This window comes from Geotrypetes seraphini, chromosome 4 (assembly GCF_902459505.1).
Source record: "Geotrypetes seraphini chromosome 4, aGeoSer1.1, whole genome shotgun sequence".
In the NCBI taxonomy this organism is placed as follows: Eukaryota; Metazoa; Chordata; class Amphibia; order Gymnophiona; family Dermophiidae; genus Geotrypetes; species Geotrypetes seraphini.
The window spans coordinates 169,639,171-169,927,528 of record NC_047087.1 but is presented as its reverse complement, the minus strand read 5'-3'; the positions used below and the strand labels follow the sequence as shown (position 1 = coordinate 169,927,528).

General features: G+C 43.1%; 1 protein-coding gene across 1 annotated transcript; it reads left to right on the top strand.

The window, feature by feature from the left end:
• Positions 1-61,682: 61,682 nt before the first annotated feature.
• Positions 61,683-249,640, top strand: FA2H (fatty acid 2-hydroxylase). The gene is made up of 7 exons (XM_033940419.1): positions 61,683-62,049; positions 196,147-196,239; positions 218,922-219,064; positions 224,868-224,974; positions 226,788-226,960; positions 236,763-237,015; positions 248,498-249,640. Exons 1-7 carry the CDS (start codon positions 61,774-61,776, stop codon positions 248,572-248,574), a joined length of 1,122 nt encoding a protein of 373 aa, XP_033796310.1. The 5' UTR covers positions 61,683-61,773; the 3' UTR covers positions 248,575-249,640.
• The last annotated feature ends 38,718 nt before the right edge of the window (positions 249,641-288,358 follow it).

The following is a 288,358-nucleotide window of genomic DNA, read 5'->3' as shown; positions in this document are numbered from 1 at the left end:
TGGGTAGACTGAATGAGCCATTTGGCCTTTTATCTTCCATCATGTTTCTACGTTTAATAGTAGCAGTAGTTGGAATAGTCTTTAAGGTCTGCTACTCAGCAGGCCTAAATTAGCTATATTGCTTATATGTAAAGAGGGCAATTCTATAAAGGGTACCAACAGTTAGGCACCAAGATGTAGTGCACTAAGTGCTGATTCTCTAACGGCATCTAGCTGCCCAGATTCCATTACAGAATACTAGCATAAATGGTTTACATGCAACCTTTAAGTTTGCTCATTTACGCTATGTCAGTAGTAGGCATAAATATGCACACCTAAATGCAGTACCTTAGAATGCAACTTACAAGAATACTGTAAGTGACGTGTAAATGTGGGACCCAACCTTGTGCCTCCCCTGTGCATGTCCTCTTGCATTTAACATGCTAAGTAGATTGTGTGCTAAAGTTACAGAATACTGCGTAGTGCCTGACTAGCACATCTGTGTGTAACTGCAACAGTATCACATGTATGGGCGAGAATTCTATAACTTGTTTGTGCAATTGCTGTCTAACCTTAGGCAACCTATTAGGGAATGAGAAGAGCAAAGGCTGTATCTTGCTGCCATATGGATAATTTGTCCAGTGTGCTCTCTATCTGCCCTTCCATTTTCAGGTTGGTTAACTGTATCGTCAGTTTGACACTATCAATATAAAGTGCAGTTCTAGAATAGGATACATACAATTATGCACCCGGAGAATACAGGTAGCAACCTATTTTATAAAGGAAACTAGGCACCTACATTCCTTTATAGACTACTAGCATAATAGGCGCTTAGGTGCCAGCACTTACACTAGCCATAGAGCTGATCAAGTTTCAGGTTTAACTAAAATTTCTTATACCGCCTAATCAGCCTTCTAGGTGTACAAAATCATAAAAGCAAACAATAGCTAAAATACAAATTTAAGAAGATGGGACGACAAGACTTTTGGAGACATAGAACCATAACGAATAGAAACAAAAGGAAAATGGGCAAGAACTACAATTTTAAAGGTAAAAGATAACAATTTAGGGGAAAAACAGTAGGAGGGGAAGTAGAAATAAAATCATTCTAGGTTGCCCTTAAAAAAAGCAGTTAAATCTCAAAGGCATCAATGAAAAGAAATGTCTTAAGCTTTGTCTTGAATTGATTCTTCACATAAATAAGCTGGGATACTATTCCAAAGAGAAGGAGCAGTCACGGAAAAAAATGGAAGATCTCATTGTGTTTATGTACTTTAGTGATGGAACAGAGAGAAGATTTTGGGCTAACGATCAAAGGATCTTAGAAGGGTTATATGGGATAAGAAGATTATTAATGAATTCTGGTTGGTTATTTTGTTGGATTTTGAAAGTTAACAAAAGTATTTTATAGGTGATTCTGTGTTCTACTGGTAACCAGTGCACTTTATATAAAAGGGGAGTAACATGGTCATGGTTTTTTTTGCATTAAATATGATTTTTACTGCTGTATTCTGTACTATCTGGAGTCTTCTAATTTCTTTTTTTGTTATGCCTTTGTAAAGGGCATTGCAATAATCTATATAAGAGATCACAAGGGAGTGAATCAAAATGTTCAAAGAGGTTGGTTCTAGCAATTTAGATAGGGCTCTGATTATGCGCAGCCGGTAAAAGCAACGCTGGACCACTGTACTAATGTGAAGGTGATAACTGAATTTATTATCAAAGGTGACTCCAAGTAATTTTAATGAAGATACAATGTTGATAGATAGGGTTTTGAGTTTTAAGAGAACCTGTAAGGAAAGTTCTTTGATGGGAAATATCATCAATTTGGACTTTTAGATATTAAAAGAAAGCATGTTAGAATCAAGCCAAGAATTGACTTTTTCCAATTTTTGGTTTATGAGTATTACTTCGTTTGGATTATTTATGTCTATTGGATGAACTAGTTGGACATCATCCGCATAGGTGAACATCATGAAGCCAATGGATTGCCCTATTGTTAGGAGAGGGGCCAGGAAGATATTGAATAGTAGAGGAGATAATATTGATCCCTGTGGGATCCCATATTCAGTTGTGAATGAATCTGAGGATGTTCCGTTAAAGACTACCTTGGTGGACCATTCAGAGAATACAGACAAAAACCAGTCCAGGACCTGGTCTGATATTCCAATTTCACTCAGACGTAACATTGTGAGCCATGGAATCAAGGGTGAAATGTGTGGCGGCGGCGAAAAGGGTGAACAGAATGCTAGGAATGATAAAGAAGGGGATCACAAACAGATCGGAGAAGGTTATCATGCCGCTTTACCGGACCATGGTGCACCCTCAGCTGGAGTACTGCGTCCAGCACTGGTTGCCATACATGAAGAAGGTCATGGTACAAAAGAGTCCAGAGAAGAGTGACTAAAATGGTTAAGGGGCTGGAGGAATTGCCGTACAGTGAGAGATTGGAGAAACAGGGCCTCTTCAAGACAAAGTTGGACAAGTTCCTGCTAAACTGGAACGTACGCAGGTGAGGCTGGACTCATTTAGAGCTCTAGTCTTTGACCTGGAGGCCGCCGTGTGAACGGACTGCTGGGCACAATGTTGAATGCTGCGGAGAGATGTAAGGAGATAAGAAGAACCGACTGATGATGGTCAAGGTGATACAGTATTTTTGTGGTTAACCCAATGAGAGAAAGTTCAGTGGAGTGATGTTGACGGAATCCGGTTTGGTTAGGGTGAAGGACTTTGGTTTGTTCGGTGAAATTAGATATTTGGCAAAAAACGATTTTCTCTGTAAGCTTTGCCAAGAATGGGATGTTCGCTATGGGTCTGTAATTTGATACTTCATGTAAACTGGTTTTGTAGTCCTTGATTATTGGGTAGATGATTGACTTTTTCCATGTGTTGGGTAATGTTCCTGAGGTTAAACTAGTACAGGCTAAGTTTAAGATGTCGGGACCAAAGAGTGAGAAAAAGCGTTTCAGAAAGAATGGAGGAATATTTTCTGATATGGAGCCTTTCGTGTTTAGTGAATTCAAACAACGCTGGATGTCCTGGAGAGTGGGTAGAATAAATCTCGAGCATTTGGAGAGAGGAAGGTTTGAGGGAGCAGACGTGATATAAGAGTAAGGGCCTAAGTACTGCAGATACATGTGTAACTTCCAGTATACTGTAGGTTACACATCTGTGTAAGTTTGAGCCCCCACCTACAATGCTGGCCAAATTATTATGGATTTTGGCAATTCTGAGAGCTCGCTGTACAGTAAAATCAGTGTAAATGAAACTGCTGTGTTTAGCTGTTGCTTACAGCAGAAAATATGTGTGCTGGAACAGGTGTGCTGCCTCAGAATGACTGTTGAGATGGAAGGACTACTGTGTTTTTTTCATTGGCTGTCCAAGCCAGCTCATTTACATTTCAGCACAGATGGACAACTGCAGCAAATTACAGTATTATATAGTATAGGATAATACTACAGACTGAAACACCTCATTTTTGGGTGTTCGGTATTCATTAAGTTCAAAGTGTTTAATAAACCTTTTCTAGTCATTAGTGAGTGTTATTAATTCTTGACCATGGGAATCTAGTAATGGTTAAGAAATGTGATATCAGTCCAAAGAAGAAAAGTCAGATTTGTGTTCTTTTGGAGGAAACAACCTTAACATAGAAGGCAATTGCTCGGAAGCCAAACGTCTCACCACAGTTTGTGTCTGTCAAAAAAAAGTTGTCAAGAAGGGAAACTTTGTTGCCAAGAAGAATATCTGACTGTAGTCTTAAGCCCTTGTCTAGTGCCAGGGATGACTGAATATTGGTCAACATGTGTCTGCAGAACAGGAAAGCAAGTTCACAGCACTTGCAGCAGGAGTGGAGAGAACATGGAGTGGCAGCAAGTGTGAGAACTGTTCGTTGTTGACTTTTTAAAGGTTTGAGTGCATGTTGTCACAGAAACCATGAACAAATAAAGATTATCCTGGGCCAATAAATATTCATCCTGTACTGCAGAATGCTGGGCCAAGGTAATTTTATGAAAATAAATTTTAAACTTTTATTACATCTCCAGAATCACTTCCTTTTCAATAAATCACTTAATTTTAAAACTTTTTATTATGAATTTCAGCTGCTACAGTCATAGTGAAATCATGTTGTGTCATTACTGTATTTGTACAGGTTGTCTTTTCAGATAAGAGCACAATGCAAATCCTTGATGATCGTACTCACCCTGGAGAGGAGCTTCACAAAGACTGTGTAGTTCAGATAATCAAACTTCCACTTTCTATGATGGTATGGGGAGCAATTAACGTGCATGACTTAAACCAATTGCACATTGTTAAGGGGACCATGTAGCAGGACCTGTATCAGAAGGTTTTCAAAACACAGCTACTACCCCAAATAGAAGCTTGATATAGTGAAACCTTAAAGAAAGAGGTCATCTTTCAAAAAGGCAATGCCCGCTGCCTTACCACTAAGAAAATTAAAAACTTCTTGGCCATAAATAAGTGAAATTTCTGGACTGGCCAGGAAAGATTGCAGACATAAACATGCTCGAGAAATGGGCCGCGACATGGCAAATGAGGTTTAACATGGATAAGTGTAAGGTGATGCATGTCGGTAACAAAAATCTTATACACGAATCAGGATGTCTGGTGCAGTACTCGGAGAGACCCCCCCAGGAAAGAGACTTGGAGTACTGGTTGACAAGTCAATGAAGCCATCTGCGCAATGTGCGGCGGTGGTGAAAAGGGCAAACAGAATGCTAGGAATGATTAAGAAGGGGATCACGAACAGTTCGAAGATGATTATCATGCTGCTATACCGGACCATGGTACGCCACCACCTGGAATACTGTGTACAGCACAGGTCACCGTACATGAAGAAGAACACGGTACTACTCGAAAGGGTCCAGAGAAAAGCAACTAAAATGGTTAAGGGGCTGGAGATTAGAGAAACTGAGCCTCTTCTCCCTTGAAAAGAGGAGACTGAGAGGGGACATGATCGAAACATTCAAGATAATGGAGGGAATAGACTTAGTAGATAAAGACAGGATGTTCACCATCCCAAGTTAGAGAGAATGAGAGGGCACTCTCTAAAGTTAAAAGGGGATAGATTCCGTACAAACGTAAGGAAGTTCTTCTTCACCCAGAGAGTGCTAGAAAACTGGAACGCTCTTCTGGAGGCTTTTATAGGGGAAAACACCCTCCAGGGATTCAAGACAAAGTTAGACAAGTTCCTGCTGAACCAGAACGTAAGCAGGTAAGGCAAGTCTCAGGGCACTGGTCTTTTACCTAAGGGCCGCCGCAGGAGCGGACTGCTGGGCACAATAGACCACTGGTCTGATCCAGCAGCAGCAGCAATTCTGAAAGATCTTGAAGGACGATGCATGACTGCAGTGTCACAAACAAGCAGCAACTAAAGGAGAGATGGGTATATGAATGGTTCCACAATGAGAACATGAAAAAGTATGCAAGGAATACAACTGAAGACATACCAGACCGTATAAAGGAAGCGATAAAGGCACATGGTGGATGGACAAAATATTACCATTATGCTGATTGATATCCAAATTTTATATAAAATTTGAGAAATATTCTAACAATTGTTATGAGTTTTATTTTAATGTATTAAACATGTTTTGTGGTTATATTTTATACTTTGCAATCCAGTTCACCACTTTATGTCCTAACTTTAGTCCACCAGTTTATTTACAAGCCGCCCTTGAGGGACCATATAAAAAGCCTTACTGATATCCAAGTAGGCTACATCCAACGCATGTCCACTATCCAATTCTTTGGTCACCCAATCAAAGAAATTGATCAGATTCATTTGGCACAGTTCTTTTGGTGAAGCCAAGTTGCCTCGGATCTTAGAACCCACTGGATTTCAGGAAACTCATCCTTTCCTTGAGCAGCGCCTCCATTACCTAAGGAAAGGACAGATGGCAGAGGCTGCTAGTTAATGGACTTTTCTCAGAGGATAGAAATATATAAAAGCTGATAAGGATAAAATGAATTTGTTTAACAACTATTTTGTTCTGTGCTCACAGATGAAGGGCCTGGAGGAAAACCACAGAAAACGGACTCGGATAGGAATGGAAATGTGGTAGACTGTATTCCTGAGGAGCTAACTAAAGGTAGGAACATAAGAACATAAGCAGTGCCTCCGCCGGGTCAGACCATAGGTCCATCATGCCCAGCAGTCCGCTCCCGCGGCGGCCCAAACCTGTCTGAATCACCAGAAGGGGCCCCCTTGCCACCTTGGTGCACCTTTCCCATTGAAGTCCTATCTTCCCATCGAAGTCCTAACCCTCCGGTCTTGCACATGCACGACCTGGTCGGGTTTCTATACTTATTTCCTGGATACTTCTCTCAGTATCCCACGATCCCTTTATCCCTCAGGAATCCGTCCAATCCCTGTTTGAATCCCTGTACCGTACTCTGCCTGACAACTTCCTCCAGTAGCGCATTCCAAGTGTCCACGACCCTTTGGGTGAAAAAAAACTTCCTTGCATTTGTCTTGAACCTGTCTCCCTTCAGTTTCTCCGAATGCCCCCTCGTACTTGTTGTCCCCTTCAGTCTGAAGAATCTGTCCCTATCCACCCTCTCTATGCCCCTCATGATCTTGAAGGTCTCTATCATATCTCCCCTGAGCCTCCTTTTTTCCAGAGAGAAGAGCCCCAGCCTATCCAACCTCTCGGCGTATGGGCAGTGTTCCAGCCCTCTTACCAGTTTCGTTGCTCTCCTTTGGACTCTCTCAAGTACCGCCATGTCCTTCTTGAGGTATGGCGACCAATACTGAACGCAGTATTCCAGATGTGGACGCACCATCGCTCGATACAATGGCATGATGACTTCCCGCGTCCTAGTTGTGATGCCCCTCTTTATGATGCCCAGCATCCTGTTGGCTTTTTTCGAGGCTGCTGCGCACTGTGCAGATGGCTTCAGTGATGCATCCACCAGCACACCCAAGTCTCTCTCAAGTCTGCTGTCTCCCAACAATGCCCCCCCGAATTTGTAGTTGAACAACAGGTTCTTTTTCCCTATATGCATGACCTTGCATTTTTCCACGTTAAAGCGCATTTGCCATTTGTTTGCCCAGTCTTCCAGCTTCTCCAGGTCCCTTTGCAGGTCCTCACACTCCTCCCTGGACCTAACTCTGCCGCACAGTTTGGTATCATCTGCAAATTTTATAACCTCGCACTTTGCCTCCGTTTCCAGGTCATTGATAAATATGTTGAAGAGTAACGGCCCCAGCACCGATCCCTGTGGCACACCGCTTGTGACTCTCCGCCAGTCAGAATATTGGCCCTTTACTCCGACCCTCTGCAGTCTACCCGACAACCAGTGCTTGATCCATCTGTGCACATCCCCTCCCACCCCGTGGTTCCACAGCTTCCTAAGCAGCCTTTCATGTGGCACCTTGTCGAAAGCCTTTTGAAAATCGAGGTAAATGATGTCAATGGGTTCCCCATTGTCCACCCGACTGCTTATTCTCTCAAAGAAGTACAGAAGGTTCGTTAAGCACGACCTTCCCTTACAGAATCCGTGCTGGCTTGTTCTCAGTAGGCCATTTCTCTCGATGTGCTCACAAATGCCGTCCTTGATCATAGCTTCCACCATCTTCCCTATAATTGAAGTCAGGCTCACCGGCCTGTAGTTCCCGGGGTCACCCCTCGATCCCTTTTTGAAGATAGATGTGACATTCGCCAATTTCCAGTCCTCTGGTACCTCTCCAGTTTTCAAGGATAGGTTGCAAACATGCTGGATTGTGCCCGCTATTTCTTGTCTTAGTTCCTTCAGAACCCTTGGGTGGATCCCGTCCGGGCCCGGTGATTTGCCGCATTTTAACCTGTCTATCTGTTTGAGGACATCCTCCTTACTTACCTCTATGTGCTCCAATTTTTCGGCCTGTTCCCCACTCATGAGCTCCTCTGAGTCCGGTATATTATTTGTGTCTTCTCTCGTGAAAACCGACGAGAAGAACGTGTTCAACCTCTCAGCTACCTCTTTATCCTCCTTAATCACTCCCTTCCTGTCCCCATCGTCCAACGGCCCCACCTCCTCTCTCGCTGGTCGCTTCCCCTTTACGTAACTGAAGAATGCCTTGAAGTTTTTCGCCTCCCTGGCCAGCCCCTCTTCGTATTCCCCTTTTGCTTTTCTAACCTCTCGGTGGCATTCCTTTTGGCATTTCCTGTGCGTCTGGTGATTTTCCTCCGTTGGGTCCTTTTTCCATCTCCGGAAGGATACTTTTTTGTCATTTAATGCCCTCTTTACTTCAGCTGACATCCAAACCGGGTCCTTTGACCGCTTGTTCTTGCAACCTTTCCTGAAACTGGGGACGTACATTCTTTGTGCTTCCTGCAGGGTGTTCCTGAATAGGGTCCAGGCGCTTCCTACAGTCTCCATCCTAAAGATGTTTCTGAGCTTCCTCCCCACCATTTCCCTCATAGCAACATAGTTCCCTTTCCTGAAGTTGAGCGCGGTTGTAGCGGTCCTCCTTACTATGGGTGTCCCCCTTTCTAATGTGAATCTGATCGCGCTGTGGTCACTGTTGCCTAGTGGTCCTACCACTTCTACCCCTCTTGCAGGTAAGACAATGAGGCTAGATGGGATATATTCAAGGGTATTGGAGAAACTTAGGAAAGTTCTGGTGGCTCTGATGTTTGATATTTTTTTTTTCCAATGCTTTCTTAAAATGGGGAGTGGTCTTAGAGGACTGGAGAAGGGTAGATGTGGACCCTCTTCACAAAAGTGAAATACTACTATTCTTCTCCAATGTCATCCTCCTTTGCATGTCATCCATATATTGTCTCATTTCTCTGTTCTCCACATGCACCTGTCTCTTACTCCCTATTTTTTCTCCCCTGGTCCAGCATATTTTTCCTCCCTTCCCCCCAACCATTTGTGCATCCTAATATCTATTCATCCTTTCTCCCTGCACCAGATCCCCCTCTGCTGCTTATCTCCTGGCACTGTAGCCCAGTACTGGATTATTTCATTTCTGACAAGATCCAGCAGCATTTTTAGTATCTAAGATCTGAAGTTGTTCACTTCGCTGGTACCGAAGAAGCTCAATAGTGGGCGCAATGGGACAAGTTCTCAACCATTTCTCCTGTGTTCTAGTCTGGGTCTATCACCATCCGCTACCAAATCTTTTGCACTGTGCTGCAGTTTCCCATTGCTGTGCAGGGGAGCAGAGGACTTATGCCCTATGTTGAGTCCATGACATGTTTGATTACCACTTGTGTAATTTTAGGCAGAATGTAAGGAATCAGGGAAGCAATTTAGATGTATGTATGAATGGATAGATAAATGTATAGATAGAGAAATGTTGGATAGATAAATGTATAGATAAACTATAGTTGGATACAGAAGAGTTTAAGCATAATTTACAGAAAGACTGAGTTACTCTTTTTATAAATATTTTCATTCTTCCCATTGTGTCACTGAATGAATCTCCCTCCCCTGATTAATATTTACATAATATTTAAGAAGGGTATGGCCCTTTCTGCTCCCTTCTGCTGCAGTTCCTCCTTTGCCTTCTCTGGCCACACACTAAACACTAGAAAGCCTCCTGTTAGAAAACACAGAGACCATTTTTGTTTGCCTTTCCCCAGCTTCGTATTGCATTCAGCTCTGACAGGAAGAATGGGACCAGTCTTTGTGCTGAGGGCTAGCAGCTCTGAAGAGATGGTGCAGATTCATTGAGTGCAGCTGTGCCTGATAGGGGCGGGGCTGTACTCCCATTGTCTGTTATGTGACTTCAACAACCCTCTTGTTTCTTTCCATTTGTTTACTACTCACTTATCTGTAACTCTCCCTCACTCTTCTTCGTGTACCCCCTCTAACTTCTGCCCTCACGCTCATCCTATTCTTTTCTATCTATCCTTTCCATGCTTTCTCATCTCTGTCTCCTTATACATCCCAAAGCGCTGCTCCTGACGCTCATAGGAACTCTATGAGTGTCGGGAGCAGCGCAGGCCATTCAGTGTGGCTCCCTGCGCTAAAAACTGCTAGTGCAGTTTAATGGAAGAGGCCCTATGTCTCATATTTGGTCACTGAGGGATAAGATGCTAACACATCTCACAACAGCTAGGGACTGTGGTCTAACAGGAGTTCTGTTTATTCCTCTGAAGTCATTTGGTTATGTATTTATTTATGGCTTTTTTGAAGAAACTCACCCAAGGCGATATACAGCATGAATAACCTGGGCATAGGCCATGTGTGATTAAAGCAGTAAAAAAAAAATCAAATAAATTCAAATAACAGTACAGGTCAGAGCAGTACGTGTCAAATGAGATTATATAGAAACTTTACAGGCATTAGAAAGTAATTCAAGGCATCCCTAGTTTTTCTGAGAAAGATATGGTCACTTACAAAAGACAAAAGACTTAAAAGACATAGTGATCTGCCCTTGTGGACTGTTATATGTGGGAAAGCCCAAAAGACATTTGAAATCCAGAATTATAGAGCACAGAAGTGCAGTCGCTCATAACATTGCTGAGAAACCACTGGCAGAACACTGCAGACAAAATAACCATACATTTGATCAGCTAAGACTCTTGGCTAGCAGTAAACCCGCCTCATAAAGAGGTGAAAATTTAACCAAAAATTTATATTCAGGTTCAATACTGTGGTGCCTAGGGGGGAATTCATCATATAGAGTTAGAGCTTTAAGTCACAGTAAACAGCCCTAATGCTGCAGGGCCAAAAATTGTTTGGCAATATTTAAGTCACTGTACGTTACCCAGTAATGAGATGCAAAACATGCAAATGCATATTTTGCATCTCATTACTATGATAATCAGCTAATGCAACTTGTGGTGATATACCGCAAGTTGCATTAGGGCCACAAAATGACAGTTTAACCCCAGCTCCAGGAGTATAGGGCTGTACAAAAATAAGAGCCAATGCTCCCAGGCTGTAGCTTGAATTCTCCCCTGCAGTCACCCCCCCCCCCCAGTGTGTCTGCTGGGGGGGTCTCTACCGGGGTGGGGGGAATTCAGGCTATAGCTTGGGATTGATGCTTCTGGGCCATAGGAATAACACTGCTTATGAGGTGGCTCGCAGACAGTATTATTCCTATAAGATGGGATTCAACAATCTACATTACTGGGATATTGCACTTTGCTGAATCCTGGGGGGGAGTGGGGGAATCAAGGTGCAGAAAAAAGCACTCTTAATGGATTTAAACAGAAATCTGACCTATCCAGGGTTTCTTTGTAATTGTTTTAATGCATTAGACTTGTGTCTTTCTGATTATGTATTATAAATATATTTATTTAATTTTACTGAGATATTATAATTTTTATGGAATGCCATTTGATATTGTTATTTATTGAAATGTGACTGAATGATTTTTATAGGTATTGGATTATTTATTTATTTTTATGATAAGCTCAATTATGGCTATTTTATTATGGAAGCAGCATTTTTAATTGAATATTAATGTTTTAAGGTTGGCATTATCCCCCCTTTTTGCAAAGCTGCATTAAACTTTTACATTGCCGGCTACGGTAGTTTTAGCTCCAATACTCAGAATTCCTATCAGCGTCTGAGCTAATATCACCACGGCCAGCGATTTAAAAAAAAAAAAAAAAGAAGCCTAATATGGCTTGGTTAAAGGGGTGGGGGTATATGAATTTTATGATTTTACAAGAATTTTTGCATTTTCCAGTTGGACCCTGTTCCTATGATGTCATAGTTACATCATTGGAATGTACAAAATGGCCATTTGAACACATGCTTCTTTAAACTTTCTAATAGTGTGTTTGAGCAAATTTCACAGCATTTTGCAGCAATTTTTAAAATCAATTTTAGGCAGGCACATATTATTTTATTCCCCCCCCCCCTTTTTTTTTTTACAAAGCCACATTAGGCTTTTTGTAGGAATTCTATGAGTGTTGGAGCTAATACTACCACAGCTGGTGATAAAAAAGTTTAATGCGGCTTCGTAAAAGGGAGCCTTTGTTATGTGGGTTTATTTCTATTTTTACAACTTTTAAAAAAACGTTCCCTTAGGAATTAAATTGCGATGTTTTGAGTCTAAATTTTGCTTCCAAAAGGAGTTTGAAAATGTTTAAATATGGGGTATTTTTTGCAATTTTAGACATATGAAATTGATTTTTGGTAAAAATTGATGACTTTGAAGATTTTAAAGGACTGTGTGTCTAAACCTCCAGAGAGTAAGGTTAGGTTGAATTGCAGGAAGAATCTTAGAAGAGTTGCTTCTACAAGGTGCCGCTGAAAAGTTCTCAGCCCAACCAACAAAGTTGTAGCAGTCTCAATTGAGGGCTATACACTTAGGGGTCCTTTTACAAAGGCGCGGTAGCGGTTTAACACACGGAATACCGCGCATTAAACCGACTGCTGCGCTAGTACCTAACACCTCCATTGACGAGGCGTTAGGATTTTAGGCTGCCGGGGGGGGGGGGGGGGGGTTAGCACGTGATGAAATGTCCGATGCACTAACCCCTGTAGCGCGCCTTGATAAAAGGAGCCCTTAGTCCAATGATTTTCCGCTTTTTTCATTCTGTTAGGAAAATATGGAACAAAAAATGTGGAAAATTGCTGGACTGAATGTATTGCCCTCAATGGAGACTGCCCCAAATTTGTTGGTTGGGCTGAGAACTTTACAGTGGCCCCTTGTATTGCTGAGTGTAACTTTTAAATGTTTTTTTAATAGTTGAATTACAATTGTTTGAACATTATTATACTGACAAGATTGATTTGATACCTGTTTTTAGAAACCACTTCTATTGTTACTCTAGAGAGAAGCATGCTTTTTGATAGTACGAGGGGGCGCTGAAAAGTTCTCGGCCCAACTGATCAATTTCCTAAATTTTGAGCATTATTTTGCCATTGTAGCTGAAAAGAGTGTTATCTTATTTCATTAAGTGTCAATCTGCAGAAACAAATTTCTCTGTTTTGACATTGTTTCATATCATTAACTGAACCATATCCACATCATTCTCTTCTTGACTGGACTGAGAACTTTTCAGCCCCCCTCATACCTCTCTAGGGATGTACAGTCAAACCTCGGTTTGCAAGTAACCCGGTTTGCGAGTGTTTTGCAAGACTAGCAAAACATTCTCGCAAAACTTGTCTCGCAAACGGAGTGTTGACTCGATTTGCGAGCCCCCCCCCCGAGAACCAGCATTGCTCCCCCCCCGCTCACAAAGGCCCCCCTCTAGGTGAACCGGCACCCCCTGTCCGAACAACTTGAAACTTACCCCCCGTCTGGCACCGGCATGCAGCCCACAGGATGTGCCAGTGCCGCTCGAAGAAGTTCCTGCCTCTGCTGGGCCTTGAGCATCTGCGCATGCTCAAGGCCTTCTAATTCTCCCTCTTGCTGAGATTCTCGGAGATCTCCGAGAATCTCGGTGAGAGGGAGAACTAGAAGGTCTTGAGCATGCACAGATGCATGCTCAAGGTCCAGCAGAGGCAGGAACTTCTTCAAGCGGCACCGGAACATCCTGTGGGCTGCGTGCCGGTGCCAGACGGGGGGTAAGTTTCAAGTTGTTCGGACAGGGGGTGCCGGTTTGCGCGGGGGGGGGGGGCCTTGCGAGCAGTAGGGGGAGCAGCACCGCTGGCCTCGGGGGGGGGGGGAGAAACGTATCAAGCAAGTTTCCATTATTTCCTATGGGGAAGCTCGCTTTGATATACGAGTATTTTGGTTTACGAGCATGCTTCTGGAACGAATTATGCTCATAAACCAAGGTTCCACTGTATTTTGGAATACATGAATTGTTTGAGTCATTATCTCAGGACAAGCAGGCAGCATATTCTCACTGATGGTTGATTCACCGACGGAGCCCCAGCATGGACACTTGAAAAGTGAATCGCAACTTCAAGTTTTAGAAAGTTTGCGATCAGTCCGCACTGCACATGCACAAGTGCCTTCCTGCCCGATGTAGGCATGTGGTCCCTCAGTTTCTTAGTTTCCGTGGAGCTAAGAAGACACGTTCAATGGCTGTTGAAATTTTTGCACCTTCCCGATCTTGTGTTTCTGACTTTCTCAGTCAGTTTTGTGGTTTTTTTTTTCTTTTTACTTTTACCTCTGGTTAAAAAAAAATAACTCTTTTTTTTCCATTTCATGGGCACGCCCGCATATGGGATTTAAAAAGTGCAGTCGCTGTGCTCGGCCCATATCTGTGACTGACCCACATCGCTGTTGTGTCCAGTTTTTGAAACCAGAGCACTGCCCGGAAACCTGTACTCGGTGTTCTTCTCTTCAGAAGAGGACTTTGAAAAACCGTGTTCTTCAACAGAAATTATTGTTCAGTTTCGCTATGGAGGGGGGAGCATTCTATCCCTGTTCATAACAAAGACGATTATGATGTTGTTTAGACATGACTCTTATATGTGGTAATTGCAGGGAGACAAGATTCTATGTTACTATGATATGGAAACTGCATAGTTGTATGCGGTATATAAATTTTTAAATAAATCACTACCAACACCAGCGGCACCAACCAAGATGACACTGTGTATATCGACACTGGCGGAATCATCTCCGGTGTCGCAACCTTCTGTGAGTAAGCCGGCTAAGAAGCCTTTCCCTACCCTATCTGGGACTCAGGTCAAAGTGGCATTGAGTCGAGTCATGCCGAACTCAAAAAAGTCCCATTAGCGCCCAGTCCCCATTTCGGTGACTGCCTCTACATCGGCATCCTCACCCTCATCGCTGGACTGGAATGTGGTACCAGTGGTACTGGCTAGAAAGCAAACGGTGCCGGTGCTCTCCCTAAAGCAAAAGATTGGCAATTTGCTTCAGGAGGAATTGGGTGAGCATTTTCAGATGCTGGTGCCGACTCAAATTATGGCCACGTCGACACCGACTGTCCAAGCTAGGTCGACACCGGCTCTACAGATGACGGTTCAGTCTGAGCAGATAGTAACACCGACCGAACCTCACATTGATGCTCCACCGGTGCGGGGACCATTGACACTGGAGTCAATTGATCTCACTCCACGGCACCAATTGTCATCAACTCAAACATCTAGAGAGGCGACACCGGTGCGGTCCCAGAAGGCCTCTTATAAGATGAAGCATATTGAGCCTTCGACACCGAGTCTTCAGTACTATCCTCATTCCATTCATGACTCAGATTTATTGGGAGACTCGGAGCAAGAACCACTCTCGTCTGATGATGAGGATTCTGATAGTTCAGATTTACCTCAGTGTCAACCTGCTGCTTTTTCTGAGTGGTCCTCTTTTTCAAGGTTTCTCCAGCAAATGTCTGAGGACCTTTACATTCCATTGGAGGCAGACTCCAAGTATAGTAAACAGCTCTTGGAGGCTCTAGACTATGACCAACCACCAAAAGAACTACTAAAGCTTCCTCTTCATGATATTTTGCGTGAGACTTTCTACAAAAATCTGGAAACTCCGCTTTCTGTTCCTGTGGCTCCTAGAAAGCTTGACTCATTTTATAGAGTGGTTCCTATTCCTGGGTTTGATAAGCCTCAGCTTCTTCATGAGTCTCTTCTGGTAGAATCGACCTTGAAGATGTCTACAGGGGCTAGTGTGTCTATGCTTCTGTACCACCAGGCAGAGAAGGTAAAGCAATGGACAAATTTGGTAAACGCTTTTACCAAAATGCAGTGTTGGCGAACCGAGCTGGAAAATATAATTTCCATTTTTCCTTCTACCTTAAACATCTGGTTAAGCAGTTTTCAGTTTTTCCAAAAATAAATTCCTTCATGTAAAACTCAAGCTTTTCAAAATCTTACGGCTATAATTTTGCAATTGAGGAAGTATATGGTTTGCTCTACCTATGACACGTTCGAGCTTACCTCACGGGCGGCAGCCGTGTCGGTGACTATGAGATGCCTTGCCTGACTCCATGTCTCCGAGCTTGATGTCAACCACCAAGATCATTCGGCTAACGCTCCGTGTCTTGGGAATGAACTTTTTGGACCATCCATGGACACTGCTACTCAAAAATTGCTTGACCATGTGGGACACTTTGGTCAAACCAAAGAAAAGGCCTCCACCTCCTAGAGTTTTCCGACCTGCTTCATTTTATCAATGCAAATATACCTTAAGAAGGATATGGCGATACTCGAGAGAGTTCAGAGGAGAGCGACATGTTTGATAAAAGGTATGGAAAACCTTTCATACGCTGAGAGATTGGAGAAACTGGGGCTCTTTTCCCTGGAGAAGAGGAGACTTAGAGGGGATATGATGGAGACTTACAAGATCATGAAGGGCATAGAGAGAGTGGAGAGGGACAGATTCTTCAAACTTTCAGAAAATGAACAAGAGGGCATTCAGAAAAGTTGAAAGGGGACAGATTCAAAACAAATGCTAGGAAGTTTTTCTTCACCCAACGTGTGGTGGACACCTGGAATGCACTTCCAGAGGGCGTAATAGGGCAGAGTACGGTACTGGGGTTCAAGAAAGGATTGGATAATTTCCTGTTGGAAAAGGGGATGGAGGGGTATAGATAGAGGATTACTGCACAGGTCCTGGACCTGTTGGGCCGCCGCGTGAGTGGACTGCTGGGCACGATGGACCTCAGGTCTGTCCCAGCGGAGGCATTGCTTATGTGCTTATGTTCTTATGTACAGTGGAACCTTGGTTTATGAGCACAATTCGTTCCAGAAGCATGCTCATAAACCAAATTGATTGTATATCAAAGCAAGTTTCCCCATAGGAAGTAAGGGAAACTCGCTTGATTTGTTCCCCCCCCCCCCCCCGAGGCCACCGATGCTGATCCACCTTACCCCTCAAGCCTTTCAAAAGGCTTTCAACAAGGTGCCACATGAAAGGCTGCTTAGGAAGCTGTGGAACCACGGGGTGGGAGGGGATGTGCACAGATGGATCAAGCACTGGTTGTCGGGTAGACTGCAGAGGGTCGGAGTGAAGGGCCAATATTCTGACTGGCGGGGAGTCACGAGCGGTGTGCCACAGGGATCGGTGCTGGGGCCGTTACTCTTCAACATATTTATCAATGACCTGGAAAAGGAGTCAAAGTGCGAGGTTATAAAATTTGCAGACGATACCAAACTGTGCGGTAGAGTTAGGTCCAGGGAGGAGTGTGAGGACCTGCAAAGGGACCTGGACAAGCTGGAAGACTGGGCAAACAAATGGCAAATGCGCTTTAACGTGGAAAAATGCAAGGTCATGCATATAGGGAAAAAGAACCCGTTGTTCAACTACAAATTGGGGGGGGGCATTGTTGGAAGACAGCAGACTTGAGAGAGACTTGATGGTGCTGGTGCTGGTGGATGCATCACTGAAGCCATCTGCACAGTGCGCAGCAGCCTCGAAAAAAGCCAACAGGATGCTGGGCATCATAAAGAGGGACATAACAACCAGGACGCGGGAAGTCATCATGCCATTGTATCGAGCGATGGTGCGTCCACATCTGGAATACTGCGTTCAGTATTGGTCGCCACACCTCAAGAAGGACATGGCGGTACTTGAGAGAGTCCAAAGGAGAGCAACGAAGCTGGTAAAAGGGCTGGAACACTGCCCATACGCCGAGAGGTTGGATAGGCTGGGGCTCTTCTCTCTGGAAAAAAGGAGGCTCAGGGGAGATATGATAGAGACCTTCAAGATCATGAGGGGCATAGAGAGGGTGGATAGGGACAGATTCTTCAGACTGAAGGGGACAACAAGTACGAGGGGGCATTCGGAGAAACTGAAGGGAGATAGGTTCGAAACAAATGCAAGGAAGTTTTTTTTCACCCAAAGGGTCGTGGACACTTGGGATGCGCTACCGGAGGAAGTGATCAGGCAGAGTACGGTACAGGGATTCAAACAGGGATTGGACGGATTCCTGGGGGATAAAGGGATCGTGGGATACTGAGAGAGGTGCTGGGATGTAACACAGGTATAGAAAGCTAACCAGGTAATAAGTATAGAAACATGTGCATGTGCAAGACCGGAGGGTTAGGACTACGATGGGAAGATAGGACTTCAATGAGAAACCAAGGTGGCAAGGGAGCCCCTTCTGGTGATTCAGACAGGTCGTGACCTGTTTGGGCCGCCGCAGGAGCGGACTGCCGGGCAGGATGGACCTATGGTCTGGCCCGGCGGAGGCACTGCTTATGTTCTCACCCCCGAGGCCACCGGCGCTGCTCCACACCCCCCAAGAACCGGCATCGCCCCCCGGCAGCGAACGCCCCCCTTGAACCGGCATCACCCCCACCCGCTCGCGTCGCCCCCCCTCCTGCGATCCGGCATCCCACGCCCGTGCACCCAAACATAATCCCTTACCCCTATCTGGCACCAGCACCAACGCAGAGGATGTGCTGGTGCCTGAAGATCTTGCCTCTTGCTTGGGCCGGGTCTTGAGCATCTGCGCATGCTCAAGGTCTTCTGGTTCTCGCTCTGTCTGAGATTCTCAGAGATCTCCGAGAATCTCAGTGAGAGCGGGAGCCAGAAGGCCTTGAGTATGCACAGATGCTCAAGGCCCAGCCTAGACAAGAGGCAGGATCTTCGGGCATCAGCACGTCCTGTGCGTTGGTGCTGGTGCCATATCAGGGTAAGGGATTGTGTTTGGGCGCACGGGTGGGGGGATGCTGGATCGTGGGGGGGGGGTTTGATGCCGGTTTGCGGGGGGGGGGGAGCTTGCAAATCGAGTCAATGCTCGGTTTGCGAGAATGTTTTGCTCGTCTTGCTAAACACTCGCAAACCGCGTTACTCGCAAACTGTGGTTTGACTGTACTTCTAAACCTGCTCCTCCTGTTCCTCCTCAACCTAGGAAGCAAAAGCAGCAACAACCTAAACAACAGGCTGCTCAACAAAAACCTACACAGCCTTTTTGACATGTTCCTCAAGGGCATAGCTAACATTCCCATTCTCAAATCTCTACTTCAGACAATCGGAGGATGGTTCAATATTACATCAACCAGTGGGCGCTCATCACTACAGATCTCTGGGTTGTAGACATTCATCAGGGGTATGCTCTCCATTTTCATACCATTCCTCCAGATCATCCTCCACGAGAGTCTATTTCGGACCCAGCACAGTCTTCTCTTCTCATTCAGGAGATTCAATCCATCCTTCTTCTAAATACCATCGAAGAAGTTCCTCTATCTCAGCAGAATCAGGGATTCTACTCCCAATATTTTTTAATTCCGAAGAAGACGGGAGGTATACGACCCATTCTGGATCTCAGAGATCTCAACAAATTTCTAGTCGGAGAAATTTCAGATGCTCTCCCTTGCCCTTCTTTATTCACTTCTGGATCACAATGATTGGCTATGCTCTCTGGATCTCAAGGAAACCTACACAAATATACCAATTCATCAGGCTTACCGCAAATACCTTCGTTTTCAAGTAAACGGATGTCATTAACAGTACAAGGTTCTTCCTTTAGCCCTGGCATATTCTCCCAGGGTTTTTACGAAGTGCCTGATTGTTGTGGCTGCATATTTTCAATCCCACAGTCTTCAAGTCTTTCCTTATCTGGACGACTGGCTGATCAAAGATGTTTGATTGCAGGAGGTGGTTCTAGCAACATCTCTGACCATTTCATTCCTACAAGCTCTGGGATTCGAAATCAATTTCCCCAAGTCTCACCTAGTTCCAACTCAACGTCTGCAATTCATTGGGGCTATCTTCGATACTACTCTCATGAGAGCCTTTCTCCCTCCAGATTGCCTGGACACTCTTCTCATCCTCTGTCAACAGATGTTGAAGATACACACTATCTCGGCGAGACGCTTGATGGCTCTCCTAGGCCACATGGCTTCCACAGTTCATGTAACTCCACTAGCAAGGTTGCATCTTCACATTCTTCAGTGGACTCTTGTTTCTCAGTGGTCTCATCACAACATGTATCTGTCACATCATCTCTTGAGCAGTCACTTCAATGGTGGATGGCCTCTTCCAATCTATCCAGACGCAGGGCAGAATTAATCAATAGGCCCAGTAGGCACGTGCCTAGGGCCTGAAACCGTGAGGGGGGCCTGCTGAAGGAGGGCAACTCACCTTGTCATTTTTTAAAAACATCAACGGCCCCTTCCTGGCATCAATGGTAATGGGCACTCCCCTCCCAACAACAATGGTAACGTCCCGTCCCCGTCCCCCCCCCCCCCCGACAACAATGTGGCTGGCTCTGTTACAGGAAGGTTCCGCAATGACTGCATCTGGCGGTCCATCCCCCTCCGACGTCACTTGCTCCGAAAGAAGTGACGTCTGAGGGGATGGACTTCCTGTAACAGATCCGGCCACGTTGCCGTTGATACGGGAGGGGAGGCCCGTTGCCATTGATACAGAGGGGGCCCGTTGCCGTTGATGCGGGGGGGGGGGGCTGTAATCCATTGCCACAGCTGTTCTAATTCTGCTTTCGGGCTGCCTTTTGCAAAGGAGCTCAAAGGGCAGAGCCGGCAGCTGCAATGTTTGGAGGGGGGGAGAGAAAGGAGCATGGAAGGGTGGTGGAGGGAGAGAAAAGGGGCAGAGTGGTATGGAAGGGTTGTGAGAAGAATGGTATGGAAGGGTGGTAGAAGGAGAGAAAGGGGGCAGGGTGGTATGGAAGGATTGTGAGAAGGATGATATGGAAGTGAGAAGGAGGAAGAGAAAGGGGGTAGGGTGGTATGGAAGGGTTATGAGAAGGATGGTATGGAAGGGTGGTGGAGGGAGAAAAAGGGGCAGATGCTGATGGAATTGGTGTGCAAGGAAAGGGAAGAGAAACATAAGGGGGAAGGATACTGGATGGAATTGGGTTGTAGGGAAAGAAAGGGGGCAGAAAGAAAGGGGGCAGATGCTGATGGAAGTGGGAGGAAGGGAGAAGAGAGTGAAATGCCAGACCACAGGGGTGTGGGAGAGGGAAGAAGAGGAGAGAGATGCAAGACCATTGGAGGAGGGAAGGGAAGAAGATGGATGCCACATCAATGGGGTGGAGGGAGAAAGAGATGGAAGGGAGAGGCAGACAATTTCTGGAAGAGGCATAGAAAGAAGGCAGATGCCATATGGAAGAGGCAGAGAGACGGCAGACAGTAGATGAAAGGAAGAGAATGATGGAATGATGAGAAGATGAGGAAAGCAGAAACCAGACAACAAAGGTAGAAAAAATTTCTATTTGTTTTATTTATTTATTTTTTGCTTTAGAATAAGGTATTATTTTAGCTGTATTGATATTTGTTTATTAATAGAAAATGGAAATAAGATGATACTGTTTATTGAACTAATTTTAATACATTTTTTACCAATTCAGAGACCATAACTCCTTTCCTCAGGTCAGGTCAGGGATACTGTAACAGCAGTATAGTTTACTGATCTGAAGAAAGAGGTTTTAACCTGTGAAAGCTAAGTGAGAAATGTATTAGTCCAATAAAATGATGGGCACTAAATTTTCTTCCCGCCATGCCCCATGCCTCCTACCCAAATGCAAAATATAAATTGGTGGGCTTCCCAAAGCCCTGCCAACTGAAGATCTCTTCATCTAGGAAGGAAGGGGGGATTTGTTCAGAGATGTTTGGAGGTTGCATAGAAGAAAAACTGTACACTGGCATTAGTATGGTAATCTTTGTTTGTTTTGAATTTTAAAATAAAACAAATAAAGTGGAAATAAAGAAGTAAATAATAAAATGGGTAAATACATAGAGACGGGGCATGGTGGGGTGGGGGCAGGGGCCCTCGATGAATTAATCCTGCCCTGTCCAGAGGTCTACTTTTTCATTTGCCTCCTCACCAGAAAGTGATGACGGACGCATCTCCTTATGCCTTCAAACTCAAGGTCGTTGGTCTGCCAGGTAGCGCAAATTTCACATCAATTTGCTGGAGCTCCAAGCTATGTATTATACTCTCAAAGCTTTTCAACACCTTTTGAGTCCTCAAGTCCTCCTTCACACAGACAATCAAATAGCAATGTACTGCATAAACAAACAAGAAGGCACAGGCTCTATCCTGTTATGTCAGGAAGCCAAGAAAATCTGGCTTTGGGTGACAGCTCGCAATCTTTTCTTAAAGGCTGTCTACATTCAGGGGGAAAAAAATTCCCTAGCACATAGGCAGCGGAATGCTTTTTTGTTTGGAGGGGCCCGCAAGCTCCACCCCAGACCCCCGCCCCCATAATAGTACTAATTGTAATACCATTTTTTTCCATTCATTTTTCATATATACACACAATATAATCTTATTAACAATACATAATGGTTAACCACAAAATTAAACTATGCAAAACACATTGTATGTTTTCACAATTTTTTGTACCTTGCCCATCTTTGACATATATTATTTTTTCCACAATTCAATATCACTGTTTCATATATAATTTTTTTGGCATGTGTGAGATATATATTTGCATGGTTCTTATATGATTTCAATATGATTTAAAGCGCTTTAAAAATTATTTTATATCTCTTATCCTTTGTCCTTTACATGTTGTACATAGGTAAGCATGGTTTTAAAATGTTTTTAATCATTGTTAATTAATTCTTATTTGTAATATGTGATTTTGTTTTTATTGTTTTGCCCTACAGTTTTTGCCTCTGATGCAGCCTTTCCATGAAACAAGGCCACATCAGGCATATGATTGCTTGAATTAAAGTCTTTGTTTTGGATCTATATACCTGCTGTTTATCTTATTATGCCAGGACCTGCCAACCATGGAATGCAATATCCTTTCGCACTAAGGATGTGTCTCCATGGGCTTCTGACCAGGAAGGAAGGATTAAGACATCCGTTTGTAATTGGAAATTCAGTCATTAGGCATATAGATAGTTGGGTGGCTGATGGATCTGAGGATTACCTGGTAATTTATCTTCCTGGTGCACAAGATGGCACAGCTGACACTTGAACCAGAAAGGATTTTAGATAGTGCTAGGGAGAAGCCCGCTGTCTTGGTACATGTGGGTACCAGTGAGATAGGAAAATGTGGGAGGGCCATTCTGGAAGCCAAATTTAGGCTCTTAGGTAGAAAGCTGAAATCCAGATCCTCCAAGGTAACCTTTTCAGAAATGTTCTCCATTTCACACTCAGAGCATCTGAGCACAGTGTATTGATGCACCTTCATGTCCAATTTGTCTGTCTTGACTAGATTGTAAGCTCTTTAGAGCAGCCTGCCTCTTCTGTGTTTTGATATACAGCACTGCGTATGTCTATTCTAGTAGCACTATAGAAATGATTATTAGTAGTAATAGTAGAGCTCCGAAGTCTCAATTCATGGTTGAGATGATGGTGCAGGAATAAGGGATTCAGATGCCTTACCTACCTTACCTGGACTAATGTAACTGTCTATACAGTATCATCTTCATACTCTCTCTTCTCCATTTCCCAGCGTCTTCTCCCCACTGTCTCTTCCCCATTTCCTAGTGTCTTCTCCTTTCTTTCTTCCCCAGTTCCCTTTAGGCTGCTTCAGTGTCTTCTCCTCTCCATCCCCCCACCCCCAGCACCCTTTGCGCGGTCAAGCAGCTTCCTCCCGCCAGCCAGCCGTACATCTCCCTCCCTTTCCCTTACCTTCTCTTGTGGCAAAACTGGCAATTTCTATAAGGCTATGCGTTGTATTACAGCCAGAGCCTTGAAGTCGGATGCCGCTTGACATAATAGCTAGGAACATTTAATGATGCAGTGCCCCATGCCTTGATAAAAATCGGCAAAACGCGTTGGCAGAAAAGAGCGTTTTATTTGAACGCTGGAGAAAGCATATTCAATACAACATGATCTAAATAACATCTATTATTGAAAGAAGCTAAGTTACCTTTTATCACATAATTTATTTCGAATGATTGAAAAACGTATTTAAGTATAAAAAGCATAAAAAAATGATCGCATAAAAAGCACAAAAAAATATCTCTTTGATAAAAGATATAGGGGATGAATGAAGAATTGACAGACCTTTGAGGTGTTTTCACTTCAATTGGTCAATCTGACACCCCATATCGGTATATTCTATATCACTGGAATTTTGTTATTTTGTAGATTTCGTTTTTGTATACAGTGATATCACAGAAAAAGAGTTTAAATAAATTACAGACACTCCAGAATACAGCAGCCAGACTGATACTCAGAGCCAACAAAATGGAAAAAGCCACTCCACTCCTAAATGAACTACATTTGCTACCAATAAAAAAGAATGCAGTTCAAGATGACCTGCATGACCCATAAAGCCATTTCTAGTGCAATAGGTGAGAGACACTGTGAGGGGAGATCTGGGGGAGGGTCTCTCTTTGGCTTACCATAGTCTCTTCATATTTTTCCTCCAGTGCCTTCGAGCTGTTGGAAAAGATTGAGGGATTAGGCAGTGGGGGAGTTGAAGGTTGGAGGTTTTTGGAGTGGGGTTCTTTGGTAGATGGGGATGGGTGGATAGGGCAGGACTATGAGGGACAGTATGTTTGTGATTGTGTGGGGCTTTGTAACATGTTACACTTTTCAGACTTGGCTGTGGGATTGTTGGATACCCGAGGTGAAGGCTGGGCGCCCAGGTGTCCTTTCCCTGATTTGTTGCATCTTTCTTTTTTCTATATTTGAGATGAATGGGCCTAAATCTCCTTTGTCACTGAGAGTGGTGACCTGGAATGTGTCAGGTGTGAATTCTCCTATTAAACAGGCTAAATTGCTTTCTTACCAAGAGGTGGATATTGCTTGTCTGCAAGAAACCAAATTGTCTGATGTAGAACATATGAAGCTCAAAACTGGTTGGGTGGGTGAGGTTTACTGTTCCTCCACTACTTGTAAGAAAGGTGGGGGAGCGGTGCTTATTAGCAAACGTCTACAGTCTCAAACCAAACTGCTTGCTAAAGATACTTATGGCTGCTTTGTGCTCCTGCAGGTGACCTTGAGTGCATTCAGTTTTAATCTACTAGTAGTGTATGCTCCCACTACCTATGAGCATGCTTTCTTTCAATCCCTGGTTAAGACTGCTTTGGGACCTGATACAGGCCCCCTGATCTTGGCGGGGGATTTGAATCAAGTGCTTGACCCTTGCAAGACAGGTCTTCCCCAGGTCAACAACCTTCAACTTCTCATAAGGGGGTCCCTTACTTATGTTCTACTCTGGATTTAGTTGACCCTTGGAGACTGTTACACCCCACTGAAAGAGATTATATGCATCTCTCCCGCTCCCATTCTACTTGGTCCCGTATAGACTACGTTCTTGTATCGCAATCATTGTTCTCTTAGGTTCTTTCCTCTGATATTGGCTCGGAGGCAATTTCTGATCATGCTATGATACTTGTGGATATGGACGTAGGGAACCGCAGAGGTGGTAGTTAGCGCTTTACTGCTTATATGTATGATGATCCTCATTTTCAACAGTATCTGGTGGAGCGATGGGCAGATTATACTCATTTTAATGCTGAGCATGCTACTGACCCAGTCCTTTACTGGGAAGCCTCTAAGGTGGTTCTTCATGGGGATGTCATTGCTTATGTCGCTATGCGGAACCGCCATATTGCTGCTAAAATTATTTCTCTCGAATGCCAGTTTCAACGTGCTAAGAAGACCTATCTTCGTCGTCCTACACCTGCGCATAAGGAATGCTTGCTGGCTGCGCAGGTAGCTTTAAACACTCTGCTGTATGAGTGGACTAAGCATAGCACAATCTATAGAAAATTTAGATTCTTTCATTTTGGGAACTGCCCTAGGCACTTTCTTGCTCGTCTCACTAAGGCTTGGATAGGGCCTCAGTTAGTTCCCTCTATTCGTTTATCTGATAAAATCTCCCAATCCTTCTGTGACTACTTTTCCTGTCTGTATACGACCGACTTGCCCTCTCAGCCCTCTTTGGTACAGGCGTATCCGGACGACGCCTCTTTACCTTGTTTAACCCCTCAGATGTTAGACACATTAAATGCGCCTTTGAAAGCAGTGGAAATTCAACAGGTTATCAAGTCTTTATCTACCTGCAAGGTGCCTGGACCCTACGGGTTTACCATGGAATATTATAAACTATTTCTTTACCACCTTCCGGGTGCACTAGTGCATTACTTTAACACTTGTGTGGATGACACTTCATTTCCTCCAGGTGCCATGGACGCCCTAATAACCTTGATTCCGAAACCAGCAATAGATCCTCTGTATATTGAATCTTATCACCCCATTTCCCTGCTCAACGTTAATCTTATGATTTTTGCGCGGGTGTTGGTAGATAGATTGACATCTTACTTGCCTCTGCTTATAGGGGAACAGCTTGCCTTTGTATGTGGCCACCAGACCGTACTGAATGTGTGTAAAGTTTTGATGGCGCTGGTGACAGGTCAGGCAACTGCAACATCAGAGTTGTCCAGTCTGGATTCAGAAAAGGCCTTCGACCGGATGGAGTGGTCCTTCCTCTTCCCAGCGATGTCTCACATGGGAATCTCTGGTTGGTTTTTGGATAGTTTACACACTTTATATGCTGGCCCTCGTGCGTCAATCCTGATCACTGGGACCCGTCCCATCCTCCCCTTTGCAATCTCGTGGGGGAACCGTCAGGGATGTTCCCTCTCCCCGTTACTGTTTCTTTTATATCTAGAACCTTGAAGCAGCATGTCCACATCACTGGCTTCTATATTGCTGACTATAAGTTGAAAGCCTTGACATTTGCGGATGATTTGATGCTCATCTTGACAAAACCAGAAAGTTCTTTGCCTCATCTGCTTGATGCCTTGGCTGAGAGTATGGCTTTCACTCTGGTTTCTTATTGAACTATCAGAAATCAGTAGCCCTCCCATTTCAACCAACTTTACCGGCACTCATTGATCATTTCCCTCTCTCCCACACTTTTCAACCTATTCATATCCTCCCTAGGCACCGTCCTAGACGCCCAAAATATTACTTCTCTCAGCTACGCGGACGACATTACCATCCTCCTTCCATTCGACATACATAACCCAATCTCCACAGAACACCTGAAAACTACATTGGAAACAGTGGATAAATGGATGATAGATCACAAGTTGAAGCTGAACTCTGACAAAACCAAATTCTTATTACTAGAGAAAGACAAAAAACCATCCCTAACAGAACTGGAAGTAAACTCAATCAAGTACCCTATACAGAACTCCCTCAAAATTCTTGGAATACACTTAGACAGATGCTGTACAATGCAAACACAAATCCAAAAAATCACCCAAAAAGCATTCTTCACAATGCGAAATTTAAGAAAAATCAGAAAATTCTTTAAAAAAGACCAATTCAGGATCATTGTCCAATCCATGGTACTAAGTATCGTCGACTATTGCAACAGCCTCTACTTACCCTGCCCGACCAACACAATAAAAAAACTACAGACCATCCAGAACACAGCCCTCAGACTCATATATTCACTCAGCAAATACGACCACATTACCAATGCATACCTAGAATCCCACTGGCTACCAATAAAAGCAAGAACACAATTCAAACTCTACTGTCTCATTTTCAAAGTAACCCATGGCACGGCACCCAGTTACCTAAATAACCGTTTTCATTACTACCACCCACCAAGAAAAAGGAGAACACAGAACCTCTTCACCTATCCACCACTCAACGGTACCTGTCGTAAGAAACTCTATGACAACCTCCTGGGGACACAGGCAGCCAAAATAGACTCTGACATCTCTAAATTACTGACCAAAACAACAGACATAAAAGAGTTCCGCAAAGAAATAAAAACACTACTGTTCAAAAAATATCTCCCATCACTCTAACCACCGCCCAATGAGTTCCCATTCAACGACTTCGGAATCACTCATCCATATTATCTCTTTGTCTGTGATCAAGAATGTACTGTAACTCTCCTACACTACACCCGACTTAACTGATCGAGTTGACATATATTACCTCTGCAAAATGCACTATCTTCTGCTATATGTACTATCTTCTGTAATAAGTAATATCTTCTGCGAAATTGTAATATCATAACTCTTCACTGTTCCTGTAACTTACTCCTATCCTGAAATGTAATTCTACTGGAATGTCCCAGATATTTTCTATATTGTAATCCGCCTAGAACCGCAAGGCACAGGTGGAATAGAAATCCGTAATGTAATGTAATGTAATGTAATTTCTCATCTAGATTATTGTAACTCTCTGTATGTCGGAATCACCCAAAAGGAATCTCGTTGTCTGCAGTTCATTCAAAACACAGCAATCAAACTCATATATAAGGCAGGAAAATACGATCACGTCACTCCTCTTCTGCGAGAAGCGCATTGACTACCCATTTCACATCGAACCACATACAAAACCCTTCTGCTGGCTTTTAAAATCAAACATACGCACTCATTGGCTTCTTGACAAACTTATCATTCCCTACTCTTCTCCACGGACCCTCAGATCAGCTGACCAGAACTTACTAACAGCCCCCCCAATCAAGGAACTTTATTACACTAGAAACACTAATTTTTCTGTTATAGCCCCAACCCTCTGGAATGCTATGCCATCTCACCTTCGCCAAGAAAATTCTCTTGATAAATTTAAAACTAAACTAAAAACTTTCCTATTTCAAGACGCATACCATAGCGTTTGACCATACCCCAGCAACACCTCAGCATTCAAAAAAGAACCGCTTTTAAGAAGAGACCCCCCTCCCCCAGTGTCTTTTCCTCCCTCCTCCTTCCCTCTATTATTTTTAGTTAATGATGTAATTACAACCTTCCCTCCCCCTTTTCTCCCAAACCTGTGTACGTCCATGTTTTCGTCTATTCTATGTACAACCTTTAAATTTTATCCTCACTTTTAAATTTATATTAATATTTTTTTTAGCTTTGTGAACCGGTCAGATACACGATGATGGTCAGTATATTAAAAAGTAAATAAACTTTGAAACTTGGTTCCTTCCCCTTAACCTGGGCAATGAGGGGGTAATATGATAGAGGTCTACAGAATCCTGAGGGGTGTAGAATGGGTTAAAGTGAATCAATTTTTTACACTTTCAAAAAGTAGAAAGACTAAAGCAGAGGTTTCTAAGACGCAGTACATGTACACAGGGGTAACATGAACTGTTGGCTTTGGGGTAAGCGGTGCCTGGCAGCATAACAGAAGCTAGTGTTGCATCTCTACCATCTTCTTTATCCTTGATCTCTCACCTGCAATCCAGCACCATATCTCCTAATTTACCTGAAGTGGCACAGTGGCAGCTCACCTATTCATGCAAGCAGCTTTTGAGCCACTGCTAGGCTGTGCCCACCTCTGAGAAAACAGAAAGTTGTATTGAGGAGGTAGGGCATGGCCCAGCAAAGGCCCCGAGGTTGCTTGTATGAATCGCTGAGCTGCCGCTACCAACAGCAATTCAAATGAGCTGGAACTGTTCATAAGGAAAGGTGCTAGACTAGGGGAGTGAGAAAGAGGGGTGCTGCTGACGCAGGGGGTGGAAGGGTTGAGATGCTGCTGCTGAACCTGGGAGGAGAGTAAGGGCTATTGCTGGAACTTGGAGGGTGAGTAGAGTGAGGGCTACTGCTGGACTTGGAGAGGATATGAGTATGGAGTGCTGCTGGATTAGGGGAAGGGATGTGAGTGAAGGGTGCTCTCGAATGTTGGGTGAGGGCAAGAGTAAGGGGTACTTCCAATGGAAGTAAAATCCAGATGTCTCAATCTGTCGTCCTTTTTCTGGAGCCATATGGTTACCCTAGGCAGACAGAAAGTGAGAGAGGAGGGAAAGGGACACATAGAAGACATTTTGGGCATGGAAGGAACATAGGGACAGGGACACTGAGGGGGAAATGCTGAATGGAGAAGGGATGGGGAAACAGTGGGACAATACTGATGACAGGGGGAGGAATACTGCTGAATATGGGAGGGGGAAAGAGACAAGGACACAGTGGAGAAATGCTGGACAAGATAGGGACACAGAGAGAAGATGGACATAGAGAAGAAATATAAAATATAGGAGACTCTGCAAAGAGAAAAAAAGCCAGATAAACTGAAGAGAGACATTGGGACCAAAGAAAATGGAAAAATGAAATACTCAGACAACAAAGGTAGAAAAAAGTATTTTATTTATTGATTTATTTCTTCATTCAATTTTCTATATTTTATTCTGATGTCAACCTTTGGAAATGCACATCTCTGCTATCTTGTATTTCAGTTTCTATTTCTTTAGTATTGCTGTTCATGGTGAGTCTGATTTCTTGAGGTTTCCAGTTCATTTTTTTTTTTTTTGCCTTCATATCTATTACTGATCCTGTGGTCTCTTGTTTCATATTTGTTAAAGGTTTGTCTGAGTTTTACATGTTTGATCAGGGTGTGGTACTTGGCTAATATGCAGTTTCTCTGTAGATATCTTGAAGCAGTCCTGTGTGTCCTGTTTTCTCATTAGGTGCTGTTATTAGTTTTTGGGTCTAGTGTAATATTTATAGTCCTCTTTATAGTGCTCTCTTTACTCATAAGGTTATTGCTCTTTGAGATCTGGGAGTTAGCGCTATTATGGTATGGTATGGTACGGTTCCAATTCTGTGTTTTGCAGTGTAGGGATTGTGTTTTGGCCTTACAGAGGTGATATCAAAAATTTATTATAGTTTTACTTTGTCATAACATTAGACAGAGCTGTAGACATTTTGCAGTAACTGACAGTGGTGTACCAAGGGGAGGCAGAGTGTGGGAGGCAGTCTGCTCCGGGTGCAGCCTATAAGAAGGTGCTCCCAGGGCCAACAGTGGCAGCATTCACAATTCGCTATTCTGCTGGTGTTGGGCCTTTCTCTCAATAAAAAGAGCCAGGTATGGATATGAACGACGAAAAAGGGGAAGTCGTGAGGCAAAGGATGTCGAACACTCAGCGATGGGTTATTCCAAAGTGTACTTTATTGGAGAACAGCACTGTATCAAACAAGTGAACTCAACACTGGCAGTGTTTCGCCAATCCTGCCTTTGACAAGTCTATAATAGCTGTTCTGTCTTCTTATAAATGTTTGTATGGACACAAATAGAAAACGTGTGAATCAAACGTGACTACGGCAAGCTTCCGAGTCATAAATGCTGTCCTCCAATAAAGTACACTTTGGAATAACCCATCGCTGAGTGTTCAACATCCTTTGCTTCACGACTTCCCTTTTTCTGGACCTTTCTTTCTGCCAGGTCCTGCCTTTGTGAAAGCAGGAAGTAAATGGGACCTGGCATAAAAGAAGGCCCGAAGAATCCTTGCTGGGAAATTTAGACCATATGTTTCTAGGCATTTAAACTAGAAGGTGGGGGGTGGCATATGTATAAAATACAATTAAGGAGGCCACCCCTAGCAAAAGATAAGATGTGATGGCAGTAAAGATAGCAACATAAACAATATTAGCAACTCACTTCTTAGCAATGTAACAGGAAGTGAAACTAAACATAAACCTATATTTTATTTATTATACTTATAGCTCGCATATCAGACATCTATGCGGATAACAACAATCCAAACATAATTAAAACAAAACATGACATACATCAACAAACAGAACATGGCAGATCATTATAAAATAATAGCATACAGTAAACAACCTTAAACCTATACCTTAAAATAATTAAAACCAAGCAATTACAAAATGGCCTAATTTGAAAAGGCAAGTTGAATGAAATTGTTTACTAATGAAAGATAGCTGGAAAACAATGACCACAAATGCTCGCAGTCTAAACAACAAAGTTCATGATCTGCAAGCCCTGATGGTAGAGACAGACCTGGATATTGTTGCTATCACATAGACATGGTTCAGTGACTCCCGTGGATGGGATGCAAACATATCGGGATATAATCTTTTTAGGAAGGACAGAGATGGTCAAAAAGGTGGATTGATATCCGAGCAACTGAAATGCAGGGGACCTGGGGAGAGGAAGAAGTGATATGGATAGCTCTGCAAAGAGAAGATGAACCTTCTGTCTACATGGGTGTAGTCTACAGACCTCCGACTCAATCGCAGAAAATTGATAAAAATCTGATTGCAGATATCCAAAAGTTCAGAAAGAAGGAGGAGGTGCTGCTGTTGAGCAACTTCAATCTGCCGGATGCGGACTAGAAAGTTCCATCTGCAGAATCGGAAAGAAGTAAGGAGATTGTGGATGCCTTTCAAGAGGCTCTGCTTTGACAAATGGTGATGGAATCCATGAGAGAGAAAGCGATATTAGATCTGGTCCTCACAAATGGGAGAGTATCTCTAATGTTTGAGTGGGTGCCCACCTGGGAAATAGCGATCATCAAACGGTTTGGTTTGATATAACAGCTAAAGTGAAGGGTGAAGTCCTACATTTTAAACATACGGACTTTAGTAAAATGGGAGTGTACCTGAAGAAAGAGCTGTTAGGATGGGAGGATATAAGGGAAGTGGAAAAATTATGGTTTAAGCTGAAAGGAGCAATAAAAATGGCTACTGATCTTTATGTGAGGAAAATAAATAAAAACAAAAGGAAACTCTAAACTAGTGGCAGAGAAAATAAAGGCAAAAGAATTGGTGTTCATAAAATAAAAAAAAAAACTCAAGAAGAGAAATACAGAAAGGACTACCAGGTGAAACTGAAAGAAGTCAAGAGAAAGATATGTCTGGAAAAAGCATAAGCGGAAGAGCAAATGGCTGGAAATGTAAAAAAGGGAGACAAAATTTTTTTCAGATATATTAGAGAAAGGAAGAAGATGAAAACTAGAATTGTGAGATTAAAAGATGATATCTAACAATATGTGGAGACTAATGAGGAAAAGCAAACATGCTAAATAAATACTTCTGTTCTGTGCTCACAAAAGATGATCCTGGAGAAGGACCAAGATTGTCTGGCAAAGTTACACACAAGAATGGAGTAGATACTGTGCCATTCACAGAAGAAAGTGTTTATAAACAACTTGAAAAATTGAAGATGGACAAAACAATGGGACCGGACGGGATCCATCCCAGGATATTGAGGGAGCTCAGAGAGGTTCTGGCAAGTCCTATCCCAGCGGGCTCACAATCTATCTTATGTACCTAGGGCAATGGGGGGGATTAAATGACTTGCCCAGGGTCACAAGGAGCAGCGTGGGTTTGAACCCACAACCTCAGGGTGTTGAGGCTGTAGCTTTAACCACTGCACCACACTCTTGGCTTTAGAGCTGACATACTGTTCACTATCTGAGTGTGTTGGTGTAATGGTTAGAGCTACAATCTTAGCACCCTGGCTTTTTACTAAAATGTAATTCTATCCCCCCTTACTCTTCTCTTCTATATATAAGTTAATGTAAACCTTTTTTTCTTTCTCTTCCTATATTTTAAGTTCTTGTAAACTGTGCCGAGCTCCACAACATCCGTGGAGATGATGCGGTATATAAACTTAAGGTTTAGTTTAGTTTAGTTAGTTGTTGGTTTGAATCCCACTCTGCTCCTTGTGACAGAAGCAAAATAAAAAAGGATTAAAAGATAAATATAATAGTGGTGCCAGCATTTCACTGCATACAGTTTTAACCAAGCATAAAATCGCCATTGTAATGACATCATAATAATGAGACATGATAACATTATAGAAGTCGTGAAGACATCTATGTGACGCCTAAAAGGCGATTCTTTAAAGGACGTCTAACTATTTAGACGTGTCTAGACTTGCTGGGCGCGATTCTCTATAGTACGCCTATGCATTATAAAATTGCGCTCAGCATTCTACTGCTGGACGTCTAAACAATGCCTATATTTTAGACGACTTTTACAGAATCTGGCCCTAGATACCCTGCTGGTTGCAAAAGGTCATAGCGGCTTACAAAGAAATCATAAATGAAAGAAATGCCAATTAATCAAACATAAAGTGAACAAATAAACAAGGTATCCATTCAATCAACAATCCAATCAATCAAGTACCGGTAACGCAAAAATAAAATAAGTCAACACTAAATAAATCAAAATTAAATATTTTAAAATGAAGACATATAAGTACAAATATATCAATATCACTGTAATTGGTGCTGTTAAGCAGATCTCTCAGATCATGGTTCCTGAACAATTTAGTTCAGAGAGACATTGAATGCTTTCTGAAAATTAAGTATGGGGAAGGAGGGGAGAATTGGGACTTGTATACTGCTCTTTTGTAGTTTTACAACCACACTCAAAGCAGTTTACATACAGGTACTTCAAGCATTTTCCCTATCTGTCTCAGCAGGTTTGCAATCTTTCTAATGTATCTGGGACAGTGGAGGATTAAGTGACTTGCTCAGGGTCACAAGGAGCAATGCAGGGTTTGAACCCACAACCTCAAAGTACTAAGACTGTAGCTCTAAACACTGCGCCATACTCACCTTTACTAAAGGTTTAAATCTAGGGAAAGAAAGCTCTGAACGTATATAAGAAGGGAGGCCATTTCAGGGGAAAGGAGATATAAAGAAATCAGCAGCATGGGTGGATTTGTAATGTTCTAGTCTGGGCGATGGAAGGAATAACCTATTAGCATCCAAATGGGTGAAAGGGGGTGTACAGAATAGTAATAGCGGCTAGACACAGGTGTTGACTGGTATGAAAGGCTATAAATGTTAAGCAAAATATTTTAAATAGACTCCTGTATTGAACTAGTAACTAATACAAATTAATTATAAGGGGAGTGATATGATCATATAGCTAGCTTTAGCCCTACATAAGATTCTTGCTGCGGTGTTTTGCAATATTTGAAGATACCGTATATTCTTGGAAGTTATACCACAATACACCAAATTGCAGTAATCAATAAAAAGAACAAAAGCGTGCAGGAGAGTATGTAATGCTTATGTATCTAAAAAAGAATTAATGGGCTGCATTTGTCTTAACCAACAGAATTCTTTTTGAAGGACTTGTGAAACTTGATTATAAAAAGATAATGATGAATCTCATAGTATTCCAAAGGTATCGAAATGTGTTTTCTGGGGTGAGATCAGTTTCAAAAAGTAGGAAGAAACCCTGTAATCCAGCAGACTATAGTTTTTGTGGGATTAAGGACCATGCTATGTGTTCTAAGCCATTTTGTTATTGATGATGTACAGTTGTGAAAGACAGTTGTCAATGTTAATTGGAGATATTGCCAACCAAAAATTGACCTGGGAACTCCACAGATCCAAGGAACAGACGAAAACAAAAACAACTGTGGAGAATATGTCCAAGATGCAGGCTTTATTGAAAATACAATCTTTTAATCCATATGATAAAATGTCTAGGACCCAAAGAAGGGGAACTAAGGACCCAACACAGTCCGTGCTTTGACTACCCTGTCTTCCTCAGGGGTCCTTAAAAAGTCCTAAGGCAAAGAAACGTGGATCAAAGGCTAAATACAGTCCTGCTCGAGGGTACTGTGTAAAGGAATGCCACTCAAATTCTTTGGAGATACTGGAAATGTTGACAGGATATCGTTGGCATAATTGAAAGCCTTTACATCGTAATCTTGAATTAGAGTGGCTGGAGGGCTCAAAAAGATATTAAACAAGAGGAGATAATATTGATCTCTGTGGAATACCACAATCCAAAGGAATTTTTGAGGAAAAGGATACAGAGTTTGAAAGAAATGAAGAAAACATGCCAGTACAATTCCAAACATAACCAAAGATTTCAATTGTGAAATTAATAATGAGTGATCAATCGGGTCAAATGCTGAAGATAAATCTAAAGATATTATTGGAACTATTTTACTGGTGTCAAGTGATACGTGGAGCTGACTAATTAATGTGGTTATTGCTGTTTTAGCGCTATGATAAGAGTGAAAACCAGTTTGGCAAGGATGTAGAATCAAAATCTTAGAAACATAATCAGAAAGCAGATCAAAGATCACTTTTTCAGTAAACATTGAGAGTATACAAAGATATGAGATGGGTCAAAAATGTGGTAAATATTTAACTGCAAAAGAAGCCTTGAGAATAGGTGAAATGCTAGCTACCTTCCACGCTGAGAGTACAATTCCATCCTTAAGGCTGAGGGTGACAAGGTAGAGTATTTGGGGTAATAATCCATGTCTTGAAATCTTCAGGCAGCTCAAAGGAAAAGGATCTAGCAATGATGTTGTTATATACATTTTTGAGGTGATGGTATTAAGCTGCATAAGAGAAGGAATTTTAAAAGATGACCATACTGTCAGTCACAAATAATTTCAGTAGAAGCTTTAATTTCAAGTGGAGTGTTATCAATAGGAGCTATTGTATGAAAATCATGGATTTTTGTCTGGAAGAATGTAGTAAAAGTTTTAGTAGAAGGCAACTGGTAATTGACAGTATTTAGCTGCTCAATTTTGACATAAAATAATAAAAAAATTGTTTTAGGAATGTTATTAGAGCTAACTAGCAGCTTAATAAAATATTCCTAACTTGGGCCATGTTGGTTTATGAGTCTTCAGTAACTTATTGTTCTAAAGACACTGGAGCTCCGTCTGCCAAGGTGGAAACTTGAGGCTCTGCAAGAGCAAAGATGGGAGTTTTCATTAAAAGGATTGGTGGTAATCCATTGAAAACCAAGCTTCAACAACTGCAGTGGTGACTGGGGAGAGGAATACTATCCAGCATAAATTTGAGATTTAGAACAATTAATATATATACTAGAGATTTTTGGGCCAAAAAAATGCCCCCAAAATGGGGGCCTCAGTTTATATTTGAGCCTCCTTTTTGATGATGGTGCTTTTTTCCTCCCTCCCCACCCATGCTATTATTTTCCACCCCACCCCCGTTGTGTGGCACTGCTATCCTCCAACCCCCTATGATGACTGGCACTGCTGTCTCCCTCCCCCATCCGATGACTGGCACTTCTACCCTCCCTGGTAACTGGCATTGCTATCTTCCTCCCCCCATCCCAACGAATGATACTCCTATCCTTCACTACTCACTTCCTCCACTCCAGACTGACGTCGCACTTACAGTTCGAGGACTCGGGAAGCTGCCGCCGATGCTCTGTGCTGGTGAAGGACCTTGAGCATCTGAGCGTGCTCAAAGCTTGCTGGAACCCCTTTGAGAATCCCAGAGAGGGTAGGATCCAGCAGGCCTTGAGCATAAGCAGACGTTCAAGGCCCTTCACCAGCACAGAGCATCGTGGACGGCTTCTTGAGTTCCAGAACTGTAAGTGCAATGTTGGTCTGGGGCAAGGGGAAGCAGGTAGTGAAGGACAAAAGTTCCTAAGCCACTGTTCAATTCTCCAGCGCTGAAGTGGCCTCTTGTGTACTGTTATTTTGCCCCTTTTGAAGCAACTTCCTGTTTCCATTTGGGCAGACGCAGCAAAGGAACGGTGTAGAATGTGTGGTGCAGTGGTTAAAGCTACAGCCTAGGAACCCCGAAGTTGTGGGTTCAAACCCACACTGTTCCTTGTGACCCTGGGTAAGTCACTTAATCCCCCATTGCCCCAGGTACATTAGATAGATTGTGAGCCCACTGGGACAGACAGAGAAAAATGCTTAAGTACCTGAATAAATTAATGTAAACCGTTCTGAGCTCCCTTGGGAGAATGGTATATAAAATTTAATATATAATAAAATAAGAGGCCGCAGTGCAGGAGAATTACTCCCACATCGGTGATATGTAGTTTTCATGGTGAGGGGAGCTTCAGAACTGGGTAGGGAGGACATTTGGTAGAACCAGGAGGGGAGGGAGAAAGAAGGGAGAGATGCTGAATGGGGGGGGGGCAGAGAGGAGAGGAAGAAGATGATGGCACATGGATGGAGGGAAGGGGAAGAGGATGGAAGTGATGGCACACATGGACAGAGGGGAGGGGAAGAGGAGGGAAGTGATGGTGCACATGGACAGAGGGGAGGGGAAGAGAGGTAAGAGATGGTGCACATGGATGGAGGAGATAGATTTGAGATGGAGGCAGACAAATGGAAGAAAACTGAATATGAAAATTGGTGCCAAAGATGGATGTAATGCAAGAAGTGAAGAAGAGGAAAGAAACAGCAAATGCATAAGGAGGCCTTGGAAACAGTTAAGAGTAAAGAGGGAGCAAGATAATCAGGAAAGGTAAGAAAAATGTTTTTATTTTCAATTTAGCTCTGGAACGCATTGCCAGATGATGTGGTAAGAGCGGATAGCATAGCTGGTTATAAGAAAGATTTGGACAATTTCCTGGAGAAAAAGTCCATAGTCTGTTATTGAGAGACATGGGGGAAGCCACTGCTTGCCCTGGATTGGTAGCATGGAGTGTTGCTACTCTTTCGGTTTTGGCAAGGTACTAGTGATCTGGATTGGCCTCTGTGAGAACGGGCTACTGGACTTGATGGACTATTGGTCTAACCCAGTAAGACTATTCTTATGTTCTTAGTGATTGAAATAGTCAATTTTAAAAATTTACATCTGTTTTTATAATTTGAACTGTTCAGGAAGAAATGCAATTTCTTTCTGTTTCTTTTGTGGTGTACTGTGTACAGAGTCTGGCTTATTAGGATTTAATTTGTGTACAATAGTACTTTTAATTTGTGAGTTTATATTTGAAAAAGGGTTTTCTGTTTTCTTCATGTGTGAATGAGGCTAGGTATTTTGGTGGAGATAGAAATTCAGAAACTTTGGTTGGTGTGGCCCCAAGTAGGAAGATATTTATCATAAGAACATAAGAATTGCCACTGCTGGGTCAGACCAGTGGTCCATCGTGCCCAGCAGTCCGCTCACGCGGCGACCCTTAGGTCAAAGATCAGTGCCCTAACTGCCTTACCTGCTCTCCTTCAGCTTTTTTGAGACTCGAAACAGTTCCGACTGAAAAATTAGTGATTACTTATGACACTCTCACATATCCATAAAGGGAGAGTACCCCTGGACTGGAAAACAGCAAACGTCGTTCCTCTGCACAAAAAGGGTTGCAGAGCAGAGGCAGCGAACTACAGACCAGTGAGTCTCACATCAATAGTGTGTAAACTCATGGAAACTCTACTCAAAGGTAAATTAGACTCGATATTGGATGAAGGGAATCTAAGGGATCCCTGTCAACATGGATTCACCAGAGGCAGGTCATGCCAATCCAATCTTATAAGCTTCTTTGATTGGGTGACAGGAAAGCTAGACTCAGGAGAGGCTCTGGACATAGTATACCTGGATTTCAGTAAAGCTTTCGACAGTGTCCCACACCGTAGACTATTAAACAAGATGAAATCGATGGGGTTGGGTGAGAAACTAAATTCATGGGTCAATGATTGGCTGAGTGGAAGACTTCAGAGGGTGGTGGTCAACGGCACCCTCTCTGAGACTTCGGAGGTGACTAGCGGAGTGCCGCAGGGCTCAGTCCTGGGACCATCCCTTTTTAACATATTCATAAGAGACCTGACCCGGGGGCTTCAGGGTAAAGTATCACTGTTTGCCGACGACGCCAAACTGTGTAACATAGTAAGTGAAAGCAACCTCAAGGACAGCATGACGCAGGATCTGATCACGTTGGAAAACTGGTCCTTGACATGGCAGCTGGGCTTCAACGCTAATAAATGTAAGGTCATGCATCTCGGCAGCGGAAATCCATGCAGAACATACTCCTTGAATGGAGAAACGCTAGCTAGGACTTCAGAGGAACGGGACTTGGGGGTAATCATCAGTGCAGACATGAAAGCTGCTAAACAAGTAGAGAAGGCCTCATCTAAGGCAAGGCAAATGATGGGATGTATCAATCGAAGCTTCGTCAGCCGCAAACCTGAAGTCATAATGCCACTCTACAGAACCATGGTGAGACCTCATCTGGAATACTGTGTGCAATTCTGGAGGCCACATTACCGGAAAGATGTGCTTCGAGCTGAATCGGTCCAGCAGATGGCCACTAGGATGGTCGCCGGACTCAAGGGTCTCTCATACGAAGAAAGACTGGGCAAACTGCAGCTCTATACCCTGGAGGAGCGCAGAGAACGGGGTGACATGATTGAGACATTTAAGTACGTCACTGGTCGCGTTGAGATGGAAAACGATATATTCTTCCCCAAGGGACCCTCGGTCACAAGGGGGCACCCCCTCAAACTCAGAGGGGGGAAATTTAGTGGTGACACGAGGAAGTATTTCTTCACGGAAAGGGTGGTAGATCACTGGAACAAACTTCCGGTGTAGGTGATCAAGGCCACCAGCGTGCTCGATTTTAAGAATAAATGGGACATCCACGTGGGATCCCTACGAGGGTCAAGTTAAGGAACTAGGTCACTAGCACTCAATGGGGTGGGTCAATAGAGTGGGCAGACTTGATGGGCTGTGGCCCTTTTCTGCCGTCGTCTTTCTATGTTTCTATCCAAATTTCTAATCTCGGTTTATATTCGAGTCAACCTTTTTTCCTATTTTTTTGGAGGGGTGTTATCTCGGTTTATATTTGGATCGGTTTATTTTCAAGTATATATGGTAGAGAATCTTGAGTGTGAGATCTGTAAAATGTCCCAGGTACAAAACTTAGGGGCTTGTACTTTTATTAGCGTGTGGTTTCCCATGCGCTGAGGCCTCTTGTAGTGCGGCTGTAAAGTGGCTGCATTTTTGATTTTCTGAATTACTGACAAATCTGTTTTTATTGATAGACAAAACATACATAACAAATGCATAGAAATAAATCTGAATTAATACAAGCAACAATGCTAAATGGTATGTACAGCCCGTCCACTTTATACAACATTGCAACCCCCATACCCCTCCAACAAAAATCCCAATCCAAATGAAACACTCGTAAAATTCCTACAATCCCAAAATCAAATAAAGAACCAGTACCAGAAACAATTCCTGGATTCAGGAGCTGACTCATACAAAAACTGAAACTCAGAAAGAAACACTGGTGGCCCATCTCTTATGGCCTACCCGGCTAAGGAAATACAGCACTGGATCCCAACCCCCCTGATCCCACCCACCCACCTTTTTGGAGTCAGACCAGAGATGCTGGAGGAACCCCTTCCCCCCTCAAAGAGAAAGGGAGTTCAAAACTCCCTTGCATGCTCTAAGACACAGGTGTCAAAGTCGGTCCTCGAGGGCCAGAATCCAGTCGGGTTTTCAGGATTTCCCCAATGAATCTGCATGAGATCTATTTGCATGCACTGCTTTCAATGCATATTCATTGGGGAAATCCAGAAAACCCGACTGGATTCCGGCCCTCGAGGAGGGACTTTGACACCCCTGCTCTAAGAGAAAGAAAAAATATATAAACTTCCCAAACTTGAAGAAAAAGGGTCTTACGTTTCAGAGTGAATTTAGCATATTGAAGTTCCAATAACATCAGGGCATGAAGCTTATTGCACCATCCCCAAAAAGAGGGAGCAGCGTCACTCATCCATACTGCCAAAAAAACTTTTTTGCCCACTAAGGCGCATTTACACAATAAAAGGCGGTGTCCCTTATTGGCCAACTGGAAGACTTCATATCGATCCAGCAGCAGGTCCTCCACTGACAAAAGGATCAGACATTGTAACAATCTTATCAGATAGAGGACCAAGGCTGACCAAAAAGAGCGAACCATTGGACAGGTCCAAAAAGCATGCAAGAAAGTGCTTGAGTCAAGGGAACATTTAGGATAGCTGGAGGAGGCAGCATAATCTGATTTAAACACTCGGTCCCTGATTTAAACACTCGGAGCCTATACTGATATTCTCGCAAATCAGCACTGACTGAAAGCTCTGGGATCTGGCATATCAATTGTACAACATCCACTGAAGCTCCAGTAAACCTCAGATCCCTGCCCCACCATTCCTGCAGCCCCTCCCTAAGATACAATACCTGAAGGTCGGAATGCAACTGTGAAACCGTAAATCCCACCTCCAAAGAGGCTACATAGTGACATACCTGCTAAAGAAATCACCCTCCCGTAAATTACAGCACTGTCGCAAAACCTCCCAATTCTGTACAGACAGGGCAGGATTAATTTGTCGAGGGCCCCTAGGCACACAAGTACACTGGGCCCCCTGAACTGCCCCACCCCACCATGCGCCCAGGCGGAAACAGGAAGCTGTGTCAGAGGGAAGCTTTGGGCAAGCAGCATCGCTTGCACAATTACAGTTCCCATTGCCTTTCTTACCCGCGTTGCTTGCTTGTCTTACTTTCCGTTGATGGGGGGGGATTCCGTGTTGCCGATTGGGGTGGGGCCTGCGTTGCCGATCAATGCTGGAGGGGCCCATCTCCGTTTGGAAAAAACAATGTTGATGCCCTCCTTCATCGGGCCCCCCTGACCATTTCGGGCCCTAGGCACGTGTCTACTTGGCCTATTGGTTAATCCTGCCCTGTGCAGACCCCTCCGCCTACAACACATGAGAAAGCTGAGACACCCCAGCAGCGGCAAAACGACCAAAGCTAGCATTATCCATACCCGGTGAAAAATGCATGTTTCCCTTAAGTTGCAAGAACTGTGAGCAGAAGGAGTTACCTCCTCATTTAGTCACCAAGTCCTTCCAAACCATCCGCAATGGTCATAGTAATATACTATGCCGAATATCAGAATGAAGGAAAGACAAGGGAGCATGCAGCAAAGAATAAATGTGCCAAGGTGCAAACAAGGCCCGTTCAATCTCCTTCAAAGTATGATCCTGACGCTCGGAGAACTACTCTCCCAGATGTCTTAAAAGGCATGGTCAGTTGTAGAGTCATAGATCTGGGACCCCCATGCCACCCCTTCTCCAACTCCTCTTCAGAAAACGAAACACAATCGGTGGCTTCTTATTGTTCCAACAAAAGTGAGAAAACAATGAATACAGCCAAGCAAGATCATGTTGTAACAAATAAAGGGGCAGTAATTGTAGCACATACAACCATTTAGGAAAAAGGACCATAGCAAATAAATGGATCCTGCCCTGCAAGGAAACTGGCAACATAGCCCAACGTTCAAGACAACCTCTGGTGTACTCCAGTAAAGGGGGAACATTGCTGTGGTAAAGGTCTGAAGTGTGAGGAGTGAGAATAATTCCCAGATATCGAAAGTATTTAAGCTCTCATTGCAACAGAAAGGGTCCCACCCACTTACCTGGAATCTCCGGGGATATCAGCAATGCCAAAGAACATAAGAAGTGCCTCTGCTGGGTCAGACCAGAGGTCCATCATGCCCAGCAGTCCGCTCATGCGAGGGCCCACCAGGTCCAGGACCTGTATAGTAACCCTCTATCTATACTCCTCTATCCCCTTTTCCTTCAGAAAATTGTCCAAATCCTTTTTGAACTCCAATATCGTACCTTGCCCTATCACACCCTCTGGAAGCGCATTCCAGGTGTCTACCACCCGTTCATTGGGTGAAGAAGAACTTCCTAGCATTGGTTCTGAATCTGTCCCCTCTTAATTTTTCCGAATGGCCTCTCGTTCTTGTAGTTTTTGAAAGTTTGAAGACTCTGTCCCTCTCCACTTTCTCTATGCCCTTCATGATCTTGTTCTCTAGATTAAATTTAAAGCCGGAGAAATCCCCATATTCACGAAAACTGGCCATAAGGGCAGGCACAGAGACCCTGGAGTCCTTAACATGAACCAGAAGGTCGTCAGCAAAGTCCATTACATATGGAAAGACATTTAATGAGGAAGAAAACCTCAGAGCACAATTTGGAACCACTGTTCTCATAGACCAAATGTGCCATCTCATAGGCATAAAAACCTCCCTTCAGTTCAAAATGTGACACCTCTTTCAATTGTTTAGTGTTTAGTAAATACATGGTTGAGTTGCATTATTATGACCTCCTGCTAATATCCAGAATAACTGCTTCTGGCAGCACAGACAGGAGCCAGACACCATGGGAGTGACTTAATAAGATGCTGGATAGTTTCTAGAGGTATCTGGAGCCATGGAAACTGCAGTGCGTCCGACATTTGCTGATGGGACTGTGGTAGTGGATCCAGTCATTTCAAGTAAAAGGGCTCCCCCTTAAGAGGAAGGGAGCCAGGACACGAGGCGAGCTGCAGAGGCGCTTCCTGGATTGTTTTTTTTGTTGTTCTCTTTTCTTTTAGTTTCAGGCAGGGAGGAGAGGTGAGCCGGGGACGCTGAAGGAAGGACTAAGGAGGCAGGCAGATCGGGGTCGCGGCGAGAGTTAGCTCCGCCCACCCCCGCGCGTCACAGGTCGCATCGGCCCGGGCTCCCCCTTAAGAGGAAGGGAGCCAGGACACGAGGCGAGCTGCAGAGGCGCTTCCTGGATTGTTTTTTTTGTTGTTCTCTTTTCTTTTAGTTTCAGGCAGGGAGGAGAGGTGAGCCGGGGACGCTGAAGGAAGGACTAAGGAGGCAGGCAGATCGGGGTCGCGGCGAGAGTTAGCTCCGCCCACCCCCGCGCGTCACAGGTCGCATCGGCCCGGGCTCCCCCTTAAGAGGAAGGGAGCCAGGACACGAGGCGAGCTGCAGAGGCGCTTCCTGGATTGTTTTTTTTGTTGTTCTCTTTTCTTTTAGTTTCAGGCAGGGAGGAGAGGTGAGCCGGGGACGCTGAAGGAAGGACTAAGGAGGCAGGCAGATCGGGGTCGCGGCGAGAGTTAGCTCCGCCCACCCCCGCGCGTCACAGGTCGCATCGGCCCGGGCTCCCCCTTAAGAGGAAGGGAGCCAACGGCGCCCAGCCGTTCGGCGCACGGCGAAGGCGAGCGGCAAAGGCGCTCGCCTTAGCGAGAGCGCCTTTGCGAGGGAGCCTTGAGAAGGAGCCCAGGCAGCCCAGCAGCAACCTAACTTTAACCTAATTTAAAAAAAAAAAAAAAAATTTTCTTCTCTCCACTTTCTTCTTCTCTACCCTTTCAGCTTCTCACTCTTCTCTCTCTCTCTACTCTTTCAACTAGCTGCACGCCGAAAGCCACTCTCAACCACCGAGGGACCGCAGGAGCAAAGAGAAGGATATGGAGGCTACAGGAACCCAGCAGAGCTACCCGGTTTACTGCGTCGAGTGTCATATGTATGACTACCTCCCCTCCGGGAGGCGGGCATACATATGCGGTCGGTGTCAGGAACTGGAAAGCCTGAGGATGGAGGTCGGCAGATTGAGGGTCAAGGTCCAGGAACTGGAGGGACTGGAGGGACTGCGCGACACAGAGGAGACGAGCTGGTCAACCAAGGACACAGACGGAGCTGGCCTCATTGTGGACCAGGTGAGGGACCTCGAGAGATTCATCGAGGAGGCCTATAGGAAGGCGGGAGGACAGGACCAGCAGCTGCACAGACGGATGTCGGCAGACGAGACCCAGGATCCACAAGGCGACACCGAGGAAGGACCTAGCGGAGGAACCACGCAAGAGGAGGAGACCGTGACTCACCGAGACCCCGAGGGTGAGACACCACACTACACCGAGGACACGGACCTGAGACAGAAGAGGTTGCTGAGGAAAGGGAAGTCTGCTATTGTGGTGGGAGACTCGATCTTGAGAGAGGTAGATAGTCACGTAGCTGGAGGAAGGGAGGACCGGCTAGTGACTTGTCTCCCAGGGGCCAAGACACGAGACGTCACTGATAGGATCGAGAGGATCCTGGACGGAGCAGAGGCAGAGGAGACTGTGGTGATAATCCACGTTGGAACAAATGATGTGAGCCGGAGGAACTTCAGCATGGCCACGCTGACTGACCAGTTCAGGGTCCTGGGACGAAAACTGAAGCGGAGTACCCGGAGGATAGCGTTCTCAGAGATCCTGCCTGTACCGAGAGCAGATGCAAAGAGGCAGGCAGACATCCAGGCTGTGAATGCATGGTTGAGGAGATGGTGCCAGGAGGAGGGCTTCCACTTTGTGAGGAACTGGACGTCCTTCTGGGGAAAGAGTAAGCTCTACCGGCGGGACGGCCTGCACCTGAGCACAGAGGGAACTAGACTACTGGCTGCCAATGTGAAGAAGGAGATCGAGAGGGCTTTAAACTGAGGAGAGGGGGAAAGCCGACAGCTGATCTGATGTTGACGCTTCGGACAACAGTATCCAGAACAGATGCTGAACGGGCTGACTGCACGGAGGAAGTAGAGAGATCAGTGGATCTTATGATCAGACAGCGAGGGAAACAACAGGTAAAGGGAGCTTGCTGGGAAGAGACTAAAGGGCATGGAGACACAGGGGGACTGGGTGGCGCGAGGGCGAAAACTGAGGGTATCATAGGGGCTACACAAGGCGAGGGGGATCGAACAGAGGCAGGGGCCCAGGAGGGGGCAAGAAAACCCAGAGGAAAAGCGGGGAAGTGGGGTGGCGGAAATGTGGGGAAGCTGAAAGCTACGAGGGTAAAGGCTGAGGGCAAAGCAGAAGTACAGGGAACAGGAGAGGCGGCCCAGGTGAATGCAGAGGTGGAGAAAAAACAACGGGACCTGCGGTGCTTATACGCAAATGCAAGAAGCCTCATGGCCAAGATGGGTGAACTAGAGGTCGTGGCCAAGGGGGAAGACCTAGATATAATTGGAATTACAGAAACATGGTGGACAGAGCAGAATCAATGGGATGTGGCGCTACCGGGGTACAAGCTCTACAGGAGAGACAGGACCCACAAGAAAGGGGGAGGCATAGCACTATATATAAAAGACTCTATCTACTCGGTCGGGATGGATATGGCAACGAAGGCAGAAGGGCTGGAATCGCTATGGGTCAAATTGCCGGGAAACAAGGGTGCAGACATAAAACTGGGGCTGTATTATCGCCCACCTGGTGCGCCGGAAGGAGTCGGACACGACTTGGAAGCTGAACTGAGACAGGAGTGCAGGACTGGAAGTGTAACAGTGATGGGGGACTTCAACTACCCGGGGATAGACTGGAGTACGGGTCACTCCAACTGCACTAGGGAAACAGGATTTGTAGAAGCTGTGAGGGACTGCTTTATGGAGCAACTGATCAGGGAACCGACGCGGGGGAGTGCTACTCTTGACCTCATCCTGAACGGATTAGGAGGGCCTGCAAGAGGGGTAGAAGTGGGAGGACCACTAGGCAACAGTGACCACAATGCGATCAGATTCACTTTAGAAAGGGGGACACCCATAGTAAGGAGGACCGCAACAACTGCGCTCAACTTCAAGAAGGGGAACTATGTTGCTATGAGGGAAATGGTGGGGAGGAAGCTCAGAAACATCTTTAGGATGGAGACTGTGGAAAGCGCCTGGACCCTATTCAGGGACACCCTACAGGAAGCACAAAAAATGTACGTCCCCAGTTTCAGGAAAGGCTGCAAGAACAAGCGGTCAAAGGACCCGATTTGGATCTCAGCAGAAGTAAAGAGGGCAATAAACGACAAAAAAGTATCCTTACGGAGATGGAAAAAGGATCCAACGGAGGAAAATCACCAGGCGCACAGGAAATGCCAAAAAGAATGCCACCGAGAGGTTAGAAAAGCAAAAGGGAAATACGAAGAGGGGCTGGCCAGGGAGGCGAAAAACTTCAAGGCATTCTTCAGTTACGTAAAGGGGAAACGACCAGCGAGAGAGGAGGTGGGGCCGCTGGACGATGGGGATAGGAGGGGAGTGATTAAAGAGGATAAAGAGGTAGCTGAGAGGCTGAACACGTTCTTCTCGTCGGTTTTCACGAGAGAAGACACATCTAATATACCGGACTCAGAAGAGCTCATGAGTGGGGAACAGGCTGAGAAATTGGAGCACATAGAGGTAAGTAAGGAGGATGTCCTCAAACAGATAGACAGGTTAAAATGCTGCAAATCACCGGGTCCGGACGGGATCCACCCGAGGGTTCTGAAGGAGCTAAGACAAGAAATAGCGGGCACAATCCAGCATGTTTGTAACCTATCCTTGAAAACTGGAGAGGTACCAGAGGACTGGAAATTGGCGAATGTCACACCTATCTTCAAAAAGGGATCGAGGGGTGACCCCGGGAACTACAGGCCGGTGAGCCTGACTTCAATTATAGGGAAGATGGTGGAAGCTATAATAAAGGACGGCATTTGCGAGCACATTGAGAGAAATGGCCTACTGAGAACAAGCCAGCACGGATTCTGTAAGGGAAGGTCATGCTTAACGAACCTTCTGTACTTCTTTGAGGGAATAAGCAGTCGGGTGGACAATGGGGAACCCATCGACATCATTTACCTCGATTTTCAAAAGGCTTTCGACAAGGTGCCACATGAAAGGCTGCTTAGGAAGCTGTGGAACCACGGGGTGGGAGGGGATGTGCACCGATGGATCAAGCACTGGTTGTCGGGTAGACTGCAGAGGGTCGGAGTAAAGGGCCAATATTCTGACTGGCGGGGAGTCACGAGCGGTGTGCCGCAGGGATCGGTGCTGGGGCCGTTACTCTTCAACATATTTATCAATGACCTGGAAAAGGAGGCAAAGTGCGAGGTTATAAAATTTGCAGACGATACCAAACTGTGCGGCAGAGTTAGCTCCAGGGAGGAGTGTGAGGACCTGCAAAGGGACCTAGACAAGCTGGAAGACTGGGCGAACAAATGGCAAATGCGCTTTAACGTGGAAAAATGCAAGGTCATGCATATAGGGAAAAAAAACCCGTTGTTCAACTACAAATTGGGGGGGGCATTGTTGGGAGAAAGCAGTCTTGAGAGAGACTTGGGAGTGCTGGTGGATGCATCACTGAAGCCATCTGCACAGTGCGCAGCGGCCTCAAAAAAAGCAAACAGGATGCTGGGCATCATAAAAAGGGGCATAACAACCAGGACGAGGGAAGTCATCTTGCCACTGTATCGAGCGATGGTGCGTCCGCATCTGGAATATTGCGTTCAATATTGGTCGCCGTACCTCAAGAAGGACATGGCGGTACTCGAGAGAGTCCAAAGGAGAGCAACGAAACTGGTAAGAGGGCTGGAACACTGCCCATATGCCGAGAGGTTGGATAGGCTGGGGCTCTTCTCTCTGGAAAAAAGGAGGCTCAGGGGTGATATGATAGAGACCTTCAAGATCATGAGGGGCATAGAGAGGGTGGATAGGGACAGATTCTTCAGGCTGAAGGGGACAACAGGTACGAGGGGGCATTCGGAGAAACTGAAGGGAGATAGGTTCAAAACGAATGCAAGGAAGTTTTTTTTCACCCAAAGGGTCGTGGACACTTGGAATGCGCTACCGGAGGACGTGATTGGGCAGAGTACGATACAAGGATTCAAACAGAGACTGGACGGATTCCTGAGGGATAAAGGGATCGTGGGATACTGAGAAAGCTAACCAGAAAATAAGTATAGAAACCCGACCAGGTCGTGCATGTGCAAGACCGGAGGGCTAGGACTTTGATGGGAAGATAGGACTCAATAGGAAACCAAGGTGGCATGGGGGCCCCTTCTGGTGATTTGGACAGGTCGTGACCTGTTTGGGCCGCCGCGGGAGCGGACTGCTGGGCAGGATGGACCTATGGTCTGACCCGGCGGAGGCACTGCTTATGTTCTTATGTTCTTATGTTACCCGCTCAATTTTCATTTAACAGCATTATTAGTCCGCTAAAGAGTATCCTGAGTATATAAAATTCCTTTAACTCAGTTAAAGGTGTCCTTAAAAAGCCAACTTTTCAGGAGACCTTTAAACTTACTCAGTGCCTGATTTTAAGTCAAAATGGGATCGTCACATGGGATCTCTTCACAGAGAAAGGTAGGGGAGGGTTATTGGGGTGGGCAGATTTGGTGGGCCGTGGCCCTTATCTGCCGTCTATTTCTATGTTTCTATGTTTCTATGTAATTGGGAACGAATGAGGGGCTGTGACAGAAAAGATTGTGTCCCTCCTTGAATAAATGAGTCTTAGTGAAGGGACTAAGAGGAGAGATTTTTCTTCAGATCTTAAGGATTTTGTAGGGATATAAGGGATTAAAAGCCTTTCTAAGAATGTAGAGCTTTGTTCGTTAAAGTTTTGTATGTAAGTAATGCTATTTTATATGTAATTCTATGATTTACAGGTAACCAGTTCTTTTCCTTTAGGAGGGGAGTCACATGATCAAATTTTTCTTTTAGTAATTATTTTTATTGCAGTGTTTTGAAGGATTTGCAATCTACGTATTTATTTTAAAGTTATTCCCTTGTACAAAGCATTGCAGTAGTCAATTTTTGATATGACTAACGAGTGTATTAAAATATTCAGTGATGATTCATCCAAAAATGCGGAGAACTTATTTGATCATGATAATTCAATTTCTAGTCCAAAATGACCCCAAGTTTTTTACCTTGGTGACTTCCTTAAGCATAATTTTATTAATGGTCCTAAATATGCTTTTGGGTTAAAGTCTGGGGAATTCAGAAGCCAGGGAAATAGCTGGAAGTCTTGGTTGCGCTCTGTTAACTACTCATGAACAATTCTGGTGGTATGACGTCTCATTGTCCTGTTGCAAGATCCCATTGGCCACAGGGAAGACTGTCAACATACATAGGTGTACTTGATCAGCAAAGATGGAGAGATACCCATATGAGTTGAGAGTGCCTTCAAGAGGTATCAAGGGACCCAGACCATACCAAGAAAACATTCCCCAGACCATAACGTTGCCACCACCAGCTTGTGTATGTCCAAAAATGGTTGCTAGGGTTTGTTCTCGGCAATTTCATGACTGACACACCAAAGTCCATCTGTTCGATAGAGCTCAAAACATAGAAACATATGTGACTTATCAAAGAAAACAACCCTCTGAACAAGGCCATTCACCACCACGTGGAGTGGTGAATGGCCTTGTCTCTGCAGTTAATTGAGGGAACATGCACGGTCCAGCAGCCCTCTCCCTCCTTCCTTCTGATCGCCGCCGTCCGGGCATCTCCCTCCCTCCCTTCCCCTCACCTTTGTGGCGATTTATTTTTTTTTTGTTGTCTCCCAGCTGCCTGAGCTGGCTTTCAACAAGTCGCGTGCGGCTACGTGAAAGTTCTCCTCTGATGCAACTAGAAACAGGAATTTGCGTCAGAGGAGACATTTTGGGCACCGGCTGCTCCAGAGTCTCATTTGCAACAGGGTTCACAACACAGTCATTTTGGACACACATCTGGAGGCAGCTCGGGCAGCTAGGAGACAAAAAAAAAGAAAATTGTCACGAAGGTGAGGGGAAGGGAGAAGGGAGATGCCCAGACCGCAGCAATCGGGAGGGAGGGGGCTGCTGGACTGCACAAAGGGCGCTGAAGGGAAATAAAGAGAGAGAGCGAGAGAGCGAGAAACACGCTGAAGGGAAATGGGGAAGAGAGAATTGGGAGAAGACACTGAAGGGAAATGGGGAAGAGAGAGAGGGGAGAAGTCGCTGAAGAAAAGTGGGTAGGAGAGAATGGAATAGACACTGAAGGGAACTGGATGGAAGGAAGGGTTAAAGAAAAAAAAAGGCACATGCTGGATTGGGGAGACAGATACCAGATCTGAGGGGAGGAAAGGAAGATGCTAAAAACCACCTGGGGGAGGGAAGGAAAGATGGAAGGGAATAAGACAGAGATGCTAGATTATGGGGGGGAGTGGAGGGAAGAAGATGGGTGCCAGACTGGGGGTGGGGTGGAGGGAGAGATGGATGGGAGAGGCACAATAACAGAGCATATGGAAGAGGCAGAGAGAAGGCAGACTATGGATGGAAGTAACTGAATGAAGAGAAGATGAGGAAAGCAGAAACCAGACAACAAAGGAAGAAAAAAAAATTTCTATTTCTTTTCTTTTTTTTTGCTTTAGGATAAAGTAGTATATTAGTTGTGTTGATAAACATTTATAACATAGTCCTGCCAGCTGAAGATCTCTTTCTCTCGTTCAGCAGCCAGAACTTTGATTTATAAAATGATAATTGTACAGAATATTGTTTCTTTTTATACTTTAATAAAATAAGTTCAGTATAAAACTATTTGAGGGTTGTATAGATGGGATCAGATGGTTTGTGGGGACAGGGACTGAGCTTGCGGGGACGAGCTCATGGGGATGGGGCGTAGACGGGGATACATTTTTCCCCCTTGTCATTCTCTACCAGTCAGTGCAAGTTCAATGTCGGTACTCCTGTGCAAATTGCAGCCAGTTTTTGTGATGAACCCATGGGTGCAGTCATTAGCCGGCTGCTCCAGAGTCTCATTTGCAACAGGGTTCACAACACAGTCATTTTGGACACACATCTGTAAGCCCCCAGTTCATTTGGATGGTGAGTTGTTCCTCAGTAGTGTGCCGACTGGCCTGCACCAACCTGCTCAGCCAACGTTCACCTCTCACATCAATGGCTCATGCTGTCTCAGTTACCACGTTGGGGCACTGAAAAGGTTCCATTCATCCACTCACAGTACACTTTAACCACAGCAGCCTGTGAACAGTTCACAAACTTCGCTGTTTATGAAATGCTGCTGCTGTTGGCTCGATAGCCGATGATCATGCCTTTTTCAATGTCTGATAAATCATGCTTTTTCCCCATGACAGCCACCGGTGCTATATTAGCAACTTGCTGACATCCCACCTTATATACCCATGAAGTCTGCACATGACACATGTGCATTCATTCATTGGTTGTGCGTCCCTGACATCAGAGGTAGATGATGACTGTGTATCAAAATTCAAAACATGTAAAGCTCATAACTTTATGCAGTATTTTATGAGACCAGGTTGGTGCTAATTGCTGTGTCCCCCTACCAAACCCACAAGTTTCTGGTTGTTTTTTTTTTGGTTTGGTTGATATTACACATACACTATCCCTTCTCTTTACCCAGGCATCACTCTTGCCTTTCCTATCCAACACTGTAGTTCACTATATCATTCCCCTCCTTACCTTTCTTAAGAACATAAATTGCCATACTGGGTCAGACCGAAGGTCTATCAAGCCCAGTACCCTGTTTCCAATAGTGGCCAACTCAGATCCCAAGTACCTAGCTAGATCCCAAGTAGTAAAACAGACTTTATGCTGCTTATCCTAGGAATAAGCAGCGGATTTCCCCAAGCCATCTCAATAATAGCCTATGGACTTCTCTTTTATCTCTGTTACTGTATTCTCCTCTATTCTACTGTTGTTTTAGATTGTAAATCACCTAGATGGCTTGCCCAATCAGTGGTATAGTAAATACTAAATAAACCTGGAAAATTGGGGAAGCATTTTGTTGAAGGAATTGGTTCCACCCATAGGGAAGCATTTATTTTATAATACCTAAGTGTGCTGAAATACTTAGCTTCTATTGTCTTTGATGATTCAGCACCTTTGGAAAGAAAAAAAGGAGCTAGGTAGAGCCACGTTTTTGTGACCTTTGTCTTTGAACAAGATAAGAAAAGTATTTTCTATTTGTACTTTAAATTTCTAGTCTTGTACCGAGAGCCATGACACTGGCTTACAGGATTTTTAGATTTCTCTGTAAAAGTCTTGTGCAATGTAATAATAATAATGTAATAATCAAAGGTTTTGAGCTATCACCAATTGCAATTGTGTTTTAATTCTGAAAGAGAAGCTCTTGAATCTTAGGGGAGATGGGCTGCCTTGATTGTGTACAAATTAGTATGTGTTTCTCCTTCTTAGTAAGATTTATTAAAAATCCTCCTTTTTCCTTTTCTTGGCTTCCCTTTTTTCATTGAGATAATGCTAATTTAACTAAACTAAACTAAACTAAGCCTTAGGTTTATATACCGCATCTTCTCCACTGAAGTGGAGCTCGACACGGTTTACAGAGTTTAAAAAATATGGGAAGAGAGAAGAGAAAGAGTTTACAAAGCATAAAGAGGGGATGTAATCAGGAGAAGAGATTATTATATGCTAGAGAAAAGCCAGGTTTTTCAGTTGTTTTCGGAATAGTTGGAGGGAGTCCAGGTTCCGCAGCGGGACAGTGAGGTCGTTCCAAAGGCCGGTGATTTTGGAGAGGAGGGATCTACCCAGTTTACCTGCATGGAGGATGCCGTGTAGAGAGGGGAAGGATAGTTTATGTCTGTGGGCAGATCTGGTGGTAGTTGGTGTCGGGGCGAGGAAGGATAGAGGGATTACGGGCGGAAGGATGCCGTGAATGATCTTGAAAGCCAGGCAGGAGCATTTGAAATGAATTCTGGAAAGTACTGGGAGCCAGTGAAGATTGGTAAGTAGAGGGGAGATGTGGTCATATTTGCGTTTAGCAAAAATCAGCTTAGCCGCAGTGTTCTGGATAAGCTGGAGTCTGCGAAGACTTTTTTTCGTTAGGCCTAAGTAGATTTTTGATCTCGGGAGGTAGAGCTTACCTAAGATGGTGGCTGGAAGCTTGTACTAAGACACCGTCGGAGCTTCTTGGGAAACTTTTTCTTATTTTCGCCTAAATGGTGAAAAGAAAATCTAAGGTCCAGGTTTCCCCGAAGGAACTTAGTACGCCAGCTAGACCGATGGATGTCTTTCTCGAGCATGGAACCCGAACGCAGAAACCAAAGGGATCCTCGGCTGGGAGAGACACGCAGGCTGAATCATGCGATTTCTCCTTTGAGGGCACCACCTTCGGAGAAGCGGAGTTTTCCGATTCAACCCTTGGTGACGGAGAAGGAGTTGGAGGTAGAATCTGCCCTGGACGTTCTCTCTCCTACACTACAGAGTGCGGAGAACGACTCTGGAGTGGGGGTTAGAGGAGCCTCATTTGCAGCCATCTGTGCAATCGGAGAGTGGGAAGGAACAACTCCCCGAAGTTTTCCTAGCACCAAAAGTGACTTCTGCTGTGGTCACAGGTACTTTCACAAATACAGTGGGTTCTGGAGGCAAGGCTGTACCCATGCAAAGGCCCAAAATTTTCAATATGGGAAGCAATATCCTCTTTGCAACTCTCTCTGGCAATTCAAATGCAGCACCTTTCTGCACATTATCCGACAGTTTTGTCAGAGAACTTGGATTTAAAGAATAAAGTATCCTGTCTGGAAAACAAGGCTGATGGACATGAAACCAGATTAAAGTGGTTGAGGCTCAGACCTTAACCTGGATTAAGGATAGTGGAAATCTTCATTTCAAATTAGAAATGCTGGAGAATGTTACCAGGAGATGTAATCTTAGGATTATACATTTCCCAAAATTGTTTCCTTTCTAAGAACATATGTTTAAAAATTACCTAGCTAAAATTTTGAAGGTACCTGAATCTTCTTATCCACCTCTCTCAAAAATCTACTATTTATCTAGGAGAGTTAAATCTCAAATTCCAAACCAGCAGAATTTATCTGCTGATAACTTGGATGTATCTAATCTTTTAGGGAGGTCTGATAGTGAAGTACAGGTTACTGCTACTCTGCTGGTACAATTTGCTATAGATTCAGATAGGGAATGGATGCTTAAACTTTTTTTCAAATATAAAGATGTTCCCTTTATGTCAAATGTTGTGAGAATGTATCCGGACATATCACGCTCCACCCAGAAGAGAAGAAAACAATTTCTAATATTGAGACCGCAGGCAGTGCAATTAGGGGCAATGTTCACACTGCGATACCCCTGTAAATGTGTTATGGTTTTTCAAGGGAATAGGCAGGGCAGGATTAATTCGTCAAGGGGCCCTAGGCACACAAGTACACTGGGCCCTCTACCCCCATCCCACCATGCCTCGCCCCCTGCCCCACCCCTATGTATTTACCCATTTTCTTATTTCTTTTATTTTAAAATTCAAAACAAACAAAGATTACCATACCAATGCCAGTGTACAGTTTTTCTTCATTGCAACCTCCAAACATCTCTGAACAAATCCCCCCTTCCTTCCTAGATGAAGAGATCTTCAGCTGGCAGGGCTTTGGGAAGCCCACCAATTTATATTTTGCATTTGGGTAGGAGGCATGGGGCATGGACTAATACATTTCTCACTTAGCTTTCAAAGGTTAAAACATCTTTCTTCAGATCAGTAAACTATACTGCTGTTACAGTATCCCTGACCTGACCTGACCTGAGGAAAAGAGTTATGGTCTCTGAATTAGTAAAAAATGTATTAAAATTAGTTCAATAAACAGTATCATCTTATTTCCATTTTCTATTAATAAACGATTATCAATACCTACAATAATACCTTATTCTAAAGTAAAAATAAATAAATAAAACAAATAGAAATTTTTTCTACCTTTGTTGTCTGGTTTCTGCTTTCCTCATCTTTCTCTTCCTTACATCCACTGTCTGCCCTCTCTCTGCCTCTTCCATATGACATCTGCCTTCTTTCTAAGCCTCTTCCAGAAATTGTCTGCCTCTCCCTTCCATCTCTTTCTCCCTCCCCCCCCCCATTGCTGTTGCATCCATCTTCTTCCCTCCTCCAATGGTCTGGCATCTCTTTCCTCTCCTTCCCTTCTCTCTTCCACACCCCCGCGGTCTGGAATTTCACTCTCTCTTCTCCCTTCCCCACACTTCCATCAGCATCTGCCCCCTTTCTTTCCCTCCAACCCAATTGCATCCAGTATCCTTCCCCCTTATGTCTCTCTCCCCTTTTCTTACACACCAATTCAATCAGCATCTGCCCCCTTTCTCTCCCTCCACCACCCTTCCATACCATCCTTCTCACAACCCTTCCATACCACCCTGCCCCCTTTCTCTCCCTCCTCCACCCTTCCATACCACCCTGCCCCCTTTCTCTCCCTCCTCCACCCTTCCATATCATTCTTTTCACATCATCCTTCTCACAATCATTCCATACTGACCTGCCCCCTTTCTCTCCTTCCACTACCTTTCCATACCATCCTTCTCACAACACTTCTATACCACCCTGCCCCCTTTCTCTCCCTCCACCACCCTTTCATGCTCCTTTCTCTCTCCCCCTCCAAACATTGCAGCTGCCGGCTCTGCCCTTTGAGCTCCTTTGCAAAAGGCAGCCCGAAAGCAGAATTAGAACAGCTGACGGCAACGGGTTACCCCCCCCACATCAACGGCAACGGCCCCCCCCGCATCAACGGCAACGTGCCCCCTCCCCATCAACAGCAACGTAACCCCCCCCCCGCATCAATGACAACGTGCCCCCTTGCATCAACGGCAATGCGGCCGGATCTGTTACAGGAAGGTCCCGCGATGACTGCATCTGCCAGTCCATCCCCCTCCGACGTCACTTCTTCCGGAGCAAGCAAGTGATGTCAGAGGGGGATGGACCAGACGCAGTCATCGCAGGACCTTCCTGTAACAGAGCCAGCCGCATTGCCATCGGGGGGGGGGGCTGTTACCATTGATGCCGGTAGGGGGCTGTTGCTGTTTTAAAAAAACAGCAAGGTGAGTCGCCCTCCTTCAGCAGGCCCCCCTCATGGTTTCAGGCCCTAGGCACGTGCCTACTGGGTCTATTGATTAATCCTGCCCTGGGAATAGGTATGTTTTTTATGAGTCACAACAGCTGTCAAAATTTATTTCTGCCAAAGGGCAAATTGTATCTACTACGTGAGGTTTGGTACTTCCAAACACTAACTCAATAAGAATATGTTCAGGGTCATCCAGCCATATCCTTTATATAAGTAATTAGTTAATTTTCAGTCAAATTGCAGCTTCGCCTCCATTATTATGGACTAACAATACAAGCCAGTATACTTATATTCATTGTTAAATAGTGAAGACATTGCTATGTTTGCTATGATTTGTTGGCATTGTATTTTTTTTCCTTTTGTGAACTGATAAGTTTGTCAAAAGTTACATTGATAAATAAAGTATAATAAAAAAAGAGATAATGCTAATTTTCCTTTTTGCCAGTTTCTTATGATTTATTTGGTTGTTATCTCTTTGCTATCTTGAATTCATTGATTCTGTGTAAAATATAATAAATATATATTTTTTAATCTAGGATTTTGAATTTAGCAAGTCTGAAACCTGTTTTAGCTTTTATATGAAACCAGCCCATGTGATGATCATTGGTACCCAAGAGGACAGAATAATGAAAAGAACTTTCTTGACCCCCCCCCCAATCAAGAACCCCCAATCAACCCTGGTCATTCTTTCCTAAATCCAATCCCTCCACTGCCAAGAATCTACTCCAAATATCCAAATACTGTTGCCATGTCCTGGTCAAGCCGAGAGTCTAAACTTATCACACACCCAGCCCTATTTTTCACACATGAATTGCAAAGTGGGCATAGCAAGTCAACCTAGCCGCTGTGAACACTAGCCTGACCATTTTATCCTAAGTATCATCAACCCCTATCATTTACAGGAGTTCTAAGTTTGAACAGATGCTAGGGATGCCTGTGCAACGGGGAGGTATATCTAAGCAGTATCAAACAATATACATATGACTTACTATCTGGGAAAAAATACTGTGGGGATGGGAAGGGGGTGACATGTAAATAAAGAGGGTGATGTAAAAATTATCGAAAATGACAGATATTACTGTGTAATCCATAGTTTTCGCAGCATAACTCTGAAAATGTATTGCGAGAAGCAAGAAGCCATTTTTGTGTGCAGCCTGAGCAAAGAACTTTACATCATTAATACATAGTTTTCTAATCTTGTTAGCTAAATGGGCAATTTAGAGCATTAAAAGATTGTAAAAGTAGGAAAAAGCCTGTTTTTAAACCATAACAGGAATTGTAATTATATTTCAGGAAATATAATTGCAATCAGACAGGTGGACAATGACTGTCCACGTTTTCATGTAACCAAGAGCAAAGTAATTAAGTATGCTGTAAAAGTGGTGATAAAAGTACCTGATTATGAGTTATAAGCTGTTCCTAAAAGTGAAGCTTGAATGATAATGTATATTTACGAGTGCTGAACTTAATTATAAGCCATTCTGAAGAGCAAAGTTTTATATTAATTGAAACCACACATACAATATTTATTCTATATGTGTGTTTATCTCACTTAATGACCTAGGGACAGGAATGACTTTACCTATCTTGAAAAGTAAAGTTGTTGCAACTAGTTTACTGACATTAGCAATAACACTGCCTTTGGTTCACTCTGGAACCTGGCCAGTTCCTTGAGTGTCTAAATGTGGGTGTTTAGGCCATAAAGTGACAGTTATTGATTAATTAACTAATATCCAGCTTGGATAAGGTATAAAAGGGAGCAAGTGACAGTTAAACATAAGAACATAAGAAATGCCTCCGCTGGGTCAGACCTGAGGTCCATCGCGCCCAGCAGTCCGCTCACGCAGCGGCCCATCAGGTCCAGGACCTGTGCAGTAATCTTTTATCTATACCCCTCTATCCCCTTTTCCAGCAGGAAATTGTCCAATCCTTTCTTAAACCCCAGTACCGTTCGCTGCCCTATAACGTCCTCTGGAAGCGCATTCCAGGTGTCCACCACACGTTGGGTAAAGAAGAACTTCCTAGCATTCGTTTTGAATCTGTCCCCTTTCAACTTTTCCGAATGCCCTCTTGTTTTTTTATGTTCTGAAAGTTTGAAGAATCTGTCCCTCTCTACTCTCTCTATGCCCTTCATGATCTTGTAAGTCTCTATCATATCCCCTCTAAGTCTTCTCCAGAGAAAAGAGACCCAGTTTCTCCAATCTCTCAGCGTATGAAAGGCTTTCCATCCCCTTAATCAGTCGTGTCGCTCTCCTCTGAACTCTCTCGAGTAACACCATATCCTTCTTAAGGTATGGTGACCAATACTGGACGCAGTACTCAAGATGCGGACGCACCATTGCCCGGTACAGCGGCAGGATAACTTCTTTCGTTCTTGTTGTAATACCCTTCTTGATTATCCCCAGCATTTTATTCGCTCTCTTGGCAGCCGCTGCGCACTGTGCCGTCGGCTTCATTGTCATGTCCACCATTACCCCCAAGTCCCTTTCTTGGGTACTCTCATTCAATAACATCCCTCCCATCGTATAGCTGTGCCTCGGGTTTCTGATTCCCACATGCAATACTTTACATTTCTCAACATTGAACTTCATCTGCCATCTCTCTGCCCATTCTCCCAATTTGTCCAAGTCCCTTTGCAATTTTTCACAGTCCTCCTTTGTCCGAGCTCCACTAAATAGTTTGGTGTCGTCCGCAAATTTTATTATCTCACTCTTTGTTCCTGTTTCTAGATCATTTATGAATATATTAAATAGCAGCGGCCCGAGCACTGAGCCCTGCGGAACACCACTCGTGACCTTCCTCCAGTCTGAGTAGTGTCCCTTCACCCCTACCCTCTGTTTCCTACCCTTTGGAGATCTTTTATGTGTGGACATCCAAAGGGGTGTTTGGCCCAAAAATCTCATCCCATATTCGAGTATATATGGTAATCTTTTTATTGGACTAATTTTAATACAGTGGTGCACCAAGGGGGGAGATCCACCCCTGGTGCAGCTCCTAGGGGGTGTTCCTTCATCCAGTGGCATACCTAGGGTATGTGAAACAAGTGGCAGATCATTTTTAAACACACACATACACACACAATATAAAAAGGAATCAGAAGAGCTCCCCCTAAGAGCTGTTCCGAGGGCAGACCGTCCCACTCCCCCACCCTTGGTATGCCACTGCCGGAGGAAAGGGATTTTGGTCTCCAAAAGTTAGTAAAAAATGTATTAAAATTAGTCCAATAAAAAGATTATCTTATTTCCATTTTCTATTTATAAATGTTTATCAGTACAGCTACAATAATAATGTATTATAAAGCAACAAAAGAAAACCTTTTTTCTACCTTTTGTCATCTCTGGTTTCTGTTTTCCTCATCTTCTCTTCACTCTCCATTCCATCCAGCATCTCAAGTTTCAAGTTTATTTAAAATTTCTTATACCGCCTAATCAGACTTCTAGGCGGTGTACAATTTCAGTAAAAAAACATATATTGGCAATAATACAAATTTAAGGGGTAGTTAGTACATCCAAGAACGCTTTATCCAAGGACAAACAGGGACACAAGGAAAAAAGGTTGGAACTACAATATTATAGAAAAGAAGAGGACATTTAAGGAAAGTACACTGGGAAGGGTTGCTGCCATAGAGAAAAGCCTGTTTTGCCCTTACAAGGACACTTAGAAATGAAAAGATGCACCATCTTTATCTCTGTGATTTTTCATCCAGTCTTTAGGAATAGCTAGCAAACTACATTTCTTCCTAGGATATGCTGAAATGTCACATAATTGCTCCTCCTCAAAATCTTGTTCACATCCTTCAAGAACTCCTTGGCTGTCTGACAGCTCTTCCGCTCTATCTCTGTGATCAGCTGGGTCAGGGAGGAGATTTTCTCGGAGAATTTCTTGACGTTTCCCTGCCCTGTCAGTGCGATTCTCTTCTTCGTCTCCTCCAGCCTGGCCAAAACGGCGTGCTCCCTATCACTCAGCATCTGGCGCAGCTGGGCCAGTTCCTTCACACATTTCTGCTTCTCGGCCCTCACCTTTTCGGTCAGCTTGGAGATTTTCCTCTCCTCAGCACTCATCTGCCCTCTTTCCTTGTCCCTTCCAATTTTCTCTTTCTGTCTTCACTTTCTCCCCCATTCTCTGGCATCTCTCCCTTTTCCTTTCTTCCCCCCCCCCCCAAGTTACCCCACGGTCTGGCATCTGCTTCCCTTCCCCATGCCCTGGGATCTCTGTTCTCCTTCAATCTCTCCCTTTCCCGTCCTGCTTTGGCATCTCCTTTACCTCTCTCCCTCCCCGATGTTCTGGCATTTCAGTCTCCTTCCGTTCCCTTCCCTCATGACCTGGCATCTCTCTCCTCTCCTTCCATATATCCCTCCCCATCCATGCTCTGGTATCTCCTCTCTTTCCTTTCCTTCCCTCCTTTCTCCCTGGTCTGGCATCTCAGTCACCTTCCCTCCCCTCCCCTCCCCCCTTTCCCATACCCTGGCATCTCTTCCTCTCCTCCATCTTCTTTCCTTCCTTCCTTCCCCATGGTCTGGCATCTCTCTTTGTCTCTTCTCCCTTCCCTCTTCCCCTTCCTTTGTCGCCCTGCAATCCCCAGCGCAACATTCACAATTCGCTGCCTTCTCCTGCTTCTGACCTTCCTCTCTGCGGGGTCCTGCCTTCGCGGAAACAGGAAGTAAGCGGGACCCGGCAGAGTGGAAGGCTCGAGCGTTGTGTGAACGCTGCTGCTGCTGCCGGGAAGACATTCTTGACGCCGGCCCTCAGAGGAATCGTCGTAGAACACCCCCCTCCCCCCTCACTTATGGGCTGCACCCGAGGCGGACCGCCCCGCTTTGATACGCCACTGTCTTCATCCCTTTTCAAAATAATCGGCCCAGGTGTCACATATCTTTAGGTACGCCCCTGCCACAAAAAGCATCGATGTGCCTATCTGTTGCCTTCTATAGTTGAGTAGGGTTGAAACCAGGTCTGCCATTCATGAGACTCCTATGCAAAAAAGCAGGTTTCTGGCTTCCAATCGGGCTCGGGAGGCGGGGACTTTCTTCTGAATAGTGGTGTACCATGTAGATGAGCAGGTGGCCAGCTTCCAATCGGCTTCTAGGGGGTGTGGTTACTTCCTGAATAGTGTGGCTTTGTGCAGTTGAGCAGGTGGCCGGGAGCTTTCGAGCAGAAAGTCGGTGTCATAGTCATGGACCCGGCGGTGGCAGGAATCCCCGCAGCTGAGGTGCGGCGGCACCGCTCGGCCGCCTCATGCTGGGTGCTGCGCGGCCGGAGGGTCTACGACGTCACGGTCTTCCTAAGGTTGCACCCGGGCGGCGAGCGGCTGCTGTTGAGCCGGGCGGGCTGCGATGTCAGCCGTGAGCTGCAGGGTCCCCCGCACCGCCACTCGCGCAACGCTCTCCGCTGGCTGGAGCAGTATTACATCGGGGAGCTGCGGGAAGATGAGCCGGGCGGCGCTGACCGGGTAAGTGGCGAGTTCTGGCAAAGTGAAATAGATGATCAGAGGGGTCCCACCGATCCGTCATTCCTGAGCACTTATGGATGGAAAGACAAAAGAGGAAGGAGCGAAGGGTTAGGGTGGAAATTCTGGAGTAGCCTTTCCTAGGGATGGGTGAGGTCTGATCCGGCACTGGTAGATGTGAGAGAGAACACTGAAGAAGCTCTCTGAGCGTGCTGTAGGTATAAAAGTGTGCTAGGGAGTTCGCAATCCCCAAAGGGCTTATCAATACGGTTTCTTTCGTGTTTTTTTTTTTTTTTAATAATTCACGAAACGACACGTTTTGGGAGTAAAGGAATGATTTTCTTTTCTCGGCTGTAGTGGTCATTCTGTATGGAAAGTGCAGGATTACATCTTTCTATAGCCTTTTTATCTTTTCAAAACTTTGACGTGATGTTTTATTAAAGTAAGCAATACGTAAAAAATGACCTTAGTTGAGAGAAACTAAAAAAAAATAAATATTTTTTTAGTTGGCTTCTGTGGAAAATATTGAAAATATGTAAAGACTGGCTTGAACAAAAACGATTTAACACATTTATTCCAAGTGTTGTAAAAATAAAAAGTCAAATTTGACGCTGACAGAATGGAAAGTGAGAAAGTTAAAAATTGATCTAAAAGCAAATACTAAGCACTTGTTGCCTGGTACTGCTTGGCTCCATGCCGGCAAGATACAGTGCTCTGCCCAGCTAAGAAAGGAGGCATTGCTGGTTCTGTCTGAATTTTTAAAGTGAATGCAATTTTCTCCACATCTGGGACAATCCCAGTAGTTCAGAGGAGAAAGGGTTCATTAAAGTGGGGCAGATGCTGAAGGAAGAGAGATCTGTTAGGCCTTTTCAGATGCAGAAGAAAGTGTATATTGTAGCTTGCAGTAGATCCTTATGTCTAATCATGACGTTATGTTGAGTTGTCATTAGCAAATGGTTGTAGAGGTTAAGCCATGAAATTTGATCGTATAACTAGATGAAAAAAAAAAAAAAAAAGGAGAGCCGCATTTTCTTTCAAAGGAATGATAAAGAATACAATTTCTCACTTCAAAACATGCAGCCCCCAAAATGGGACTTAGCAATAATATCAGAGGGCAAGTTTTGAAGCTGTTTGACAAAAGAATGACTTAGTAGAAAGCACAATTTTAAGAGAAGTGCATTTACAAGTTTTGCTGTAAATGCACTTAACATAGAAGTGAAATACTGTGTTAAATGTAAGGACTTTGAGGGCACATAGAATATCTGCATTGTGCATGGAAATATCTACTTTTCCACAAATCTTGAAATGAGGAATGTGCTCATTTCTACCATTATGGTGGAAAGAGTAAATGTGCAAAGTCTCTACCAGCTCTTATAGATGAGATGCCTGTAGATATATCTATGGTTCTTAGGAAATACATCTTTTCACTGATTGTAAAGTGGAGAAATCCAAATGAATACTCTAAACATGGAAAAATCTTTTAATGGAAGCAAATGCTTGAAAAAAATGCCTTATTGCATGTATGACTTCAAGACCAGGAAGTGAAATGGTGATTTTACATTTCTCTCCTGGGCAACTGTGACTTAAGCTGGTAATAGATTAGATTTGAGAGAGGAATAATCTGAAAATAGAAAGAACTCAGGAAAAGATTCTCAAAACTTTCTGTGTCTTTAACAGTGGTCGCTAAACCGGCTCCAGCAGGTTTAGCAAGGCAGTATTATACTGGCTGATTATCATCAGAATGTCTCACCGTGGTCTTTCTGAGTTTCCTAGCAGCCTCCGACTTTGCCATTCAAATGTAGTAGAACAAGGTCATTAATATTAAAATGGTAGTGAACTGTGCTCATTAATATTAAAAGGAGCACTCTGGTCGATTCTCTTTCATCGCCAGGTAATTCCCTAACCCTGTACTACATTTGTGGATAAACTTTTCTGGCAGGATCTAAGCTGTCGTAGTCTTACTTTCTGGTCAGTGCCTGAGCGCTGATTGGTTCAAATACTGACAGGGAAAAAAAAAAAAAAGATCCCTGAATTGAAGATCAGCAAGAGAGATACCATGGCCAACCCCCCTGACAACCTGTTGACATCCCAAGTAGGAGGGATGCCCTCCCCCCAACAACCTGCCAACACTCCCAGCAGGAGGGATGTCCAATCCCTCCCGCCACCGCCATTTCCCAGCCCCTGACAACCTACCGACACCCCCATCAGGAGGGATGCCCACTCCCTCCCCCAGCCTCCATTGCTCATTCCCGACAACCTGCTGAAACCCCATTGCCCCCCCCCAACAAACTCCCAACACTCCTGGCAGGATGCATGCCCACTCCCTCCCACCACCGGGGGCCCCCGACAACCCCACCCCCGTATCATTACCACAAAGGCCAGCCGGAGGGATGCTTACTCCCTTCGGACAGCAGGCATGCCTCTTCAGAATGGCGGGCCCTCCCCTTCCAGGTGCATCCTGAGATGCACCAGGGAGGAGCCTAAGGCTCTGATTGGCCCAGGCACCTAAGGCTCTTCCTGCCGGGGATGTTGTCAGGGAGGTGGGCGGCGGTGGTAGGAATAAGTGGGCAACCCTCCTGCCGGGGGTGTCGGCAGGGTGTTGGGGGGTTATTGGGGAGGTTGGGCAATGGTGGTGGTAAGAGAGAGTGGGCTTCCTTCCTGCCGAGGGGGTTGTTTGGATTTTTGGGAGTCACCAGAGGCAGTGACGGGAGGGAGTGGGCATCCCTTCTGCCGGGGTTGTCAGCAGGTTGTCAGGGGGCGGTGACAGCTGTGGTGAGAGGCAGTGGGCATCCTTCCTGCCAGGGGTATTGGCATGATGTTGAGGGTTTGTCGGAGGGTGGGCGATGGTGGGAGGGAGTCGGCATCCCTCCTGCTGGAAGTGTTGAGAGTTTTTCGGGGGTGTCGGGAGTTGGCAGCAGTGGGAAGGAGTGAACATCCTTCCTACCAATCTTTTGGGGCTCCAGGCAGCGGCAGACAACGGGGAGATATCGTGGGAAGTGAAACATTTCTCTCTGCTACTCTTCCTGCCGGCAAGCTGAGCCAGCAAGTCCCTGGGAGACCTGCAACTCAGTTGACCATGTGGGGGAGACACATGAAGGAGCACCAGGTAAGGGACTAAAATGTGAATAGCATGAGTGATTACATAAAAGGCGGATTAGAAGGGGTGCTACAAGTTAATGGAGGGGACTATAATCTAGAACTGACAGAGGAAAGAGCATGATCAAGGGAGGAGGGGCAAGGACTTACCAGAGGGTTTAGGGAAAAGTGAGCAATAAAGATTAGGAGCAGACAAGACATATGAAAGTGCTGCTCCTACATGTACATTAGACCTAGTCATCTTTTCAGCCATACTTGAAAGAGATGAAGAACAGGTAGAGCCAGCCACCTGTCATATGATTACTTTGATTTTGTTTTGTTTTGTGCAAGTAACCTCTGTTTAACCAGTTCATGTCAAATAATAAATGCTAGCTTCAATTTTAATTATTACTGTTCTTTACATTTTTTATTATGGTTTTCATAAGATGTTTGTATTATGGAAATTAGCTAAAGGACAGAAAACAGAGTAAGACAATTTTAAATTTCCAGTTGGAAAAGGATTACTAATAAAGTTGTATATACCTCCTTTCAGTCAGTGTAATCAAAGTGGCTCACATCACTTCAGACATGGCTTTGAAAGCTACACATTTTGATAAGATGGAAAAAAAAGTAAGGGTAAGAGACAGAATGCCCCATGGATCTGTATTATGCTGTTTAACCTAGTCATAAATTTTCTGGAGAAAGGAGCTACCAGTGAGGTGATCAGCTTTGCAGATGGTACAAAATAATTCAGTCATTAAAACAGCAGAGGATTCTGAGAATTTGCAGAAAGATCTTGTGAGACTAGGAAACCGAGCATCTAAATGGCAAATGAAATGTTTGAAAAATGATGAATGTGGCAGGGGAGGAGGGGGAAGAATTCCAGCTATGGGTACTAAATACTGGGTCCTAATTTAGGTTTTATGGCCACAAAAAAAAGTCTTGGAATCATTGTGGGCATCCATTGACATTTTCAACTCGGTGTACTACAGACAAATAAAAGCAAAATAGAATATATATATTTTTTTGTATTTACAGCCACTTACAGCCAATCAGGGCATTAGGCCCCTCCCCGTGCATCAGATGATGTATCGGGGCATTGCCTAAGGCGTCATTGCTGCGCAGGAGGCTGGAGGAGCAGGAGGGACCGAGCACCCCTCCTGCTTCCAATGATTTTAAAGGTACAGGGAGGGCCGGCTGGCCTAGCTTAAGCTACAGGGAGGGAGGTGGGCCGGGGCCGGCCAGGATGGGATTGAGATGGCAGGAGGGAGTTGGCATCCCTCCTGCCTTTTGTTCATCGTCGGCGGGCAGGCATCAGTGTGGGGGGCATCGACGCAGGGGGGGGGGCAGGTTAAAAACCACGGTCTGGCAATGTGTTTTACAAAATATATAAAAAAAGGAAGAATTCCTTTTTTATGTATTCTGCAAAAGTGCATTGCCAGTCCATGGTTTTAAAGGTAGGAGAGTCGGTAAGAAGTAAAGCGACTGGTCCTCAGCAGTTGCTTCACTTCGGATGGGCAAGCCCAATCGGTCTTCCTTCTTCTGCCTACATTGCATGCCGTTTCCCCTCATTTCCATGCACGGATCAGAAGTGGATCGCAGGAGATGTTAGTGAATCGCGTCGGAGGGAAATCGGGTTGCAAAGGGGTCACAAACTGATCGGTACACAATCAGTTTGCTAAGTGAATCTAGCCCTTAATTATTGACCCTTATCTCCACCTCCTCCCCAGTGTTTTACTTAAATCTTACTGTAATTGATTTATTATATAATCGACTTTTTCATAAAATTTTAACAGTAAGTATTTTCACTTATCTTTAGTGTGCGGAGTCACTAGCCTGCCCCAACGGGACCCGTTTTGCCATAAAATGGCTTTCTCAAGGATTCTAAAGACACTGCATAATATAAGAAAAAATGTGTTTAACCAATTAAAGCATACACTATATACACCCTAAAACTGTGTTAAAACTTCATATAAATACTTTATTTCATTTTTATTCTTAAAAGTGGTTAAATTCATAAGTGATAATGATCACATATCAGGGAAAGTCACTCATTCAAAGATTCCAAACCCAACCTCAATTATCACTGGGTTCAATGTTACTTAATTTACTACTACTATTCCCCTGCAGACAGACAGAAATGTATATCATAAAACAGGTCTAGACTCAACCAAAAGACTTATTGGTAAGATTAAAAAGTGGTGAAGTTGGGGGGGGGGGGTAGAATTGAGTTTTCTAACTAGCAGAAATATGCGTTATATGATTAATGAAGATCCCACTATACTCATATTCTACAGCAGGGGTGCCCAATACGTTGATCACGATCGACCGGTAGATCGGAAAGTCAACACAAGTCGATCGCGAAGCCCAATTCCGGGCTCTGTGATAGACTCGTGTTGCTGTTCCAATCTACCAGGCCGATCAGCCTTCCTCTCACAGACATCCCCCACCATCGCCCTAAGCTCTGCCTGCAGAAGCGTCGGACCAACCAGCATTCCTCTCCCTGACGTCAATTGCTGCCTGGCTGGCCCGGTACTTCCTCTCCGACGTCAGAATTGACGTCAGGGAGCGGAATGCTGGTCAGCGCTATGCTTCTGCAGGGAGAGCTTGGGGCGGTGGTGGCTTGGGGGCCTGTTCCCCGAGGGTGGCGCAAAACCTAGTGGCTTGAGAGAGGGCAGGGAGAAAGAAAGAAAGGGGGCAGGCAGGGAGACAAAGAAAAAAGGGAAACAGAAAGAAAAGGGGAACAGGCAGACCGAAAGAAAGGGGGCATGGAGAAAGAAAGGGAGGCAGGGTGACAGAAAGAAAAAAGGGGGCAGCGATAAAGAAAGAAAAAGTTGGGAGAGAGAATGAGGTCTGGAGGAGAGGAAGCATACAGGAGGCTGAAAGAAGGGATGAAATATTGGATACACAGTCAGAAGAAGAAAGTGCAACCAGAGACTCATGAAAACACCAGACAACAAAGGTAGGAAAAATAATTTTATTTTCAATTTAGTGATCAAAATGTGTCCGTTTTGAGAATTTATATCTGCTGTCTATATTTTGCACTATGGCTCCCTTATACTAAACTGCAATAGGGTTTTTTAGTACAGGGATCCTATGAGCATCGAGAGCAGTGCGGGGCATTCAGCGCAGCTCCCTGCGCTAAAAACTGCTATCACGGTTTAGTAAAAAGGGAGGGGGTATATTTGTCCATTTTTGTATGGTTGTTACTGAGCTGACATTACATAGAGTCATCTGCCTTTACCTCTTTGAAAATACCCTGGAATATGAATGATAATTAACATTTTCTCTGCCTTTCAGTGTGCTTTGTGGTTTTAAATTTTTTTTATTGTTGGTAGATCATTTTGACTTGGTCATTTTAAAAGTAGCTCACAAGCCCAAAAAGTGTGGGCACCCCTGTTCTACACTCTCCCTAAAATCTACCGGGTTGCCCCATTATGTCATCAAAGGGGTCAGTGTTGGAGCCTCTCTCTTGTTTTGTTAACTATTTCCTTAGTCCCATTGAAGAAAAAACTCTGTCTTACATCAGAGATACAGGTCACATATTAAATTTATTGACAGAAATACCAACAGAAGACTTACCTTTGACATGGAAACTCAGAATGATTAAATCCATAGCCAACATTCTTGATTCTCAGTCCCTTAACATTTTAATTCATTCCCTCATAATTTCCAAACTTGACTACTGCAATTCTCTACTCAAAGGAGTCTGCCAAAAAGACATCCAACATTTACAATTAATCCAAAACACTGCCATAAAAATTATAACAAACAAAAAAAAAATTTGATCATGTTACTCCCTTGTTAAAAAGTGCTCACTGGCTACCTATCCATCACCATATCACTTACAAAATTGCTTTAATCCTTCAAAACTATGAAAATCAAGGAACCCACTTTTATCCATAAATACCTGATTCCACATGATTCTCTGAGAACCTTAAGATCTGCATCACAGCATCTTCTTCATGTCCCATCCCTAAAAATCATTAATACCTGTAGGGCTTCTTCTTTTGCAACGATAGCCCCAATATGGAATTCGTTACCATCATATGTAAGGTCTGAACAGAATTTAGATAAATTCAAGGGTAGCCTCAAAAGCTTCTTATTTAAAGACGCATATGACTGTTAATTGATCTATGGGACTTTCCTAGCTCATTTTCTACACTAAAATTGATTTTTCCCTTTCCCCATGTTATTATCCTTAATTCTCTCTTTCTTTCAAATTGTATTTCTCCCCACTATCCTATTTTCTCATGTAAGTAAAGTTATGTCATTAATAGTGTGTTAACTGGACCCCTTTTTACATTTTTTACTGTAAAATGCGTATTTATGATTAGCATTTTATCAAATTTTTAATAAACTTGAAACTTGAAACTATCTCTCTATACCTCAGTACCGCAGAATGAAGCCATAAAAGTGGTAAGAGAATGTTTGGAAGGGAGAGTTAGACCCCATCAAGCCCCTACTGATTTCTTAATGCAACTAACAACGAGTGTAATGAAAGAAAATTATTTTCTATATCAAGATTGTTATTATATACAAAAATTGGGGTAGCTATGGGAGCTACATTTGCTCCTTCCATAGCTAACCTTTATATGGCTAAATTTGAATATGAGTGGATTAAAAATTCACCATTCGCCCAATGCATCTATATTTGGCAAAGGTTTATTGATGACATTATCATGCTATGGAAGGACCCTGAGGATATGTTGAACACCTTCCTTCAATGGTTGAATTTCTGCGATGAAAATCTAAGTTTTAAAATGGAACATTCGAGATCAAAAATACATTTTCTGGACTTGGAAATACAGCAAGGAGAAGCTTGCTTTACCACTGATGTCTTCATCAAAGAAACTGACAAGAATATGTTCTTATCGTACTGCAGTAACAATCCCAGAAGGCTTAAAAACAGCCTTCCATATTCACAGTTTATAAGACTGGGAAGAAATTGTTCAGATTATAAGAAATTCAAAATTCAAGGAAAGATTTTGTAAAACAAATTATTAGAAAGAGGTTACCCGAGGAACATCATTAAAAAAGCATTCAAGAGGGCCAAATATTGTAACAGGGATTGGCTCCTGTTGAAAAAATCTAAAGAGGATAATGGGAAACACAATCATTTGTGTCCTCACATATAATGGACAGAGCAATTTGGCTGTTAATACATTTTACAAATATTGGAACATCATTACACTGCATCCAGCATTCACTAATGTAAATCTTAGAATAGCATTTTCAAGAGAAAGAAATATTGAAGAATGGAGGGAATCGATGTGTAAATAAGAAAGGCACTGCTCCTCGAGGTTTCTTTAAATACCCTTCATGCAGTGTTTGTGCTGTGTGTTGGCAAACAATTTTTTATTTTTTTTTAAACCCGGCTGATCAAAAAGAATATAAAATCAATTATCTTTTGAACTGCAATTCACCTTATATTATGTACCTCATTCCTTGCCCCTGCAACAAGATTTATGTGGGGATGTCAACAAGAGCATTTAAGAAAAGAATGATGGTGCATAAATCTAACATCAGATGTAAAAAGATTGCAGAGACGTTGGTGGAACATTGCCTCTCACATTAACATAAATTTGAAGATCTTAAGGGGCTCATAATCGAAAGAGAAAAATGTCCAAAAACCGTCCTAAGTCGGCACTTGGATGAACATTTCCCAAAAACGTCCAAGCGCTGATAATAAAACCGGGTTTTGGACGTATTTCTAAACGACCTAGGCCTTTATAGTGCCACTCAACGTCCAAAGCTAAATGGGGCATTTCGGGAGGCGTAACAAGGGTGGGAGTTGGGCGGGACGTGGGCCGGCTTAGACTTAGTCGTACAGCATGTATAACCGAAAGTTTTACAACAGAGCCTAGACGGAACTTGGACGTTGTGACTTAGACCATGTAAAACATGGTCTAAGTCACAAAAACCCACCTTAAGTCACCAGATAAGCACTGCAAACACATAAAACAGACCCCCCCCAAACACTACCCCAGTGATCATCGACCTCCCCACCCCCATAAACATTTTAATCACAACTTGAAAATTCAGCCTCAAGACCATCATCACCTGGCCGCCTGGCATAAGAAAGCCTAATCGTCCAAGACAGAGGCAGCTTAAGTCATCTTGTGGTGGGTTAGGGACCCATAGAGAGGAGGACCCATGTCCATAAGCCCCTGTAATCACTGCATTGATACTTAAACATGTGCACTCCTATATACACCCCCAAAACCCTTTTTTTACTGGCATATAAGTGGCTCCTGCAGCCAAAAGGGCTATTGGGGTGGTAGATAAGTAGGTCTAGGGGATTCTGGAGGTGGTTTGGGGGGCTCACCATGACCTTTAAGGGAGCTGTAGTGAGGAGAAGCCATGGCACCCTTTTTGTAAAGTTCACAGCAGTGGTCTGTAAGGTACCCCACTCTTTAGGTGGTATGTCTGGGTGTGCAGTCCATCACTTTGCAGACCCCTCCCACATCCAACAGGGCTTGTTCTAGGCGTTTTGGACTTGGACGGAAAGTTGGATGGAAATGTAGTATAAAGATGGACGATTTAGTGGCTTGGACGATCAGATCGGCAGGACGTATAATTGGACAATTTTCGAAAGTGAAAAAAAGTTGGACGTATCTTTTGAAAATGTGTCTTAGGCTCTTTTTAACTTTGGACGACTTGCGAGATGGACGTAAACGAACTTAGACGTCCCTTTCGATTATGCCTCTTCACGTGTTTAGCGATAGACCACATTGCTTCTGACAAGAGGGGAGGCAACAGAAAAAACAAATTGCTTCAGGAAGAGACAAGATGGACTTAGATGTTACAATCAGTTGAACTTAAAGGGCTCAATGCGTATATCGATTGGAAACCTTTCCTATAAATTTCTAAATGTCCAACTTTTTGTTTTGACAGCAATTATCTTGAACATATGCAGTTAGGTTCTTTAGTCGGGAGGATGCATTTTGACAGTAATCAGTAGTAAGAGCTTCAGGACTTTTCAATATGAATAATAATATGAGGAATTACAATGATAATAAGGACTGATATATTTCAACATAAAAGTTAAAAACTTTGACAATTGAATTCTTTATACATGCGCAGGGATAATAGTTCACTGCTCAGGCTTAATTTCAGAAATTAAAATATAGATTGAGTCACTCTAAAGGTGATAGGTGCTTTGACACTTTTACTATTCTATAATACAGACTAGTTATCTATTAATTTTTGGTAATTGACATGTTCTTTAACGCAAGTCACTTATGGCCTCTTTTACAAAGCCGTGCGGCAACAGCCCCGAAGCCCTTTAAATCTCTATGGGTTTCAGGGCTGTTAGCACAGTGCAGCCGCTAGTGTGGCTTTGTAAAAGAGGCCATAAGTGACTTGCCCAGAATCAGAAGAAGCAGCATGGGATTTGATCCCACAACTTAGGGTGTTGAGGCTCTAGCTCTAACCACTCTGCAAATAGAATATTGGGGATTATTCACAAAGGGAGAACAAAATGAGATTATTTTGCCTCTACAAGTCCTCCCCCACCCCCATGCTCTGGAATCTATTGCCAGAGGGATTTAGTCAAGCCAACTAATACAGAATTCAGATAGGATGGAAAAGTCTGTAAAATGACTAACCTAGTAGATGTGGAAGAGACATCATTTATTGCTTGAAATGAGCTATCTATGTGTGATCCATTTTTAGGGTCTGCTAGCCTCTGTTGTAAATGTGATACAGGGTTTAATAGCCATTTTGGTCTTACTTTGTCTTGTTTATCTTAAATTCTATGGGTCCTGACGAAAAAGTATGAAATTCACTGGCTTGGCCCTAATGCCTCTCCTCTCATTCGTCCTGCTAGGTCACTGTGCCCCACTTATGAATTCTGGCAAATAACTTTTTGTGATTGTGGTATTTTCCCTAGTCAAAATATGACAGGGACACCAAAGGTCATTTTTAGGCCTTGACCTGGTATCTAAAGAAAATCCATCAGTGGATGAAAATTAGGGCTAATAAAAATTTAACCTAGGCAAACCCAGAGAGATTAAGGACATGCAAAGGGTGGAAATGTAGTGTACAGTGGCTCTGCCTCTTTCATCAGCCCTTCAGGCATAATTCACATACATAACTTGCCTGGCCACTTCACATATCCGGAGCTACCTCCATAATTATTTACTCCTGCCCAAGACAGGAGGAACATTTTGCTATATAGCTTTTAAGATTTTCTCTGGGAGAAACTGTCACCTGGGAGAAACTGTCACCTGCTTTAGTCACAGCTTATTTGCATAATTGATTTTGATAGGTGCCGCACCTACTACTACTGTCATTTTTGTTTGTAGAAAAGCCAACCTCCATAATTTACTCCTGCCCAAGACAGGAGGAACTTCTTGCTATATAGCTTTTAAGATTTTCTCTGGGAGAAACTGTCACCTGGGAGAAACTGTCACCAGCTTTAGTCAAAGCTTATTTGCATAATTGATTATGACAGGTGGTAAGAGCGGATAGCGTAGCTGGTTTTAAGAAAGGTTTGGACAAGTTCCTGGAGGAAAAGTCCATAGTCTGTTATTGAGAAAGACATAGGGGAAGCCACTGCTTGCCCTGCATTGGTAGCATGGAATATTGTTACTCCTTGGGTTTTGGCCAGGTACTAGTGACCTGGATTGGCCACCATGAGAACGGGCTACTGGGCTTGATGGACCATTGGTCTGACCCAGTAAGGCTGTTCTTATGTTCTTACTACTACTACTGTCATTTTTGTTTGTAGAAAAGCCAATCTCAAATAGCCAAGCTTTAGAATATTTATGAAATACAAGTCATCGGTCATTTTCAATTTATATGAAATCTGATTCCAAAAGCTGACACCTTACAACAGAACACTCTATAATTCACAGGGATATGAAATGTATTGTATTTATAACTGCTTTCAACATGGAGAAGCAAAGGTTCCATAGGATTGGAGCTATTCTATTCTGGTTACTTATAACCTTAATCCCTGCCATCAGTTCTAAAGAAACTTTGATTTAAAAAAATAGATGTAACAAGTAATAGAAATGGAAGGAGAAAAATAATATACACACAGTTCACATATTTCCTAAAGAAGAAATAAGATACATGACATTTTATATGTAGTGGCTATACTGCCAAAAGCTAAGCAACTTGTTTGTCCTAGTATGTGAAAATGGGATGGTGGGGTGGGATGGGGGAATGGACAAGAGGTTACCTTAAGAGCATCACAGACAATGAAAAAAACAATATGGAATAGAGAGAATTCAAATAAAATGGCATTCTTGTGTTATATTCTCAAGCTCTTTAAACCTGATTCTGTCTAGGATAGGTAAGAACATAACATAAGAATAGCCATATTGGATCAGACTGATGGTCCATCTAGCCCAGTTTCCCGTTTCCAAAAGTGGCCAATTCAGATTACAAATATGTGGCAGAAACCCAAATAATAGCAACATTTCTATATTACTGATCCAGGGCAAACAGTGGTTTTCCCCATATCTGTCTCAATATCAGACTAGGGACTTTTTCCTCTAGGAACTTGTCCAAACCTTTCTTAAACTCAGCTATGCTAACTGTTGTTACCACATCCCCTGGCAGCAAGTTTCATTAACAGTACCTTTCCCTTATAGAATTAAGATGGAAATTACTATCTTCATTTGCTTATGTAGATAGCCTAGCAAAGGCCCCGTGTCTGCCTGATGGAACCGTGGCTAAACTAACGCTAGCGGCCACTGTGTGGGGAAGTTAAAAGTATGCATTGAGCTGCCACTAGGGAGAGGAGAGGCACTGCTGGACATGGGGAAGGGAGAAGAGGTACTGCTGGACATGGGGAAAGGGAGAGGTGCTGCTGGACAAAGGGAGAGGAAAAGGGATGGGAGAAGAGGTGCTGCTAGACCTGGCAGAAGGGGCGGGGAAGGGAAAGGTCCGACTGGACTTGAAGGGGAGGGAGAAGAAAGGTGCTGCACACTGGAGGGGAGAATGAGATGGTGCATGGGGAGAGAGCATATTAGTTGTGAGGGGGTTGGGGAGAGGGAAAGAAGGAAGGAAAATTGTTGCAGGATGAGTAAGAGTGATGAGAGGGAGAAATGGACATGGTGTGGAGGAGAAGGAGAAATGGAGCATGGGGAGAGAACATGGGAGTGGGTTTGGGGAGAGATGGGTGGGAAGGAGGGATGTCGTACTTGAGGGAAGGGGCAAGGAGAAAGAGAGAAAGCGTGCAGGAGGCAGAAACTGTTAAACTCATGGAGAGAGAGTGAGAGATGGATGGGGAGGGCAGAAAGGAGGAAAGGAGAAATGTCACACAGGGGAAGGGGGAGAGGGCAGAGAGTAAAAAGACTCATGGAGGGAGAGAGAGATGTTGGTTGGGGAGGGAATGAGGACTGGAGAAGAGGAAGCTTGTAGGAGACAGAGAGAATGAAATATTGGACTGATGAAAATGAGGGAGAAATGTTGGATGTGGCAGTAGAGGGAGTGGGAGTGATGCACCCTGAATCTCTCTCTGTTTTCCACTCCCTATGCAGCAAGGGAGGGAATAAGAGAAGGACAGTGAGAGAGAGAAGACATTTGCCAGTGGGGGTGGAGGAGAGAGGAAGAAAAAAGTTGGACTCATGGAGGGACAGAGAGAGATATTGGTTGGGGAAGGGAATGAGGTCTGGAAGAGAGGAAGCATGCAGGAAGCAGAAAGAAATAAATATTGGATGCATAATCGGAAGGAAATGCAATCAGAGACTCATGAAATCACCAGACAACAAAGGTAGGAAAAATTATTTTATTTTAAATTTAATGATCAGTTTTGATCAGTGTCAGTTTTGAGAATTTATATCTGCTGTCTATATTTTGCACTATATTTATCTATTTTTCTATAGTTGTTACTGAGGTGACATTCAATATTTTAAAGTCATCTGCTTTAACCTCTTTGAAAAAAAATAAAAATATTTATTAAATGATAATTAACCTTTTCCCTGCGTACACTGTGCTTTATGTTTTGTGTTTTTTAAATTTTATTTATATGGTTACCATTATGTTTTAATAAGATTATATTGTGTGTATATGAAAAATGGATGGAAGAAATTGCATTACAATTAGTACTATTATTATGATGGTGGGATCTGGGTGGAGCTTAAGCAGGGGTACTTGGTTGATATTTGTTAGACTTAGGGGTACTTGGCTTGAAGAAGTTGAGAAACACTAACATATTGCATTGAGGCAGTGGCGTACCTAGGGTATGTGGCACCCGGGGCCCATCATTTTTTGACACCCCCCCCCCCCATGTAAAAAAATATTTTTTGTAATGACCATGAAATGGAATAAATGGTCAGAATAGAAACAGGCAGTGAAAATTTTCTTATATTCCAAACATAACATAACATAAATTATGTCTGAATTGTCATGACATCAGAAGTACATATGGAGTAGTTGCAGGTGATGCTTGGGACAATTCTGATTGTGTTAGTTCGGTTTTATGTGTTTTTTGAATAGAAGGGTTTTTATTTCTTTTTGAAGGTTTTGCAGTATGTGGTCGATGTCAATTGGTTGTAGGGTTGGGGGTCGAGTGTTGCAGCTCGAATGGCTAGGAGGTTGTCGAACAGTTTTTTTCTTTTGACGTTTTTGGTTGGAGGGTGTGTGAATGGTGCGTGAGTTCTCCTATGTTTGTTTGAAGTGGATTGAATTATTTAGCTGAAGAAATTAGTTACCCCCTCATCCCACACACATTAATTCTCTTCCATTTTTGTTCCCATTATAAAAAAACACTGATAAGTTCCCAGAAAAAAAATACATTAAAATAAGAAGTGAAAACAAAGGCCCCTACAGATGAGAACATAACATAAGAATAGCCTAACTGGGTCAGACCAATGGTCCATCATGCCCAGTAGCCCATTCTCATGGTAGCCAATCCAGGACACTAATACCTGGTCAAAACCCAAAGAGTAGCAACATTCCATGCTACCGATCCAGGGCAAGCAGACACTTCCCCCATGTCTTAATAACAGATTATGGACTTTTCCTCCAGGAATTTGTCCAAATCTTTCTTAAAACCAGCTACACTATCTGCTTTTACCATAACTTCTGGCCACTTCATTTTTAAGTTTAGATCTTTCCTTTCAAACAGAGACCTTGCTAGATGTCAAATACAGCACAAGGTAACTTCACATGGACTTAGCTGTGCAGGAAATGTGAATCTCCTCATACACCCACCATATAGTGCAAAAATGTGCAAAGGTCTGTTTTTTTCTTTCGATCACTACATAGCCTAATGCCACACAAGCAGCGCTGTTACAAACATATTCTGTAGGTCAATGCTAAGGATAACAAAGTTTCCTTCCTTGGACCAGAAGGAGATACTGATAAACCACTGGAAGAGATCCCAACACAACACCCAAAGACCCACTCAGTGTGTGAACCAATTGAGTGGAGTGGACTAACTGGGGGGTGGAAATGGGCCCGGAGTTTGCTCAGCAGAATTTCCCAGACCACCTCTTCCTCTCAACACATTGACACGCTGCCACCACCACCACTAGAAACACCTCACTGGGTAGGCCAGCTATGCTATAAACTTTATAAAACACATTATTATATTTTCTTATAAAGCACATATTTTAACTGAACTCTCTGACATCCTCAGCCTTTCCATTCACAAAAATAGAAGGAAGAAAAGTTCCCATTTCCTGCTGTTTCATGTCCCCGGCCTATACAATATTTTTTTTCTACAGACCCTTCAAAAGTCTGACCAAATCCTCGTTTCACTTGCATTATAAAGTACTGAGGATGCCATCTCTCCCCAATCCCAGGTCCTAAAGTCTAAGACAGTAGCGCAAACTAATGCTGCCAGATTCAGGAAAAAAAATTTCGATTCGATTCAGCCTATTGAATTGGTTTTTCAATTCGATTTTCCTGCCCAGTTGGGTGATTTTTTTCAAAACTCCTGGTGGGTTTTATAGCTTTTTCACCCCCTTTGGTTTCTCCTAACCACACTGGCGCTGTGGTATAAATAAAATAAAGAAACAAAAAGGACTTTTCCTCTCTCTGTTAAATCCTAGCTCACGTTTGCAGTCCAACACCAGCTCTGTCAGGATACACATTTCAAATCTGACATATTATAATCACAAAACAGAAAATAAAATTAATTTTTCTACCTTTTGTTGTCTGGTTATATTTCAAATCTTGTTGGTCCAAGGCTCTGGTTTTCTTCTGATAACTTGCTTGCCAGGGTCTCCATCTTTCTTCTTTCTGCGTGCTAACCATCCATCTGCCAACTCTGTCCTCCCTTTCCATTTCCCTTCCCTCCCCAGGAAGTCTGGTATCTTTCCTTTTTTTCATCTCCCTCCACAGATCCACCTTTTCTTAACTACCCTTTCATCCGGCATCTCTCCCTCCTTCCCCACCACCCCAGAGTCCACCATCTCTTCCTTTCTTTTCCCAATTACCCTCCTATCCAGTATCTCTATCCCTCCTCCACACCATCCCTTGTGTCCAATTTCTCTCCCTTTCAGTTCCTTCCCTCCCTAAATCTCATGGTCCATCATTTCTCTCCCTCTCCTCTATTTTCAGACCCATTATTTCTTCATCCCCCCCCCAAAGTTTGGCATATGCACGTCTCTTTGAACACCCCCTTCCCTCTGTATACTTCTAAACCAGGGTCCCCCCCAAAGGCCTGTCCCCCCCTGAAGGCCTGTCCCCCCCTTGAAGGCCTGTCCCACCCCCTTGTAGGCCTGTCCCCCCCCCTTGTAGGCCTGCCTGCCTGTCCCCCCCTTGAAGGCCTGTCCCCCCCTTGAAGGCCTGCACCCCCCCTGAAGGCCTGCACCCCCCTGAAGGCCTGTCCCACCCCCTTGTAGGCCTGCCCCCCCCCTTGTAGACCTGTCCCCCCTTGTAGACCTGTCCCCCCTTGAAGGCCTGCCTGCCCCCCCCCCCTGAAGGCCTGTCCCTTCCCCTTGAAGGTCTGCACCCCCCCCCCCGAAGGCCTGTCCCCCCCCTTGAAGGCCTACCTGCCTGTCACCCCCCTCCCCCTTGAATGCCTGCCTGCCTGCCCACCCGCCCCACCCTGAAGGACCGCTCGCCCCCCTGGCCTCCCCGCACCACCTATGAAGCAGCACTACCTATGCTCCCGGCCTTGCCGTTCAGTCCCCACCACCCCCGAAGGACCGCTCGCCCCACTGACCTTCCTGCACCACCTATGAAGCAGCCGCAGCAGGATCGCGACGTCAGCTATCCCTGCGCTGCTTAGGCACTGCTTCCTGCGCTGCGTTCCCGCCCCTCCTCTGATGTCAGAGGAGGGGCGGGACCGCGGCGCAGGAAGCAGCGCCCAAGCAGCTCAGGGATAGCTGACCTCGCGATCCTGCTGCTTGCTGCTTCACAGGTGGTGCAGGAAGGTCAGTGGGGCGAGCGGTCCTTCGGATGTGTGGGGGGACTGAACGGCAAGGCCGGGAGCACCCCTTCAGGGCTGGCACCCGGGGCGGACCGCCCCTCCCGCCCCCCCCTTGGTACGCCACTGCATTGAGGCACTTTCTCTGTCCTTAGTGGGCTAACAATCTTAAGGCAGTGTGTCTCAAAGTGTGTGCCCTGAAGAGATTCTGGGTGTGCCACAAGACATTCCAGAATTTTACATTATTTATAAAAATTCCCTTCATAAGTATACACTAGAATAGATGACATGTATGTCACGTATGCAAGAGCCTTGTCAATGTTATGAGCGTCTCTGTGCATAAGGATAGAATCACCCAGCCAAGCATCATTCTTTGACAAGATTGGTCTTTGAAAACTAATGGCAACTAATTTTAGTTTTATTTTTTATGCAGTAGTTATCCTATCTTGAGCAGCAAAGCAATCAAGGTTTTGTTACCGTTTGGATCTTCAGCTCTGACAGAAATGAGTGCAGAGGGTGGATGATGAAAATACGTGTTTGCTTGTCGACTATCAAGCCATGTTTTGAGTTAATTCGCACTCAAAAATGAGCACATTCATTGTATTGATTAGCAATTCTATTCTATCTACTTTAGTTTCACTGCTGTTACAATTAGAAACATAGACACATGACAGCAGATAAAGGCCAAATGGCCCATCTAGTCTGCCCATCCGCAGTAACCATTATCTCTTTGTCTCTCCGAGAGATCCCACGTGCCATTTCCCAGGCCCTCTTGAATTCAGACACAGTCTCTGTTTCCACCACCTCTTCCGGGAGACTGTTCCACGCATCTACCACCCTTTCCGTAAAAAAGTATTTCCTCAGATTACGCCGGAGCCTATCACCTCTTAACTTCATCCTGTGCCCTCTCATTGCAGAGTTTCCTTTCAAATGAAAGAGACTTGACTCATGTACATTTATATTATGTAGGAATTTAAATGTCTCTATCATATCTCCCCTCTCCTGCCTTTCCTTCAAATTATACAGATCGAGATCTTTAAGTCTGTCCCCATACGCCTTATGATTAAGACCACATACTATGTTAGTAGCCTTCCTCTGGACCGACTCCATTCTTTTTATATCTTTTTGAAGATGCGGCCTCCAGAATTGTACACAATATTCTAAATGAGGTCTCATCAGAGTCATACACATAGGCATCAATACCTTCTTTTTCCCACTGGCCATACCTCTCCCTATGAAACCTAGCATCTTTCTAGCTTTCGCCATCACCTTTTCAACCTGTTTGGCCACCTTAAGATCATCACATACAATCACACCCAAGTCCCACACTTCTGTCGTGCACATAAGTTCTTCACCCCCTAAACTGTACCGTTCCCTCAGTACTCTCAAATTTAATTTTTTGTTGGTTTTACAAATTTATAATTTCAGTTATAATGGGCCCTGAAAAACGTTTACTCTTTTTAGTGTGCCGCCACATTTGCTCCGTTTAATATGCTGGAGCTAAAAAAAATTTGAGAAACACTGATCTAAAGAGATCTTTTACTAAAGTTTAGTGCATTTCATCTGCAGCAAGGCCCATAGGAATACAATGAATCTTCTGGCAGATAACATGCACTAATATGTAGTAAAAGACCCCCTAAGTTTTGCATCTGGGGTCATGGAGTGTTAAGTGACTTACCCAGGGTCATAAGGAGCCATAGTTCCCTTGATTTTCAGACTACTGCACTAACCATTAGGCTATTGTAATACTACAGGCAGTCCCCGAGTTACAGACGCCTGATGGTTGCGGCTTCATTTGATTTCACTGAGCAGTATTTCCAGTGGCATAGACTCCTACACTTCCCCTGTAGCAGGTTCAGGAATGATGCATGGCCACATTGAGAACAGTGTGTGGTTGTGCATACTGTACCTTAGAGGGAACACTGGGACAGTTGGCCCTTTTGTCAGCTGGGAGCAGAGGTAAGCAGCAAGAATCTTAAAATCTGCACATTCTGAGTTACATACAAATCTGACTTAAGAACAGCTTTAAAAACGTAACTCATTCTTAACCTGGGGACTGCCTGTATATATTCTTGAACATTGCTGTTGATTTTAAGCTCTAAGGTGCTGGATGCTAGTTTAGACCAGTGTGTCGCAAATATTTTAAGCTGCTGGCACACTAATCTTGTTGGTGCAGCTACAGGGCACCCGGAAATGCACCGTTTATGGAGGAGAGTGTTTATGAGGAGAGTGTTTATGAGCAACTTGAAAAATTGAAGGTGGACAAAGCGATGGGATCAGACGGGATCCATCCCAGGATACTGAGGGAGCTCAGAGAGGTTCTGATGGGTCCTATTAAAGACTTGTTCAACAAATCTGTGGAGATGGGAGTGGTTCCCGGGGACTGGAGGAGAGCGGATGTGGTCCCTATTCACAACAGTGGTCACAGGGATGAAGCGGGAAACTACAGGCCGGTGAGCCTCACTTCGGTTGTTGGAAAAATAATGGAAGTGTTGCTGAAAGAAAGGATAGTGTACTTCCTTGAATCTAATGGGTTACAGGATCCGAGGCAACAAGGCTTTGCAAAAGGTAAATCGTGCCAAACGAACCTGATTGAATTTTTTGATTGGGTGACCGGAGAGCTGGATTGAGGACATATGCTAGATGTAATTTACTTGGATTTCAGCAAAGCCTTTGATACGGTTCCTCATAGGAGGCTGTTGAACAAACTTGAAAGGCAGAAGTTAGGATCCAAAGTGGTGAACTGGGTTAGAAACTGGTTGTCGGACAGACGCCAGAGGGTTGTGGTTAATGGAAGTCGCTTGGATGAAGGAATGGTGAGTAGTGGAGTCCCTCAGGGTTCAGTGCTGGGGCCGATCCTGTTCAATATGTTTGTGAGTGACATTGCTGAAGGGTTAGAAGGAAAGATGTGCCTTTTTGCAGATGATACCAAGATTTGTAACAGAGTAGACACCAAAGAGGGAGTGGAAAATATGAAAAAGGATCTGCAAAAGTTAGAGGAATGGTCTAATGCCTGGCAACTAAAATTCAATGCAAAGAAATGCAGAGTAATGCATTTGGGGATTAATAATCGTATATGCTGGGAGGTGAGAAGCTGATATGCACGGACGGGGAGAGGGACCTTGGGGTGATAGTGTCCAAAGATCTAAAGGCGAAAGAACAGTGTGACCAGGCAGTGGCTGCTGCCAGGAGGATGCTGGGCTGTATAAAGAGAGGCATAGCCAGTAGAAGGAAGAAGGTGTTGATGCCCCTGTACAGGTCATTGGTGAGGCCCCACTTGGAGTATTGTGTTCAGTTTTGGAGACCGTATCTGGCAAAGGACGTAAGAAGACTTGAAGTGGTCCAGAGGAGGGCGACGAAAATGATAGGAGGCTTGTGCCAGAAGACGTATGAGGAGAGACTGGAAGCCATGAATATGTATACCCTAGAGGAAAGGAGGGACGGGGGAATATGATTCAGACGTTCAAATACTTGAAGGGTATTAACGTAGAACAAAATCTTTTCCAGAGAAAGGAAAATGGTAAAACCAGAGGACATAATTTGAGGTTGAGGGGTAGTAGATTCAAGAGCAATGTTAAGAAATTCTACTTTACGGAGAGGATAGTGGATGCCTGGAATGCGCTCCTAAGAGAGGTGGTGGAGAAGAAAACGGTGATGGAGTTCAAAGAAGTGTGGGATGAACACAGAGGATCTAGAATCAGAAAATAATATTAAATATTGAACTAAGGCCAGGACTGGGCAGACTTGCACGGTCTGTATATGGCCATTTGGGGGAGGATGTGCTGGAGAGGGCTACAGTGGCTAGGAGGGTGTAGATGGGCTGGAGTAGGTTTTAACGGAGATTTCAGCAGTTGGAACCCAAGCACAATACAGTAGAGCTTTGGATTCTTGCCCAGAAATAGCTAAGAAGAAAAAATTTAAAAAACATATATTTGTTAGATCTCTTCCTACATAACATCTCTCACCTAATTGCTTGACTCATTTGCATTTCTCATTGGTGTTTCTTCTCTGCTGAATTTTCAGGACTCAACAATGACCCTTTCAACATTTATACTACCTGGTTTTGCTTAGCTTTTATATCTTTTTGGTATTATATTTTCGCCTAACTTATGGTTTAATATGCAGAATCCATTGCCCTATCAACTTCTCTGTTTTGCTACTCATTACGGTTAGAAGACTGTATTGTATGATGCTTCCATGTTGGTTACCGATATATTATCTTATTGTGATATGATGTACTTGAAAGGAGCTGTCACTTCTTTTCTTGGTGGGCTTTTTTCGGAAGCCTTTTGCTGTTTGTTTTCTACTGATAAAATCAAAAAAATATTTTGAACAAAAAAAATTTTTTTTAATTTAAATTGAATCAGTTTGGGCAGACTGGATGGACCATTTGGGTCTTTATCTGCCATCATTTACTATGTTACTATGTCGACGTCCACACATGCGCGGATGTCTTCCAGCTGTGGCCCTGAGCCTCCTATTACTACTGCTGGTGGTGATGGTGGCGGGGAGGGGGGGGGGGTGCTGCAGAAGGAGAAGTGAGGAGAAGGAGCAGAGGCACAGTCAGCTGGCACTTCTTCTCCTCGCCGGCATCTCGGGGCACACCTGGAATCCTCCAGGGCACACAGTTTGGTTTAGACATTTGCTCCTGATCTGTTCTAAGTCATAAGGCCAGATAGAAACACTTGAGAAGGATATTGCAGTGAGTAGTGCTGCCTGATTCAGAAAAAAATTTTTTGATTCATTTCAGCCTATTGAACCAAATTTTCCTGCCTAATTGGTTTGTGCTTTTTTTCAAACATCCTGGTGGGTTTATTTTAACCCGTTGTCGGTATTCAAAATTCTTATATGCCATTCCTGTGTTTTGACATAATAATACGTCTGCATCAGGGGTCACTGTTTACTGAATATCGCTGAAAAAAGGCATTGCTTTCTTACAAGAAGATAAAGCATGAATTGCGGAAAAAGATCTAGAACTATCAATATCATGGGTGCGTTAGCCGTCTCTATAAATAACCATTGTCACAGAGGGATACTAGAATAGCAGAAACTCCAGTCTATGAAGGATGGTTTCTCTTCTTTTCTTTTCCAGTCTTTCATGCCCAACACACCTTATTTACCATTGTTTCAAACAGTTTACAGAAAGATATGGGTACTTAACCACAATAGATTCTATTTTGTAGCCAACTTATAAAAGCTTCCTCTCTATCTCTCTGTCTCTCTCAACTAGAGAATGACACAGGGACAAATTTTGTCCCGTCCCCGTGAGTTTTGTCGCTGTCCGTGCCCTATTTCTGTAAGCTGCGCCTTAACTGTACAAGTCTCGGACATTTATGATTTTAAAGTGTTTGAGGCTTCTGCAGATGAAGTCAGAGCTTGCAGGAAAAGAACTTGCGGGGACAGGGAAAAATTTGTCCCGTTTCTTTCTCTACTCTGGACTCTCTGGCTTCCTCCTCCCTTGCTGAATTCTCTCTTTCTGCCTATTCACACCTATACACCCATCATTCAGAACTAAGAGACGCACATTAATGCAGGTAAACTGTCCTTTCTCTCTCACACACAGAAGCAGTCTCTAAATCTACTCTGTATTTGTAAAGCTTATTTCTATCTCTATAATAGAATGTTTTTCTGTACTTTTGATGTACACGTCTTCCTCCGTATTCGCGGAGATAGGGGATTAACATACCCACGAACCCCGGAGGGGTTCATCAACATACAGTGAGCACCAGGATCCTTGGAGTTACCCCGCCCTCCTTTTCTACAACTTCTTCTACTGCTTCTTCCGCATCTCCCAACCCTCTTTCTAATACCTTGAGCTGCTCTATGGCTCATAATCAGAGCAACATGGAGCACATGTACTTCCCTCCACCCCCTTACTCAGGCTGTGGGGAGATCTATCAAGACCCCTCAGTGTTTCTCAGCACATCTAAAGCCTCTCTTCCTTACCCATCCCCTTCTTACCCTTCCCCAAAAGCAGCCACAGACAGTGCGATCTTTCCAGTCATTTCAGACTATCCCAGTCTGTTTCAGCCTCAGTGTCAAAGGGAACTGCACAGCATGTCCGACCGCAAGCCTTTCCCCTGCCCTCTGGAGTCAATTCATGTGCCCCCGCCTCTCACCTCTCTCTCTACAATCCGCAATTTCACTCTAGGGGCCCCTGCGATTTTCTCTGTGCATGCTGGAAAATGATGTAATTTGGGTGGGAGGAGCCAGCATGCTATCGCGAATAAATGAAACTGTGATTGCTGAAACCATGAATACGGTTTCTTATAAGCATTGCATCTCTGTTTTATTAAGCCTATTTCTGCATAATATATTCTTTATGCAACCACTCTTGAATATCATTGTCATTAATGTCACTTCCTGCTGAACCTCCTATGAGGGCACTGAACCCAGGACATCTGGTGGATTAAAGGGCCGCCACCTTACATATTGGGGGCTTGTCTGCTGCAGCACCCTCCCCCTGTAAAACCTTACAGAGGACATATCTGAAAGTCCAAAAGGAGGGCTTATCCTCTTAAGAGGATGTATGGTAACTGTATCCAGAAGATTTAAAGAAGAAAAACATGATTGCCCCAATTTGGAGTAGGGTTTGGGAGGAAATTCCTGCCTTGTAACTTACAGGAAAGTCCAAATTCCATTACATCTCATTGCAAAGCTGGGCTTGCTTTAAGACCAGGGGCTCCAGAATTTTTTTCATTGTGTAGATGGCACATTTCTGAGGCCTCTGATATGTGATGAAAAAATACTCTGGAGAGAACTGGATGATTTACTAAGCCAAATTGATAAGTTAAAAAATGATAAACCATCTGGACCAAATGATATACATCCTAGGGTACTAACATGAAATTGCTGCCCTGCTGTTAGTGATCTGTAACCTGTCACTAAAATCATCTGTAGTACCTGTACATTGGAGGGTGACCAATATTTAACACCAATTTTTAAAAAGGGTTCCAAGCATGATCCGAGAAATTGCAGACTGGTAATCTTGACTTCAGTGCCAGGCAAAATAGTTGAAGCAATTTTTAAAAACAAAATTGTGGAACATATAGACAAACATGATTTAATGGGATAGAGTCAGCATGGGTTCAGCTGAGGGAGATCTTGCCTCACCAATTTGCTTGACTTCTTTGAAGGTTCCAGGCCAGCCAACTGCTACCTGGCTGGCCCGGAACCTTCTCTCTGATGTCACACGCGCTGTCATGGCCTTTCTCTCTGTGGAGTTGCTGCTGGGGGGGTAGGGGGGTAGGATGGAGCGTTTTGGCTCCGGCTTGGTAGCAGGGTCGGCTTCGGGGGTATAGGGTGGTGCCTGCTCTTCTGTGGACAGTTCACCTTCAGGGAAGGAGGGGGGAGGGGGCACAAACTCTACACATGGGGGCACTAACTTGGGACATAGGAGGGAGGGAATAGAAAGGGAGAATTTATGGGGATGAGTGTGTGAGTGAGAGATGGTGCACATGGGGAAAGGAAGATGGACAATTGGGCATAGAGAGAGAGGAATGAGGTAGAGATGCATAGGAAATAGAAGGATGAGAGGGATAATGGTGGTGGAGAGGGTAGATTGAAGGGGATGCAAGGGGGAGAAATGTTGAACATAGTGATGGATGGAGAAATGTGGCATTGTGCTGGAGAGGGGTGATAGAAGGAGAAATGGGCATGGGCTGGTGGGCAGTGGTAAAAAATGCTACACATGATCCGGGGGATGAGAGAGGGAGAAATGTTGGATGTGGCAGTAGAAGGGGTAGGAGAGATGTCTGGATCTTTCAAGACAGATGGACAGTGAGTGAGAGAGGGAGACATATTGCCAATAGGGAGGAGGAGAGAGGAAGAAAAGTTGGACTCATGGAGGGATAGAGAGAAAACACAAAAACACAAAACTTACTGAAACATTTCACTGGTTGGGGAAGGGAATGGGGTCCAGAGGAGAGGAAGTGTGCAGGAGGCAGAAAGAAAGAAATATTGGAAGTGCAACCAGAGACTCATGAAATCACCAGACAACAAAGGTAGGAAAAATAATTTTATTTTCAATTTAGTGATCAAAATGTGTCAGTTTTGTGAATTTATATCTGATGTCTATATTTTGCTCTATATTTGTCTATTTTTCTATAGTTGTTACTGATTGCATATTTTAAAGTCATCTGCCTTAACCTCTTTGAAACCCCCCCGAATATAAATGATAATTAACATTTTCTGTGCGTACAGTGTGCTTTGTGTTTTTTTTAATTTTGTGGTTATCATTATGTATTAATAAGATTATATTGTGTGTATATGAAAAATGGATATTATTATGGGGGGCGGGTCTGGTGTTGAGCTTGGGTACTCGGTTGGTATTTGTTAGGCTTAGGGGGTACTTGGCTTGAGAAAGTTGAGAAACACTGCACTAAGAGGAGGAAAATAAAATATTTAGAGGCATTGAAGGGACCAGACAGAAAGACCCAGCCATAATGGAGCATGAATAAATTTCTTCCCAAGCACCAAATAGTAATTGATATCTCTGGGCAATCTGAAACAGTCCAGTTTAAGGTCACCTGATTCCTAGTCACCAATAACTAGTCATCATGGCAATATGTGATTGTTTTAATTTTTACAGCGCTGGGAAACAGAGGTGGCAAAAAAACTAGATTCTGTGTCCCAAATACAAAACTTCTAATTTACAAATCTATGATTTCCATATGTACACCCAGGAAAAATACATACATGGTTTGTAGAAATCTTAATTACATCACTTCCAAGTATAGTATGTACAATTAGCAGAAATCGGTGAAGAGGTAAAAGGTCAGAACTTGACCTCTCACATCTATACACACTTCTGCAGATGTTCCTGGTACCAGGCATTTATGTTATAACTGTCATTATAACTTGCTGCAACTAGTATTTACAGTTTATGGTCTTATCTGGTTAATTTTTTATTACAAATCCATCCCATCCTAGGCCAGGCCAGCAGTATCACATATTCTGAGCAAAACCTTGTCAAGAATGAGGCTCCTCTGCATCCACTCCCTTCTCACTAGGGGTGTCCTTTCCCACCATACTGGAACTAAAGGAAATTATAAACCTATGTTTTCTGTTGTTATGAACTGTACAAATGCTAGTAGTCAGGTCAGTGTTTCACTGGAGGCCATTACTAACCTACAGAAGGAGAGTGGGAATGAAAGAGATTACACTTCTCCCTCGGTATTTGCAGGGGATAGGGGCAGAGCCGGACCGCAAATGGAGAAAACCCGCAAATATCTTCTCGTCCGGCTCTGACCCACCCCCGCCTCCCTCCCGCCTTCCCCCCGGCATCCCAGCCTTACCTGGTGGTCTAGCAGGTAAGGCCGGGATGCCGTTAACCTAAATTCGGCTAGGATTTTTTAATATTTGATAAAATATTGTATTTATTTATTTTAGCCTTTTCCTATCGTGTGTCCCGGATGACGGGACATTCCAAAAATGTTGTTGCCATCGTATGTCCCATGGCATGGGACATACAGTACACGACAGGAACACAAAATATTTGAATTTACTGACTTAGGACTTATTTACATTATGTTTACAATAGCCGTAAATGATAATGGTGAATAATACAAAACTTTGCTAAAATAATTACGATTGGAACCAGCGTAACATAAAATTTATTATGATAGGAAAAGGTTAATTGTTTTTTGCAATTTTTTAATATTGTACACCAATTAGACACTTATTATGATAGACGGTATATCAAAAATAAAGAAACTTGAAACTTTGTAAATCCTTGTGCAGGTGCCTAATTCCAAGAGCTTAGCTGACATCCAGGGCTATATGAGAGTCCAGCATTACCCAAGTCTCAGAAAACTGGAAGCAGCTATGTGTCAGATTGCTATATGAACAACACACCCCTACATGAACAGCATTAATAAAGCACAGTTAGGTGAAGAGGTAATTTACAGAATGCATGGTGAAAACTATAACAGTTGCTCTGAGAGATTACTTTAAACATTTGCTCTAACCCTCCATTACCTCGGGTACAAACTTAAGGGCTCTTTTACTAAAGTGCACAAAGAAACAGGTTTATTATGTTTTAACATGGGACTTTCCCCACCCACTATGACTATTTTTAATGTATCCTTAAATCAGTAAGCCAGTTGTGATTGCAAATTGAAATCAGTCAACAAATGATTTCATATCTAAAATTGTCATGGAACAGGATTGTAGACTAATCTGTCAATACTGATAAATATGGCTGCACAAATTATAAGTCCATACATAGCAAGAATTAATATATATCTAATCTAATCTTCTATTTCTGTGTCACTCATACCTAGGCAGGCTCAAGGCGACTTATAGAGAGGGCCAGGGACGGAGAAGGGGGTAGAAGAGAAGAGGTAGGAAGGAGGAGGGTATGGAGGGGGAGGAGAGTGTCAAATAGATGAGTTTTCAGTTTCTTCCGGAATATGGTGAGATTAGGTTCTGTTCTGGTCGTTTCTGTAAGGGTCATTCCAAGTTTTTACTCCTAGAAAGGTGAACATGGAGTGGAAGGGCGATTTAGAAGTATTCTGTTGAGGGTTCTGCAGGAAGTAGGGTTTATGGACTTTGATAATTTAGGTTGAGTTTAGACCTCACCGGTGTTATTGGCAGTAATAAATTCATGAATCCTAAGATTAAATCAGCATCTAGTAGCAATTGCCTTTTTAATTCCAAAAAAGATATAAAATCACTTGAATATGTTATTTAAAATCTAAAATCAAAATAAAGGTAAAAGTGATTTCAAATAAAACCAACCAAACCCCCAAATGATTGTAAATTGCCATTTCAATTTACTTGATTTGAAATCATATCCAATACTGGTTATATTATGATTGTAGCCTAGCACAGGCCAACAAAAAAAAAAAATATATTTTTCTTGTTGCCTTGGGTTTTTGACCTGTTATTTGGGGCGCTGATACAGAAAATTGCATTGGATAGACTGCATCAGCTCTAGTTTATTAGATATGGTTTAGGGAAAGTAGATATGCCTTTGGGATAATAGAGCCAAACATGAAAATTGGGCAAAAAATGATTTGCCTTTGAGGGAATATATGGTGGTTGGAGGACAAAATGTAAATCGGTGAACTATTGGTAGCACGAGGGATAGAATCATACTGCCACTGCATTTAAAGCTAGGGAAGCTAGGGCTCATGAAACAATTTGTAAAGGCTTTGAATAAAGACGGTTTGTGCATTGAATACATGGAGGGACATAATCAAAACATACGTTTAAGTCTTATTTGGTAATAGGGCACTAGTCATCTAAAGTTGGCAGCAGGAAAATGTCCATTCTCAAAAAGTATGTCTAAAAATTTTTTTCCCCCGAAAATCGTCTCTCTGTACGTCCAGGCATTTGATTGTCTGACCGCTACTACATCTCGACCAAAAATTTGTCCAAGTCCCAAACGCCCAGACCAAGACCTTTTGAATGTGGGAGGAGCCAGCATTGTGATGAACTGGCCACCTAGATAGGGCAACAGAGCAGAGGGGCACCTGATAGGGCACTGCTGTGAACTTCACAAAAAGGGTGCCAGATAAACATCTCACCAGAACTCCCTTATAGGTTATGGTGAACCCCCCCTCAAAACACCCCTTCCCCCCTCCCCCCGTCTACAATCCCAATATCCCTTATGGCTGCAGGTGGTACCTATTTGGCAGTACAGTAGGGTTTTGGTGGGCTCACATTTTCCACCATTAATGTAATGGTTAGCATGGCTTATGGACCTGGGTTCTCCTCTCTATTGTTCAGTAGCCCACCCCCCCAGACTACTTAAACCACCATTGTGCAACTCTGCTAGGCTTTCATATAGCAGATGCTGATATTATCCCAGGACAAGCAGGCAGCATATTCTTAACGTATGGGTGACGTCACCGACGGAACCCAGGTACGGACACTTTTAACTAGAAAGTTCTAGTTGACCGCACCGCGCATGCGCGGGTGCCTTCCCGCTCGACGGAGGAGAGCGTGGTCCCCAGTTTCTTCGTTTCCGCGGAGCGAAGAAGACGCATGTGCTTTCAACGGCTGTTGAAATCTCTTTCCTTGCCTTCCCGCTCGCGTATTTTCTTTTCTTTTACTTTTCCCTTCGGGTTCTTTTTTTGTTTCGTTCAAAAAAAACAAACAAACATTATTAATTAGTTTTTTTCCTTATTTTTCTGGTCAGCCCCGGGGGGGCCTGTTGCCAATATACAGGCCTCCGGGTTTGATTTTGTGGAGGCCGTATTTCCATTCATGCCCCCTCAGCCGGGCTTTAAGAAGTGCCAGCGGTGTGCACGCCCGATCTCTCTCACTGACCCACACAATTGGTGTTTACAGTGCCTGGGTCCAGAGCATCGGGCTGACACCTGCACCCGCTGTGCCACTCTTAAAAAACGTACATTAAAAAATCGGCAGATCCAGCAGACTATTCTTTTCGGTACCGGTTCTGCCATGGAATCTGCCACACCATCGACGGCGCCACCGAAGTCGACACCAACTACATCGACACCGCCTGATCCTTCCTTGGGGTCGATAGCGCCAGGTAAGCCGGCTAAGAAGCCTTCCACTTCCCTTGAGCGCCCTCCTGCCACAACGGCGACGCCGGTCCTCCCGGCATCGCGCCGACCCCGCAAACGCTCCGCCCCAATATCGGTGAGTGCCTCGTCATCGGCCTCTCATCGCCGGGGCGTGAAGCGGCACCTATGGTACCGAAAAAGAAAAAAGCGGTACCGGTGCCTCCTCTGGACGACCGCATAGCGGTCATACTCCAAACCCAATTGCAGGAGCAATTACAGCAACAGCTCCAACATCTGTTGCCGGCAATGTTGGCCCCGCTACTTCCGGTACTGGACCGGCCCGAGCATCGCTCCATACCACCGGAGTCCACTCCATCGGTGCCATTGAACACATCCATGCCGGTACTCTCGGCGGAACCCATTAATCCTCTCATTCAACTACGATCTGACGCCGATCCTCCCCGACATCGGGAACGGCACCAGGCTCCCCGAGACCAAGACCGGCACCGTTCTTCTTCCCCCGGTACCGTCTCCATGCGATCTGGCAAATCTCTCTCAAAGACTCGCCACGCAGAACCATCCACACCGCCGTCCTGTCCCACGCACCCCGACGTCAGGGACCCGGACCTATGGGAGGAATCCCAACCCGGTACCGATGAGGAGCCTTCCTCATCCGATGAGGAACCTTCCACACTTGATACCGGTTCCAAGCCTGAACAATCCTCGTTCACCAAATTTCTTCGAGAGATGTCAGCGGCTCTCTCTATACCTTTGGAATCTGACTCTAAGAAGTCACAGGCTTTCCTAGATGCCCTAGACTTCGAGCAACCACCCAAAGAATTTCTCAAGTTACCCGTCCACGACATCTTACGGGAAACTTTCTATAAGAATTGGGAAAACCCTCTCACGGTACCGGGCGCCCCTAGAAAACTGGACAGTCTCTACAGGGTCATTCCTATCCCGGGGTTTGACAAACCCCAACTACCCCATGAATCCCTTCTGGTGGAGTCCACTTTGAAGAAAACCCAGGGCTCCAGTGTATATGCTTCCACCCCTCCTGGCAGAGAGGGGAAAACGATGGATAAATTTGGCAAGCGCCTTTATCAAAATGCCATGCTTGCAAACAGAGCCAATAATTACACCTTTCACTTCTCCTTCTACATGAAGCACCTAGTGAATCAACTTTCTTCTCTACAGAAATATCTGCCTGAACGTAAGGTCCCTCTCTTTCAACAACAAATTTCCGGTCTGCTCCAACTCCGAAAATTCATGGTGCGCTCCATCTATGATTCATTTGAGCTGACCTCTCGAGCATCTGCTATGGCTGTTGCCATGAGACGTCTAGCCTGGCTGAGAGTTTCCGACCTCGATATTAACCACCAAGACCGCCTGGCTAACGCACCTTGTCTTGGTGATGAACTTTTTGGAGAGTCCCTGGATTCCACCACCCAGAAACTCTCCGCTCATGAGACGAGGTGGGATACTCTCATCAAACCGAAGAAAAAGACTCTGCCTGCTCGCCCTTACAGACAGCAGTCTTCCTACCAACGTAGGTTCTCAGCCAGACCTCTTCAGCCACCTCCGCAACAACCTCGCCGACCTCGTCAGCAACATCAAACTCAGGCTCGCTCCCAATCTCATCAACCTGCCAAGCCTCTCCCTCAGTCAAAACCTGCTCAGCCCTTTTGACTCCTTTCTCCAGGGCATAGCCAGTCTCTCACCGGCGTTACCTCTTCCTCAACCTATCGGAGGACGCCTGCAACTTTTTCTCAGCCGTTGGGAGGTCATCACATCAGACCAGTGGGTCCTCAACATCATTCGCCACGGCTACTCTCTCAACTTCCAGACTCTTCCACCAGACAATCCTCCCGTAGAGTCTGCTTCTCACTCTTCTCAAACTCTCCTCCTCCTTCAGGAGGTCCAATCCCTCCTTCTTCTCAATGCCATCGAAGAAGTCCCCCAAGACCAAAGGGGTCAGGGATTCTACTCCCGCTACTTCCTGGTACCCAAGAAGACAGGAGACCTCCGTCCCATCCTCGATCTCAGGGACCTCAACAAGTGTTTGGTCAAGGAAAAGTTCAGAATGCTCTCCCTTGCCACGCTTTACCCTCTTCTCTCTCAACACGACTGGCTATGTTCCCTAGACCTCAAAGAGGCCTACACTCACATTCCAATCCATCTGACTTCACGTCGCTACCTCCGATTTCAGATTCAGCACTGCCACTACCAGTACAAAGTGCTACCCTTTGGCCTCGCATCATCGCCCAGGGTGTTCACCAAGTGTCTTATTGTAGTGGCGGCCTTCCTCAGGTCTCACAACCTCCAGGTGTACCCATACTTGGACGATTGGTTGGTGAAAGCTCCTACGTCTCCACTTGTGCTACAGGCCACTCATCACACCATCTCTTTCCTCCATCTCCTGGGGTTCGAGATCAACTACCCCAAGTCGCATCTGCTTCCCACACAGCGACTTCAGTTCATTGGAGCCGTCCTTGACACCACTCTGATGAGAGCATTTCTCCCCTCAGACCGCCAACGGACTCTGCTCCGCCTCTGCCATCAGGTGCTCCTTTGTCGCTCTATTCCTGCTCGGCAAATGATGGTCCTCTTGGGCCACATGGCCTCGACGGTCCATGTGCTTCCTCTGGCACGCCTCCACCTCAGAACACCTCAATGGACTCTGGCCACCCAATGGTCACAGACCACGGATCCTCTTTCTCATCCCATCTCTGTGACATCGTCTCTTCAGCAATCTCTTCAATGGTGGTTGAACTCCTCAAATCTTTCCAGGGGTCTACTCTTTCATCTGCCCCCCTCACTCCATGATCATCACCATGGATGCCTCCCCCTATGCGTGGGGAGCTCACATGGGAGATCTTCGCACCCAGGGGCTCTGGACCCTTCAGGAACGTCAACATCACATCAATTTCCTGGAACTAAGAGCCATGTTCTATGCTCTCAAAGCCTTCCAGTACCTTCTCTACCCTCAGGTCCTTTTCCTGTGCACAGACAACCAAGTCGCCATGTATTACATAAACAAGCAAGGCGGCACCGGATCTCCCCTCCTCTGTCAGGAGGCCATCCGCATCTGGACCTGGGCCACGGCACACAGTCTCTTCCTCAGGGCTGTCTATATCCAGGGCGAACAGAACTCCCTGGCCGACAATCTCAGCCGCATTCTTCAACCTCACGAGTGGACCCTGGATCCTCCCACGCTCCGCTCCATCTTTGCTCGCTGGGGCACTCCACAGGTGGACCTCTTTGCAGCTCCTCACAACCATTAGCTGCTACAGTTCTGTTCCAGACTCTTCTCCCCTCATCGGCTGACCCCGGATGCTTTCCTGCTCGACTGGACGGATCGGTTCCTCTATGCCTTTCCTTCACTGCCTCTGATGTTGCGGACGTTATCCAAACTCTGCAGGGACAGAGCCACCATGATTCTCATTGTTCCTCGGTGGCCTCGCCAACACTGGTTCTCCCTCCTGCTCCAGCTCAACTCCAGGGAGCCCATTCCTCTTCCTGTGTTTCCTACTCTACTTACGCAGCAGCATCAGTCTCTACTTCATCCCAATCTGTCCTCCCTCCACCTGACAGCTTGGTTTTTCTCTGGCTGACCTCTCCAGAGAATCTGTCTCAGCCTGTCCGCCGTATTTTGGATGCCTCCAGGAAACCGGCCACCCTCCAATGTTACCATCAGAAGTGGACCCGGTTCTCCTCTTGGTGTCTACTACATCATCACGATCCCACCTCATTGGCGGTGGAAACTGTACTGGACTATTTGCTCTCTCTCTCCGACGCTGGCCTCAAGTCTACCTCAATCAGAGTCCACCTCAGTGCCATCACTGCGTTTCATGAGCCTATCCTCGGAAAATCTCTTACGGCTCATCCCCTGGTTTCCCGGTTCATGAGAGGCCTCTTCAATGTCAAACCACCTCTGAAGCCTCCTCCAGTCGTCTGGGACCTGAATGTGGTTTTATCAGCCCTCATGAAACCTCAGTTTGAGCCTCTTGCCACAACTTCACTCAAATTTCTCACATGGAAGGTGCTTTTCCTCATTGCCATCACCTCTGCCAGGAGGGTTAGTGAGCTGCATGCACTGGTTGCCGACCCACCTTTCACAGTTTTTCACTATGACAAGGTGGTTCTGCGTACCCATCCTAAATTCCTTCCCAAGGTGGTCTCGGACTTCCACCTCAACCAGTCCATTGTGTTGCCTGTCTTTTTCCCTAAGCCCCATTCTCATCCTGGGGAACAGGCGTTGCACACGCTGGACTGTAAGCGTGCCCTTGCATACTACCTTGACCGTACCAGGGCTCACCGCTCGTCACCTCAGCTCTTTCTGTCCTTCAACCCTATCCGTCTAGGTCACCCTGTCTCTAAACGGACGCTGTCCAACTGGCTTGCTGCCTGCATTGCGTTCTGTTATGCTCGGGCCGGTCTCTCACTGGCAGGTGCTGTCACGGCCCACAGGGTCAGAGCTATGGCTGCTTCTGTAGCTTTCCTCCGCTCCACGCCCATCGAGGAAATCTGCAAGGCTGCCACTTGGTCCTCAGTTCACACGTTCACTACTCACTACTGTCTGGATGCCTTCTCCAGACGGGATGGACACTTCGGCCAATCTGTGTTACAAAATTTATTTTCCTAATGGCCAACCATCCCTCCTCCCTCTCTGTTAGCTTGGAGGTCACCCATACGTTAAGAATATGCTGCCTGCTTGTCCTGGGATAAAGCACAGTTACTTACCGTAACAGGTGTTATCCAGGGACAGCAGGCAGATATTCTTAGGACCCGCCCTCCTCCCCGGGTTGGCTTCTTAGCTGGCTTATCTTAACTGGGGACCACGCTCTCCTCCTTCGAGCGGGAAGGCACCCGCGCATGTGCGGTGCGGTCAACTAGAACTTTCTAGTTAAAAGTGTCCGTACCGGGGTTCCATCGGTGACGTCACCCATACGTTAAGAATATCTGCCTGCTGTCCCTGGATAACACCTGTTACGGTAAGTAACTGTGCTTTCCGGAGGGAGGTATGTACATTTTTATTCTTAACTTTGTGGGGGTGCAACGGGGTCAGTGAACACGGAGAGAATGTGTGTGGGTCTTTACTTTGTCCCTGCAGTGGTTATCTAGTCACTTCGGATGCCTTTTGGTACTTATACCTGCTTTTACATCGTGTAACTCACAACATATAAGTTTCACCTAGGAAGTCTTGTCAAACATTCGATTATCCCTGCAGGATGACTAAGTCTAGGTCAGCCCACATCCTGCCCTAACCACTCCTCCAGAAATGCCCCTTTTAGCTCTGGGCACACAGCAGGATTCAGAGGTCCAAAATGTCCCTGGATACGTCCAAAAAGCCATTTTGTTTATCAACACTTGGATGACCTGTCTTTTAGGATGACAAGTGCCAACTTGGATGAGTTTTTAGATGTATTTAAGTTTTTATTATGAGCCCCATAGCGCATATGTTACTTGGACTTACCATGGATAAAACTGAAGGCAGGAATTTTCGATGGTCCACATATCAGAACTTATAAATGACCCACGTTTTATAGCATCAGTGAATGAAATCGAATCATGTGCCTGTTCTTCATTTGTTCTTGTTGTGAAAATCTTTCTTGGCAACAAGAAGGCAGCCAACTACACACAATTAGTAGAGGATATTAACTTTCATTTCAACAAGCTTTACTGTAACATGTGTGTTAAAAGTCCATTATCTGCACAGTCACTTAGATCGCTTTCCAGAGAACCTTGGTGACTTAAGCGAAGAGCAAGGTGAAAGATTTCACCAAGACATAAAAAAACAATGGAAGTCAGATACCAAGGAAGATGGGATGCACACATGGTGGCAGACTATGGTTGGAATCTTATGTGGGATTGTCCTGGCAGATTCCACTTTTGAAAGTCTTACAAAAGGAGCTTCTTGTGTGTCGAATCACTAGAAAGTTTGTATTATAAACTTGTGCTTTTGGTATTGTTCTGTATCTCAAAAACAAAAGCTGATAGGAGAAAATTGGTGCGCTTTTGGAATCAGCTGGTCAAATAAACCTAAAAACAGGTCTAACATTTGAGGCACAAAAATGAATTATCGATGCCTGATTAAACCAACAATTTTACTTGCTAACATCAACCTTAAGATGTCTTTTCCTTCCCCACTGAGATAACTCAGCACCCACACTCATAGCATATGATATGAAATATGCTGACTTGATCCTGATTAGTCTTTTGCCATTTCTTAGAAGTCTGTCTGGCACTGCCCTTACCACCCAATTATTGGAGTTGCTGTTCAAGTCCACATCAGCCCATCCTGATCTGTCATTGCCATTTAGGGGGGCTCAGATCATATCTACCGCACTTGGGCTACTGAGAATAGTGTGAGCTAAATGCAAATACATTGGACTCTTGTGTCAGTACAAATCCATCTATTCCACTAATTTATCTCTTCATTAGGAAAAACTGGCCCATTTAGTCTTTCTGTTTCCTATTTTCAACGGATGCCCTCTTGTTGCCGAGAAAAAAGAGATCTTCTTCCATGGGCCGTATCGAGGTGGAAGAAGATCTCTTTTTTCTTAAAGGACCCTCGGCAACAAGAGGGTATCCGTTGAAAATCAGGGGAGAGAAATTTTATGGCGACACCAGAAAATATTTCTTCACCGAAAGGGTGGTTGATTGCTGGAATAATCTTCCACTACAGGTAACTGAGGCCAGCAGCGTGCCAGATTTTAAGAAAAGATGGGATTGGCATGTGGGATCTCTTCATGGAGGAAGTTAGGGGGTGGGTCAAATGGAACTCACTGCCTGCTATCCGAGTGCTGCTTAATTTCCTCAGTGGTCTCTTCTGAGGAATTTAAGTAATTTCTGAAAGTAAACTCATGAACTGACATCTTCCTACCTTGTGCTACAAGTAACTTAGGGCCCCTTTTATCAAGCTGCACTAGAGGATTCTAGCGCAAGCTGATGCGGTAAATGCTCCAATTCTCATAAAATTCTTTTGAGCGTCAGAGCACTTACCTCGCGGGCCTGTGCTAAAATCCTCTAATATAGCTTGATTAAAAAAGGGGGGGAGGGGGGTTAGCCCTCTATTGTTTCAAGTACAAACTTAAAATTTGAGCCCTCCAGGGACAGAAAAATATCCTGTCCCTGAATATGGACCGCTTTGATTTCTTTCAGGCTTGCAGGTGGTATATAAGAAAAAAATAAACCAAATTCTATCAACCATGGGGAACCTTTTATTAAGGTATGCTAATGATCAGCACATTCTAAGGCGTGAGACTGGTGGGCAGTGGTGAAAAATTGTGCACATGATCCGGGGGATGAGAGAGGGAGACATATTGGATGTGGCAGTAGAGGGAGTGGGAGAGATGCCTGGATCTCTCAAGACAGATGGACAGTGAGAGAGCGAGCGAGAGAGAGAGAGACATATTGCCAACAGGGGTGGAGGAGAGAGGAAGAAAAGTTGGACTTGTGGAGGGACAGAGAGAGAGAGAGAGAGATGTGGGCTGGGGAAGGGAATGGGGTCCGGAGGAGAGGAAGCGTGCAGGAGGCAGAAGGAAAGAAAAATTGGAAGTGCAACCAGAGACTCATGAAAAATAAATAGTGGCTAACTTAGTAGGTGCCTAGAGAAGCAGCACCATTTCTAGAATCATGCCTAGCGATGCCTAAATCAACCTAGTTGCCAGTAGGCATGTATACCTTGGATGTCGGTGTATTAAGCTAGGGTTTTCTTGGCCTAAGGTAGGCACCTATGGGCAACTTCCAGTGCCTAACTGAATCCACGCCCAAACTCCTCCCTAAATCTGCCATTAACCATACCTGTTTGCCAGTAGGCACGTCTGTGTAGATGCCTGCTTAAACTCGGATTTAACACATTAGCAGCTACAAATTAACGCACAATAATCCTTAAAAATATAACTCAATTATAGTACTAGCAGAGACTGGTGACAAATCAGTGTTATGCTAATCAAATCTCAGAGAAGGATGACCAAACATTGCTAAATGAATAGCAAGTTTATATTCTTGCTTGTAGATGTGCATGCGTGTATGCTATATTTTAACTGGCTTTTTATGAAAATTAACCTCTGTGTGAGTTTGTGTTTATTGTAATTTTTTTTTTTTTTTTACTGCCCTTTTAGATAAATTCACCCAAGGCAGTGTACAGTTGGGCAATAATCAATCTATCTGTGTTTAATTCATCCAACAGAGGCAGTTTGATGCTTCCTAACACCATCTGGTCACAATTTAAGATGGTATTAAAATCAATCCTTTGTATTGAGAGCAGATGGTGCTGTGCAGGTTTATGGCGAGATCATTCTCTTGCCACATTATCACTTTTCCAGCAACTGACTTGCTCCTTGGAAGATTTAAGAACCCATAAATAGTTTATTAATTAAATATTAACCATTGAAATTTTAAGTCATGTGCAGCTAATTAACTGAATGTTAATCTTTACTGCTGGGAGCAGGGAACCCACTTAATTTCTTGTTTGCTTTATTGGGTCTGCAGATTGGGTGCCAATTGACCAGCCCAAATAAATAATATGGCATGTTGGGCAAGCAGTCGGCTGTGCATTTGACACAGCAAAGGGCATCCACCTGCAGATGGCTTGTTGGGTTAATATTTAAAATGATTACACTTTTAAAAATAGTTGTTGAATCAATTTTAAATGTTTGCATTCCTAAAATGTGAGCGTACATGGGAGTAATGAATAGATGTTATTGCAATGTTTCCTGCTTGAGGTGTCTATGCTGGACAACCACCTTGTTAATAAAATTGCAGGCTCTGCGAGGCAACTGGTTAAAATCTGATCTGGTCAAGTCAGGCTTTCTTTCCTGCCTGGCTGATAAAAGTGAAGAGAAATGGGAAGTCCTCTTTGCCAATGTATGTGATCTGGGAAATCATTAATACTAAGTAGGGTGAGCTTAGCCAGCTGTTGTAATTTTTGTAAGAAGAGCTACTGTTCTGTCTTGTCATTTGTGAAACTAGCAATTTTTCTGGAATACAATCGTAGTAATCAATATGTGTAAATTTTATACGTATTGTTAAATATAGTTATTAGCAGGGGCTCATTCAAACTGCATCCAACAGAAGCATTGACGTCACTTAGAACATATAGAAAATCATAACAATAATAAAAATGACACGGAGAAAAATAAACCTCAATTGTGAGAGGTTGGGACTACACAAGTACCCAGCCCTCAACACATCATCACAGGTTTATAAAAAACTCCGTCTACAATTATATAGATAAGATTTTCATTCATTCAGAATCACTTTTTTTCAAACACTTTTTTTATATAAATAGAGCAACTGTAGATATGTCAAAATTTCATGATATGAACCCCAAGCTTAACTAGATTAGTGATGAAGGCTACAGCTCGATTTCATTTGTGCAAGAATTTTCAGAGGCACAGAATGCAAAAAAAAACCACAATTAAGGGAGAAAACCACTCATCTGAAGAGGTGAAAAATTCCAGAGAGACTTTCAGCTCCTAATCCCGACAGAAAAGACTTTCTGTTTCGCCTAAACTGGCTACTTCAGGGGATATCTGCCATCTTCAGGTGTCTCCTTATTTCTTGCAATCTATTGAACAAACCGCTGGCTCTTCTCGAAATGGAGTTAGGACTGAGAGACGCGCCCAGTTCGAATAAAAAACGAACTGGGCGTCATGACGTCATCACAAAACGTGATGCGTGATAGGCCAAACATCGGCAATTATACAGACCACCTTGTCAGCTGTCATTAATAAAAAGATATTTTACTGATTCAAAGAAACGGTTGCCACTCATAAGTTGTATTCAGACCTAATGGTTCAACAGTCTGTAACCTGTTAATCCAACGTTGTTCCTTCTGCCATAATATTCTTCTGATATCTCCTCTTCTTTGAGTCAAGGGCAATTTTTCAATCACCCAACATTTCAAGTTTTCAAATCTATGATTGCACTGAATACAATGGGCTACTATGGGCGCTGTTAATTTTCGGGTATTAAGACAACTTTTATGTTCAGTCATTCTGACCGTTAGAGTCCGTGATGTCTGACCTATGTATAGTAGGTCGCATGGACATTGAATTACATAGATGATATTTGTAGATTGACATGAAGATGTATGATGTAGATTGTAATTTTTACCATCAAAAGGATTAATAAAAGCAGAAACCTCAGCCATTATATTGCAATTTGAGCAATGGCCACATGGCCTATGCCCCAGTGTGATACTAAGGTCTTCTTCCATAAATTTCTCTTTAGCAGTATGACACAGCCAGTCACTCAAATTTTTGTTTCTCGATTGAGAAAAAATAAATCGTTTGTTCTCAAAACAAGGTAAGGTTTTAAGAAGAGGAAGATGTTTTTTATATCTCCTAATAATTTGAGGTGACATACGAGTTTGTTTGATCACACAGGGAATGATTGTTTCTTCAACTTGAGATTTCCTATAATCCAACAATGTTTCTCTAGGATTATATAATGCTCGCTTTTTAGCTTTTTTAACTATCTTAGCAGGATAATCTCTCGATATCAATCTATGTTCTAGTATTTTTGCTTCTTGTATAAATCTTTCTTTAGTATTGCAAATCCTTCTGTATCTAAGAAATTGTGCAAAGGGAATGCTAGTTTTTAAATGAGCTGGGTGCATACTATCAAATTTTAGTAATGTATTTCTATCAGTTTTTTTATGAAAAATAGAAGTCTCCAAACTGTTATTTTTCTTTTGAATGAGAACATCTAAAAAACTAATGCTCTCATTACTGTATGACACAGTAAATTTGATAGATTGATGACATAGATTTATTTTGTCAGCAAATTCAAAGAGTTGTTGTAGAGTACCCGACCAGATCACAAAAATGTCGTCTATAAAGCGCCACCATTTGGAAACATGTCGAAATTCAGGCAATGTGTAGACAAAAACTTCTTCAAACCAGGACATATAAAGATTGGCTATTGTTGGTGCAAACGACGCACCCATCGCTATCCCTGTAAGTTGTTTAAAGAATTCCCCATTAAAAATAAAATAATTATTTTTCAGTGCTATTGCACATAGATCTCTCAAAAAGGTGGTATGTGTGATATTATGAGAAGGTTGAGAATTCCATAGATCTATAAGTACTGATAGAGCTTCTTCTTGCGGGATACTAGTATACAATGAGCAAACGTCGAAAGTAGCCAATATATAATTGTCATTTGTGAACCCATTGATTTAGTGGTGAGGGCCGAGTATCAGTGAAGCCAGAGTTCAAATCCTGTTTGTCCCACCGATGCCCCTTGTGATATTTGGCAAGTCACTTCACCCTCTACTGGTTCAGTTTATGAACTTAAATAGTAAGCCCTTAGAAAAAGAGATGTATCCGATGTGAATTCTGGTTTTGAAAAACAAAAGTTCGAAAATATGTAAATTTGTAAGAATAGGAAGACTGCTCCCTCTGAACCAGTACTGAATCCTTGTCAATTCACACTGTATTAGGGGTATTCATTCCTCCAGATGGGCGTATGTTCTGACCAAACTACAGGGAGCTCTTCTCTGACTTGTTTGATGCCTCATTGAATTAATTGGAGTGGAAGAGTATTCTAATGGTTAATGCAGTGGCCTAAGAACCAGGGGAACTGGGTTCAATTTCTACTGAAGCTCCTTGTGACACTGGGCAAATCACTTAACCTTCCATTGTCCTAGGTACAAAATAAGTGCCTCTATATAATATGTAAATTACTTTGATTGTAACTCCTTTCTACACAAAGAGAGCCTCCCAAGGTTTAGCCACATAAAGGACCATTTGTAAAGCATAGTTTACAGCTGGAAAGCAGCTCTTTATAAAACTATATGGATGTACTATATAAGTATGTTAAAAAGTTGGTGTACAGTAGTGATTACACATGTAGGCATTTCCAGGGGCATAGTGTGGGTAGAATTATGATGTATATGTGGACCTTATGGAAGATGTGACTACATGCACACAGCTGTACCTGTCGTCTTGGAGCAAAACAAGGTGTGCTTTTGAGTGGTTTGGGGCATGTAGTATTATTGTTTAAAGGCCGATGGGCATGTTTTGGAAACCTCTGAAGATGCAGTGTTATGAAACCAAGGTATCTCTCTAGGGGGCAGACTTTTATAACCTGGTTTTTCTGAGCTGGTGGGCTAGGAGCAGTAGCAGTAAGATATGCAGAAGGCCGTCTTCAAAGCCATTTACCAGGTGAATTAACCAGTCCAAAATTAGCATAAATATATTCAAGTTTCCAAAGTCCATAGACTTAGCTGGGCTAAAAGGCAGCATCCCTGGGTTTGCTGAGGTTATCTTAGGTGAGATGGTGATTTTATGCATCTGATGGATTGCTACAGACATAACAGGTACACAGCACTAAGTGCATGAACTTACATTAGCTCAACTTTCAGAAAGACTAAAGCACTTTTGTCTTTTGCAGATTACTGTACTTAGAAAGTGCAGGTGTACTTGTGGGCTACCCAAAAATACTGCCACCACTTGCATCCCTTGCTGAGTCAGGAGAATTATGGAAGCTTTGGGGCTGATTCTGTAAGCAGTGCCTTGCACGGCAAGCACCTAAAATATGGTACCTGCTGTGTGTCAATTACGGACAGGTGCCACTTACAGAATCAAGGCTAGCAAGGGCCCTAGGCACCAGAAATTCAGGCCAGGGTTTTACAGGCCTACATTTCCGGCGCCTAGGGTCTTTCTAGTGATGCCAAAGTCCAGCATGCCCCTAAACACGCCCACTTCTGGGCTTTGATGTCATTGAGCACTGCTAGGTGCATAGACTCAGGTGCCATACCTGGAGGACGCCTAATTTTTTAAAATCCATTTTAATTGGGTTTTAATGGCGCAATCAATTATCATGCCACTTAAAACCAATTAAAACACTTAAGTTAGGCTCGCCACAAGAAATTTCACTTTTCAAGAATTTAGATCGTACTGCGAATTGGTTACATATTCAGAAATTGAAACAACATGGAAAAATCAATGTCAATAATATTTAGCCATCATGATTCAATAACTTTGCCATTAGAAATTAAATTAGGACATACCCCGATTCCATCAGTGATTAGTACAAAAATATTAGGGATAATTTTGGATACAAACTTATCATCCACAAATTTCAAGGGTAATAAAAAATTCTTATTTTTAAGCTACGTCTGATTAGATCGATTCGCTCGTTGTTATTTCCAGAGACTATGAACATCCTAGTACACTCTTGTTATCCAACAAATTGATTACTGTAACTCTCTTTATGCTGGATTACGCTAGAAGAACATCCAAAGATTTCAAATAATACAGAATACAGCTATTAGAATAATTCACAACCTTTGCAAATTTGATCATATATCATCATCATTCATGAAAAACACATGTTAGCTCCTTGTATAATACCGTATTGTGTACAAATTATTTGTAACTACATTCAAGGTACTGAGAACAGATGAACCACTATATCTGGCACGTTTGTTGAATCCATACATAGTGAGTAGGAATCTGAGATGTATAAATAAGCAATTGTGTATAATTCCATTGTACAAAGATATTGTACATCAACATGTAAGAGATGCAATTTTCTCTGTCAACGGTCCAAAGTATTGGAATTTGTTACCATTGGCACTCAAAACAATAACTTCAGTTGATAGGTCTTTAAGTTTTCCTTGACCTTATATTTTCTCCTATGCATATTCTCAGGTTTAACTGGTAGTGCTATATCTTGGAAAACAGAAGAATATCCCTAATGTTAATTTCTTTTTTTGCTAATTTTTTTTTTTAATTTCTCTCCACTAACCCCAACTTATGTATTATGTATGGACTAGTGTTTAAGCCTGTTAGATTAACGGGTACTAGAATAGATGTGTAGATTTAACAGGTCACAAAATTTAATGAAAACTTACCGTGTGAGCTGTCTTTCTTTTTTTTCTTTGTCTCTCACTCCTTGGCTGCTGTCTGTCTGTCTTTGTCTCTCTCTCTCTCCTTGGCCGCTGTCTGTCTGTCTGTCTTTTTTTTTCTTTCTCTCTCCTTGGCCGCTGTCTGTCTGTCTCTCTGTCTGTCATTCTTTCTGTTTGTCTCTCTCCCTGGCCCCCTGTCTGTGTTTCTTTCTTGCTTTCTGTCTGTCTCTCTCCCTAGCCCCCTGTCTGTCTCTCTTTCTTGCTTTCTGTCTCTCTCCCTACCCACTGTCTTTCTGTGTGTATCTGTCTTTCTATCTCTCTCCATGGCCCCTTCTGTCTCCCCCCTCAGAGCAAACCAAGATTGCTGCCTGCCCCCCAGAACACCCCTCCCCCAAAGCATAGCAAGTTTGCTCCCTGGCCCCCTTTTCCTCTTCCCCCCCACTTCCCTGTGCAGCAGAAGCATTTCCCTTCCATCCTTCCTTGTGCAGCAGCACCCTTTACTTGCTCCCCCTGTCCAGCAGTAGCCCTTCTCTCTTCCTTTTACCTCCCCCCTGTCCAGCAGCACCCCTTCCCTGCTCCTGCTGTCCTGCAGTAGGCCTTCTCCCTTTCTTTTACCTCCCCCCTGTTCACCAGCATCCCTTGCCTGCTCCCCCTGTCCTGCAGTAGCCCTTCCCCCCTTCCCTGGTTTTCGTTCTCCCTCATTCCCTCTGTCTCCCCAAAAGGTTGCTTCTGCAGCATTCCCCCCGCAGTCTCACACAGCCATCGGTAGCATTTCTCATCCACCCCCCTCCCCTCTCCTCCTGGGTCTCACATAGCCTTCGGCAGCGCAGCATTCACAACTCGCTGCTCCTGCTTGCTTCGGTCCTTCGTCACTGTCCCACCTACTTTCTTTTTGCATGAAGGCAGGAGCAGGACCCGGCAGCGAGGAAGGCCCGAAGCAAGGAGGAGCAGCGAGTTGAAGCCTCCCTCCCTTCCCTAGGCTGGAAACGACTTTGGCAATGGGGAAAATCAGTGCTGCAGACTCCTCTTACGCGCCGCAAAACAAACCACCACAGGCTCCACAGTTGCACATGTGCTGCACGCATCGCAAATGGAACACGGCCACAGAGGCACAAATCATGGAGGCAGGGATCATGCCGTTTCAACTGTGCATGCGCGAGTAAGGGTTTTATTATATTAGATTATTTTTGTACATTCTACTGTTATTTTACCATGTTTTAGATTGTAAGCCTCCCTGAAGGTTCTCCCTAAGGTGGGATAGAAAAATTTAAATAAACTTGAAAACTTGGCAAACATTTGGTAGATTTTTGAGAATCCGGCCCTTCGGGTCCAATGCACGCTATCGCATTGCCTCTGAACAGCCTTAGGCAAGTTACTTTGGACCAAAAACCGGTGCCAAAAAGAGTGCTAAGAGCTATTCTATATATGTTAATCTGAGTTAGACGCTGTTTATAAAATAGCGCTTAGCACCTGCATATCTGCCTAACTTTTAAGCACAAGGATTTATACATAAACATAAGCCAGCTAAACCCTGGTATAGATCCCCATGCCTAAATTAGGCAAGCAAGCATATTTTGTAATGGTGTGTGTAAATTCTTGGAACAAATATGACACTCCGCCAATATCCCCCCTCATGATCACACCCCCTTTTCAAATTCACACAAGAATTTATAAACGCATCTTTATAGAATAATGCCTGGCAAGATGTGTATGTAAATTTTATTTGTTGCCAGTTAACCCCAGTAATTGATAGTGTCCAATTAGTGGTGATAATTGCCTCATTAAGCAATTAAATTTCACACCCATAAGTTTCACACCCATAAGTTTCTTTCAATTTTTAGTTTTTGTTTCTCTCAACTGGACTTGGGTCATAAAATATTCTTTGTTGTATTAAGAAGGTATAGGGCAGGGGTAGGGAAATCTGGTCCTCGAGAGCCGTATTCCAGTCAGGTTTTCAGGATTTCCCCAATGAATATGCATGAGATCTATTTGCATGCACTGCTTTCAATGCATATTCATTGGGGAAATCCTGAAAACCCGACTGGAATACGGCTCTTGAGGACCGGAGTTCCCTACCCCTGGAATAGGGTCTGGGAAGTACTGTAGCATTGATGGGCTTCATAGTGGAGTCCTGCATTAATATCGTGTGCTGTTAAATATGCTTCTGTGATGTGACTAAAACTTCAGACCTTTAAAAAACAGATCTTATACGAATCAGATAATATGATGGATATATCCTCCCACTTGGTACCGTTTTGTCTTCTAGTTGGCATGGCTGGCACTGACTGGGCAGCCGGCTGTTAAAACTGGGGCATTGACATATCTCTCGTTTTTTAGCAAGAAACATACTTAGATATCCATCCAGTGGTGGTTTTGTAGATGGTTCTGAAATATTAACTTCTAGGGTGGGGTATGTCATACAAATGTTAGTTGTATTTCTCTGATCTGACATCTAAATATGAGTTCAGAGATTCTGTTATCTGAGCCCTTTTAATAGCAGGAGGCCACTTGAACTGCTGGCATCTTGCCAATCTGTGCCCTACTGCACTTTGCTTCTAACCTGAACTGAATATCTATGAATTGTTGAATGTCAGGGTGGAGTAGGCCAACAGAATATTCCTTGCAGATATAGAGACTTCATTGTATTTTTCTGGACTATTCCTATGCTATAGTGAGAAGCGCAGCTGTGGGTTGGGCCCCAGCAGGCAGTGATATGATTATACTGTGTGTGTGTGTGTGGTAATGAAGGGAGAGGCTCTGAGACAGAGGCTTCATACTTTTAACTGGGTATTGCTGCACTTTACTATACTAAACATACTTAGAATAACTGGTTTAGTATTGGGGCGTTACAGCTGAGGGTTTATGAATTATAGACTTTCAAACAGGTTACACTTGGGATGCATTGTGCCATATGCTTTCAGTGACTGGGCAGACCTTGCTTTGTTGCTGGATCTCTTTCCCTTGTCCTGTGTTTCTGAACAGATTCCTGGCAAAAATGTTTCAGATGTTTAACAATCTGCAGTGCTTTTTAATGCTTAATCTGTATAAAACTTGCTGCGTCAGATACTCTCAATTAGAAAAGTATGTATGCTGTAAATGCTAGGAAATCCATTTTATACCTTTTGGGCTTCTTAGCATTTAGTATGTGCTAAGCTTTAGTAAAAGAGCCCCTTAGAAACTACTCACATGTAACCAGCTTGGATTTAAAAACTGGGCATTGTTGGATAAACAACCCAGTAGGATTTTGAAATCAATGGGATTGGATAATTTAGTTCAATCCTGTGGATTAAAAGATATGTGGTGAATTCTCCATTTTAATGCTCAGGAATTCTCTTTTTACTTCCAGGTTCATAAATCATTTTCAAGAATAGATTATGTATTTGTATCAGATCAATTAGTTCAACAGGTAACCAAAGTTGGCATAGAATAGATTCAATTGTTTTATCAGATCATGCTGGAGTTTGGATTGAATTAAAATTTGAGGAGGTTCAATAATACATTGCTTGCAGATTCTAACTTTATTGAAGAATTTCAATTAAAAATGAATGAATATTTTCAAATCAATGCCTCAGAAGGAAATCTCTTTAGAAACACTATGGGATGCTTTCAAAGCTACAATGAGAGGGCAAATTATCTCATATTCGGCACATGTTAGGAAACAACTTAAATTGGAATTCTCTAATTGGGAACAAAAGATTAAGAACTTAGAGCCACAATTGGCCTTGAAATGGGGACAAAATATTTTGCAGGCCCTCTTAAAAGCTAAATGCAAATACAATGAGATTTCCTCTCAAATGGCTATGAAAGAGTTGTTTTCTCAACAGGCTCTGTATTATGGAAACTCGAATAAAGCGGGAAGAGTATTAGCTAATTACCTTAAAGCTAAAAAAGGAAAGGAAAAATTGTGGCTATCACTGATGAGAATGGGGAAACTCATTCTCAAATTGGAACTATCTTTAAACAATTTTTAAAATATTATACAGCTTTATATTTTTCTGAGCTTTACTCAAATAAAGAATTTGAGGGTTTAGAGTTCTTAAAGTTAATTAAGGGATCAAAAATTCCCGAGCATATAAGAGGAACTCTTTATGCGCTTATATCAGTGAAAGAACTACAAACAGTGCTGAAGTCCCTTAGAGTTGGATCCGCTCCAGGTGATGATGGGTTCACTGTAGAGGTTTACAAATCATTTCAAATTACCCTATTACCTCATTTATTAAATTTATATCAGGCTCAACTGATTAAAGGTTGCATTACAGGTACTAGGCAGAATCTTTAACTATAGTTTTACCAAAGCCAGATAAAGATCCTACGTTGGTTTCAAATTACAGGCCTATTTCTTTGATTAATGTAGTCATTGGTTCCCAAACCTGTCCTGGGGGACCCCCAGCCAGACAGGTTTTCAAGATAACCCTAATGAATATGCATGAGAGAGATTTGCATATAATGGAAGTGACAGGTATGCAAATCTCTCTCATACATATTCATTAGGGATATCTTGAAAACCTGACTGGCTGGGGGTCCCCCAGGACAGGTTTGGGAACCACTGATGTAGATGGAAAACTTTTGGCTTTGCGTTTGGCCAAGGCTCTCCCTTAAATTATTGGTATGAACCAAACGGGTTTCGTTGCTCAGAGACATTCATCAAACAACACCAGACTGACTTTTAACAAAAACTATGGAAGATCCGGTCTTCTCTGTATCCTTGGATGCAGAGAAAGCCTTTGATTGTGTGGAATGGACCTTCATGTATCAAGCAATGGATTGGTTTGGTATTGGTTCTGGATTTATACAAATGATTCAAACTTTGTATAGTTCCTCTTATGCAAGATTATACATTAATAGTAATTTTTCTGAACGTTTTTGTCTTAAAAGGGGAGTTAGACAAGGGTGTCCGTTATCTCCTTTGCTTTTTGACATTGTATTGGAACCCTTGTTATTGGCTATTCAGCAGACAAAGGAGATACAGAGTATTCCTTATACAGGTCGGGAATATAAGGTCTCTGCTTATGCAGATGACATATTGCTTCATTTGAGGAATCCTGAAACCACCATCCCGCATTTACTGGATCTGATTGATAGATTTGGAAAATTCTCTGGTTACAAAATAAACTGGAGCAAATCAGAGGTTCTTCCACTAAATGTATATTGTACAAAAGAATTATTTGATACATTCCCTTTTCTTTGGAAGGAAGAGGGTATAAAGTATTTAGGTATTTGGATAAAAAGTACCCTGGAAGAAACTATGAAAGTAAATGAAAAATCTTTATTCTAAAGGCCAAGGAAATGTGTGAGCATTGAAACCCATTACATCTGTCTTGGTGGGGGAGAGTCCAAACAGTTAAGATGATGATTCTGCCTGTGGTTTGTTGCCAAATGGGAATGTTACCGTTGTTTTTTCAGGGGTCCTTTTATAAAAAATTAAATAGTATTCTGACAAAATTTATTTGGCTGGGGAAAGGAACAAGAATTGCCTTGGTATCTCTACAAAAGCCAATTACGGAGGGTGGGGTAAATTTTCCCAACTTTTATTGGTACCATCAAACCTATATTATGCGTCAGGGCATGTACTGGGTCCTCCCTGAGCTCATGGAAAATCTCCCAGACTGGTTGTGATTGGAATGGCAACTCATGTCTCCATTGAGATTGAGTCATGTGTTAAGTATTAAGATGCCTAGGTTATATAGGGACAATAGAATATTAGTAGATACATGGAAGACCCTAAAATGTGTGAATAATTTAACACCTATTCCAGTTCATAATCAACCTATCAGACCTTATGGCTGATTCAAATTGGCGGATTTAAGGTCATCTGGAAGTATTGGATGAAGGCTGGTATACGCATTTTAGATGATATTTCTGATGGTAAGCTACTTGATTTTTCACAGTTGCAACACAAATTTGGTCTTAATAAATCACAAAATTATAGAGGGTTGCAGTTGAAGCAGGCCATTCAGGTGGGGTTCCCTGAATGGAAAAATCTTAGTAATCAATATAGTTTGCCGCTCTTATGTTTTCAGGTGGACTTCCTGGCTGCTCAGTGGTATAAATTAATATCTGGATTTTTGAATAAGAAACCAAAGACTGGTCTGCGTGACATTTGGAGCATTGAGATAAAGCATCAAATTACTTCGTCTCAATGGGCACGAATTTGGGCTTGGAGGATGAGATGTATGGCATCGGCATCTATGAGACAAACTTGTTTTTTCCTGTTACATAAAGCGGTTTGGACACCAGTTCGTTTACAAAAATTAGATAGCTCTAAGTCTAATAGATGCTGGCACTGTCATCTCGAAGCTGGGACATTAGATCATTTACTATTCTATTGCCCATTGGTACTTAGTTTTTGGAAATCCATTTAGGATAAAATGAATGATCTACTGGAAAATCCGGTGGCATTATCATATGACACTATTATTTGGTACTTCCATGAGAGCAAAGAGTTAAACCTCTTCTAATAATAATAAACCTTTGCTTATTATGACAGGGGTTGTCATACAACAAATTATGAAAACCTGGAAGAATTGGGATTGTCTAAATTATAATTTTTGGTGGAATTCATTATGCCAAATCTTTAAAATGGAGCGGACAATAGCCATACAGCAGGGGCATTTTATGAAATTTAGGGATGTTTGGGAGCCATTAAGTAACTATTGTATAGAATAAATATTTTTTTCCCTTTTGTTCATTCACGCCCAGGGTGGGGTGGGGGGATGGGAATATTTTATTATTTCTTATGCTTATGAATAATTGGGTATAAGGGAGGGGGGATATTTGATGCGAGTTAGAATTTGATGATATATTAAGTGATGTTAAAGTACAAAATGATTGTATCTTATGTTACACTTATTGTGAGTTTTAAAAAATGAATAAAGATAAAAAAGCTGGGCATTTGTAGGCACTGGTGACCGAGTACTCCCCTCCTCCTTCAGCAAACATAGAAGTGTGTGGCAGTGGGGTTCCCCTCAACTCTCCCAGTTGGAAATCATTGCTCTATAGAGATTGCATCTCTTAGGGAAATAAAATCAAGAGTACCCCAATTCAAGGGAGCTTGGCTCCAAACAGGTTACATTTTGCATTGAATTTATATACGCAGATATTTTATACAGATAAAGGTGGGTGCAGTCGGCAGCAGGAAGCTCCATAGTCTACAGTTCCTAATGGATTACAATTTTAACATAAATAAAGTAACAAATCTACCCATCTAATTAAAAAATTAAAACTAAACTAACTAACAATAGGAAACAAATCCCAAATCGCTTACAAATAGAGAGCCTGTTCCAGCTTTCTCTATACTTCCAAGCTGCTTTCTAAAAGAGATATGAATCAATTTTTTAAAATTTTTCCTTTACTTTATTGTAGCCTGTTTGCTAATTTTACAGCAAGCAGAAAACAAGATTAGAGTTGGAATTTCAGTTCATTTTGATCAGGACATTTAGATGTTTGAAGGTAGATACCCAGTATTTGTTAAAAAGAACATATAAAACCACTTTTTTTAAAACACAAGTTTCTGTATGAAAGGAAATAAAAAGTTAAATCCCACAACTTCTTTATCTCTGCTAAAACTGCACTCTACTGCTAGTTTTAAGTACTTCTAACATCAAGGAAAGCCTATATGAATAAATTTTCTGAAGATCAACTGGTAACAAGTTCCATAAAGTGGGATCCCTGATTTGAAATGAAGAGGATCTCAGACAAGTCATTTCAGATGAGACAAACTCATACAAATCTCTGTAACACTGGATGATTGACAGATTGAGCAATAGCAAATCACCTGGACCAGATGGTATACATCCCAGAGTGCTCATAGAATTTAAAAATGAACTTGCGGAGCTATTGTTAGTAATTTGTTAGTAATTTTTATTTCTAAAACAGCATACCTGTAGTACCAGAAGACTGGATGGTGGCCAACGTGACGCTGATTATTAAAAAGGGTTCTAGAGGTGATCCGGGAAATTCTAGACCGGTGAGCCTGATGTTGGTGCTGGGCAAAATGGTAGAGACTATTATAAAGAACAAAATGAGAGAACATATACATAAGTATGGATTAATGAGAGAAAGCCAATATGGTTTTAGTCAAGGGAAATCTTGCCTCACCAATCTACTGCATTTCTTTGAAGGGGTGAATGAACATGAGGATAAAGGTGAACCGGTTGATACTGTGTATCTGGATTTTCAAAAGGCATTTGACAAAAGTACCTCATAAAAGACTTCTGAGGAAATTAGAAAGTCATAGGATAGGAGGTAATGTCCTTTTATGGATTGAGAACTGATTAAAAGACAGAAAATAGAGTGAGTTTAAATGGTCAATATTCTCAATGGAGAAGAGTAAATAGTGGGGTTCCCCAGGGGTCTGTGCTGGGACCACTGCTTTTTAACATATTTAAGAATGATCTAGAGATAATTAAATTTGCTGATAACACAAAGTTGTTAAATTGCAAAAGGATTGTGAAAAATTGCAAGAGGACCTTGTGAGACTGGAAGACTGGGCATCAAAATGGCAGATGATGTTTAATGTTAGCAAGTGCAAAGTGATGCATGTGGGAAAGAGGAACCCGAACTATAGCTATGTGATACTGGGTTCTGTGTTAGGAATCACTGCCCAGGAAAAGGATTTAGGTGTCATTGTTGAGGATATGTTGAAACCCTCAGTTCAATGTGCAGCAGCTGCTAAGAAAGTAAATAGAATGTTAGGAATTATCAGTAAAGGAATGGAAAACAAAGATGAAAATGTTATAATGCCCTTGTATCGCTCTATGGTACGGCCACATCTCGAATACTGTGTGCAGTTCTGGTCGCTATATCTCAAAAAAGATATAGCGGAATTAGAAAAGGTACAGAGAAGGGCAACAAAATGATAAAAGGGATGGGATGACTTCCCTATGGGGAAAGGCTAAAGTGGCAAGGGCTCTTCAGCTTGGAGAAGAGATAGCTCAGGGGTAATATGAGAGAGGTCTATAAAATAATGAGTGGAAAGGGTAGATGTGAATCGCTTGTTCACTCTTTTAAAAAATACTAGGACTAGGGGGCATGCGATGGAGCTACTAAGTAATATATTTAAAACAAACTAGAAAATATTTCTTCACACAACATATAATTAAACTCTGGAATTCGTTGCCAGAGAATGTGGTGAAATCAGTTAGCTTAGCAGGGTTTAAAAAATGTTTGGATAAGTTCCTAAAAGAGAAATGCATAGGCCATTATTGAGATGGCTTAAGGAAATCCATTGCTTATTTCTTGGATAAGCAGCATAGAATCTGTTTTGCTACTTGGGATCTAGCTAGGTACTTGGGACCTGGGTTGGCCACTGTTGGAGACAGGATGCTGGACTTGATGGGCCTTTGGTCTGTCTCAGTATGGCAATTCTTATGTTCATCTCAGAGTAGACTGACTGCACAAGAACAGGATATTTCTAGTAACAATGTATCTGCAGATCTCAAGGTCCTGACAAGTTATATCAAGTGCTCTGAAAGTGTATAAACCTAAGGTATTTAATTTCTTAGAATCTTAAAAGCTAAGGTCAAAGTCTTAAAATAGATACTCTTGTCAATTGGTAGCTAACGGAAGGAAGCCAAAACCAGAGAAATGTGATTGAAAAGGTATGGGTATTAAATGAGCTTGCAGGGTTCTGAGCCACTTGAAAAGATTTCAAACCAGTTGTTGGCAGGCCAATCAGTAAACCATTACAGTAATCGAAATATGGTAGCACAAAATTCTTAAGGATCATCAGTAAATTAGTTGGAGATAGCTACATAGAAAAATTAAGGCAGATAAAGACCTTCAGTCTCACTGGGAAGTTCTTAACAGTTTTGTTGATCGGTCCCTAAAGCAGGCTGTCCCAGATCATCTCCCTTGAATTTAGCAATTGTTTGCTGCTTGGGCGGAGCTTGTGATTGACTTTTGCCTGGGGAGCAATGTTGGAGGCCATGTCGCTGTGTGGGGGTTTTTTTTTTTCCAAATGGTAGTTATACATTGCAAAATTATTTTTGAGCATGTGAAAATCACTAGATGGTCATGCTAAAAAACCTGTAGTTTCACCGTATTTAAAGTTTAATTTCATTTCACTCAACTCATAAATATAATAGTAAAAATAAATAAAGTTGTAAATTTTCATTTTGAAATTCCAAGCAGTTGTTCAGAAAACAGTAAAAAAAACCCAAACAAACAAAAAACCCAACATACCGCTAGGGGTTTCTTTTATTTTTGCCTCACTCTATATCTACCATGAGAGAATTCAGCAGGTTACTGTAAATCTGCCTGAAATCCTTCTTGCTATTCCTTAAAGGTCATGTTAGTGTCAGAACCCTCACTGTTGGCTGTAGTAGGAAGCCAGCTAGCCAATAAGAGAATGGTACTTGCATTTTATCCAACAGTCTTTCTGAGGCCCATTCTAATTGTGGCACCTTGCTGAACTCTGTATTAGAGAATGACACAGGGACAAATTTTTCCCCATCCCCGTGAGTTTTGTTGCTGTCTCTGTCCCTTCCTTATTCCTGTAAACTCTGCCTTAACTGCACAAGCCTCGAACACTTATGATTTTAAAGTGTTTGGGGCTTGTGCAGATGAGGACAGAACTTGCAAGAATGGGACAGGGACAGGAAAGAGCTCGATGGGACAGGAAGGGAAAATGAGTTCCCATGGGGATGGGGAAAAATTTGTCCCCATGTCATTCTCTATTTTGTATATTCTACACCTGTCAGAAAAGGCTCCAACTAACCTATAGAAACCTCTAGTATAGGAAAGCTCTAGTTTAGAATAGTGGTTCCTAACCCTGTCCGGGGGGACCCCCCCAGCCAGTCGGGTTTTCAAGATATCCCTAATGAATATGCACAAACTTTAAAAACAGCTATTAAATATTTAATACAAACAAGTATTGTCTTAATCAATTCAGCAATTTAATAATGTGACTAATGAACTAAGATCTATTTTTTTATAAAAGTGAACACAGTGACTGTAGTATGTATGTGTGTGAATGGTGAAAGGTGTATGTGGGTTGATGGGATATAGGTTCACTAACTGAAATATTTAAATATTTATATATCAATTATTGGTAATTTGTGAAAGTATTTATAATGAATTTTTAGATATGAAATTATTTGTGCTTAACATTATTAAATTGCTGAATTGATTAAGACAATATTTGTTTGTATTAAATATTTAATAGCTGTTTTTAAAGTTTGAGTAATCTAATTGGCAGCTATTTAATTAAATTAAAAAACCCCAAGCTTAGGCTTTAGGTTAATGAATATGCACGAGAGAGATTTGCATACCTGCCAATTCCATTATATGCAAATCTCTCTCGTGCATATTCATTAGGGATATCTTGAAAACCCAACTGGCCGGGGGGTCCCCAAGGGCAGGGTTAGGACCCACTGGTTTAGAAGGGGTTGGAATAATAATAATGATAATAACTTTATTTTTATATACTGCAATACCACAAGCAGTTCAGAGTGGTTTACAGAGGAAGAGACTGTATACAGTTACAAAAAAGACTTTCAAAATACATTAGCATGTTAAGATTAGTCAAATTTATCTGGAAGCATTTTAAAGTTACATCAAGGCAGGAATGGAGTCAGAGAAATTTATCAAAGAGATAGGATTTTATTGACTTCCTGAAAGTTTGATAGGAAGGTGCATTTGAAATAAAGTTGGTTAAACATTTATTCCATTTGCCTGCTTGGAATGATAATGATCTGTCAAGGAATCGCTTGTAGATACAGCCCTTCAAGGATAGAAAAGCAAACAGGTAGGCACTACGTGTGCAAGTTGTGCCTGGAAATTCAAAATGGTGAGACAGGTAGATTGGGGATGAACCTGTTATAGTTTTGAAGCAAAGGCAAGCAAACTTGAAAATGACCATTGCTTCCACCGGCAGCCAGTGTAATTTTTTGTAATACAGGCTTATATGATCTGATATCTTGAGACCATAAATGAGATGGACGACAGCATTCTGAATGATTCTCAGTCGTTTGATGGCTTTTTTAAAGGATCCCAAGTATATAATATTGCAGTAATCTAAGATGCTTAAGATCAGAGATTGAACCAGCAATCGAAAAGAGAGGAAGTCAAAATAGTGTTTAATGGTACAAAGTTTCCATAAGGTGAAAAAGCATTATTTAACTTGAGAATTAGAAACATAGAAACATAGAACATAGAAAGATGACGGCAGAAAAGGGCCACTGCTCATCAAGTCTGCCCACTCCATTTACCCACCCTATTAAGTCTGAGTGCTAATGACTTAGTTCCTTAACTCGACCGTCGCAGGGATCCCACGTGGATGTCCCATTTATTCTTAAAGTCGAGCACACTGGTGGCCTTGATCACAAGTTTGTTCCAGTGATCTATCACCCTTTCTGTGAAGAAATACTTCCTGATGTCACCACTAAATTTCCCTCCTCTGAGTTTGAGCGGGTGCCCCCTTGTGACCGAGGGTCCCTTGGGAAAGAATATATCGTTTTCTACCTCTACACGACCTGTGACGTACTTGAATGTCTCGATCATGTCACCCCTTTCCCTGCGCTCCTCTAGGGTATAGAGTTGCAGCTTGCCCAGTCTTTCTTCGTATGAGAGACCCTTGAGTCCAGCGACCTTCCTAGTGGCCATCCGTTGGACCGACTCAGCTCGAAGCACATCTTTCCGGTAATGTGGCCTCCAGAATTGCACACAGTATTCCAGATGAGGTCTCACCATGGTTCTGTAGAGTGGCATTATGACTTCAGGTTTGCGGCTGACGAAGCTTCTATTGATACATCCCATCATTTGTCTTGCCTTGGATGAGGCCTTCTCTACTTGTTTGGCAGCCTTCATGTCTGCGCTGATGATCACTCCCAAGTCCCGTTCTTCTGAAGTCTTAGCTAGTGTTTCTCCATTCAAGGTGTATGTTCTGCATGGATTTCTGCTACCGAGATGCATGACCTTACACTTCTTAGCGTTGAAGCCCAGCTGCCATGTTGAGGACCAGTTTTCCAATGTGATCAGATCCTGCATCATACTATCTTTGAGATTGCTTTCACCTACTATATTACACAGTTTGGCGTCGTCGGCAAACAGTGCTACTTTACCCTGTAGTCCTCGGGTCAAGTCCCTTATGAATATGTTGAAAAGGGATGGTCCCAGGACTGAGCCCTGCGGCACTACGCTAGTCACTTCCGATGTCTCAGAGAGGGTGCCATTGACCACCACCCTCTGAAGTCTTCCACTCAGCCACTCCTTGACCCATGTAGTTAGTTTCTCACCTAACTCCATTGATTTCATCTTGTTTAATAGTCTACGGCGTGGGACACTGTCAAAGGCTTTACTGAAATCCAAGTACACTATGTCCAGAGACTCTCCCAAGTCCAGCTTTCCTGTCACCCAGTCAAAGAAGCTGATAAGATTGGACTGGCATGACCTGCCCCTAGTGAATCCATGTTGGCAGGGATCCCTCAGATTCCCCTCATCCAGTATTGTGTCTAGTTTGCCTTTAAGTAGGGTTTCCATGAGTTTACACACTATTGATGTGAGACTCACTGGTCTGTAATTCGCAGCCTCTGCTCTGCAACCCTTCTTGTGTAGAGGAACAACGTTGGCAGTTTTCCAGTCTAGGGGGACTCTCCCCGTTCTCAGGGAGAGATTGAAGAGTACGGCTAACGGTTCCGCCAAAATATCGCATAGCTCTCTGAGCACTCTTGGGTGCAAATTGTCCGGTCCCATGGCTTTGTTCACCTTGAGTCCTGACAATTCTCTGTAAACATCAGCTGGTGTGAACTCAAAATTCTGAAATGGGTCTTCCATGCTTTGCTTTGCTTCCAGCTGTGGCCCTTGTCCCGGCGCCTCGCATGTAAAGACTGAACAGAAGTAATCATTCAGTATTTTGGCTTTATCGGAATCTGTTTCCGCATAATTCCCGTTTGGCGTTCTAAGGCGTACTATCCCGTTTGCGTTCTTTTTCCTGTCGCTAATGTATCTGAAGAAAGATTTGTCCCCTTTCTTAATGTTCTTCGCTAGATTTTCTTCCGTTCGAAGTTTGGCCTCCCTGACTGCTGTTTTGACCGCTGCAGACTTTGTCCTGTATTCAATGGTAGCTTCTTTTTCCCCTGTGCGTTTGTATGAGAGAAATGCTTTTTTTTTCTCCTTGACTAGGTACGAGACCTCATCTGTGAACCATTGGGGTTTCTTTTTCCTTTGTTGTTTGGTTACCGATTTTATGTAGCGGATAGTTGCCTCATGAAGGATCGATTTCAAGGTTGACCACATAGCTTCCACATTATCAGTCACTTTTTGAACCTGCAGTGTCTGATAGATGAAATCTCCCATGCGTGTGAAGTCGGTGCCCCGGAAATTGAGTACCCTTGTTTTTGTTTGTGATCTAGGGAAGCCTTTCTTAAGGTTAAACCATACCATGTTATGGTCACTGGTGGCTAGCGTTTCTCCCACCGAGACCTCCGAGACGCTTTCCCCGTTCGTAAGTACCAGGTCCAGGATGGCCTGGGCCCTTGTGGGCTCTAGTACCAGTTGTTTGAGCCATACTCCCTTCATGGACGTTAATATCCTTCTGCTATCACAAGTTGTTGCTGAGAGTGTGTTCCAGTCTACATCAGACATGTTGAAGTCTCCTAACAGAACTACGTCCCCCCGTAAGGTGATATTCTCCATGTCTTCAATTAATTCTGTGTCTTTGTCCTCCGATTGTCTTGGGGGTCTGTATACCACACCAAGGTATAGGCATTTTTCTCCGCCTCTGGCCAGGTTTACCCAGATGGATTCCCCAGTATACTTGACATCCGTGATCCTGGTTGTCTTGATGTTCTCTTTGATGTAAAGTGCTACCCCACCTCCTAACCTACCCTCTCTGTCTTGCCGAAGCAGGTTGTATCCTGGTATAGTTATATCCCACCCATGAGAGTCTGTGAACCATGTTTCGGATATTGCTACTACGTCTAGATCTGCATTAACTATTTCTGTTTCTAGTTCTAAAAATTTATTCCCTAGGCTGCGTGCGTTAACATACATAGCTCTCCACTCTTTCTGATTTTTAAGCTCCTGTAGTGAGCCACCCATTGGAGTTAAAGTGTCTCCTAGCGATTCTTTTGCATTAAGGGTACTTACCTCAGACTTGAAAGCGTAGTTTTGGTTTGCCACATCAGGATTGTTACTTACTGCTCCGGTGTAAAAATGGGTACCCTCCCCCGACTTACCTAGTTTAAAGCCCTTCGAAGTAGGCGGGCTAGTCTGTGTCCGAAGACGTTCTTACCTCTGTTGGTCAGGTGGAGTCCGTCTGGTCCCTGTAGTCCCTGTAATGCCTCTCCGTGATTCAGGAATCCGAAGTTCATTTCCTGGCACCATCGTTGCAGCCACTCATTCGTCTTCTGAATGCGTTCGTCCCTGCCCCTTCCTCTGCCCCATTAGTATGATCTTCAAAAGTCAAGCTTCAGTCCAAGATGACACCAAGGATTTTGATAGTAGAATTAATTGGGTAATCTAACCCGTTTAATTTCAAAGAGGTATTCATGATCTTGTAATTAGGACTTGCCAAAAAAAATCTTGTTTTTTTCCAAATCCAGTTTTAATTTAAATTGCTTAGTCCATTATTCTACCTTAATGAGGACAGATGAGGTGAGTTGTTCTGTCTCTTGCGTCAGTGAGGTTATGGGAATGATAATTGTAATGTCATCTGCGTATATATACAATTTCAATTTTAAGTTGGATAACATATGTCCCAATGATGCCATATAGACATTGAAAAGTGAAGGGGAGAGAGGGGAGCGATTCACCAAGACTGAGAGAAAGTTCCTTTACTATGAACCTGGTAAATACGTTTTTTTAAGAAATCCATTAAACCAGTTTAATACCTGTCCAGAAATGTCAATAGAATCAAGGCATCTAAGCAGAATGTCATGGTCAACAAGGTCAAAGGCACTGCTCAAGTCGAACTGCAGTACCAGTGCGCTTTTTCTCAGAGAAAACAACTGGAAAAGATAATCAGTCAACTAAACTAAAACTGTTTCCGTACTATAATTTGTACGCAAACCAGACTGGGAGTCATGTAGAATGCTGAACTTCTCTAAATATTTTATTGTGATCGATGTTAACCAATTCTTCCATTAGTTTTAGAAAAAATGGTATGTTGGCAATAGGTCTGTAGTTGGCAGCCAAGGAAACTGATTCCTTAGAGTTTCTAATAATAGGAGTCACAAGTATATGTCCAAGTTCCACCGGAAAATTGCCAGTACACATACATAAAGAAACCCAATTAAAAAGTTTAGCCTTGAAGGGGAAAGGAGCTGATTTCATAATAGTCGGTGGACAGTTGTCCAATAGGCAATTGGTAGAAGCCTGGGAGGGCCTTATCATGTTAAGAGAGAAGGTTCTTGTGGCAGTAGAGCCATACCCTCTGAGTATTTAAGCCCTACTCCCTACTATAGATGATGGCAGATAAAGACCTGAATGATCCATCCAGTCTGCCCAACCCTACCCACTCTTTAAATTACTGACTTAATTTAAATTTTCCTTCTTCTTAGCTATTGCTGGGCCAGAACCTAAAGCTCTGCCCAGTTCTATGCTTAGGTTCCATCTACTGAAGTCTCCATCAAAACTCACTCCAGCCCATCGAAACCATCCTAGCCATTGAAGCTCTCCCCAGCCCATCCTCAACCTAACGGTCATATATAGACATAGATCGTGCAAGTCTGCCCAGTACTAGCTTTAATTTTTTCCGATTCGAGATCCTCTGTGTTCATCCCACGCTTTTTTTAAACTGTCACCATTTTCCTCTCCACCACCTCCCTCAGGAGCACATTCCAGGTATCCACCACCCTCTCCCTAAAGAAGAATTTCCTTACATTGCTCTTGAGTCTTACCTCCCCTCAGCCTCAAATTATGTCCTCTGGTTTTACCATTTTCCTTTCTCTGGAAAACATTTTGTTCTACATTAATACCTTTTAAGTATTTGAACGCCTGAATCATATCTCCCCTGTCCCTCCTTTTCATCTCCTGCCTCTGATCTTTCAACTACAGAGAGGTCCCTACATATGCCTGAAGCGACAGCCTATCTGAAAGAATCAACTGATTCATACCGTCACAGGTTGGCCATTAAAGGCACTTACTAGATGAGCAAAGGTTCAAAAAGAATCAGGGACATGAAGCAGAACTTAAACAATTGCTGCCTTGTTTTAGTGAACAGGAATGGGGAACCTGTCTACCCCTACAAAATCCTATAGGAAAGGAGCAGGAAGTCGTTTTGTTTTTGCTACAACAACCAGATGCCCTTTTCCATCTCTACAGGGCTGAAGGGTATACTAATCTTCCATTTATTACCATCTTATCTACTGGACCCAACTGCCAACATCTGGAAATTAGGTGAATAACAACAAATAAGCACTGATATGTTTAAGAATAACATCTTGTCAGTATGAACAGTAGACTGGTGAGTCTTCCAAGCACACAGTTTAGACAAACTGGTGAGTAAGTTTTAATCATTTAAGGGAATTAAATTAACCATTAATTGTATTTTTATCTATGTCTAGAGAGAGGAGGAAAAAAGTTACTACGTGATCAGTGAAGCTAGTGTACTGTGTCTAAATCACTTAAAGGACAATAAAATTTGGCTCAGATGGTAATCCACCCCATACACAGTATTTTCTGACTGGCTAGTGCTACGTATTGTGGCCTCCCAGAATAAATCCTGGTCCCAAATAAACAAATTTCATGTGTGCTCTTGCCACCCAAATTCCAGAGCAATTGCAGACGCGTGAATCATGCCTTTGTGCAGCCCAACAAATTGGAATCCTTCACATTTAGACCTGCTCCCATTCCCGAATATACTGTTGTAGGCAAAACCTCCAGGAACTAAACCAATGAGAAACATTCAATGATAGTTCTAGCTATCATAAATGTAATAGTAACAAGGGTTTACTGTGCTCACTATGGCTTAACCACAAAAGTTGGATACCAAGTACAAAACTGCTGGTTTTATATAGCTTTCTTCAAAAAGGTAACTTCTCTCTTATCTGTCTTTTTGCCTCATGACTAAGATTCTTTGAGTCTGAGTTGGACTTTAGATATGGTCTGTAATTGGTGTGCAATTAGAAACATAGAAACATGATGGCAGATAAAGGCCAAATGGCCCATCTAGTCTGCCCATCCGCAGTAACCATTATCTCTTTCTCTCTCCGAGAGATCCCATGTGCCTATCCCAGACCATTTTGAATTCAGACACAGTCTCTGTCTCCACCACCTCTTCCGGGAGACTGTTCCATGCATCTACCACCCTTTCGGTAAAAAAGTATTTTCTTAGATTACTCCGGAGCCTATCACCTCTTAACTTCATCCTATGTCCTCTCATTGCAGAATTTCTTTTCAAATTAGAGACTCGACTCATGCGCATTTACATTACATAGGAATTTAAACATCTCTATCATATCTCCCCTCTCCTGACTTTCCTCCAAAGTATACAGTATAAGTCTGTCCCCATACGCCTTATGATGAAGACCACACACCATTTTAGTAGTCTTCCTCTGGACCGACTCCATCCTTTTTATATCTTTTTGAAGGTGCGGCCTCCTGAATTGTACAGAATATTCTAAATGAGGTCTCACCAAAGTCTTATACAGGGGCATAAATAGCAGGGGCATAGCTATGAGAGGGCTATGCCCATCCAGTCTCTCTCAAGGCGGAACAGAGCATTTGATAGATAACGGCCCAGCACTGGCCCATGCCACAATGGATCAGGTACTGCGCCAGGTCCAGGCTGCAGTGCCAGTCTCGCTCGCAGCTTGGCACCAGCCCGCCGCACATGTGGGCAGAGAAGTTTCCAGGTGTGCCTGCTCACTTTAGGCTCTGGGGCCCACCCAAATTTAGCTATCTGGCTGTGCCAATTCTTTGAAAGCTGTTTAGTAGTTAACAGTACTGTACCTGTCTTTCTCCTAGCATTGACTCAGCCTTAGGACGTCCCTGAAAGGTTCTGCCACAGACAAGTCACTTGTTTGCAATGGTTGCTGAATCTCTGATTTCTTTGCAGAAACATTCACTTTACTATCAAAAGACCCTTTCTCTGGAAGTTTTGTGTGCATCTGTCTCCCCTAGGAACCTCGCCACCATAGAGGCCTATGAATGACCCAGTTTAGGGAATCTAGTGAGCTTCACAGGGGCATGCTGGGAAAGAACAAGTCTGAAACTATAGAGAGCTTTCTAACCCTGGCTGTCTTAAATGGGCTACAATAAAGTGTCTTTAATTACCATATTTTTTGCTCCATAAGATGCACTTTTCCCCCCCCCCAAAAATGGTGGAAATAAGGGTGCGTCTTATGGAGTGAATACCCAACCCTCTCCCCCCCACCCCCACCCCCGGTTACCTTCTTTTAATTCTGGTGCCTTCCCTCACTGGATGCGGTTGCCTCTCTAGCAGCAGAGCGGTGCACAAGGCTGCCTGGCTGGTTGGCTGACGCGGCTGCCTCCTCTTCCCTTCTCTAGCTGTAGAGCAGCACACAAGGCTGCCTGCCTAGTCCCGCACTGCTTCTGTTCTCATGGGAAGCAGCGTGGAACCAGGCAGGCAGCCTTGTGCGCCATTCTGCCATTAGAGAAGGGAAGAGGAGGTAGCCACTTCAGCCGACCAGGCAGGCAGCCTTGCGCACCGCTCTGCTGCTAGAGAGGCAGCCGCATCTCTACAGGAGCAGCAGCTTCCCCGCGGGCCAGGTACGAGCAGCAGCCATAGGAACCGAAAGCTGCTGAGAGTCCTGGCATGGTGGTGTGGCCCTGACAAGAGGTAGTGGCTATGGCAGCAGTGGCGGCGGGTTCTGGCCTCCTGCTCTCCTCCCTCCCTTCCCCCATGGCAGCACTGGTCAGCACATCTGGGCCTCAGCCGCCTCCACTGCTTTTCCTCTGACTTCCTTCGCATCCGCCTTCACCTCTGGCGGGACATGTCTAACCAGGGCTCCAGGAGGAAAATAAGGTACAGAGAGAGTTTGGAGAGTGTACGGGGGGAGGGGGGCCCTGCCTTCCTGCCTCGGGGTAGGGGTGGGGATGAGGAGTACAGGAGGAAGGAGGAGGGAGCATAGGGACAGGGACATGGAATGCTAGAAAGGGGAGGAATAAAGATACAGAGATGGTACACATGCTTAGTGAAGAAGAGAAGAAAGATTGTGCACATTGGGAGGCCCTGCCTGCCTGCTTGCCTCGGGATGGGGGGCCTTGCCTGTCACTAGGCCACTAGGCCTGCCTGGGGGTAGGGGCAGGGACATGGAATAATGCTGGAAAGGAGAGGAATAAAGATACAGAGATGGTGCACATTGGGGGGCCCTGCCTGCCTGCTTGCCTCGGGGTGGGGGGCCGTGCCTGTCACTAGGCCACTAGGCCTGCCTGTCCTGTGCCCTGTCTCTGCCTACTACTAGACCACCTGAAGGGGTTCAGGATACATAGCCTGGCAGGGAGGGGAGACAGGGTGCAGAGCCTGGCAGTGAGAAATTGGTTTAGAATGGTTTTTTTTTCTTGTTTTCCTCCTCTAAATCTAGGGTGCATCTTATGGTCAGGTGTGTCTTATGGAGCAAAAAAATACGGTATCTTATTTTTAGAGGCTGTGCATGCAGTGCTGTTGCATGCTATCATTAATAAATAATCCTGTTGGAAGTGGGGAATACACCGCTTCACCTTGCAACAAGGTTAGACATGTGCTATTTATTTGTTGAACACGGTTGAGTTGAAACCTCAAGGCACTCGCATGCATGGTCCCAGTTATGTATGCATCTGTGCTAAAATGGTTTTTGTTTTAACCACAGTGCACAGAATATGTCTGCTTCAACACAAGTGGTGGGTTTATGGTCTCCTTTGAGTGACTCCAACTAGTGACAAATGACCTGAGTGATTCCCCCCGAAGAATGAACATGATCTACTAATATATTATATACTGGGATGGGGGGAAAAAACTATCCGTTTTCTCCTGTTCCTTGGGCTTTAGGTCAGTAGGAACCAGCCTACATTAGGATTTGGCACCATTTAGCTTTTACAACTACCCAGGCCATATGTCTCCTATTTTATGCCCAAATCCCAACTCAATCATTTGAAGTGGTAATACTTAGCCAAGGTCTATATGCTAAACTGTCTCAGGAACTGTGTGTACTTACAGATCCTTAGTGTGACCAATAGGTGTTACTTTTGCCTGTTGATTAGAACATAAGAATTGCCATACTGGAAAACAAGATGGCGACGGAGCAAGTCGCTTAGTGGGAGGCTCCTGTTACGTCAGCAGATTATACCTTACTTGCCTTTTCAGCGTTTTTCTTATAATGTCGAAGCTTAGAGGAAAACAGAGGGGATATCTTCCTGCCTCCTTTGCCACACCACTAACGCGCCAAACAGCTATAATATCCTTTACTGTGCCGGTTGTTCAGGGCGTATCTGCTGATCGAGGGAGGTCGACATGTTTCGCTGAGCCCTGCTGGTCCGGGTGTTCCCCCATGCCCCGGGAGGCTATCTGGGATGCTGACTGCGCTACAGGAAGTGGCAGGGATGAATACTCTGTCAACGTGGCTCAGGTCACCCCTGACCCCGGAGGCAGTTCCAGTCTCGCTGGAGTTACAGCTGTCGCCAGCGTCTGGGAGATCTGATGTTCAGTGAGTTTTGGGAGCTGAAGGATTTACTCCTAATCAAATGGATGTTTCTTTTACTCAGAACCTTCCTACTCTCCTCAGCCCGCTGAAAAAACCAATTGTGATTGATATGGAAGCAATCTGGGAGGCTATTGAAAGCCTGCATAAGGTATGCTCTCAATTTATTTCAACTTCACAAGTTTCTTCTGTTCAAATAAAAAATTTAGAAGAAAAAATTTAGCATCAAGATATAAGAGAAGATACATAAAATGGGGCTTTAGGAACACTGTAGTGGGAGGGTTAAGTCAGAGGCCTAGCATCCAGAATAGCAGCATAGTGCACGCAGCTGTCTCAATAGCTGCAAACTTCCACCTTTGTTAACTTCTGGAATTTATGGTCAAAAACTGCAGAGAAGTGTTTCAAATAGAAGATGTGCAAAGCCACATGACTAGCAATGAGATTATTAGCTATTTGGCCTTAATGCACATAAGTAAGCATAATAACTATTTCAGTATGTGTGATCGTCTTAAACACTTTGCATTTTCATGTTATTACTTTGGATCATTATAAGTAACCTAGTAATCCTTCATAATCTTTTTACAGAAGAACTGCTTAAATTGTCATCGATCCTTTGTTTGGTTATTGGAGTTTCTTTTTTTTTGCTTTATTATTTACTTATTTAACTTAGTTATTAAAAACTATTTTGCTTTAAAGCACTTATCTTTCTTTATCTGGAGCTCTGTCTGCTGGGGACTCCTGCTGACATTTTTCTTATCAAGGCTGTCCCCTTCTTCAAGCTCTGCCTGCGGTCGCCAGTTGCTAGCCCCACCATTTCTCCTTAAAGCATGACTTTAAAGTGAGTACAACACTTGAACTACAGGTCTGTAGGAATGTAGAAGGATTAGTTGAGGGTATTAAATGCCATGTTAAAATGCTATTTGTAACCCACTTTGTGTCAGAAGTCTGTTAAGGGATTAGCCTAATTTTAACTTTGCATTGAATGTTTATTTTTATCTAACAAAATCCTTGAACTCCACTCTGGAGGATTTGGTAGGATATAATAGGTTTCTTTTTTCCTTTTTGCTCTAAGTATAACGGTGTCCATAACTGAAGGAACTTTGAATTTGGGAGGCGACAGTTCTGTGTACAGGTATGAATGGGGGAAAACTGTATCCATCCATATACTGGAATGTTCTGCGCATAAATATTGGCATCACAAAAATCATATGCACATTTTTAAGACTGATTTATCCACAAAATAACATTCAGCACATGGTGCAGATATGTGCTGATACTTTTTTTGTTTTGGTCAGCCATGCACACAGTAGAAATACTATCTTCCCTCACTGCAAAATCTTGTGAACATGCATCTGGTAGGCTTGCCTCAATTAGTGTTCAAGTTCTGATTGCTTTTGAATTTGTGTATGATCAACTACATCAGTGAACAAAACTTTCTGGATATGGGGCTAATGCTCAGAGTATTGGTGCAGCGGTCCACCCCCGCGGCCAAGAAAAAGGCTAAGAAGCTGGCAGGAGCGGCGAAAGCGTCCTTTAAGGAACACCCGATCTGGCTCAATCCCACTCCCTTCACGACGCCACCAGAGAGCGTTTTCAGCCATTGGTCGACCTTGCCTTGGCGTCATGAAGGGGGTGGGATAGAGCCAGATCAGGAGGGTGTTCCTTAAAGGACGCTTTCGACACGCCCGCTGACTTCTTAGCCTTTTTCGAACCGTAGCAGTGGCGTACCAAGAGTGGGGGTGTGTGCCAAAAAAATGATGGGCCGGGAGGGTGTAAAAAATGATGGGCCCCGGGTGTCACATACCCTAGGTACGCCACTGCGTGTATGTGGCCACTAAATAAGCCACAGGCATGTTAAAAAAAAAATTCTCACACAAAGGTATAGGAAACTTTATTTTTTTATTTTTTTTTTTTGCTGTTTGCAGAGCATACCTGTCACCTCCGTTATATGCAAATCTCTCTCATGCATATTCATTAGGGTTATCCTGAAAACCGAACTGGCTGATGGTCCTCCAGGACAGGGTTGGGAACCGCTGGCGTAGAAGGTTTGCTTAAGAAGAGCGCATGTCTAGCAGCACTACTTCTGACCCTCCAAACCAATTACCCTACCCTGGATTGTCTCCCCCATCCTGTCTCATCCCAGTCTGACCCCCTTTTTTCCGCCCTCCCACCCACCAAAGATGTGAATGTACATCTTTGGTGTACTTTCTACTTGTACAGCAGCTTCAAATATTATGGGCAGTCCTAGTAGAGCAGCAAGCAGGTTCTTGGAGTAGCCTGGTGGGTGGTGTAGAGAACCATAGAGATGGGGTCTCAGGCCCCTACCCCGCTCTAATCACTACACTTATGGTGGATTATGTGAGCAATTCCAGACCCCATCCTAATCCCATTGTACCCATATATAGGTGTCACCTGCAGGCATAAGGGCTATTGTAGTATACAGTTGGTTACAGGGGGTTTTAGAGAGCTCACCATACACTATAAGGGTGCTGTGGCGAGATATGTAAGAACATAAGAATAACCTTACTGGGTCAGACCAATGGTCCATCAAACCCAGTAGCCCATTCTCACGGTGGCCAATCCAGGTCACTAGTACCTGGCCAAAACCCAAGGTGTAGCAATATTCCATGCTACCAATACATGGCAAGTAGTGGCTTCCCCCAAGTCTTTCTCAATAACAGACTATGGATTTTTCCTCCAGGAACTTGTCCAAACCTTTCTTAAAACCAGCTATACTGTCTACTCTTACCACCTGGGACCTTTTATGTGAGGTTCACTGCAGTTCCCCCTAGGATGTCCCATTGCTCTATTGGGATGTCTGTGTGATCACAGTGCCAAAATTTGACCAACCTATTATAAAATAACAAAAAAAGAAAGAAAGAAAGGCAAAGTTTTGTTCACTGATATAGTCGATCATATTCAAATTCAAAAGCAATCAGAACTTGTACATTAATTGAGGCAAGTCTACCAGATGCATGTGCACAAGATTTTGCAGGGAGGGCAGATAGTATTACTACTGCATGCATCGCCGACCCAAAGAAAATAGTATCAGCAAATATCTGCGCCATGTACTGAATGATTGTGCTTCACTCTCTCCATCTGAGACATTGTCAGCCTTTTTTGATTCCGAAACCAGGTACACACAGACATCCCTGCTAAGAATACTGGCCCCTCCTACTTCCCAAAGGCTTGTTCAGTGTGTTTTTGTTTTAGACAGTGAGGGGAGGGGGGTTCCAAAAATGGTTTAAAAAGATAGATACAAAACAAAAATTTGGCAAAGAAACTCCAAATCCCCCTTCAAGATCGACCAAACACTGGATCAAAATATCATAATTAAGAATTTAAAAATTTAAAAAAAGTACAAATCAGTACAGGCCTAAAAAGTTAAATAATAAATAAATACATGAAATTCTTTTTGCTCCAGGCAGGAAACTCATAGGTGACCAGCACCAGGTTAATAACCTAAATAAGTCTTGCCTCGCACATCAGCTAGTCCTATACAAAATGCATAATAGAAACCAGTAAATGTAATCAAAATTGAAGGGGGAAAAGGAAAGCAAATTCAAAACCCCTTTCCATGTGAAGCTAATCAAAAAGTAAAAAAAAAAAAAAAAATCACAAATGAATGTATAAGTGTCAATGTCCACAAAAAGAGAAATGATATTTCCAATAATATAATCAGAAGCAAATGTCCAAATAATATAAATCAATAACTTATCTGAAGCATATAAAGTTCTTGTTACATTTCAGAGCACAGGAAATTCCACACTGAGCACAAACACATCATTTAAAAAAAAAAAACCCAACATGGGCATCTTGCAGTTTTTTTATTTTTATAATTCTTTATTAATTTTTAAAATAAAGACAAAGTGCAATAAAATATACAAACCAATGGTACAATAAAACGGCACTTTTATCTAACAGAAATGATATAAGTATATTTCCCCCCCACCTCCCACCTTCCCTGGATGTGTGCAAACCTCCTTTTAGAAATCAAAGGCTTATACTAGGGATCAGTTTTTACAAATATCGCCAATGGCCCCCAAATCTCATTAAAATTTTTGTAATATTCCAGCTGTTCCGAATTTATTCGCTCATACCTATAAACTTGGCACAGGGTTTCCCACCAGAAATTAAAATTCAGTCTATCCCAGTTTTTCAAATTTTTTGTAATTGACTGCATTGCTATCCCTGTCATAATAAGAAATAATCTTGCAGTTTTGAAAATGGGCATGTTTGGTGCTGGATTTTTATGCATGTTCTTCAAAACGTCTAAACCAGGGGTGGGCAACTCCGGTCCTTGAGGGCCGGAATCTAATCGGGTTTTCAGGATTTCCCCAATAAATATGCATTGAAAGCAGTGCATGCAAATAGACCTCATGCATATTCATTGGAAGAATCTGAAAACCCGACTGGATTCCGGCCCTCGGGGACTGGAATTGCCCACCCCTAGTCTAAACATTGATTTAGATGTCATATTGAAAATGCTTCTCTATAAGTCTTTTTGAGTTGAATCCAAGTTAGCAGAGGTGAGATAAGTGTGTGTGTGTGGGGGGGGAGACTACCCTAGGTGTCGTCTTGGTGGGGGTACCAGCACCTCTCCTCCTCTGCCTCCCCCCATACCTCTTTTATTCGTCACCAGCGCAAGCAGTATCTCCAACCTGACTCTCCCGAGGCTGGCACGAGTTGGAGATGCTGTTCTCACGCCAGTGAAGAACCAGAGAGGTACGGGCAGGGGAGGCACTTGCATGGCAGGGTAGGAGGGGGGTGGAGAAGATGGCTAGGGAGGTGCATCCTACCCTCACTATGCCACTGACAGAAAACCATGATTTTAGTGCAACGTTTTATCATTATTGCATAAACCTTTAACATGCAATTAACATCTTGAATGCTGTCATTGTAAAATTTAATAAATATATGCATTTAGTAGTAAATCCTTGTTTTGCTGTTGTGGTTAATTGGGAAACCACTGTGATCAGACAGACAGGGAAAAATGCTTGAGTACCTGAATAAACTCATGTAAACCGTTCTGAGCTCTCCTGGGAGAACGGCATAGAAAATTGAATAAATAAATAAAAAACAGGGGATTTATATTATTTCTTTAAATGCAGTTAGAGGTAATGGTTTCAATGCAAGTTAATACCCAAGCTGAAACCATTTGATCATTGCTCAGCTCGTAAAAGCCATGGTAAAGCAGGGTTAAAGCTGTGCTAATGCTTCGTGGTATGAATTTTGCAAAAGAAAAATGTGACTTAAAAAAAAATTGCAGGGTAATTGGGGACCTGCTACTAGGTTTCCCTGATCCTTCTCTGGATAACATGGCTGCTTGATGGCTCCTTGAAGAAGCTTAGACTAAGTAAATTATTTTTACTTCTGATGGAGTTCAGAATGCATATTTCAATCCTCTGGTGATTGGCACTTGCTAGGTTTTTGGGGTTTATTTTTATTTTAATAATTTCCCAAGTCTGAGCTTCCAGAATGTCATCTATTGGTGTCGTGTACAGCATCTCAGAGGTGCAACAGGCTTTGGATCAACTTGGTCCAGGTTGAAACTTGACCTGGAAGCTGTTGTCTTAAAGCCACCACCTACTACCATTTTAAATTTTCATGAGTGGGTGCCTTTTCAGAAGCAGCTGATCTGCATTTTGGCATCTTTCTTGCTTCTGTTCAGTGACCTTAATTTTTTATTCTGAGCTGGGCAAATTCTTGAAGGCACTGCTGAGCTGGCAGAGAGTTGCTGTATTCATTACGCTGGCAGCCAGCTTCCCACTGCTAAAGTAGCGCACCCTCTCTGGGGCATCGTGAATAAGGAATCCTATCTGTCCTAATGTTTGTGCTCCTCTGGTTTTTATTGCTAAGTTTTAGTTTTAAAAGCTGAGGAGAACCTTTTTGTTTAAAGCTCCCTGGCCCTTTCCTAAGTGTTAGTAGGTTGTTCTGTGTTACTGGCAGGGCACCACTTGTAAGAGGCTCTGGTAACTGGGACAGGTCATTCTGATGCTTTACTTAGCATGGGAGGGGCTTTGAAGTGTTAATTGCAAACCTTACCCTGGCAATAAAAGAATGACAAAGCACAGGCTCAGCTAAAAACATACAGAGCTGGACAAAACCACTCTTATTTCTAGTGCTGTTGCTTTTTAAAGGGAAAAAACTTAGGCCCTGATTCTCCAAAAGTGCGTCCCGATTTTAGGCAGCTATAGACGTCCTACAGCTGTCTAATCAGCCAATCGGGATGCACGTTTAAAAAAAAAAAAAATGCTCCCCAGGCAGGCCGCCCGGGAGAGGCGTCCTATACTAAACGCCGATTCTGTAACCGGCGTCTTTAGAGAATCGGGTTAAATTAGACGCGGCCGCTATACTTATGGCAGCAAGGGATCTCCCTGCTGCAATATGTATAGCGGCCGCGGTTGTTGCGGCCGCCTGTCCCATCACCGACAGGAGAATGCCTAACTCCTCCTGTCGGAACCCCGAGCCCCCTCCCCCCCAAACTCATAATCGCCGACAGGAGGATGCCCAACTCCTCCTGTCGGAACCCAGGACCCCCCTCCACCCCAAACTCGTAATCGCCGACAGGAGGATGCCCAAATCCTCCTGCCGGAAAGCCCAACGACCCCCCGCCCCAACTAATCTCCCTCCCCCAACTAACCTTTCAATGTTGGTCAGCTGGACAGGTCTTGCTGCCGTCCAGCCGACGGGTCTGCCTCGTGGAAATGAGACGGCACGCCCCTTCCCGGCCCATCCCCGCTAAATCTAAGGCCTGATTGGCCCAGGCTAGGCACCTTGGCCAATCAGGCCTTAGGATTAGTGGGGATGGGCGGACCCGCTATGCCTAAGGCCTGATTGGTCCAGGCTTCTACAGCCTGGGCCAATCAGGCCTTAGATTTAGCGGGGATGGGCCAGGAAGGGGCGTGCCATCTCATTTCCACGAGGCAGTCCCATCGGCTGGACGGCAGCAAGACCTGTCCAGCTAAAGTTCGACAGGTTTGGGGATATTAACAAATAGAAATCCATGAGAACAGATGGAAGTGCACGAGGACATAGACCTGCGGCTAGAAAGGCATTAGAAGATAGAGATGACAGCAATCGTCATGGGGAACTCCATCATCTGACAAGTCGACAGCCACATAACAGGAGGAAGAAAGGATCAGCTGGTGACCTGCCTACCAGGAGCCAAGATAGAGGATATAGTAAGCCGTATCGACAGGATCATCGACAGTACAGAAGGGGGAGATACAGCAATGGTGATCTACATTGGGCCATACGACATGAGCAACAGGAACTACAGCAGGGAAACATTGAAAGACCAGTTCCGGATGCTAGGAAGGAAGCTGAAGGCCAGACCGTCAAGGGTAGTGTTCTCGGAGATCTTGCTGGTACCCAGGGCTGACAGGAAGAGGCAGACGTTGCTGCAAGCAGTCAAAGCGTGGATGAGGCGCTGGTGTGAGGAAGGAGGATTCCACTTTGTGCATAACTGGATGATGATCTGGGAGAAGAGCAAGCTATACAGAAAGAACATAAGAACATAAGAATTGTCGCTGCTGGGTCAGACCACTGGTCCATCGTGCCCAGTAGTATGGTCATGCGGCGGCCCCTAGGTCAAAAACTAGTGCTCTAAATGAGCCCAGCCTCACCTGCGTACTTTCCAGTTGAGCAGGAACTTGTCCAACTTTGTCTTTAATCCCTGGAGGGTGTTTTCCCCTACGACAGACTCCGGAAGAGCGTCTGCCATAGGGGAAAACACCCTCCAGGGATTCAAGACAAAGTTGGACAAGTTCCTACTCAACTGGGACGCCATATCTCCCCCTCCCTCAGTGGAGATGGAATGAGGCTACTTGCAAGCAACATCAAGCGAGAAATTGAGAAGTTTTTAAACTAAGAAGGGGAAAGCCGACAGTTGACCAAGAGTCGATGGTTTGGGAAACGGTATACCCAGAGGATACCATGCAAGAAGATTGCAGGAAAGACTCACCGGATCATAGGCGAGATAGAAATCCTGACTGATCAAAAGGGACGGAAGCGAGGGAGACAGAAGGGGGAAGGAAATGCAAGAAAGTAACAGGCCGCAAACTTAAGTATATGTACACAAATGCAAGGAGCCTAAGAAATAAGATGGGGGAATTGGAAGTACTGGCACAAAAAGATAACCTAGACATCATCGGCATCACGGAAACATGGTGGAACGAGGAAAACGTCTGGGACACTGTGCTACTGGGATACAAGCTATACCGCAGAGTAGGACAAAAAGGTGGGGGGATTGCCCTATACATAAAAGTGGAAATTGCTCCTCAGAAATCTCTACTGGTAATGCCTGAAATAGATATAAAAATAGATATAATATTTTGGTAAGACCAATATCTTTACTGTTTCCATACGAAAGACATGGGGGAAGCCACTGCTTGCCCTGGATTGGTAGCATGGAGTGTTGCTACTCCATGGGTTTTGGCCAGGTCCTAGGGACCTGGATTAGCCACTGTGAGAATGGGCTACTGGGCTTGATGGACCATTGGTCTGACCCAGTAAGGCTATTCTTATGTTCTTATGATCTAGCCAGGACACATATATGTTGTCCCAACACCCTAGATCTTTAGTCAGAGCAGCTATTAAAGGAACATAATTAAAATGAAACAAAATCAGTCCAGTTTACCCCATCCTGAATCCCCAAATACTTAACTGGACCCTTCACCCATCATAAAGATAATTGGTGTTTCAACAGCTGAGCATTCTGCCCTGAAACAGTAATATTAAAAATTTCCGTCTTTGATAATTTGCTTTAAATCCTGACAGTAAACCATAACAGTACATCTGCTGCTGCAACGCAATCGGCATCAGTTCAGTACTTGAAACTATAGCCAGAATATCATAATAATAATGAAAACTTATGTTCTCTTCTATTAATGGTTAACCCCTAATTTCCATATTTTGCCTAATCCCCTGTGCCAGTGGTTCTATCACAAGGGCAAAGAATAGAGGTGACATTGGGCGCCCCTGTCTCGTTCCCCTCTTGAACTCAAAGGTATTAGAATAGGACGCATTAACTTTCACACACTTTAATGAGATATTGTATAGAGAAAGTACCCACAAGACAAACCGGGAGCCCAACCCAAACCTCCTAAGAGCATGAGTCATAAAATTCCAAAAATCCTATCAAAGGCTTTCTCAGCATCAACTGCCACTGCTTCCCAGGGGAGCTTACACCTCCGAGCCTTCCAGACCATATTAAGGACCTGGCATATTCCTTCTGCCAACCCCCAATAAATCCTACCTGGTCTGGGTGGATCAAGGTGGGTAAATGAACTGCCAATCAATCCACCAATATGTGAGCCATATATTTGGTATCTAAACCTAATAAGGATATAGGACGATAACTCCCATACTGAGTAAGATCCTTACCAGGTTTCAGTAATATGGTAACACCTGCCAATCTCATATAAAAAGGTGTTAGTTCCTTAAAGAATTATACAACCGCACCAATAATGGTACCACCAGAGACTTGAATGTCTTATAGAAACAGCCCGTGAATCCATCCAAGCCTGGCGACATTCCCGCCTGTAAGCCTTTTATTGCTGTAACAACTTCCTCAAGCACTACATCCTGATCCAGAGACACCATTGCCCGATCACTAAAATGGGGCATTTTCAGGAAATCCAAAAAGGTTTCAATAACACAATCATTACCATGTTGTTCTGGTATATACAACTCCTTGTAAAATTCCCTAAAGTAGTTTTGAATTTGCTCATCCTCAGTTAACTGCCCTCTATCATCCTTGATAGTAATAATAGATCAAGTTTGCTTAATTTTTATTCTGTGGGCCAACAATTTTTCCTGCTCTGTTCCTCGATTCAAAAAACTTTTGCTTCAGGCTGCATCTCCTTGTCCTTTCTTATGTTGATCCAGCTTAAGTAATAATTCCTTCCTTTAATTTAGTCTTTGTTTCCAGGCAACCCTTTTCCTATGGGAAGCACTAGAAATAAATTAACCCCTAAGAACAGATTTAAGGCTCTCACAAAGTGTAGAGGGAGAGTAATACTCGGCTTTATTATATTCAAGAAATTTCCTTATTATACATTCCACTTTTCTAACTACTGACAGATCCCTAAGCAACCCCCAATTAATGGTCAGATCAAGTAATCTCCCCTATTCTAGTATCTTTAATTTTCCCTCCCCAGCCATAATCCAAACATAGAAAATTGATTCTAGAATAAGAATCATGAACATGAGAGTAATATGAGTAATCTTTTTTGCCCAAATGTTGGGATCTCCAATCATCCACTAAGTTTAGGACATCCGTAAATGTATGCAACTTCTACCTTTCATATTTTAGTCATTCCCTATTACCTCCAAAGGAATCCCATATAGGGTCCTGTGTCAGATTAAAATCTCCCCCCACTATGTGCTTCCACTTTCCCTGCTAACACTTGATTTATCAGATCCTCCAAAAATGTCCCTGGGTGATGATTAAGAGCATATACATTCACTAATGTAACCAATACCCCATTAAGGAGCTTTTCCATATTAACCATCTACCCCGCTCATCCTTCTTTTCTTTCTCAGGAATCACTTTAAGATGTGTTGCAAATGGTATCTCCACACTAGCTTTCTTTTTTTTGCTTTTTTGTTAGAGGCCCACAATTGAAAGGTTATTCCCTAATCTAATCTAATCTAATCTAATCTAAACCTTAGGTTTGTATACTGCATCATCTCTACATTCGTAAACTCGACACGGTTAATAAAAGTTAGGGTAGAAAGGAACTCCAGTGGAGGGAAGAGGCAAAATGAAGAGAAAATTTAGAGGACTAGAATAACCAGAGAGGGAGGAGGAGTTACATTTTTGAGAATAACCAGGTTTTCAGATGTTTACGGAAGAGTTGGAGGGAGCCCTAAAGTTTCAGAAGTTTATCCCCGATTTTCTGAAGATGTAAGAAGCAAATGTGTACATGCAAATGTTGAAGTTCTTTTAACAATAACTGCCTCTTACAAGGAATATTCAAACTATTCACGTTAAAGCTGCACTATCATAAATAAGCAGGATCAAACCCCTCATGATCCCGGATGATCTGCATGGAAAATATCCTAGCATCAAATTTATCAGTGCACCCATCTATGAAGTAACCTTGTAATCCCCCTCCCTACCATTACATATCCCAACCCCCATCCCTCCTCTTAGTACCACCTCCTGCCTCTCAACACCGTCCTCCAGGACTTTGTGCGTCGCCACCAGGCCCTTTATGTCGCAGACATCCATCCATTCACTCAAGTACTCCATACAGCCTCACCACCCACTCAATCTGTCTCAAGCACCCCATCATTTAACTTGGAATACACAATCAACACATTTTAATAATACTCTTCCTTGCCAAGCATCATCCATCACTAGTTCAAAAGAGCAGCTGCCCTCCCATAAACTAGGCAGTATCGCTATTCAAGCACCCACATCCTCTGACAACTCCACCTCAGATTGTCCCTTTCCACTTTTTTGCAATTTGCCAGTTCTCTGTGGGGCTGCCTGCCATCAATACTGCTCCAACTTTCTGGCAGCAGAGACTTGTTTCTCCTGTGAACCAATAGGTGCTAATCCCGCCACCCGCAGGATAGATCACATTTCTGCTACTGTAGTAACTCTCTCTTATACAATTCATTGATAGTAAGCAACAATCCAAAGGGAAACAAGGATTTCTGATTCAAAATCAGCAAGACATAGAAACATAGAAACATAGAAACTGACGGCAGAAAAGGGCCATAGCCCATCGAGTCTGCCCATACCAATGACCCACTCCCTGATTCTTACTCTCCTAGAGATCCCACATGAATATCCCATTTTCTCTTGAAATCTAACACGCTGCTGGCCTCAATCACCCGCTGAGGCAGCTCGTTCCAATGATCTACCACCCTTTCAGTGAAGAAGTACTTCCTAGCATCACCCTGAAATTTCCCTCCCCTGATTTTCAGCGAGTGTCCTCTGGTTACCGAGGGCCCTATAAGACTGAAGATATCATCTTTCACCTCTATACGCCCAGTAATATACTTAAAGGTCTCAATCATGTCCCCTCTCTCTCTTCGCTCCTCCAGTGAGTACATCCGCAGTTTCCTCAACCTTTCTTCATACGTGAGTTCCCCGAGCCCCAAAACCATCCTGGTAGCCATTCGCTGAACCGACTCAATTCTCAACACATCTTTTCGGTAGTGTGGTCTCCAGAATTGAACACAATACTCGAGATGAGGTCTCACCATGGATCTGTACAGTGGCATTATGACTTCAGGCTTTCTGCTGACAAAACCCCTACGAATACATCCCATCATTTGTCTTGCCTTGGATGAAGCCTTCTCTACTTGATTGGCAGCCTTCATATCGTCGCTAATGATCACTCCTAAATCACGTTCCACCGTGGTCCTGGACAAGGTTTCACCATTTAGTGTGTAAGTTCTGTGCGGATTTTTTTTGCCTAGGTGCATTACTTTACATTTTTTAGCATTGAAGCCCAGCTGCCAAGTTGATGACCACTGTTCAAGCTGTCTTAGGTCCTGCGTCATAAAGTCAGGCACACTGCTTTTGCCAACTATGTTGCATAGTTTGGCATCGTCGGCAAACAGTGATACTTTTCCTCTAAGTCCTTGGGTCAAATCTCCTATGAATAAATTGAATAGAATCGGCCCTAAGACGGAGCCCTGAGGTACTCCACTCATCACTGCTGACGTTTTGGAGGGGGTACCGTTTACCATCACCCTTTGAAGCCTACCATCTAGCCAATCCCTTACCCATGTTGTGAATGTATCCCCTAATCCCATCGATTTTAGTTTGTTCAACAGCCTGCGGTGTGGGACGCTATCAAAAGCTTTGCTGAAGTCCAAATATATCACGTCAAGGGACTCACCGGCATCCAGATGACTGGTCACCCAATCAAAGAAGTCAATCAGATTAGATTGGCAGGACCTTCCCTTGATAAATCCGTGTTGATGTGGATCGCGTAAATTTTCTTCGTCTAGAATTTTGTCAAGTTCCTGTTTGATCAGTGTTTCCATGAGTTTGCACACTATGGATGTAAGACTCACCGGTCTGTAATTTCCTGTCTCCGTTCTACAGCCCTTTTTGTGGAGTGGAATTACGTTAGCTGTTTTCCAGTCTAGGGGTACTTTTCCCGTGCGCATGGAAAGATTGAAGAGTACGGATAGTGGTTCAGCCAAAACTTCACTCAGCTCTCTGAGTACCCTGGGGTGTAGATTGTCTGGTCCCATGGCTTTGTCTACTTTGAGTCTTGAAAGTTCGTGGTAGACATTACTAGGTGTAAACTCGTAGTCACGAAACAGGTCATTTTGGCTGTTTCTTATTTGTAGTTGCGGACCATCTCCCGGTGCTTCACAGGTGAATACTGAGCAGAAGTATTCGTTTAGCAGTTCTGCTTTGGTAGTATCAGATTCTGCGTAGTTTCCATCTGATTGCCTAAGGCGTTCTATTCCATTTTTGTTTCTCTTCCTGTCGCTAATGTACCTAAAGAAGGATTTGTCCCCTTTTTTAATGTTCCGTGCTAGATCTTCCTCTGTTTGAAGTTTGGCTTCCCTGACTGCCTTTTTGACAGCCTTAGATCTGGCCAGTCTGAACTCTCTTCTTCACTGTAGGGTAATAGCAGAGAGATCTTGGAATAGTTCTACTTATGATTTTGCCACATAATGGATCCTTTCTCCCTGGCTGACTTCAAAAACTGATCTTTCCTCTTAAAATTATGCAAAAAAGCAATAATGTCTTTTGGCTAGTCTCTTTGCTTAGGACTCAATGTGTGGTATGCTCAATCAACTTTTGAGAGCAACAGGAGACCCATCATCCACTATCTCCAGCCCCATCTTATAAATTTTCTTGTACTATGCATTCTACATCTCTATAAGCTCCTGATTCAGGGATCCCCCAGATCCTGATATTCTGTTGTGACCTATTTTCTAGGTCCTCAACTCTGGTGAAGAAATCCTACAAGTCTTTCTGTATTGTGTTGCTACTGCTTTGCAAATCCTTGACCACCTCTTCCTGTTCTCCAAAACGAGCCTCTGCCTCCTCCAAATGACTTACCAGTTTTGCCAAGCTTATTTAATTTCAAGCACTGCTGCTTTAATTTGACCTTGAACCACTGAGAATTCACCTTTAGTGTCTTTAGCCCATTTAGACAGGTCTGCTTTTGTTATAGGGGCTATGTCTTCTTTATCCCGAGAGCTACAAGAACTGCCTTGCATGGACTCATCCTCCGTCGCACCCTCCCCTGGGTCTACAGCTGCCATACTCAATGTGCCACATGCATGGTGCAGGCCGCTCTTGTCTGACAGTCATATGTAGCCTTGGGTGTTGTCTGCTTTCTTCTTAGCTGGCATATTCTACACTAGATTGCTTCACAGTGCGCTATCCAAATGTCAACTATCAGGCAGGAATTGCTGCGAATGGTAACATTTAGTTTTGCTTGGACCAAAGCTCACTCTTCATCCAGCCATTGAGCCTGATGATGTCACCAGACATTCCAATGTGGTCTAAATTTATTATAACTATAATTAAGAAGCTATTATATCTTCAAATAGCAACCATTAAGATTTCTCGGTAGCAATCTCTCATAGTTCTCTTTAGTAGTCACTAGGAGCAGGAAGGGATTACTGTATTGCCTTGAAAAAACCTAATCGGGTGAAACATGTTGGCTCAAGATCCCTGTGTCTGACCACTGAGCTAAGTACTATTTAATAAAAAATATTTAAACAATATTTAAGCTATATTAATAAATAAGAATTAAATATTTAAATTGGTCCGATGAGGAAAGGACATTTAAAGCCACGGACTATGAGAGTTTTTTGAGTCTCTGGTGGTGTCGCTGAGGAACATGAGAGATTGCTACTGAGAAATCTTAATGGTTGCTATTTGAAGATGTAATAACTGCTTAATTATAGTTGATGTGATTGATTTCTCTGAAAGAAAGACAGTTTAATTGTGAGTGCCTGGATTATCTAAATTTATTATAGGCATATACTTTATTTATCCTTAGTGGGCTTACAATCTTAACTTTTTATACCTGGGGGCAATGAACGGATAAGTGACTTGCCCAGGGTTACAAAGATCTGAAGTAGGAATTGACTCCAGTTCACCAGGTTCTCAGGTCACAGCACTAACTAATTACTTCTAATAGCGTAGCTAGCCCTGCAATTTAGGGGGCGGAGGGATGGGGGGGGGAAGCAAATTATTCATCCCCCTTACCACATACAGGCATGCTAATGATACTTTTCTGGTGGGGATGCTGAGCCCCGCCAGCCAAATTACTACAGTACAGCCATTTCTCGCTGCTTCCTTTCTGCTCTGAGCATGCTGTGATTTCTTGCACATGTTTTGAGCACGTGCGAGAAGTCCCGGCATGCTCGGAGTAGGAAGGAAGCAACAGGGAGTGGTGATACTGTAGCTATTTGGCTGGCAGGGGTTGGCATCCCCACCAACAAGTTATAAGGGGGTACTGGAGTTCTACAGGGAATCGAGCCCCCCCCAAAGCCCCCTCGTGGCTACACCCTGGGTTGCTTCCCCATCTGTTACTGCACTGAACTCTTTGCCTTTCTTTCCATGTAAGAGGCCAACTAAAAGTTTAATTTTAAATTGTGCCCCAGCACTTCCATAGCTTATGGCCAGGAGACCGTAAGCAGTTTTCTCACATATGTGACACATTCCATCTTGTATGTAAGACAAAAAAATTTGATCACGTAACACCACTTCTCAGGAACGCTCACTGGCTTCCGGTATCTCATAGAATAACATATAAAATATGCCTACTCACCTTTAAAGCAATGCTTTTTAAAACACCTGCATTTATTTTTAAATCACTGATCCCTTACTCCACAAATAGAATATTGCGGTCAAACGAACAGCATTTACTGACAATTCCATCTCTTAAGATCATTAATACTAGAAGACAAATATATCTTCTCTGTTACTGCTCCACAAATCTCCCTGCCAATTTATTTAAGAGAAGAACATAATATTGATAAATTCAAGACCAATTTAAAAACATTCCTTTTCAAAGACGCTTTTGATCAATAAGTCTTACTCTTGAATTCACTAATGTTGTATTTGACTATTCATTTTAATTCCCAACCTTATGTTTTTGCCTGACCTCCTTTTCTATAATATTTTGTAGTTCAAATCCCCTTTTCCTCATTACTCTTGTTTTGTTAAGTTTGTATATAGTCTAGTTTATTTTAATGGTTATGTTTAAATTAATGTTTTATTTTTTTTAATACTGTAATTTTAAGTGTTTCTTTTTATGTATGTTCATCGCTTTGAAGTAAGATTAAGCGATTAATCAAAAATTTTAATAAACTTGAAACTTGAACTTGAAACTTGAATTCGGTATTGGTGTTCTGAACCAATGAAGTCTCTCCTAGCAATTAAACCACTTGAAGAAGGAGTGGCCTAGTGGTTAGAGGTACAGCCTTGGCTCCCTGAGGTTGTAGATTCAAACCCTATGCTGCTCCTTGTGACACTGGGCAAGTCACTTAATTCTTCATTGCCCCAGATACATTAGATAGATTGTGAGCTGGCCGAGACAGATAGGGAAAAATGCTTGAGTACACGAATGTAAACCACTTAGACAACCTTCATTGATAGATGATATATATATTAATTAATTAATTAAAATGGGACAATGAGAAAAGTAGAGGCGATAATTGAACAATATTTCCATAGTTTCTTTTCCTCCCTCGTAACCTTTCTTCCTTGTGAGAATATGTGAATATCCTCTAATTGTTACTCCTTAATAACACTATAGACAAGTATCAAAAGTGATAGTCACTTAGTTTTCTGTGGTTTCTGCTGCTAAAAGACTCAAGGAGTCTAAGGGGAAGATTCTCAAAGCTTTGCGGTAAAAAAAACCTGATAGGCCGCTGTTGAAACCATTCTTGTAACGATTTTAAAAAGGTGTCATTCTCCAAAAACAGCATATGCAAATAGATGCCGTGGTACTAAAGGGCTATTATACATTATGGAAGCTGCGTACCATAAAACCATATTTTGAGTTTTCTGCTTTCAAACTTCTAGTTCAATCGTTGTTGTTGAGTCTTCTTGACTATTGCAATATAGTTTATTTAACATGCACCAAGAAAGAGATGGCTAGACTTAGATTAATTCAGAACATGGCAGTTAAATTGATTTATGGCTTGAGGAAAAGTGACCATGTGACACCCTTCTATCATGAGTTGCACTGGCTCCTGGTGGAAGCTCGCGTTTTATTTAAGTTGGGTTGTCTTTGTTATAAAGTTGTGTATTGCTCCAATCTATATGACTGACAGATTATTTATAGTATCATATAAACACAGAAGACACATGCTTTGTTTATTTTTCCATCTGTTCAAGGTTGTAAAAGCAAGAAATCTTTGGATCATACATTAGCATTCCAGACTGCTTTCTACGATAAGGAATTTTGACCTTTGTTGCGTAGCGCTTGCTCTTAAAATCATTTTAGAACCCAATTGAAAACTTACCTTTTCTCAAAATATTTGACCAAATAATTTTATGTGTTTCTTATGTTATTTTATTTATTAATCTTTTGTTAACCGCGTTGAACTTACGGCTATGCAGTTTATAAATACAATGTTATATTATGCTATACAAATGAGGTTTGCAGAGCGTAGGCTTACTGAATTTACTTGAGATGGAGTTGCTGGTGGTAGTGATCAGCACATGTGCAGAATACACCCACATATAAAAAAACCCAACAAAACAAAACAACCCAAATTGAAGATTGGTAGGAGAGATGCCCACTCTCTCTCACCATGCTCGCACAACCTTCACACATCCACCCCTGGTAGCAGGCGAGATGCTCACTCTCTCCTGCCACACTTGCACAATCCCCTGACTCTACCTGCCCACTCCCTCCAGCCATCGCCCAACCCCTCTCAACAACTCCCCCCCAAGCCCCCGACAGTCCCCCCAGCCCCTCCCTACCTTATTCAGGAAGTCTGGTTGGCAGATTCCTACCCTGCAACTGGCAGGCCTGCCTCATACAGAATAACGGGTCTTCCCCTTCCCGGTGCATCCTAGGATCACATACTATCATACCCAAGTCCCACTCCTCTTTCTTGTACAAAAGTTCTTCACCCCCTAAACTGTACCATTCCCTTGGGTTTTTTGCAGACCAAATACATGACCTTGTATTTCTTAGCACTAAATCATAGCTGCCAAATTCTGGACCATTCCTCAAGCTTCGCTAGGTCCTTTCTCATGTTATCCACATCATTACGGGTGTCTACTCTATTGCAGATTTTGGTATCATCTGCAAAGAAGTAAATCTTACCAGACAGCCCTTTAGAAATATCGCTTGCAAAAATATTAAAAAGAACAGGCCCAAGTACCAAACCTTATGGCATACCACTGGTAACATTTCTTTCCACAGAGCATTCTCCATCGATTACTACCCTCTATCACTTTCCTCTCAACAAGTTCCTAACCCAGTCTGTCACTTTGAGACCTATACCAAGGGCACTCAGTTTATTTATTAGATGCCCTTGTGGAACAGTGTCAAAGGCTTTGCTAAAATCTAAATACACCACATCTAGTGCTCCCCCTCTATCGAATTCGCTGGTCACTCAGTCTAAGAAATTGATCAGATTTGTCTGACAAGACTTGTCGCTAGTGAATATGTGTTGCCTCAGGTTCTCTAATCCATTAATTTACTTATCACAGAAGTCAGACTTACTGGCTTGTAGTTCCCTACCTCTTCCTTTGTGGAGAGGGATCACATCCACTATTCTCCAATCCTCCAGTAGCACTTCCAACTCTAGAGAAGCATTGAAAAAGTCAGCCAACAGAGCCTTCATTATCCTCGGATGTATGCCATCTGGTCCCATCGTTTTGTTTACCTTTAGTTTAGCTAACTCCTCACGAACACAGTTCTTTGAAAATCATTCAAGGACTACCATACCTCCATCACTATTTGTGTTTGTCTTTTGCGGTCCTTCTCCTGGTGCTTCAGCTGTGAACACAAACAGAAATATTTGTTAAGAAAATAAGCCTTATCTTTATGAGCTTCTACTGTACATGTTCCTCCCCTTCACCTTTTGTCTCACATTGCCACTTTTATACTTCCTCCTATCACTAACATATCTAAAAAAAAAGTCTTGTCCTCCATTTTACTGTCAGCTGTTTTTTCTTTCATTTGCATTTTTGCTTTCCTGACTACTTGACCAGCCTCTCTTAACTTTTCCAGATACTTTTGCCTGTCTTCCTCTTTCTGCAATCTTTTGTAGTTTATGAAAGCTAACCTCTTTTTCCATCTTCTCAGCTGCTATTTTTGAAAACCAAAGTGGCCTTCTTTTCCTCTTACTTTTCTTGCAAAATGGTTTGTTGCCCTTACAGTAGCTCCTTTCAGTTTTGCTTTCCTACTTCTTCCAGATGTCCCCATCCAGACAACAACTCCTTGTTGTAATCCCCCATCTGAACAAAGTTAGTTTTTTTAAGTCTAAAACCTTCGCTTTTGAATAAACCCTCTCTACACCTGAATTAATATTAAATCACTATAACATCAGAAAAACTTTTCCCATTTGTAAGCACTTAAGTCCAGTAGGGTCTCATCCCACTTGGGTTCCATTACCAACTGTTGGAACAGTTTTCCTTGTAGATAATCCAGAATCTCTCTGCTTCTGTGTGTGTGAAGAGAACCTGTATATCGCACCAATGTAAATAAATTTTCCATTCCCTCTTATCTAGATTGACCTACAATGCTTCTTCCTTACCCTCTAGATCCTCCCATTTTGTTTGGCTTTAATATGATATTAACATATAACACCACTCCCCCTTCCATGGGTTTTCATGAACCACGTCTCCATGATCACTATTAAATCCTGATGATTTATCGCTCTTCAATAGATAGATTAAAGAGCGATAAATCACCAGGCCAAGACGGTATCCACCCAAGGGTATTAAAGGAACTGAGAAACGAAATAGCAGAAACACTCCAGCAAATATGCAACCTATCTTTAAAAACTGGGGAGATCCCGGAGGACAGGAAAATAGCAAATGTCATGTCTATCTTTAAGAAGGGATCAAGGGGTGACCCGGGAAACTACAGGCCGGTGAGCTTGACCTCGGTTCCAGGAAAGATGATGGAAGCACTGGTTAAGGACAGCATCTAAGAGCACATAGAAAGCAATGGACAGCTGAAGGCGAGCCAGCACAGCTTCTACAAGGGAAGGTCGTGCCTCACAAATTTACTGCACTTCTTTGAAGGGATAAATAGCCAGATGGACAAGGGGGAACCCGTAGACATAATTTACCTTGACTTCCAAAAACCCTTCGACACGGTACCCCACGAGTGACTGCTTAAAAAGCTGTGGAACCACGGGGTGGAAGGGGATGTCTACCGATGGATCAAACACTGGTTGGCAGGCAGGAAACAAAGGGTTGGAGTAAAGGGCAATTACTCAGACTGGCAATGGGTCACGAGCGGAGTCCCGCAGGGGTCGGTGCTGGGACCGCTCCTGTTCAATATATTTATAAACGACCTGGAGACGGGGACGAAATGTGAGGTTATTAAATTTGCAGATGACACCAAACTTTGCAGCAGGGTAAGAACCACGGAAGACTGCGAAGACCTGCAAAGGGACCTAACGAAACTGGAAGAGTGGGCAAAAATATGGCAAATGAGCTTTAATATAAAGAAATGCAAGGTCATGCATGTAGGGAAAAAGAACCCGATGTTCAGTTACAAGATGAGGGGATCATTGCTGGGGGTAAGTAACCTTGAAAGAGACCTAGAGGTGTTGGTGGATACAACAATGAAAGCATCAGCACAATGTGCGACAGCCTCAAAGAAAGCAAACAGAATGCTGGGTATTATCAAAAAGGGCATCACGACCAGAACGAAGGAAGTCATCATGCCGCTGTATCGTGCAATGGTGCGCCCGAATCTGGAGTACTGTGTCCAGTACTGGTCACCGTACCTCAAAAAGGACATGGCAATGCTTGAGGGAGTCCAGAGAAGAGCAACTAAATTGATAAGAGGTATGGAAAACGTTTCTTACGCTGACAGGTTGGAAAAGCTGGGGCTATTCTCCCTGGAAAAGCGGAGACTTAGAGGAGACATGATAGAAACCTTCAAAATCCTGAAAGGCATAGAGAAGGTAGACAAGGACAGATTGTTCAAACTATGTGGAACCACAAGTACAAGGGGGCACTCGGAGAAATTGAAAGGGGACAGGTTTAGAACAAATGCTAGGAAGTTCTTCTTTACTCAGAGGGTAGTGGACACATGGAATGTGCTCCCGGAGGTTGTGATAGGGCAGAGCACGCTACTGGGGTTCAAGGAACGTTTAGATAAATTCCTGAAGGATAAGGGGATTGAGGGGTACAGATAGAAAGTAGAGATAGGTTATAGGAGTCAGGGATCACTTAACAGGTCATGGACCTGATGGGCCGCCGCGGGTGCGGACCGCTGGGTACGATGGACCTCTGGTCTGACCCAGTGGAGGCAACTTCTTATGTTCTTATCATCCTCTTCCATCATAGCCTCTAGATCCAGAACCTTTTTTCCCATATTTTGAACATTGGTATATACTTCTTTCCAGACACTGACCCTGTTTTCTGTGTGTAGAGGTGTTTAATGATTCACTTACTTGAGGGCATACATCATCCAGCCCCAACAATTCTAGTTTAAATCCCTGTTCAGTAGGGTAGCCAGTCTGCTGCTGAAGACACTTCCCTTCTTTGATAGATGGATACCATCTCTGCCCAGTAGCCCTTGGAGAATCATCCCATGGTCCAGGAAGCCAAAATGCTCTTGATAGCACCATCTATGTAGTCGCTCATTCATCTTTAAGATGCAAGCTTCTCTGCCTTGGCCTTTACCCTTGACCTTTACCCTGAGTGGGCTCAGTCAAATACAAAATAGTGTGAAAGTGTGGTGGCGTAGCCCTCCCCCTCCTCTGGGCATAGCACTGTGATCCCTCCTCCCTCTCCCCTCCTCCCAGGGCCATTCAAGGGGTCAGAAGTAGTAGGATTAACCTTCATGGGTGACAGCAATCCCCCTTTGTTGCCTTCAGGGTTGGCACCTGTAACGACAGTACTGCGAGACTATCAGAGGACTGAAGTGCCATTTTGGACGCAGAAGCCGACATGGGTGGCAGCAAAGGATTATTGCTGTTACCCGTGAAAGTTAATGTGGCCACTGCTAACTAACCTCCTGGGTAGGGATCTGAAGGGTGCGCTTTTATTTCAGGGCTGGAAAGTTTTAAACCTGGAACACTCCCTCTTCCCACCAGTGGGGGGGGGGGGGGAAGGAACGTAAGAGGGAAATCAGAACTCAAAAGGATGGCGACAGTAACTGCAGGTGTGCTATCAGCAGTTGTGACAGCTAGCACATAGTACTGATCCTCCCTCTGTGTTAAGCACCTAGCTCCAACTTTTGCCATGACAGCTGTTTTAATGTAGGCTAAGGGCCCCTTAATTTCAGTCTTTGGATATGTATTCAAGGTACAGAAATACTCTGCCCTCTTGCATGGATCTTCTGCTCTCCCAAATCATCTATTCATTGACCTTTCTTAAGAGGCTATAGAATTGACAGTTTGTTATCAGTTAATGTTCATAGAATATATTTAAAAGTTGTCACTACTATTCTTTTTTTAAATTTCTTTATTCATTTTAAAGCCATGATTAAGTGCAGGATATAATACAATCATTTAACTCTATAAAAGCACTTAAATACATTTACAATTATAATTTATGACAAATAGATATATCACCCCCCACCCATTATATTCAAAAAAATACACTCAAATTGAGAAATTGAAAAATACATTCCAACCCGCCCTCCAACCCACCCACCCTTGACGTGTATGACCAAAGGGCATAATCACTAATCACTCTTTGCAAAATTTTGTCAATGGCTTCAAGTTTCAAGTTTATTATAAAATTTGATTAATCACCTATTCCAAATTCTAAGCGATGTACAAATCGATAAAAATTACAGAATTAGGGGAAACAAACACAACTAACAAAAGGACTAAATCTACTAAACATAATAAAAACCAACTTATACCCTTGAGGGTCATTGGTTATGGCCATTCATACTCTGATTCTTTCCTCTCTCTCCTTAAAGAATGACATGACGATGGTTTCCCGCGGTTATCCGCGGGGACGGGAGGGGAGCAGTGACGAATTTTGTCATCGTTTCATTCTCTATCTTGAATCCCTGGAGGGAGTTCACTATATGTAGCAAATGTATTCTAGTAGCCAGAAGTATCAAGGCAATCATGACCTGATACGGCCATGTTTCAGCATAATCCACCTTAGTCAGGCATCTAGAACTGTGTGTATGCCAGATTCTTTACAACATTCCCTTCTAAAATCTGGACAATGTCTACTAAATCCACAGCTGCTGCCTTGTGAAAAGCATAAGGTACCATGGCTAAATACATGTGAAATATGCATGTTGACAAGATAATGTACACTTATACGCAAGGATGTATTTTTGGTGGAATTGTATCTGCTTATTTTACAAAATCACATGTATACATGAGCAAAATACACAATTTATACTTCTAGATAGATATAAGGAATAATAGCATTTGATACACTGCTTTTATGTGGTACAGCCAAAGTGGTTTACATTTATTTTTATTCATTAGAATTTATTTACCACCCTTTGAAGAAATTCACTCAAGGTAGCGTACAGCAAGAATAAGTCAAACATAAGCAAAAAGTATTCAAGTAACAATACAAGGTATGGCATAGTATGCTACATTACACAATGCCAGTGTCTAGCAAACATTTTTAGCTCTGGCATACTAAATGGAGCAAATGGTTTTCACGGCACATTCTAATTGGAATTATACCTCTGTATACTGGTGCAAGCAGCATCTTCCACCTGCTGCTCATGCTGCCCTAGGTTCCCTTCTAATATCACATCCCGGACCTGTGACAGGAAGTGTCAGAAGGGAGCTGATGCTGCTCACGCTGGCAAACATGTACAGAGGTATGCCAGGGGGCAGAGAGGAGGAGAGGCGCTGTCAGTGATGGATGCTTGTGGCTCACTGGTTGAGCTGCTGCCTCTGCTCCCAGAGGTTGTGAGATCAAATCCCCGTACTGCTCCTTGTGACCCTGGGCAAGTCACTTACCTCCAGTACCTACCACTTTGAATGTCAGCTTTGAAATGCCAAGGCGACAAAAATACGGTATACAAGTCCCCATTTCCTTTCCCCTTACACAATGTACATGCCATCTACAGTATTCTAGTGTATATTTATTTTATGAATTATTTCTTATGAAGGGAATTTTAAAAAATAAATTCTGGAATTTCTCATGGCACAGCCGGAATCTCTTGGTGGCACACCATTGTGCCGTGGCACACAGTTTGCGAGACACTGCAATATGCAATAAACATTTTAATAGAAAGCGTGGAGGGGCATAATCAAAAGAAACATCTAAGTCCATTTTGACCTAAGTCGCCCAAAGTTGGACACAGGAAAAGGTCCATTTTCAAAAAATACATCCAGCATATTTTTTTTCCAGCCGTCTGATTTCCCAGACCGCTAAGTCATCCATCTTTATACCCCATTTTTCATCCAAAAATTCATCCAAGTCACAAACGCCTAGAAAAAGACCTTTTGGGCTTGTGAGGGGCCAGAAAAGTGATGGACTGGAAACCCAGACATGGCACCAGAGTAGTGTGGTACCTTAAAGGGCATTGCTGTGAACGTCACAAAAAGTGACCCACATAAACATCTGCTCCCTTATAGGTCATGGTGAGCCCCCCAAAACACCCCCAGAATCTACTAGATCCACCTATCTACCACCCCAATAGACCTTAAGGCTGCAGGAGAGCCACTAATGGCAGTACAAAAAGGTTTGTGGCGTGCACATTTTTCACCATAAATGCAGAGATTAGAGTGGCTTATAGGCCTGGGTCCTCCTCTCCACGGTTCACTAACCCACCCCCAAGACAACGTAAGCCACCTCTGTGCAGCTCTACTAGGCTTTCCTATGCCAGGCTGCCAGGTGCTGACATGCTGTTAGTGATCTGTAACCTTTTGCTAAAATCATCTGTAGTACCTGAAGATTGGAGGGTGGCCAATGTTACGCTAATTTTTAAAAAGGGCTCCAGAGAAGATCCGGGAAATTACAGACCAGTAAGCCTCACTTCGGTGCCAGGCAAAATGGTAGAAACGATTATAAAAAATAAAGTTGTGGAACACATAGACAAACATGATTTAATGAGACGGAGTCAGCATGGGTTCAGCTGAGGGAGATCTTGCCTCACAAATTTGCTTGACTTCTTTGAAGGTGTGAATAAACATGTGGATAAAGGTGAGCCGGTTGATATAGTGTATCTAGATTTTCAGAAAGCTTTTGATAAAGTTCCTCACGAAAGGCTCTTGAGAAAATTAAAGTGTCATGGGATAGGTGGCAAAGTTCAGTTGTGGATTAGGAATTGGTTATCGGATAGAAAACAGAGGGTAGGGCTAAATAGTTATTTTTCTCAATGGAGAAGAATAAACAGTGGAGTGCCGCAGGGGTCTGTACTGGGACCGGTGCTATTTAACTTATTTATAAATGATCTGGAAATTGGAACGAGTGAGGTGATTAAATTTGCAGATGACACTAAACTGTTCATAGTTGTTAAGACGCATGCGGTTTGTGAAAAATTACAGGCGGACCTTAGGAAATTGGAAGACTAGGCATCCAAATGGCAGATGAAATTTAATGTGGACAAATGCAAAGTGCTGCATATTGGGAAGAATAACCTGAATCACAGTTACCGGATGCTAGGGTCCACCTTGGGGATTAGCGCCCAAGAAAAGGATCTGGGTATCATTGTAGCCAATATGATGAAACCTTCAGCCCAATGTGCGGCGGCAGCAAAAAAGCAAACAGGATGCTTGGAATTATTAAAAAAGGGATGGTTAACAAGACTAAGAATGTTATAATGCCCCTGTATCGCTCCATGGTGCAACCTCATCTGGAGTATTGTGTTCAATTCTGGTCTCCTTATCTCAAGAAAGATATAGTGGCGCTAGAAAAGGTTCAAAGAAGAGCGATCAAGATGGTAAAGAGGATGGAACTCCTCTCGTATGAAGAAAGACTAAAACAATTAGGGTTCTTCAGCTTGGAAAAGAGACGGCTGAGGGGAGAAATGATTGAAGTTTACAAAATCCTAAGTGAAGTAGAACGGGTACAAGTGGATCGATTTTTCACTCTGTCAAAAATTACAAAGACTAGGGGACACTCAATGAAGTTACAGGGATATACTTTTAAAACCAATAGGAGGAAATTTTTTTTCACTCAGAGAATAGGGGATTTGGTAAGAATGGATAGCGTAGCTGGTTTTAAGAAAGGTTTGGACAAGTTCCTGGAGGAAAAGTCCATAGTCTGTTATTGAGAAAGACATGGGGGAAGCCATTGCTTGCCCTTTATTGGTAGCATGGAATATTGCTACACCTTCAGTTTTGGCCAGGATTGGCCACCGTTAGAAGGGCTACCGGGTTTGATGGACCATTGGTCTGACCCAGTAAAGCTAATCTTATATTCTTATGTTCTTATGTGCAATTGATATAAGTAGTGATACTTTTCTCATAGTAACCAGCACGTTTCACCCTTGCTGTCAACTCTGCCCTCGATCTTCACTGATTCTGTTATAAACTGCTCAGATAATCGATGGGTGGGATAACAGATGCCTAATAAACTTGAAACTAGACAGGTTCTTAACTTTACAATGCTGCTGCTAGCAGAGCAGACTGTGACAATGACAACATTCCCTTTCTCTCCCAGTTTATTTTAGCTAGAGAATCCAAGTATTTCCCTAAATCCCTATTTTTAGAGGGCTTTTATATGGTTCCTGTAGCACAGGAGTAGAAATGGTGGAACGTGATGTATTGGTATTGGGGTCTGTGTACAACAGTGATCTCAAAGTCTCTCCTTGAGGGCCACAATCCAGTTGGGTTTTCAGGATTTCCCCAATGAATATGCATTGAAAGCAGTGCATGCACATCGATCTCATGCATATTCATTGGGGAAATCCTGAAAACCCAACTGGATTGCGGCCCTCAAGGAGGGACTTTGAGACCTCTGGTGTACAGCAAAGCACAATAGCCTGTCCACTAGTACCACAGTTCTAGCACGTGAGTTTTAAAATTCAGAAAACAATGAATGATTTTGGTTAAGAACGTCATTATACCTAAGTGCAGACAGAAGGAAGGCAGAGAGGCCCAAAACAAGGACCCACAACAATGGTATACAATCACCCTCACTACACACCCAAGGCTAAAAGTTTACACCAATAAGCCCTACCATCAGACTACTTATCCTATCCTATTGTTCCAATTTAGCAAAACCAAAAAATGAAGCTATGCATATACTTGTAAATGTGAATATCCTCTTATGTATGATACCTGCAAAAGAAAATGATACCCATTGCCTTTATAAAACTATAAACCATGAGCACACTCTTATTTTTTTTTTTTAATCTTTATTCATTTTCAATGACACATCATGTGTACAAGAATCAAAACATTAAAATGAAATACATCACATGTCAATCTGTCTATATTATCACATAATAGATATAAGTACCTCCCTTCCCACCCCACTTCCCCACTCTTACTTTTCCCAATATGAATAATAGTATAATTTAGACCCCCCCCTCCCAACTATAAGACGGTGTATCTTTAAATAGAAAATAGTGTGTATTCATTACAGTAAGATGTTAATGGCTCCCAAATTTTATTAAAATTATTACAACTTCCCTTTTTTATTGTTACTGTTCTTTCCATTTTGATAATGTGACATAATGAATTGCACCCGAAACTATATACTTGAGTGTATATGATCTTTCTAATTATTACTTATATGTTGAATGGTGACTCCAAGTGCTGATAATTTCCTTTTTTTTTCTCATGGACTTACCCAATAATATTGTATCATTAGATAATGCGACACTCAAATTAAACATATTCAGATACTAGTGTTGCTGGCATAAGAGTTTTTACCTCATGCCAACATGTTTCTTTACATCTTTATTACTTTTCAATTCTATAACTCCATCCAATTACGCTTCCAATTAATATCCATCATCACATTATACATAATCTTAATACCATAACTCAACCTTCTCGCTCTTTTAACATGCGGGAAAACTAAGCGCAAGACGGATGCAAAACCCGCAGGTCCTTAAAAATCCGCGTTCCGCGCCACTTTTCAGGTCCCTGCCACTTTTAGTCTCTGGCTCTGACAGGGCTATATGAGAATTTAACTCTGATGGATCCTAGCATGGGGAGGGGAAAGCATTAGGATCCGTCAGAGTTAAATTCTCATACAGCTCTGTCAGAGCCAGAGACTAAAAGTGGCAGGGACCTGAAAAGTGGCGCGGAACGTGGATTTTTAAGGACCTGCGGGTTTAGATCCAGGAGGTCCGTAAGGTCCGTGTTTTACGGTTACGGGACCAAATCGTGCGAGACAACGGCGCGCCGACAACCGAGCGCAAAGTTGACGGCGCGCCGATGAGCATTCCATTATATCTAAACATACCCACATAAAAATATAAGCATCCCCAATCTAAACAATTCATAGTGAATTTGGCTGATTTTTAAACTTCTATCCTCGCTTTTGTTCCGATTGTGAAGCACGCGGTCGGCGCGCGCGTGAGCAACGCAAATGTAAATATCAACATACCCTTTATAAACTTTATAATCAATTGCGCTGAGTTTTATGATCATCCCCTCCCTTTTCTTGTGCGTGAACCGGAAATATAAATATCAACATACCCAATATAAACGGTTCCTAGTCAGTTCATCCACAGTTTTATAATCATACCCTGCCTTTTGTTGCGCGTGAAGCTCAAATATAAACATACCTGTAAATGAAGAAACGTGGAAGTATGTTCGCTCTCACCAGAGGCGAGAAAAATCCGTGCAAGACAAATATTCATTATAGATCAAGTACTAGCAAAACCAGATCTTTACCTATAACGGACACGGTCAGGCAGCGAAAGGAAGGCGGGCTGTTCGGAGGACATATATAATGTGGAAACGTAACCATAGTAACGAAAATGCATTCACGTGACTTGTATTTAAATGCTGTTCGGAGAATACATATCATGAGATAACATAACCATGGTAACAAAAATGCATTCACATGACTTATATTGAAAACGCAAAGAGTCAAGGGAATCATACTGACCACGCATTGACGTGATGACGTGTTCACGTGCTGTATGTGCGCATGTCCTTTGATTGGCAAGCGGCCTCTAGTGGCGCGCTGAATTGTCATGGCGCTGAGTTATCTTGCGCGAAATTGTCTTGCGCTGAGTTGTCGCTGCGCTCAATTGTCTAGCGCGCAAATGTCTTACGCTGAATTGTCTTGGCGCTTAGTTGTCTTGCGCTGAATTGTCTTAGCGCTGATTTGTCTGCGCGATTTTGTCTGCGCGCGATTGTCTTGCGCGTTTTTGACCTGTCACCAGGATCCAAAGTAGTGAACTGGATTAGAAACTAGTTGACAAACAGATGCCAGAGGGTGGTGCCATCATGTTTCTATAGAAAGGAAGAGATAATGGTTACTGCGGCCTTTATCTGTCATCATGTTTCTATGTTAATGTAATTCACTTAAAGGAAGGAAAGGAGAGCAGTGGAATGCTTCAAGGATTGGTGCTGGGGTCGATTCTGTTCAATATGTTTGTGATCAACATTGCCAAAGGGTTAGAAGGTAAGATTTGCCTTTTTGTGGATGATACCAAGATTTCTAATGGAGGGAGTAGAAAACATAAGAATAGTCTAATGTCTGACAACTAAAATTCAGTGCAAAGAAGGGCAGAGCAATGCATTTAGAGAGTAGAAATCCGAGGAAGCTATATGTGCTAGGAGGTGAGAGGCTAATATGCACGGATGGGTAGAGGAACCTTGGGTTGATAGTGTCTAAGGATCTGAAGGTGATGAAACAGTATGACAAGGCAGTGGCTGTAGCCAAAATAATGCTAGGCTGTAAAGAGAGAGGCATAATTAGAAGAAGAAAGGAGATGTTGATGCTCCTGTTCGAGTAATTGGTGAAATCCCACTTGGAATATTGTGTTCAGTTTTGGATCCCGTATCTGGTGAAGGATATAAGTAGACAAAGTGGTTGATGCCTGGAATGCCCTTCCGAGGGAGGCGGTGGAGAGGAAAATGGTGACGGAATTCAAAAAAGCGTGGAATAGACACAGAGAATCTCTAATTAGAAAATGAATTGTATAAATTGAAGAACTAAGACCAGTATTGGGCAGACTTATACAGTCTTTGTCCTGTATTTGCAATTCAGTTTAGGTTGGGCTGGGGAGGGTTTTGATGAGAACCCCAGTAATTTGAAATATGAGAACAGATAAATTGATTAGCGTGCACCTTAGTAAAAGTACCCCTATGTTACTATGATACATACTGTATAACTCTAAAAATGAGAATCAGTCAAGTGTATTTTGCTTGGGTGCTACTGGCACATTTTTGGGCTGTTATTGCAGGTTGTTGCAACTTATAACCATCAAGCTTTTGGAATTCTTGCATTTTAGAGTATAGCATTTGCACATCTTTTTATTATTTTATGAGATCATTGCAGCTCATTGCTTGCTGAAGGACCGGCTCACTATTAGTGATTCTTATCAAGTGCAAAATTGGTCTTAGGAACTGTATTATTCTTGATGATTTCTGAAAACATGGCTATGTTGGGTGTCTGTTGTTACTAAATTAATAAAGTGTATGAACTTTTTCATTCACTATTTCATGGATCTATTCGTTGCTGCATCCATTGGCCTGGATCTTCTGCCTCTCTGATCTCTTAAGACTGAGAGACTGGGTATCCAAATGGCCAAAAATTTTTATTTGGATAAGTGCAGTGAAGCACATACAGGGAAGACCCAAACTTAGTTACATGATGCTAGGTTCCACATTACCCATGGCCATCTGGGAAAAGAAAAATATAACTCCACTATGAGGAAAAGCTACAGAGGTTAGGGCTCTTTAGTTTGGAAAAGAGGCAGTTGAAGGGAGATCTGAGAGGTTTGTAGAATCATGAGTGGAATGAAAAGGGTAAACACGAATCTCTACTTTTTCAAAGTCAAAGGCAAAGGTTAGGAGACATGCCATAAACTTACTAAGTACATTTAACATTAGGATTGCCATATAGCTCCAGAAAAAATGGAAGTAAAAACCAGATGTTTCAATCCATCCTCCTTTTTCTGGAGCCAAATGGTAACCCTATTATTTAACACAAATTGGAGAAAATATTTGTGGAGTAGTAGCCTAATGGTTAGTCCAGTGAACTTAGAACCAGGGGAGCCCAGTTCAAATCCCACTGCAGCTCTTTGTAACCTTGGGCAAGTCACTTAACCCTCTGTTGCTTTAGGTACAAGCTTAGATTAGGTTCCATTCTTTATAGTCCCAGGACCTGGATTGGCCACTTATGTAAACAGGATACTGAGCTTGATTAACTTTTCTGGTGTCACCCAGAACAGCAAATTGTATGTGAGAGGAAATGGGGTTGGGTGAAAGAAAAACAGGCTGTGGAGGGTGTGGATAAGATGAGTTCTAAGATAGCTATCTAGGAGTGTATTGTATTTTGAATTAATGCAATATATAAATTGATAATGGACAATTAAACGTGTTTAAGGCCTGTAATTAGAAAATCTGCTTATCTAAGACTATTGACTATTTTATTGTACTTGTTATCCATGAGTTTATACTTTATGAAAACAGGAAATTGTTAGGCTATGTTTTATTATCTGCTAATTTGAAACTATATACTATTTCTGGAAAGAAAAGTTGGAGATAGTGTAAATGTTGTGAAATAATTTTACCTAGAACTTCCTGTGATTAAGTTGAATATAAATGTTCATTTCAGCTTAATATATGAGAGTTGGGTTTTTTTCTGTATAAGGATCAAGTGGGGGAATGAATGACATTGAGGAAATTTATTGGAAAGCCAGAGGGGGGGGGGGGGGAGTGGGTTCAGAGCAAATTTTGGCTGGAGTGGGGGACATTTCCTAAAAGGGAATTAGTAGAATGTAGAGGAGGCTGGAGAGGAATTCTGCTGTTTTTGCTTCGTCTTCTGGACGTGCAAATTTTCAAGTGGTAAAATGTGTTTACATTGACTGAAAGTGTGGGAGGTCCTGTTCTACAGTTTTAGAGTATCATCTACCAAATTAGGCTCACCAATCCACTGGCTTACTGAGGAGTGTCAATTCCATTTCCTAAACATTATATTTTTGACTTGTGAAACTGTATATAATAAGCTACTTAAAATCTGTAAGGATGAATGAGAAGGAAATGGTGGGAAGGGACACTGCCTCAAAAGGAGGCAATTCCATTTCAGAACAAATGATTACCTTTTAATAATCATAACAAGTTTTATCTAATCTCTCCAGCAGTGCAAGCTGTAGGAAACACAATTTTTCATTGTGACATGATCTGCTTGCATTTTTTTAATCTAACATATTTATCTAAAGAGCTTCTGCAGCTGAAGTCATGATTGTTGCAGTTGTCCAGGTTTCGCCAAGTTTGGGTAGGTAGAACCGACGTTTCAGCCATTGTGTCTGTCTCCTATACATTTTGACAAAGACCACTAACTTTAGTAGCAGCTTTCTGTAGTTACTCCATCGTGTTATATCTTTTGAAGGTGAGGTTTCCAGAACTGTACACAGTACTCTAAATAGGATCTCACCATGAACTTATACAGAGGCACCAGTGGTGTAGCGAGGGTAGGAGGTGCCTGGGATGGTGGGACCCTCCTCTCCGCTCCTCCCTGCTTTATCCACGCCAACCCCCCCCCCCCTGCCCACACCCTCCTCTCCACGTGGTACATTCCTCTTTAAATCATCGGCAGCACGAGCAGCTTTTCCAGCCTGCTGCTCGCACTGGCTTTCCCTCTGATGTTACTTCCTTGCCCTGTGACCCAGAAGTGATTTCAGAGGGAGCCAGGCCAGCGCAAGCAGCAAGCTAGAGTAGTTGCTTGCATTGGCAAAGATTTTAAAAGAGATACGGAGGTGAAGAAAGGGAGACGCAAGCGTGACGTGGGGAGTGAATAGGTGCATGGGCCTCCACAAGATGGCACCCGGGACTGTCCGCCTTCCCCCCCTTACTACGCCACTGAGAGGCACTGTTGTCTCCTCCTACCATTCCTCTCCTTGTGAACTCAAGCATTCTTCTGACTTTTTAATAGTGCCTTCCCTTACCTGTTTAGCCACTTTAAGACCAGCAGATCTGGTTACCCTCAAGTCTCTTTTTTTTTGTGTGTGCACAGAAATATTATACTGTTCCACTCCTTTAAGTTTTATAGTTCAATAGAATTCCCTTCTTTACTCTCCTCATGCTATCGATACTTCCAGGATGTTTACCCTGTTAACAGATTTTGGTAGCTTCTGTAAAGATTACTTGAGTCATTCTACATCAGTGGTTCTCAAACCTGTCCTGGGGGACCACCAGCCAGTCGGGTTTTGAGAATATCCCTAGTGAATATGCTTAAGACAGATTTGCATTCCTGTCACTTCCATTATATGCAGATCTCTCTCATGCATACTCACTAGGGATATTCTCAAAACCCGACTGGCTGGTGGTCCCTCAGGACAGGCTTGAAAACCACTGTTCTACACTATTGCATCCAAAACTGTTATAAAGAACTGGACCAGGGACCAATATCTACAAGATTACTGGTACCAGTGGTGTATCTGGCTTGACAGCCACCCAAGGAGGAGCAACCCTCCTCCTCTGGGCAGTGGGGGAGTGTGTGGAGCAGTTGCGGAGCTGTCGGCTCTACCAGTTCCCTGCCGTGGAACAGGAAATTGATGTCAGAGGGGGTGAGGTCTAGCAGAGCTAGTGGGCGCGTGTGTACCACAGCCCTGAGAATGGACTGTCCCCACCAACCTGCCTTTGGGACAGTATAGCTGGTAATTCCTTTTAACCTCAGACTAAACTCCATTTATCACTGCCCTTTGCTTCCCACTCAGTCTGTTTCTAGTGCCAGTGGGGCTTGTTTTATGATTGTCATCGATATAGTTCAAGAGCAAATGCTGTGGAACCAGCTCCTGGAGTCCCAAGAGTTAAAGTCAGATACTTTATTGACACAATATTTGCAATATACAAAACACACAATGTTGAAACATCCAAAGTGCAAATCAGGTATATATAACCATCTATGTTGCTGTGTTCTGATGATATGTACAACGATGTAGGCAAATTTTATTGTGACAACCAAAATATATATTAAAACCTTTTTACCAAACAGGGGACCCAACACGGTCTGTGTTTCGGACAACCTTCACAGGGGTCCATGGGAAAAAAATGTATGTCACAAAAAATGTTGGAAAATACAATAAAGACAAACAAATGATATGTCACGCCAAGAGTCACTCGATTTTCACTATATCAGCGATTTCTCTATGCAAGCTAACATAGTAACATAGTAACATAGTAGATGACGGCAGATAAAGACCCGAATGGTCCATCCAGTCTGCCCAACCTGATTCAATTTAAATTTTTTTTTTTTTTTCTTCTTAGCTATTTCTGGGCGAGAATCCAAAGCTTTACCTGGTACTGTGCTTGGGTTCCAACTGCCGAAATCTCTGTTAAGACTTACTCCAGCCCATCTACACCCTCCCAGCCATTGAAGCCCTCCCCTGCCCATCCTCCTCCAAACGGCCATACATAGACGCAGACCGTACAAGTCTGCCCAGTAACTGGCCTAGTTCAATCTTTAATATTATTTTCTGATTCTAAATCTTCTGTGTTCATCCCACGCTTCTTTGAACTCAGCCACAGTTTTACTCTCCACCACCTCTCTCGGGAGCGCATTCCAGGCATCCACCACCCTCTCCGTAAAGTAGAATTTCCTAACATTGCCCCTGAATCTACCACCCCTCAACCTCAAATTATGTCCTCTGGTTTTACCATTTTCCTTTCTCTGGAAAAGATTTTGTTCTACGTTAATACCCTTTAAGTATTTGAACGTCTGAATCATATCTCCCCTGTCTCTCCTTTCCTCTAGGGTATACATATTCAGGGCTTCCAGTCTCTCCTCATACGTCTTCTGGCGCAAGCCTCCTATCATTTTCGTCGCCCTCCTCTGGACCGCCTCAAGTCTTCTTACGTCTTTCGCCAGATACGGTCTCCAAAACTGAACACAATACTCCAAGTGGGGCCTCACCAATGACCTGTACAGGGGCATCAACACTTTCTTCCTTCTACTGACTACGCCTCTCTTTATACAGCCCAGAATCCTTCTGGCAGCAGCCACTGCCTTGTCACACTGTTTTTTTGCCTTTAGATCTTCGGACACTATCACCCCAAGGTCCCTCTCCCCGTCCGTGCATATCAGCTTCTCTCCTCCCAGCATATACGGTTCCTTCCTATTATTAATCCCCAAATGCATTACTCTGCATTTCTTTGCATTGAATTTTAGTTGCCAGGCATTAGACCATTCCTCTAACTTTTGCAGATCCTTTTTCATATTTTCCACTCCCTCTTCGGTGTCTAGTCTGTTACAAATCTTGGTATCATCTGCAAAAAGGCACACTTTTCCTTCTAACCCTTCAGCAATGTCACTTACATACATATTGAACAGGATTGGCCCCAGCACCGAACCCTGAGGGACTCCACTAGTCACCTTTCCTTCCTTCGAGCGACTTTCATTAACCACCACCCTCTGGCATCTGTCCGACAGCCAGTTTCTGACCCAGTTCACCAGTTTAGGTCCTAACTTCAGCCCTTCAAGTTTGTTCAACAGCCTCCTATGAGGAACTGTATCAAAGGCTTTGCTGAAATCCAAGTAAATTACATCTAGCATATGTCTTCGATCCAGCTCTCTGGTCACCCAATCAAAAAATTCAATCAGGTTCGTTTGGCACGATTTACCTTTTGTAAAGCCATGTTGCCTCGGATCCTGTAACCCATTAGATTCAAGGAAATACACTATCCTTTCTTTCAGCAACACTTCCATTATTTTTCCAACAACTGAAGTGAGGCTCACCGGCCTGTAGTTTCCTGCTTCATCCCTGTGACCACTTTTATGAATAGGGACCACATCCGCTCTCCTCCAATCCCCAGGAATCACTCCCGTCTCCAGAGATTTGTTGAACAAGTCTTTAATAGGACTCGCCAGAACCTCTCTGAGCTCCCTTAGTATCCTGGGATGGATCCCGTCTGGTCCCATCGCTTTGTCCACCTTCAGTTTTTCAAGTTGCTCATAAACACCCTCCTCCGTGAACGGTGCAGAATCTACTCCATTTTCTCGTGTAACTTTGCCAGACAATCTCGGTCCTTCTCCAGGATTTTCTTCTGTGAACACAGAACAGAAGTATTTGTTTAGCACATTTGCTTTCTCCTCATCACTCTCCACATATTTGTTCCCAGCATCTTTTAGCCTAGCAATTCCATTTTTTATCTTCCTCCTTTCACTAATATATCTGAAAAAATTTTTATCTCCCTTTTTTACATTTTTAGCCATTTGTTCTTCCGCCTGTGCCTTCGCCAAACGTATCTCTCTCTTGGCTTCTTTCAGTTTCACCCTGTAGTCCTTTCTGCTCTCCTCTTCTTGGGTTTTTTTATATTTCATGAACGCCAACTCTTTCGCCTTTATTTTCTCAGCCACTAGGTTGGAGAACCATATCGGCTTCCTTTTTCTCTTGTTTTTATTGATTTTCTTCACATAAAGGTCCGTAGCCATTTTTATCGCTCCTTTCAGCAATGCAAAGCTGATGCAATTTGGGGGGAGGAGCCAGCAAGCTAAAAACTGTGAATATTCAAAACCGCAAATACGGAGGGAGAAGTGTGTTTGTTGATTTGGTGGCATCTGCATCCATTTCTGTGGAGGTTTGGACTGTCCTCGTGATATAGACTACTCCACAGTTCCCTGTCTTTGCTCGAGTGTCATCTATATGGTGCTATGTTTTAAAGGTTTTGTTGAAATCTAAATACACCATGTCTAGTGCTCTCCCTTAATCTAACTCCCTGGTCATCCAGGCAAAGAAACTAATAGATTAATTTAACAAGCCTATCTTCCGTATCCTGTAATCCACTGAATTCCATTGTATTAAATTGTATTAACCTCTGTTTTGGCAGCATTTTCATTAATTTACTTACTACAGAAGCCTGTAGTCTCCATCTCCCTCTTTATTTCTGCTTTGGCGGAGAGCAAACACATCCACTCGTCTCCCTTGGATACAATATTCCATATACAGTCCCATTACTTTTAGTTTAGCTAGCTGATGAACACCATCTTTTTTGAAAATCATTCATAGTCTGCCTCACTTCCCTGCTTTGTGTACATTCTGTGTGGTCCTACTCTTGGCCCTTCCACTCAACACAGAACTATGCTCTTTCCTCAGCTTCTAAAACTTCTGGATAGTGATAGTACAGTGGTCTCAAACTCAACCCCTTTGAAGGGCTACATTTTGGATTTGTAGGTACTTGGAGGGCCTCAGAAAAAATAGTTCATGTCTTATTAAAGAAATGGCAATTTTGCATGAGGTAAAATTCTTTATAGTTTATAAATCTTTCCTTTTGGCTAAGTCTTAAAAATAATATTGTCATTTATAGCTAAAGAGACATGATCAAGAAACTGTTTTATTTTACTTTTGTGATTATGATAAACATACCGAGGGCCTCAAAATAGTACCTGGCGGGCCGCATGTTGCCCCCGGGCCGTGAGTTTGAGACCACTGTGATAGTATGTTAGTTCTGCTGTTTTGTTAATGGCATTAAACCAGCCTCCCCTCCCCTTTTACAATTGGCTTGTTAATTGCAGGCATTTGATCATATTTTGTAGCCTGGGGTTAAATTCATGCACCGGGGGATGTGAGATTGGGTGCATGAATTTGCCCTGCCTAGGCAAAGAACATTAGCAGTCTCTATTTTAGGACTGCCTATGTGTTAAAGGTGGTTAGAACAATGCGAATCGGATACCAGCAGCTCTGGATTAGAGTTGCTGCCTGTTAGTACAGGTTCATGAAACCTTATATGCACTGTTACTGAACAGTAAACATCTTGTAAAAAGGCACAACAACTTCTAGAAATGTGCAGTACATGAGACCCCAGGCAGGACTTGGATCTCTCTGAATAAGGGATTCACAGTAATATATGAGTGACATCATCAGAGGTTTCTTAAGCTCCTGCCTTGGGCAGGAGATTGCCTTTTGGGCTATCTCTACCATAAGATCAGGCTCCTACCAACGTAGGGAATCTTACAATTATATTTACATTTATGCCAACTATAATGAAATGGACTCTGTACATACTGTGTTTCCCCCAAAATAAGACCTACACTGAATATAAGCCCTACCATGATTTTTGGGGTAGGTCCTAATATAAGCCTTATCCCAAAAATAAGCCCTAGTTAAGATCCCTCCCTCCCATCTCTTTGTGCACCGGAACCCCCACTGACCCTCCCACTGTGTTATACCTATCCCTCCCTTCCACCCCTTTGTGCACCGGAACACCACCAACCGCCTTACATACCTCCGAAGCCTCAAAACCGGTGGCAGTGCTCTGAGCAGGCTGCTTTGTGGCCTTCCCCGCCAGAGCCTACCCTCTGCCTCGTCACTGATGACATTCCCCGAAAATAAGCCCTAGTGCGTTTTTTGGAGCACAAATTAATAAAAAGATCCTGTCTTATTTTCAGGGAATCACGGTAGTTTGCTGTTTTCACCTGAAATTGTACTGTTACAAGAAGAGCCTCTCTCCGCTTTGGAGGAAAGGAATAAAGTTTGGAGTTCAGTTTGCTCAGAACCAATGGTGTGGTTTGGCATTATTCAGAAGAGAGTAAGAAGAGTGTGGTGTGGGAGTGTGTGGTGCGGAGGTTAGAACTATAGCCTCAGCACCCTGAGGCTGTGGGTTCAAATCCCTCGCTGCTCCTTGTGACCCTGGGCAAGCCACCTAATCCCCTCATTGCCCCAGGTACACTAGATAGAGTTTGAGCCCACCGGGACAGTAAGGGAAATATGAATGTAAAAACCACTTAGGATATACAGTAAGTGATAAATAAATAAAGGAGTGCTTGCTGCAGCCTGCCAGAAATGTCTGCTCATGGCCTACAAGTATAAGTAACTTGTGAGGGTTTCCCACCCAGCAGCTAGGGTAACCAAGGGATCCTCCTTACATATTGTCTGTTTTTCCTTCCTTTTTGTAGATTCATTTCACATAAGCAATAACACTTTTTAGGAAGGTTTGTCTCTGTCCACTCTTGCACCCACAGATACATAAGGCTTCAGTAGAGTGGACAAGCAGCAAATGGTGAGCATGAACAATTAGGAGGAATCCCCGGGTGTTGCTGCTGGAGGAGACAGTGGCAGTGGCAAGAGCTAGCAGGAGTCCCCAGGTCCTGACAGCAAAGATGGACTGAGCATCAATGAAGGGAAGAGGTGGGGCGAGGGGGTAGATCAAAAGGGAAAGTGTGGAAAAGAGAAAAGGGGTGGAGCACAAAGATAGGAGCAGGCAAGGTAGGGAAAGAGTGCAAGGAGGGAGAGAATACAAAAAAAGGTGGCAAGGAATGGAGACAGAACAAGGCTGGGTATCAGAAGAAAAAGAAGCGCGGGGGAATATTGCGAGAAGGTGAGAGGGACAGAGATAAAAATTGCAGCAGGACATGGGGGAAAATGCAAGGAAGTGTGCCCAAGTGCACACTCTTACGTTCTGATACTGTCGAGGCTGCTTTAAAATCCTAACTCCCACTTACTTGTAAAGTACCCATGTCTTTTTTTGTTGTTATCATTCCCTCTGTGAGAAATTCCCTAACCCCTATCGACCCTGTTTGTCTGTTTTTACCTAGATTGTAAGCTCTGTTGAGAAGGGTTTGTCTCGCATGTTAACGTACAGCGCTGCATACGTCTAGCGATGCTACAGAAAGCGGTATTTCCCTATCCCCTGAAGGTTTACAATCTGTCTGAACATGAGGCAGTAGAGTGAAGTGACTTGCCCAAGGTCACAAAGAGCATCAGTAAGATTTGAATCATGGCTCCCTTGATTCCCAATCTGCTGCTGTTAACCAGTAAGCTTCTCTTCTGCTTCATTTACTTAACTGATATTTTGGCACATGATTTTAACATTAACTTAATAGGCAGCAAACATTTCTTATAATATAGCAGGTTCAACAGCAAAGTAAAGTTGCAGTTCACCTGTTAATGCAAGTACAGAGCTAATTCAAGGTGGTTACGTTCAAAGTAGCTTCTGGGCTTGTTGTTGGTCAGGTTTGGTGCACACATATAGGACAGATCTCAGATATTCACACCAATATATGTAGATAATCGCAACCAGTCAAGTCACACAGGTCACAAAATCCACAGCAGCTCGTTAGGCCTTAAGTTGGTGTTTCCTGATAGACAGGAAAGGGGTTGATGGGAGCAGAGAACATATCCTGTAACTCTTCTTTCAGGCTTGGTACCAGGTCTACATTTGTGATTGTCCTCCAGTCTCGCATTCTAGTTGCCCAGACCACTGGTTCAAGACCTTGTGGCACAGTCCCAAGACTACTTCACTACGCCCATTAAGAGAGTATGAATGGATCTGTTCAGTGATGACAGGAAAGATATTAAACAATTTTCTCATCCATGCAATGCCTTTTGAAGGCTGTGAATAAGGAAGAGCCAGCCATCTATTTTGAAAATTTGTCTAGTATCGTGCTAGAAGCTGTTGAAACTGAGTACTATTTTAAGACTCTAAAATGCCACCAACAGTAAAGTAAGAATATGTGAATCAGGGTAGTAATCTGTGAAGCCAGTTTGGGCATGTTACACCTACCGAAAGCAAGGTGTGTCTGACCATCAGGCAGTTGGTCAACACCCAGGACTGATTCATCACAATGAAGCAAATGATTGATTGAATTACAGCCTTAACAAGGACTAGAAATGCTTGCTGTGACTTTATTTTGATTTGGATTTTGCTCACTTCTCTTTAGTAGTAGCTCAGTTATATTCAGGTATTTCCCTGCCCCTAGTTTACAGTCCAAGAGGTCAGTGCCATAAGCCAAATTAACATTTAGTGCAATGCTGTGAGCTTAATTTTCTCATGCTACTTAGCACACCAAGCATACAAAATGCATGCAAATAATTGTATAAGAGATCTCCTGATCTGTCATATTTGCTTTACTCTTTTCTAGCATTTCATTTTTACACCAACCTGAATTTGGCATAAAAATTTAAGTACAGTACAAGAGTCTTAGACCCCCACAAAAAAGTCCCCATTGGTCCCTAGTCCCAAACACCCACTCTTCACCCCAACTACAAAGATTTCTATGGTTGTTCACCCACCGCAGGAGCCCATCATGCCCCATTACTCCAGAACCACAAAATCCAAGCTTTAAAGCTGAGGGCAGGTACAAGGATAGGGACACCAGAGAAGTCTAAAGGGAGTCAGAGGCCAGGGGCTCTGAACCACCAGAGATTCTGTGTAGTTTGGAGAGGAGTTGTAATCTGTCTCTGGGCCAGAGGGAACATTTTGTGGGGTGAGTTAGTGTCAGGAGGTCAAGCAGTGTGCTATCAGAATAAAACTGCACCTCATGCTTTTTAATACAATAGTACATTGCAGGCTAATATTTGCTTCTAACACTGGGGAGCAAAACATACGTACATTAAGCTTGTATTAGGAACGTGTACCGAGTTTTTGTGCACAGCTCTAGCACAAGATAATTGCATTAATTCCTCTGTTATACCTGAATGGTCCCAAGTCACGGGGCTCCTCTCTGGTTCTTAATCCACTGCTCTGATTAAGAGACATTTTACAAAATAAATAGAAAATGTTCATGATTTTCTTGCCTCCATGTAAGGAATCAAGTTGCATTCCTTATAGAAACATAGAAACATGATGGCAGATAAAGGCCAAATGGTCTATCTAGTCTGCCCATCCACAGTAACCATTATCTCTTTCTCTCTCCGAAAGAAACATAGAAACCAAGATTGTGACATAGGTTTTACAACTGAAGCTACTAGAGGGGCTTGTGCAAACAGCCACACAGTAATGTTGCACACCGATGGCTGAGCACATGGCTTCTACCACAGGATTAACAAGAAAATATTCCACTGTGATGCTGTAAACTGAGATGCAAATTCAACATGTATAGTACCTGTACGCTAATCAGAGAGCCCGCCCAGCACATATGTGCAAAGATGCTGTGGTAAGGACACCTTCACTAGCTATGTGTCTGAAGAAAACAAAAGTGTCAGCACACATCTGCACAGAGCTAGAATGTTCTTACACATGACATTTTTGCAAGACTAATATTTATGTGTAGAACAACAGTCTGGTTCTTGTCTGGCGTCCCACAAGGATCCTTTCTTGCTTCCATCTTTTTCAATATTTTCCTGATCCCCCTCCCCCTCTTCTTATCCTTATTCAATCAAATCTTTGTCTGCCTTTCTGTTATGCTGATGATCCATGACTCATGACACCCAGATACTCTGTTGCATCCCTACTAACCATTCTGACATTAACAACCTTAATCTCTGTGTTCAGGAAGTATCCACCTGGCTAAAAAATCCATTGCCTATATCTTAACATCTTAAGAAATGTGAGTCCATCTGTTTCTCTAATTCTACACTGTGCACTCTACCTACACCTTTTTAGAATCGGCAAACACTACTTATAAGGATACTGTCAAAATACTTGGTGTTTTCTCTGATAATCGTCTCACCTTCAAAACTATTCTTCCTTTTATGCTCTTTATCATATCCGCTCTGTTTGCTCTTTCCTCTCCTTATCTGTGATTAGTTCTCTTATTTTGGCATTAGTGATCTCTCATCTGACTACTGTAATTCTCTGTATCCTTGGTTATCAACTCTACTCTCTTAAATGTTTACAGTTAGTTCAATGTACCACTGTCCATCTCCTTCATAAAGCTCACCTATTTGATCACATTGCTCCCCTTCTGAGGTGCAAAGTGTCTTCCAGAGATTCTTTGGCTGTGTAAAGTATGAAAATATCTGCGTAAGAGAAAATGTGTGACTTAGGGAAGAGGAGGCTGTTGCCCACTGCTCTTAGGTAGATGTTGAATAGAGAGGGTGAGAGCAGGGAACCTTGTGGGACTCCACAGCAGTGGCGTACCAAGGGGGGGGGGGGGCGAGGGGGGCGTTCCGCCCCGGTGCACAGCCGGCTGTTCTCACTGCCTCACGCCGGCTCTGCACCCCCCGATAGCTATTATTTTAAATGTTATGGCAGCCGCGGCACTGTATCCATCGGAGGAGACTTCTAACCTCTGCCTGCCCCGGAACTCTTCCTGCAGCCACTGCCCGCCTAGGCGGGAACAAGAAGTTGCTGTTGCAGGAAGAGTTCCGATGCAGGCCGAGGTTAGAAGTCTTCTCCGATGGATACAGTGCCGCGGCTGCCATAACATTTAAAATAATAGCGATTGGGGGGGACGCAGGTGTGGGGAAGTCTGGAGCTGCAGGGCCGGCGTTAGAAGGACTAAGAGCTGATGGTGCCGCAGGGTCCTGCGTGGGGGGGAGGGAGGAAGAAAGAAGAGTACCCGAAGCATTGGCAATTTGGGGGGAGCAGGTGTGGGGAAGTCCAAAGCTGCAGGGGAGAGTGTTGCTGTACCCAGCTGGAGGGAGAAGGAAGATGAGGGAGGGAATGAAAGGAGATGCCAGGGCTTGGAGGGAAGGAGGAAGGTATGCCAGACTAAGGGAAAAGGAAGGGGGAGATCTCAGAGCATGGAGGGGGAGGGAAAGATGGAAGGAAAGGAGAGAAATGCCAGAGAATCAGGGAAGGGCAGATACCAGACTGTGGGGTGCGAAGGAAAAAAGGAGAAGAGAGAGATGCCAGAGCATAGGGGATGGGTTGGTGACAGAGAGAAAAAAATGGAGAGGTGGCAGAGCTGAAATCAATCATGTACAAAGGAGAGAAGGGGCACAGGATAGATATTTATGAAAGGAGCATAGAAAGAAGGAAGATGTTGTATGGAAGAGAGAGAAGGCAGACATTGGATGAATAGGGCAGAGAGGGCAGTGACTGGAAGGGGCGAGACAGAAGGTGAACAGTAGATGGAAGGGGTAGAGAGAGGGACAGACACTGAATGGAAGTGTGGGGGAGAGGAGGGACAGCCACTGAATGGAAGTGTGAGGGAGAGGGGGAGCAGACGCTGGAAGGAAGTGGGGAGGAGAAAGAAAAAAGGGCACATGCTGGATTGAGGGACAAGGATAGAGTTAGATACTGGAAGGAGTGAGGGAAAGAGGTGGCAAGCTTTAGGTAGACAGTAAAAAAGGACATTGATGAGAGACAATGTAAGAACGTAATCTAGACAGATGCAGAAAATAAATTGAAAAGGAAAATGAGGGAAAAAAGGGAAAGGGATTGCAGAGGAGAGGTGTAGGAGAGGGAAGGAGATGAGAGAGATGCCAGACCAATGGGGATGAAAGGAGAGATGGAAGGGGGAAGCATACAGTTTCTGGAAGGGGCATAGAAGGAGAGAAGATGCCATATAGGGGAAGAGAGACGGCAGACAGTGGATGGAAGGAAGAGAGTTACAAGAAGATGAGGAAAGTAGAAACCACAGAAGACAAAGGTAGAAAAAAAATTTCTATTTATTTCTGTGGTGTTGCATTGTATACAGAGTCCAGCTTCTTACTGGTTCAATTTAACCTTTGTCTATGTATTTCTATTTTATCCCCCCTTTTACAAAACTGTGGAGCGTTTTTTAACACCAGCTGTGGTGGTAGCAGCTCTGATGCTCAGAATTCTATGAGCGTCAGAGCTGTTACCACTGAGGCTAAAATCCACACTACAGTTTTGTAAAAGAGGGAGGGGTTAGTTTGTGATGACATATTCCATACTAGGCGAAGGTGTTTTCTGTGTTCTATGTGTTCAAAAGACATGGTGTTTTGTTAGGCTTGACTGCAGGATTGATCTGTACTAGTCTGGCTTGTTTAGTTTTACAATGGGTGTATTGATGTTGTACTGCTCACTGCAGTATGTAAGATGCTGCCTTTTCATGTGTGACGTGTGGCTTGTTACTAAAAATCATGTTTTCTGTACAGATGAGGGGGGGGGTGTCAAAAAATGATGGGCCCAGGGTGTCACATATGCTAGGTACGCCACTGCTCCACAGGAGGGTATCTAGCTCTGGGATCTTTAGCTGCCCTTCCAAACCTTGTAGAACCATTTTTTAAGAATTGTGAGAACCAGCTGAGGACTGTTCCTTGTAGACTCAGGGTAGTGCTGGATGGGAAGAAAGAGACAGAAAGAGCAGGAGAGGAGGGTTGGAAGGAGAGAGAGAAAAAAAGAAAGAAAGATCCACAGGAGAGGAGGGTTGGAAGGAGAGAAAGAGATAGAGAAGCACTAAAAGAGTACAGAGGATGGGAAGGAGGACTAAGGAAATGGATGAAGTGTGAGCATGTGTCCTCTTTTTTTTGTCTTCATAACTATGGTAATCCTAGTCTAGCCATGATATGGCATGAATTATTGTCATCAGCCTCAATATAAGGAGAGATTTTGTATTGACCATGAGGTCACTTCCACTGTGTTTGTGTCTTCATCACTTCGTGGAGGTTTGTCCTTCTGTTTCCTGTTTAAAGATTTTTGTAGTTGCCACAAGTGATGAAAGCAGCTTTTAAAGGCTATCTGAATTTTCGGGATCAAAGTGTGTAGCAATATCCTGGACCTGTAATTTTTAGTTCATATGTCCCAAATGGGATTTTGAAGTCAGGTTCCTGTTCATTTGTATTTAGGAACCCACAACCTTTGGGTTCCAGTAAAGGTGTCTATGTGTGTGGAGGGGTTCCCCATTTCTGAGTTGCTTTTAGACAGGAAGTCAGTTTACTCAAAAGCTGTGACTACATCTGGTTCAATGAGTATGAGTAGGGTTACCAGATGTTCAGATTTACCCGGACATCTTTTCAAAATACAAGTTTCAAGTTTATTAAAAAAAATTTTATACCTCTTAATCAAATTTCTAGGCAGTGTACAGAGTAAAAAAGTTTCATAAAAACAAATTAAAAATATGGCACTTTTCCGGGTTTTGTAAAGCATCCACTTTGAGACAGTGTTGGGAGGGCATGTGTTCATACATGCATGTGTGTGACATCATCATGTTGCATCCATGCATGCGCAGATGCCCTCCCGATGCGGTCCCAAGGATGAGAACAGGTTGAGGGGGTGGGGGCAGGGGCAGAACAGGCGTGACTTGGGTGTAATGGGGTGGGGCTGGGTGGGCCTGGGGGCGGGGCTGTAGGTCCAGATTTTATAGGAGTAAAATCTGGTAACCCTAAGTATGAGTAGCTGAACATTATCAGGATAGATACAGAATTTTCTGTCCATCAACCAAACCAGCTCAGGTAGATATTAAATAAAGCAGGCGACAATATGGACTCCTGAATTACACCGCAGTTCAGTGCCCAAAGAAATGATATGTTATTGCTGAACAAAACTTATTTGTTGCTTGTCTAAGAGATGGGATCTGAACCATGCAAATATCATGCCACTAATATCTGTTTCTACCAGCTCTGCAAGCCTAATATGGCCCACAATTATAGAGGTGGAGCCCCTGTCACAGTTTCTGTGAAGATTCTGTTCTATATCCCAGTCTGCAGTCAAATTGACATGAGTCTAGTCCAGTGATTCTTAACCTTTTTTGAGTCATGGACCCCTTTAAGAATCCGATGAAAGCTATGGACTTCCCTTCCCCAGAAATATTTACATAAACACAACTTTGCATGCAATGAATATAATGTACTTTATTTATCAAGATTTGATTATCTCATACATATATGACGTACACAAAGTATTATTAAACTTTAAAGTAAACAATCTAGAAAAACACTTCTTTTTATGCAAAAAGTACACTTCTCCCTCCGTATTCGTGATTTCAGTATTTGTGGATTCAGTTATTTGCCGTTTTTTGGTCCGGAACCCCCCGCTAGTGAATTGTTCTGTCCCCGACCTCCCCAGACCTTATCAGGAGCGATCTTCTTACATGGACAAGCAGCCGGAGAGATCGGGCAGTGATCAAAGTTACAGGAGGTAGGTTCTTCCCTCTACACAGGTTGGTCAGAGCCCAAACAGCATTTCTAGTCATCGTTAGTCTGTTGGACTACCGCTACCATTTACAGCATGCTTTTAGAAAAGACATCTACGATTCTAAAGCTACTCAGAGCTTCCAACACTTTAACAATGCCGATATACCCACCACATTCACCCAACTACTTCTGTGAAATGAACATTCTCACACTAATTTCATCACCCCTCTAATAATATTCTTACCTACGAGTAGCCATTACATTCCTCCCTCCGTATTTGCAAATAACTTTTGGGCCGTCTCTGACCCACCCACGCCTCCCTCCTGGGTCCAGGACCTTACCTGGGAGTCTAGCAGTGACTTGGGGCAGGAGCAATCTTCCTACACTCCTGCCCTGTGCAGATCCGTCATCCTAAATAGCTGCCGGGAGTTCCCATTGTAGTCTCAAGGGACCACGGGAACTCCTGGCAGCCATTTTGGATGACGGATCTGCATGGGGCAGGAACGTAGTAAGATCGCTCCTGCCCCAAGTCACCGCTAGACCACCAGGTAAGGTCCGGGACCCAGGAGGGAGGCGTGGGTGGGTCAGAGTCGGCCCAAAAGTTATTTGCAAATTTTTTATATTTGCAGGCCGGCTCTGCCCCTAACCCCCGTGAATATGGAGGGAGGAGTGTAATGGCTACTCATTATAATTATGAAATACAATCCTTTTGTGCAAATTAAAACAGAAATACTACTACGTTTTCTACTACCATTACTACTACATCTACTCTCGTTATCTGCAAGAAAAATCAACAGTATCAGGTTGTATAGTGAATATAAATGTTAATTTTTATCTGACCCTCACAGACCCCCTAAAACCCATCCATGGACCCCCTCAGATCAGCTCTGTGGTACAAAAATGTTTCTTCAAATTAAAAATGATCAGATCTCTCAAATCACTGCTTAATCCGAATTCATTCAATATTCTTATCCATTCTTCAATAATTTCAACTTTAGATTATTGTAACTCACTTTATCAGGGCATCACTCAGAAGGAGATCAGGGGATTACAAGTCATTCAGAACACTGCTGTAAAAATAATTTTTAATGCTAAAAAATTTGACCATGTAACACCATTCATCAGAAAAGCTCACTGGCTACCCATTTCACATAGGATTACTTTCAAAATACTACTTCTTACTTTTAAAGTTCATTCTAATCACATTCCATTCTTTATAGATAGGAGGTTAATCCCATATGATCCACATAGGACACTACGTTCTTCCCAACAATATCTTCCAGCGGTCCCCTCAGTCCACCAGTTGTTCTATGATACAACACGTAAAGCAATCTTTTCTGAAACTGCTCCTACACTGTGGAATGCTTTACCTCTGACCTTAAGACAAGAAAATAATCTCAATAATTTTAAATCTAATCTTAAAACATTAATTTTCAGAGATGCTTTTGAGATTTATACTTAATTTTTGTTCAAAACCTCAGACGTTAGGCCTTACATTAAAGATTCCCTTTTCACCTTTTGTTTTTTACCTCCCCTTTCTTTTATTTTATGCCATATATCTTCCCCATTTGCCCATGTGTATCATGTTATGTCTGTATGGTAACTGTGAATTTATCTTTATTTTATATTTTAAACTTTTTAATTTTTTGATTAATTGGAAACCGCTTTGACTATAAAAGCGGTAAATCAAGATTCAAATAAACGAAACTAGAGGTCCACAGACCCCAGGTTAAGAATCCCTGGTCTAGTCAGTTTTTCTTTTAGCCATTCACCGAGTTAAATGCAGACTGTTCAAGTCCCCTCCCCTCCCCCCCCAAATAAGGGATGTTAAGACATTTGTTGTCCCAGCTTGTCCTAGTTGAAGAGCTTTTTTTCAGTAGGGATTCATTAGACATTTTTCTTGCTCTTGGCAGCTGCCTTACCATAAGAGGAATTAATACTGGCCATACAACATCCCTTCAATGACTGTCCTTGTCCTACCTCAAGCCACACAGGAGGAAACCCAACTAATGCAGACAGTGAACCTATTCTATAAGGACACTTAAGTGTGTAAGTGTCCTTCTAGAATACTAGTAGGTGCATACATTTATGCCAAGTCTATGCTGGTGGAAATGGACATACTTATATGTCAGACGCATAGCCAGACCTCAATTTTGGAGGTGTCAGAACACAAGGTAGTGGGGGGGGGACATAAATTTTGCCTCGCCATTCTGCCACTCTGGTGAGGGTCCCCAACCCTGTTGACAGAAGTGCTCCTCTCACCTGTAGCAGCTGCCACCTCTGTACCTGGCCTCTTCCCTCCCCTCTCCCCTTCAAATGCCTTGCCCTCTGTACCAGTGAGTTTCCTGAAAACTGGAAAGTATCACAATGGAAACAAGTCAAATTGGTCACACGATCGACTAGAACAAAGGACTTGTAATAATGATTATCTTTGTTTTATAAGCTGTGCTCTCAGATGCCTGCACCGGTGAATCATCAATGAATTACATTACATTAGAGATTTCTATTCCGCCATTACCAAACAAAAGAAAATGGCGCCATTTTAATGTGGGATAGAATTTAGCTGCACACAATGCCATAAACCCCTGATGAAGCCTTAATAAGGTGAAACGGGGCTCCCGTTGGGCTACGGGCTACTATTGGTGTCAGCATCAAGTGACCGGCGCGTGAACAGCACTAACTGGTTTTTGCTGTCACTATATTGATTTATTTCTTTTGTTTGGTTTTGTAACACATACCACACGAATAGAAAAATAACTAGCACCATATTTATTAAAATAAGCAGTGCTCAATGAAAGATACCATTTCCTGCAGCAAACCGGATAGAATTCATTGATGATTCACCGGTGCAGGCATCTGAGAGCACAGCTTATAAAACAAAGATAATCATTATTACAAGTCCTTTCCTGAAAACTGCACATATATGGCAGGGGAAGACCCAGCGCAGTAACAGCCCCCCCCCCCCCAAGGTTATGCTGCTGCTATATGTGACATTTACGCGCTCTATTTACAGTGTTCTGTAAGTTGCCCATGTACACGTCAGCACCACCCATACCCTTCTGCTGTAAACACCCCTCTGACAATTAAGCGCTGAGCCATTTAGCATGTAGAATACTATTTAGACATGCTACTGCCATTTACATAGCATTACCAGACGTCTAGGAAAACCCAAATATGTCCTCTTTTTAGAGGACTGTCCGGGTGCCCGGAGGGATTTCCAAGCCCCCCCCACAATTTGTCCAGGTTTTGGAAGTCCCTGACCTTAGGGATGCATCTGAAGGGCATCTGCATCTGCACAGACGTTGACGTGATGACATCACATGCATGCATGTGACGTCATCACACAGATGCCCTCCAGACGTGATCCAGATCTCGGGAAAGGTTTGTGTGAGGGCAGGGGCGGAACAGGGCAGAGAAAATGCCACTTAAATTTAGGTGCCTGTTCTAAAATGCGGGGCATAGGTCTAGTGTGGGACAGCAGAAACTTGTCCTGCCACTGCTCTGTCTCCTTTGTGTCAGCTGCATGAGCATTTTCAAAAGTTACAGGCGAACACTTTTTTGTGCTTGTGTGGATGTGTCAGTCTGCGAGTTCTATAAGGATCAGATTTCTGGTTTATTACAAATTTTATATACTGCCTTTGAGTAGGAACTTTCAGAGCAATTTACATTTAAAATTTAACTGGGGGAAGAACATCTGTGAGGCAGAGGGGACTGGCCTTTATGGTGTATATGTACCTACTATCATAAGGTCATGTGAGCAGCAGAGTAGGGAGCTAGGTCTGCAGTCTTTAGCTCAGGTGAGTCTATGGAAGTTTGGGGCCCAGGAAGATAGGTTAGCAGAGAGGTAGCACATTGATACGCAAGGATTGGGGGAGGGGGGCTAGGAGACAAGGGAAGGAGCGACTGAGCAAGATGGGGGATTGAGAAAACTGTACCTTTTTTTAAGTGTGAGTTGGAGGCAGTGGCGTACCTAGGGTATGTGGCACCCGGGGCCCATCATTTTTTGACACCCCCCCCCCCCTCATGGAAAAATTATTATTTTTTTTTTTTTTGCAATAACCATGAAATGGAATAAATGGTCAGAATAGAAACAGGCAGTGAAAATTTTCTTTTATTGAACCTCATTTATGTAACCATTATTCCAAACATAACATAACATAAATTATGTCGGAATTGTCATGACATCAGAAGTACATATGGAGTAGTTGCAGGTGATGCTTGGGACAGTTCTGATTATGTTAGTTTGGTTTTATGTGTTTTTTGAATAGAAGGGTTTTTATTTCTTTTTTTAAGGTTTTGTAGTTTGTGGTCGAGGTCAATAGGTTGTAGAGTTGGGGGTCAAGTGTTGCAGCTCGAATGGCTAGGAGGTTGTCGAACAGTTTTTTTCTTTTGACGTTTTTGGTTGGAGGGTGTGTGAATGGTGCGTGAGTTCTCCTATGTCTGTTTGAAGTGGATTGAATTATTTAGCTGAAGAAATTAGTTACCCCCCCATTCCACACACATTAATTCTCTTCCATTTTTGTTCCCATTATAAAAAAACACTGATAAGTTCCCAGGAAAAAAATACATTAAAATAAGAAGTGAAAACAAAGGCCCCTACAGATGAGAACATAACATAAGAATAGCCTAACTGGGTCACACCAATGGTCCATCATGCCCAGTAGCCCATTCTCATGGTAGCCAATAGTGCTGCCCGATTCAGAGAAAAATATTTCATTCGATTCGATTCACCCTGTTGAATCGATTTTTCGATTAGATTCACTGTTAATGACACCGCTTTTTAAGTTTAAACAAAGTATAACAATAAATTTCACAACAACAATAAATTTCACAAAGTACTTAAAAAAAAAAAATCACATTTTTCCATTAAAGCAGTTCTGGAGACATTTGCTTGAACAGTCTTTTTTCCCAGTCCATAAGCAAGCAATATGAAAAAGATTTCCTTAATTATCTACTCAAACATTTTTGCTATTTACTTTCATTGTACCTAGACTATTATTCAGTAGAAAAAATTTAGTTTGTTCAATCAAGCAGAACATTCACTCATAGAAGTCCAATGTCCACACAGGATTTGATTGAACAAACCATATTTTTTCTACTGAATAATAGTTTAGGTATACTGAATAGCAAAAAAAGCAGTAAAAGTCAATAGGTTCTCCAAGTGGGAACAACCTGATGTCTCAGCACTTGAGGAAAAGACCACGTAATAATGTTTATAAGATAAATCATATAAATGATTATACTGAAGCAGGGTGTCCTCAGCGTGAGAGGTAAGCGAGAGGAGAGAATTCTCCAGTGCTTTACACAATAAGGCTCCTCTGCCTGCAGTGCACACCATCATAGGACACCTCAGGTGTGCTCAAATTAATCAATGTGATAAATTAAACAGTGATAAACAATTGGTCAATCACAAGAGTGCAAGATCAAACAGGTTGTTCCCACTCAGAGAACCTATTGACTTTACTGCTTTTCTGTGTGAGTAGATAATTAAGCAAATTTCTGATAGCCTACAGAACTGATTCTCACCTTCCATCCCCAGCCCCCAAGACTTACCAGACCCCCCCTGCCGATGCATTTACTTACTGCCTGAACTGGATATTAAATCGTGGGGAAGAGAGGAGAAATGCGGGGAAAGAGCCAGCCAAAACTAGTATTTGTTGCTGCTGAGTGCACCAATCCAGGGCAAGCAGACGCTTCCCCCATGTCTTAATAACAGACAATGGACTTTTCCTCCAGGAATTTGTCCAAACCTTTCTTAAAACCAGCTACGCTATCTACTTTTAACATAACTTCTGGCCACTTCATTTTTAAGCTTAGATCTTTCCTTCCAAACAGAGACCTTGCTAGATGTCAAATACAGCACAAGGTAACTTCACATGGACTTAACTGTGCAGGAAATGAATCTCCTCATACACCCACCATATAGTGCAAAAATGTGCAAAGGTCTGTTTTTTTCTTTCGATCACTACATAGCCTAATGCCACACAAGCAGCGCTGTTACAAACATATTCTGAAGGTCAATGCTAAGGTTGACAAAGTTTCCTTCCTTGGACCAGAAGGAGATACTGACAAACCACTGGAAGAGATTCTAAAACAACTACCCAGAAATAACACCCAAAGACCCACTCAGTGTGTGAACCAGTTGAGTGGAGTGGACTAACTGGGGGTGGAAATGGGCCCAGAGTTTGCTCAGCAGAATTTCCCAGACTACCTCTTCCTCTCAACACACTGACATGCTACCACCACCACCAACACTAGGAACACCTCACCGAGTATGCCAGCAATGCTTATAAACTTTATAAAACACATTATTATATTTTCTTATAAAGCATATATTTTAACTGAACTCAGCCTTGCCATTCACAAAAATAGAAAAGTTCCCATTTCAAGCTGTCTCATGTACACTTTTCAAATCTAACATATTGTAATCACAAAACAGAAAATAAAATTATTTTTTCTACCTTTTGTTCTCTGATCAATATTCAAATCTTGTTGGTCCCAGGCTCTTGTTGTCTTGCTTGCCAGGGTCTCCTTTCTCCGTGCTAACCATCCGTCTGCCATCTCTGTTCTCCCCTTCCGTTTCCCTTCCCTCTCCCGGAGATCTGGCATCTTTCCTTTTTTTTGTCTCCATCCACAGATTCACCTTTTCTCAACTCCCCACCACCCCAGGATCCACCATCTCTCCCTTTCTGTTCCCAACTATCCTCCTATCCAGTATCTCTATCCCCCCTCCACACCATCCCCTGTTTCCAAGTTCTCTCCCTTTCTGTTCCTTCCCTCCCTAAATCCCATTATGCACCATCTCTCTCCCACTCCTCTGTTTTTAGACCCATTATTTCTAACCCCCAAAGTCTGGCATATGCACGTATCTTTGAACCCCCCCTTCCCTCTCTCCCTCTGTGTACTTTTACACCAGGACCCCCCTCCCCCGAAGGTCTGTCCCCCCTCAGAAGGGCTACGCCCCACCCCTGAAGACCTGCACCCCCCGAAGGCCTTTACCTCCCACCCGAAGGTCTGTCCCCCTCTGAACGCCTAAACCCCACCCCTGAAGGCCTGCACCCTCCCCGAAGGATTGTACCCCCCACCCGAAGGTCTGTCCCCCCCTGAAGGCCTGCACCCATCCCGAAGGCCTGCACCCACCCCGAATGCCTGCACCCACCCCGAAGGCCTGCACCCACCCCGAAGGCCTGCACCCCCGAAGGCCTGTCCCCCCCCCCTTGAAGGCCTGACCCCCCCTTGAAGGCCTGCCTGCTTGTCCCCCCTTGAAGGCCTATCCCCCCTTAAAGGTCTGCCTGTCCCACCCCCTTGTAGGCCTGTCCCCCCTTAAAGGTCTGCCTGTCCCACCCCCTTGTAGGCCTGTCCCCCCCTTGAAGGCCTGACCCCCCCTTGAAGGCCTGCCTGCTTGTCCCCCCTTGAAGGCCTGTCCCCCCCTTGAAGGTTGGCACCCCCCCAAAGGCCTGCACCCCCTTGAAGGCCTGTCCCACCCCCTTGTAGGCCTGTCCCCCCCTTGAAGGCCTGCCTGCTTGTCCCCCCTTGAAGGCCTGTCCCCCCCCTTGAAGGCCTGCACCCCCCCTTGAAGGTTGGCACCCCCCCAAAGGCCTGCACCCCCTTGAAGGCCTGTCCCACCCCCTTGTAGGCCTGTCCCCCCCTTGAAGGCCTGCCTGCCTGTCCCCCCCTTGAAGGCCTGCACCCCCTTGAAGGTCTGCACCCCCCCCCGAAGGCCTGCACCCCCCCGAAGGCCTGTCCCCCCACTTGAAGGCCTGCCTGCCTGTCCCCCCCTTGAAGGCCTGCACCCCCTTGAAGGTCGGCACCCCCCCCTGAAGGCATGCACCCCCCCTGAAGGCCTGTCCCCCCTTGAAGGCCTGTCCCCCCCCCTTGTAGGCCTGCACCCCCTTGTAGGCCTGTCCCCCCCCCCCTTGTAGGCCTGTCCCCCCCTTGAAGGCCTGCCTGCCTGTCCCCCCTTGAAGGCCTGCACCCCCTTGAAGGTCTGCACCCCCCCCCCCCGAAGACCTGCACCCCCCCTTGAAGGCCTGCCTGCCTGCCTGTCACCCCCCCTCCCCCTTGAAAGTCTGCCTGCCCGCCCGCCCGCCCCACCCTGAAGGCCTGATGCCCCGACCCACCCCGAAGGACCATTCGCCCCCCTGGCCTCCCCGCACTACCTATGAAGCAGCCGCAGCAGGATCGCGACGTCAGCTATCTTTGCGCTGCTTAGGAGCTGCTTCCTGCGCCGGGCTACCTTAAGCTACTGCCCCCCCCCACGCCCGAAGGACCGCTCGTCCCACTGACCTTCCAGCACACCTATGAAGCAGCCCGCAGCAGGATCGCGACGTCAGCAATCCCTCAGCTGCTTGGGCGCTGCTTCCTGCGCCGCGGTCCCGCCCCCTCCTCTGACGTCAGAGGAGGGACGGGACCGCGGCGCAGGAAGCAGCGCCCAAGCAGCTGAGGGATTGCTGACGTCGCGATCCTGCTGCGGGCTGCTTCATAGGTGTGCTGGAAGGTCAGTGGGGCGAGCGGTCCTTCGGGCGTGGGGGGGGACTGAGCGGCAAGGCCGGGAACACCCCCTCAGGGCTGGTACCCGGGGCGGCCCGCCCCCCCCGCCCCCCCCTAGGTACGCCACTGGTTGGAGGATATCTCTCAACCCCACTTTCTCAAAGATGATTGTGCTAGTCTGGTCTCTGGTTTCAAGGCTATTGGTATGAAAGGCTACCCCAGAGTAAGGTGCACAGTGGAATAACTATGCCCCATTTGATTATAACACTGTGCATTTAAAATATGTCATGGCAATCATGCAAAAACTTATTTCCTAGCAAGGTAATGCCCTTTTCCCCTATGCTATTGTCTTTTTAGTCAGGTAGATTTTCAATAGGGCACCTAACTGGCAGTGAATATGCAGCCTGCAGAAACTCAAACTATTCTTATTCATAAGGTGTTTGAATTATATCCATAAAAGCAAATATTGATCTCACAGGTGCTGATTTAGACTTTGCTTCCTTTCTTTAACATGATTCATATGTTTAATTACTGTCTATAAATGGTTTATGATTGCTTGGATATAATACATTTGATTTTGCATTACTGTCTTTAAATACTATGGAACATCATGCTCAATCAAATTCAAACCACTACATACAATACTCACCTTTACTCTAAATATGTTTGACATGGCGTCCCTTTTTGCGATGCATAATGTGAATCAATGCCAGGGATCGCAAGTTCTAGTACATAATTAACTTAAAGTTTTTGTCCTGGGACTCAAGGGCTTCAAGGTAAAATAACACTATCCGCCGATGACGCCAAACTATATAATATAGTAAGTGAATGCAGTTTACAGAATTATATGGCGCAGGACCTGCTTACATTGGAAAGTTGGTCCTCAACCTGGCAGCTAGGCTTCAATGCTAAGAAATGTAAGGTCATGCACCTCGGAAGTGGAAATCCATGCAGGACGTACTTCTTGAACGGAGAAACTTTAACTAGGACTTCAGCAGAACGAGATTTAGGAGTAATCATCAGTGCAGACATGAAAACTGCCAATCAAGTGGAGAAGGCTTCATCTAAGGCAAGGCAGATATTGGGTTGTATCAATAGAAGTTTCATCAGCCGAAAGCCTGAAGTCATAATGCCGTTGTACAGGGCCATGGTGAGACCTCATCTGGAGTACTGTGTGCAATTCTGGAGGCCACATTACAATAAAGATGTGCGCAGATTTGAATCGGTTCAGCGGACGGCCACCAGGATGATCTCGGGGCTCAAGGGTCTCTCGTACGAAGAGAGACTGAACAAATTGCAGCTCTACACTCTCGAGGAACGTAGGGAGAGGGGAGACATGATCGAAACATTTAAGTACCTCACGGGACGTGTCGAAGTGGAAGATGATATTTTCTTTCTCAAGGGACCCTCGGCCACAAGAGGGCACCCGCTCAAACTCAGGGGCGGAAAATTTCATGGTGACACCAGAAAGTATTTCTTCACAGAGAGAGTGGTTGATCATTGGAACAAGCTTCCAGTGCAGGTGATCGAGGCAGACAGCGTGCCAGACTTTAAGAATAAATGGGATACCCATGTGGGATCCCTACGAGGGTCAAGATAAGGAAATTGGGTCATTAGGGCATAGACAGGGGGTGGGTAAGCAGAGTGGGCAGACTTGATGGGCTGTAGCCCTTTTCTGCCATCATCTTCTATGTTTGTTTCTATGTTTATTTAAATTATTCATATAGTTTATCATTACATTAACTCCATTATTTATGAAATGGTGTATTTTTAGGTTGTCTACACATTGATATAGATTATGGGTAGGGAACTCCGGTCTTCGAGAGCCATATTCCAGTCGGGTTTTCAGGATTTCCCCAATGAATATGCATTGACAGCAGTGCATGCAAATAGATCTCATGCATATTCATTGGGGAAATCCTGAAAACCCAACTGGAATACGGCTCTCGAGGACCGGAGTGCCCTACCCCTGATATAGATACTTTTTATGATTATGGATGATTTTCATAACCATGCATGTATTTTTTCATAATTTATTTATTATTCACATATGTACATATTGCATCATTATCAGGTTTCATTTCTTTAACCATTTATGATTAATGCAATTGCATTAACCTCATTATTCATGCAGTTGTAATTTTTATCATATCTCTTCATTTATGCATTATTTACTTTAATCTTACAATTCACTTTCAAAATGTATATTCATCATTGATTAATTTATTCATTCCTACCATGCATTTATATCAAACTATTTACCAACTAACATATTTATAAATGTGGATTGAATCAATCATTTATGCATTTTATAGCTTAAATTTATTTTTATAACTCATGCTCATTATTGATTAATGTAGTTACACTAAACTAATGTATTTACATTAAATTCATTAGTTATATATTTATAGATTGCACTATTATTAGACTTGTAAGATTTGTTGATTTGCATCAACCTTTGTATTCATGTATCGAATATCCATGTTAATTATTGTTTTCACTTTCGTTATTTATATAATATTAGGCAAAATTTTTCTATAATATTAATTTAGTATTAGGTTATACCACTTTTCCTTGCACACTACATACTAGTGCTGCCCGATTCAGGAAAAAAATTTCGATTCAATTCGATTCAGCCTATTGAATCAATTTTTCGATTCAATTCAATTTTCCTGCCCAATTGGGTGGATTTTTCCAAACATCCTGGTGGGTTTATTTTATAGCCTCTTCATACCCTTTACCTTCTCCTACCCACACTGGTCCTGTGTTGTAAACAAAATAAACAAACAAAAAATACTTTTCCTTTCTCTGTTAATTCCTAGCTCACGTTCGCAGTCCAACACCAGCTCTGGAAGAATACACATTTCAAATCTGACATATTGTAATCACAAATCGGAAATAAAATTATTTTTCCTACCTTTTCTTGTCTGGTTATTATTCAAATCATGTTGGTCCCATGTTGGTCTGATTGTCTTCTGATCAGGCTCTCCTTTTTTCTTCTTTCTCCGTGCTAACCATCCATCTTCCATCTCTGTCCTCCCCTTCTGTTTCCCTTTTCTCCCCCGGAGGTCTGGCATCTTTCTTTTTTTTCATCTCCATCTCCCTCCCCCCCCCCCCCCCCGCAGCTGCTGCGATGGACCCCACCATCCCCAGATCCACCATCTCTCCTTTTCTCAACTACCCTTTCATCTAGCATCTCTCTTCTGTGTCCCTGTCCCTATTCTCCTCTCAAGTACTATCCCCCTTGTGTCCCTGTTCCTATGCTCCCTCCATGCCCAGCATCTTATCTCTCTCCATATCCAGCTTCTTCTTTCTCTCTTCCTTACCTCTTGTATCCCCTTCCCCAGGTACAGTTTTTCTCCTACAATCTCTCCTGCCATTCTGCACTCTGCCCACCTACTTTGGAGCAGTATCTGTCCCTCTTGTACCCTTCCCTTTGTGGTCTTGCATTTCTTCCCCCTCTCTCCTTTAGTCCAGCACCTCTCCTTTGCTGTCCTCCCCCTCTTTTTGGTTTGGTCTCTCTCTTCCCTTCACCCCAGGTCTGGCATCTCCCCTCCCCTCTCTTACTCCTTCCTCCTCCTCCCTCTGCACAGGCCTGCCTCCCCACTGTGAAGGAACTCTTCCTCCTCTTCCCTCTGCACAGGCCTGCCTCCCTGCCATGAAGGCCTGCTCTCCGCTATGAAGACCTGCTCCCCCCCCAAAGGCCTGCCCCCCTGCCGTGAAGGCACTCTTCGGTTTGCTCCCCACCGCAAATGCCTGCTTCCCCCGCAAGCCTGTATCTTCCCCCAGCTTCCCCGCTCTTACCTTTAGGTTAACATGGCAGCCTGCAGGCTAGTTGGTGTTATAGCGATCCCTGCAGCTGATGTCAGAGCAGGGGCAGGACGTAGCAGAGAGAACGTGTCGCTGAGGACGACAGGCAGCTTCAGGGATCACTATAACACCAACGAGCCTGCAGGCTGCCGTACCTGCCTTAAGGAGGTATGATCGGGGAAGCTGGGGGAGGCCTTTCTGACTGACCCTCCCCCCTCAAGCAGGAGCGGCAGTGGACAGCCAGCAAGAGGCAGCGCTGCAGCTCCTGCTTTAGGAAGGCACGGGGGAAGGGTCAGTCATTGAAAATTGAATCAATTTGAATCGATTCACCTGATTCGAATCGGTGAATCGATTCGAATCGTGAATCGGGCAGCACTACTACACACTATTCATTGCTACAGTCATATTTAAGATTAGCACCACTATTTCCACCATAATATTTCTATCATCCACTTTTCAAATTTCAACACTTCAGCGCTATCTCTCATGGCCTTTTTCTTCATTTAGTATTTTCACTTTTCCACTATATTATTTTTTATTGAGTACTCTCACTTCTCCACCATATTAATAATTTATTTATTTCACTCTAAGCAGTGAAATTCAAATAGAGAGGATGCACACTTACAGTGCCTAAAATATGATAGTAATATTAGCTATAAATTGCCTTTATAGAACCGTCATCATTTGTCCATGCTGCACTAGTTTTAGGCTTTCCTCAATCTTGATGATAGTTCCTGATAGCTCCCTTGGCATACAGTGCGGTTATGACTTTTCAGCCTTGTTAATTGTGATTTTTTTAGCTTTGTCAAATGCCATCTTTTACTCCTCATTTCTAACGAGGTTACGGTTTGTTGACACTCTCATCATTACGCGGCACATAGCACATTGTTGTCTGTCAGATCTGCAACTCATTTCACTCCTCCCCCTTCATGTCATCACGTCCAAGTCATACCTCTATCCCTCTGTACTAACCATTCATAATCACTATGTATCTTTAACATCCAGTGCATTTTGCTGTCCGTTTATTTCTACTCTTTATTCACCCCTCCCCCCACTGAGGCTTCAGCTTGGGGTAAACCCTAGTTTTAGATTTCAATTTGCATCTCCTTTTACTCCTCCCCTTCAATGACTCTACGGTTTAGCCACACCTCCACCTCCATTAACAACCAGTCATCAATCACCATATACCTTTCAGAATTGTTTAAAGAGGCTATTCTTTCAAGCCCGGTTTTTCCCACTTTTGAGGGATCTTTATCCGCACAGAGTTACGCCTCAGTATTGGTAAGTAACTGTATTATTTAACTTCTTCACTTGCCCCTCCAGTACTTTAAATTACAATTTGCATCTGGAGCAATTAGACTGTTTTAGTTTTTTTGCCCTGACCGCCGGTAATTGTACCATTTTTTTAAGCTCAACATTTTCATAGGCTTTTATTGTTTGACTCTTGACATTATCATTATCTGCATAGAAATTTTCGTCTAATAGACTTATATTGCAATAATGTTACACCATGTTTCTACAAAGCTTTTTAGTTTTTAAGCTTTCCTGGAAAGGGGTCACGAGTAGTGTCCCACAGGGGTCTGTGCTGGGACTGCTGCTGTTCAATATATTCATTAACGATCTGGAAACGGGCACAAAGTGTGAAGTTATCAAGTTCGCGGACGATACAAAACTCTCCAACAGAGTAGAAACTGTTGAGGAATGCAAAGAATTACAGAGCGACCTGAACAAACTGTGTGAATGGGCAAAAAGATGGCAGATGAGCTTCAACGTGGAGAAATGTAAGGTCTTGCACATGGGGAAAGGGAACCCCATGTACAGCTATACGATGGGAGGAAGGGTGCTGGGGAAAGGCACCCTAGAAAAAGACCTGGGGGTATTGGTGGATACAACAATGAAACCAGTGGCGCAATGTGCAGCGGCCTCAAAGAAAGCAAACAGAATGCTGGGCATTATCAAAAAAGGTATCACTATCAGAACGAAGAAAGTTATCCTGCCATTGTATCGAGCAATGGTGCGACCACATCTGGAATACTGTGTCCAATACTGGTCACCGTACCTTAAGAAAGACATGGCGATGCTTGAGAGGGTCCAGAGGAGAGCAACTAGGATGATAAAAGGAATGGAGAACCTTTCATACTCCGATAGGTTAGACAAACTGGAGCTCTTTAACCTGGAAAAGCGGAGACTGAGAGGAGACATGATACAGACGTATAAAATCATGAAAGGCATAGAGAAGGTGGATAGGGGCAGATTCTTCAGACTAGCGGGGACATAAAAAACAAGAGGTCATTCAGACAGATTCAAAATGAATGCAAGGAAGTTTTTCTTCACTCAGAGGGTGGTGGACACCTGGAACACGCTTCCAAATGAGGTAATAGGACAGAGTACAATACTGGGTTTCAAAATGGGGCTGGATGACTTCCTGGAAGCGAAGGGGATTACAGGGTATAGATAGAAGGTTACTCTACAGGTCATAAGCGAAAAGCATATGACAGTTTTAGGGTATGAGCACTATCAGGTCTTGGACCTGAGGGGCCGACGCGTGAGCGGACTGCCGGGCTCGATGGACCTCCGGTCTGACCTGACAGGGGCAATTCTTATGTTCTTATGTTCTGCTAAAGGTTTCTGATTTTTAACGCCGTCATGGGAATGTATTCATCTTAAATTCTACTTGCCTCTTAGAGGATCGCTAATTTAACTGAAGACTTTTAAACCCGTTTTAAAAGTTTGTTAAGTCTTTGCAACAACTCTATACATGGAATTTAGTTTTTTAATTCTTATTACGTTTTTTTTGTTTTTATTAATTCATATTTTATCTTCACATTTTTATGTTTCAATGTATTTAATTGTCAATATGTCTCTAGTTTTCAGTTTTTAATCCACGTGTTCTCATATCAGAACATTTAGGGTAGGTACATTTCAAATCCATGAAGTTTTATCTATCATTGATTATATATTAGATCATTTTTCACGTTGGCCTCTCCGCAGAGTTTCTAATTTGGACATACATCTTTGGCACTTTGGTTGGTTTATCATTTCTTCATCTTCACTTAGCACTTTTGTCTCTGACTTTCATTGTAAAGTGTTTCATTGGGTCGCATTTTGGCACTTCACATTGTATAGTTCCTCATTTACTTGCACTTTGGCATTTCGGTCGGTTAACTATTTATTCACTTTCACTTGTCACATAGCACCTGTCCACACCTATACTTATTCATGTTCTGTCATCATTATATACATATATTACATTATATATATTTATATTATATACTAGTTTTTTATCCCGTTACATTAACTAGAATAGATGTGTAGAGTTAGGCATTTCTTTCTTTCTTTCTGTCTGTCTGTCTTTCTTTCTCTCTCCCTGCCTCCTTTCTTTCTGTCTGTCTTTCTTTCTGTCTCTCTCCCTGGCCCCCTGTCTGTCTGTCTTTCTTTCTGTCTCTCTCCCTCTGTCTGTCTTTCTTTCTGTCTCTCTCCCTGCCCGCTGTCTCTTTCTTTCTTTCTGTCTCTCCCCCCCCTGTCCAGCAGCACCCCTTCCCTTCTCCTCCTGTCCAGCAGCACCCTTTCCTCTGTCCAGCAGTAACCCTTCTCCCTTATTTTTACCTCCCCCCTGTCCAGTAATACCCCTTCTCTCTTCTCTGCTTCCTGTCCAGCATCTGCTAGGCCAGGCAGCCTTGGGGCTTTTGCTAGGCCGACCTGCCTCACGTTATCAAAGTGGGCCGGCCTAGCAAATGCCCCGCAGCTGCTTGATGAAACCGGGGCTGCTGCCACTGCTGGTCCGGGAGTTAGAAGAAGAGGCATCCTGGCAGCAGCAGCATAGTTAGAAGGCAGAAAGTCACCGGCGTCAGAGATCGGGGCAGGAAATCAGTTGAGGCAGGCACTGCGCTTGTGCGGCACGGACGCACGGAGAGTGAAGTGCGCATGCATACGAAGGGTTTTATTATAGTGGATTATATATATATATATATATATATGTATATGTATATCTTTGCACCAGTCACTTTATAAATCCACTATATCCACACCTGCAAATTTAGGAATGCATATATTGAATATTGCAAGAATACACCCATTAAATTATCAAAACATGTACAGTATTGGGTCCACAGCTCTCAATGGTTTAGGTCTTAGATATATTTTATGTGGATTATCAAATTGTATATTTTTAAATAAAGCCTGCATCTTGAACATCACCATCTCCACAGAGTTTTTAGTTTTCGCTGGATTTGCATTGTCTGTGGGATTAAGGGTCAATCTTTTGTTTGTTTTCCTGTATATGTACCTACTATCATAAGGTCGTGTAAGCAGCAGAGTAGGGAGCTAGGTCTGCAGTCTCTAGCTCAGGTGAGTCTATGGAAGTTTGAGGCCCATGGAAGTAGGTTAGCAGAGAGGTAGCACATTGATACGCAAGGATTGGGGGAGGGGGTCTAGGAGACAAGGAAAGGAGCGACGGAGCAAGATGGGGGATTGAGAAAACTGTACATTTTTTTAGGTGTGAGTTGGAGGATATCTCTCAACCCCACTTTCTCAAAGATGATTGTTCTAGTCTGGACTCTGGTTTCATGGCTATTGGTATGAAAGGCTACCCCAGAGTAAGGTGCACAGTAGAATAACTATGCCCCATTTGATTATAACACTGTGCATTTAAAATATGTCATGGCAATCATGCAAAAACTTATCCCCTATGCTAGTGTCTTTTTAGTCAGATAGATTTTCAATTGGGCACCTAACTGGCAGTGAATATGCAGCCTGCAGAAACTCAAACTATTCTCATTCATAAGGTGTTTAAATTATACCCATAAAAGCAAATATTGATCTTACATGTGCTGATCAAATATTTGTATAAAGTGTGTAACATGTCTATTATATGCCTACATTTTTTAAAAATGAATGTTTGTTTGTCTTAGGCACCTGGTATAGAAAGCTTGGGCAGGCTAAGCTTCCCCAGCCCCACCTTGACCTGCCCCACCTTCTTTCTCCTGTTGCTGTTATCACTTTTTTATCAAGACCCAGCAACAGCAAAACAGAAAACAGCCATGGAGATGCAATATCTCTGCACATAACTCCCGCTCCCTGCAACATCGACTTCCTGTTTCAAAGAGGGTGGGACCAGCACAGGTAGTACATAAGAACATAAGTAGTCGCCTCCGCCGGGGCAGACCAGAGGTCCATCCCGCCCAGTGGTCCGCTCACGCGGCGGCCCATCAGGCATATTGCCTGAGCAGCGGTCCCTGACTAATTTTATACCTACCTCTACACTTATCTCTAAACCTTCCACTGCTCTTATCTACACGTTACTTCACAATATATCTGGTCCTGGATTTTGGATTTGGATCATGCTTTTTTTCTCCAGTAGTAGCACGGGGCAAGTTACATTCAGATACAATAGGTGTGTTTCTGTCCCTGGAGGGCTTAAAATCTACATTTGTACATAAGGCAATGGAGGTTTAAGTAGGGTTACCATATGTCTGGATTTCCCCAGATATGTCCACAGACATTTGAGCCCAGAGAGCAGAGGGGTACTCTAAGGGTTACTGCAGTTAATTCCACATTAAAAGTTCCAAGTATAGATGTCACCATATCATGCTTATACAGTACTCCCCTGAAATTTGTGGGGGTTCCGTTCCAGGAACTCCTGCGAACTTCGAAAAACTGCAAATGCAGTTTTTCGCCTGTCAAAAGGCAAGGGAGGCAGGAGAGGGCAGCTGGAGCGCCAGCAGGTGAAGAAAATCACTCGCAGTCTGCTCTGACCGCCTCTTCCTGTAGTAAAGTCGGGCTACACCAATCAGAAGCTGGATGTCAGACCGCGAATGAGCGAGTCTGCGATTCGCAAACCATGAATGAGCGAGGGAACGCTGTATTGTATGGTGAGTCCTCCAAAACCTACTGTACCTATATTAAGATGCAGGCATTAGGGCTATTGTGGTGTACAGATGGGTACAGTAAGTTTTGTTTGGGTTTTGGAGGACTCACTATACAATGTAAGCAGTTTATAGTGACATGTGTGCCTGGGGCTTTACCCCTCTGCTGCGCTCAGCTCTCTGTGAAAAGTTTGCTAAGAATGCTGGTTGCTCTGAGATCTAAAAAACATTTATGTTTTTCATGTGGATGTGTTTATATTTGAGAATGGCCAAAAAAGATAGACATACTAAGGACCAAAACATCTACATAGGTCATTTAAAAATAGGTCATTAAAAAATAAATAAATAAATAAATAAACTTCTTGCTGTTTTGAGAATGGACATTTTTTTCTACTGAATTTCTGGATGTCTTTCCCAAAATGTTCAAACTCAGTCAGGCGTCCTATCAAAAATGCCTCTCCACCTTGTTTAATTTGTTTGTTTGATTTTTTATTTTTATTTTTTTTTTTTGGGGGGGGGGGTTTAAACCAAACTTTTCAAACCACTCTCATGCATATACTATTCTATTTAATATGTTGTATTATATTGGTGTGCATTATTTAGAATTTTTTGGAATGCATTCAGTATTTCAGTGTATGTAATGGTGGATCTTCCTCTACTGCTATCCCACTGTCAAATGGTGTACCTCAAGGCTCTGTCTTGGGCCCTCTTCTTTTCTTCATATATACCCACTCCCTCGGTACACTGATCTCCCATTTTTTTCAGTATCAATTCTGTTGATGACTCCCAGATCTACCTCTTCACACTAGATAGCTGTACAAGTAAAGGAATCCAGGCCCGAGTCTGAGCCTGCCTGCTTGACATTGCCGCCTGAATGTCTCACTGCTATCTAAAACTGAATATGGCTAAAACCAAGCTCCTTATCTATCTGCCTAAACCTACCTCCCCCTCCCTCCATTCTCCATTTATGTGGACAACACTCTCCTCCTTCCTATCTTGTCAGCTCATAACCTCGGGGTCATCTATGACTCCTCTCTCTCCTTCTCCGCTCAGATCCAACAAACCACAAAAGCCAATATTACCAAAATCCTACCTCTTCAAGCACACTACCAAAACCATTATCCACACTCTCATCACCCCTTGCTTAGACTGCAACTTGTTTCTCTGAAGTCGTTCACTCAACCATCTTTCTCCAATCCGTTCAAAATTCTTCTGCACAACATATATTCCGCCAGAGCAGCTATACTCACATTACTTCTCTCCTCGTCACTTCATTGGCTCCCTATCCATTTCTGAGTACAGTTCAGACTCTTCTTACTGACTTTCAAGTGCATTCACTCTGCAGCCCCTCAATATCTCTCCTCAGTTATCTCCCCTTATGCTCCTTCATTCCGTTAACTTCATTCATCAGGTAAGTCCCTCTTATCCGTACCCTTCTCCTCCACTGCCAACTTAAAACTCTGCCCCTTCTATCTTGTTGCGCCATATGCCTGGAACATACTGCCTGAGTCAGTACGTCAAGTTCCATCTCTAGAAGTATTCAAATCCAAGCTAAAAGCCCATTTTTTCAAGGCTGCTTTCAACTCCCACTCACTGTAAGATACCTATGTCCAGCCTATCATTTTCTCTGCGAGAAACTCCCCAACCCCTGTCTGTCCTGTCTGTCTGTCCAAATTAGATTGTAAGCTCTTCTGAGCAGGGACCGTCTATTGCATGTTAAATGTACAGTGCTGCATACGCATTTCAGTGCTCTAGAAATGATAAATAGTAGTAGTAATAGTTAATGCCATCAATAATAGAGGTGCTATGGGAGGCAGCTGATACATGGTGACAGGGTTTTTCCCTGCTATGATCAAAAGTGCCCCTTCTGTCTCTCCCTTTACCGCTGGCATAAGTGTTGCCCTTCCACTTAAGATTTTAACTTTTAGCAGCACCCAGCTTAGCCTCCCCCACCAAACAGTTGAGTTACCAACTTCCTATGAATATTTGTGGTTACCAAACAGACCTCAGTCTGCAGCTCCCTCCCCACTTATTCTGCCAGCATGAATCTATTCTGCAGATTTGGATCTGGCTTCTGTTAGAGAGATTTCCCTATCAGAGCTGGCTTTTGGGGTGGGCTTCAGTTAGGGTGACCAGATTTTGCTTTATTAAAATCCGGACCCCCTAGACCCGCCCCTGCCCCATTACGCCCCAGACCTGACCCCAATCCTGCTCTTGCCCCACCCCAGTCCCGCCCCCTGCTGTCTGCTCTTGTTGGGCAGGAGGGCATCCACATATACGATGCGATGACATAGTGCCGGTTTTGAAAAGCTGTCCAAACCCACAGACATGTGCTGCAGGTAGACCCCTCTCCATTACAGAGGGTACTGCCATTTATACGAGTTGTAAAGAAAGCAGCACTGGTGCTAAAGCTGTTTCTAAAAGCAACACTGTGCTCCTAGAATGGCAGCCTGTGATCAGGTACCTCTGCTGAAGGCAACTAACCCAAAGCATAATTACATGTAAACTTTATGGGGCCAAGTAGATTGCCCAAAGAAGAAGCTTCTCCAGAGTTGGCCTGCAGTAGCCTTCATGAGTAGCTTTCATGGAGTGGAGGAATAGCCTAATGGTTAATGCAGTGGGCTGAGAAGCTGAGGAACTACTGTAGGTTTGGTTCTGACTGCTATTCCTTGTGACCCTGGGCAAGTCACTTAACATAAGACCATAAGAATTGCTGCTGCTGGGTCAGACCAGTGGTCCATCGTGCCCAGCAGTCCGCTCATGCGGCGGCCCTCTGGTCAAATACCAGCGCCCTGAGACTAGCCCTACCTGCGTACATTCCAGTCAGCAGGAACTTGTCGAACTTGGCTTTAAATCCCTGGAGGGTGTTTTCCCCTATGACAGACTCCGGAAGAGAGTTCCAGTTTTCCACCACTCTCTGGGTGAAGAAGAATTTCCTTACGTTCGTACGGAATCTATCCCCTTTCAATTTTAGAGTGCCCTCTCGTTCTCCCTACCTTGGAGAGGGTGAACAACCTGTCCTTTTCCACCAAGTCTATTCCCTTCAGTACCTTGAAAGATTCAATCATGCCACCTCTCAATCTCCTCTGTTCGAGGGAGAAGAGGCCGAGTTTCTCTAATCTTTCGCTGTACCCTCCAATGCCCCCTATACAGGCTTAGCTTGTAAATCCTCCATGGACAGGAAAATACCTAACATACCTAAATGTTATTTGGCTTTGGCTGATGAGAAAGGCCTGAGCTAAATTCAAATCCCTTTAGGACACCGTAAGAGTCCCCATTTGGTGGGAGGGCACTGCTGGAGTTTAAATGCCAGCAGTAGCATTCAGAACCTGTAGAATATACTTATAGATTGTAGGTAAACTAGTCCAGTACTTCTGAGCTTTTCTAGGAAGTGGAAGCATTGATTGCCAGCTTGTACAGCTTGTATCATTCTGAGGAAGTAATGGCAGTATGTTGTACTATGCAAGAACCCTTTCAGGTACGTTTAAATTAGTGTATATTGCAGGTTTTGAAAATCCAGAACAGAAAGAGGAAGAAAGTAATTTGAGTATCACGCAAATTTTACATCCCCATACGTTGAACTGGCACAGCTGTTCTTGCAACTTCTAGGGTACAAGAGATTTAGAGATAATTGCAAGTGCACCCACATTAAACTCCCTGCCTTATTCTTCTCTTTTCAGGTGGCTGGAGAGAGATGTCATCCTGCAACTGCTGTGTCCCCAGCCACCAGTTTTAAAATGGACCCTCGGTGTAAAACTGTGGATCCTGATAAGGTAAGCCATCGCCCAGCTGCTACACTGCTACTCTTGAAGCATCACGGATGGAATTTTAGTTTCCTGACCAAGTAAGAGGGCTGCTGTGTTGGGTTATTGTAGATGCAGTGGGCAGGGATGAGGAAATCTGACAGACCAAGGGGCTCATTAAAAAACAAACAAACATCCAAAAGATGGTATAAACTGGCACTGTGATGTTTTAACTGCCAAAACGTCCAAGTGACAATTTTTGAAACTGACTCTTTAGACGACTTGCAGATCATTTTCCCTCCAGTATGTCTAAATCATACAGCGGTGTGTTAGAGGGGAGTTTTGGGCAGGATTAGGGCAGCCTTAGGACTTGAATGTCTTACAGGCTAATTAAACTTTTTGAACAGTCCAGGGTGTCATTTAGATGTTCAGATTTAGACCTGTTTTAAAAGCAAGTAAGGGCCAAAAATGTACCCAAACTGACCACTCTCTCAGTGGTCGCTGACCCGTCCCCACCCCCAGAGATATGAAACAGTACATATTGGCATCTATGACAGCTGCAAATATTATGGGAAATCCTAGTAGAGCATCAAGCAGGTGACTAGAGTAGCCTGGTGGACAATATAATGAACCACAGAAAAGGGGATCCAGGTCCATATCCCATCCTACCCACTATATTTATGGTGGAAAGTGTAAGCCCACCAAAATCTACCCAAAACCTACTGTACTGCCATATAAGTGACACCTGCAGCCATAAGGGCTTTAGGGGTGGTAGATAGGTGGATATACTAGTTTTGGGAGGAATTTTGGAGGGCTAATCATACACTATAAGGGGGCTATGGTGAAATGTGTACCTGCCACACTTTATGTGAAGTTCACAGCATGCCCTCTAAGGTTCTCTTCTGCTCTGTTGGCATGTCTGTGTGGCTAGTCCATTAAAATGTTGGCCCCTCTCTTGTCCAAATGAGCTTATTTTGGATGGTTTGATTTTCCAAAATGGCAAAAAAAGATATACATCCTAAGGCCAGAAGGTCTAGACAAATCATTTTTGAAAAAAAAAAAAAGATAGACATCCTGCAGTTTAAAAAATGGCCGTTTGGACGTCCTTGCAGAAACATCCAAAGTCAGACTTAGACATCCTATCAAAAATGCCCCTCCGTGGCTTTAGCAGAAATAGAGTGATATGCTAATATCAGAACTGGGAAAGTTTTTAAGAGGAATTATCCTACTAAAAAACAAAAACCATTTTATGGAATCGGGGCGTTTGGGAAACAATGAAGATCCTCTGTGAGGAAAGAGGACTGAATAAGACTGAGATTGAGGGAGGAAGAAGCTGAAGATTATTCCATATGACTGACTTATATTAATGTTGTTTTATACTTTTGATGATATTGTTGCATTACACCCTCCTGCACATATGGAAGAAAATCTAAATATTGCCAAGTCCATTCACATATGTAAATCCTATTTGTCACACCAGTAGCTGGCTGTGTGATGAGAGCATCAGAGACACTATTTCATTATTATAGCTTATGCCTACTTTTTTTTCTCACCACCTTATCCTTCGTGGCTTCCTACACACCCTCTTTCCTCCTACCCCTGCTCAAGCTTCATGCCTACATTTTAATATGCAGATATCCATGCTCAGCTGACTGCGCACCAGTGCGCTCATATGCTATAAACATGCAAGCCACTGTGAAGCAATTCTATAATGTTTGTTTATTGAATTTGATATACCATGGGGCTCATAATCAAAACTTAAACACATCTAAAAACCCACCCAAGTCAGCACTTGGACGACCTAAAAGACAGCATATCCAAGTGCCGATAATCAAACCTATTTTTTAGACATATCTAGGGACGTTTTAGGCCTCTGAATGCCCCTGTGTGCCCAGAGCTGAAAGGGGCATATTTGGAGGAGTGGTTGGGGCGGGATGTGGCCGACATAGACTTAGTCGTCCTGTAAGGATAATCGAATGTTAGACAATGTAAAAACAGGTATAAGTGCCCTAAAAGTATCCAAAGTGACCAGATAACCACTGCAGAGACAAAGTAAAGACCCCAACACACTCCCCCCCAGAGTTCATTGACCCCCCTCACACACCCACAAAGATCGGAATAAAAACTTACATACCTGTCTCCAGAACATCAGCCACTAGTATAGGAAAGCCTAGTAGAGCTGCACACAGGTCTCTTAAATAGCCTGGGGGGTGAGCTAGTGAACCATAGAGAGGAGGACCCAGGCCCATAAGCTACTCTAACCACTACATATGGGTGGAACGTGTGTCCACCAAAACCCCCCAAAATCCTACTGTACTGCCATATAGGTGGCACTTGCAGCCATAAGGGCTACTGGGGTTATAGACAGGTGGGTATAGTGGGTTTGGGGGGCTCACCATAACCTATAAGGGAGTTTGGTGAGATGTTTATGTGGCACCCTTTTTGTGAAGTTCACAGCAGTGCCCTGTAAGGTACCCCACTGTTCTGTTGTCATGTCTGGGTGGCCAGTCCATCACAATGCTGGCCCCTCCCATATCCAAAAGATCTTGTTCTGGGTGTTTGGGACTTGGATGAAATTTTGGTCGAGAATGTGGTATAAAGATAAACAACCTGGTGGTCTGGACAAACAATAGTCTGAACATCCAAATAAACGATTAAAAAATATTTTAGACGTATTTTTCAAGAATGGACATTTTCCCGCTGCTGACTGAGTGTCTAGTGCCATACGTCCGAATTTGATTATGCCCTTCTACATGTCTAAAGAAACAATCAAGGTGGCTTACAAATAAATAAAATGCACATAGAAAAGAGGAAAAACTACAAATTTTGTAAAAAAGGAGAGAAGGCAGGAAAGGAGAAAAAAACCTAGGGTGCATATTCTGTAAAAGAAAGTAGATGCCCACTTTTCTTTTATAGTGTACAGTGTTCCCCCGCGAATTTGCAGTTTGCGAATCGCGGACTCACTCATTCGCAGTCTGCTCCAACCGCCTTTTCCTTTAGTAAAGTCGGGGTCCACCAATCAGGAGCTGCGAGTCAAAGCAGCTCCTGATTGGTGTAACTCGACTTTACTACAGGAAGAGGCGGTAGGAGCAGACTGCGAGTGATTTTCTTCACCCGCCGACACTCCAGCTGCCCTCTCCTGCCTCCCCTGCCTTTTGACAGGCAAAAATCCGCAAATTTGCAGGGATTCCTGGAACGGAACTCCTGCAAATTTCGGGGGAGTACTGTACAAGCATAACAGGTGAGAAGCAGAAAAGTTTGGAGGGCTGGAAAGTGGCAAAGAAGAACTGCAGACTCCACTCTGCGTAGCAATGAGAAGCAGAAAAGGTTGGAGGCAGTGGCATAGTAAGTGGGAGGGGCAGACCTCCCCCGGGCACTGTCGTGGTAGGGGCACTGGCACCTCGCCTCCTCTCTGTCCCCACCCCGTACCTCTGTGGGATTTCTATATTTTGCTGTGTACAACATTAGACTACCAAGAAATGTAAGGTAGTTCGGTAGAGAGGGTACTGCTCTTTTCTTTCTTGTACTGTGTTTGAAAAAATGGAGTTTTGGATCTTTCACAATAGCTTATATGGAAAATAGTATCCCAAATGAATGCTTTTGATATAAACTTTTTAGCAGGAATTTAAATTTCGGAAGATAAGCACTTTAGGAATTAGTCTTTATGGTGTTATGACATTCAAGTGTGGTGTAAAGTACTTTAGAGAGTTGTATGGGAACAGAAATTTCACTCATTCCTGCCCATCTCTAGTAGAATCTAATCCATGCCCATCCCCACAATTAATCTTCTCCATTCCCACTCATACCTGCAGAAAACCGAAATTTGACACAAGCCAGAAGTATTCAATTTCTCGGACATGACACACACTGAAACCAATGCGGGTATATGCTTTTCTCCTGATCTCTGTGGAATTCAGGGTGGCAGTGAGAAGCAGAAAAAGTGGGAGGCAGTGGCAGACCTCCCCGGGCACTGTCTTGGTAGGGATACTGGCACCTCTCCTCCTCTTCCCCCACCCCATACCTCTTTGGTTCTTCACTGGCACGAGCAGCATCTCCAACCTGCTGCTCGCACTGGCCTTGGCTCTCCCTCTGAAGTCACTTCCTGGTTGCAGGACCAGGAAGTGACGTGAGAGACAGAGCCGAGGCCAGCACAGGCAGCAGGTTGGAGGCGCTGCTCATGCCGGCAAAGAGCCACAGAGGTATGGGAAGGGAAGGCGCGCTTGGGGCAGGGAAGAAATGGGGGGTGCCACCGCCCCAGGTACCCCCTTCCACTGCTATGCCACTGGTTAGAGAGCTGGAAAGTGGCAAAAAAGAGATGCAGATTCCATTCAGGATGGCAATGAGAAGCAGAAAAGGAAGCATTTATCTCTGTCAATAGCACAGAAGTTTGATCAAGGTGTATCTGTACAACAGCTGACTGAAGAATATGGTGTGAGAACAACAACCATATATGACTTAAAGAAACAGAAAGATACGTTGTTGAAGTTTTACAGTGAGAGTGATGACCAGAAATGAAAGAAAACCAGAAAAACATTGCAGAAGGCACAAAATAAATATTTAGATTGTGTGCTGATTGAGTGGGCTCAGCAAAGAAGGCATGAATGCATGCCATTGACTGGTTTGATGGTAATGAAGCAAACCAAAAAAATATCTTCAAGAACTGAACATTGATGGCGAGTTTGAATATTCAGAAAGTTGGCTGTAGAAATTTAAGAAGCACCATGGTTTTAAATAGCTCAAAATCTGCGGCGAAAAAACTTCTGCTGATTACGAGGCAGCTGATGAATTTGCTAAGAGGATATCTGATGGAAACCTTGGTCCCAAACAAATTTACAATGCTGATGAAACAGCTCTCTACTGGGAGATGGGGGCTTGGATGGGACCAGGAAGTGACATCAGAAAGGAGTCAAGGCCAGTGCAAGCAGAAGGTGGAAGATGCTGTGCATCCCTGCAACCTTTTCAAGAGGTGCGCAGGGGTGGGGGCCCCAGCACCAACCTCCCTCGCTATGCCCTGGGCACCAACCTCCCTTGCTACGCCAATGGAGCTTACACCACTGCTGCTCCTTGTAATCTGGGGCAAATCACTTTGTCCTCAATCTTCTCAGGTACAAACTTAGATTGTAAGCCTTCTGGGAACAGGAAAATACCTTCTATACCACTGTTCACGAACCAACTTGCTCCTGGTCTCAAACTTTAACTGGCCAGGGCACCTGAATCTGCTAGCCAATACTGTGCTCTTATCTATTACAGCCTTGCAGATACCATTCTGAGACTCTATACAGATCTATTCTCTTAATTTAACTAAAGCATAGGTGTTCTCAACTCCCTCTCCAAAGCATGTGTGTCATAATATTTTTTTTAAATCTCAATTTTCTGTAACACATGTGTACTGTTCCTGTAGCTCGTTATTGATCCTGTAGCAGGTTCTTAGCTTCCCCGTAGTATGTATGTTATCGAAAACCCTCTCAATTTTCTATAACTCGTTATTGATCCTGAAATCTACTGTGTACGTATCCTTGTAACTATAAAACTACTAAATAAATAAATATTCCTTATTATAACTCACCTTGAGCTACCACTGAAAAGGCATGAGCTAATTCCAACGTCTCTTATCCTACATTAGATCGTTCATTATCATTTAAAATTCATACAGATCTATTGATCAAGAAATGTTTTATTATTCTTTGAAAGTTGCGCACTGTTAGGAAATATTTTGACTTTGTCTTTTAAAATTTTAGTTCAATCGTCAATTCTTTCAGTATTAGATTTGTTCACATACCCTTCTGTTAAATTATGTTGTTATAAGAGGTTTCTTGAGAGAACTCTCTCTTTTCAGGCTGCTATATTAAATGTTTGGTTTGGAAAAATTATGCTAGGAGCTTCTTCCTATTTCTATTTTAGAAAATTATTGAAGACACAGATATTTGATAAATTTGCATCCTAATGCACTTTATTGTCTTTTAAAATTATGTATTTTTATGCTTTACTATACAATGTATTTCCACTATGAATTGTATTTTTTTGCTGCATGTTCAGCTTTACTTGTTGTGAACCGCCTAGAACCATTCCTGGTCTGGTGGTATATAAAAAATAAATTATTATTATTATTATTATTGCAACATTATTTACTTAGGTTCTTATAAAAAAAACAATCAATCATTCGATTGAGAATAATACAAAATACAGCAGTTCATCTGCTCTTTAATCTTAAAAAACATGATCATATCAGCTTATATTACCAAAAACTTCACTGGTTGCCATTTGAAGCTAAAGTACTATTCAAATTTGGTTGTATTTACTTTAAAATCTTGTTTGGTTTAGCACCATCTTATCTTTCTTTCCATTTTAGATTCTATACTATTAATAAAAACATCCGAAGACCAGGTTGGTTTTCTTTACCCTCAGTAGAAGCATACCACTACAAAAAATTTTGGGATAGGACCTTGGCATTCTAGGCCGGAGTAATGAATTCATGTCTGAATGTCCTTATTTCCCCTTTCCTTACTTATTATCAATTTTGGAAAGATTTTAAAACTTATCTATTTAAAAAATATGAAATACAGAATTGATGTTAATCTTTATTCTAAAAATCCATCTAACTTCCTATTCGATTTTTTGATTATTTGAACTGTCAATTGAATTGCATAATTTTTATTTTTAATAGTTTTATGATGCTGAAAACTTCTTTGCTTAATGTTTTATTATTCTAACTATGTAATTTCTATTCTTAATCATATGCCTTATGACTTTGTATTTTCAAAGCCAAGTGCATTATTATTGTGAACCGCCATGAACTGATGGTTTGACGGTATATAAAAATAAACCATTATTGGCTATAAATGGTCTTTACTGTTATCTTTTCTAATCTATTACACACACACACACACACACAAAAAAACATTTGAGATTTGAAAAACCACCTTCTCAGCTTGACTCCTCTACTTCCTGCCAGGAATACTTACACAGGCATTTTTGGCTGAAAAAAAAAAAAGAATGACGAACCTGGATTTCAGGGCACTTTCAGTCAGCTTTTATTCTGCTCCAACTATCAAAAGAATATAAGAATAGCCTTACTGGGTCAGACCAATGGCCCATCTAGCCCAGTATCCCGTCTTCATAGATGCCAATCCAGGTCACAATTACCTGGCAAAAACCCAAATAATTGCATTCCATGCCACCGATCCAGGGCAAGCAGTGGCTTCTTCCATGTCTGTCTCATCAGCAGTTTATGGACCTTTCCTCCAGGAACTTGTCCAAATCTTTTTTAAAGCAGCTACATTAACCGCTTTACCATTCCAGCAGATTCCAGCAGATTCAGAATGCTGCGGCTAAGCTTATTTCGCAAAAAGTATATTTGATCACGTCTCACCACTTCTGTCCAAGCTTCACTGGCTTCCAATAATCTCCAGGGTCCACTTCAAATGTGCCTGCCTAACATTCAAGATCCTTCACGGCATTCTTCCTCCCGTTATTCCACTATCTTGGAATTCCTCTAATCCCAATTCCACCAGATCCTCCCCAAAATTAAAACTTTCCTTCCCATCTATAAAAGGTATATCCCATGCTGGAAAACTAGGGACATCCCTCCCCTTTAGAATTACCGAGCTCTGGAACAACCTTACATTCCCTCTCCGATATTCGAGTTCCCTCCAACTCTTCCGAAAACATCTGAAAACTTGGCTTTTCTCAAAAATATAACACCTCCCCCCTCTCTGATTCCCTAAAATCCTCTATTCCTCCTTACTCTTAATCCACAACCATCCTTTGGAGTTCCATTCTATCTTAATCCTGTAAACCGTGCCGAGCTCCACGATCGTGGAGAAGATGCGGTATACAAACCTAAGGTTTAGTTTAGTTTAGTTTACCACATCCTCTGGCAACACATTCAAGCTTAACTATTCTCTGAGTGAAAAAATATTTCCTCCTATTGGTTTAAAAGTATTACCCTGTAACTTCAAGAGTTCCCCTAGTCTTTGTAAATCTTGATACAGTAAAAAAAAATAAAAAATAAAATATTGATCCACTTGTACCCACTCAGGATTTTGTAGACTTTGATCATATCTCCCCTCAGCCATCTTTCTAAGATGAAGAGCCATAACCTCTTTAGTCTTTCCTCATACGAGAGGAGTTCCATCCCCTTTATCATCTTGGTCACTCTTCTTTGAACCTTTTCTAGTGCCGCTATATCTTTTTTGAGATAAAAGATAAGAAGACCAGAACAGAACGCAATGCTCAAGGTGAGGAGGCACCATTGAGTGATACAGAGGCATTATAATATTTTTAGTTTTGTTTACCATCTCTTTTCTAATAATTCCTAGCGTCTTGTTTGCTTTCGTGACCGCCGCCACATATTGGGCGAAAGGTTTCAGCGTATTATCCACGATGACACCCAGATCTTTTTCTTGAGTGTTGACCCCCAATGTGGCATCAGGTAACTATGATTTGGGTTTTTCTCTTCCCAAAACGTGTGACTTTCCCTCTCTGCTACTACTCCTAATTTCTATAGCACTGCAAGATGTACGAAGAGCTGTACATTAAAACATTCAAGATACAGTCCCTACTCAGTAGAGCTTACAATTTAATCAAACAGACAAACAAACAAGTAGGGGTTTAGGAGTTTCTCAGGCATAGATACTTTACAAGTAAGTAAGAGTTGGAAGTTAAAAGCAACCTCAAAAAAGTAGGCTTTTAGCCTGGATTTGAATACTGCCAGGGACGAAGTTTGATGTACTGACTCAGGCAGTCTGTTCCAAGCGAATGGTACACCAAGAGAGAATGAACCCAAGGGCTAGATGCACAAATCATGTTTGCTAAGACTATGCGGGTTGTTGTAGGCTAATTTTTTGGACGATTCTTGAAACCGTGACCGATGTTCCAACAAATTTGCATGAAAATGATTTGCACGGAGTAATCCCATCTGATCGGTCACTGTGAGAGCGACTTTGACACATGTGCAGAGCCGGTTTGGGGAAGCCCAAACAGCTGAGTGGCAGGGGAAGCCCCAAGCAGCCTCCTGCCACTCAACTGGGGCTTTTTCCTTTTTTTTTTTTAATGTCACAGATGATGTACATGTGTTACACACGCAGAATATCTGCCCCATTTAAAAAAAAGTGAGCCCCCCCCATAACCCCTGGAACCAAAATAGAGGCAGAAAGGATGCCCACTCCCTCCTGCCACTGTGAATTCCCCCCGCCTACACACACACACCAGTTCTGTGGTTTTGCAGTGGCAGGAGGGAGTGGGCATCTCTCCTACCATTTTTATATTGAAGTGCGGGCAAGAGGGGTGACATTTCACGGCAAGGGGGGTGACATTTCACGGTGGCAGGAGGGAGAGAGCATCCTTTCTGATGATTTTTTGGTTCTGGTGGGGTTATTGTGGGATCATCAGGGGGGGGTCAGCATAACTCTTTTTTCTTTTTAATGGGCCAGATATTATGTGTGTTACACACACACACACACACATCTGTGCCTATAGAAATAAAATGAAAAAAAACAGGCACCCTTGTCAGTTTTTTTGGATCAGTATTACTGCTCTGATTCTGGCGGCCATGACCTCATTTACATTCCAGAATCAGAGTATGTACGACCACATAGAAAACCACCCAATGAGCTGTTTTGAGAACCGAGTCGGCCAATCCCATCGGTCGCTAAACCAGTCAAACTAGTTTAGCGACTATTGATACATAATCGGAGACATTTGTGCATCTAGCCCATAGTCTGGAGTTGGCAGTAGAAGAGAAGGATACAGATGAGTGACTTGCCTGATGAGTTCCTGGAGAGGAGTACAGGGGAGAGAAAAGAGGAGCTGCACAGTGAATGCACTTGTAAGTCAATAAGAGGAGTTTGAACTGTATGTGGAAATGGATAGGGAGCCAATGAAGTGACTTGAGGAGAGGGGTGATGTAAGTAGGGTTACCAGATTTTCGTAAAAGCCCCCAGGCCTGCCCCGTTCCAGCCGGCCATGCCCCATTCTGTCTGAGTCATGCCCCATTCCATCCCAGCCCCACCCCCTCAACCTTTTTGCTTGTTGAGTCGGCATCTGCACATGCACTGGTGTGTCACGATGATGTCATGCACGTGACATCACTGCATTGTATCCATGCATGCACAGATGCCGTCATGTCACTCGTTGCTAGAGGCTTTTCAAACCCGGACAAAGTGCCGCATTTTGAAAAGCCATCTGTGTTTCGCCGGAGCTACATCAGGGATCTTGACAAGACTACCTTAAGAAGGATGTGGCGATACTCGAGAGAGTTCAGAGGAGAGTGACGCGTCTGATAAAGGGGATAGAAAACCTTTCATACGCTGAGAGATTGGAGAAACTGGGTCTCTTTTCCCTGGAGAAGAGAAGACTTAGAGGGGATATGATAGAGACTTGCAAGATCATGAAGGGCATAGAGAGAGTAGAGAGGGACAGATTCTTCAAACTTTTGAATAATAAAAGAACAAGAGGGCATTCAGAAAAATTGAAAGGGGACAGATTCAAAACGAATGCTAGGAAGTTCTTCTTTACCCAGCGTGTGGTGGACACCTGGAATGCACTTCTAGAGAGCGTAATAGGGCAGAGTACGGTACTGGGGTTCAAAAAGGATTGGACAATTTCCTGCTGGAAAAGGGGATAGAGGGGTGTAGATAGAGGATTACTGCACAGGTCCTGGACCTGTTGGGCCGCCGTGTGAGCGGACTGCTGGGCACGATGGACCTCAGGTCTGACCCAGCAGAGGCATTGCTTATGTTCTTATGTTCTTAATCACTAACAGATTCCTGACGCAGCTCCGGCGAAACATGGAAGTTCCCTGTCGGGTCTTGTGCTGACAGCATTTGTTTAGTACAAAGTTGAGCCTTTGATTTTTCCAGGCTTATGGGGATACTGGCAGCAATGGCAGCACTTGACAACTAAATGCTTGTGTTTTTTCTGGCATTTTTTGCTTTTTGACTGCGCACTGATTACTATCTGTGCCCTTGTTGTATATTGAATCTTTTCCCTGCAAATATTGAAATGACTCTTTGCATTACCTGATTGGAAGAAGAAATGGCTGATTGAATATCATTTAAGAAAGTGGAGTTTTTTGAACCCATGAAGCTCATCTGAGGGTTTTTTCTCCACTTTTTTTCTTTTCAATGTATTCATTTCTTTTTTGTTGGATGATTGTGTGTACGATTGGCCTTTTTCTTTATTCTTCCTCCTTTATGCATTGAGTAAACCCTGGCTGTGTAAACGCAGGGGGGCTTCTATATATTAGTGATTATAGAGTATGTATAGTGGACTTTTGTGATTGAACTCTGCCTCCTGTGAATTTTGTAGTGATTTCAATTACACCAACATTGACTGGTTAAATGTTACATCGGGGAGTGCTGGGGAGGTAAAATTCCTAGATGTCATAAACAACTGCTTCTTGGAGCAACTGGTCCAGGAACTGACAAGAGGGGGTGCTATTTTAGATTTGGTCCTTAGTGGAATGCAAGACTTAGTTCAGGAATTAATTGTGTTGGGTCCACTAGGAACAGTGATCATAACATGATCAAATTAGAGCTGATACCAGGAGTAACGTCGCAAAGGAAATCTACTGTAGGGGTGTTTAATTTTCGAAAAGGCGACTAAGATAAAATGAGAAAAATGGTTAAAAAGAAGTTAAAAGGATCAGTTGCAAAGGTTAGGACTGGCATGGATGTTATTCAAAAATGCCGTTGTGGAAGCCCAGACCAGATGTATTCCACGTATCAGCAAAGGTGGAAAGAAGAGGAAATGAGAGCCAGCGTGATTAAAAGATGAAGTGAAAGAGGATATTAGAGCAAAAAAAACATCCTTTAAAGAATGGAAAAAGATCCGAATGAAGAAAATAAGAAGAAACACAAGCACTGGCAAGTTAGATGCAAAGCATTGATAAAAACAGCTAAGAAAGAATATGAAGAGAAACTTGCAAAAGAGGCAAAAATTCATAGCAATTTTTATAGGTGCATCAGAAGTAGAAAACTTGTGATGGAATCTGTGGGACCATTGGATGATCAAGGAGTGAAAGGGTCACACAGGGAGGATAAGGCCATAGCAGAAAGATTGAATGAATTCTTTGCTTCGGTCTGTACGGAAGAAGATATAAGAGATCTACCTGAACTGGAAATGGTTTTCAAGGGTGATGATGCGGAGGAACTGAAAGAAATCTCGGTGAATCTGGAAGATGTATTGAGCCAAATCGACAAGTTAAAAAGTGATAAATTGCCAGGACCAGATGGTATACATCCCAGGGTACTGAAAGAACTCAAAAATGAAATTGCTGACCTGCTGTTAGTGATCTATAACCTGTAGTCTGTAGTACCTGAGGATTGGAGGGTGGCCAATGTTACGTCGATTTTTAAAAAGGGCTCCAGGGAATATTCAGGAAATTACAGACTGGTAAGCCTCACTTCGGTGCCAGGCAAAATGGTAGAAACGATTATAAACAATAAAATTGTGGAACACATAGACAAGCATGATTTAATGAGACGGAGTCAGCATGGGTTCAGATGAGGGAGATCTTGCCTCACAAATTTGCTTAACTTCTTTGAAGGTGTGAATAAACATGTAGATAAACGTGAGCTGGTTGGTATAGTGTATTTAGATTTTCAGAAAGCTTTTGATAAAGTTCCTCACGAGAGGCTCCTGAAAAAATTAAAGCGTCATGGGATAGGTGGCAAAGTTCAGTTGCGGATTAGGAATTGGTTATCGGATAGAAAAATCAGGGTAGAGTTAATAATAGAGTTAAATGGTTATTTTTCTCAATGGAGGAGAATAAACAGTGGAGTGCCGCAGGGGTCTGTATTGAGACCGGTGATATTTTATTTATTTATAAATGATCTGGAAATTGGAACGATGAGTGAGGTGATTAAATTTGCAGTTGACTTTAAACTGTTCAAAGTTGTTAAAACGCATGCGGATTGTGAAAAATTGCAGGCGGATCTTAGGAAATTGGAAGACTGGGCGTCCAAATAGCAGATGAGATTTAATGTGGACATATGCAAAGTGATGCATATTGGGAAGAATAACCTGTTAGGGTCTACCTTGGGGATTGGTGCACAAGAAAAGGATCTGGGTATCATCGTAGACAATACGATGAAAACTTCCGCTCAATGTGTGGGGGCGGCTAAAAAAGATAATAGGATGCTAGGAATTATTAAAAAAGGATGTTTAACAAGACTAAGAATGTTATAATGCCCCTGTATCGCTCCATGGTGCAACCTCATCTGGAGTATTGTGTTCAATTCTGGTTCTTATCTCAAGAAAGATATAGTGGCGCTAGAGAATGTTCAAAGAGCGACTGAGATGGTAAAGGGGATGGAACTCCTCTCGTAAGAGGAAAGACTAAAACAGTTAGGGCTCTTCAGCTTAGAAAAGAGATGGCTGATGAAGATATGATTTAAGTCTACAAAATCCTGAGTGGAGTAGAACGGGTACAAGAGGATAGATTTTTCACTTTGTCAAAAATTACAAAGACTAGGGCAGTGGTTCCCAACCCTGTCCTGGAGGACCATCAGGCCAATCGGGTTTTCAGGCTAGCCCTAATGAATATGCATGGAGCAGATTTGCATGCCTCTCACTTCCATTATATGCAAATCTCTCTCATGCATATTCATTAGGGCTAGCCTGAAAACCCGATTGGCCTGGTGGTCCTCCAGGACAGGGTTGGGAACCACTGGACTAGGGGACACTCAATGAAGTTACAGGGAAATATTTTTAAAACCAATTGGAGGAATTTTTTTTTCGATCAGAGAATAGTTAAGCTCTGGAACGCATTGCCAGAGGATGTGGTAAGAATAGATAGTGTAGCTGGTTTTAAGAAAGGTATGGACAAGTTCCTGGAGGAAAAGTCCGTAGTCTATTATTGAGAAAGACACGGGGGAAGCCACTGCTTGCCCTGTATTGATAGCATGGAATATTGCTACTCCTTGGGTTTTGGCAAGGTACTAGTGACCTGGATTGGCCACCTTGAGAATGGGCTACTGGGCTTGCTGGATCATTGGTCTGACCCAGTAAGGCTATTCTTATGTTCTTACTATATGTAGAAATGTGCTATATGGGGATCCTGCACTGCCCTCTAATGGTTCTGCAAGAGTACTGAAGGTTGGCTTGATTTATCTCTTGATAGTTTCCAGAAAGGAGCGTTCCCTTACACCACTATTAGAATCAGGAGAGGGAAATAGTTCTGGAGGGATCTTATGCGCAGAGTTTTATACCTCTGACAGTTTAGATAAGAACATAAGAATTGCTGCTGCTGGGTTAGACCAGTGGTCTATTGTGCTCAGCAGTCCGCTCCCGCGGTGGCCCTTAGGTCAAAGACCAGTGCCCTAACTGAGTCTAGCCTTACCTGCGTACATTCTGGTTCAGCAGGAACTTGTTTAACTTTGTCTTGAATCCCTGGAGGGTGTTTTCCCCTATAACAGCCTCCGGAAGAGCGTTCCAGGTTTCTACCACTTTCTGGGTGAAGAAGAACTCCCTAACGTTTGTACAGAATCTATCCCCTTTTAACTTTATTCTCTCTACCTGTCTTTATCTACTAATTCTATTCCCTTCATTATCTTGAATGTTTCGATCATATCCCCTCTCAGTCTCCTCTTTTCAAGGGAGAAGAGGCCCAGTTTCTTTACGGCAACTCCTCCAGCCCATTCACCATTTTAGTCACTCTTCTCTGGACCCTTTTGAGTGGTACTTCTTCAGTGCTGGATGCAGTATTCCAGGTGAGGGAGTACCATGGCCTGGTACAGCGGTATGATAAACTTCTCTGATCTGTTTGAGACCCCCTTCTTAATCATTCCTAGCATTCTGCTCGCCCTTTTCGCCACCGCCACCACGTATTGCGCAGATGGCTTCATTGACTTGTCGACCAGTACTCCCAAGTCTCTTTCCTGGGGGGGTCTCTCTGAGTACCACACCGGACATCCTGTATTTGTGTATAAGATTTTTGTTACCGACATGCATCACCTTACACTTATCCACGTTAAACCTCATTTGCCATGTCGCGGCCCATTTCTTGAGCGTGTTTATGTCACGTTACAGGTCTTCGCAATCCTTCTGTGTCTTCACTACTCTGAATAACTTCGTATCGTCTGCAAATTTAATCACTTCGCTTGTCGTACCAATTTCCAGGTTGTTTATAAATATGTTGAAGAGCACGGGTCCAAGCACTGAACCCATTCTCTGTTTCATATCCGCCAACCAGTTTTTAATCCACGTGAGTATTTCACTCTCGATTCCATGGCTCACAATTTTTCAAAGTAGTCGTTCATGCGACTACTTAGCCTCCAGTGACCACAACATGATATGGTTCAACCTCAAGAAAGATTTCACTAGATCAAGCACGGCAACCAGAGTACTCAACTTTCGAGGCGCTGACTTCAAACGCATGGGAGATTTCGTCCATCACACACTACAAATCCAAGCTGTGGCCAATAATGTGGAGGATATGTGGTCAACCTTGAAATCTACCCTACATATAGCAACGAACCGATACATCAAATCAGCAAGCAAACGGCGAAGAAACAATAGACCCCAATGGTTCACCGCAGAGATCTCAGATCTCTGTAAAGAAAATAAATCAGCATTCATTTCTTACAAACATTCAATACATGGCCAAATCTGCAGCGGTGAAAGCGGCAGTCAGAGAGGCCAAGCATCAAGCTGAGGTAAACCTAGCAAGGAACATTAAGAAGAGCGACAAATCCTTCTTCAGGTATATTAGTGACAGAAAAAGAAACACTGATGGGATAGTGCGCCTTAGGAAATCAGATGGGAAATATGTAGAATCAGATTCAGACAAAGCCGAACTACTAAATGAATATTTTTGCTCTGTTTTCACCTGCGAGGCACCGGGGTCAGGTCCACAGTTGCAGGCAAAGCAAAGTTCAGAAGACCTGTTTCGGGATTTTGAGTTTACTTCCGGAGACGTCTACGACGAATTATCAAGACTCAAGGTGAACAAAGCAATGGGGCCGGACAATCTACATCCCAGGGTGCTCAGTGAGCTCAGTGACGTCCTAGCGGAGCCATTATCAATACTCTTCAATCTGTCCCTGAGCACGGGAATAGTGCCCTTGGACTGGAAAACAGCTAACGTCGTTCCTCTGCACAAAAAGGGTTGTAGGACAGAGGCTGCGAATTACAGACGGTGAGTCTCACATCGGTAGTGAGTAAACTCATGGAAACACTCATCAAACGCAAATTAGACATGATACTAGACGAGGAGGAACTACGCAATCCCCACCAACATGGATTCACCAAGGGTAGGTCCTGTCAATCCAATCTCATCAGTTTCTTTGACTGGGTAACAAGGAAACTAGATATGGGAGAATCCCTGGACGTCGTGTACTTGGACTTCAGCAAAGCCTTTGATAGCGTCCCCCACCGCAGGCTATTGGGCAAGATGAAATCAATGGGATTAGGTGAAACACTTACAGCATGGGTCCACGATTGGCTGAGTGGAAGAACTCAGAGGGTGGTGGTTAATGGTACCATCTCTAAAACGTCGGAGGTGACCAGTGGGGTGCCGCAGGGCTCGGTCTTGGGCCCGATCCTTTTCAACATATTCGTAAGAGACATGACTCAGGGGCTTCAAGGTAAAATAGCATTATTCGCCGATGATGCCAAACTATGTAACATTGTGGGTAACGGCAGTCTGTCCGACAGCATGACGTAAGACCTGGTTTTATTGGAACTTTAGTCCTCGACCTGGCAGCTTAGCTTCAATGCTAACAAATGCAAGGTCATGCACCTGGGCAACAATAATCCGTGCAGAACGTACACATTAAATGGTGAAACCTTAGCAAGGACTACAGCAGAACGGGATTTGGGGGTGATCATCAGTGAAGACATGAAAATGGCCAATCAAGTGGAGAAGGCCTCATCCAGGGCTAGGCAAATGTTGGGTTGTATCCGGAGAAGCTTTGTTAGTCGGAAGCCCGACGTCCTAATGCCCTTGTACAGAACCATGGTGAGGCCTCATCTGGAGTACTGCGTACAATTCTGGAGGCCACATTACCGTAAAGATGTACTGAGAGTCGAGTCGGTACACCGTAAAGATGTACTGAGAGTCGAGATGGCCACCAGGATGGTCTCGGGGCTTAAAGATCTATCATACGAAGAAAGACTGAACGAATTGCAGCTATACTCTCTCGAAGAACGCAGGGAGAGAGGAGACATGATTGAGACGTTTAAGTATGTCACTGGTCGTATCGAGGGAGAAGATGATATTTTCCTTCTTAAAGGACCCTCCGCCACAAGAGGACACCCGCTGAAAATAAAGGGCGGGAAGTTTCATGGCGACACCAGGAAATACTTCTTCACCGAAAGAGTGGTTGACAGCTGGAATAAGCTCCCAGTGCAGGTGATCGAGGCCAGCAGCGTGCCGGATTTTAAGAACAGATGGGATGCTCATGTCGGATCTCTACGAGGGAAAGGTCATCAGAGAGCGATTAAATAGGGGGGGGGGGGGTCAGCGGTGTGGGCAGACTCGATGGGCCTCGGCCTTTTTCTGCCGTCACTTTCTATGTTTCTATGTTTCTATGACCTTGTCGAACACCTTCTGAAAATCCAGATATACAATGTCGACCGGGTTATCCTTATCTATCTGCCTGTTTATTCTCTGGAAGAAGTGCAGCATGTTTGTCAAGTAAGATCTTCCTTTGCTGAAATCGTGCTGGCTGGTCCTCATCAGATTGTGTCCGTCAAGGTGATCAATGATGGTCCTTTATCAGGGCCTCTACCATCTTTCCCGGTACCGAGGTCAGACCACTGGTCTGTAGTTTCACGGATCTCCCCTCAAACCTTTCTTGAAGATCGGCGTAACATTTGCCACTTTCGAGTCTTCTGGAATCCTTCCCGATTTGATCGACAGATTGGCTGTTGAAGCAGTTCAGCTATAACCCCTTTCAGTTCCTTGATTACCCTTGGGTGGATGCCGTCTGGTCCCAGGGATTTATCATTTTTAAGCCTATCAATCTGCCTGCATACCTCTTCTAGACTGACCGTCGACCCTGTCAGTTTTCCGTCTTTGTTTCCTGGGTATAGCCTGTCGGCTTCTGGTATATTGGATATATCCTCTTTGATAAATACAGGCACAAAAAATGTGTTGAGTTTATCGGCGATGGCTTTGTCCTCCTTTAGCACTCCCTTTATTCCATGGTCATCCAACGGCCCCACCACTTCCTTCGCGGGTCATTTCCCCTTAATATATCCTGCCTTCCCAGCTGCTGACCTGCATATGAGCGGAGTTCCTTTGCAGTCCATAAGATCCTACCCCTACCCTCAAGCACATACTACAACTGATTCAAAACACAGCAATAAGGCTTAAATTCAAACTGAAAAAAATATGATTCCATCTCAGCTTGTTACAGCAGACTACATTGATTACCTTTTAACACTCGCATCTCCTTCAAGCTATCATGTGTAATGTTCCACATCATATATGTGAACTCAGCAGAACCACTCAAACATCTTTGCCAACTCCTGGTTAACATCATCCAGAAAACTCAAAACTTTGCAACTGATCCTTCCTTCACCTAAAAGAGTAAAATATAAGTGCATATTTAAATCACTATTAAACCTACCTCAGTACCAATACCTGGAACAATCTTCCAACAATTATCAAGACAGAGCATAACTACCTCAGATTCTGAAAGAAACTGAAAACCTTCCTCTTTGAGAACATATATGCCATCAATTTCGAACAGGTTTGCTCCCTTCTAAATATCACAAGAAACCCTCCCAAGCTCCACAGAACTCAATCATTCCAAACTACTTGTATCTAACACTCCTATACTGTACTTCAAGATGTCATACTGTAATTCTAATTGGCTACTTAATGTTCTCCTCTACTACATTGCATACCTTGTATTCATTGCTGTAACCAAAATATTATGTAAACTTCTTGATTTGTAAGTCGCCTTGAACCTAGTTAGACATAGAGTGACCAAGAAATTGTAGATTAGATTAAATTAATATACAGTTGTCCCTAAGCCCTCTAAGAACAATGAAACATGCCCTGTTCATCTCTAACGTGTAGTGATGGGATCAAGGATTCAAAAGTTAAACCTTGGAAACACAAAAGCTGAAGGGGACAGTGCATCTAATTCAGCAGAGCTATTAGCAGAACTTCTGCTTCACCTTCTTTCCCTGTCTCTAACTAAACTCAAAGCCTGGACCAGTTTTGAAATGTTTGCATCTCTCTCTCCACATCCTGTTTGGTCAAATCACACTGTGTGCCAGTTGAATTAATCATCTGATCAGAGGCATAGTGCCACCCTGAGAGGAAATGAGGCTGAAGTAGCCATGCAGAGAGGGGCTGCAGGTGTCTGGAAGCCATGAATCCATAGTGTCTTAGCTGCATATTCATGGTTGGTGTCAAGAGCAAGGTAGGAAGTACTATACATGCCTCCTGTATTTGCAGTTCATATAGGTAAGTGTATCAATGAGTTTGCAACTGAGATGATGCTATGTGTGTCATTGATGTCATCACAGAGACAATGACCACCTCTGTCAGAGATCTGCACCCGGTGCTGTGAATAACTTGCTGTGTGTTGCTAGAGTATTACAATATCTTCAAAGTGTGCCAACATTCACATGTACATCAATCACAGCATGGGTCACCTGAAACCTAATAGGAGAAAAGAAGGTAGAAGGCACCTGTCTTTATTACATAAAGCTTATTGGTTGTCTGCAGCTCAGGTTCTCTACCACTTTGTATACAATTCAAGTCCTGGATACAGTTACCTCTAACCCTGATTGTAGCTGGTAGGAATAGCTTTTCAGGTTTTTATTGTGTATATGGTAGAAACCAAGAGCACTGTCGAATTGTTATTGGATACTGCTACTAAATGTGCCAACTGAGGTGTTTTGGATGGCTTTCCTATATAAGTGTACATTTTATTTCTTATACTTTGAATATCATTTAATGGGTCTGTTGTTAATTATTCATTCACAGTATCTAGGTGGGGGCTCAAGCCCTGGGCCTCTTGGATGTATATAAACTTAGGCACCTTCAAGAACAAGCAAAAAGTCCTTTATTTCAACTTAGTAATGGAAATAGAGTGCTGGTCCTGCCTTTGTTTATTTATTAAGCTTTAATATACCGCCTTATTTTATATATTGTGAACTGCTTTGACATGATCCACATATAAATTCTATGCTAAGGAATACTTGGCCGCAGTAGCATAGATATGGGTGGGCACAGACCCATCCATTCTTGTTTCGTACCCATCCCTTGTCTGGCCCACCAGAAAGTTTGGTGGCAGCTACCTGGCTTTCCTTTCCACCCACCCCCCACCACCACCTGATCTACCTTACTATCTTTGCCAGTACAGCAGCAATACACATTCTACCAGAGAGGAAGCAGGAAGTGATGTCGGTGAAGATGGGATGAGGCAGAGGGAAACCTGTGGGACTGACACAGACAGTGGCATGCAGGATCCAGGGACAGAGGGAGAGAGTGAGAGAGATACAGGATGAGGGAGGGGGCAGTTTTGGAAGGCTCATCCCACTTAATATGATACATCTGGTTACATCACTGCTTGGTCATCCCTCTGCTATCATTGTCAAGGTCTTGGAGGTTTCTTTCAGCTAGTCGAAGGGCCTCCCTAATTCTTTAGCTCAGGTTGTATTCTTCCTCGTGACACTTCCTCCTGACTAGGCTTCCTCATCCTAGCTCAGGGAGCATGTGTCTTATGAAGAATGAGATGTCAAATCCACCATAGAATTTTATATAAAGTCTTAAGCATATGATTATGCAGACCCAACTAAGATCCCAGTTTCAGTAATCTGGAATGCCTTCCTCAGGGGACAAACATGTAACTAAAAGACATAAATATATTAAAATGACAAATTAATGTAAAAACATGAAAATAGCATACAAATTTTAAGAGCAGAAAAATATCAGAATATTGCAATTATTATCACAAAAAAATCCAACCCAAGCATAACATATCAAGGCGATAATTATACATGGACAAATAGACCATGGACAGTAAGTAAAATATGTATGAGTCTGTTTCATGTAGAATGTAGAACCAATATAACAGAACCAGACATGTCCCAAACTCCTCCTGCAATACTATCTACTTCTTAGCAAATTAGAAAATGTTCAAACTATTCCTTAAGTACTTCTTATTATTTTAACATATCATAACAATTCTTATGTAATCCACCTTGAGCCGCAAGGTAAAGGCGGAATAGAAATCACTAATGTAATGTAATGTTTATTATGTTTGACTCAATTCCCTCTTTAACCTTTAGTGCAATCCCCCCTCCCTTTCCAAATTGATCTGCTCTATCATTGCAATATAATTTGTGCCCTGATAATACAGTGTCCTACTGACTGTTCTCATTCTACCAGGTCTCTGAGATGCCTTTTCATTTAGTGCCATATACTCTAACTCTCCCATCTTATTTTTCAGGCTTCTGTGTTTCAAATTGTGTTTTTTTCCCTTGCATCTACCGGCTGCTTAGAAGTTGATGGGGATAATTTACATCCTTTACTTTGCTCTCTCCTTAAATAGTCCTGGCTGCTTTTCTCCATTGTTGAAACTGCTCTATTGAGAGTCCCTAAATGTCCTGTTTCAACAGTGTCCTTCAAGGATATTGCAAACCAAACCATGCAACTGTCTGCTTCCCCCCCCCCCCCCTTTTAGTTTAAAAGCTGCTCTATCTCCTTTTTAAATATTAGACTGGATAGGCATTGCTGTTTTTTATATGATCTCACAGTATAATAATCCCGTGTGTATTAATCGTGGTAAGGTGGCATGTATATATTAAACTGCACTTAGTATGATATTATATATAAGAATAGTGTACCCTCGGTGTGATTTAACAAGCTAATGGGATGCCGGACTCAACCGGTGTTCCAGGTTTATAATTCAAGCTGGCAATCTCTATGCCGTTCAACACCCCATCATAGGCGTACACAGTGAAAAACACAAATAATAGTGAATGTGCTAATAATCCTCTATAATAAAACCCTAAGCGCGCATGCGCACTTACGATGCCGTGATCCCTGCTGCCCGCGATGTGTGTTTCCTTGCCGCACATGCGCACTGTCTGCCTTCTACCCCCGATCTCCGATGTCGGCTGACTTCCTGCACTGCCGGGATGCCTCTTCTCACCCTGGACCAGCAAACACAGCAGCCGCGGTTTCATCTTGCAGCCGCGGGACATTTGCTAGGTGCTAATGCAAGGTGCTAATGCAAGGTGGGCCAGCCTAGCAAAAGCCCCGAGGCTGCCTGGGGTAGCGGATGCTGGACACGGGGAGCAGGGAAAGGAGAAGGAGTACTACTGGACAGGGGGAGCAGGGAAGGGGTGCTGCTGGACAGGTATTGATGGACAAGGGGAGCAGGGAAGAGGTGCTGCTGGACAGGGGGAGGTAAAATGAAGGGAGAAGGGATGCTGCTGGACAGGGGGAGCAGTGAAGGGGTGCTGCTGGACAGGGGGGAGGTAAAAGTAGAAGGGCTACTGCTGGACAGGGGGAGCAGGCAAAGGGTGGTGGTTATGAGCCGAGGAAAGAGAGAGACAGAAAAAAAGACAGACAGACAGCAGCCAAGGAAAGAGAGAGAAAGAAAGACAGACACACACATCTATTCTAGCACTTGTTAATGTAACGAGCTTAAAGACTAGTTGTCTCAATAATTATATAACATAGCCAACTTAGCAAGATTAATGTAATTTCATGCCCATCCCTCCTCTCCTCCTCCATTTAGGATCTTGTGGACTGGAACAAGCCTTTACTCTGGCAGGTGGGACATCTGAGGGAGAAGTATGATGAATGGGTTCACCAGCCTGTGGATCGGCCCATCCGCTTGTTCCATTCAGACTTCATAGAGTCCTGTTCTAAAACAGCATGGTAAGAGTCAATTGTAGATGTGGAGGCCATCCAATGTGTGTTGACAGAAGACTGTACAAACATGAACTGGAAAGAACAAGTTATTTACCTTTTTCAGATAAAACTAGGGTCAGAGAATGTTTCATGAAGTGAATTAGTTGTCAATTTAACACATTTGAGGTAGTGTCTTTTTGAGTCCATGTAAAATTAAACACTGGACTTTGTTGCTTGAGGTGTGTTCAGAGCCAGTACTATATAACTGGGTCTGGTCGAGATCCTGGAGAGACATGTTTCTTAAGTTACTAGGATTACCAGATGTCCGGGAAAACCCAGACATGTCCTCTTTTTAGAGCAGTGTTCTTAAACTGCCAGTCTGCGGACCGATGCCGGTCCGCAGAAATTTCCTGCCGGTCCACAAGGCCGGCATGTGCATCGGGCCTGAGACAGTGTTCTTCAGCTGCCGGTCCGTGGTACAAGCGATGTGGCATTATCTTCGGGCTGGCTCCCCCCCTTCCTCTGTCCTGCAGTGCACAAAGCTGCAGGCAGCGGCTCCTACACGCGTCCTGCATCTGAACCGGAAGCCTTCCCTCTGACGTCGCAACGTCAGAGGGAAGGCTTTCCGATGAGACACGCGAGGAACCACTGCTCACATCTTTGTGCACTGCATCAGTGAGGAAGAGGGAGCTGGTCTGAAGATAATGCCGGGATGGCATTAAACAGCAGTTCAGGAAGAAATGCATTTGTTTCTTTTTCTCTGGGGGTTGTACTGCATACAGAGTCTTGAATCTTAGGGTTTCATTTGTTTATATTAGTACTTTTAGTTTTTGGTCCTGTATTTGCATGGGGTTATCTGTTTTCTGGTAGGAATGAATGTTGAGAAGCATACAGTGTGCTTAGTGTAGTTTAATTTTGTTGTTAACCATTATGTGTTGTTAATAAGATTATATTGTGTGTGAAAAATGAATGAAAAAAATGGTGTTACAATTAGAACTATTATGGGGGCGGGGTCTGGGGCAGAGATGGGTGGGGTCTGGCCCTCGACTTAGCCCACAATTTAGTGTTCTTCAACTGCCGGTCCGTGCGCTGGTGCCAGTCCACAAAATAATTTTTATTTCCACCAGTCCATAGGTGTCAAAAGGCTGAAGAACACCGTTTTAGATGACTATCTGGGTGCTTGGACGGACTTTCCAAAACCCAGTAGTTTGTCCGGGTTTGGAAAGCCCCGACCTCCTGTCCGTGTCTGGAGGGCCTCTGAGCATGCGCGGATGATGTCACACACATCTACGCATGCTCAGAGACCCTCCAGATGCGGCCCGGAGGTCGAAAAACAAAGACGAGGCTTTGCAGGGGCGGGGCTAGGGTTGGGGCGAGGCTAGAGACAGGATGGGGTGAGGCTGGAGGCAGAATGGGGTGGGCCTAGGGGCAGAATAGGACAGGCCCATGTGTCCAGGTTTCTCCTGACAAAAATCTGCTAACCCTATTAAATTAACAAGCCAACTAGATTTGGTAATTGTTTCCTCTTCTGGGGTGAACAACATGAAATGAATTTCTCCATTGGGATCTGTGGGGTATGTCGAGTGCAAAACAGAACCTCTGGTCAGCTAGAAACTTTATCAGAAACAGATTATAAATATAACTGTGTAAATTTATTCATAAATATAAACATTTATATTATAATTATCTGTTTATGGTGTTTAAAACTTTTGATTCATTTAAAAGCCAACATGGCCAGGTTTCAGCGGTATGCCTGCTTTGGTGCACAGACCCTAATACAGAAAATAAAAAGGCTCTATTCTCAAAATGCATTCACATGCATTGCTGGACAGCCAACTAAACCAGCAACCCAACATCTTCAAAGATGAGTCTGATTTTCATGGATTTCAACTGTTTGGTTGCAAGAATAAGCAAAACTGTAAATTCATGCAATAACTGGAATTTAGAAAGTTCTTCTGCCAGGTTTAGGAGAGTCTGTGACCTGGATATTTGCTATTTCTGATGGTATTGTGGAGAGATGAGTCTGAATTGTCTGAAGAATGGGTTTTAATTTACTGCAGAGATGGGATGCCAAAAAGGAGAGGCTGGAGCGCTGCTGGCACCTTGCGGTGCCCCAGAGTGCCGACTTTCAGCAATATCGAAGAATTAGTGCAATGAATGGAGGGAGTCACTGCGATGACGTCAAAGGATTAGCCCTCTGAGAGCGCCAGGGCTTGGCGAGACCAGAGCTGCTCCTCTTGGGCCGGATACCACCCCTGCAGCCTCAGATCACTAGCTCTCCAAGGGGTGAGAAAACCCCGGAGTTGGGGGAGGTCCTTTCTCCTGAGGCAGCCAGCATTACACCGGAAAGCATGGAGTCTATGCAGGAGAATCAGGGGCTTGTTCAGCTATGGGAGGTGGATTAAGCCAGACGGAGCAATGCCGAGGAATTTCTCCTGAGGGTGAACATTTTTACACTCAACAAAAACCTATATTTTTGGGAAAAGCCCTCTCAAGTGACTCTGGACCTGGTGGCAAACTTTGGCAAGACTATTAGCCCCAATTTCCAATATATTGAAGGTAAATTGATCCAACATACTAAAGAGCTAAAAGATTTAAAAGAGATTTGACTGTTTCTAAATCCACGGTTCAGAAGCTTGAACAAGACATCTTCTAAACAACTTCAAGATTCTCTAATTAAAGACAATGTGAACCGTAGAAGGAAAGTAGAAATACTTGAGAATGACTCATTTAACAATAATCTGAGACTGTTTAATTTTCCTAGGCTCACAATGGTAACTCCTAGGGAGATGCTGAGGAGATACTTGATTGAAATTTTGCAAGTCTCAGAGGATACTTTGCCTCCATTTTCTCAGGTGTTCTACTTACCTAATAAGAATAGGCCTCAACAACAGTTAAAAGTACCTGATCAAGCACCATTGAATATATCAAAAATTTTGGGGAAACGTCTGACAAGGACATAGTAACACCTTCTACACTGATTCTAACTGTAGCTCTTTCAATTGATAAAGTATGGTTATTGAGGCTTTTCTTTACAAATAAACAGAAAGAGTTTCTTGGATGTAAAATACAAATGTTCCCTGATCTCTCTCGAGAGACGCAAAACGTTGCCGAGAATTTCTCCTTCTGAGACCAGGGGTCATTTCACTGGGGGCTACATTCTACTTGAGGCACCCTTGTATGTGTATTGTTTGCCATCGATCAATTAAATATGGTTTTTTTTAACCCCAACAATTACCGTATTTTTCAGGCCATAAGACACACCAGACCTGTAGAGGAGGAAATACCAAGAAAAAAAAATTTGGTTCAAAATTTTTTTCTTCTTGGTTTTTCCTCCAATACACATAGATGCTTCTGGTGCTGGGAAGCCCGCAGCAGCCTGCAGCCTGAAGAAGCAGCCTGAAGCCCGAAGCCACCCGAAGAAAGTCCCCCTCTCCTGAAGTCACCCAAAGAAAGGTTCCCTCCCCCCGAAGCTGCCCGAAGAAAGGCCCCTGGTACCTTTTTTAAGAAGTGGTGGTCCAGCGCGGTCTCCTGCTGGACGGCTGCCTTTCTCTGTAGAGTGACGCACCTCGCAGTAACTGACTGCAGCCAATCACAGAGCAATGTGGGACCAGGCAGGAAGCACAAAGGTTGCACTCCTGTGTTGTGTGTCATTCTGCAAAGAGGCAGCTGTCCAGCAGGAGAACGCACTGGACCAAAACCACTTAAAAAAGGTACGGGGACGTGCGGTGTGTTCGGTCCATAAGATGCATCCCCTTTTCCACCCCCTGTTTCTGGGTGGAAAAAGTGTGTCTTGTGGTCCGAAAAATACAATAATTGCTTTTCTGACCTTGTCTCGATAGGATGGGGATAAATCAAGTGCTCTATAGGTTAATATGTTACTCCTACCTCAGTTCTATAGTCTATACACTTCTTTAATGTATAGATTTATATTTTCTTTTGTCTCACTTAGGTGAAGTCTTGGATCCTAATATAGAGGACTTGTTTCTAGTGCAATTAAAGTGTAATATGTTTTATACTTTAACAAATATAATATCCTGACTAATCAGCTTTTCTGTACAAGTGTATACTTCGTATTTAATTTAAAATCAATAAATAAATAATTTTTAAAAAATTACTGCAGAGATGGAATTAGGTGAGGAATAAAACTGAGGAAGCTGGACATAAAGGAGATTGGTAGAGAGTCCATTTTCCTAGAGAGGAGAAAGAGCAATGCAGCATGTTTTGAGCCAAAATGTAGATTTCTGCCTTGTGGGGAGTTGGGAACAAGAAAATTCATAAGGCTAGAGAACAAAAGGATAAATAGTGCATGAGAGTAGGACACAGGACCCTAGTGATTGGAGGGAGATGGTCACATGCTGCAGGGGCTGACCTATGAAGGCACAGATTGTAAGGACCCACAGGCACTGGCAGTAACAAACAGCCTAGAAAAATTATGGTGTGGCTATAAATATAAAAACAAATGGAGATCATACACATACATAATTAGCAACCATGTCAACTTGATACAGTCAAACAGGGAGAGAGAACCAACCTAGCTCCTGTGTATCTTTTACAGCCAAGCACACACAGCTCAAAGTATTTGCTAATTGTCTGCAGAAGACAGACTAAGGGTGCAGACAAACTTTATAGCATAAGTTTGCAGAAGATTGATACCCATTCAATTATTTTGACTGTGCCACACTTGCATGCAGAATAATGGGAAAACCTAGCATTTTACACTGTATTACAGCAGGCTTATGTTCTCCGTTCTCCATGGACATAGCATGCCGGCAGACAGGGCAACTCATCTGAGGTCATCCTCCATACTTATTGTTTTGATAGGGGCCATCACTTTATTGCAAGGGTTCTCAACCGGGTCTTGGAACATACTAGCCCGTCAGGTTTCCACAATGAATATAACTTCTTTTCAGTTGTTTAGAAAACAATTAAACACATTTAATTCAGAAGGCATTTTATTAGATGAATTATTTAAAATGGTACTGATGGACAATTACAAGCCCTATGTTTTGGGGGGAGAGGTGTGTGTGTGTGATATAAGTTTGATTGATAAATAAACCAACCTGGCTGGCTAATTATCAATTTTCAAGTTTTATTAATTCTTGATAAATCGCCTATTTAATTTCCTAAGCGATGTACAATACAAATTTAAAATATAACAAGTAATACAATAATAAATAAATAACAAACTAAAAAAAAAAGACAATACACGAATAGGGAAGGAAAAAAGGGAGAAGTTACAATTTCTTTTCAAGAGTTAAGGAACATATAAAGGAAAATAACATAAGGGAAATAGGACTTTAAAATAGCAAGTTAAAAGGAAATTTTGGTTAAGAAAATCATAGATTAAAAGCATCTTTGACGAGATAAGTTTTTAGGGATTTTTTAAAAGAGACAAGGTCTTTATCATTTCTAATAAATTGAGGAATGGAGTTCCATAGAAGAGGTGCTGTGACCGAAAACATCTGGATAAGGATTGGATTGAGAACCACTGCATTCTATCCATCCATCTTCCTTAACCCTGAATGAGTGATGGGGTTGGTTAAGGAAAGAAGGGAGCCTGAGCCGTAGGACCAGCCTGCAGGAATGTGTTTTTTCTTTCCCCCCTCCCCCTCTTATCTTTATTTGGAGAAACCCCAAAATGTATCAGTTGGTTTCAATTCAGTTTTACAGATTTTAATTTGAGCTGAACAAGGTTTATTTAACATTTGATCTTAATTTGTCTGCTTAATGTATACTCATCATATTTAAATATCAATCATAGATAACTGATGCAAGACTGTGCTTCCTGTGATGTTAATGCTGTCTCTCTCCTCCTGTTCCTCTTTAGGCATATAGTTCTAGCTGTTTGGGTCCCAGTTGTGCTTTACTGCAGCTGGTTCTGCTATACATCCCTTGCTCAGGGAAATACCAGACTCTTCACTTCCTTCACAACAGGTATAAACACTGCCTGCTCTGATAGAGTTGCAAAAGCCCAAAGCATGAGTCATTTATCTCTCTTTTCAGTTCCCTACGACCACAAGAGAAAACAGAGGGTAATGAGAACTCTGGCATATAAAACTTTGCTACAACCAAATGTTTTGGTGGATAGTAGACATATCACCTCGCTCAAGACAACCTGAAGAAATCATTCTATCCATTTTTATTTCCATATCATTTTTCCCTGAAAGCACAAAGCAGAAAATGGCAAAAATGAAGGAGATGCACTCAAAACTAGAGAGTGACACAGGGACAAATTTGTCCCCCTCCCCACAGGAACTCAATTTCTCCGTCCCTATGAGTTTTGTCGCTGTCCCTGTCCTTGCCCCATTTTTGTAAGCTCTGCCTTAACTGCAAAAGCCTCAGACACGTATGAATTTAAAGTGTTTGAGGCTTGTGTAGATGAGAGCAGAGCTTGCATGAAAGGGGCAGGGGCAGGGACAGGAAAATAACTCACCGGGACGGGAAAGTGAGTTCCCGTGGCGACAGGGGAAAATTTGTCCCTATGTCATTCTCTACTCAAAACTTCATAAAACAGAAAATGACAGATCAAACCTCATAATCCTTTTTTTTTTTAACTTTATTTAGTTTTTAATGCCAACAAAAAGTGCAATACAGACCTCATAATCCTTAAGAATGTGATGTCAAATAGAACTAATGTAAGAATAAAAGCACACCTTAAGACATCAAATAAAAAAAACATGGGGATCAATTTTCAACTTGTGCAGGCAACATATTAATTTAAGCACCAGCACCTACAGTATAATGCTTAAATGTAACTTGTACTGAACTATTACTGGAAAGATGTGAGCTAAATCCATAGCAGGACATTTTGCAGGTAGTTTTATCTGTGAGAATCAGTTTACACTGTATAGCATAGGGGTGGGCAACTCTGGTCCTTGAGGGCTGGAATCCAATAATAATAATAATAATAATAATTTTATTCTTATATACCGCCATACCCGGCGAGTTCTAGGCAGTTTACATCAGTTAGATTAGGATCCGCGTTGACAGCAGATTTACAACAATTTATCAGCTATATAACAAATTTTAACCGAACTTGATAGAGGAGGGGGGGAGATTGGGGGAGGTTGGGAATAGAGAAGCTATCGTGGAGGAGGAGAAGAGCAGGGGGCGAATTAGGGGTGGCGAAGAGTAATGAAAATTGGGGGGCCCTTAGGGGTCATGTTCACTAAATAGGTAAGTTTTGAGTGATTTTCTGAAGGATTTCCCCAATGAATATGCATGAGATCTATGTGCATGCACTGCTTTCAATGCTTATTCATTGGGGAAATCCTGAAAACCCGACTGGATTCTGGCTGTCGAGGACCGGAGTTGCCTACCCCTGGTATAGCTCCATATTGTACATTGTTAAAGCTGTGTCATTCGCACCACTGATATCTGCACTGCAAGAAACATGCAGAAAACATATTCCATCCCCACATAGCATTACTCCTTTCACTGCTGAAGGGACCTGTGAAGCAATAAAAAAGTCAATGTTTTTTCCTGTTAAAATTATTTTTGTCTTTACACACCTTCTCATCAGAGCCTTTCTGCCTGTTTTCATAATGGCTTTTTGATTTAGAAAGTAGAGGCACCTGTTTTCAGTCCCTGTGATTCACAGTAAACATAACCACATCTGTTTTCCCCACCCCCATTCCCCACCTGTGACATCCAACAATTATATAATGAGAAGCCAGCTATGCTGCATTGCTCATATTCCTTAGGGTATGAGTTGCTGACCTGGACTAACTATCCATCTCCTCTGCAGAGTACACCATCCCTGTGCACCAGTACTGGTTTCCACTCTTCTTTCTACTGGGCATGGTAATCTGGTCCCTGCTAGAATATTCCATTCATCGCTTCATCTTTCACATGAAGCCCCCTGCCAGCAACTATTACCTGATCACGCTGCACTTTATGTTGCATGGCCAGCACCACAAGGTGAGTTATCCTGGATGAAGAGGGAGTGCAGTTAGGAACCTTAACCTCTGACCTGTGTGTCTCTGCACCTTATGCTGTAAATAAATGTTTTTCATTAGTTTTACTTTGCGAGTTTTCTTAAAACAGGGAGTAGGTTTTAGTGTGTGGGAGAAATTTAGCAACTCTTGTTATACTATGGGTGTGTTCAGGTATATTCCATGGTTCACACACAGTTTGGCTAATACTCTGCCAGCGGCAGTCAATGTCTTTTTTAAACGCTGATTGCTGCTAGCTAGATTGACACCAGATAGCCAGTGCTGGGCCATGTCCACACACAGGCATTGAATACTGGGAAATAAATTTGTTGAGGATGGCCTCTGAAACTTGTGTGGTTCTCAGCCAATAAGTGGGCCAGAATACTTTTTTTTTTCCCAGCTCAGTGACCCTGATCCCACTTCTGGGCCCTGAAAAAGCCCACTCCCTTCCTCCCAGGCAGTGAGACTTTAAACCTCTCAACACCCTCCAATAACCCCCCCTCACAGTATAGATAGGTTCCCTCCTAGGCCTACCTTTAGTCCACTTACTCCAGTTGCCTCCTGCCAATAGCTGCTTTGTTCCTGTCCCCATCACTGCCACTAAGTCTCATAGGCTAAGGGTAGAGGGTTTAGGAAGAAGAGGGCCTTTTCAGGGACCAGGAGAGGGATTGGGGGACTTAGGAATGAAAAAACTTAGTTATGCGAGCCCTACACAATATTCAGCACTGAGGCCCACATAGCTAGGCAGTTGAATTTAGGACAGCTTTGGAGCTGTCCTAAATTCACCCGCTTAGCTATTTGGGTCCCAACACTGAATATTGCCAGTACTCGCATAACCCTCCAGCTTCTCTCCAACGTACCACCCCTGATCTGCCTAGTATTTTGCTGGCCAGTCTGTGGCGATATTCAGTGGCACTGTCCAATTAAGTGTCGCTGAGTATCACCAGTTAGTCGGTGATGAGCAATTTAACCAGGTAGGAGAATCTCCTGACGGGTTATAAGAACATAAGAACTGCCATCTCCGGATCAGACCCATGGTCCATCGAGTCCGGCGATCCGCACACGCGGAGGCACAGTCAGGTATACACCTGATGTAGTTTTAGTCACCCATATCCCTCTATGCCTCTCGTAAGGAGATGTGCATCTAATTTGCCTTTGAATCCTAGCACAGTGGATTCCTTAATAACCTCCTTTGGGAGAGCATTCCAGGCGTCTACCACTCGCTGTGTAAAGCAGAACTTCCTGGCATTTGTCCTGGACTTGTCCCCCCTTAGCTTCAAACCATGTCCTCTTGTCCGTGTCGCGTTGGACAATGTAAAAAATTTATTTTCCTGCTCTATTTTATCGATGCCTTTCAGCATTTTGAACGTTTCGATCATGTCCCCTCGCAGCCTCCTCTTCTCAAGGGAGAACAGTCCCAGTTTCTTGAGTCGTTCCTCATATTCCAAGTTCTCCATACCTCTTATTAACTTCGTTGCTCGTCTCTGCACCCTCTCCAACAGTTTTATATCCTTCTTTAGGTTGGGAGACCAATGTTGGACACAGTATTCCAAGTGTGGCCTGACCATTGCTCTATAAAGCGGCATTATGACTTTCTCCAATCTACTCGTGATTCCTTTCTTTATCATGTCTAACATTCTGTTTGCTTTCTTTGCCGCTGCCGCGCATTGTGCCGACGGCTTCAGGGTCCTATCTATCAGTACACCCAGGTCCTTTTCTTGTTCGCTCTTACCCAGAGTTGCGCCTGACATTCTATACTCGTGTTCCTTATTCTTACTACCTAAATGCATTACTTTGCATTTCTCCACGTTGAACTTCATCTGCCATTGCTCTGCCCATTTCTCTAACTGATACAAGTCGCTCTGGAGTTCCTCGCTATCCTCCTGCGATCTGATTGCCCGGCATAGCTTTGTGTCATCTGCAAACTTAATGATCTCACTGGATATTCCATCTTCCAGGTCATTGATATAAATATTAAAGAGGATCGGCCCAAGCACCGAGCCCTGGGGCACACCACTAGTCACTTTCTCCCAGTCTGAGAACTTCCCATTTATGCCCACTCTCTGCTTTCTGTTTTCCAGCCATTTGCCTATCCACCTTTGTATATCTCCCTCTATTCCATGGCTTTGTAGTTTCCTGAGAAGTCTTTCATGTGGAACTTTGTCGAATGCTTTCTGGAAGTCCAAATATATTATGTCCACCGGCATTCCACTATCAATTTGCTTGTTCACGGTCTCAAAAAATTGAAGTAAATTTGTTAAACATGAACCTTTCCTGAACCCATGTTGACTGGGTTTCATCAAGTCATGTGTATCTAGGTGCCGGACTATGCTAACCTTGATCAGTGCTTCAACCATCTTTCCAGGGACAGACGTAAGGCTCACAGGTCTGTAGTTGCCCGGTTCCCCTCTCGATCCCTTTTTGAAAATTGGCGTGACATTCGCTATCTTCCAGTCCTCTGGTATCTGTCCAGTTCTGATTGTCAGATTGGCAAGTTTTTGCAATAGCTCTCCGATTTCAACCTTCAATTCCTTTAAAACTCTCGGGTGAATTCCATCCGGTCCAGGGGATTTGTCACTTTTAAGTTTGTCGATCTGGTAGTATATCTGGTCCAACTCCACTTCAACTGTGGTGAGGCTGTCTTCTATTACTCCACTAAACACTTTCACTGCTTCTGGTATTTTAGCGGTATCCTCCTCCATAAAGACGGACGCAAAGAAGGAATTTAGTTTGTCTGCAATTTGTTTATCTTCCTTGATGTACCCTTTTCTTCCCTGGTCGTCCAGGGGTCCCACCGCCTCTTTTGCGGGTTTTTTCCCTTTCACGTATCTAAAGAAGGGTTTGAAATTTTTGGCCTCTTGCGCTATTTTTTCCTCATAGTCCTTTTTGGCATCCTTCACCGCCTTGTGACATTTCTTCTGATCATCTTTATGTTTTTTCCATGCTTCGGTTGTTTTCATGTGTTTCCATTTTTTGAAAGAGTCCTTCTTTTCTTTTATGGCTTCCCTCACCTGTCTGGTAAGCCATGCCGGTTCTCCCTTACCTTTTGTTCTCCCCTCTTTGGAGATCCTCGGAATATGGAGATTTTGTGCTTCTGTGATAGTATTTTTCAGTAGTGACCATGCCTGGTCTACTATTTCAAGTTTGTCCACCTTTTTCTTGAATCGTTGTTTCACCATGGCTCTCATGCGATCGTATTTGCCCTTTTTAAAGTTAAAGGTTTTGGTTATGGTTTTGGCACGTTTTCTATTCCCGATGTCAAGCTTAAAGTTGATCACATTGTGATCGCTCGTCCCCAGCGGTACCATAACTTCTACTTCTTTTGTTGGTCCCGTGAGGCCATTTAGTACCAAGTCCAGGGTGGCGCTGCCTCTTGTCGGCTCTTTTACCATTTGTTCCAGGAAGCAATCCCCTAGCGCCTCCAGGAACTTGGCCTCCTTGCCGCAGTTGGAGGTTCCTAGTTTCCAGTCTATCCTCGGGAAATTGAAGTCTCCCAATATTATTACATTGCCCGTCTTGAATTCTTGTTTGATTTCCTCTATCATTTCTGAGTCAGTTTCCTCCGCCTGACCTGGGGGACGATAGTAAAGGCCAATTTTCGTGTCTGCGCTGTTTTGGCCAGGAATCTTGATCCAGAGGGACTCTAGCTTCTCTTTCGTTTCCGTCGTAGCCACTTCAACAGATTCTATTCCTTCCTGAACTTGTAGGGCAATACCTCCACCTTTCTGCCCTACTCGATCTCTTCTATATAGTTTGTATCCCTGTAGTACGGTGTCCCATTTGTTTTCTTCATTCCACCATGTTTCTGTTATGCCAATGATTTCCAACTTATCATGTCTTGCTATTGTCTCTAGTTCCCCCATTTTGTTTCCTAGACTTCTAGCATTCGTATACATACATTTGAGTTCTCTTCGTGTTACCTTTTTGGACTTTCTACTCTTTGCTGTCCCTACTGTTTCTTTCACGGTATCCTTAACCACTCCAGTGTTGTCTCCCTTGTTTGCTGTGCGGTCATCCCCTCCTGTGTCTGAGTTGTCCCTTCCTGCCTTGTCTTCCTTATTTGCTGTCAGGTTGTCCCCTCCTGTGTATGAGTAGTAGCCCATGGCTCTTTCATCGGGGCATCCTGTCGTCCGTGCCATCGACTGGTGGTCGACTGTCGGCTTTCCCCTATTTGTTAGTTTAAAGCCTTCTCGATGGCCTTCTTCATGTTGCCTGCCAAAACTCTTGCTCCTTCCTTGTTGAGGTGTAGTCCATCCTTTCTGTAGTACTTGCTTTTTCCCCAGAACGCCGTCCAGTTGCGCACGAAGTCAAAGCCTTCTTCTTCGCACCATTGTCTCATCCAGGCGTTAATAGCTTGCAATTCCCCTTGTCTCTTTCCATCCGCTCTTGGTACTGGGAGGATCTCAGAGAAGGCCACCTTCACCTCCCTGATCTTCAGCTGGCTTCCAAGTGAGCGGAGCTGGCCCTTCATCTCTTCCCTGTCATACTTCCGTCCACTCACATCATTTGTTCCCACGTGGATGAGCACAGCAGTATCCTCTCCCCCTGTGCTGTCTATGATCCTGGAGATCCTGTTGGCCACATCCTTCACTCTTGCTCCAGGCAGACAGGTGACGACTCTGTCCTCTCTTCCTCCTGCGGTGTGGCTGTCCACGTGACGTATAATGGAGTCACCTACTATGATCCCCATCTTCTTTATTCGGGGGTTTCTTGGGGGTCGTAAGTCCACGTCTATGGTATAGGGCCAGTCTTCTTCCTCCAGTGCTACTCTTGAAATTGTTTTCGGCTCTTCAGATGGGGGGACGTCTTCCTGCGTTCTCTCTCTTCCTCCTGGTCTGCGGATGTCTCCTACCTCATCTTCGGTTTTTTCTGTGTTTGCATGGGTGTCTTCTCTCCTCTCTTCCAGGCCTTCTTTCTGGGTATCCTGGGTACAGCTTTCCAGCCCTGGGATCTGTACGTGTTGCTGGTGGGCTTCCTCGATGAATCTTTCTAGTTCCACGATCCCTTCGCTGGTATCGGGCTCCCCTAGCAACTTCTCCTGCATGCAGTTTTCCTCCTTCCTGGCAAGGAGTTCTTCGAGTTCCATCACAGTTCCCTCCAGCAGCTGAACTTGCAGTTTCAGGCTGTCCAGCTCCTCGCATCGGCTGCAAACGTATGCCCTAGTCCCCGAGGGGAGGTAGTCATACAAACTGCAGCCGGTGCAGAAGACTGGAAAGCTCATCTTCTGGCTTCTGTGGGCGCTCATGTCTTGTTCTCCTTCTCAATTGTGTGTGTCCTGCCTTCCTGATAGCAGTCCTCCTCCTGTTGATCGTTGGTCTTGGTTGTGTTGGTGCTGTTGAGCTGTTTGAGAGTGCTTGTCTCGGTGTATGCTGTGTGGCTAGGTAATAGTAAACAAAGGAACAATAACCGGAATGTAACTTACGTATTGGGGCTCCCTGTTAGTCGGCCCAGCTTCCTGGCTCCTTCTGCAGGCTCTTTTGCGAAGGCGCTCTTGCTAAGGCGAGCGCCTTTACTGCGCGCCTTCGCCGCGCGCCGAACGGCTGTGCGCTGTTGGCTCCCCTCCTGTTAAGAGGGAGTCCGGCGCTCTGCTGGTGACGCTGGCGGTGACGCGCTGGGGGTGGGCGGAGCTCCCTCACGCTCCCCCATGCTACCGCTCGCTGCCTGCCGCTGTGTCCTGCTTCTCCCTCTCTGCTTCTCCTCTCTCCCTCTTCCTCCGCTGTCTTCGCCGGGCCTGCTTCCTCCCGCACCGGCCGAAGATTTAAATCAACTTTGAATATTGGATGGAGTGAGGTCAATTTTTCAGAATAATATATGTAGCAATATATACTAGCACTGCCAAATATATAATGATAAATTATACTTATAACTATACCTATTCAGATATACTCATATTGGGGCTTTTTATATAGGTAATAAACCCCAACATTGGCAGTATGGGCCTGATTCTATATAAGTCACCTAAAAAATTAGCACCGACTATTACGGCGCTAAGAGTGATTCTATAAAAGTTCGGCGCACTGTATAAAATCATGCTTAGCGCCACCTATGCAGAATTAGATGTCCTAACTTTTAGATGTACCGTATTTATGTCAAGGTTTTCTTGTCCTAAATGAGTGCGCCTAAGTAAAAAAACTAGGCATCTAACTCCAAAACGCGCCCACAATCCACTCGTAGGTAGGCGCTTTGAACAAGGCACCTAACGTTTAGAGAATCATACCTACCAAGTTAGGTGCCTGGTATGGGGCTTGCACCAAACGCCACCTGAGAAGAGACTGGAAGACCTGAAGCCGTACGAGAAGAGACTGGAAAGTAAGGAGTGACCTAGTGGTAGAGCTGCTGCTTTAGCACCCTAAGGTTGTGGAATTGATCCCAGCACTGCTCCTTGTGACCCAGGGCAAGTCACTTAATCCTCCATTGCTCAAGGTAAAAATAAGTACCTGTATATATGTAATCCGCTTTGAATATGTAACCACAAAAAGGGTATACAAATCCCATCCCCTTTTCTAGTGTTGCCCAATTTGCCAATTTGAATCGATTCATTTTCCCCCCCCAAAATTGGGCTTACCGATTTAGTGACTAGCTAACCCCTCCTACTACTCCCCCCCCAGGCCTCCTAAAGCAGCAGCAGTGGTAGCCAGCCAGCAGAGGCAGCACTCTTAACAGGCTTCTCGTGGCCTGCCCCACCAGGATGGAAAGCTGCTGCACATGTGGGGGGGGGGGAGAGAGGAAAAATTGTTGGACTTAGAGTGGAGGAGAGGAAGGGAGAGATGCAACAAAGCAGTAGAAAGGAGTGAGAGGGATAAATCCTATTTATGGTGGAGGGGAGGGAGACATGCATAGAGAAGAGAGAGGGAGAAACGTCGGACATAGGGTGGAGGGCAGGAAGACATGGTGCATGAGGAGAGAGAAAGAAATGTTGCACATGATAATGGAGGGGGAGGAAGGGAGAGATGTTTCATGGAGGAGAATAGAGAGGTTTGACCCAGGGCACAAGGCAGGGAGAGAGAGAGATGGTAGACAGTGGGAAAGAAGCAGAAATATTGGATATGGCAGTGGAAGGGAAGGTAGAGATGGAAGATGGATAGTGAGCACAGAAAAAGAAGAACATGTCAAATGGGCAGGAGACCTTGGCGAGCAAGTTAACAGAAAACAAACAGAAACCAGAGCCTGGGACCAACATAATTTGAATAATAAAATGACCAGACAACAAAAGGCAGAAAAAATAATTGTATTTTTTATTTTGTGATTATAATATGCCAGATTTAAAATGTGCATCCTATCAGAGCTGTGTAGCACTACAAAGGCAATTTTGTAGCTGAGGGTGTGCAGTTGCAAACATACACCTTGCATGCATAAGTGCAGTATGTGCTGTACTTTAAGGGCACACAAGTTCTATAGCACTTAAGTGCAAGGGGTTTACATGTAGACGGAGCATGGGAAGGGCATGGGTGGAACTGCCACTTATGCACACAACTTGACACATACCGAAAGTTATGCCTGTTGATTTCTACAGTTAAGCGCGTCCTTTTATTGTTAGGTACTATTCTAAAACGGAGTCCAGGCACCCAGATGTTATAGAATAAGCACTCTCTACACAGCACAGGGGGAGAGTGTGGCGCAGTGGTTAAAGCTGCAGCCTCTGGACCCTGAGGTGGTGGGTTCAAACCCATGCTGCTCCTTGGACAAGCCACCCAATCCCCCCATTGCCCCAGGTATATTTCAGATGTGAGTCTGCCGGGACAGATAGGGAAAAATGTTTGAGTACCTGAATAAATTCATTTAAACCGTTCCAAGCTCCCCTGACCCCCATATGTATGAAAGGTTTAACATTTATTTATTTATTTAGCCCGTACTCCCAAAGAAGCCCAGAACGGGTTACAAGATTACATTCACAATATAAGTAAGACAAACTTTGGTGGGAAAAACAAACTTGGTGTACATAGAGGTATAAATTTCAGCTTTTACAGTATAGTCATAACATACAGATTTGGAGATATAGACAGTGAACTTAGAGTGTTTTAAAAACTGCAGCATTTTCCGTATGGACATAGCCTAAAATAAGGTAAAATAGCTTTGTAGGTTTGTGCGTCATTGAAGTATGGTGGTTTTTTGGTCCGGTGGTCCGGTTTTTGGGCATAGAGAAGATGGCCTTTGACCTGCTTGGGATCTTGGATATTAGGTTTGTGAAGTGTGCCTTTTTTGTTTCGAGTGTCGCTAGTTTGTATTCTTTCAAGAGGGTTTTCCAGGTAGCTTTATATCAGTGCTGTGTGTTTTGCACCAGTTTTTTTCAGCTTTACTGACTTTTCGTTTTTGTTCTCTCAGGTTTTCTGTGAACCAGGGTGATGAGAAAGATCTTGTGTTTGTTTTGACTTCTTTGACTTTAGCTAATAATTCATAGCACAATACATATGTCCAGTGGCATAGTGAGGTTGGGCGGTGTTGCCCCTCCTCTGCCCCTGCCTTCCTCTGTCGTGTGCACCTCTTTCCTATCCTGTATCTCTTAACTTCCCTCCAACTTGCTGCTCGTGCCAGCATTGGCTCTCCCTCTGATGTCACTTCCTAGATGTGGGACCTGGAAGTAACATCGGAGGGAGAGCCGATGCTGGCACGAGCAGCAAGTTGGAGTCGCTGCTCGTGCCAGTGAAGAGATAGAGGTATGTTGGGGGAGGGGGAGTGAAATTGCACGTGCAGGATGGGGGAGGAGGTCCTCAGATAATTTAGAAGACGTTTTATATGCTTAGCATGACAGAAAATGTCTAAGTGCTCTTTGAATGTTGATCTGGTTACTTTGGAGGAGGCCTGTGTTCACGTTCCCTATCCTATCCTGGGGACCACCAGCCAGTTGGGTTTTCGGGATAGCCTTAATGAAGATGCATAAGAGAGATTTGTATATAATGGAGGTCACAAGCATGCAAATCTGCCCCATGCATCTTCCTTAGGGCTATCCTGGAAACCTGACTGGTTGGTGGTCCACTGTTCTAGGGCACCGGCATGTGATTTTCACCATGGTAGGGGAAGAGAGAAGTGACCTCGGCTGTCACAGAATTCCACTGAGGAATTCCCTTCTGGCTCTGGTTAGCAGTAACTGAGAAGGCAAAGAACCCTAGGAAGCATATACCCACCAGAAAATAGCACAGTATACTATGAAATATAATGCTGGCATCTAGGCAAGAAACTTACCAGTCAGAAAACAGATGGGTCTCTGTGCAAGAAGGAGCAACCCCAGGGCTGGTGTTATACAGTATATGTTGGTGTCCAGAGCAAAAATGTCAGAAGGGCCCTAAAGATCTTTTCTGTCTTCAGCTTCAAACAGGCCTGGGGGCCCTAGGGTAGAGAATGACACGGTGACAAAATTCAGCACCGTTCCCGTCCCCGCGGATAACCGCGGGAAACCATCTTCATGTCATTCTTTAAGGAGAGAGGGAAGAATCAGAGTATGAATGGCCACAACCACTGACCCGCAAGCTTTGCTTTGAAGAATGCTGGTGTAGAAGGACCGAGGTTGAAATAGACACTAGAAAATGACATGGGATTATTTCCCGTGGTTATCCGCGGGGACGGGAACGGTGATGAATTTTGTCACCGTGTCATTCTCTACCCTAGGGCAGTCGCTCAATTTGTAGCCATGAAACAAAGATCCTGAGCATCAGGTCAGATCTTCCCATTTCCTTCTTTCTGATGCAGAGTGACCCTGCCATTGCTTCCAGGATGAGGGACATGAATCCAAGGTAAGAGCATCAGTCCTGGAGGAAACTAGCTGAATTAATGCTTCCTGTTCTCCATCTCAGTCTCCTTTCGACAGCTCCCGCCTGGTCTTCCCTCCTCTACCGGCATCCTTGGTGATAGGATTCCTGTGTGGTGTCACTCTCCTCCTCTTTCCAAAGATTGTGGGACTCTCTGTTTTTGTTGGTGGCCTTTTTGGCTACGTTGTGTACGACATGATCCACTATTACCTGCACTATGGATCCCCCAAAGAAGGCACCTACCTGTATGAACTGAAGGCCTACCATGTCAAGCACCACTTTGAACATCAGAAGACAGGTATGAGACTCGCTGCATAGGTTTCTGCAATTTTCTTCTGCTACTTTCCAGATTTTCGGTTTGTGGTGGTGGCAATTATCCATGTGATTTCAATGTATTTAAGGCCATCTGACTCTCCTGAAAATAGATAGATTTTAGAGGCGTGTGATTCCCAACAGCAGATAACATGAATCTGTGCTGATGTAATGTAAAACAAAGAAATTGTATTAAAAATGGGCCCAAGCAAATAGCCAGGTTGTCGCTCTCCTCTCTCCCCCCCCCCCCCCCAAACTTTCACAGCTTTCAAAGGTTTCTAGTTAGGAGAACTGCTAGGATTCATAGATTTTGTGCTGATACTAGTTCTTTGCAACCGTGGCCCCTTAATTTTACATCCCTGTTTTTCAATTGCTGTTTGTGACTAGGGCAAGGGTAGGCAATTCCAGTCCTCAAGAGCCAGAGCCAGGTCAGGTTTTCAGGATATCCACAATAAATATGCATGAGATAGATTTGCATCTCAAGGAGGCAGTGCATGCAAATCCATCTCATACATATTCCATTGTGGATACCTGAAAACCTGACCTGGCTCCGGCTCTTGAGGACCAGAATTGCCTACCCCTGGACTAGGGCAAGTAGCTGTATTTCTCTCTGCTTCAAGGGGGATGTTATCAACATGGACTACTGTTAAAAGACATGTTTTAGTCATTAATGCCTGGGCTAAAATAGTTGGTGGTAAAATAATAGTTCTCAAAGTGGGCTGCTATTAAGACCTATCACCCTCAGTCACTTTATTTCTTTCATCTTGAATGTTCTGCTGGCTCTGAGAGACCCTAGGCCAGGGGTGTCCAATGTCGGTCCTCGAGGGCCGCAATCCAGTCGGGTTTTCAGGATTTCCCAAATGAATATGCATGAGATCTATTAGCATACAATGAAAGCAGTGCATGCAAATAGACCTCATGTATATTCATTGGGGAAATCCTGAAAATCCGACTGGACTTCGGCCCTCGAGGACCGACATTGGACACCCCTGCCCTAGGCAGACATCTTTACCCTAACATATACAAGGCTACAGAGCATCCCAAGCAAATTACCCTTGTACCAACGGCTCTTCCTCCTCTTCATAAGGCCAGCACTGAACATATTCAGCTATTCATCTAGTAATGTAAAATGACCTTGCTTTTTTTTTTTTTAATCTATATTAATTTTCAAAGCTAATACAAAGTGCCATGAATGATACAGACATTAATAACAAAATAAGCACTTAAATTCCATTAATAACAATGCAGAAGATAAATATCCCTCCCCTCCCGTCCAACAATTTAATCAAGAAATAAACCAAAAAATATATATCCACCCCACCCACCCACCCCGTCCTGGATATGCATAAAAATAAACAAAAAATTTAAACAAAGACAACTATGTTGAATTAACAAAGGATGTCAACAGGCCCTAAACCAAATTAAATAATTTGCTATGCCCCCAACATATCCGCATTCATCTTTTCGTATTTGTACCCTAAACATAAATTGGCCCACCAAAACAGAAAGTTGAGGCGATCACAATTTTTCCCATTGTGGGTTATCGTTTGCATACCTATCCCTGTCATAATCAAGAAAAGCCTGCCTTTGTAGCGATCCACGGGAGGCTTGATATGCAGCAATGTTCCATATATAATTGCCTCATACGTCAATGGGATTGTTGATTCCAGTATGCGGTTAATCTGTCCCCATATTGACTTCCAGAAGCTGAGTATCGAAGGACAATAGAACAACAGATGATCCAATGTCCCTATGTCTAGAAGACAGTGCCAGCATCTATTAGATTTAGAACTCTCTAACTTATGTAACCTAACAGGGGTCCAAAAAGATCTATGTAACAGAAAAAACCATGTTTGTCGCATAGATGCTGACGCTGTACATCTCATCCTTCAAGTCCAAATTCATGGTCATCGAGATGCAGAAATATATTGCTTTATCTCAATGCTCCAAATATCCCTAAGACTATTTTTGGTTTTTTATTCAAGAATTAATTTCTTGCATTTTTAACATGGTCAATGGTGCCAGCTTTAGGGAAGAGGAGAATGAGTGGTGGGAAGGAGTCGGAGCACAGTCTCCTGCTGCCCTGCCTGGCCAACTCCAGTTTTTTTTTGACCGGTGATCTATGAGGATCGTCACCAGCCAAGCTGCTCCACCTATCTGTCTATCCTGCCCATTTCACCACCCTCCCAATTCTGGTGCCCCAGGGTGATGCCTAGGTACACTTAATTGGCAAAGCTGATCCTGAACATATAGATAAGCAGAGTTGCTTGCTTGTAACAGGTACACTCTGTAGACAGTAGAATGATGCAGACTTTATTATAGTAATCTTTTCTGATTGCTGCCAGCAAGAGACAGGAATGAAAACTTCTCTAAACTTCTACTCTTGATATGCTGACAACCACATCTGCCCTGCTTCAGTCAATACCTAGCTGAGACAGTCCACATTTAACTTGGAAGTGCTTTTATTTGATACCATTTCCAGTCTCTGTGTTTTTGGAGGGTTATGTTGGATAGAACAGTGTATCCATATCATCCTTCTGCATAAAGAGGAACTTTGTTACAGGTAAGTAACTCTGCTTTCTCAGGACAGCCAGCATGATGCAGCCACATCACAGGTTGTCTGGTATCTGTTCTCATTTGGTGTGGCAACCCAGAGCATAAATACAAGTGGTTAGAAGTCTCAAGCAAATAGAATAAGAAGGAAAGTGTAGATATCCATGCCAGTTGAATAACCCAAACAGAAATGACGTGTGAAAGTGTAGGTCAAAATTCATGTGGCAGCTTTGCAAATGTCCATTAAAGGTGTCATTTAAACACAACAGTAAGAGATCAAAACCCTGCTAAGCAAAACCAACCAAAACAGATCTCAATCTACCTGAAATGGCGGAAAAAAGCCTCATAGGTGAACACTGTATAAGCATATATAACAACACCCCATGTATGGACTCGATATCTTTCATAGGCACATAAAACCTCCATGTAATTAATATAACTCAGCATGTAATGAAATTGAGTAAATATAAATAATGAATCAGCACTTATCTTATGGCCCGATGCTATCTGTTTCACATACAAGCTTCTTCAGGGGATCCAAGAGCTGTGTCTTGAGCAGAGTTTGTCAACACTTTGCAATGCCTCAACATGCTTCTCTGAGGATTTTTTTTTCCTCCATTTCAGGTAGATTGAGATTTGTTTTAGTTGTTTTTGCTCATTAAGGGTGTCAGGCATAGATTAGCCACAGAGGTGGACATGGTTTAACTGAGAGAGCCCAATGTGGCCTGAAGGATTAAAGTTACGTAGGTTGGTGGTAGCAGGAATAAGACATTTGGTTGCTTAATTCTTCCCAGGAGAATCCTCTTTCACTCTTGGATAGCTTTCGGAGCTGGAATGAATACTGATAGGGTCACTGATGCAGTTTCTTCTTTGTTTTAAGAACAGCATAGACAGATTTTTTTTTGCTTTTTAATTTTCTCATATTAATATTCTTCACTGGTTGTTATAGATATAATTTTATAAACTGAGATTATATATATAACATCTATCATAAAGTGCATGTGCTAATCTTTAATTTCTGAAAATTAAAAGAACTGAGACCTTTATCTTCCTATAGTTTTTTCATACAACTTGACACTAATTTTTGCATCAATAGTTAAACGAATTGTCTTGTAGACTAACTGACTAGTTGTCATGTGCTTTAGAACAATAATCCATATAGATGAACTGTTATTAGGCCAATTGTGGGGGACCCAATCAAATATCAGCACTCTACTCTACATGAGCTCTCTATGTAATCTTTGGATAAGTTCTCGTGTCGCCTTTATAACTATATATAGGGCTGAGCTCCCTGATACTCTATTATAAATCCAGTAACACATGAGGGGATAAAGTTGCTGAAACTATTGTGGTATTTTTCAATACATTGAAACTTGAGTGCACCAACTAAAAAGAACTCTTCCCAGCCCCCAAATTGGCCACACCTCCAGAAACTGAAACTGTACCTGCACCCTCCAAAATGCCCAGTCCCATCCTTTTAAAATACGCTGTACAACTGCCCCAAAGCTACCCCCAAACAGCTACAACTCTTCTAAACTACCCTCTAAACATACATATTTCTTTGTATACCCACATGCAGGTTTGGAAAAAATTCTATGCGCTATGCTCCACCTGCTTTTATCACTGGTTGGTTGGTAATATGATGGGATCAGTGGCATAGCCAAATGGCACATTTTGGGTGGGTTAATAAGTAGACTAGGTAGTTAATAAGTAGACACAACACATTTTTTCCCCCAGCCTTTTCCCTCTATTCCTTCATTCCTTAAAAATGAAATACCCTAGCTGAAGGCTATCCCTAAACCCCACTAGCCAAAGATACATGTAGCCTACCTTAACTCCCTTCAAACAACTGTGGCAGCATGGACAAGAATTGAGCATGTGCAGGGTGCTGGCATCAGCAGCTCCAATGGGGAGTATGACATGGTGAGGATGTCTTCAGCTGGCTAAGCCCTTAGACTTAACTTGGTCACCTAAATTGGACCCTTTGAAAATTGACTGTGCATGAAATTTTGGAGCCTATTTTCACTAGGGACTAAATTTTTGGTGCCCAAAAAGTGGTAGCTACAAAGGTGTGTCCCAAGTTTCTTCTATATTTGATATACCGACCATCAGTGAGTATCTGGTCAGTTTAGAATACTAAAATTAAGGTACAATTTTAAAAGAAAGGGGGACATTTTATAAATATAACATAAGTGACTGACGAGACACAGACAACTTTGGTACGAGAGGTACTGGGGTTGGGGTAATGAGAAATGCATCAAAATAAAAATAAAATTTTAAAGGCAGGCAAGAGAGGGAAGGGGAAAAACCAAGTGAGGGGGTGTCGCTTCTTAAAAGCCGTTCATTCATCACTGAACTTAAGTGGAGTTGGCAGGGGGATATGATCCTATCTCATATTTGATATGCACCCCTGAATAAAAATGTTTTAAGTTTGCTCTTAAATCTTCAACACTAAGGGCTCCTTTTATCAAGGCGTGCTAGCGGGGTTAGCGCGTCAGACATTTAATCATGCGCTAACCCCCGCGGCAAGCCAAAAAACTAATGCCTCCTCAATGGAGGCGTTAGCGACTAGCGCGGCAGGCGGTTTAACGCATGGTATTCCGCGCGTTAAACCCCTACCGCGCCTTGATAAAAGGACCCTTAAGCACCAAACCTAGGAGTTTTAAATTCACCTGCAGATTTTGGCACCTGAATTTTAGAATCCTAACTTAGGAACATTTTCAGCTGAAAACTTAGGTTCCTAAATTTCAATGGGAATGTCATTCGGCTGAATTTTTTTTTCCCATAAATAATTTTAAACAAACAAACATACAAATCCCCCAAAACAACACAAATAACAGCAATCCTAAAAGTATACAAATATAACAATACTTATAATAAGAACTTCTTTTTTTTTTTTTTTTTTTCAAATTCTTTATTCATTTTTCATCTTACAAGTACACAATATTACATCATTTAAAACTTTTACACATCACTTGAATTTCTTTCTATTGTCATAAGAACTTCTAATTAGTCCTGGGAAGTTGCATTTACCTCAAATTATAACACAATCGGATAAATATATTAATTACTATACCATACCTACTAACATATTCCCATGAATACCAAGATTCCCTAAAGCCCCTACCCCCTGCCAATCCTCCCAACACTGTCCCAGACTCTCTCACCCCAGTCCCGACACTTTATTGCAATGCCAGATCCGCGTGCAACAAGACCCAAATCTTGAAAGACCTTCTAGACGAGCTCGACCCTGGATTCCTGTGCATCACAGAATCATGGATCGCCAAAGACGACCTATTCACACAAAACGAACTCCTCCCCCACGGTTACCAAGGCCTCTTTTCCCCCAGACCCAATCGAAAAGGAGGTGGCCTGGCACTCCTCTACAAATCTTTCTTCGACGTCCAGCTCCTTGAGACGGGCACCCATCCTTCTCTAGAATATTTGCTTGCTTCAGTCAATGACGAACTCCGCACCCACCCATTGGGCATCCTATTACTATACCGGCCACCCACCCCTTGGGCGAAATCTTCAAATCTCGTCTATGAGACCATAACAAATGCCTTCCTTAAATTCCAAAGACTTCTGATTGTTGGTGATATCAATCTCCACCTCGACGACACAAACAACAATGATACATCCGAATTCAACAACTTCCTTACCTCTCTTGGCTTTCCCTCACCCACCCCATCCCCAACCCACGAAAAAGGGCATACTCTAGACTTCACCACCTTCATTGATCTTACCGCCTTCAAAACCTCAACCGACGACACTCGCTGGGAACAAGTCCCTTGGTCAGACCACTTCTTAGGGACTACCTGTCTCCCCGTCTTCATGTCACATCTTGACTCCCCACCCCACTCCTCTCATTCCATAACCTTCCGCAAAAAAACCTCGAGCAACCTATTCTGGCCCAAATTTCTCAACAAACTCTCCTCCAACCCTAGACCTATAGACCCCGAATCACATTGGCACAACTGGACCGTCCTCTCCGAGTCCACCTACCACTCCCTTGCTCCACTAACCACCAAAACCATCTCCTACCCCCGAAAGGCCCCCTGGTACCTACCTCTTCACAGAGAATTGAAACAGAAGTGTCACGCTTTGGAGCGCAAATGGAAAAAATCCAAATCCCCCTCTGATAGACAGACCTGGAGGGCTAATATTAAATTTTACAATTCAACATTAAAAAAAGCCAGGAAAAACTTCTTTGGAGACAAGATCTCCAGATCCAACAACCAGATCAGTGCGCTGTTCAACATCTGGCGCTCCCTAACTACAAAAAAAGACCCGTCTTTGCTTCCACCATCTCTAACAGCCGAGGCCCTTGCAAATTTCTTTAATGAAAAGATTTCCACCCTAAGATGCTCCTTCCCCCGCACAGTCTCCTACAATTCCCTGACCTCTATTGTTCCCAACTCTACCTTACCTGTATCCATTCCTGCCGACAGATCCTGGACCACCTTCGAGCTTGTCTCTGAACCGCAAGTCTCCAAACTCTGCCTCAAACTAAAAACTTGCAAGTGCATTTTGGATCCTTTCCCCTCCTACCTATTCGAGAATATCCCTACATAGGCCATCGCTTCCCTCACCGAACTTATAAACTCTGCCCTAACATCAGGCCTTTTCTCCCCCGACATGGGACACATTTCACTGTCCCCTCTACTGAAAAAGGCCGACCTCGATCACTCCATTCCATCAAATTACCGTCCTATAGCAAATATCCCTCTCCTAACCAAGCTATTAGAATCCATCATATCCACCCAACTCTCATCCTACCTAGAACGATTCTCTATCCTCCTACCCCACCAATTCGGCTTCAGACCCAACTTCAGCACCGAATCCCTCTTGGCCTCACTAATCTCTAAGGTGCAACAACTCTATTCTCGCAACAAATCTGCTGTTCTTCTTCAATTCGACCTCTCCGCAGCCTTCGATGTCGTTCACCACGACATCCTAATCTTCCAACTCTCCGAAATAGGCATAAGCTCCACAGTCCTGGATTGGTTCTCGAAATTCCTACGCTCCCGCTCCTACACCGTTAACACAAACGGTACCTCATCCCCCGCCTGGAAGCCGAAATGTGGAGTCCCGCAAGGCTCACCCCTCTCCCCTATCCTTTTCAACATCTACATGTCCTCTCTGAAACTCCTTCATTTATCCCCCCTAGAAACTCTCTACTCCTACGCTGATGACATCCTCATCCTCCTCGAAACCGACTCGAACCTCTCGAACCTCGCTGAGAACATCTCCACATGTATTACAAACCTCCAATCCTGGGCCCAATCTGTACAAATGAAACTGAATGAGTCCAAAACCAAACTACTTTGGCTCGGCCCAATCTCAGACCATTTACCCACCTCCATCCCTTTACCTTCCGGCCCCACTCTTCAGCTTGAGTTTTCAAGCAAAGTCCTAGGCATCATCTTAGATTCCTCTCTCTCCTTCAACGATCACCTCAACTCCCTGGTAAAAAAAATGCTTCTTTAGCCTCCATATGTTGAGGAAAGTAAGATCCTGCTTTCATCATTCTCATTTCGCCATCCTCGTCCAATCCACCATCCTCTCTAGACTGGACTACTGCAACTCCATCTATATAAGCCTAACTAAGAAAAACCTCCATAGACTTCAGCTAATTCAGAACGCCGCGGCCAAGCTTATTTTCGCAAAAGGCAAGTTCGACCACGTTTCCCCACTCCTCTCCAAGCTTCACTGGCTCCCAGTATACTCCAGAGTCCTCTATAAATGTGCCTGCATAGCCTTCAAGATTCTACACGGCTTCCTCCCTCCCGTTATCCCACTCTTCTGGAATTCCTCAAACCCGCTCTTGACTAGATCCTCCCAAAAACTGAAACTATCTTTCCCTTCTATAAAAGGTATATCCCGCGCAGGAAAACTTGGAACATCCCTCCCCTTTAGAACCACAGAACTCTGGAACAACCTTTCATCCCCGCTCAGAAATTCTAGCTCCTTCCAATCCTTCCGCAGACACTTGAAAACTTGGCTCTTTTCAAAAATCTAATCACCTCCCGTGCTCTAGTATCCTGTCCCCCTCTATCTCCTCAGTCCTCCTCCTATATCCTTCTTTGTAGTTCCTTTCCTCTCAACCTCTGTAAACTGTGCCGAGCTCTGCACACGCGGAGATGGTGCGGTATACAAACCTAAGGTTTAGTTTAGTTTAGTTTAGTTCTAGAATCAGAAAATAATATTAAAAATTGAACTAAGGCCAGTACTGGGCAGACTTGCACGGTCTGTGTCTGTATATGGCCATTTATGGAGGGCTTCAATGGCTGGGAGGATGTAGATGGGTTAGAGTAGGTTTTAACGGAGATTTCGGCAGTAGGAACCCAAGCACAGTACCGGGTGGAGCTTTGGATTCTTGCCCAGAATTAGCTAAAAAGAAAAAATTTAAATTGAATCAGGTTGGGCAGACGGGATGGACCATTCGGGTCTTTATCTGCCGTCATCTACTATGTTACTATGTAAATTTACCCAAATTACCACAACGAATAGCAAATTTTTTTTCCATATTTAGCATACAAACACAGCATATTCCACCAGATGTTAAAATCCAATTTAGACAAATCTTTCCAATTGATTATTATAGATTTAACAGTTATCATAGTAACATAGTAACATAGTAACATAGTAGATGACGGCAGATAAAGACCCGAATGGTCCATCCAGTCTGCCCAACCTGATTCAATTTAAATTTTTTTATTTTTTTTTTTTCTTCTTAGCTATTTCTGGGCGAGAATCCAAAGCTTTACCCGGTACTGTGCTTGAGTTCCAACTGCCAAAATCTCTGTTAAGACTTACTCCAGCCCATCTACACCCTCCCAGCCATTGAAGCCCTCCCCAGCCCATCCTCCACCAAACGGCCATATACAGACACAGACCGTGCAAGTCTGCCCAGTAACTGGCCTAGTTCAATATTTAATATTATTTTCTGATTCTAAATCTTCTGTGTTCATCCCACACTTCTTTGAACTCAGTCACAGTTTTACTCTCCACCACCTCTCTCGGGAGCGCATTCCAGGCATCCACCACCCTCTCCGTAAAGTAGAATTTCCTAACATTGCCCCTGAATCTACCACCCCTCAACCTCAAATTATGTCCTCTGGTTTTACCATTTTCCTTTCTCTGGAAAAGATTTTGTTCTACGTTAATACCCTTTAAGTATTTGAACGTCTGAATCATATCTCCCCTGTCTCTCCTTTCCTCTAGGGTATACATATTCAGGTCTTCCAGTCTCTCCTCATACGTCTTCTGGCGCAAGCCTCCTATCATTTTCGTCGCCCTCCTCTGGACCGCCTCAAGTCTTCTTATGTCTTTCGCCAGATACGGTCTCCAAAACTGAACACAATACTCCAAGTGGGGCCTCACCAATGACCTGTACAGGGGCATCAACACCTTCTTCCTTCTACTGACTACGCCTCTCTTTATACAGCCCAGAATCCTTCTGGCAGCAGCCACTGCCTTATCACACTGTTTTTTCGCCTTTAGATCTTCGGACACTATCACCCCAAGGTCCCTCTCTCCGTCCGTGCATATCAGCTGCTCTCCTCCCAGCATATACGGTTCCTTCCTATTATTAATCCCCAAATGCATTACTCTGCATTTCTTTGCATTGAATTTTAGTTGCCAGGCATTAGACCATTCCTCTAACTTTGCAGATCCTTTTCATATTTTCCACTCCCTCTTCGGTGTCTACTCTGTTACAAATCTTGGTATCATCTGCAAAAAAGGCACACTTTTCCTTCTAGCCCTTCAGCAATGTCACTTACATACATATTGAACAGGATTGGCCCCAGCACCGAACCCTGAGGGACTCCACTAGTCACCTTTCCTTCCTTCGAGCGACTTCCATTAACCACCACCCTCTGGCGTCTGTCCGATAGCCAGTTTCTGACCCAGTTCACCACTTTGGGTCCTAACTTCAGCCCTTCAAGTTTGTTCAACAGCCTCCTATGAGGAACTGTATCAAAGGCTTTGCTGAAATCCAAGTAAATTACATCTAGCATATGTCCTTGATCCAGCTCTCTGGTCACCCAATCAAAAAATTCAATCAGGTTCGTTTGGCACGATTTACCTTTTGTAAAGCCATGTTGCCTCGGATCCTGTAACCCATTAGATTCAAGGAAATACACTATCCTTTCTTTCAGCAACACTTCCATTATTTTTCCAACAACTGAAGTGAGGCTCACCGGCCTGTAGTTTCCTGCTTCATCCCTGTGACCACTTTTATGAATAGGGACCACATCCGCTCTCCTCCAATCCCCAGGAATCACTCCCGTCTCCAGAGATTTGTTGAACAAGTCTTTAATAGGACTCGCCAGAACCTCTGAGTTCCCTTAGTATCCTGGGATGGATCCCGTCTGGTCCCATCGCTTTGTCCCACCTTCAGTTTTTCAAGTTGCTCATAAACACCCTCCTCTTATAAGTATATACTGCATTCTCTAAACCAAAAGCTCCTTTTACTAAGCAGCATTAGGGCTTTAACGCGTGGAATAGTGCGCTAAATTGCCATGCTCGCTAGACCTTAACCCCAGCATTGAGCTAGCGTTAGTTCTAGAAGTGTAGTGCACGGTGTAGCACGTGGTAATTTCTTGCGTGTGCTAAAAACGCTAGCGCACCTTAATAAAAGGAGCTCCAAGTGCCCAAGTATGACTATTTTAAAAGTTAATGATTCTGGTAAGGAAAGTATCTCAGATACATATGCTTTAACAAACAGACATGAATTTAGAAATCTATGTGAACTGCTTACAGCAGGAGGTGGGGTGGTTATTTTGAAAATTTGGCTACAGTCCCACTACACAAGCTGCTCTATCTCAGTGTAGCATCTTATAGAAGTATATACTTTCTTTATATCTTGTTTTAAACGTTAACTTCTGATCTCTTTTTCTTCCTTCCAGGGTTTGGAATCACCAGCAAACTGTGGGACCGCCCATTCCACACACTGATTCCTGAAGAGACAGAGCAAGTACATTAATCAAACACTTACCACCTTTATAAAGCTCCCTACACAGGGAGAGTTCCCTAAAACATCGCTCTGGATTCAAAGCTAAAAAAAAAAAACCTATGGCAACCAGCAAACAGCAAAATTTATTCTGTATTCTAAGCTTCCTATTGTGCATTTTTATTCATATCTACTAAGTGCCTGATTGCAGGGGAGAAGCGATGCCTGCAACTAAATGCATATTTATTAAAATGAGCAAAAATTGCTAAATCTATTTTTTTGAAAGGAAAAACTCTTGTATATACACTTCTGGTAGAATAATCAAGTGACTTAATGTGAACAGCCTATGCCCAGCATTTTTATATTTCCTTTTGTGATTTTGGTATAGTTGTAATATATTTAGGAATTTTTAGTGTTGAGAATGCAAGGAATAGATTGAGCCGGGCTGAGCAAGAAATATCCAGATACAGTGTACAAGCCTGCATCTCAAAGCTCTGCCCTGTAGCATCTTGTTTTTTCATCCGTTGGTCTTCCAAGAGTGGATGCTGACATATTGTGCCAAATTGCATGGTGGGTTGTAATTGAAGACTTCCTTTCTCCATTCAATTTTGGGCCTATTATTCACAAGCCAGCACATTTAATCATCTGTGACTTCCATCCTCTCAACTTTATCTTAATTATGCTGGATGAACCTGATTTCTTAAACACCAGGATCTCCACATACAGCGATCACCTGAAATTAAAGTTCTCTATCTAAATCTTGAAATGGTATTATTTTTCGCTCCATAAGACACACCTGGCCATAAGACACATCCTAGATTTAGAGGAGGAAAACAAGAAAAAAACCATTTGAACCAACTTGAATACTAATATACCCGGCACCTTTAAATTCCATCTCAGCCCCTCCCCCCATCAATCATCACTTTATTTTTATTATTACATTATGCTTGATTAGCAGAGGCCCTACTACCTGCAGCGATGAGCTGTGGGATGATCGCGGCTGATTTCTCCTTTCCTTCCAGCTGGGGATCGAAGTTGTGTCTGGTGGGAAAATGAATGGATGCTACCTAAAAAAAAAAAAAAAAAGCACCATCTTCCGGCATCTTGCACAGGGCCCTGCAGCCAAACACTTCCACTGTGTGCCAGCCCTATTAGCAGAAGGGAAGTCAGGCTAGGTGTATACAGATTCCAGAGGCTGCAGCCTACAGCAGTAACCTCTGGAGCCAGTAAAAGCATAAATATTACCCTTTAATTTAAAAGTTTAAAACATCAAAGCACTTAAAAAAAATGAAATTTCACAGCCATCCAGAATGCAATGTTTCAGGTTCACAGTCATAACTCCTCCCGAGTCCACATGGTGCCACGGTACCATCACACAGCTGGTGGCTATTCCAAAAAGTGCTAGTGGCAGGGAGAAAGGCCCCTGTTCGGCCTGTGAAGTTCACTTCTCCAGTCCCCTTTGCTGTTCATCTCAATTTGCAGAAACCAGGGAGGGAGTGGAAAGGAGGACAGCGGTGCACAAGCGCGTCAATGCCCCGGCCCGCGACACCTCCCAAACTTACCAACCACCAGAACATCAGGGCCAGCCGGCCCATGACACTTCCCAAAACTCGCCGACCACCGGAATGTCAGGGCCAGCGGCACACAAGTGTGCCGTTGCGTGGGCACGTGCCACCCCCCGAGCAGCTGCCCTCAGTTTTCACGGGACTGACAACAGCCATGCAGGAAATGGCACGCGCCAGTGCGCCACTGGCCTCAACACACCGGCAATCAGCAGGCAGCCGTCCAGCGAACACCCAACTCAGGCAGTGCTACGGGCCCAGGCACCAGCGCTGCTGGCCCCGACATACTCAGCAGGCAACCGTCCAATTTTAAGGTACCACCGGGGGGGGGGGGAGGGTTTATATTCGCTTCATAAGATGCACCCTTATTTCCACCCACTTTTTCGGGGGGGGGGGAAGTGTGTCTTATGGAGTGAAAAATACGGTATATGCTGGAGACATGGGCTAAGGTAGAACAGCCTTTGGCTGGAGCCCTATTAGCACTAGAAAGTGAGGCACTTCCTTCAGCATTCGCCTATGGTATTGACACCTGGCCAGTGGGAGCCACTTTTGCCAGCCTTTACCATTTTATTCATGTCCTCTTTTTTTTCATGTGGGAGTCACATTTCTTCCTGTTTTGGCTTTTGAGGTTCATCTTTGGATAGAAGTTTAACTCCAAGTAATGGCTAAGTTGGGAGTCTTCAAACCCCGCCTTCCCCCCCTCTCCTCACACACACACTCTAGCACTTGACTTTGGTACTTTAGCAGGAGCATGGGCAAAGGCCTGTGTGAGGATGGGGTTACAAAGCTAGACCTAGACGTGTGTTTACTGGTGGCAAAGAGCTGGGATTGTATGTCTTTATCCCAAGAACTTTTATGATGTATAAGAAAAGTGCCTTGCAAGGGTAAAACTATCCTTTTCTCTTGCCTGTCCTATGGTGGGTATCCAATCTCCCTGTGGCTTTGTTTAATTGGAAATGGAGGCATTTAAGCTAGGGTTACCAGATTTTGTCTAAAAAAAAAAGAGGACACATGGCTTTGCTCCATTCCGGCCCCAACCCTGGCTCCACACAAACCTTGTCTCTGTGGGGCCATATCTGGAAGGCATTTGCGCATGCGCAGATGCAACTCAATGGCATCACATACATGCGTGTGACATCATAGCGTCGCATGCATAGATGCCCCCCCAACAGGGCCCCAAGCTCAATGGTTTTCAAAACCCGGCCAAACTGCCACGTTTTGAAAACCTGTCCAATGCCTGGACAGTCGTCTAAAGAGAGGTCGTGTCCAGGTAAATCCGGACCGCTGGTAACCCTAATTTAAGCTGTAGCAGAGAATGGTATTGCTTATGACCTATACCAAGGTTTGCTTTGGTGTTTGAGAATGGCTTTTAAACCATCTCACTGTACGGTAGATTGCATGGCTGACGTAGTTCCTCTGGGCATGAGACCTTAAGGCAGCTGCTTTGCAGCTTTATGTTTATTCAGCCTACAATTTACAAGGAACTCTGAAAAGAGCATGAAAATATCTTTATAAAGTTTGAGTGCCAAACCAGAAGTTGTAGGAACCAGGGATGTGTTTTTCCTTACCTTCTTGGTTTGTGTTTATTTTGTTTTGCTCTTTAGGGCACTGTGTACTGTATATCGAGGGGATGGAGACAGTTACATATGCTTACTTTGCTTGTCCCATGCTTTTAACTTCCCAGCCTCTCCTCCTGGTTTTCCTTAGGTTTAATCCCAGCACTGGTGGTGGCTCTCCCAGAATAGGTTCAGGTGTTAGGAGAACATGGTGCCTGTAGTTCTTTCCATCCCTACACAAATTATATAGTCTATGAAGTTCAGGTAGTGGTCATTCTAGACTGGATGTCCCCAGTTAATACTTATCACATGATATGAGCTCATTGTCTGAAACCAGGACTTTGGTGTTTTCTCCCCTCCCCCCCACACTTGCCCCCAAGCAGACTGTGAATTATGAAGAGGCATTGTCAGGAGATATCCATTTTTATTGTGAACCAACCCTCAAAAGTGTGGACTGTTCCTACTAACAAAAAATTTAAAAAATACCTCTCAGAATCCATAACCTGCAAAACCTGTGATCACAGACCAATGGCTTCTATGTTCCATTGGGAGAACCTGACCAGAAGGGCTCTTGAACCACTGCTTTTAGCTCTGGGAGCTGTCCCAGAACATACTGTAACCAAAGGTCCCTGGCCTCTGTTGTCCCTAGGCTTTCTCTCCCTCTCTTTAAGCCAATAAAAAGCAAACATGCTTAACTGTATTACCCTCTTTTGTTTAGTCAGTTTCATTCTAGCAATTTGAAGCATGTAGTGCACTGTTGCTTTGCAAGACCTATTGGCAGTATGGTTTAAAGCACCAAGGTGAAAAGGGCTGACGGAGGAGATATATATGAGTAAGCATGTTCTCCTGCTGGAACTTGATCATTCTGGGGTGTGGCATTAATGCCTCCTCTTCCCAGCAAAATCACTGGTGAAGGCCTGGTATAAAACATGGCTCCTACTTATCAGCTCTTGCATATGTCTGCATGGAGAATATTGGTACAAGCATCACCCTGATTTCTCACCACATGCTGTTTACAATTTGGGTGGTGAGATGGTCTCTGTTGCAGCACTGACCTGGTTTATTAAAAGTTTAAGGGGAAAGCCTATGTGAGTTCTGCTTAACCCTTTCATTGGCAGATGGTGAAACGGCTGCTTTACATAACTTGATGTTGAACAAGAGCAACAGTACGAAGTATCAGGCATTTGGAGATGCAGATCTCCCATAAGAGCCATAGAAGATGCGTGTTGCTTCTGAGCAACAATGCCAAATAAAGGGCTACAATAAGTCAGTTGATTTATTGTTTATCTGATGTGTCTCTATCTTGCTGCCTTTGTGTCTCTCAGGATTAATGCTTTTTATTCAAGCTTTTCTTATCTATAGACTCAGATGGCCTGGACTCTATTATGCATAACAGAACAATTGGCACTATATAGTCAAAGCTTATCAATAGCAAGACTGCTCTTACTGTGATGACTAGACTAAGTTCTTATAGTCTGCAATGAATGAAAACGGCATTTCATGTGGGCTGTATACTGCCATATGGAAGACAGTTCTTTTCCCAGGTTGGGTTACTACAGCAGCATTCAAAGCTCCTGGGATCCATACTAATGGAGGTCCAAAAGGAGGTGCGGTTTGTGGCTCCTGCCTGTTGAATGTTAATGAACTGTGTTGAGCTGGTAGTGAGGATCTTAAAACAAGGGAAACACTCTTGGGAGCTGCTAATGGAATCTCATGGTACCATGGCCCAATGGAAACTGGTTCCAGTTGAGATGGAAGTACAACAACACAGTAGGACAACGGTCTTCCCTAATTTTTAAGTGGGGGCCACTTTGGATCCAAATGAACTGAAGGAGAGCTACCAAATCTTCTCATGTGAGGTCTTGACAGCCTTGTTCAAATTTTCATTGGGGGTATTCTCAATTAGATTGACATTTCCAAATATGTTGTCTTTGTCTATTCTTTAAAGCTTCAAACATATGGCCGCTCTTCCCATCCACTTCCCCTTTCTGCTGTGAATGTGGGTAGTGAGGCAGTAGCAGAAAAAAGCCAGAATATTGATGAGGGTCACTTCCAAAGATCTCCAGGGGCCACCACTAGCCCCCAGACCTTGCATTGAAGAACACTGCAGTAGGAGGAAACAGTGAAAAATACCGCTCACAAAAAACATGTCATAATATACTTATTCCTCCGTAGTCGTGGTTTCTGCACTCACGGTTTCACTTATTTGTGATTTTTTGCATGCTGACTCCGCCCCCCCTCCCCCCAAATTACATCATTGATTAAAGTTCCTTTGCTTTTGCTGTACTGAAAAAAAGTTTAAAGTTTACCAACATTCACCCTGAAAATCACTGCTTCCCATCATCCATAGAGAGAAACGCTGCTTCCCAGCATATAGTATTGAACTTTTTTTAAACCCTGAGATTATTACTGTACACCACTGAATTGTTCAATAAATACATTGTTATTCCACCAAAATTGCAAATTTCAATATTAATAAGAGTGGCTGTTTCCAAAAACCACAAATAACATTTGAAAAGTTATTCGTGGTTTTAATCACAAAACCGCTGGCTGTTACAAAAACCCGCAAATAACATAAAAAGTTATTCACAGTTTTTCCATATTCGCGGCTATGTTCTTCCCACATCCACCGTGAATACGGAGGTAGAAGTGTATTTATGATTTGGTGGGAGATTGCAAATACTGCTCTGTCATTCTATTTTGTCTTGCCTTCGCCCCACCTTTCTTTCTTCTCTCACCTTGTTTTTATCCTATCTTTTTCTGCAACCTGTTTCTCACATTCTCTCCTTTGGAGCCTATGTTGATGGATATAAGGATTGTAGTGTAATTTGTGTTGCGTTTTGATGCATCCTTTTTACAAAAACACTGTGCTCACTTGGCCTATTGTAACATCAACTATATGTAAAATAAAATACTCTGGTTTTAAATTCCCTTTTTTTGTATGTGTATGCTTATGCTTTGGTTTTATGCTCTTTGTAAGAGTCAAATTGGATCTATAAGTTCTTATGTGTGGTGGTGAAATGCTAGGTCTGCTATACCTGTCTGCAGTGAAGGTGCTATCCACTTAGATCAGTGGTCTCAAACTCACGGCCCGCCAGGTACTATTTTGAGGCTCTTGGTATGTTTATCATAATCACAAAAGTAAAATAAAACAGTGTCTTGATCATATGTCGCTTTAGCTATAAATTACAATATTATTAAGACTTAGCCTTCGCACAAGTACAAAATGGACAGAGGTGGCCGGATGGCATCTTATCTTTTCCTTAATGTCTTTACTACCGATTATTGTTAAGATTGTATTATTTTCTTAGGAATTGCACAATTGGACTTGTGATGTTTCTGCTGTTGTTTTCCTTGTCATGTTCGCTACTATGATTGCATTTGTGCACTGGCTCTGTATGTTGGGTTGCCTTCTGTCTTAATAAATTTGATATTACAAAAAAAAACCCAAAAACAAACAAAAGACTTAGCCAAAAGGAAAGATTTATAAACTATAAAGAGTTTTACCTCATGCAAAATTGTCGTTTCTTTAATAAGACATTAACTATTTTTTTCTGAAGCCCTCCCAAGTACCTACAAATTCAAAATGTGGCCCTGCAAAGGGTTTGAGTTTGAGACCACTGACCTAGATCAATGCAGTGATATGTCTTCTTAGAAAGCAGAATGTGAAAATGTACATTTCAAAATGCATTCAAATAATAGTTTTTCTTGCTGACCCCATACTCTACACTTTTAAACATGAAAGATTAATAACAGAAATGTTCAAAAAATAAGGGTCCCTTTAACAAAGCCATGGTAGCAATTCTCCCTTGGCAAGTGCAACGAAGCTCATAGCAATTGAATGGGCTTTGGCGCTTTTGCCATGGGAGAATTGCTTCCGTGGCTGAGTAAAAGGAGCCCGAATGAGAAACCAAGTCACGATTGATAGTCTTCAAACACACTTGGGTTCCAAAAGTCTACCTTTAAAGTCCATAATGACTCAAGAGCTGACATGCCCAGTCCCCTGAGCTGATTCAGATACTCCCAAATGAAGAATGGAGTGCTTTCTGTTAAAAGTGACTGTGAAGAAAAGATCTAAACACAACTTGCTGCTAGACAAGCCTAGTTATTGAAAGATTCAGGCTGGGGAAAGCTATAAGAAGATTTCAGAGTGCTTGAATATCTCTTGGGCCTCTGTCAAGTTTCCAAGTAGAAAGAGTTTGGATGGACCATTTGGTCTTATCTGCTGATACATTTCTATCTGATGTAATGATGGCTGGGAGGGATCCCATATCTATTTTACAAATTCCTTCCACAACTCTTGTTAGCAACAGTAAATAGCATCTGCTTTAATTTGAGAGTAGGCCTCAGCTCACCTTGAGAGCAGATTCACACAACTCAAAACAACTTTGAAGTTCTGCCATGTTGACATTTGAGCATAATGAACAAAATCGTCTGCTCTCCTTTCTGCAAGTAAAACCTATTACAGATGCATACAAAGGACTTTGCATGTACAGGGTGAGATCCTACCAAAGCATTTGTTCCAGTGGCTCGATCTCCAGCAGAGTCGAGGCATTTGTTTGCAGTTTCCTCTGCACTGTAGAGTTCTATAAACTCATAGCAGATATTATGAGAACTGCACTTAAGTGTTTTGTCACTTTACATATAAAGAAGTACAGGAAACATGTTTTCGGCTTTCCCTCTGACATCACTTCCTATGTGTGGCACCCAGAAGTGACGTCTGCAGGAGAGCCGACTGAGTCACGAAGAGCACGTTGACCACTAGAAGTATGGGGAAGGAAAGGGGGGACACACACATGGCGGGGAGGAATGGGAAGAGGTGGGGGGACACAGGAGGAGGGGTACCAGTGCCCCCACCAGCATGGTGCTTGGGGCAGACCGCCCCCCTCGTTCTCCCCTAACCGCCACTGGTTTGTCTTCTTGTCTGGCCTTAAGATCGATGGGGGGTCCCACACATTTGATATTCTTACCTCAGTTCTCAAAGATATTCATAATGACTAAATTACATTAAAACAATTTGAAAAATGCACATGGTATATAATACAGTGGTACGTTTTTCTTCCTGACACAACAACAGAAGAACAAAATCTACTGCAAACAAAGTCCAACACAAGGAAACAGCGATGGAGACAGACAAACTGGATGGCATAAATCAAGTTCCACTGCTTTTATTGTGGAAGCCAATAGATAACATTAAAAAGACTCTATATAATTTGTGTTTTGGCCCCTAAGGCCTGCATCAGGAGTCCAAATGCTATTCACATATCTATATTGTGTCAGAATTAAAAATAAATTCTTAATGACTGGAGATGTGGATTTGTGATAAATCTGAATGTTGACACATACACAGCAACCGCTCAGTTGTTAAGAATTTATTTTCAGCAATTGTTGGATATGTAGAAAGGTGGGGGATGATATGTATTTTTGTCATAAAATATAATTTGATAGAATGTAAGTACTGTTAAAATATGAAATGTATGTATAATATGTTGCACTCATTTTTTGTTTTAAAATGAATAAAGATATATATATATATATATATATATATATATATATATATATAAAGAATTTATTTTCCATTCTGACACAATATTGGTCAGAATTTATTTTCAGTTCTGACACAATATTGGTATGTGAATCCAGCATAGCATTTGGATTCCTGATGCAGGCCTTAGGGGCCGAAACATGAATCATGTTGAGTCTTTTTAATGTCATCTATTGGTTTCCACAGTAAAAGCAGTTGAACTTGATTCTTGCAATCCAGTTTGCCGGTCTCCATCGCTGTTTCCTTGTGTTACGTTTTCCTTCCTTCCATTCTCAGAAACTCAATAGTATGATAGCAAATGGGTAGGTAGGTGGCAAGCAGAAGACTCTTATGCGGTGGTTCTCAGACCTGCCTAGGAGACCACCAGCAACTCAGGTTTTTAAAATCTCTCTCGTGTATTCATTAGGGATAGTAGGCATGCAAATCTGTCTCATACATATTCATTATATCTTACTCAAAAAAGCTATATAGAAAATATTATGTACAAATCTTTGTACATAATCATTACACCATACTCTCTAAATAATTCTAATATCCACTTAACTCCATTATAAATACTTTTCTATAGAATTAGAGTCCCCTTGCTAATTATAGTGACTAGAATAAATGTTCACTTCTCACAGTTTTTCAAACCACAATCTTCTTCTTTGTATCTCCTTGAATTCGATTTTCTTGTTTGCTGTGAAATGGTCTGAGAGCTGGCTATCTTGTTTCCAAAATCCACTAACTTGTAATTATCCAGCTCAACACAAGACTGTGTTTCACCATCTAGGCGTTATCAGGAGCTGAGATCAAAAGGAGACTCTAAATACTCTCAAATACCTATACATACACATTACAATTAATCATCTTTTTTTTTTTAAAAAAAAACAAACAGCTTTCTATATAGTTAAACAATGACCAATGTTTTATCATAAGTGTCACCTAAATGCATCATATAGATACTAATTGATTATAAGTGCTTGGTTGATTATCATTATTTGTATATAAATTGTATTGCACTTTTTGTTGGCATTAAAAACTAAATAAAGTAAAAAACAAAAAACAAACAAACAGATGCCAAAGGAAGGATACAGATCACCATACTCTGTCACACTGTTCCTCTTATTCATTGCTCTGGCAACTATGTGTCTGGTGCTAACTGAAACCTACTGACCTTTACAGTGAAGATGTTACTTGAAAGCTCCTGAATTTAATTAACTGAATTGACCTCTTGCCCAGATCAGATGGAATACCATTCAGCTTCTCTATTTAAGCCTGCTGGTTCAGTAGTTCCCCCTTGGTATATTAATTGTTCCTTTGTAACAGGCTTTCAGATATATTACCACCATGAGTTAAATTAACCTGAATTAATATTACAAATTTCAAGACATCAATTCCCTGATTTAACTACCTACAATGGGAATACCAAGGGAGCCTCACAATTTCCTACCCATACATTGCTCAGGTGTTGTGCAATATATAATTTAACCTTACTTTTAGACTGCCCAATATACCATTTACCACAAGGACATTGAATTCCATAAATGACTTGGCTTGATTCATAATCAGAATAGGTTCTAATAAGAAACGGTTTACCACTATTAGGAATAATCACCTTTTTTTTTTTTTTCTCTATCATTGCATATTTGTAATAAACACAATGATTACAACAATAATGTCCCCATAGCTCACTTGATGTCACTTCTTCTATCTGATGATTTAATAAGACCTCAGACAAGTTTCGATAATGTGTATAGGCAAATCTAGGCTTATCTTGCAATTCAGGAAGTAAATTCAAAACATACCAATGTCGGTGCACAGCAAACAAGAAAATTGAATTCAAGGAGATACAAAGAAGATTGTGGTTTGAAATACTGTGAGAACTGAACATTTCACAGAACATTTATTTTAGTGACTATAATTAGCAAGGGGACTTTAATTCTATAGAAAAGTATTTATATAATGGAGTTAAGTGGATATAAGAATTATCATAGAGTATAGTGCAATTATTATGTACAAAGATTTGTTAAATAAAATATAATATTTTCTATACAGCTTTTTTGAGTAAGATATAGTAATATAGTATATATATATATATATATATATAAGTTGATTTGAATTGATTTTCTCACTTGTTTGTTGTATCGATACATATTCATTAGGGATTTCCTGAAGACCTGACTGGCCGAATGTGCCCTGGGCACTGGATTTAGAAGCACAGTTCTAGTGCATTGGTTCTTACCAAAATGCCTGGGGGCCAGTGTAGCCCCCTGACACTTCCCCCATACACTTTCTCCCCTCACCTTGTCCTATGACTTGCTGGAATTGCATCCATAACAGTTTTATTTTTTGCCTGTGTCCTGCAGCTCTCTTGAGTTTGAACACATATTTCCCAAACTCCAACACAGAAATATGGATCATCTTGGAGAGAGAAGATGGTACCTCTGTTCACACAGATGTCTTCTACAGACCTCAAAGACAAATGGAAAATCTGGACAAAGATCTGGTTATAGTTATCCAAAGACTGAAAATGAAAGAGGAGGTGCTGTTGCTGGGAAATTTCAATGTGCTGGACGTGGATTGGAATGTTCTGTCTGCAGAATCAGAAAAAAGTGCTCTGATCAGACATACGTGGCAGAACCTATGAAAGCTGAGGTGATGCTGGGTCTCGTGCTCACAAATGGGGACATTGTATCCAATGTCTGGGGAGGCACTAGTGATCATCGCACTGTATGGTTGGCTTTGTATGAATTAAATTGGAGTGTTGACACACAAAACTCAGTCATAGTTTTAAAAAATGTTGACTTTAGTAAAATGAGAGAGTGCCTTAAGAAAGAACTGGCAGGATGTGAAGATAAGAGATGTGGACAGGCTGAAAGGCACTATAAAAAATGAGAACAGATCTTTCTGGAAGGAAAGTAAACTAAAAGCAAGAGGAAAACGAAATGGATGGTTCACCAAACAAGTGTCTCAAGGAAAAAAAAAAGTAAAAGAGGTATTTTACAGAAGAATGCAACCCCCCCCCCCCAAAAAAAAAAAAAAAACCCAAACCAAACAACCTACAAAACTCAAAAAAGAAGAGAGAAAAATACGCTGGCAAAGTGCAAGTGCAAAAATGGCTGGAGACATAGGTGCTCTTTTACTAAAGTTTATCCTAAATGCTGCCATCCTATTATATACTAATGGGCCACATGGCAATTAGCGCAGGCTAAACTCTAGTAAAAGGGCCCCATGGCAAGGTGACAAGATTTTTTTCAGGTACATTGGGGAAATGAGGAATGTTAGAAATTAAATTGAGACTGAAAGCTGACGAGAACCAATATGTGGAAAAAGAAAGAGAGAAATGAAGGTAGATAAACATAACAAAGTTTTATTTATATATCGTGTAAGCCTTTCAGTTCTATGTAGCTTACAAAAGAAGCAAAACTGAACAAAGTCAGCGAGCTACAACATGACTTGGTAAGAAGATTAGCCGAGGAAGTACAAAGGTGGTTGGCAGCATATATTTACAAAGAGGTAGAGATGTCTAGAGACATAGAGCTGCCTCATGACTCGGCAACAGCAGTAAATGTTTATAGGGGTTGGCAACTGAGATTAATATGAGGGTAGAGCTGATCAGTGTCACTGAGCCAAGTCATAATTGGCAAGCAAGGTTAGCAGTTGAGGTCCGACAGTAACTAAGAAGGATGGCTAAATTTTGAGAATAGATATGTTTTTAGGAGCTTTCTAAAGTAATATTTATTTATAGCATTTATATACCACTTATAGTCTAAGTGGTTTACATTCAAGTACTCAAGCATTTTCCCTCTCTGTCCTGGCAGGCTCACACTCTCTAACGAACCTGGGGCAATGGGGGATTAAGTGACTTGCCCAAATATGTATGCAGGTAGACGAGAGAACCATCAAATTCAACAAAAAATACCTCTCTTGTTTGATAAATAATTCACAAAATCATATGCTGGATCCAAGCATAGGCGATTCACGAGAATTCATGGGAGCCAGTCAAAGAAGCCTCTGAGCACCGAGCAGAAACGCCAAAGTGTGTTCTTGCTGGTTGCCGCTCAGCGGCAGGAAAAACCAGCCGCTGCCGACCAGGAGGAGATAGGGATGGGGCAGGGTGGGGCGCCTTGGAGACCTATGAAGGAGATATACTGAATTGTGGGGTGATTGGGATGAGAGAGTGAGATATCATGGTCCCAGGATGGGGGTGGGAAAAAGGGAAGAGAAAGGGGAGGTACAGGGAGACAGTGAAAAGATGCTAGGTATGGCAGGAGAAGGGTTAGGGACATAGTGGGCCAACACTGGATTGGGGTGGGGGAATAGGGACACAGGGAAGCAATGCTGATCACAGGAGGTGATAGGGATAAAGAGGGAAATGCAGGACAGGTCAAGGCAAAGATACAGAGGGGAAACTGATGAATATAACAGCTGGATCAGGACACTTTGAGGGCAGATGCTGAAACTGGAGGAAAGAAAGGGACAGATACACAGGACGCATAAGGATGTAGGAGGCAGCCATTCATAGCTGCTGCCACAGGAAATGATTTTCATAGATCTGGGTAGATGGAAGGGAGGGGGGCTGGGTGCAGAGTCTGACGGGGGAGGGAGGGAAGGAAGGGGCTGGGTGAAGAGCCTGATAGGGGTTGGGAGGGAAGGGGTCTGGGTGCAGTCTGACAGGGGAGGGAGGGAAGGAGGGAAGGAAGGGGGCTGGGTGAAGAGCCTGACAGAGATTGGGAGGGAAGGGGGCTGGGTGCAGAGTCTGACAGGGGTTGGGAGGGAAGGGGGCTGGGTGTAGAGTCTGACAGGGGATGGAGGAAAGGAAAGGAAGGAAGGGGGCTGGGTGAAGATCCTGTCAGGGGGGGAGTGAAGTAAGGGGGCTTGATGCAAAGTCTGACAGAGGGGGGGAGGGAAAAGGACTGGGTGCAGAGCCTCGCAGGGAGAGGCTGGATGCAGGGGATAGGGAGTTGGGAAGGCAGTGTTGAGGAATTTCTGAAATTTACAGTTGCAATAAGGTGTCACAGAAAATTTGAGTTTGTGAATGGATTAAAACAAGGTATCTATTAAAAAATTTGGGAACTCAGATGAGAGATCTATAGTGAAAAAATCTGAGGCATTGTAATTACAGATTGAAAAGTTTAAATTGCTGATTCTACATTTTAGTTGTGCTAAGGATGGTCAGGGTGACCTGTGACTTTTAAGACATAAGTAAATTTATATTCTCCCCTCCTCATGCCCATCTATCCACTTCATTTCCCCTCCTCCCTCTCATTGTCCATTACCTCTTTCTCTCTTACATCCTGGGTCCAACATTTCTCTCATCCCCCATCCCATGCAGCATCTCTCCTTCCTCCCCTCCCCTCCCCCTGTGCCCCTCTTGCAGCATCTCTCTCTCCCTTTCAAGACCATGTCCAAAATTTCTCCTTTTTTGTCCCTCCTGTGCAGCATGTCTTGTCCCTCCAAGACGTCCAATATTTCTCCCGCCTTCCTACAAACATATCCAACATTTCTCCTTCTCATTCGTGCAGTAGCTCTCCCTACCACAAAAATTTCCAACATTACTCCACTGTGCATCTCTCCTACCCAATTCCCCCCCTTGTCTACTTCTCCCTCTCTCTTCCCCTACCCCCATTCAGCATTTCTCCCTTCCTCCCTTCCCTCTGTCTGGTCCAAAGGAAGCAAGCTAGGCTCTGCAAGGGAGGCTCCTATGGTCCTGCAGCTCCCTCTCTCGCTTAGCAGCAGCAACCATTGCTACACACTGCCTGCGCCTGACTCCAGAAGCTTTCTTTCTGTCACATTCCACCCAGGGTGAATAGGAAGTTGCATCAGAGAGGGGTGGGATGCGGAAATAAAAGGCTTCTAGATCAGCCACAAGCAGCCTATCAGAATCACTGCCGGTGCTAAGGCAGAAAAAAAGGGAGCGCAATGGCCTAAGCGTTAATGTCGTGGCTCCAGTCAGTGCATGAGTGGCACTAGCAATGGCACCCTGCTGTCATATTGAGGGCCGCTACGTACCCCTTGAACATAGCACCTGTTGGGAACCTCTGCAGTAGATGACATGATGTCATCAGAGCAGCACATTGAGCCTGAGGCATGTGCCTACCCTTTAATCCAACCCTGCCCGTATATAATATGTAAACCACTTTGATTGTAACCACAGAAAGGTAGCATATCAAGTTCTTTTCTCCTTTTAGTTTGCACAATATAGGAGGACATGCATTTCTTTCTATTTCTGTGGTGTTGCATAATATGCAGAATATGGTATCTTTGGTTTCAGTTTTTTTCTGTATGTTTTATGTGATCCTATATTTTGTATCAGGTGCGAGTCATGTTCTGCATCTGAGGTGAAGGATTCTGCTAGCATGTAGGGTCTGTAGAAATCTAACCATCCAGCTTGTTCCTGTTTTTCAGTAGCAGGTATGCTGGTACTCTAGGTCCCAGTGTAATATGTATAGCACTGTCTTTTCATAGATGGGTTAGGGCCATTATGGTTTGGTAAATTTCCTATATAGGTTTTGGTGTCTTTTTCCAGGGTTTCAAGAAACAAAAAATGGAAGACCCAATGTTCCACAGTGAAAATAACCCAAATGATAAAAACAAAAGACTGTGGGTGATGATTATTTCTTCTTCCCAAAAAACACAAATAAAAGCAGATATAATAGTCCACATGTGTAGTCCTACATGTGAACTATTATATCTGTATTTATTTGTGGGGTTTTTGGAAGAATAAATACATAAATCATCTTTTTAGAACATCATCATCCACAGTCTTTTGTTTTTATCGTTTATTTTTTCCAGGGTTTTGCATTATTTAGCATAATGTCTGGCCTGTTTGAAAATTTAAAATGCTCAGAGCTTATCTCCACTTCTGGAATACCACCGCACAAACCAAAACCCTGAGGTGGTAATCATAATCTGAATATTGAAGTTGTAAGGGAGAAAGGTTTATTGTTGGAGAATATGGAGTTTGTGATACAGAACTGGAGCTTCAGGGTTTATTGAAATTCTGACCAGCCCAATAGAGGAGCCAAACTCTATGGTCACACAGAAGAATTTGTGGAAGGATATTATGAGGGAGGCGTAGCCTAGTGGTTAAAGCTGCTGCCTCGGTATCCTGAGATTGCAGTTTGATCTGGGCAGGTCACTTAATTCTCTATTGCCTCAGGTACCACATATTGTGAGCCTGCTGGGGCAAATAGGGAAAATATTTAAGAGCACCTCATTACTATTCAATGCATTGTAAACCACTTCGGGTTAATTTCTTTGTGAAAAGGTGGTTAAAAAACTAATGGCAGTTTTACTAGGTAGTTAAAACTGGCTGGATGGGGCAGGAATTTTCTTTTATACTCAGAAGACATTGATGTTCTATTGCTAATTTCAAAATGGAAGGAAACTTAATTGTATTGCAGTATAGAAATAAATTTTTAAGTGCAAGAAATATCACTTTGACTTGCCACCCCAAATATTTCTGCCTAGAGGCTGAGTTACTGACCACCTATGGTTTCACTATACATAAGAAAGACAGGAATGACTGGTTTATCCTGCCTTTGATGATCAGGAGTCAGCTAATAATCCTAGAACTATTCTTATATAGGGTTGCCTCTAGTTCTAAGTCAACAAAAACAGGTTGAACCACTCTGATTTGCTCCATTGCACTGGCAAACCTGTATTTATAATTGTTCAAAGAAAAGCAAGACTGTATTTCAATATATGTGATGGAGTAAATCAGAACTGACTGAGCCTGTTTGTAACAACCCAGAGCCATTTGACAAACATGCTTCAGAACATATCTTAGCTATACCAAATTCAAGCCTCGTCTACAGCAGTCCGTGGATCGGTGCCGGACCACAGGGCCGGCACCTCTATCGGGCCCAAGACAGTGTTCTGCAGCCATCGGTCCACAGTGCAATCAACACAGCGTCTTCGGGCCAGCTCTCTGAGTGCTGCAATGCACAAAGCCGTGAGAAAAAGCTCCTACGCGCGTCCTGCGCCTGAGCCAGAAGCCTTCTCTCTGACATTGCAACATCAGAGGGAAGGCTTCCAGATGAGGTGCGGGATGCGCGCGAGGAGCCGCTGCCCACAGCTTTGTGCAATGCAGCACTCAGGGAGCCGGCCCGAAGATGCCGCATTGATCACACCGTGGACCGGCCTGAAGATAACACCGGGGACAGGCCAGAAGGCAAGGACGGAGAGAGACAACAACGGTAGGGGGAATGCTTTTATTTTTTTTATTTAGTGATTGATTTACATCTGCTGTCTGTTCAGGAAGAAATGCATTTGTTTCTTTTCCTCTGGGGTTCTACTGCTTGCAAAGTCTTGCATCTTAGGGTTTGTTTGTAAATATTAGCACTATTAGTTTTTGGTCCTGTATTTGCATAGACATCATATACCTTGATTTCCAAAAAGCCTTTGACAAGGTGCCTCACGAACGTCTACTCCGGAAACTGAAGAACCATGGAGTGGACGGAGACGTACATAGATGGATCAGAAACTGGTTGGCGGGTAGGAAACAGAGGGTAGGGGTGAAGGGCCACTACTCGGACTGGATGGGGGTCACGAGTGGTGTTCCGCAGGGCTCAGTGCTCGGGCCGCTGCTATTTAATATATTCATAAATGATCTAGAAACAGGCACGAAGTGTGAGATAATAAAATTTGCGGACGATACAAAACTATTTAGTGGAGCTGGGACTAAAGAGGAATGCGAAGAATTGCAAAGGGACTTGAACAAATTGGGGGAATGGGCGGCGAGATGGCAGATGAAGTTCAACGTTGAGAAATGTAAAGTATTGCATGTTGGAAACAGAAACCCGAGGTACAACTATACGATGGGAGGGATATTATTGAATGAGAGCAACCAAGAAAGGGACTTGGGGGTAATGGTGGACATGACAATGAAGCCGACGGCACAGTGCGCAACAGCCGCTAAGAAAGCAAATAGAATGCTAGGCATAATCAAGAAGGGTATTACAACAAGGACAAAAGAAGTTATCCTGCCATTGTATCGGGCGATGGTGCGCCCGCATCTGGAATACTGCGTCCAATATTGGTCTCCGTACCTTAGGAAGGATATGGCGTTACTCGAGAGGGTTCAGAGGAGAGCGACACGCTTGATAAAAGGGATGGAAAACCTCTCATACGCTGAGAGATTGGAGAAACTGGGTCTCTTTTCCCTGGAGAAGAGGAGACTTAGAGGGGATATGATAGAGACTTATAAGATCATGAAGGGCATAGAGAGAGTAGAGAAGGACAGATTCTTCAAACTTTCGAAAAATAAAAGAACAAGAGGACACTTGGAAAAGTTGAAAGGGGACAGATTTAAAACGAATGCTAGGAAGTTCTTCTTTACCCAACGAGTGGTGGACACCTGGAATGCACTTCCAGAGGGAGTAATAGGGCAGAGTACAGTACAGGGGTTTAAGAAAGGATTGGACAATTTCCTGCTGGAAAAGGGGATAGAGGGGTATAAATAGAGGATTACTGCACAGGTCCTGGACCTGTTGGGCCGCCGCGTGAGCGGACTGCTGGGCATGATGGACCTCAGGTCTGACCCAGCAGAGGCATTGCTTATGTTCTTATGTTCTTATGTCATCAGCGTAAGCAAAGGCAGTAAAACCGATAGATTGGCAGATATTTAAAAAGGGAGACAAAAAAAGAGGTGAAAGAATGGAACCTTGTGGAATTCCATATGAAGATGAGAAGGGTTTAGAATGTTCGTTATTAAAGTAGACTGTTGAAGAGCGATTAGAAAGAAAAGATTCGAACCATTTCAGAACTTGATCACTGATGCCAAATGATTCAAGTTGTTCTAATAAAAGAACATGGTCGATAGTGTCAAAGGCCGCTGACAAGTCAAGTGAAAATAGAACACCTGATTTATGATGGTCTAAAAAGTAATGGATGTTGTTAATCATTTCGATCAGTGATAGTTCAGTATTGTGAAATTTCCGGAAGCCAGTTTGGTTCGGATGAAGAACGTTCGAAACCTCTATAAAATCAGAAAGTTGGTTAAGTCGGTAATTTTAGCGAGGAAAGGAATATTAGCTATGGGTCGATAATTGGAAATTTCTTCTGGGCTGATTTTATGGTCTTTTGCTATGGGTGTGATGGTTGTTGTTTTCCAGGAGAGTGGGACGTAAGCAGTGGTTAAGCTTTTATGAACCAGTGAAAGAAAAAATGGACCAAAACAGGAGAAAAATTTCTTCAGATAAATTGGTGAAATAATCTCTGATCTTACTCCTCTAGGATTGGTTTTCTGAATAGAGAGATGGATATCTTTTATAGTGGGTATATTAAATTTTCTGCATTTGGAAGTTGAGATAGATTTCGCTGTGTAATCGTTTTCGATGATGTTATTTGAATTTAGTAGAAAGTTGCTTCGAATATTTCTTATTTTTGAGCAGAAATAATTTGCGAGATCTTGGGAAGAGGGGTTGCAGTTTTGTTTAGTATGATCTCTGTGAGTTAAAGGTGTGATAGATTTTAGAATAGAATACAGAATTGACGGATTTTTTGCTATTTAGATTTTTTTTTCATAGTAGTTAGATTTAGCTTGATTAATTTTTGTTTTATAAAAAGCTGCTTGTTCTTTGTAGTTTTGGAAATTTTGAAGTGATTTATTGTGTCTCCATTTTCTTTCTAAGGATCTAAGTTGTTTTTTTATAAGTGAAAGTTCGTCTGTGTACCAAGGGTTAGAAATTTTGCGAACTGGAATTGTTTTTGAGATTAATGGAATTTTTTTATCTATTGTAGGGAGGCGTTCCAAGCGGTTAAATCTTCTTCTAAAGAAGTAGAGTTTGGAATGGTGATGGAAGGATTGAAAAAGGGAGTAATATCTGATAGTTCTAATTTAGAAAAATCATGGAATTGAATTTTTTTGGGTTTAAAATTTACAGGATTAATTACAGATTTTTGGAAGAGGAGATTAAAAGAAATGAAGTAATGGTCGGTCCAGGGGACAATGGAAATTGTTGGATCTGAACAGGATAGGACTTCAGATTCAGTGTAGAGAACCATGTCAAGTGTGTGATTTGCTTTATGAGTAGGAGCATTAATTAGTGTCTGAAGATTTAATGTACTGAAAAAATTGGATAGTTCAATTGTAAAGGTGTTAGAGCTATCATCAAAGTGTATGTTAAAGTCACCCAAAATAATGGGGTAAGCTGAAGTGGAGCAGAACTCAAAGATTAAGTTTTGAAGAGAGAACAGGGTATTGTTACCTATAGGAGGTGGGGTGTTAAGTAATAAAAGATCAGTAGTTGGATTGGAGTTAATTTTAACTTGAAGATATTCGACATTGACAGTGCCTGTAGAAGTGTCTGCAATAGTGATTAATTTAGTTTGAAAAATGATTGCTAGACCGCCGCCTTTTCTCTTGTGACGGTGATTCCAACAGAAATCGTAATTAGGTGGACAACAGTAGGATAAATAGGCTTCCTCCCCTTCGGTAAGCCAGGTTTCAACTAAACAAAGGACGTGTAGATCTAGGTTGATAATGGCGTCTTTTACAAGGTGATATTTACTTTTGATTGCCCTAACGTTAATAAGTCCAATTTTTAAGCTGGTGGAATTGGAGTTATGTTTTCCTGGTTTAGAGGAAATGGTATTTAAAAGTGTACTAGTAGGACCTGGTGATGGACAGACGGTGCTACAGCTACTAGCCATAAGGGAAGCTGTGGACCCTGATTTCTGTGCCTCATCCTTCTTCCTTTGTCTGTGTTGTTCTCCTCCTGTTCACCAGAGGCAGAGCTGGGATCCCCTCCCCCAATCCCAGGGCCATCCCCACAGAACTGTAGGGAGTGTGTGGGCTGCTGCACGTCCAGTTAACGCAGCTACTTCTTTCCCCTGAAACAGCCTGAGAGCAAAATGTGACCATTTCAGGTTTGGCGTATTTAATAAAGTGCAGTTTCCTTGATATCATTGGTCTACTCTGTGCAGGGCAAGATTAATTTGTCGAGGGCCTCTAGGCACACAAGTCAGTGGGTTGAGCATTTCTATAAATCTGTTTTTTTCTCTAGTTTTGCTCTACCCTCAGAAACTTTGCTAGCTTGTTTCTTCATAGATTTCATCTTTGCTTTAATCCTAACATGGCTGTTTACAAAAGGACCACTGAATTTTGGATTTGTTTTGTACCGCTGAGCATGTAATCCAGTCGTTAGATCCTTGACCGTTTCATCGGTGCTGTAATTTCATCTGTCTTGATTTCTCAGATACAACCCATATCTAATGAGATCCCTGACAGTTGATACTTAGAGAATGACATGGGGACAAATTTTCCTTATCTCCACGAGTTCTCTCTATCCCCAGCTCATCCCTGCAAGCTCTGTCCTCATTTGCACAAGCCTCGAATCATAAGTATTCAAGGCTTGTACAGTTAAAGCAGAACTTGCAGGACAGGGACAGGGAAAGGGACAGAACTCATGGGGACAGGATGGGGATGTTGAGATCCTGTGGGTACAGAAACAAATTTGTTCTAGTGTCATTGGACTCATTTACATCATTTGATGAGATTAGGCAGAGAATAGCCTTTAGCTGAGCTACCAGACTTGCAGTCTTGTTTTTCTTTTGGGTATTTACAATATTAAATTATCAGTATGACGACACTGTGTTGAAAACCTGTAAATGAGAAAATAAAACTGAAATGGGTAAATACGATAAATTGATAATTGAGGAATGAAAGGCATTAATAGGCAATGCAAACATAAACATATAAACATATTTCAGCAATTTATGTATTTTTACATAATTTCCTAATAATTTCAGGTAGGTAAATAACATACTACAATTTCAGGTAGAAAATCAAAAACTAGCTTTAAATTTTGTGTAATATGTCACTAATGATGACATATCCAAAATTGATGTCTTTACCTCAGCCTACTATTCTGTTTCTTATAGCAAAATATGGCAAATATAATAAATACTGTTCAAAAATAACGCTGTAGACGAGTGTTCTTCAACCTTTTGACATCTATGGACCGGCGGAAATAAAATAATTATTTTGCGGACCGGCAGTTGACTGGCCTAAGTCGTGCCCATCTCCACCCAATCTACGCCCCAGACCCCACCCCCATAATAATACTAATTGTAACACCATTTTTCCATTCATTTTTCATATATACATACACACACATATATAATCGTATTAACAACACAAAATTAAAATACACAAAGCACACTGTATGCTTTTCAGCATTCATTCCTACCAGAAAACATAAGAACATAAGAACATAAGCAATGCCTCTGCTGGGTCAGACCTGAGGTCCATCATGCCCAGCAGTCCGCTCACGCGGCGGCCCAACAGGTCCAGGACCTGTGCAGTAATCCTCTATTTATACCCCTCTATCCCCTTTTCCAGCAGGAAATTGTCCAATCCTTTCTTAAACCCCTGTACTGTACTCTGCCCTATTACTCCCTCTGGAAGTGCATTCCAGGTGTCCACCACTCGTTGGGTAAAGAAGAACTTCCTAGCATTCGTTTTAAATCTGTCCCCTTTCAACTTTTCCAAGTGTCCTCTTGTTCTTTTATTTTTCGAAAGTTTGAAGAATCTGTCCTTCTCTACTCTCTCTATGCCCTTCATGATCTTATAAGTCTCTATCATATCCCCTCTAAGTCTCCTCTTCTCCAGGGAAAAGAGACCCAGTTTCTCCAATCTCTCAGCGTATGAGAGGTTTTCCATCCCTTTTATCAAGCGTGTCGCTCTCCTCTGAACCCTCTCGAGTAACGCCATATCCTTCCTAAGGTACGGAGACCAATATTGGACGCAGTATTCCAGATGCGGGCGCACCATCGCCCGATACAATGGCAGGATAACTTCTTTTGTCCTTGTTGTAATACCCTTCTTGATTATGCCTAGCATTCTATTTGCTTTCTTAGCGGCTGTTGCGCACTGTGCCGTCGGCTTCATTGTCATGTCCACCATTACCCCCAAGTCCCTTTCTTGGTTGCTCTCATTCAATAATATCCCTCCCATCGTATAGTTGTACCTCGGGTTTCTGTTTCCAACATGCAATACTTTACATTTCTCAACGTTGAACTTCATCTGCCATCTCGCCGCCCATTCCCCCAATTTGTTCAAGTCCCTTTGCAATTCTTCGCATTCCTCTTTAGTCCCAGCTCCACTAAATAGTTTTGTATCGTCCGCAAATTTTATTATCTCACACTTCGTGCCTGTTTCTAGATCATTTATGAATATATTAAATAGCAGCGGCCCGAGCACTGAGCCCTGCGGAACACCACTCGTGACCCCCATCCAGTCCGAGTAGTGGCCCTTCACCCCTACCCTCTGTTTCCTACCCGCCAACCAGTTTCTGATCCATCTATTGCACCCCATTGATCCAGGAAACCCAGACGAAATACTGACAATCAATAATAAATTAAACTAAATAAAAAAAATGGCTTAACACCAACAAACTAGCCTTAAACATCAAAAAAACAAAATCTATGCTATTCTCTTGGAAAAAGGACATTTCATTGGACACTACCTTTGTCCTAGACAACATTCCCTTAGATTCTGTTTCATCGTTAAAAATCTTAGGTATTATCGTGGATGACAAGCTTTCATTTCATGAAAACATAGGGAATACAGTTAAATCATGTTTTTGTAAATTACGTATGATACGTTCTATATCCAAGTTCCTTACGCCTAAGTCCATCAACATATTGATTCACTCGTTGATCATTTCCAAAATCGATTACTGCAATTCCCTTTTTTTTTAACATACCACAAAAAGAAAAAAGGAGGTTACAAATTATCCAAAATACCGCAATCAAACTAATTTATAATGCAAAAAAATTTGACCACGTCACCCCTCTGCTGATAGACTCTCATTGGCTTCCTATTATCTATCGAATTTCGTTCAAAATATTACTGCTAGTTTTCAAATCTATGACCTATAATGAACCCCAGTTCATTACTAGAATGCTCATTCCATACAATGTTTCACGAACCCTCCGATCAGCTTCAAACAATCTATTAACAGTTCCATCCCTGAAAATAATTGGAACCAGAAGACAAGACATGTTTTCAATTATTGCCCCTCTTTTGTGGAACTCTATGCCCCAGTACATACGAGACATTTCTTTTAAAAGAACTTTAAAAACTTATCTTTTCAAGGATGCTTTTAATATATGACCCCCAGACTTAGAATTTTTTGTCCCTAGGCTTGACATCCTACAATTTTTTTTTTCTTCCCCTCCTTCAGTTATTTTCCCTTTAATGTATTTTTTCTTCTACAAACATATTGTAACTTTCCCCTCCAATCCTCACGACTCATGTATGTTAACCCAGTATGTTTTTATTTAAAGTCATTGTATTTGTCTTTCTATTTTATTTGAATTGTACATCGCTTAGATACTCAATAAGCGATTTATCAAGCACTAATAAAACTTGAACTTGAAACTATAGAGCAAGAAGTCCATTGTTAGGACAGAGCTGGACCAGTTCCTCTCCCAAGTAGAGGGGCACAAGTCTGATCAGGGGTGGTAGCTTACCTGAAGACAGGAATTGCAGGGGGGTCCAGCAGGCTCAAGTATTTCTCAGGATCAAGTAGCTGCTTTGTAGAGACAGAATAGAGTCAGATAATTTCTACATCTGCTATACCTGGATCATGAACTAAGTAATATTTATTTGAACGCACAAGTAGTCTAAACCAGTGGCTTACCTAACTTATGTGACACCCAGGGCCCATTATTTTTTGACACCCCCCTCCCATCTATATGAAAAATATGATTTTTAGTACCAAGCCACACGTCGTGCAACAAGCGTGTACCTAGGAAAAGGCTGCATCTTACATACTACAGTGAGCAGTAGAACATCAATACACCCATTGTAAAACTAAACAAGCCAGACTAGTACAGATCAATCCTACATAGTCAATCCTAACAGAAAACCATGTCTTTCGAACACACAGAACACAGAAAACACCTTTGCCTAGTATGGAATATGTAATCACAAACTAACCTCTCCCCCTTTTACAAAACTATAGTGTGGTTTTTAGCCACGGAGGTAGCAGCTCAGACGGACATAGAATTCTGAGCATCAGAGCTGTTCCCACCACGCCTGGCGCTAAAAATACTCTATGGTTTTGTAAAAGGGGGGATAAAATAGAAATATGTAGACAAAAGTTAAATTGAACCACCAAGAAGCTGGACTCTACATACAATGCAACACCACAGAAACAGAAACATGTCCCCTAATATTGTGCAAAATATAAAGATAGCAGATGTAAATTTGAAAAAAACAGAGAAATAGAAACATGATGCCAGATAAAGGCCAAAATGGCCTATCTAGTCTGCCCATATGCTGAACTGGAAAGTACGCAGGTGAGGCTGGTCTCGGTTAGGACACTGGTCTTTTTTGACCTGGGGGCCGCTGCGTGAGCGGACTGTTGGACGTAATGGACCACTAGTCTGACCCAGCAGTAGCAATTCTTATGTTCGTCCTCTCTCTAAGAGATCATCACTTTACAAATTAACAAATAACATCCCCCCCCCTTTTATGAAACTGCATTAGGATTTTTTTTAAATTGCAGGCCGCAGCGGCAAAAGCTTTAGCACTTAAAGAATTTCTATGAGCATCGGAGATAATATCGTCACAGCTGGTGATAAAAAAGCCTAATGTAGCTTCATAAAAGGGGGCCAAGGGGACGGGGAATAAAACAAAAATGTAAAATAAGATAATACCATTTTATTGGACTAATACATTTTTCAATTAGCTTTCAGAGGCCAGAACCTCTTTTCTCAGGTCAGTAAAGTATACTGCTGTTACAGCATCCTGTCCTGACCTGAGGAAGGGGGTTTTGGTCTCTGAATTAGTCAAAAATGTATTACAATTAGTTCAATAAAAGGATTGCCTTATTTTCATTTTCTATTTATAAATATTTATCAACACAGCTATAATACTACTTTATCCTAAAGCAAAAAAATAGAAAATTTTTTTCTACCTGTCTTCTGTGGTTTCTGTTTTCCTCATCTTCTTGTAACTCCCTTCCATCCATTGTCTGCTCTATCTGCACCTTCTATATGGCATCTTCTCTCCTTCTATGCCCCTTCCAGAACCTGTATGCCTCCTCCTTCCATCTCTCTATTTGCCCCCATTGGTCTGCCATCTTTCTTCTTCCCTTCTCTCCTCTCCTCCAATGGTCTGGCATCTCTCTCCTCTCCTTCCCTTCCCTCTCCCACACCCCCATGATCTGGCATTTCACTCTCTCCTCTCCTTTTCTTCCCTCATCTTCCTTCTCAATTTATTTTCTGAATCTGTTTAGATTAAGTTCTTACTACCCTGTCATCAGTTTCCCTTTTCACTGTCTACCTACAGCTTGCCACCTCTTTCCCTCACCCCCCTCAAGTATTTCACTAACTCAATCATCTTCCCCCATCATGTGCCCTCTTTTTATATATCCCCTCCTTCCATCATATGCCCTCTTTCTCTACCCCTTCCATCCAGCATCTTCTCCTTTCTCTGTCCACTTCCATCCAGTGTCTGCCCCTCTCTCCACTTCCTTCCTGTATCTGCTCCCCTCTTTCTCTCTTCTCCCCACTTCCATCCAGCATCTGCTCCCTTCTCTCTCCCATCCACACTTCCATCCAGCATAGGCTCCCTCCCTACCCTCCCCACTAACATTCAATATCTGCCTTTTCTCTCTCTCCATCCACCCCTCTTCCATCAGCATCTGTCCCTTGTCTCTCCCTTCCCCCCACTTTCATCAGCATCTGCCCCCTTTCTTTTCCTCCAATCCAATTCCATCCAGTATCCTTCCTGTGAAAATTAAAGAGTCATGGGATAGGTAGCAAAGTTCAGTTGTGGATTAGGAATTGTTTATCAGATAGAAAACAGAGGGTAGGGTTAAATGGTCATTTCTCAATGGAGGAGAGTAAACAGTGGAGTGCCGAAGGGTCTGTACTGGGACTAGTGCTATTTAACTTATTTATAAATGATCTGGAATTGGAACGATGAGTGAGGTGATTAAATTTGCAGATTACACTAAACTGTTCAAAGTTGTTAAAACACATACGGATTGTGAAAAATTGCAGGCAGACCTTAGGAAATTGGAAGACTAGGTGTCCAAGTGGCAGATGAAATTTAATGTGGACAAATGCAAAGTGATGCACAATGGGAAGAATAACCCGAATCACAGTTACCAGATGCTAGGGTCCACCTTGGGGGTTATCACCCAAACAAAGGATCTGGGTATCATCATAGACAATACGATGAAACCGTCCACTCAATGTGCAGCGGCGGCCATAAAAACAAATAGGATGCTAGGAATTATTTTAAAAGGGATGGTTAACAAAAGTAAGAATGTTATAATGCCCCTGTATCACTCCATGGTGAGACTTCATCTGGAGTACACTTCTTCCTCCATATCCACGGGGGTTAGGGGCAAACCCGGCCCACGAATATTTTTTTTCCCCAAATCTTTATTCATTTTATAAACCAACTCAAAGTGCAAAATATTATCAACAATTAACAATATAGACAGCACTTAATTCCATCAAATGATATAATAAGTATATGTCCCTCCCCCTCCCACCCCCCTTTCATACAGAATAAAAACAATCAAGAGCAATACAAATGATCAAGGTAAACAAATTACCATTCAAAAATAAATTAAGTACATATCCCCCCCCCCGCCCACCCTTCCTGGATGTGTATCATCAACGGGCAAAACTAACAATCAGTCTTTACAAAATTTTGTAATGGGTCCCAAATTGCTTTGAATTTCTTATTGTGTCCCAATTGTATTGCACTCATACGTTCAAATTTATAAATTTGGCATGAAGATTCCCACCAAAAACTATAGTTTAACCTGTCCCAATTTTTCAAAATAAGTTGTTTGGCAACTCCCGTCATGATGAGAAGTAGTCTATTGTTATGTGAAGTCACTGGACTCTTGGCCATCAATAATGTACCAAACAGCACTGTATCATATGTCAAAGCCAATGGAACTTCAAGTTCAAGTATTTATTTGACCCCCAAATGGATCACCAAAAATTAAGTATCAAGGGACAAAACAAGAGCAGATGATCTAGTGTCCCTATATCGAGATGACAGTGCCAGCATCTATTTGACTTTAAACTATCTAATTTTTGTAATCTAACAGGGGTCCAAAAACTTCTATGCAACAAAAAAACCCAAAACGTGTTTGTCTCATAGATGATGATGCTGTACATCTCATCCTCCAAGTCCAAATTCATGGCCATTGAGACACAGAAATCTGCTACTTTGTCTCAATGCTCCAAATGTCTCTAAGACTAGTTTTTGGTTTTTTATTCAAAAATTCAGATATTAATTTATACCACTTGGCTACCTGATGCCCCAGGAAATCTGTCTGGAAGCACTGAGTTTTTAAGTTTCGCCAATCAGGGAACCCCTTCTGAATGGCCTGCTTCAACTGCAACTACTTATATATTTGAGACTTTGCAATACCAAATGTTTGTTGTAGTCAGAAAAACTCAAGCAGCTTTCCATCTGATATCCCCTCATCCAGGGTGTGTATGCCCGCCTGCAGCCAGTACTTCCAGAGGATCTTAGACTCGCCAATTTGAATCTTGGAATTCAACCAAAAGGACTAACACGTGGATTGATGAATCAGAATAGGTATTAAATTATTAATAAATTTCAATGTCTGCCATGTAGATAATAAAATTATATTATCCTTATAAATCCTAGGTAACTTGATACTTAAAACATGATACAAATGCAGTGGAGACAGGAGTTGCCATTCTAAGTAGAGCCAATCAGGGAGCTCTGGAAGGATCCAATACATACCCTGCCGCATAATAAAAGCTTGATGGTGTCTGTAGAAATTTGGAAAATTTACCCCACCTGCCGCAATTAGTTTTTGCAAGGCTACTAAAACAATTCTGGCACATTTACCCAGCCAAATAAATTTAGTGAGAATGCCATTCAATTTCTTATAGAAGGACCCCTGAAAATAAACTGGCAACATACTCATTTGGTAGCAAACTACAGGCAAAATCATCATCTTAACAGTTAATATTCGGGCCAGCTCTGACCCACCCCCTGCTTCCCCCCAGCATCCCTTAAGCCTTACCTGGTGGTCTAGTGGGTTTTTGGGGCAGATCACTCATAGGAAATGGCTGCCGTGAGCTCCCGTTGTAGTCTCAAGATACTTGAATTTTGGAGATCCATTTGGAGTCAAGTGAATAAATATTGGAAAATCCAGTGGCATTGACGTATGATGCCATGCTATTTGGCACATTAATGATGGCTAAAAGCCCAATATCTTCCCATAATAATAAACTTCTCTTTATTATGATGGGAGTTACCATACAACTCATTTTGAAGAACTGGAAAAACTGGGACCAGTTAAATTATAATTTCTGGTGGGAGTCTTTATGCCACATTTTAAAAAATGGAACGTATGATTACTATACAGCAGGGACATTATAGAAAATTTAAAGAGGTTTGGGAGCCATTGACAAGATTCTGTAAGGAGTGATTTTTGATTTTGCCCTTTGAACATACATGTCCAGGGTGGGGAAATACTTTTAATTTGAGTGCAATTGTTGGATATGTAGAAAGGGGGGGGATGATATATGTATTTGTCATGAAATATAATTTGATAGAATTTAAGTGCTGTTAAAGTGTAAAATGTCTGTATAATATGTTGCACTTAATTTTGGTTTTAAAATGAATAGATATTAAAAAAAAGAAAAGAAAGACTAGGGGCACTCAATGAAGTTAAAGAGAAATACTTTTAAAACCAATAGTAAAAATTTTTTTCCCACTCAGCGAATAGTTAAGCTCTGGAAGAGGTTGTGGTAAGAGCAGATAGCGTTTGGACAATTTCCTGGAAGAAAAGTCCATAGTCTGTTATTGAGAAAGACATGGGGACAGCCACTGCTTGCTCTGAATCAGTACTCCTTGGGTTTTGGCAAGGTACTAGTGCTCTGGATTGACCACCATGAGAGCGGGCTACTGGGCTTGATGGACCATTGGTCTGACCCAGTAAGGATATTCTTAGGTTCTTATGTCTCTCTCCCCTTTCGCTGCACACCAATCCCATCAGCATCTGCCCCCTTTCTCTCCTTCCACCACCCTTCCATACCAGTATCCTACTCCCTACTCTCTTTCTCCCTCCACCCCACTTCCCTCTCCCTCCACCAATCTTTCATACAAGTATCCTGCTCCTTTCTCTCCCTCCATCCCAATGCCATGCAGCAAGGTCCCGCAATGACTTCATGTGCCGCTCTGCTCCGGAGCAAGTAAGTGACATTGAAGGGGGTGGATTGGCAGCTGCGGGGAAGTACAGCAACATCCAGAGCAGAGCCAGCTGTTGCAGTCATCATGGGACTTTGCTGTACCTCCCCACAGCTGCTGATTCTGCTCCGGAACAAGTAAGTGACGTCGGAGGGGGGTGGACCGACAGCCACGGTGAGGTGCAGGAAGGTCCCATGGCAGAGTAGGGCGAGAATTTCTGGACCCAGTTTGACAGCTATATACCACCTTAGGACATGCACCTGGGATGGATCACCCCCCTCATACCCCACCCTTGGTATGCCACTGGTCTGAACTACAACTGTAGCCACATAATTGTCTTCAAAATATCACCTTATGCAGTTAATTTATTTAATAAAATCCAGAACATAGGTCATGGGGGGCTCATTTTCAAAAAAATAAAACAGCCCAAAAAATGACATAACAGGAGGATAAATGGCCATTTCTTCACAAAACGCCCAAGCCATATCATCAAAAAAACTACCATAACATCATCACACACTGCTAGTCACCAAAATCAAGATGTCTGCAAAGTGGACCTTCCATAGGCATGACTTGGGAAGCATTAGGAGATGTGCAATTTGGTATGATAATATTGAGAGCAAAAGGATTCATTTGGGCAGGCCAAAACATACCCAAACTTAGACCTATTTTAAAAGCTAATAAACTGAGCAGCAAATAGTCTTTGAGACCCACTAATGATTTGAGTTGTTGATTGGCGAGCAAGAAGTGTTTCTGGACTACTGGCAATATGCTGAGTGCTGTATTACCTATCTGTCTGAACCTTCACCTAACCAGTCCTGCTCCTCTGCTTAACACCTGTCATATCCCACCACCCATACCTCACAAACTCCAGCCACCTCAGTCCCCCACCCATTCTACCTACTACTTCTCTCTCACCCAGCATTCCACTCCCAGTCAGTCACCGTGCTCTGTGTCACTATGCTGTCTCTGTTAGTGCTTCAGGGAAAAATTTTTTGATTTGATTCGATTTGACCTATTGAATTGATTTTTCAGTTCAATACTTTTCCTGCCCAATTGGGTGGGGTTTTTTGTTTTTTTTTTCAAACAGCCTGGTGGGTGTATTTTTGAGGCCTCTTCATCCACCCCACCCCTCTTTGCCCTCTCATATCCCGCTGTGGGGTAAACAAAACAAAAAAACCTTTTCCTCTCTTTGTTAGGTCCTAGCTCACGCTTGCTGTCTAGCACCAGCTCTGGCAGGATACACATTTCAAATCTGACATATTGTAATCACAAAACAGAAAATAAAATTATTTTTTCTACCTTTAGTTGTCTGGTCATTTTATTATTCAAATCATGTTGGTCCCAGGCTCTGGTTTCTATTTGTCTTCTGTTAACTCGCTCACCAGGGTCTCCTGTCCATTTGTTTTCTTCTTTATCTGTGCTCACAATTCATCTTTCATCTCTGTACCTTCCCTTCCATTGCCATAGCCAACATTTTTGTTTCTTTCCCACTATTATCTCTCTGCCTTATGCCCTGGGTCAAACCTATTCTTCTCCATGCATCTCTCCCTTCCTCCCCTCCATTATCATGCAACATTTCTTTCTCTCCCCATGCACCATCTCTCCCTGCCCTCTACTCTATGTCCAATATTTCTCTCTCTCTTCTCCATGTATGTCTCCCTCCACCATATACAAGATATCTTCCTCTAACCCCTTTCTACCTCTTCGTTGCATCTCTCCCTTCAACTCCTCCACTCCATGGTCCAACAATTCTTCCTTTCTCCTCTCCTCTCCCCCCAGCAGCAAGTTTCCATCCTTCCCTTCCCTCCCCTTGTGCAACACTTCCCGATCAACACTCACCTCTCCACTGTGAGATCTCAACTTTTGGACCTCCCAAAGCAGCAGCAGCAGCAGCGGTGAACAGGCTGCTTGCGGCCTTCCTGCCAGGGTTTCCCTCTGCCACATCATCAGTAATGTTATCAGTGATGCAGCAGAGGGAAGGCTCCAGCAGGGCAGGCCAGGAGCAGCTTGTTCAGAGTGTTGCCTCTGCCCACTGGACACTGTGCCATTGCTGCTGTCACTTTAGGAGGCCCGAAGATAACTGAATCGATGAGTTCTATTTTTCCAGCAAACAAATCAATTTGATTCGGTGAATTGGGCAGCATTAGTCTGTACCCTGTACTAGGAGTTAGAAAGAGTGCTAATTGTGTCACCTATGTGTGTCTGGAAAATGTTAGGGGGTGGGGTGCCTCAGTGAGGGCTGCTGTTGAGTGCGTGTCCGAGAACTGTATGCTGGGGCATGGGGAGGCAACTACTTTTGTCCCTGTCAATTGGCTGTGCCAGGAACTGAGCAATGAGTGGACCAGGGGCCAACCCTGACTCTCTTGCTGAGTGGGTCAGCCTCTTTGGTAACCACAATATTTCAAAATGATTGAAGGTGCCAAAGACAAGTTTCCTCCAAGACAGTGAAGGAGCTTGCTCAACATTTGGGGTTGCTAACATCCACAGAGCTAGCTCTAGTATTACCAGATTTCTTCTTGAAGAAAAGAGTACATGTGGCCCTGCCCCATTCCGCCCCAGCCCCACCCCACCCCTAATCATTTTTCCTGAGTTTGGGGCTGCATCTGGAAGGCCTTCAAGCATGCGCGCAGATTCAATTTGATGATGGCACACATCATCGCATTACATCTGCACATGCTTGGAGACCCTTCCAGATACGGTCCCGAGCTTGGCAAACCTGGACATACTACCAGGGTCTGAAAATCCGTCCAGGTCCAGGCACCCAGACAGTGCTCTAATAAGAGGACATGTCCGGATTTTCCCGGCCATCTGGTAACCCTAGCTAGCTCGTATGTTGGCAAGGCCTGCCCCAGAGCTGAGTGGAGCCCTGACACTGTGGAAAGAGGCAAAAGAGAGGGAACATGATAAGGAGGAGAGAGGGCAACCTGTAAGAAAGGAGCTTGGGCGGAAGTTAAGCAGAAAGACAGCAGATGGAGGAGGGAACAGGTTAAAGCTAAAGGAAGATAGGAAAAACAAACAAAGCACAATAAGAACCGACTACATAAAACAATGTGTTTTATGAACATTTATTTTGGTAGATTATAAAAAATAAGATTTTTTTAAAATGTTGCTGCTTCACTCTGGTCCAGGACTCCATAATTCACATAAAGGAATAGCATTAATTTGAAGAATATTTCTTTATACAAAGCAGGCTATTTTAATTTGCTCTGCAATTCTGCTAGATTTACTTAATCTTTTTACCAGCTCACTCTTGTTTGCATAATCTGCCAAGTGTGCTGCATTCAGTGGAAGACTGGTAGGTCCTCTCCTGCATTCCCACTCACAAAACAGACTCCTACCCAAAGGCAGAGCATACCATCCTCTTCAAATTTCCTCTCTCTTTGTGCATGCTTTAGTCAGTGTTGCCAAGCTGGGTTATTTTACACCCAATTGGACTAGTTGTTTTTCCTGTTGGGCTGGGGAAAAAGTATACATGCAGGCTGGGCTGATCCTAGGATGATTGATACTTAACCCAGCAAGCAGTAGCAGAGCACGACATGCGCTTGTTTCTCAATCGTGGTTTTACTGTGCACCACTCTGGTTTGATTGAAGGAGGATATGTCAAGAATTTTTATAAACTAAACTTGGTTTTCCGGTACTACAACGTGACAGTCACACAGCACTGTTTGTCCCCCACCTGCTGGCTTCCCACGGTATGACTGAGCTGAAACAAGTCATTTTCAATTTTAACACGTGGCAAGGGTGGTTGAACAATTTCCCAACTACATTTATAAGTGCAAGTTGTTTACAGGCAGTCATCTCTCCATCCCTGCCATGGGGTGTGTAAGAATAAGACATGGTGCCTGGCGACCTAGAAACCTCCCAGGAGTAGCGCTAGCAGTAAATATAGGCCTCCTCATATCCACCGGCTAATACTCCATTCAGAATTGTGGTTGCTACAGTGGTGTGTAAGTCATTGTTTACCTGTGGTTTTGCCACCTCCCTACCTGCTTCACACAGGCATCACCTCATAGTTCTCAGACCATGTTGACGTACCTGAGGTGAAGACAGAGGGAAAAAAAAAAGAGATGGTTTTGCCCTATTAAAGCCTGTGGCATAACTTAGTGGAGGGTAGAGGGGATGAGACAGATTGTTGGTCTGCCTTTAAAAGAGATTCACCACAACAAGTACAATTTGACATAAAACTTGCAAAATTGAAAGTTTTATGTTACATAGAAACATAGAAGATAATGGCAGATAAGGGCCATAGCCCATCAGGTCTGCCCACTCTACTGACCCACCCCCAAGTCTACTATCCTAGGGATCCCACTCCTGGTGACAGGTTCCCTTGGCTTAACCCTCTAAGGGATCCCACATGGGCATCCCATTTGCTCTTAAATTCTTGCACGCTGTTTGCCTCGATCACCTGCACCGGGAGCTCGTTCCAAGGATCAACCATTCTCTCGGTGAAGAACTATTTCCTGGTGTCGCCATGAAATTTCCCAATTTTGTACCAATAGTAAAATGACCAAATACAAGCATAAACACAATCAATGAGGTAAACTTAAAAATGGCAAATTGAAACCTGGTAATAGATCCAACATAAAACAGTATCAGAAATAAGTATAAAACTGTTCATTGTTGTTAAATATGTAGAGCAGAATTATGAAAAATGTCAGTATAATATGAATGAGACCATATATGCAGCATGGAAGAATATTCAATCAACATAGATATGATGCTATGTTCAAATCTTTTTATTAATATAAACACCAAACACCAAATAACAAAGACAACAATGGCAAAAAAGAGAGCTTCCAACGATACAAAAGGTATTGCGTTGTAATGATGAAACAAGAGTAGTAACCCCCCGCCCCCCCAAACCCCACCCAAGAAGCAAGAACCACCCATACAAACCCCCCCCCCCCCCCCCCCCCCCCGGTGTCCCAGGAAGCAAACGGAAGCCAAGAATGCAAAAAAAACCTCAAAAATGCCAAAGGCCCGGGCTCTGGTGGCCCCTGGCAGTCACAAAAGAAAAACCCTCCCCCCAACAAAGGCAGCAGCAAAACAAAAGAAAAAAAAAAAAGGAAGTGCCTGCGGTGACCGATCCCGGGAAGGAGCGTGATGAACCTCAACAAGGCTAAGCAAGAGGATTCAAAAGGAGACTACGACCTCTAGGAGTTAAGGAGTCCAAATAGACTCCCCACACAAGCAGAAAGCGACGGCGGCGATGATCAACACAGATATGATGCTAATTCAGTTCTTACAATGTAATGAAATATCTCACTATGTGACCAAGAGGCCAAGTGCAGTTGAAAAATAGGGTACAAGATGAGAAGTACAGAGTTAATTGGGATAAACAGATGAGTGGCTATACTGAAGGCAAATTATATGTACAATCAGTGTTGGGCAGTAATATATGAAAGTAATATATTTATTTTAAAGTAATGAGTAACTAATGATTAATTTCATGCAGATGTAATGAATAAGTATATTACATTTTTGAGTAACGAGTAATATAATGTCTAGTTACTTTATATAGCTACTTTTCAGTGACATCCATCCGATTTTCTTTGCATCACTAAGACTATTATTGGGTTGCCTCGGAGTTCCAGAAAACTTCCTTTTGAGTGAAATTTTTGAGTGAAATTGTTCAAATGTACAGCACAGGTGAAAAAGATGGCTGGTTCTTTTAGTAAGTGAAAACAATAACAATATTTATGTTAGGTGCAAGCTTTGTCTGGTAAGCCACAAACTTGAGGAGTGATAGTGGCATTAATGCCAGCAAAGAAATAAAATCTTGTTCAATTAACTGTCAATTTTAACCAGACAGCATGAAGTAATGTTTCTTCATGAGTCCAGTAGCAACTGCTTTGGACCTCTTCCAAGGAGAAGCTAAATGTTACTTGGGCTTTTTGCTGCTCACTTAGGTCATGTTAAAAACAAAGTTGACTAAAGTTGATACGGACCTTATTTTTCACTTCTGGGTCATGAACTTCAAACTGGCCTCGATGAGTGTTTGATTCTAGTTGCCGTTATGTTGCCACAGTTTCATCTGCATTCAATTGAGGGCAATGAAATGAAGATGAAATATAAGATCTTCCTTTCAAAGCAATGAAGACAGTGAAGCTGTCATCAGTAGAAACTAGATCAGCTTCAACCAGTAGTGATTATAGTAATGAAGATGACTTCTCCTGGTTTTAGAATGTTGATGCCAGTGACAAAAGTGATGTTGCTGCTGGATTAGACCTATTTCTAAATGACAATTCTCCTGAAGTAATCAGTATATCACAGTTTCCTCATATCAAGGAGCTAGTATTACTATAAATAACAGTACAATCAAAGAAGTCACCAAGGTAAAGATCCTTGGGATCTTTATAGACCAGAAACTGAGCTACCATGACCAAATAAATTCACTGATGAGGAACTGTTTCTATAGGTTTAGGCTGATTAGATCATTAGCTTCTTTTCTGGATGAAGCATCTTTAAATATCTTAATGCACTCGTTAGTCATAGCAAAAATTGACTATTGTAACACTTTATATAAAGGGAATTACTCTTAAAGAAACGCGCAGAATACAAATCATACAAAACCCAGCAATAAAAATAATCACTAAAAAGAAAAAATTTGATCATGTGACTCCCCTTTTAAAGAAAAAACACTGGCTTCCTGTTAACCAACAAATCTCATACAAAATAGCCCTACTTTCTCATAAAATTTTAATAAATAAAGTCCCTGCGTTTTTAGAAAAATGTTTAATTCCCTATACTCCTATAAGATCTTTAAGATCGGAAGAGAAATCTCTCCTCCTAATCCCGTCACTAAAAGTCATTTACTCCAGGAAAGATATGATCTTTTCTGTCACAGCACCTCAAATCTGGAATTCTCTCCCAGCTAACATAAGGGATGAAAAATCACTTGGCAAATTTAAAAACCTATTTAAAAGTTGGCTTTTTAAGGAAGCTTTTAATTAAGCTATATACATTTTAAATTCCTCCTAGAATTTCTTTTCTTTAGAAAGAGCTATAAGTTTAATTGAGCAGGTAATCTTTTACCCTTCCTTTTGTTTCAAATTTCTACCCTGTTATATTTACTTTATAATTGTATTTAATCCATTTTATTTTTTCCTTGTGTTTGGTTGGAATAAAGTTATGGAAATCATTGTCTTAGTAAAATGTTATTCGTTTATGTCACCCTAATTTGCAACATATTTTGTAAATCGCATTGAAGTAAGATTTTGCGATCAAATTAAAATTTTATTAAACTTGAAACTTGAAACACTGTGAACTATGACTGGCTTGCCTTCAAGGTGCTTCGGTTGAAAGTTGAGTGGGCCAGCTTGTGCCAATGATAAACATTCTGCAAATCTGTTGCACCAAAACTTGATTCAAGCACCAGTCAAAAAAACCTCCTATAAGTTCAGCTTCAAGCTCCCTATATATTACAACCAATTGTATATTGATTATTAGTTTCTACTCTGCTCTGCAAATCTTTCATCGATCTCAATAAATTAAGGGCTCCTTTTATCAAGCCGCGCTAGCAGGGTTAACGCACACGACTTTTCATCACGCGCTAACCCCCGCACTGGACAAAAACTACCGCCTGCTCAAGAGGAGGCGGTAGCGTCTAGCACGGCCAGCGGTTTAACGCACGCAAATATGATCATTTTGGGGAATATCATGTCCAAAAGCATTTTAAAAACATTTAAATTAGATTCTAAATGGATCTGACTTGGAAGTTGATTCCATAGACTGGGCATGAGATAGAAAAAGGCCTTGGACTGAATGAATTCCCACATAGTCCTTTTGTTGTAGAGGAAACACCCTCCAGGGTTTTAGGACTAAGCTGGACAAGTTCCTGCTAAACTGGGACGTACACAGGTGAGGCTGGACTCATTTTAGGGCACTGGTCTTTGACTTGGGGGCTGCCAAGTGAGCGGACTGCTGGGCACTATGGACCACTGGTCTGACCCAGCAGCAGCTATTCTTATGTTCTTAACAGATAGAATTACCAATCTATTATTCTGGAGATATCTAAGTGTACGTAATGGGGTGAATGAAATGGTTAAAGAATTTACATAACTAGTCTGTTGCATGTGTAGAGATTTGTGTGTTAACATCAAATTTCCAACTGTATTCTATATGATATAGGTAACCAATGATAATATAAAAACAAAGGTGTAACGTGATCAAATTTGCTTTTATGACCCAATAACTTTAAAGCAGTATTTTGCAATGTTCGGAGTTGCCTGAGATTCAACTTAGATAAATCAGCATAGATGATATTACAATAATCAATTTTGGAAATGAAAAAGACGTATCAAAAGTGTGAAAATTTTTGTTGAATTAATGTCCGATATGGATATATTCACAGTATAAAAACAAGAAAAAACTGCAGATCAAAATGTACAAGATTCAGGCTATGTTTATTTGTACCAAATATTAATGCAGTTACTGATATCACTTTACTACAAACCAAGGGACCCAACACGGTCCGTGTTTCAGAGAACACACCTTCTTCAGGGGTCCATGGTTGTTAAGGTTTAAGATAAACCGCAATGAGAATGGTATAAAACAAAAGCCTGTGTGAATGAAACGCAAGCCGACAGTGCAATGCTAAAATGAATCCAGCCTCACCTGTGTACGTCCCAGTTTAGCAGGAACTTGTTCAGCTTAGTCCTGAAACCCTGGAGGGTGTTTCCCCTACAACAGAAGGACTATGTGGGAATTCATTCAGTCCAAGGCCTTTTGCTATCTCATGCCCAGTCTATGGAATCAACTTCCAAGTCAGATCCATTTAGAATCTAATTTAAATGTTTTAAAAATACTTTTGGACATGATATTCTCCAAAATGATCATATTTGTGGATCTTCTTTTGGTGACTTCTGATGGCTTACCTGCAAAGTCTGCAAGATGCACTATTACTTCCCTCTTTAGATAGGTCTGTCCTATTTTTAATGGAGCTCTTTTCTTTAAGTTTTTAAAGTTTTATTGTTAACTGCTGCAAACTGCTGTATGCTACAGCAGTATATCAAATTTTAATAAACATCAATGTACCAAAAGGCACCTAAACAGAATTGCCCCGTGGTACCTCCCATTTGATACCTTAAGAATGCTTCATTTATTCTGCTCAAAAGCAGAGCCTTGACTCTGTCACAGTATTCATAACAGCATACAGGAATATACATTATTATGAATGTCATGCCTCACTATACAGCCTTTATTTTTCTATATTTCAGAAATTGACTTGCTCTCGATGTGACAATAGATTTATTCAGATATTCAGCAGGGAATCCAGAGCCCTCTCAAGTACATTTCTGAATAAATGGAAAATTAGGAAAAGACTGATACTAAAGGAGTACAACCTGAATCCATATTCAATTTCTTATCCAATTGTATAAATACTACTATTTATTATGAGAATAATCTTTTTATTATTGAAAAAACAATGCATATCACGTAAAAATTGAACAGATACAACCAAACCCCATCCCCGCCCCCCAACATAGTGCAATATACATCCACGGAATGAAAGGAAGCATACAAGTTACATGTTCAAAAGACAATTCCGTACCCATGAAGTCAAAGAATCCCAAAAGGCACTCCAAGTTCTCTTAAAGTGTCGCCCCTGTAAAGAAGTCAGATCCCGGATCTGAGTCCACTCCATTTTAAGCAAAGTGATCATTTGCATTCTCCATTCAGTAAGAGAAGGCGGTCTCCCGCTAAGCCAATTAAGCAATATGACTTTTGTCCCCATATGTATGGCTTTCCGCAGAAATCTGCGAAACCCTTTCGGTACAGGAATCTGCAACGAATACAAATCAAATAACAGCAGAATGTCCAACTTAATTCCACAGGTCCATAGAGACGATATATAAGCAAGGAGAGTCTTCCAAAAAGCCAAGACAAGGAGGCAAAGGCAAAACATATGTCTCAAAGAGGCAAGTAAAAAACCACATTTGGGACAGGCACC

What these genes read in the sequence shown, in the direction of transcription:
- FA2H (XM_033940419.1), top strand. Translation starts at nt 61,774, where the DNA reads ATGGACCCGGCGGTGGCAGGAATCCCCGCAGCTGAGGTGCGGCGGCAC. An exon ending in AGCCGGGCGGCGCTGACCGG is followed by an intron (nt 62,050 to 196,146) that starts GTAAGTGGCGAG and finishes TTCTCTTTTCAG; the next exon opens with GTGGCTGGAGAGAGATGTCA. An exon ending in AAACTGTGGATCCTGATAAG is followed by an intron (nt 196,240 to 218,921) that starts GTAAGCCATCGC and finishes TCCTCCATTTAG; the next exon opens with GATCTTGTGGACTGGAACAA.